At 45.7% G+C, this 275,060-nt stretch overlaps 3 protein-coding genes and 2 long non-coding RNA genes across 15 annotated transcripts; 1 reads left to right on the forward strand and 4 right to left on the reverse strand.

The window, feature by feature from the left end:
• Positions 1 to 11,912: 11,912 nt before the first annotated feature.
• On the reverse strand, positions 11,913 to 105,192 carry LOC126516489 (uncharacterized). 10 transcript variants are annotated; one of them, XM_055063902.2, is made up of 14 exons: positions 104,921 to 105,192; positions 101,615 to 101,681; positions 99,042 to 99,094; positions 93,982 to 94,113; positions 88,429 to 88,464; positions 76,500 to 76,534; positions 69,342 to 69,359; positions 65,325 to 65,406; positions 54,835 to 54,920; positions 47,064 to 47,121; positions 31,859 to 32,024; positions 25,065 to 25,280; positions 13,989 to 14,062; positions 11,913 to 12,073 (listed from the first exon to the last, which is right to left on the reverse strand). In XM_055063902.2, exons 1-13 carry the CDS (start codon positions 104,924 to 104,926, stop codon positions 14,007 to 14,009), a joined length of 1,011 nt encoding a protein of 336 aa, XP_054919877.1. In that variant the 5' UTR covers positions 104,927 to 105,192; the 3' UTR covers positions 11,913 to 12,073; positions 13,989 to 14,006. The 10 variants fall into 10 exon arrangements, with proteins under 10 accessions (XP_054919877.1, XP_050022575.1, XP_050022570.1 ...); XM_050166618.3 differs by lacking the exon at positions 101,615 to 101,681 and adding an exon at positions 101,264 to 101,352 and having other exon boundaries at positions 104,921 to 105,187; XM_050166613.3 differs by lacking the exon at positions 104,921 to 105,192 and adding an exon at positions 103,913 to 104,018.
• LOC126516490 (uncharacterized) lies at positions 104,080 to 166,159 on the forward strand. 2 transcript variants are annotated; one of them, XM_050166621.3, is made up of 7 exons: positions 104,080 to 104,169; positions 134,072 to 134,162; positions 139,594 to 139,769; positions 150,266 to 150,358; positions 158,277 to 158,369; positions 159,570 to 159,659; positions 166,052 to 166,159. In XM_050166621.3, the coding sequence occupies exons 2-7, from the start codon at positions 134,105 to 134,107 to the stop codon at positions 166,106 to 166,108; spliced, it is 567 nt and encodes a 188-aa protein (XP_050022578.1). In that variant the 5' UTR covers positions 104,080 to 104,169; positions 134,072 to 134,104; the 3' UTR covers positions 166,109 to 166,159. The 2 variants fall into 2 exon arrangements, with proteins under 2 accessions (XP_050022578.1, XP_050022579.1); XM_050166622.3 differs by having other exon boundaries at positions 134,072 to 134,156.
• On the reverse strand, positions 114,187 to 115,437 carry LOC126516576 (uncharacterized). The gene has a single exon (XM_050166700.1). The coding sequence runs from the start codon at positions 115,435 to 115,437 to the stop codon at positions 114,187 to 114,189; it is 1,251 nt and encodes a 416-aa protein (XP_050022657.1).
• Positions 166,160 to 176,961: 10,802 nt separating the features above from the next.
• On the reverse strand, positions 176,962 to 207,866 carry LOC126516492 (uncharacterized). Its single transcript, XR_011892332.1, has 4 exons — positions 207,666 to 207,866; positions 200,904 to 201,037; positions 186,235 to 186,336; positions 176,962 to 176,999 (listed from the first exon to the last, which is right to left on the reverse strand). It is a non-coding gene; the product is annotated as an uncharacterized lncRNA (long non-coding RNA).
• Positions 188,697 to 190,402, reverse strand: LOC129381260 (uncharacterized). Its single transcript, XR_008609474.2, has 2 exons — positions 189,982 to 190,402; positions 188,697 to 188,872 (listed from the first exon to the last, which is right to left on the reverse strand). It is a non-coding gene; the product is annotated as an uncharacterized lncRNA (long non-coding RNA).
• Positions 207,867 to 275,060: the final 67,194 nt, after the last annotated feature.

A 275,060-nucleotide genomic window follows, 5' to 3' on the forward strand; every position in this document is an offset into this window, starting at 1 on the left:
GGGCGCGTGAATCGCTAGTAGTTCACCACTTTGCGCTGTCGCGCAGTAGCGGACGGCCGCATGCCATCAAACCGCCACGCTGTGAAGGAACCAAAACTCAACGTTCTTTTTTTTTTTGTCGGCGATTTGCAGTCGCGGACACAATAAAATGAAGCACGACTTCGGTTAAAAAACGCGGACCAGTGCCAACTAGTGAAACAGGCGCCTGGTGTCGAGACGTGTGACATAAAAGGGACGCATGCGCGCCCCTTTTAGCTCGCAGCCTCTCCAAACCTTTAGCATCGGCTTAGCGCTATGTAATCGTAGGGAGCAGCGAGAGACGACGGCGCTGTAGCCGCAACGTCTGATGCGCTGCCGGAATGGGTTGTCGGGGGTGCGATTGTTCTCTGCGCCAGGACAAGTCTCTCTCAGGACAATACCCATGCAAGAACCTGTGACTTCTCCTGAACGATATCACAGTGAAGCTTGTTCCGATTCCAAACACGCCTTTCGTCGTCCCAAGGGACGCCAAACAACTTCGGCGCGTTCTATTGGGGGCGAGCTCCACCACTGGAAAAGCTGGCGCCACCGTCGGCGTGACGTGGCATGAGGGATCACGTGGACACAGCGGCCGCGTCGGCTGCTTCGGAAGCGCCGAAGCGAGCTGAAAACGAAAGCGGTGCCACCTGCGCTGCGTGCGGTTCTCATTAAGTGGTGCGAGTTTCCCGCCTTGGGTGTCTGCGCAACAACATTTAAAGCACTGTAATAGGTAGTGGCTGCCTTTAGAGGCGTGCAGCATGGTAGGCTACTGTTCGGTGCCGCAGTGCCGGACGTACGCAACGGAGCCCTGTGGCCTTATTCACACGTAGCCGCAGGACAAGAAGCTGCATGAAGCTTGGCCCGCGAAACTTAAAACCGGCATACAGCCATCGGCTACAACTCGGGTATGCAGCAAGCACAGATGGGAGGAAGATTTCTGCTATGGCGCCGGGACTGTGATGTTCGGTGAGTAGCAGAAAACGCACGGTGAGACGCTCGGCCGCGCTCGCTGCCCGGCTAATGCCATGACGGTTTGGCCTATGAACTTGTTGATGCAAGATACTGGCAAGTTCACTGGAATTGAACGGGAGCGGTAAGAAGCACATTTAAAAAAAGGCATGGCATATGTGGTCATGTTTGGGTTATGAATAACGCACTGGATTACGAAAAGAAGCCGCGAGAAATCGCACGCTCAGAATACAGATAGAAATACAGTACGATGTAACTTGGGAAATAGTATTGGCCTGTCCCTGTCCAGTGTCTTTCTCGGCTGCATCTTCCAGTGCGCTTATTTTCCGTCGATCTGCAATGTACCATCTAGCCCGTATGCAAGTGCTGTTAAATAATATTGAAACGTCCAAGAATTAAGAAAAAAGAAAGCTTGAATCGTCGTAACTGCACCTCACAGTCGCCGCAGGTGTCGAAGTCTCTATAACAAAATTATTTTTGAGCAACTCCGATAGCGTCCACGGAATAATGGTTGCTTGTGCACTGTCAAATTATCATATTCTGCGGCCTAAAGCTCACGGCACGGTGAGACAAAACGCTCGCAGCGAAAGCGAAACATCGTGCGCGGACGTACATGCAGACGTGCAGTCGGTCGCTGTGAAGCCGTGCGACCGCTGCATTCAGGCTTCATTCTATTATGCTCAATTTGGTTGTACAGACAGCCCACTATAAGAACATATTTCACATAGCTTGCTCTCAGCGTTTGCCTATCTCTCACGCAAGAAGCCGGTTCGGGAGACTCCATCGCGGAGACCGCGCGCAGTGGCGTTCACTGTACGTATTCGGTAAACAGATAGCGTCTGTAAACGATTTTGCGCTTTCAGTTTGCCCAAGATTATTATTCAGACAGTAAGAAACTTCCCTCGTTTTGAGAGTGCTTACAGAAATGTCCTGGAGGGTTGCCACTAGGTGTTCTTATTGAGCGCCATAAGCCAAACCTATGAGCAGCGCGCCGCACACTGAGGAAGGAAACTCAGGAGAGGCCCTGACGTCACTCTTTGTGAAGCGAAAGTGAAGCCGGAAGTTGGCGTTGCTCATGGCGTTGCTCCGCCTATCGGGCCAGCTCTCCTCTCTTGTTTACATTTCTCGCGAAACCACGCCGCGCTGCGCGCGCAACCGTGCTGCTCGAACCCGCGCGCTCCGCAGCAATACTAAACAATCGTTAGCACGTTGGCATGATTCCGCCAAAGAGTGCAAAATTTCCCTTGGATATTCCTTCGTCCGTTGCCATTGCCGTGGCGCGGTACATGCGTACAGCGTTGCATGCGCGTTCATTTGACGAACTTTAGTTCCTCCTATTCCACCTGGCCACAGCAACATCCGGTAGAGCACGGTCCAGATAACGCAGCGCAACAAAACACGGAGACCAACGCAAACCTACCCGCACGGCGCCTTTGCCATGGCACGAAACCTACGGAGCAACACGTGTGAGCGCACAGAACAATAACAAAGCCGCCATTGTGGCCCGAAAGGCGGGGCCACAACGGCAAAGAAATAAAAAAACAGCAAAACAAAGGAGAACCTACTACGTCATTTCCTCCACACTTTTCTCCTAGCGCGCGGAGGGGGTAGGGCCTCTCCTCAGTTTTCTTCCTCCATGGCGCCGCATTATCCCTCATACTACGTAAGGGAGGCGCGTCCGACAGATGGCGACTCCGTAAGTCCTCGCCCCCAATACCCAGTTCTGCAACCGGGAGCGAAGCTGTAGTTCTTCCGACGAGGCTTCGCCGTGTGACCTCATCGGCAAGATAAAAACTGCACACAAAATAACAAATGCGCGCAAAAACACAAATACGTGGACAAGGGCAGGCCAAACTGACGGCCAACGCGCTAGCACGGCAGTGGCACGGCGGGTCCCAGGTGAAAGGATCCGTAGCGCTGCCTAGCGGCAGCTAAGACTTCCCGGATTTCCCGTTTCACGCTCGCGCATTACCCGAGCCTCCCTCTCCAGCCCACTACCCCTACTCTATAATTGCAACACAGCTTCTATTTCAATCTTCCTGCCTCCCAGTATTTCCAGCACCGGATGAGATGCCCGACAAATTTAGAGCCCGTCTAGTTTACTGCTGAATAAAGGGCTTCACCAGCAAAGTGATCGCAGCGCGGTGGCTAGCACTGCGGCCTTGGCGTTTCGCTCCTGCTGTTAGCGCCTGCTGCGGGAGCATATAATGGTTTCCAGACGCCCTGGGTTGAAAACGATAACACGCTCTTGATTGTTGAAGTTCCGATGTGAAATTATTGAATATTGAAGCCAACTGATTATGTTGCTTCTTACGAGTTTGTCTGTGGCGTCTTTTGTTGGTTAACGCCAACGGTCACTGAGCTTTTTACACGCCGTTCAGCATTTTATGCGCTTTTAGACAAAAGCATCTCAGAAAGTTCTTGAGTCAGACGTTGTGAATGCGTTTACCATATTAGACTGTGGTAATACCAGTAATGGGTTGTTACTGCAGATAGTATACTAGTATATTTCAGGTGTTTAGGTCATGTTTAGAACAAATTCTATTTTCAGTGTTATTGTAGACCAAGATGTCTATAGCCATTTGTAGCCGTTTTTAAGAGGTTCTGTACTTTATGGGTAATGTCAGCACCTCTTCGAGTCATCATCTTCATCAGCCTATTTTATGTCCACTGCAGGACGAAGGCCTCTCCCTGCGATCTACAATTACCCCTGTCCTGCGCCAGCCGATTCCAACTAGCACCCGCAAATTTCCTAATTTCGTCGCACCACCTAGTCTTCTGCCGTCCTCTACTGCATTTCCCTTCTCTTGGTACCCATTCTGTCACCCTAATGGTCCAACGGTTATCTAGTCTGCGCATTACATGACCTGCCCAGCGTAATTTTTTTCTCTTAATGCCAATTAGCATATCGTCTATACCTGTTTGCTCTCTGATCCAAACTGCTCTCTTTGTCTCTTAAAGTTATGCCTAGCATTCTTCGTTCCATCGCTCTTTGTGCAATCCTTAACTTGTTCCCAAGCTTCTTTGTCAGTCTCCAAGTCTCCGCCCCACATTTCAGCACCGGTAAAATGCACTGATTGTATACCTTCCTTTTCAATGATAACAGTAAGCTTCCAGTCAGGAGCTCACAATGTCTGCTGTATGCGAGCCAACCAATTTTTATTCTTCTGTGAATTTCCTTCTCATGGCCGAGGTTCCCTATGATTAGTTGACCTAGGTAAACATACTCCTTCAGACTCTAGAGGCTGACTTGAGATCCTCAACTCTTGTTCCCTTGCCCGGTTATATTGATCATTATCTTTGTCTTCTCCATATTAATCTTCAACCCCACTCTTACAATCTCTCTCTGTTAAGGTCCTCAACCATTTGCTGTAACTTGTCTGCAGTGTTGCTGAATTAAATAATGTCATCAGCAAACCAAAGGCAGCCAAGGTATTCAATGTCGATCCTTACTTCTAAAACCTTCCCAGTTTAATAGCTTGAATACTTCTTCCAAGCACGCAGTGAATAGCTTTGGAGAGATTGTGTCTCCTTGTCTGACCCCTTTCTTTATAGGTATCTTCCTACTTTTCTTGTGTAGGATTAAGGTGGCTGTGGAACCTTTGTAGACATTTTCCATGGTATTTACGTAAGCGGTCTGTACTCCTTGATTATGCAATGCCTCTATGACTGCTGGTATCTCTACTGAATCAACTGGTTTTTCATAATCTATGAAAGCCATACAGTGAGGCTTATTGTACTCTGCAGATTTCTCGATAACCTGATTAACGAGATGGATGCAATCCATTGTAGAGTATCCCTTCCTGAAGACAGCCTGTTCCCTTGATTGACTAAAGTCCAGTGTTGCCCTTATTCTATTGGAGATTATTTTGGTAAATATTTTATATAATACTGGGAGTAAGCTAATTGGCCTATAATTTTTCAGTTCTTTAAAGTCTCCCTTTTTGTGGATTAGTATAATTTTTGCATTCATCATTTTCTGGGACTCATGCAGTCGATAGACACTTTGTATAGTGAGCTGGCAGTTTTTCTAGCATTATGTTTGATCCATCTTTGATTAAATCGACTGTTATTCCATCTTCTCCTGCTAATTTTCCACATTCCATGTCTCACAAGGCCTTTCTGAGCTCATCTCTAGTTATAGGAGGAGTTTCTGTATCCTGTTCATTATCGTTTCGAATGGAGTACTCCCGAATCCTCTGGGTACTGTACAGGTCAGTACAGAATTCTGCTGCTTTTATTACACCTTCGAGATTGCTGATGATATTACCCTGCTTATCTTTCAGTGCATACATCTTGGTTTGTCCTATGCAAGGTTCCTTTTCACCGATTTCAGGCTGCGTCCATTTTTTACAACTCCTTCAGTCTTTCTCACGTTATAATTTCGAATATCACTTATTTTCGCCTTGTTGATCAGCTTTAACAGCTCCACGAATTCTATCTTATTTCTTGAGTTGGACACTTTCATTCTTTGTAGTTTCTTTATTAGGTCCTTTGTTACCTGGGAGAGCTTGCCTACTGGTTGTCTTGGTGCCTTGCCTCCCACTTCAATTGCTGCCTCTGAAGCCAGCCTCGTTACGGTTTCATTCGTTACCTCTATGTCATCATCAGTCTGTTCTAAGGCTGCATATTTGTTTGCAAGTACCAGCCTAAATTAGTCTGCTTTTACCCTTACTGCCTCTAAACTGACCTGTTTCTTCTTGACCAAATTTACTCTATCTCTATTGAAATTGAGCTGAATCCTAGCCCTCACTAACCTATGATCACTGCACTTTACCCTACCTACCACTTCTACATCCTGTACTATGCTGGGACCAACAGAAAGTATGAAATCAATTTCATTTGTTGTTTCACTATTAGGGCTTTTCCAGGTCCCCTTTCTGTTGCTATGTTTCCCGAAAAAGGTGTTCATTATTCTCAGCTTATTTCTTTCTGTGAATTCTACCAGCATCTCTCCTCTGGCATTTCTAGAATCTACGCCGTAGTTGCCAATTGTCTGTTCACCCTCCTGCTTTTTCCCCATTTTTGCATTCAAGTCGCCCATTACTACTGTATACCAAGTTTGCACTTTTCTCATCGCTAATTCAACATCTTCTTAAAACTGATCTACTTCCTCATCATCGTGACTGGATGTTGGAGCGTAGGCTAGTATTACCTTTAATCTATACCTCTCATTAAGTTTGATTAAGACTACTGCTACCCTCTCATTAATGCTGCAGAATTCATCAATGTTGCCCGCTATGTCCTTATGGATTAGGAATCCTACCCCGTATCGCTTCTTATCAGGGAGACCTCTATAGTAGAGGACATGGCCGTTATTTAGCAATGTATAAGCCTCACCAGTTCTTCTAATCTCACTAAGGCCGATACTATCCCAAACAACATCTGATAATTCCTCAAAGAGTCCTGCTAAGCTAGCCTCACTCGAGAGAGTTCAGCTGTTAAAGGTTGACAGGGTCAGTTTTCACTGGCAGCCTGCCTGGACCCAGAGATTCTTAGCACCCTCTGCTGCGTTACAGGTCTGACCGCTGCCTTGGTCGGCTGTTGGGGACTGAGGGCCGTGGGTTCATTGTAGATATCATCAGGGAGTAGACCAGCTCAAGGATTAGAATTGTGCTACTGCCACAGGCAATTTTTTAAAATTGCTTAATGTATTTGCAGAGACACCCGGTATAGCAAAATTTTCTTAATTATATTAGCGATCATCGCACAAATTATGTCCACCGCTGCTATGAAGCTTGATGACATGCGTGCTCGGATGCAAGCGTACATAAAATGGCTGGAGCACAGACACTATGCAGTCTTAGTTGGATGTGCGGCATCTGTTTTAACAAACATTTAAATTTCTTGCACGTGTTTTTACTTTTTCAGGCACAGAACTTGCAATGTAAACATATGCTAATAAAAATAAACTTATTTCCTATATTTTTCAATGACATCATGCGGGAATTGCCAATCAGATCGCTTGACAGAGTGACATCATCCGCTCATTCAACGCAGGGTGGGCAGAGGCAGCGTAAAATGCAGGGAGGTGTGCTGCTGTGATTGCAGTGATGCAGATGTTTAAGGCTAATAATAAACTGCACAGTTTACAGAGAGCACCTAATTTTAGTCCTTGATCACAATGACCTACCCTGCTAACTCAGTGCATAAGGAAAACATCCTTTTAATTTCCCTTTTATATTTGTGGAAGTTTGCCTGAAGATAGTAGGATATAAAAAAAAAGTTGGGGGGGGGGGGGGGGAGGGTGCAACCCTGCATCATGCAAACTGTCTGGAGTACGAGCTTGCATACTCCAGACCGGCTGTGCCTAAACTTGCATGTGGAGACCTGCAGGACAGTTATTGCGGAGCCAAATTACACACGTGGGCACACAAAACCCAACCACAAAGGTAAAACTCAACTACCTAGGATAGATCTTTTGTTGTTCAAAAAATTATGCTGTTCTGACCACCATATATGAACCAAAAAATTATTTCACCCCCCCCCCCCCTCCCATAAAAGAAAAACCCAAACTTCACCATTGCATCATGAGATAAGGCTCAACATTCCGGCTAAAACGCTCGTACTGTATCCAATGCCGAAGAAATGCAAACGCTAAAGATGGGAGCAGAACTACTGCGTTGACATTTTCACATCATCTGCCTGTGACGTCTACTTAGAAGGCCTTCACATGCAGAGTTAAATGTATTGCATTGCATTCAAAAGCAATGGTTCAACCTGACAATTTTGGCGAAATTTGATACTACGAAGATGGTGCACAATGCAATAATACTGTGATGTCATGGCATCATTAAATTAATCATTATCACTTATCAATAATTCATAGTTAATTAAAACATACAAGTTCAGACTTTTTTTTTCTACTAATCGCCAACATCCTCACTGTAATAAAGAACTAATGCTCTGACCAATTTACTGTACCAAAGCAACGCAGAAGCTAAGGATGTTGTAGAGGAGGGCTTCGACTTAATTTTGACCACCTGAGGTTTTTTCAAACTGCACCAAAACAACGGTGCAGCAAGCATTCATGCATTCTATCCCCTATTGTAATCCAGCCAAGACAGGTGGTAGTGCAACCTTACAATTTCTGTGCCAGCTCCCCACATCGCAGATATTGGCGGAGCCGGCTAAGTCCTACAAAAAATTGTTATAACTTGACTGCATTTATGCATTCAAAGTTAAATAGAAAGTAAACCTGAATTTTAAGGACTTTCCTATCCAAAGGACGACCCAAATAAACGTAAATACTTTGCAACGTCAATATGATGGCATTTACACGGTGGCTTGGGCACGGACCAGTCTCTTATGGTTGAGGAACCACAGTCAGTTTTGAGAGTCCTGAAGAGTCCGTACTATATCAGTATTTCTATTCCAGTGTACAGTGAAAAGCAGCACAGTGTACAATGTTGAAGTGAGAATTATCAGTCGCCTGACCTTATAGCACTCGGAAAGTAAGCTTTGGAGTCCAAGAAAAATTCGTTTCTAAATAACTTAATTAGAATTAATCTAAATGATCTCGGAGGTCATTGCTCTTGACAAGGAACTCATGGTAACATGCAGACAAGCGATACTGTTTTTTCCACACGCAATGTAGTGCATGCTGACCATACGGCTACCGCTCTAGGCACTGTGCATTATATATGGTGCCTTCATATAAACGAAGTGTAGGGAGCACAAAACCATATTTTATGCTGTGCAAATACATGTCAGAAATGTTATTCGTGCTGCAGAATGAGTCTTCGATGTGCTGATTGCAACCCTACGCCTCTGCGTCGCCTGGCATGCAGCGGTGCCCCTCGCACATCGAAACGTTTATCGCATTTGTTTTCTCAGAACTGATGCAGTGCAGTAGCAAACCGGCCTTAATCATAACAGCACCTTGGTGTCACTGACATGCCTAAGCCTAAAACAATGCCTGAATGTGCCCCGCATTCACATGAAATCGACTACTAGCGTGATACTATGCCATATTTTCCAGCAGTTGCTATCAACAGGAAAGGTAGACTGGAAAGTGGGATTGTTCCAGTCCCCAAAAAAGGTCCTCCATCTTTGTGCACCAGTCATTGCCCTATTTCACTTTCTAGTATTTGTTCTAAACTAAGGGAACATGTGATCTACTTAAACTTGGCCAAATTCTTAGACTGCAATATCTTTCATTCTAATCAACACTGCTTTCATGCAGGACTCTCACGTGACACCAAACTAGCTTTATTTTATAACGACACTAGTTCCAGCCTTGACTTAAACATACCTGTCCATGCTATTTTCCTAGACTTTGAAAAAGCATTCGACAAAGTTCCACATCAACGGCTATTCCTAAGACTTTCTTGTCTAAACATTAACACACCTGTGTACTATTGGATTCGCAGTTTTCTTGCCAATCGACAACAATTTGTCTATGCTAACACCCATACATCAAACTGATCCCCCGTAATCTCTGGTGTACCACAAGGCATAGTACTTGGACCCCTACTTTTTCTCATCTATATTATTGACCTCCCAGCTAATCTCTTTTCAACAATTCATCATCATCATCATCATCATCAGCCTGGTTACGCCCACTGCAGGGCAAAGGCCTCTCCCATACTTCTCCAACTGCCCCGGTCATGTACTAATTGTGGCCATGTTGACCCTCCAAACTTCCTAATCTCATCTGCCCACCTAACTTTCTGTCGCCCCCTGCTACGCTTCCCTTCCCTCGGAATCCAGTCCGTAACCCTTAATGACCATCGGTTATCTTCCCTCCTCATTACATGTCCTGCCCATGCCCATTTCTTTTTCTTGATTTCAACTAAGATGTCATTAACGCGCGTTTGTTCCCTCACCCAATCTGCTCTTTTCTTATCCCTTAATGTTACACCTATCATTCTTCTTTCCATAGCTCGTTGCGTCATCCTCAATTTAAGTAGAACCCTTTTCGTAAGCCTCCAGGTTTCTGCCCCGTACGTGAGTACTGGCAAGACACAGCTGTTATAAACTTTTCTCTTGAGGGATAATGGCAACCTGCTGTTCATGATCTGAGAATGCCTGCCAAACGCACCCCAGCCCATTCTTATTCTTCTGATTATTTCACTCTCATGATCCGGATCAGCAGTCACTACCTGTCCTAAGTAGATGTATTCCCTTACCACTTCCAGTGCCTCGCTACCTATCGTAAACTGCTGTTCCCTTCCGAGACTTTTAAACATTACTTTAGTTTTTTGCAGATTAATTTTTAGTCCCACCCTTCTGCTCTGCCTCTCCAGGTCAGTGAGCATGCATTGCAGTTGGTCCCCTGAGTTACTAAGCAAGGCAATATCATCAGCGAAGCGCAAGTTACTAAGGTATTCTCCATTTACTCTTATCCCCAATTCTTCCCAATCCAGGTCTCTGAATACCTCCTGTAAACATGCTGTGAATAGCATTGGAGAGATCGTATTTTTAATCATCCTTATTCACCCCCATCACATACCCTTGTATGCCCTGAGGCATTTATCCTCGCATGAAAAAAAAAAAAAAAAAAGATTGTATCTCCCTGCCTGACGCCTTTCTTTATAGGGATTTTGTTGCTTTCTTTATGGAGGACTACAGTGGCTGTGGAGCCGCTATAGATATCTTTCAGTATTTTTACGTACGGCTCGTCTACACCCTGATTCCGCAGTGCCTCCATGACTGCTGAGGTTTCGACTGAATCAAACGCTTTCTCATAATCAATGAAAGCTATATATAATGGTTGGTTATATTCCGCACATTTCTCTATCACCTGATTGATAGTGTGAATATGATCTATTGTTGAGTAGCCTTTACGGAATCCTGCCTGGTCCTTTGGTTGACGGAAGTCTAAGGTGTTCCCGATTCTATTTGCAATTACCTTAGTAAATACTTTGTAGGCAACGGACAGTAAGCTGATCGCTCTATAATTTTTGAAGTCTTTGGCGTCCCCTTTCTTATGGATTAGGATTATGTTAGCGTTCTTTCAAGATTCCGGTACGCTCGAGGTCATGAGGCATTGTGTATACAGGGTGGCCAGTTTTTCTAGAACAATCTGCCCTCCGTCCTTCAACAAATCTGCTGTTACCTGATCCTCCCCAGCTGCCTTCCCCCTTTGCATAGCTCCCAAGGCTTTCCTTACTTCTTCCGGCGTTACTTGTGGGATTCAACAATTAGGTAGTCTATTTGCAGATGACTGCTTCGTATATCATTTCATTGGAAACAGCACAGATATTAACCCTTCAAGACGACCTCAACTTTATTGAGTCCTAGTGTAGCACATGGTTTAATGTCTTTATGAACTGTCTGGAACGTGACTGGAACTGTCTACATACAATTGCCATGCACCACTCCAATCCCCATCAATTCAAGTCGGCACTGGAATTGCACTTTCACTGTAATTAAAACCCATCCCTCAGGTAATACCCCAACTGGGGCCTTTGAGGCAGGTGGCAGTTAATTCTGAAGTGGTTTTCAACTTGCAGAACTTCATAGTTAGTTCACGAGGCTCAGCATGGGCCTGCAAGCTGTAACAACTCGTACAATGACAAATGTTGCACACTGTTGCCGTGTGGTTCTCTTGCTATTTGCAGACTACTGAAGTGGAGATGTGGCAAGCGATGGATTCACTAAACGGAAAATGCAATGCAAATTTTTCTCTTAATCGATAAATTGTGGAAACGAAAGCGGAAAAACGGGATGAGGTCAGATCCATTCCAACTGCTCGCGGAACTCCAAGATATTGTTTGCGGAACTAAGTTTCAGAACCCATATGGCGCATTAGTTTTCTTTGTCACTTTGTGTTACAGGAAACAAAACTCATTTGTCATATTCAGTGTACAATGCTACACCCATGGCCCCCTTTCTCATCCGCAGCATCACCCCAGCTTACACGTCGTCATCAATGTGTCTCACTCGCCACCGTCCAGTGCCCAAGTAGCCACCCAGCAATGTGCAAGAATACTTAATTTATTCTTGTAGAACACAAAACAAAAAGAAAGACAGCGAGTGAGAACACAAGAGTGCAAAAATATTCTTTTGAGCATCCATGCGAAACCACGGTGACCCTCTTCTCACCCATAGGCAAGAACATCAGCCAAGTGGCAGCTCCGACCTGTGAGGCAAGGAAATGCGCCAACCAATAAGTCGCACAAACCAATAAGCATTGCGCAGAGATGACTAGCACCTAACACTAAGTAACAGTGCGTATCTCTGAAGCTGACTGAGGTGGCATTGATTTGCCAGATAGTAGGCCTCTGTAAGCAAAAACAAGCTTTTTCTCTATGTACAGAAATCAAAAAGATTGATCTCTTTGATTTCTGATTTGATTCTTTTTTTGACAGAAGGAATAAGCTGTGAAACATTATGAGCCATGCTTCAATCAGCATTACATACATTCATAGAAGCTTTGTAATGTAATTCGATGTCACAAAAACAAATGCTAAACATGAAAGCGAGGTTTTACTGTGCTTATTCTCCTCGGTGCAGTCATCGCTCTCACATGTCACAGCACCACGCTGTTTCAAGTCACCTAATCAAGACACCCATTGCCAGGTTATGCTACACTAGCTGCGATGGGGTAATCATCAGTTCACCATATCGCAAGTTCACCAGAACTTGCGATATCTTTGTGCAAATACCATTCTAGACCAACAAGAAAAGCATCTTTCTGTTTATTCTGATGTTCTCTTCTGGCATGTGCAATCAAACTAAACTTCTTTTTCTGCGACCAGGCACTCGACGCAGCTCTTTAAATTGTCATTTGTGGTACAATGCGGGGTTGATTGTGTACGGTGCTGGCAGTGTGTTGTTTCAATCACCTTGTTCCTCAGCGATTGGGGATGCGTTGCTTCATGCTGGTTCTGTCACTCCAACTATGATAGGGTCCAGGTAGTGATGCACTTCTCCCTTCTGGCGCCTGATGAGCCATGACTGCTTCGCAAGCCTCTATACGATGGCCATCCTTGTTGCCAGTAGCATGAGCATTAGACTAACAAGAAAAGCATTTCCCTGTTTATTCTGCTGTTCTCTCTGGCAAGCGCAATCAAGCAAGACTTCTTTTTCTTCTTCATAAGGTAGCAGGTGCAAACCACGAAAAGCACGGCTGCATTGAACTACATTTCAGTTCCCCAGTACACCCCAAGGGTCATTGACAAGCTCATTTTCTTCTCCATAAGTCCCTCCAAACAGCATGACCACAGTGTTTTGGAAGGCTGCCGCCATGTTCCTCTGGTTGTGCTACTCTAAAAGTTTTCCAGCACAAGGCCAGATAATTCCTGTCTTGACCCCTTTTCAATGTCAACCTTATTAATGTGTGTGTCTGCAAAGCACGTTCTGCACCAGCCTCATATCTCAGCTGTTCATGTGTATGTGCAACAATAACTAGAGGGAAACCTAGTGCCACCATCTACCTATGTGACTTTTCTTAAAGGGTGCTGTGACATTATGGGAATGCTGGAAGATAAAAGGTCTGACTTGCGTTGAGCCTGACTTGGCCTAAAACAAGGGCACGGCTGGGTGAGTAAGGTATTCCAAAAAGGCGACACTGATCCTGTCACTACATCATTGAGTAAATCGGCATGCAGCAATGGAATTGGCTTTGCTGGCTTATCACCCATCAGGCCTCACAACCCTCCATAATCTCATGGTGACCATCAAATCTGACATGGTTTTGTGTAGTTTATATTCTTTATTCATCTTGCTACTAAACTGGAGATACCATTCCTGTATGTGTTCTCACTAAAATTCCGTTCTCCAAGTGTTACAGAATAACTGCAACATTAATCGGGTTTGTTATCTACTACAGTTTTACTACGTGGTATAACCATGGAATACTGTTTTTGGTTGTTTTTGCAGTCAAAGAAATGGAAAATGGAAACAGAAGCATGAGTACACCAAACACTGGGCCACATGATAAAAACTTGGATGTTCACCACTGCAGCTGTCTTTAATGAACTTCCTCAAGGGGCGCAATGTAAAAACAGGCCAGCCTGACTTCTGTAATGATAGTTCAATGATTTGAGACTTACTCGGGTGCCGTGGCAGCTTTAAGTGTCACTGGCATCCATGGCACTGGTGGCACACAGGTCAGGGCCTTTTTCATCTGCATGAAGGAGGGAGAAGGGCAAAGCTCATTAACCCAAAAGAAAACAAATTCACCACTCGCAAGCCCTACAAGGCAGCTTTCTTTATGATCACTTGTGTTAAACTCTATATGAGCAATAGTGGAAAATAATAACTTGGACTTGCTTCACACACCATACTTACATGGATTGGTCACAGCTCTTTAAGGCCACCATGTGATGTATAGGATTTCATTCTTCATCGTGCCAGCATATTTCTATACGAGCTTGTCAGCTAGTAGCTCCAGGTTTGGAAAGCTCTGCAGACTTGTGAATCGACATTATGGATGAAAGCAAATTGCTATGGTGCATTCATGGTGCATTCATGGTGCCCGTGCAGCACACACAGCATATTCCTAATAAACAATGATGTAGTCACAAGTTTGCATAGTGGGCTACAACGAGCCCATTTGCACTACATAGGCCTTAAATTATGGGGTTTAACAGCCCAAACGCTCAATAATAATAATTATGGGGTTTTACGTGCCAAAACCACTTTCTGATTATGAGGCACGCCGTAGTGGACTCCGGAAATTTCGACCACCTGGGGTTCTTTAACGTGCACCTAAATCTAAGTACACGGGTGTTTTCGCATTTCGCCCCCATCGAAATGTGGCCGCCGTGGCCGGGATTCGATCCCGCGACCTCGTGCTCAGCAGCCTAACACCATAGCCACTGAACCCAAACGCTCAAGAGCTACGAGATTTGCCTTAGTGAAAGGCTCTGGATGATTTCGATTTAATGCGCATCGAAAGCATAGTACAGTATTTTTGCATTCCACCTTTGGCAAAATATGACTGCTAAGGCTGGGAATCAAACCTGTGACCTCGTGCTTCGTGGCACAACATAACCACTGCAGCGGATACTAACAGCACTCAAGGGGACACCGTGAATGATGTTCTCCTTGTGTGTGCAGCACACTAGGAGTCAATATTGCCACACTGCACCCCAAAAGAAATCAGTAACAGTTGCAATGCGTTTCATTGGTGAGCTACATGTGTCCTGCTGCCCACACAGGCTGCCAGTAGTAGACAAAGACATTTCATCATTATTCAGTGTACAATCAGAACTATGCAAAAATGCATTCTGCACACTGCTTCATGCTGCCTGTTAATGTTGCTCAGAGGAAAGTTGTTCTTGTAAATATAATTCAGGAAATAATGAGGTGCAAAACTTCCCCTCAAGAAGCCTGACAAAAGCAGCATAACAATGCACAGCAGCATGCAATGTGTGAGGGATTAACACATGAGTGAAGTAAGGAGGGCAAGCTGATGTAACAATAGGAAAGCCCTTGCCTTCCAATTCTTTAGCAGCCATTACGCCCCTTCCTCGCGGTTTCACCCTCAATGGAAATGAAGCGTCAGCACTTAGAGAATCGATCCTCATTCCATGTTCCCAGTAAGTCGGGCACCCAGCTGTTACAGGAGGTGCGTGGCTCAATCCCAACCGCTGGACACCCACCGGTTTATAAGGCGGGTGGGTACAAGCAGCCCCATTCCCAGGCATCCGGCTTCTCAGGGCTGTGTTGCTTCGGAAAAGGGTTCACACAGACCGCTATGCTTACTGCGCAAGAACTAAAACAAACAAAGTACCACACAATTCTATGTGGGCAGATGCACTACATAGCTGCCGAATTACACATCCGCCTCCGTCCCCACCTAGACTGATGCACACACGGAAATATTACATGAATCACTTGAAACATTCTGGTGTTTCAGTTCCCTGCACGAGTTATCTGCTTCTGTAGATCTGCGAATTTATTGGTGAACAGCCAGCATTATCTTCCCTGTTTTTACCTCTGTGCTTTTACGTGAGCAGGGTCATGGTGGTTGACATACACAAGATAGCCTAGCCGACTGCTTTCTGGAAATTTATATAGGTGAAGCATACGGCAAGGCTTTTAAATTATAAACACTTCCCACCTGGTGGGCGCTGTTTCGTGTCATACACACAGAAGAGAACCTCGCTTAACCCTTTCAGTGTCTGGTTTTCTCGGAGGTGACACACCCTCAACGTCGGAATTTTTTTAGGTTATTATAAAATGAATACAAGGGTTTGTTTTTCGTTAAGGTCAAACAACACGTACGCTTGCCGGCGTGGGAAAGCTCATGCCCACACGCTTTGCGTGTGCCATGGCTCGTAAATGGCGGTGTCAACCTACAAGGTGTGTGCCAGTGTGCATCCACTTGGCTCAAATTTTCGCCTTGGTAGACATTGTTTCATATTTTTGTGAGGCAGCCAGAGCACCAATATTTGTCTGGAGAAGATAGACAAGTTTTAGAATAGCGTTTGTCGCCCTACGTACATTAAATGCAAGTACCTTTGCAAGACGTTTTGGTGTGCGTCCCTTCAAGACTTAGTTTAACGTATGGGAATGCAGGCACAAGGAAGCTTTATTGAGCGTGATGTTAAAAACTAATTTAGCTCAAAGAGAAAATGCAGCAGCCTTGGAACCTTCCACTTCCAGATCCAGTGACCAAGCATGATGCGACACGTACGAGATGACAAGCTTTATGCAAGCGCCGGCACAGAAATCTTGACATTGTAATTTGCACAGGGTTCATTCACAGCTTGTTGTTCTGATCTCTCTGAGGGTTTGCAGTCATAATCGCATTGTGTGATCACAGTCCCCAAAAATTTTCTCTCTTTTCTCGGGCATCATATTACAGACATAAGCGGAAGCACCTAATTACTGCATCTTTTGTAAACATTTCTTAATCCCCAACATGGGTGAAATCGCGCTTGAGGAACTTGTTCCTAAAGGTGTCCTTCGCCCAGAAGTGGTGTACGCTGCTTCTCTTGTCAGCGCTGAGAACAATGCTGCTTTAGGCCCCCGTGATTTATAGTTCAGAGCAAAGAAATAAGTGTGTTTGTTTATTTTCTCCGAAGCAGAAATACCACCACTATTTGGTGCGGACTCCACTAATTCGCCATCGGAGATGAGCTTCTGCTAACCATGCCACTCACCTTTTCGTCATAGAAGTATCAACGTATCTTAGCAACTTGCAAACACACAATAACAGAGACCTGTATCTCCTCATTGCATAAACTGACGGCTATAGATGACAGCTTTTCACTCTGCGTGCTTTATTTGTGCCGTGCCGTCTGCCACAAGTATCAGACAACATTCACCGCTGAGAATTGTTGCACTGAGTGCCACTGTGTCAAGAGTTAAAAAAAAATAAAACATTCTATAAACGTACAACAGTAGCAGAAACACGCAAGAGTGGTGGCCTTGCACTGTGGTGTGAATATTTTAACAGAAAATTACCGCGGTAGCGGTGCACAAAGTCTGGGAGCCACCCCTACCATTTGCAGATGTGTGCCCTGCGTGTTGCCACCACGCGCACAAAGGGGCATGCTCTGCAGCAAGTTCACAAAAAGCCAGACTGAGCAAACTCAGATATATCGGAAAATAAGCTTCTAGAAATATACAACAGATTGTGGAACTACCTCAGAAGGCGTTAACTTCATGTTACTGTGCACATCTGACTAGACAGTGGAGAACGTACGGGTATGTCAGCGACATGCTGGGCAGAAACATAGAAACATACTGGTACGTCAGGAACACTGAAAGGACTAATGGACACTGCACATTCCCACACTTAATGGTATACCAATTTCCCATTCTTTTCCTTTAGAAACGAACAAGAAGCACTCAAGTACACTGGCTACCCAACCTCCACACTGATCCGATTGATGACATTTGCGTCTCACTCCATCCATCAATGAAGAACAAAGCTTTGGCTTATGACCCAATTGACATGCCTTACGCTGCTGCTAAGTGCAAAAATTCTATAGTGTACATATTAGCACCCATAATGTGCAATAGTGCATATAATAGTGCGGCCTAGTTTCAGGGCACTGGCGTAAAATCTTTGCTTTCGTTGTAGATGGTGTTCAAGTCCTACACCCTCTGTGAAACTCATACACACCTTCTGACTACAGTACAGTGTGACATCCATGTAACATTGCAAGGAGGTTACACTGCTCGCAAGCCAACAAAGAAAGCAGTGCCACCACAAGTGCAAGCAGAGGTAAATGCCAAGAGCAAGGGCATGCATGCGAAAAGCAAAGCAAATTGAAGGGAAATGAAAAAACATTTGAAGAATGACTCGAGCATTTGATTCTTAATGCAACTACACAGTGCAGCCAGCCAGATACTGGGAAGTAGTAGGCTTTACTCAATTTGTGCACTAAGAATAACTTGGCAAACAGGAAACATCATGGAGACTTCTCACTGCATAGAAAGAAGTTCCATATTATTTGTTTGTTGTGGTTCACACAAATTTGTTTTCCTGATAAAGCTAGAATAATGAAATGCAGTACTCTGGCCTGTACGTGTTTCTGTGTCAGATCATTTTTTGGAGCACTGCACCAATCATTTTTTATGCACATTCACGTGAGGGCGAGCTGTGCAAGTGAACCAAACTCCCAAATGCATAGCTTTCATCCACTAGTTTTGTGTTTTAGCTCTAGATAACCTAAACAAACAACAGGAATTAAGTTGGAATGCCTAAAAACAAGAAGCGGTGTGGTATGTGCATAGACACTGTGTGCATACATGCTGTGTAGAGCACATGTTTAGGGAATTCTGCAGAAGTTGTAAGCCAAAAAAAGCAGACACCACTTCGGCTTGTCCAACATATTGCATGGAGCAGGGTATCAACCACAAAATGAACTAGAACCAAACCGACAAAAGAATAAAATTTAAAAAAGCTATTTTTGCAGACTAGATTTTGACGTCACTAAAATAATGAAATGCGAGTCTAATATCCAAGTTTGCAGCCTGCTATCTTGCAATATGATGGCCTCATTTTATGATGATGTGTTTTAAAGGAACAGGTGGTACAGTAACAAACTTGCCTCGCAAGTTCATACACATCTTTTCTATGGCTCAGAAATGCATGTTCATGATGGGATGATGTATTTCCAAAGTAAGCAATTTATTTCAAACACCTGACATCCTAATAGGACAGGCTAAACTATCAAATTGTTACACCTCTGAACTGAAAATACAAGTATACAAGCACAATTTGTGCCTGTAAGAATACTATCAACACAGAATGTCTTGTACTGACCATATGCCATGCTTAGTGCTTCAGCATGTCAATGAACATGCCCTGGCATGTCACACACAAATGTTGGAGGTTATATACTGCACAATTTGTATTGTATAAACTGCACTTCTCATCAGCTGTCACTCAGAAATGCACGAAATGCCAGGCAATCTATATGATGTGTAGTTTGTTAGGTGCATTGCTGCCAAATTGTAATTATACTCTAAAGAAACATATCTTGCTCATTTTGTGCAATTCTAAATAGTTCTCACAATGTTTCTTCTTGTACTTATCAATCCCCATTAAAATAAACATCTTATTTTGCTATGGTCCTCATTTTCTGTGACCATAAACTTGTCTTAGCTACTGCAGTTCAGGAGATGATTTTTCATGGGCAAGTTCAAGTGTTCACCAAACTACAAAACAGCAGGACGCTGCCTGACATTGCATAAAGCAGTACTTGCATGAATATAATGCAAGGGAAGACTTTTAAGGACTCGGAAAACAAAAATAATATTACACTTACATTGCAAGCAAATGAAGCATAACACAGCTGTACAGCATGGTCCATTACCGCAGTGCAAGCCCATGTGAGACCACTGGTGCCTATTCAGGTGCCCATCACAGTGACAGATCACCTGCAGTGCTATGCTAAAATGTAACAGGAGTGTGACATGCTGTCTCGAGGAGCTGGACGGGTGCGTGGGCAAGTTCGATATGCACGGTAATTGAGCATCAATGTGCACCGGTGCGGTGGCTGCAGTGAACCAGGCTGTTGGATCTCTGCTCCCTTGATAAGCTTTCCTACTAAAGTTGATTAGAATCTTGTAGGGGTGTGCAAATAGCGATTTTTGAGACCAAATCGAACACAAATCAAATAGTGCAAGAAGCAAATCGAATCGAATATTCAATACTTTCTGAATAGAATAATGAATAGCCGTTATCAAAATTCCTATGAAATGATGTTCGTATCCCAGCATTGTTAAAGTTAGAAAGTTTCTGTCATTACATTGTACATTAGGAAGCATTGTTCCTTAAAAGCATAAATGGAACATTCGAAGCAAACAAGTAGTTTCTTTGTATGCACGGGGCTCTTCAGAGAGCGTTAATAGTATCACTTTGCAGCCTATAAAGTATGGCTACCCAAGTGACATAGCCTGCTCCACTATGCAAGTTCCTATGTTTTATGTCTATACTATGCCCACGGGGGTGAAAATTTAGTCCTGTTTCTCGAATTTTATGGTTTTTTTTTATGCATTTGACGTTTTGAAATAATCGAAGTCTTTGAAAAATAGTTGCATTTATGAATAGTGACTATTCGATTCTAAGACTGAATCGAATAAGACACTATCCGATTCATTATTCGAAAGTTGCGAATAATTGCACACCTCTAAAATCTTTTCTCCTGCTATCAAAGAGTTAGCTTTCCCACAAAGCTTAGTCGCTTTTAGGCTGAGCTCTTGCACATTTGAATATAACGGGATTTTTTCTTTTATTTTACATTTAAAAATGCTTCAGAGTATGAGTGAATACATGAGCTGCTTTATCAGGCTGATAATTCTGGAAATAAGATACAACGCTTCTTGCTACATTCATGCAAATATATTATTTGCAGGACACTCAAAATTTGGATACCTCATTTACAACCCCCCCCCCCCCCTTCCCCACTTCAAGTCCCCTTCTATAGATGTGGCATGAACCTACTCTAAAGTACCTTCAAATAATCTGTAAACAGACAAAGAGCACTATGGTGAAACAGCAAGCCAGCCACAGCTACACAACTAGCATTCTAAGTTTGTACTGTGCTGGAGCTTGAACATAACGTTAAACAAAGCATCAGGCATACGTAAGCAAAGCAACATGATGAGAAGGTAAACAAATGCTTAGAAACAAAGAAGAAGCATCCACAGGAGCACAGAGAAATATGTGCACTAAATATCAAGCAAGCATTCAGAAACAAAAAAGCATGCAAATATCGCAGAAGAGAGAAGAAAGCACATGCAGTGGAGCAGCGTAAACAGGCAGTGCGGTGGCAAGAGCAGTTGGATTTTGCTGCAGTGAAACCAAGGCTTTTCCTATAATATAGCAAACTAACCTTGCTGTGATTAGGTAGCTTTTTCCCTTTATTAAGGTGTCTCTCATACGTGCAGAGTAGGTATTTTTTCAGCATACAGCTTCCTACTGCAGGTCATTTTGGGACAAACTCTTTGGTACAAGAGGATCCCTGGGTGTGGACACTTTGGTACAACAATCGGGCACTAGTGCAATTTCGACAGTCATTTAATCAACACATGGCAGCTGATGATGCAGCGTATGGCATACTGAGGCCAACTATATATCATCAAATTAAAATAACTTACAAGCGTTCCCCGGCCTTCACACTTGCTAAGTGTGATCTGTTAGTGTGCAAGAATCGTGCAATAAGGTTTATACAACTTCAAAAATATGTGTCAGTCCTCCTGGCAAGTTTTACTGGCAATATCTCACTTGCACAACAGAGGCAACAAAGAAAGAATAGAGCAAATAAACATGTTCATGGTACTACTGCATGAATGCTGCATTCACACTGTGCAGCGAGAACAATGATTAAGCACAATTAAAATTAAGGTCTGCATTTATGCATTGTTTTGATGACCACTATCCGCAATTATTAAAAACAGGAGGGTTGAGGAAGGATAATTTTATTGTAGTCAAATTTCATAGCAGTGGTGGAATTGAAGCTGGTCAGTGCTTTAGGCTTGTCCACTTAGTAGGAACCCTGAAACTAGCATTAGTTTTAAGATAGCTGTGCCAAAACACAGCAGAGAAATGCACTGGCATTTCATGCACATCATTTTCCTGCAAAGCTTAGCTTAAACACCACAGGACAAAACCATGTGGAACACCAATGTATATTTCACTTACAGCTTTCAGAGGGTTATCTTGAAAATGGTGCTAGCTTGAAGGGCATGCTTTGACTATTGACTGGCTTCAGTTTTGCAATTGCAGTACATGCACCGAAGTTAATTCAAAAATTATTTACCATAATTAGATAGCTTACTGGCAACTGTCACAAAACTTCTGCCACAAGCTGCTACTACGAATTTTGGCCAGCACAATAAACTTGCCTCAAATCCCCTTTCTCGAATTACTGGAGAAAGTTATTGCTGAAATGCAATGTGCGCAACTTCTTGAACTGTTGTACTACAACTGCACGAAGACTGCTTCTGCCCAGTGCTGCTACTCTCCAACAAAGACTGAAGAGTGTAAAGGTGGTCACAGGCAAGGTTGGTTATAAACACAGAGGATGATCAACATGCCCTCTGTCTTGCCCCCGAATGTATAAAGAGCAGGAGATGTGCAAAGATATCTACACTCGCATACAACTCTCTGCGGCAACAAAGGAAAAGCCACAAAGGCAAAGCATGTGCAAATAAGAGCGCTCTTGAAAAAGGTTCTACCTTCTCATTCGTGTCAGTTTAACTCTTCGAAACACATGTATCACACATCTTATTTATAACAGTAAAAGACAAAATACACCACTGAGTGTTAAACATGACTTATTTTTCTGCTGTCTTCTTCTGCGTATAGGCAAATGCAAAACTGTTGCACATGGAAGCTATGCTGAGTCAGTATCTGTTCCAAGAAAACTGCTGTCAAATGCTGCTGGACTACTTGGCGTAGTAATACAGTGTAGAAGCTCCGCCCCTCTAGCTTCCCCTTCATTGCCAAAGAAAGTTGTCCACGACTACAGCAAAACTTTAATGCTGATCATGACACCATAGCAAGGATGGCATTGTACCTATTACTCGTCAAGCTAAAATGCCATTTTGCCTAAAGAATATATATATATATATATATTATGAAGCTAATCTATGGAGTTTCAAATATACCAAACTGATTAATAAAGGGAAAATGAGACATCCACCCAAACGTAGCTAAGTGCTACAAAAGAAACCCATACGGGTTCCTCGAAAGAAAAACTTCGCAGCTGAGGAAAAATTCATCCTGGTCCGGGACTCAAACCTGGGACCACCGCCTTTCCGGGGCACCCACTCTACCATCTGAGCTAACCAGGTGGCTAGCAGATGGCAGGCGAAGTCGTGTTTATCAACAACTCAGAAGCAAAGGCAAGAGTTTGACGTAATAGTTCTGTGGAAACCTGCAAGGTTTCTGCGGAAACCCACCTTGCAGTTTTCCGCATTACGTCATACCATACTAATTTTAGTTGCTTCTGAGAAGAGAAATGGTCTGTGTACTTAAAATGCATCTAAAGATCTGTAGTCCCTGGCTTGCAATGTCCACATAGCAATATGATCATATGTTGAATACTGTCCTTGCACATGGACACATCTATTAAACAATGTGCTGGTTGAAGAAGACAAAGGCGAGTAGGAGAGGAGAGTCGCGCGGCGTCGTTCTACATGATGGATATGATTGACCAGTGCTCTGAAGAATAAACCAGCTTTCTACTACACATTCATGGTCCTTTATTCCACTGCATCTTTGCCGAAGAGGTCGTACCAAATATGCCACGCTGGGAACATAAATGCAGATAGCTCTCAATGATACTACTAATGACATTTATGTTAAGTGTGGCATGGAATGGTCCCACTGATGACAGACGGCAACTGCTGGTGGGTAGGAGCTGGGGGCCAAATCAGATGTGAAAGCTGCTGGTGTTGTGAGCCATGATGGCCACAAATAAATATAATAATATGCTCCCAAATGCTGTAAGCCAATTTAGCTACAAGGCGAGGTGAAAATAAAAGTGAAACAAAGTATGCTATTCTTTTTTAAAATTGCAGAGTGCATTTCAAAAAAGTTTAGCACCAGTAAGCGATACAAGCTGATAAGAATTCAGTTTCACACATGCACAAACTATAGCAAAAAAAAAAAAAGAAAGTAGCATGGGTCCATGCTGCACTACTGTATCCTGTAGCAGCCAGCACCGAGGCAGGATGACTACAACTAGAAATACAGAAATGATGAATGTCATTCCCACGCTACTCAAGCAGCATTCCTCAAGCATTTCCATAAAGCATAAGCAGTCTGTGCAGATCCCTGACCCCCTTACTGTATGAAAAACTTTGCTTGGTGGTTACAAACTTGATGAGCAGCCTGATTGTGGCTTCGTGGATGACATTTGTGAATGTTTATCATCAGAGTGTTGAACTTGCTTTCGCCTTTGCGCATCCCTCTTGCTATGTCATCATCATCCCTCATCACGTCTTTATGTCCCCGTTCCCCCTCCCCCTGTGCAGAGTAGCAGGCTAGAGCACCTTAGCTCAGGCCGACCTCTCTGCCTTCTTTCAATTAAATTATCTCTCTCTATCTTTGCTTGGTGGTACAGCCAAGGGACACATACACACCAATTTCTCTCTCCTATGAAACCACTGCAGGCATGGAAAGCACAGTACAGGTTCCAGCTGAGTAGACATCCACGTTTAGAGAGACCATGTCTTACTGCTGCCTTGAATTGATTTGGCACTCACTCCACCACAGTTTAGCATGTTGCCGCACTACAGTCATAGCCAAAAAAGCCATTGGACTGTCTGGAACAAAATCCACCCAAACATCGGCACACAGTCTACTAGCAACAGTGCAAGTTGCAACATCTGGCCAGAGTTGTGTTGCATCTGACACTACTGCTCTTCTGTCACCGTCCACTCGTCAATAGAGAGGTTTAGTTTAGGGGACACAAGTGTTAGGGGACATAAACTGCCTGGCATACAAAAGAACCCAAAGCGAACACAAAAGAGAGCAAATGGCCCACAATGGAGTTTGCATCCCTTAATGCTTGGGTGCGACTTGCGTGCCCTAACCTAAAACTCTTTAACACCAATAGACTGCTCTGCAGCTTGCGCACCTGAACACCAAGCTACGCTGCTCCGAAAACGCGTTGATGAAAGCTACATAGCCGCGCGGTCACACCGGTTCTAACCTCTCTTGCACATCATGACCTCGCGGAGCTTCACGCTGCTTCGTATCACCAAGCTTCTCTGCCGCTTGCTCCTGCGGCGGCGGCGTATAGTGCTCCAGCCATGCCGGTTGTACCCGGGAATCTCTGGAGTAGAATCTCCTGAGCTGCACACATCCTGTCCGTGTGCAGACGTGCCGAGGCCACTCGGGCCAGGTATTACCAGCTGTGTTGCTTTACCTGCACGCCGCGACCCAGCCCAAAGCAGTTTAGGTGAATGTTACTACGGTGCAGCTTAAAGCTGTGGTCAGGCAGCCGAGAAGGAACTGTTCTGTGGTTGTTGTAAAGGCAGTGCACCCCACTGGTTCAAGCTGGGTAGTGAGCGCAACACATGGAAATGGCAGGAAAATGTGTGAGAACATGTTTTGTTAGAAGATCACAGGGTCTGTGTGAAAATATATGCAAGTTCAGTCTTCCTGAACCCTTCATCACAGCGGCAGCAGCAGAGACATCTAACACATTTGCTGCAGACGTTAGTCAAAATGGTTGCACATAACTACACGGAAGTTAAGAATGAGATATTAAATGTTAATAAGTATAAAAATATGTGCAAAAAAGATTATGAAGAAAAATAATCGTAGTAAGTTTCACAATTGAACCTTTTCTTTTTCAAGATTAAGGACAAGCACCAGAAAAATGAAAAAAAAGATAAGCTTCATGGCTTCTGCTGTCACCCTGTTTCAAAAGGGATGCTTTTATGATCAACCAGATGAGGAATGACACGAAGCATATATGACATAGCTCGGATCAAATTTTGTTTGTTCACAACACAGCTATCCTATAAAAATTTGATAACAGTTGATAAATTCTTTTACAGATCGTTCAATTTATAACAGAATGTTCAGCACACTAAGTAAAATGGGGATATACTTACAGCAATATGCTACAAACTCTGGCCAATATTTTTTTTACGGTAAAAGTCATTTCCAGTGGCAGTCTGTTTTTCATATTCTTATCAATGTATTATGTTGCAATCTCTGAAAATGGAGCTTACTATACGTTAAAAGCAAATTATTTAGTAGGCTAATTAGAGAAGCAAGAAAGACCTTCACAACCAGCTCTAATAAACGTACAGGGCTGTCCACTTATAGGGAAACACCTTGCTAGTATTCAAGTGCTAAGAGCAGCTTGAAGTTAGACCGATTTCATGACACATTTCACTATGCCACCGCCACAGAGAATGTTGGACGTAGTCAAACCTCATTTTACTGAAGTCGTATCCAACACAAGAATACCTTCATTATATCCTATATATTCATCATAAGCATGTATTCATCACATGCTGGTACTAACAGGAAGAAAGACTTAAGGTCTACTTTGTTATATCTGATACTTCGTCATCTCTGTGTTTATTATATCATGGTTAGTATTTAGTAGACCACAGGGCCACTATGCTTTGAGGTACCCAGCTTTTCCTATTTAAGCTCTGATTTCATCATTCTAGTTCTCAGTATGAACCGGCTTATACTGACTGATCAAGGAGGCAGGGATAAAGAATTTTTACCATAGAGGCAGGGTTGAAAAAACACGCCTCCTCATGCCCCCCCCCAATGATCTGCTAGCAAAATACACAACATAGCTAGCCTGAATGTTCTGCTCAAGGTTGCTTAGAACCAAAGTACATACAATGGGAAAGCAGCAAGTACTGCTGCCATGATGGCGCCGTCAGGACAGGTGTGCATGTTCTCTTAACGTGGTGAGATAGTCTATTTAGACACGATGGGCTGTAAGACCAATCTTCCACTATTAGGTGTCTGCATTATTTATTTATTCTTGTTTATTTATTTGTACATACTGCAGCACACATGGGCTTCAGCAGGAGTGGGGAAAGGACAGACAAAATGAGAAGGCATGCAGTATGAACAGATTTACGAATTCAAAATAATGAGTGAAGATTAACCTGAACTGCAAACTACGAAGTGTGAAACGAAGTGTGAAACAACAGGCATCCAACAATTCGTACCACACAAACTGGGAAGTATCAGAAAAGTGGAAGCATGAATAAACTAACTACTGTGCTTAATCACAAAATGCTCACATTCTTTTTCTGCTCAAAATTGATCTGAAGTTGGAGGGTGTGACAATTATTTGGGAAAAATTTGCAAGAATGTGTTGTAGGTGCTAAATAGAAAAAAAAAAAAAGGGGGCTGTAAATTGGGGTTTTCATGCCAGCCACTGTAAGTTCAAACAAAATAATATTACTTCCAAGCAGCACTTACACCTTTGTGGCAAGAGCACAGGATTTACAGAAGTAGGAACTGCAAAGGCCCTTTCTTTGTAGATGCTATGGCGAAACCTAGAGTCACTAAACGTATAAATAAAGTGACTCTGGTCTGGCCTATTCAGACTCTGTGTAAACTTCACTGACCACTTCCCGATTGCTACCTCAGCAATTTTCAAGAGGGCAAAGACTATGCGAGGAAAAAAAAAAAAAAAATTGACGCGACAGCGTTAAGGGCCCTATGTCAGAGAAAATCCGTTGTCGGTGTTGGCGGTGCTGTCCCTTAGAGAAAAATCATTCCAAACCATGCATTTTGAATCACGAACACCTTCCGCATGGTGCACAGGCGTTACTGAACTAATTGAATTTCTCAAAGTAAAATGCGTGAGAAAATTCATAAGTACGACTTACAACCTACAGACATGATAGCATCGGATTGCAATTTTAATATACAAGAAACCATAATTCTGTTATGTGCAAACTCAAACACAAACCCCCTTTTTCAGCTGCCGTTTGAGGTCTGTCTGAGTAGGAGTGGTGCGCCACACTTGGTTCCTTGCAACACCACCCAGATGGTACTCACCTACGCGCATACATGGCAACCACCATGGGGGGAAAAAGAAAAGAACCAGAAAGCTGGCCTTTGTACATAGTGTTTGGTGCCAACATTTCCAGGAAAACATTACGGTTACATCTTTGAATGCTATTGCGTTCCCTCTTAAAGGCAAAGCTTAAGCGTCCTCCAAGTTTTCTGATAGCCAATTTGGAGAATGCAAGCATTATGCGATTAAATATGGTATGTAAAATGGCACAGCATTATCTTGTATGGCTAGCAAGTACTGTGGTAGAGCAAATGCTAAATTACAACTGAGCTTTGTAATTTGTACTCACAGTTCAACTGTGAGTAGAAAAAAAGTATACATAAACATATTAGTGTGTACAGCAAAAGGTATAACAACACTAGGACCATGACAACCACGAGTTATGGACTGATTGGCGAAACATCATGCAGCTGCTATCAGGAAGGCGACAGTGAACGTACAATGAAATATAGCAACTTTAGTCTATCAAAACAGTGCCTCTAAGACGGTATTAAAGTCGAACTTTGTTATATGAACTAATGGATGTAACGAAGTACCTAATTATAGTAAGCCTCACAGTCTCATAGAAACCGATGCACTTCAACTTCATTTCAGTGAAGGAAAAATTTCCTTCAAATGAATATAATAAACGTTTGTTTTAGTTAAAGACAAAAATTTACTGATCATCTACGCCAGTTTTTAGGCTGGAATGTGCTGGCACACGTCTGCCTGCACATTTCACAGCCGAGTTGTGACTACTCGCGCGATGAAGTAGAGAAAAAAGGCTGACAGGGAGGATCTTTTTTTCCTTCACAACACACAAACTCTGCAGCTGCCATCTCACATCACACTCTGCCAATGATGCACACTCTTGCACTCTCTTGCACTCTGTGCCTTTTTCGAAGGTTTCGTGCTATTACACCAGGATGAAAAGTGAACAGCGGAGCATGTGGCTTGCGGCATGGAGGAAGGATGCTTCAGCACCTGCCACTATAAACTGCTGCACATGCGTAGCCAAGAAGTTTTGCACCGTCCTGTAACTATATTATCAAACGATCCATTCAATTTTCCTTTCTTTTTCTCACCACTGGGTCAGACGAACCCACGTCACCATTGTCTGGCACTTGAAGCGACGAATAGGAAGAATGAAAAATGAAATAGATTGTTAGAGAATATGAACCCTGCTTGTGTTCCCAGCTACTGCTCCACTTATCTCAGCCTTGTGAACATGCTGCCAGAGTGTTTGATTATGTGGAATGCTTGTTGCTGTCTGTGAGTAGAGGTGGAGTGCTACAAGCCCCCGATTAAAAAAATACATTGTGGCGTTTAACGTCCCGAAACTGAGCGTTTTTGCATTCCGCCCCCATAAAGATGTGGCTACCACGGCCGAGATCGTAAACCCACAGCCTCGTGTTGAGCAGTGCAATGCCATAGCCACTGGGCAATTGGGTGGGTAAGCCCTTGATTCCATGCAACGATTCCATGCAATCGCTGAATGCCAGCATAAAAAAAATGCTTTCTTTTTAAAGTGAAGCTTGCTTTGTGAGCCCTCCCAGACTTGGTAGATTGTGGGCTGCTGCTGCTGGATGCTGCTGCTGTCTTGCCAAATAGCTCACATACGGAAAATACACTCGAACCTCGTTATAACAAAACGGTATATAACGAAATAATGGATGTAACGAAGTAAATGATATTCCCCTTGAAATCCCCATAATGATATTCCCCTTGAAATCCCCATAGAGATCCACGTATTTAAGCCCTCCTTCTAATGAAGTGAAACTGTCCTGCCAATGGATATAACAAACTAGATTCCTCTCTGAAACCAAAGGATACCGAACTGCTACATGCCAAGTACATCGCTTTTCGTGGGGTTTTCTTGAGTGTGCTCACCTACGCAGTTCAATTACGCCATGGACGTAAATATTAGTGCAAGAGCAGGAACATTTGACATTTGTGAAATATTCTCGTGTGTGCATTTTCTAAGCCTTATGTGTATAACAATGCATCAAATTTTGATTGTCATAAGTTTATTTCTTATTTTTATTGTTGTTATTCATGAATAAACAGTACATATATACCAACACAAAATATTTGTTTCTCACTTTACGGTCACCCTAGAAAAATTATGGTAAATTGTTTTCGAAGTAGGTCCCTCTGAAGAATTAGAATCTGCAATTTAAAAGAATCGACCCAGGGCAGTCACATACGGCGAAAAAAATCGACCCTCAAAGGGTTAATTAACCCGTTCATGAAAGCCTCACATCACCGATTCTAACATGTGCATTGAATACCCCCCCCTCCCTTTTCCTTTATTTATAAGTGTCTGCTTGTGTATGACAGTGAGAGTTGTATGAAATCAAAGACTTGCAATGCTCTGCTGGCAGTTTTGCGAAACGCTGCAAGATCTGTTCTGCTGGTAGTTGCACATACACAACGAAGGCGAAGATGGATTAGCATTGATGGCTGCATTAAAAAAAGCAGTTAACTCACTGACAAAGACGTGGCAAAAAAGTACTTTTCGGGGTCTTTCGGAACAGCACAGTGTTTTTGCATCGGCCCACCCAGTGGTTACAAACAGCACCCCCTTATCTGGCGGCAAATGCTAGCCATGAGGGCCAAAAATCGTTATAAAAAAGTAAAGGATATAATGAAGTAAGGGACGCTCCCTCTTCAACTTCATTACAGCGATGTTTTACTGTGGCAATTTTAGTAACGAGTTGTCAGTGAGAAATCACAGCCTCAGCGTCGACAAATAAAGGTGAAATGTTTCATTGAATTGACTTAGCTCTGCCCCAATCATAGATTACAGCAGAAGGCATCCAAAGCTGTTTACAGGAAATTTTCTTCCTATAATGTAGAAATACTAAATTTGCATTCGACAATGGCGAGTTTCCCCAAGGAGATGACAACCCTGCGATACCCATTGTGCCTTTGCCGACTGAGTCACCATATTGGCAGCCTTCACACACCTGAAGCATCGGACACAGCTCCAGTAATTTTTGTTGCCTTTACCCGAAACATTCTTTAACTCAGCCATGGTTCCAGCCCCTCACTGCCATAGTCAGACACTGCACTGCTCCACGAAGCCAAAAAAGAGATTTGAGGAGCTGAGACGCAATACACACATGTGTAGACTAGCAACTATTCAATGACAATGGTGGAAATGAACGAATACATCTAGCATAAACAAGCTAAACATGGTTACAGGTGTTTGCTTTTTAGCTAGGTCAAGCTTGACTGTGCGTTTTCTCCATTGTTCTTTTGAAGCTCCATTTCATTTCAACTAAGGCCACAGACAATGAGTCATCACACAGTGCTGATCAACAACACTGCTGATGGAGCTGGGCTAGATGGTCAGTTCTGGCCTGCATTTTGAGGTCAGTGTGCATCTCGCACCTCGGAACATAAATTTTGTAGAAGTAGTTGTAATTAAATGATTTACATGGAAACCTGCAGAGTGGAGGCAGTTTCATCAGAGGGAAGCTCGGCATCCACCTGAATTCCTTCGCAACTCTGTGCAACATTAACACAGATACCAACATTCCCTCCCAAAACAGATGTAATCAAAATGGCATTTTAACAGCACTGCGTTCTTCATGTCTTCTCCAGATCTTCTTTATGTCTCACAATCCAAGTGAATTTTCTGCCTGGTTGCAAGGACATTTTCTCTTTCTGTTTCCTTTTTCTTTTTGTCAAACTTAACCCAAGAACACTACACTAAATTGCACTCACTCCTGTGAGTGCACACAAGATTTTTTTTTCTTTTCTGTTGGTTAATGGCTATGCTCAAAGTCCAAGCACACTGCTAACAGACAGCGTGCAAAAATGAGTGGATACATAAGACAGCTAAGGGCTAGGCCTGCAAATTCACAGATTATGTTATGTTTAACCTAACTCTATCAGATACAGAAAACAACAGTGACAACCGTAGCATGAAAAGTGTTTGGCTGCATTACCGAACTCTCGTGTCCTGCTGTCCTGGACGCTGAGCAGTGATGGAAGTGCCTCCCTGCATTCGGTCCACGGCCGCAGAGGCAGTCCCGGCGACGACTGGGCCTGCTTCAGTGCGACGTGCATCGATGCCCACGACTCGAGCAAAGCAGGTGGGTTCTTCCATCCACCCTGTCCAAAACCACAAGATACAATTTAACACCCGATAGCAACACAGGGGCTCTGAGAGACCTCTTACAGCTGGAGGACTCCAGATTAATTTTGATCTTAATGGCCACCCAAAGATGGGTACGCGATTGTTTTTAGATTCTGACGCTGTTGGAATGCAGCCACTATGGTCGGGAATTGAATCTAGAGAAAAATAGCATGTGGGAATTCCAGTAGGGATGACACTGCACAACAACAGCACCAACTACATGGTGGTGGAACACAACACCACGTGGATATAAGCATACGAAGTGGCAGGCAATGAAGCCAGAAAAAGCATAGGGGAAGTTAATTGGTATGATTAATTGAAATGTAGAAATAATTACATACCTGCCAACCTTTGAACTTTAGAATTTGCAATATCCGTGGACATGACACCAGGAAAAAGGTGGGTGGGGCGTTCTATGTTTTCTTTGAGCACATGCCATTTGAGGGATACATACGCACTTCATTAACAATATTTTACCTTTAGATGCAACACACCAGCAGCAACCAACTTAGAAGCAATACATTGTTTATAGATCACAGTGACTACCAAAAAATCTGCTATTGCAGATTTCACCTGCTTCAGAAACTTGTTGCAAGCATCCCTCTGGCATCCTTCCACCATCAAGAAACTTCCAATGGAAAGCTAGGAGACCAACGAAGGAATCTTTTTTGCCAACAGAAATTATTTAATGTAAAACTTCACGTAACATTCGTGCGGTTGTAAAACGAGCCGAAATTCATAAACATTACGAAAAGAATTGGCAGGTATGTAATTAGGTAAAGGGGAGTGAAAGTGGACAGCAATATAACTTGCTGCAGGTTGGGATCGAACCCACATCTTCCACATTAAATGGAGAATGTGGTTTAGTCAACATGGACCAACAACTAGCAACATGGAGTTGCTTCCAATTGTGTTGCACTAAAGCGCACCTTCCTTTAGGCACACTATGGAGAAATATTAAGTGAAGCTAAAGCAATACTTCAGCATTCATAGGCATCCAAGAACAGCTTTCATGAATGAGAAAGTAACGCATATGTAGGATGGGAATAGTGTCATCACTGTGAATATATGGTACAAGTGCCAATAACAATAACATACTGTTCAGTGAAATGTAGAGAATCACATACAATAAAGTTAATAACTTTGTGTTTAACATGAAAAATGCAGATTGGCCAAATTTATCAAATTTTCCTACAGAAAAACACACTAGTGCTGCCTCTCGACACCGTGCTGCTTATGTTTTCTGTTTTGAAACTTGTGGCACCCCTCTGTACAGACACTTAACTCAAAGCAGGCAGAAGTTCCCTGCAGAGCATTACTCCTGAGATCCCTAGCATATAGCTAATTTGGAGATCATGGTCGTCACAAATATTTGAACTGAAGAATTGTGCAGCCTCGCCTCTACAGCCTCAATGTACTTGGCTACTTGGCAATTAAGTAATTTCCAGGAATAAAACTAATGTTGTGGCATTGTTAAACTAATCTAACTGCTAATGACAACTGCTGTTGTAATTGAGTATCACCACAAGATGAAGCCACTAAATTATATAACTTTGCCTACAGCACACACGTGAAATTGTGTCGAACACAACTTGGGCAATTCCATCACTTTCTGCAAGGTCCACTGCTGCATCATATCATTCCACCATGTGCCTTGCACAACAATATTCGTAAAAGCATTATTTGCAAACATAATGAAGATACGGATACACCAAATATAAATGCATCTGGAACTTTCTTGTCTGTCACCGCACATGCGTCAATTTAAAAAAAAAAAAAGTCTTTGAATAAGTAGCCAGTTTCGTTTTACACACGAACGCAATGAACGTAAGCATTTAAAAAAACCTTTAGCAGATAGCTAGAGTGTGCACAACTCTATATTAGAACCAGCTGAAGCTTTGAGAGTACTCTCTGCTGGTTGCTGTGTAGCGCACACCTACTCTCATGACATTCACAGAAACTTTGGCAAGTATGTGAGGGTTTTAGAACTCTGCCATACACATTTTTTAGGGCTCTCGCCAGTATCTACTTAAGGTCTACTAACTGCCCACAGGCTCATGCTACCTCTGCTCAATGCAATTTTTAGAGCGCAGCTCTAAATTTAGCCTTTCCTGCGGTGAGCATCCGCATTGTTCGTTGTAACTGAGCGAAAGAACACAGCGAAGGATGAAAGGAAACGCAGAGTGCAGCGGGAGATGAAAGACTGCGATAGCGAGAGCGTAAGGAGGAAAGCGGAGGAGGCAGGTGCAGCGGAACCATGAGGCCGGTATGGTGAAAGCGTGAGAAGCATACCATAAAAACCCACGTGTAATACAAGGTTTTGTTCCTATTATTAGCATCCCAAATTTTCACCTCATACTATATGCGGATCCGAACGAAAATTTCAGTCAGAAATTTGGGCTACAAGTTTTGGTTTCGTTACTGCTGCATGGCTATGGCTTTACTTCGTTATTGCTGCATGGCTACGGCTTGGTTTCGTTATTGCTGCGTGACTACAGCGTCATTTCTTTATTGTTGAGTGTGCACCTTGGCAGCACACGTGCAAACCACGATTCACGAAGTGCATCTTTCTTATTCCACATTGAAGGACCAAGATGTCCGGACCAAGAAAACAGTATTCGGCTGCTTTCAAGAGAAAGGTTATTTTAGCCGCACAGGACATCGGGAACAGTGCTGCCGGGAGGCAGTTTGGCGTCAACGAGGGAAGCATGTACGAATGGCGTCAACAGAAGGAAGCCTTTTTCGTGTGCAGCGGAATGCGAAGAAGCTTTCGCGGCCCGAAGAGTGGGACATTCCTGGAAATCGAACTCGCCCTGAGGGAGTTTGTATACCAAAAGCGAGCCGTGCATCTAGCTGTGAGCATGCAGCTTATGCAGGCAAAAGCTAAGGAGCTTGCAAGAGAAAAAGGGCTACCGGGTTCCGCCTTCAAAGTGAGCAAGCACTGGATTTATCGCTACATGTGTCATGCTGTTTTTTTCTTACGCCGCCAAACTTCGATTACGCAAAAGCTGCCTGAATCATTCGAAGAGCTGCTTGTGGCTTTCCAGCGATATGTTATTTCGCTGTGCAAGTCCAAAAACTTTCAGCTAGAGCAAATCGGCAATGCTGACCAAATGCCGGTTTATCTGGACATGCCATCGCCCCTCACCAAGCACGAAAAGGGCTCTAAACATGTTTATGTCCAGCCCACTGGCAATTAGAAAACACGAGTTACCGTCATGTTGTTGTGCACGGCAGACGGATGCAAGCTTCCTCCCTATGTCGTCTTCAAGCACAAGACAGTACCTAAAGGTGAGGAGCTGCCAAAAAATGTGGTCGCGAGATGCCATGAGAAAGGCTGGATGAACGGGAATCTTGTGCTCGACTGGATAAAGTCTGTCTGGTGTAGGTGGCCTGGCGCACTGTTGTCGTTCCCGTCCATCCTCGTGCTGGACGCATATTGTTGCCATTTGGCTGACTCAGTGAAGAGGCTGTTGCGTGAATCCAGCACTGAACTCGTCGTTATCCCGGGTGGGATGACATCTCAGTTGCAGCCTTTAGATGTTTGCATGAACAAGCCGTTCAAGGACACGGTCAAGCGGTGTTAAGCAGATTGGATGCGTTCAGGTGAGCCTGCAGTGACGCTGACCGGGCGGCTCAAGTGGGATTCGCTAGCCGCGCTATCCAAGTGGATTGTGGACGCATGGGCCAGCATACCAGAGGACCTTGTGCGTCGTGCATTTAAGTACGGCATCTCGAACGCGCTCGATGGCACAGAGGATGAGTACCTCTGGGAAGATATGTCTGACAAAGAACTATCCGAAGAGAGCGCAGCTGAGGAAGACAGTGATTGAAGTGCGGAGTGCAATTAATATAAATGTTTTCCTCGAGTTTTCCTAACTTGTATTATACGCGGACAAAACATTTTTTTTTTCCCATTTCATGTCCCAAAAATTTCACCTTGTACTATATGCGGGTTCGTATTATACGCGGGTTTTCACGGTAATGCCATGCAAGATGCGCTTTGCCGCGACAATGGCTTCAAGATGGTGCCACCGTAGCGTGAGTAGTTTGTATGGAAACAAAGCGCTGCATGAATGGAGGTCCGTCTGCGGTAGCTGCTGTGAAATCGCGCCCACGTGTCCCCCACGCACAGCTTCTTGTTATCTCCCGATTAGCGAGGCATTCACGCCACATTTCGCTCCATTTGCAACGTGCTGCATGAGACAGATTGTCCATGCCAGCCAATATATCACGAAATGAAAACATGTATACAGCTGTACTCAAATTTCACATTAGAGAGTATCGTAATCGCCGGTGAATTTTTTTCACTTGCCTGGAGGAATTATTACAAGTTGCCTGCATATTCACAGGTGCATACACAATAGCGTCATAGCATGAGGAAGGACAGCTGATGCTGCCGTATGCAGGTACCATGCCACAAATTGATAAAAGAGAAACACACACAAGAAATTGACAGTTTTAAAACCGGTGTTCCCCCTTAAAGGGCCCCTCACCAGGCCCCATAGCAAATATTGATTATATGCTGGAAGTTGTTACATGTCCTCTAGGGAGCGTTCTGCTATAAAAAATTTTCATATCGGCTCATTAATTGTTGAGATAGAAATATTTCAGTGCCGCGAACCCATGATTTCAGCAGGCGGGCTCCACTGCATAGCGAGACTCCCTCTACACTCGCCCCGTCTAGCCTTCGCAAGCAAAATTCCTTCCCTGCGTTCTCCCATGCCGGACCTTGAGGATCGCGTGACACATACGTCATGGGCACCGCCTTCACTTACTTTTTCTCCTTGCTTTTTTGTCTTTTTTTTTTTTCGCCAATGCGCACTTCCGCCGGTTTATCAGCTGGCGGCATTGCGCGCGAGCTGTTTTTGTTTCGCGCAGCGCACAATTTTGTGCACTGTGCACAAGGAAGCATGACTAGTAGTATAATTCAGTGCTACACGAATACTGAGGCAGAACAAGAGGCTCGCAGAGCATGATCACGCACAGGAACACCGTAAAAAATGGCGTAGTTTCGATACCTGCGCACATGACTGCACAACTGCGGGAACAAATAGACGAAACGGAAGTACATCGCGCTTTTGCTTCGGTGCGAAGTAAAAAAAAAAAAAAGCAAAAAAAAACACACACACACACAGACATCCCGTTTGTGTGTTTTATTATTACTCTAAACCTCAATTCGTCAATTCAAGCAACAGATCACACAAATAACAGATGTTGCCTTGAATAATTCTCGAAGTCTCGTGTCACCACGAACTACGTCACGCTGCGGACACGATTACATAAGAGCAGGAGCTCGACTACGTCCCCGTCCCTCTCCGGGCAGATTTGCTGCGAGTGAAGAGGGAAACGGTGTTCGGATTAAAATTTCAGGCCTTTCCGCGGCACGTAGCGATGTAATTCTTTGCAAACATGATAGTTGGCGCGCATTGTATGCTCTGCGCTTGTCAGCTCAAAATGGCCAGACCTTGTGAGGGGCCCTTTAAAGGGCTGCTAAACCCCCTCCGATATTTTTTAAGCATTTCAGGAAACATGCGCATTGAGTTCAGAATGCCGTCATGATCAATGATGCCAAACGCTGCAATGTTACGAGCCACGGGCACGCCTCAAAATGAAAAAACACTCCTGTGCTCCTGTCCCGGCTTTTCCGATATCCCCAGCGCTTGTCGTGACGTCACCAGGGTGCATCTGGTAATGTAACCATAGTCGGGTACAACTTTAGAAAAAAGGGGAGGCCCCGCCCAGATGACCGAAGCGCGATAGCCGATTGCTTCCGCGACAAAAATAGTCCCGCTCGAAAAATCATGCTCCTGAAATGCGTAATTCTCGGCATAAATAAAGACTTTTGTATTTTGATGACTGGTTTAGTAGAGCTCTCATGTGCTACAGCACATGCCGGATCGCGAGAGAAAAATAACCCCGTGCCTTCTACAACGCTGGCTGTCGTCTGCTCTCTAGCTTCATTGCAAGTGACAAAAGTAGAAAGAGCAGCTCTGCATGGCTTTTGCGCTTGTTCACATGCACACAGTGTATCTGCTACTCGTTTTCCAAGCTTAAAATGAATCAATTGCTATTGAACAAGTACTTATATAAAACAGTGCATTTATCGCAACCATTACAAACCTGGGGCGACAATACGGTCGAGGCAGGAAGGTACAAAAATTCTTCATTCATCGTTTTAAATAAATACTCTTGCTTTTAAATAGCATACAATTTATTATATTTTTTGGTTTTGTATTTTCGCAAATTTTTTTCCTTCTCACTTTTTTTTGCTTTTTTTGCAAGCCTGCAATCTCGTCAGTTCGCGCAAAGCATTTCATGCGCGTTTTCCGCCGTGGAGCCCAGCGAGCTGACATCAGACTTTGTTGACAAATGAGCCTTGTGTCGCCTCGATGTCCACACCACGAAGGAGCGTCGACAAGAAGAACAGGAGTGGCCATATCCTGAATAGCGATTCACGCAACGTGATCCTCCACTGCTACACGTATTGGCGTAACAGGGAGCCTGAACGCAGCGTGGAGTCCACGACCAAGTTTGACGCCGAGATGCTCGGTGTCAGCAAAAGCACAGTGTTCAAGGTGAAGAGGGAGGTCGAAGCGTCGCATATTTCAGGTGGCAAACTGTCGACGCCCTCGAGAAAGCGCCCATAAAATGCGGAGAAAAGAAGACACAGGATGAAGTATGACAGCTTTACGTTGTGCACGCTGAGGTCATGTGTGCATGATTTCTTTCGCCGCAACGAGATACCGACGGTCGAGAAGATAACTAACGAGTTCTCGAAGTGTATGGATCTCCTATCACTGAAGTGGTGTACTGTGCGTTGCCTGCTAGTCGGAGATCGGATTGAAGCACGAGAAGAGGAGCTGCAATTCGCTGCTTATCGATCGGGATGACATCGCTGAATGGTGGAATCGCTACCTTCGTGACGTGGAGCGCTAACGGGCAGAAGGCCTAAAGATCTTTTTCCTGGAAGAGACATGGGTGACGGCGGGACACACTCTGTCGATCGTGTGGACAGACACCGTGGTGCAGAAGCGCAGACGCCTATATGCTCGAGCAAATGGCCTGTCGACGGGTCTGTAACGACCTTCTGTAAAAGGCCAGTGCCGATGCACATCGGCAGCAAGGATGGCTTCGTTGACGGCTGCTTAGATGTATTCCGAAGCCAAAAAATAGGTGACTACCATGAAGAAGTGGACAGCAATCGCTACGAGTGATGGTTTAATTACGTTCTGCAGAAGTTGCCAGCTGGTAGTGTCATTGTTTTGGACAATGCACCTTACCATACCCGGCGAGAAGAGAAATTGCCGACGACAGCTTAGAAGAAGAAAAAATACAGGAGTTGCTCAAACGCCAGAACATCACCTACAGCGAAAGGATGGTGAAAAAGCTGCTGCTTTTTCTTTTTACCGTTCTCTTAACACTGTCTTGGAAATATTTAATAGCAACATATTACGAGACTCGAAAAGCAGCGTTGAGCTGTGTTGTGGGAAAGCATATCGAGCGCTGGTAACATACCCTTATGTGCGACTGTGTCGCAGCACGCATTCTACAGCTTGCGCGTGCAGTGAGCACTGGTGAACAGCAATCAATCGACGGTGCTACACAACGCTCGAACACCGCCGCTAGAAGCTCGGCTATCTCACTGCTGACAATGATCGTTCACGCTACATTGATGGCAACAAATCTTTGCGTTGAAGCTTCTTCAAATATTTTCTGTTGAGACACTCGTAGGTTTGTTTCATGCGTGCACACTTTTCTGATTTCTCCTGAGAATGGTTTTGCTCCATCACTTCACCCCGTCCGCCAAAAAACGCAGCGACACAGCACACGAACACACTTACCGCTAACAGCAGGTACCAGCCTTTGGCAAACTTTTCTCGTTGTAAATTCATTTGGGAGCGAAATAAAACAACATGGAACAAGCACACAGGATGTGTGTTCGTAGCGGTCGCCGCGGGATCCTGTTTTCAGGCAAAACATAGCGCAGCGTCAATGATGCTCGCTACAATGTTCCTTCGCCAGATCACGTCTGAATAAACGCATGCGACACAAATGCCGCATCGTAAGTTCACAGTAACATTTCCGGCATGATAGACCATCACAAACAGTTCTGCAATCCACTCTGACGAGGGGCTGACGCACACAGCTGATGCGACTTGGCCCAGTTCGAAGCGCGGGCGGCCATCTTCTCCGTCGGTGGGGTCACCGGCTGTTCGGCTCATGACGTCGATCCAGAGTGCGCGCCCATTGGTGGATGCTCGTGTGCACACGCCTCGGAAGAGTAAACGCCCCCTTTTTTCTAAAGTTGTACCCGACTATAGGAACAGACGACGTCGATTGGTCGAAGAAGAACCTACGACATCCGGTTAGTTTGCTAGCAGGTACGCGCGCTCCCTGCTTTTCCTCGTCGTGTGGCTCGCTTTTGCACACTTGCGAATTGGTAACTACGGCCTGCAACGCAAGTGCCAAATTGCTCGTGTTCCAACACAGTCGTGCTTAGCGGTCTGATTAGCTGTGCGAACAGAGTTCTACAGTGTTTTGCGTTGCCTAGAAGGCATCTGTGTGCAGTGCTTGGCTACAAGTGCGCTGACTGGAAAAACGAAACGACGTGACGTCGGCTACCTCATGATGACGCCTTGCACAATGCCTGGCTTGAGCGCATTGGAGTTCCGGCAGAATCAAAGTGCAACGGCGATTCACGTGTTTGTGGGCACCACTTGGGTGCAGCCTGTGCACCTGTATTCATGATGCCATTAGCGCGGAACTGGCTAACAGCCAGTGGGCGAAAAGAGCAAAACGTACCAACCCATATCATCGCCATGATCTGGGCAAGGTGGCAACAGCGGCTGTTCATCTGCAACGGAGGTGCTTCGGCACGGAACATCACCGTACAGACCCATTACACTGGCGAGCCTTTCTAGACGTGCACGCAACGCAGGGCCCATAGCGGGTAGCTGAGAAGGGCGGAGTCAAGGCAACCGGAAGTGGAGAGTGTTTTGAAAAGCGTGTTGGCGATGACGTATGTCACGTGACATTTGGAGGAGCACTCAGTGAGGAGGAGATCAGCCAACGAACGGAGCATAGTGAAGGAAAGAGTGAAATGAGGGAGGGCCGTGATCATCAAACGCATGTAACTCCACTATTATGGCACCATTTCGAAAAATTCTCATGGCTATGGGTTCGTTGCAGATTCATGCACAAGTGCAACATCACAACTAAATTTTGACCGCGGGATATCGAGAACTGTCAAGCACTGCTGAACGGCTGCGGAAACCACTATCTCATCGACGCATGCGAAGGAAAACGACTGACCGCAAGCGACGACTGGCGGACGAGGCCTCAACTGGTAACGGCGTCTGGTCCTCATATATTCAGCACCACCCCACGGATCGGCACTTTGGCAGCAGTGACAGTGGTGTGCGCACGTTTTTACAAGCATCCATTGCATTTTCCAGGTTGGTGCACACGTCTTTGCATTGATCTGACATAGCTAGTATAATACTTAGCCGCTGTCGCTGCTGCCCTGTCCCCTTTCTTTTGTATGCCTGTTGTACCTATCATGTCAAAAGAGTTCGCAAAGCTGTTGCAAGATTTTAAAGAAGAAATGAGAGCCGAGTGGAAAAGCACAAAGGATGCTGTCGAACGAAGCATGCGCACAGACGAGCGAGAAATGCGTGCGGAATTTGAAGAAATAAAATCTAGCTTGAATTATGTTAGCTCAAGTCTCGATGATGCGAGCCGTCGACTTGACTTTGTTCTCAACGAGAACAAAGGTATTAAGAAGGAAAATGAGGCTCTCAAACTCAGGATCCACGCTCTCGAAAAAGATGTTGCTGACTGTCAAATAAGCATGCTAAAATCAGAGCAATACTCACGAAATCGAAATATTGAAATCAAGGGAATAGTAAAAGCAGATGATGAGAGCCTTGCACAGCTCCTGACGAAAGTTGGTGAAGCTATCGGAGAACCCATATCAGCCTGTGACGTCGATATGTGCCACAGGGTGCAGACTAAAGATAAAGATAAACCGAATATCATTGTCCAGTTTCAACGCCGGGAAAAACGTGACAGGGTTCTCAAAGTCGCTCGAAAAAAGAAGATAACGAACACTGCCATCGGATTACAAAACGACGCTCCGATCTATATAAATGAGCACTTGTGCCCGGCAATGAAAAGAATCCTGGGGCTGGCAATTTCCCGAAAGCGCGAAAACGGTTGGAAGTTTGTTTGGACAAGGAATCGGAACATCTTTGCCCATCGTACGAAGACGTCACCTATCATTGCTATCTGCCACGAAAGTGATGCGGAAAAGATTAGCAGCACCTCACAGTTGTAGTGGTAGAACCATACGATTATGCCTATTCGCAATGTTATGTCGGCTAGTTATATTGCCCCTGAGGACATTCAGCACGTTGTGAAATCGAGGAAAAACGGTATTAAGTTGTTCAAAGTGATGCACTTAAATGCACGGTCACTTCAACCAAAAAAAGAAGATATCACTTTGCTGTTGGAATCATGTGGTATAAATTTTGACCTTTTAATGTTCACAGAAACGTGGTATACTAGTGAGTCAGAACATTTCATGCTGCCGGGGTTCAACCATTTCTTTTTAAACCGCACGGAAAGTAGAGGGGGTGGCGTTGCCATTCTAACAACTCTCGAGTTCTGTGAAGTAATTGAAGAATACAGCCTTATCACAAAAAAACTACGAAGCCTTATGTATCAAAAAGGGTACAAATGTATTCGCCGTTCTGTATCACCCTCCTAGCGGTTCTATGGCTGATTTCCTAACATTTTTTGATCGTCTTTCGTCACATGCAAATGCTATGAATTATATGCTTACTGTCGGCGGGGATTTTAATATAGATGTCTTGAAGAACTCAGTTACAAGTAATGAATTTTTATCAGTGCTTGAGTGCAACTCTTTTGCAAATGTCATTACTATGCCAACACGAGTTACTGAATCAACAATGTCATTGTTGGACATGTTTGTTACCAATTCTATAACAGAAGAAAGCATTTCAGGGGTACTAAGTTGCGACATAAGCGATCACTTTCCTATATTTATTTTCCTGAAAATGCACACAAACCCGGCCTACGTGAAACCAGAAGAATTCATGTACCACTCAGTGACACCTGCAACATTGGAGCACTTTAGACACCGTATCAAGCAATTGCATTAAAATGATATTTTGGCCGATGGAGATGCAAACAACTCGTATAATAACTTTATAACAACATTGAAAGAACTTTACTTTGAATCGTTTCCTCTCAAGATATATCACAGACCAAACAAATCTCGGAAACCATGGATAACAAACTATCTAAAGCGACAGATAAACCATAAAAATAAACTTTACCAGCAGTTTGTTAAAACACGTAATGCGGACTTATGGACTGAATACAAGACTGTCAGAAATAAGTTGAATAAAGAAAAGGAAAGGGCAAAAAGGGAGTACTACTACCACATATTCGATCCACAATGTCCAGAGCGACGTAATGCCATGTGGAACAAACTAAATGAAGTACTGAATAAAGGAGCCACTCCCACTAAAATCGAAAATCTGGAAATAGACGGAAAAAGGTTAAACGGAACTGAGCTTGCAGAGCAATTCAATGATTTCTTCGTGAAAATAGAAAATGCCAGCCATAGCGCACAAACAACAACCAGCATAAATCCGATACAAAACACGCTTTTTCTTAAGCCAACTTCCAGTTCTGAAGTAATTACACTATTCAGTAGAATAAAAAATAGTCGCAGCTGTGATTCTGATGGCATAGAAATGCGACCAATAAAGTATGTATTAGATATCATAGCGGAAGTACTAACACATATCTACAACTTGGTGTTATCAACAGGTATTTTTCCAACGCTCATGCAAATAGCAAAAGTTACCGCAATATACAAAACAGGAGACAAAGACAATTTAAGCAATTATCACCCAATATCCATACTCCCCATTTTCTCGAAATGCCTTGAAAAAATAATAAACGATAGAATTGATATCTTCTCTAGAAAGTACGACCTTATTACCGAATGTCAGTATGGTTTCAGAAAGAAACGTTCAACTGAGAGTGCTCTATTAGCCCAAAAAGAAATCATATTAGACAATATCGAAAACAGGCTTTTGACACTTGCATTATATTTGGACTTCAGTAAGGCGATTGATCGCGTAAGTCATGAATTATTATTAAATAAATTAAAATGCTATGGATTTAGAGGAATCTCGCTCAAACTTGTTCAGTCGTATTTGAGTGCGCGGTCTCAGTACGTTGAAATAAATGGCTTTAAATCACGCACACAACCAATTAAAACTGGGGTGCCACAAGGCAGCATTCTAGGGCCTGTATTATTTTTATATTACATCAATGACATAATCAACATCGACGAAGATTGCAAATTTATAATTTATCCTGATGATTGCACACTATTTTTTACTGGAAGAAAGTTAGGTACTCTCGAGGCACTAGCAGCAAGCACCTGTTATAAGCTTCGCGATTGGTGCACTAAAAACAATTTGCTAAATGAAACAAAAACAAAATGTGTCCTTTTTCGAGCCCTTGGCACATCCCTACAGTTACCTCCCCATATTACCCTAGGCCCACACAAAATTTCAGTAACCAAATCAATTAAGATGCTTGGAGTAATTTTTAATGAACATGTATCCTGGAATGAGCAAATAGATCAGATTAGATTAGCTTAAAGCTGAGACGCGTGGTTGGTGCTTTAAATCGTTGTCGATATCTTTTGCCTCTTACCATAAAGCGACTTATTTATCAAGCTCTCTGCTCACTTGAACTACTGTGCTTTAATATGGGGAAACACTACATTAACCAATTTGAATAAGCTAAAAATACTTCAGAAAAGAGCTATTAGGGCAATAGAGAACATACCATACCTTGAACACACCAGCCATCTTTTTCCTAAGCATAAAATTGTTACGGCGAACAATATATACAAATGCAGGCTGCTAAAATCCTACATTAGTGCAACTCGCGGGAAGCTTGACACATTTCTCATACTTACAAATCTTGAACCTACTCAAAGTATTTACTTCCATCGGTATAGACCCCCCTGGAAAACTCCATTCTCACGCACTATTTACGGAACGCAAAGGCTTAGCTACACATTACCAAGCACACACAAAACCACATTACCACATTAACACATTACCAAGTACACATTACCAAACACATTACCAAGTACACAAAAGGTCTGTTCCTGCTATGCTGTTCCAGCGAGCAAAAACCATCTGCACAAGATAGGAGGACTGTCTGCGTGATATTGCGAGCATCTGTGAAGATTTAAGAACCTGTGGCTACCCTCCGTCCTTTTTGTCCTCGGTACGGAAAAAAGTGTCACTCCCAGAAAGACAGCATTCTACATTGTCTCCCAAAAGCAAGCTGCGATTCCATATGCCCCTGGCACAAGTGAGACAATCGCTCGTATCATGCGCAGGTATGACGTCAAAATTTTGCATGTGCCAACTCACAAACTAAGAAAAATTTTAGTAAACATAAAAGACAAATTGCCACAGAAACATTTCCTCGGTGTAGTCTACACCATAATGTGCAAGAACTGTGATTACAAGTATATCGGTGCGACAGGTGACTTCAAGAAACGTGCGAAACAGCACGAGTGTGACGTCAAGAAACAGCACGTGGCCTCGAGTGCCCTTGCTGAACATGTGGAATCTACAGGCCACAATATTGACTGGGGAAGTGCACGTGTCCTGGCCAAGGAAAAGAAGTTTGTGTCACGCCTGCACCTAGAATCCTTGCACATACAGACCACGGCGAACACGCTGAATAGGCAAGACGGAACACTTCCGACGGTGTACACTCGCTGGTTGCGTCACGTACTGAAACGTACTTAAATCCGTCATATCTCTGTTATGGGTTTTATTGTGAACAAGGCTACTGTATGGGGAGCCGAAAGGTCATTAGATTTTCAGTTATCTTGGTCGATGCATCTTTTCGTGCTTATTCAGCTTTCTTGCTATGTTCAAAAAGCGTTTCAGGTCCCCTTTAGAACATGCAATAGAAAAAGAAAGAAAAAGAAAGAAATCTATCTCACAGTTCTGACTACAGCACAAAGCAGCACATTTATTGGGAGGGAGAAAATTAACTTGCACAACATTAATTAAAATGTAGCGCAGTTTGACACTTAGCAGAAAGGTCATCTCGAACGCATGAGCAACAGAAATCCTCTTTGTACAAATATTATGGGTGTCCTCACTCAAGACACTGCATAAATATTGTGTCTTTATTTAAAAAGTAATTTTTATTAAGGCTGGGCATTAATTAACTTTCTGTCTGATTTTACTACTCAAAGCACTGATGCTTGGACTAGTAGAGTCGTCAGTGCAAAAAACTGACTTGAAATAGTTATTAAATGCTCCTGATATAGAAGGAATAGAAGAGGGTTGTTCACTAATAGTGAATGTTGATGAGAGTGGAGATGGGGGGTTCATAGTTTTCCAAAAATTTACTCGGTTAGCTTTCACGAGTGTAGCTAGTGTATTTGTTGTAATAAAGGTCACTTGCATCACATACTTTAGTCTTTAACAATGACTTAAGTGAAATTAGCAAAGATGAATGCTGGCTGGCTGGCGAGGAGTTTCGGCACTTGTGAAGCCACTGAAATCATCGCATAAGTTGAACATTAAGTGACAGTGTGTTGCTTCTTTGAACTTCATAGTAATGTACATGCTTGAACTTTGTGTCTGCATCTGAATAATAATAATAATAATAATAATAATAATAATAATAATAATAATAATAATAATAATAATAATAATAATAATAATAGCTTTATATATAAAAATTATAATATTCACAGACCCACAAAATATGCATACTACACATATTTTTTTTTTTTATGAGAACTGGTCAATGGTTAAACTGCATTTACATCTGTCGGGGTCATAAAATTTCCACAGTATGGGAAATGTAAGCAAGAAACAAACAGCAAAGCAGTAATTGTTCCAAGTTGGCTCCAAGGCACTCACATTGCACAGCGGAGTTGGGCCAGCTTGGCCTTCAGCATTCAGGCCAAGGCGGGACAACCTGCAACAAGAACTGTTATGAGCACTTACAAACATAATTAACAATATTGGCTTGGCACTTGCCACTAGCCAATTTTCTAACATGCACCATGTTCCCCCATAAAGGGGCCTGAAACGCCCCTCGGGCTTGGTGAAATAACATAGTATGCGGGTAGCATACGCTGCTGTGAACATCTCAGCCAAGTTTTGCTGTCACACGCATTGCGTAGAGTTTGCAAGCGGAGCGTGAAGTCACCTTTCTCCGAAACTCTCTATTTTCAACAGAAGCCTGCTCCTCATTCTCTTCTGGATGCTTTATTTCGTAATAAAGCAGATTCCCATACATGGCTGGTAATGTTAGCTGTGGTCGGCTATGTAGCATAGATACTGTGGCCGGCACGGGCTGTCACCATGAGTCCACTGGCTAAGTGCACTGCAGCTCGCTGAGGACAACCGCATTTGGCTCATGTTTAGCGCGTCGTAGGCACCAAAATCAGAAGTTGTGACGTCTATGTTAGTTAACATCCAAAATAAAATTTGAACTGCGCACCACTGTGACATTTAGAAGGCGGAGTATTGTGGGCCCATAACACTTTCCCGTAGCCTTCACAGAGCAAGGCATTGAAGAAGGAACAGGAGCACAGCGGAGGCCGTGTATGTTGCCAATAACTCCGCTTCTGATCAGAGCATTAAGTACTTTTTGCGGCAAAGTATTTCTGAAATAGCCCATTTTCACTTCCACTGCCTTTCTCCACTTTGATAAAAAGTGGTTCAGGGCCCATTTAAACTCTTCTGTATGACCCAAACTCCTATGCTACAGCTTTGAGTTGTAGGGTCAGTGTGCGAAATAGAGAGCAGTTGGAATTCATCAGGATCCTATATCTCTAATTGTGCACTATGCCAATCCTCACGCGGCATACAATGCTACTCTATGGTAAAGCCTCACTAAAGCAGACTTCCATTAATTCAACTCCGATCAATTCAATCACAACCAAAGGTCCCGGCCGGCACCCATACATTTCTATGGGCCTGAACTTCCGTTATATTGATCTCAAAATTGGCCTTAGCCGGATAACAGAACGCCCATGCAGCCTCTTGTCACAGTACGAGCACCCAGATGCCTAATAAGCTTACTGGAAGCTATTCAGAGCTGTTTCTGATGTTGCTGTGGCAATTCGAGCCCTCTTTCTGGCCGCCATGTATCTCTCATATAATATTGTTAACAGGGCCTAGTACGTGTTCCTTCCTTATACACGTGTGCACATGCCGTGCATCAAGAAGTAGAGATAAACCATCTCCTTCTTGGGAAAGCTAGCAAAAAGGAAGGTGGTAAAAAAAAAAAAAAGAAAACTCGAAAAGTCGAGGGGGCCTATAAAGGGCCCCAAACCATCCCTCGGGTTTGGTGAAAAAACAGTCCACAGATAGCACACGCTGCTGCGAACATCTCAGCCAAATTTTGCAGTCATACTTTTGCAGCAGAGTGCAAAGTCACCTCTCTCTTGAACGCTTTCTTTTCAACAAAAACCTGGTCCTCACTCTTTTTTAGGTGCTTTATTTCATGATATAGCAGATTCCCATATGTGGCTGCTAATGGCCAACAGCTGACATCAGAGAAGGGCATTTGGATCAGCGCGCATATTCTTACCATAACTGTGTATATTTATTGATGGAGTTTAATATTAAACAGGCTGAAGTAAGCAAAAATATGCTTTTGAATTTCGATAATGATTAGTACATACTTTTGGAAGAAGCCGACTGTCGTCTGCTAATACTCGGCCGCAACTGCCCGCGTAGGAATTAAAACTTTGGCCACTCTACTTATCGGTGTCGTAGCTGTTGGGTCTTGCAAATTTCGGCTAGTTTTGTACACTCAACTAGCCTCTAGCCAGGCAAAACTTAAGGTCAGATCACATGCAAGCTTGCCAGTGCGCACTCAGTCCTGGTCACTCCTGGTTAGACGCTTTGGCAGACTTCACTTCATAATGAAAGTGCTTCAAGATGCACAAATTGGATGTGGCTACTATCATCCATCAGTCAAACTGGTGCATGACAAAGCCAGTCCACACCACGTAGCACAGCCAGACAGGAGCATATGAGCGCAAGCGCGCACTCTAGCCCTATCGTGCGCAAAGCAAATGCTGCAGTTGCATGTAGCTGCAGTCTGCTACACAGCGTAGATACTATGGCCACCGCAGGGCGCCGCGATGAGCCCATTGGATGAGCGACCTGCAGCTCGCTGAGGACAACCGTGTTTGGCGCATCGTAGGTGCCAAAATTGGAAATAGTGGCATCTACGTGAACACCCAAAATCAAATTCGAACTGCATGCCACAGTGATGTTCAGTAGGCAAAGTGTTGTGGGCACACCTCGCTCTGCCATAGCCTTCACAGTGCAAATCATTGAGAAGGAGCGGAAGCACCATGAACGGTGTTTGATTGCCAATAATTGCACTTCTGCTAAACGCATTGAAGAACTTCTTGCATCAAAGTATTTCTGAAATACCATATTTATTCGAATCTAGGCCGATAGTTTTTTTTTTTTTTTTCAAATAATCAAATACCAAAGTCTGGGGTCGGCTTAGATTCAAGGATTTTAAAAAACATGCCACCTAGAAAAGTGAGTATTGCAGCCACTACTAGCCGCGCCAGTAGCCAACCGAAGTACACAAGCGACATTGTTATTTTAGCCTGTGTTGTATCGGTATGGTGGCTAAAGTATTGGTGCGCGGCGTGGTGTTATCGTAATGGCACCAAATAGGCGATGCCACAAATATAAAGTTGTGCTAGCCGTGGAGGCATCGTGAAACATTAAATCGGGACGGGACTTCTGCATCGATCAGAAAAATGTCCATCATTGGATGGGGCAATGGGAGACGCATTTTGCGTGTGTTGCAAGGAGGAGATGATAGCGATAAAGAAGGTATGCACGCGATAACAGAGAGGGGCTGTTCACAGAGATCGCGCCACGTTTTGACTCGTACGAGTCGGGCCGAACTGTCTGCGCATGCGTGGGCGTGCAGACGCAAGCTTGCGTGCCACCGGAAACGTATGAGGCTAGCAGCGATAATGGCGTAAAATGAGTTCGGCACGCTCATTTTAAATAAATACGGTTTTCATTTTGTGAATGCTGTCCTCACTTATTTGTTCGGCTTACATTCGAGGCAAGTTTTCTTATTTTTTTCTGGCTTCAGACATTCGGGGATCGGCTTAGAATCGGGGCCTGCCTAGATTCGAGTAAATATGGTAGTCTAATTTACCTTCAATTGGATTTCTTGACTTTGCTAAAAAGTGGTCTAGGGCCCCTTTAAAGCCAACAAAAGAGTGGGGGTTTATCTAAAACACTGAAGGCCTGCCAATAAATTGACTGATTCCAAAAATCTTTCTGCACATGTGCCAAGCTGGCGTGGCGCTAGTCCCCCATGCAGTGGTTACCGTAAGTAGACCTGGTTGGAAAGCAATGCGGGGCAACGCGGCTACTCTGGACGGTGTTGCTACGGAAATACTGGTGGTTGCGCTTGTGGTTCTTTCGAGTATGCCGGTTAATTGTGTCGCCTTTGGGTGCAATAACAACTACTATGGAAACAGGAAATCGAGCTTCTTCCGAATTTCATCTGCAAAAATGTATGCGAAGTAAAGGGCTCTGCATATCTGCAGTTAGGCGTGCAAACCCGGACAGCTCATTGTGGAAGCCAACAGCATTCATGAATCTGCGGGGTGCACTTCATCACCGGCAAGTTTTATTTAAAAAAGAAAAAAGATAAACTCCTAGTGACCATTGTGTCGTAACCTCCCTCTGCCAAGCGTAGGCCGGGCGTCGAAGCTGATAAATCATCCGGACTAGGTGCCAACAGTGTTCATGTACAGCAATACTCCACACGAGGCTGCTGTACGGCGGAACAACCACTGCGTGAGAGGGCAAAGGGACTGCAAACGCAAGTAGATGAACGTGCTGTGAAAAAAATTTATATTACTGCCCTGTGGGTCACAATGTTACGTCACCATAGATAGGGACTGCGAAAGGAGAGTAGGATCACCTCAGGGTGTTTATTCGGGTTGGCTCAGCTCTGCATCAGCTCTGAATCATTCTGGGGCCGTCAGTAGTTCGGTAGCCTTGTTACCGTAGGCTCTTGCATAAGGTCTACAACACGTTGTCGTGCCGACGTGAAGGTGGTTTGTTGTCACGTCAGCTAGCTTGTTATCTGCCGCTCATATTTTGGGTGTTTTAACTTATGTACCATCACTGGCCGTATTGCATACGTTTCCTTGATATGCACACTAACAGGACAGCGCGAACCGAACGCCACCCCCCCTTCCTTCCCCTCTTATTCTTCTTTTTTTTAACAATGCGATTTTCCACACTATGATCTGCTTTGAGTTGCACACAGCCACCCTGCTATTTTGTAATGTAAATGCAGCACACTAGTTACTTTATGAAGCCGACGCACTAAATTGCACAGTCAACTGCATTTGCTTGCAACACAAACATGTCATTACTTTGCTGTGCAACAATGCGGCCCATTAGCATTTCCGCTTAGTGAAAAGTAAAAGGACCTGAAACTTCAAAGCAGCGAAAATGTGTTATTGAATACAGTACTTAATGACCTGAGTATGAAGAAATTTTTGACATTGTTTTAACAATTTCTAAAAGCATCCAAACATTGTTGCTTGGCTGTATATAACATATTGTGTTATGTATATACTGTACAGGAGCTACCAATACAGGTTCCGGTCGTATACCACGTACACGCCGGCCGTCTTCATGGATGGCTTGCACGTTGCTCGTACCAGACCACCTTTTGGATCAGCTGCGGTTAAGTTTATCATTTGATTTGCCATATAGCCTTCGTCATGTAACACCCAGCCTCGATGAGCCTGATGAACGGTCGAAGGGTTTGAGGACAGATACTGCTGAACACCATCGTTCGTTACGGAGCACTTCAAAAAGTCCCATGTCCATCCCATGTGTGCAAACGGGAGGGGTATATTGTCTTCTTCAATCAATGCTCACACACTGATTAAAACCAATTCAATAAAGCACTGAAACAACACACAAAGCAGGTCGTATCGATACGCAGAGCATGGAGTGCATGCTAGCGTAGGCCTTATTTTCCAACCAAACGGCGTGGTGCGAGGTTGTTCGTTTTCCCTGAAGGTGGCGCTCATGATTTTGGAATCAGTCAATCTATTAAGCCACTCGGTGCTCGTACTGTGACCAGAGACGGTGCATGTGCATGAGTAAATTAAGAGGAAGCTTTAGCTCGGGGGCTCCTATTCAAATACATGGAAAATGAGAAATCATTTTTCTCAGCAATCACTGTACCAAATTTAATGAGGTTTGTTGCATTTAAAATGAGAAGTTAAAATCTAGTGAGTACTGGTAGATGCAGTTTACAAAACTGTGATATCTGTTCTTGGTGAAGAGCTACAAAATTGTAAACTACATCCATTTTTTTTGGCCCTAACAATTTTTTGAAAATTCCTTTGAAAAAAATTCAGGCCACAAACCAAAATTCTGCTTCCAACAGTCACTAGAACTTAACTTCCTCTCTCAAATGCAACTAATTTTATTAAAATCGGCAGTGTGGTTATCTCAGAAAAGCATTTCAGCATTTTACATGCAGTTGAATAGGTGGCATCGGAGTTGGGCCAGAGCTAAAGCTTCCTCTTAAGGAACACATGCCATCTCTCATAGCAGTGGCATGGCCGCTGGATAAAAAAAGAAAGGTGCGGCCTGCCACGTGCATCGAGAACGCTGTCATCCACCGCGGTGCTACCAGTCGGGGTCTGTTGTCCGGGATCGGCATAGATAATGCGCGAGGAACGCGTTTCGAACGCCGTCACCCGTGGAAACCGACGCGTCCCGTCCCCGAGAGCTAGCGCCGTTTGGCCCAGCCAAGCGGCCGAGAATGCAAGTACGGCTGAGACATTCGCTTCCACTGCAGCCCGCCTGACTTGGCAGGCCGCACCTTTTTTTTTTTATCCAGCGGCCGTGGCAGTGGCATCTTTACCTGCTTAACATGTTTCACCGCATAACATCGCTTTATTGCGGCGAAGCTAACTTCACAGGCAAACATTGCCAAGTGAATCGACTGCATGTTTTGGTATCTTTTTTTCTGCCTTTTGTTTATTTTGGCCTGCCAGATAATTTGACCAGTTTTGTCGGTATCGTCAGGTTCAAATCAACGAAGTGAACTGTATGGTTATATTCATTGCACTTCCTTATAATGGTTGTCCACCTCCGTCGTCAACATTGCCCACAGAGATGGGAGGGTTAGAGTGAGTTACCACTAGGGTAAGCCTAGGCTGATGCAAAAGCATGGAGCATACCACTAAAGGTGACCCTTGTCCATTGTTTTGTGCTGTCCCCTTCAAAGACGTTGCCTTACCAACTAGCTCAGGTCAAAAACCTAGTGCACCGCTGTTAAGGGCCGCAGAAAGTTTTCTGTCTTTGGTCAGCGAGCTGACTGCTTTCTTTAATGCAGCTGTCAAAGGTAATCCATCTTTGTTGTCGTAGTACATGCAAAAGTAGCAGTGTAACAGGTATTATCAGTGTTTTATGAGTGTGCTGGTGGAGCGCTGCAAGCCTCTGATTTCATGCAACCAACATCACCATACATTAATGGATGGTCGTAAACAACAAAAAAGCTTTTCATTACGCTGGTGTCCAGCTACAAGCGTAGTACGAAATCAGTAAAGTCACCAGAGGCTTGCAGCGCTCCACCAGGGACATTCAAGAAACACTGATAAGACAAGTGATCAAGAACATGAGAATGGGGCTCTTAACTTGAAACAATGCCAGTTCATTTTCCATTTTTATTAATAGCACCAAGTAGCCGATCTTGGTATCCACGGCCGAATTCATGACAAAGGGTGAAAAGAACAGAACACAAAATAAATTGCTATAAAATAGAGTCTAAGGGCATAAAATGATACTCAACTGTGTGTGTGCCGCAGTTTATTGCAGCTGCAGTTTGGACAGCACAGCATGCAACGAAGTGTCCTTCCTCCTTGTACCACAACCCATGCACTCCACTGTTTGCATTTTGTTGAGAATGATATTCAGGTCGTGTTTTGATGAGGGTCATGCATTATTATGCCGGAACAAAACACTTCACGTTTTGTTCTGGCATAATAGTGCACAAACCCTAAACCAAGATGAAGCGTTTCGTGCGCACAAACCACAGGAGAGTGCAGGAGCTGGCGGAGTGCAGTGACGGAGTGTGGTGGCGAGCAGCTGCAGTTAAGTGTAAGCTAGACTGAATGCGGGCATGGCCATCTATACAGTTTGACTTTCAATGCTGTTTCGCACATTGCCAAGTAGCCGACACCTCGCAGGAGTACTGAACTGCTCCACTAGATGAGTGACCATCATCATTACATGCTGCCAGATTTTGGGCTAATCGATTTGAAATAAGCAGTAAAACTTCGTTATGAACTAAAAGAATGTTTGTTATACTCATTTAAAGGAAATTTTTCTTTCAATAAAACAAGACATTAAATGTTCTGGTCTATGAAAATTTGAAGGATAAATACAATTAGTTTTTTGCATTATAGTCATTAGTTCATTATAACCCTTTTCATTATGAAAAGGTTTGACAGTGCATTTTTGTATGTGCAACCTTCTCCAGATCCATTGTTGTGTCTATAACTTGCAAATATAACTTGAAATTTTCAAAGGCAAATTGAGTGCCCCTTTAATAAGACTAACAACCAAGGACATGTTCTTCGTAACTGACCTGGCATCTTCCAGCTCCATTTCATCTGCCTTTCCCCACTGAAAGTTGAGTCGTTGCTCCATACTGTACACTCGGCGCACCGTTGACTGCAATAAATGAGCGACAGTTGAACATTTCAATAAGTGAGCGACAGTTGCACAGTTACTTCTTGTTTGACAAGTCGAGAGATGGGGATATTCAAAACACCACAAGCAAGTCCCTCCACGAAGCACAATGCCAGCGGCAAAATATCACATCGGCTCCTGGAGAAGGTGAAATGCCAGCTTCTTTGCAGCAAGGCTTGCTTGCTTGCATTTAAAATATTTAAAAATTAAAGGAACACTTAAACATCAAAACAATGAAAAACAGCACCAGGAAGAAATCTTTCATAACAGCAGAATTGTGCAGCCTGAAGGTGAAATCAATAAAGCTGCGTCCAGCATACTCCAAAATTACCTTGTTGCTATCACTGCCATTTTCTGGTCTCACACACTTTTCCCGTAATTCAGCAGTTCAGTCGAGATCCAGCAACGTCGAGAGGGGCACGCTCTGCCTTTCAGCCAACTCGGTCTTGGAACACATGTTCTTACCCGCTTCTTGGATCAAGCAGAACTTCTGCTGCAGCGTTAAAGTCTTATACTTTGGCATCTTCACTCACTGGCACTTCTGCACAGTTGAGAAAAAAAAAAAGAACACCACGCTAGCTGCAACACCCCTAACCACCGCACACAAAGAAACAGTGCAGACCGGCGTTGCACGCACACATGTCGCCAGGCGCGGAGAGAGAATGGGCAAATGGCAGCCAGTGGCAGCGGCACGAAACACGTGCTGAAGCGGCGACTGCGAGGAGCATGCGGAGTGGAGGACAAGAGCATGTGACAAAAACCGGTATGCCTCCTGCATTACAGTGAAGCAAGTCTTCTCCTCTGCACATGCGTGTTTCAGCGGTGCGCAGGGCGTACCGTGGACTCATTTTTGTGCTAGCAAAATTTCTGTTCTGCAAACTCTACTAATAGCAGGGGGGAGGTATTAGTAGAGTTTGCAGAACAGAATAATATGAGGATAATGAATACCTTCTTCCGCAAGCGGAATAACCGAAAGTGGACATGGAAGAACCCGAACGGCGAGACTAGAAATGAAATAGATTTCATACTCTGCGCTAACCCTGGCATCATACAAGATGTGGACGTGCTCGGTAAGGTGTGCTGCAGTGACCACAGGATGGTAAGAACTCGAATTAGCCTAGACCTGAGGAGGGAACGGAGGAAACTGGTACATAAGAAGCCGATCAATGAGTTAGCGCTAAGAGGGAAAATAGAGGAATTCCAGATCAAGCTACAGAACAGGTATTCGGCTTTAAGTCACGAAGAGGATCTTAGTGTTGAAGCAATGAACGACAATCTTGTGGGCATCATTAAGGAGTGTGCAATAGAAGTCGGTGGTAACTCCGTTAGACAGGATACCAATAAGCTATCGCAGGAGACGAAAGATCTGATCAAGAAACGCCAATGTATGAAAGCCTCTAACCCTACAGCTAGAATAGAACTGGCAGAACTTTCGAAGTTAATCAACAAGCGTAAGACAGCTGACATAAGGAAGTATAACATGGATAGAATTGAACAAGCTCTCAGGAACGGAGGAAGCCTAAAAGCAGTGAAGAAGAAACTAGGAATTGGCAAGAATCAGATGTATGCGCTAAGAGACAAAGCCGGCAATATCATTACTAATATGGATGAGATAGTTCAAGTGGCTGAGGAGTTCTATAGAGATTTATACAGTACGAGTGGCACCCATGATGATAATGGAAGAGAGAATAATCTAGAGGAATTCGATATCCCAGAAGTAACGCCGGAAGAAGTAAAGAAAGCCTTGGGAGCTATACAAAGGGGGAAGGCAGCTGGGGAGGATCAGGTAACAGCAGATTTGCTGAAGGATGGTGGGCAGATTGTTCTAGAAAAACTGGCCAGCCTCTATACGCAATGCCTCAAGACCTCGAGCGTACCGGAATCTTGGAAGAACGCTAACATAATCCTAATCCATAAGAAAGGCGACGCCAAAGATTTGAAAAATTATAGACCGATCAGCTTACTGTCCGTTGCCTACAAAGTATTTACTAAGGTAATTGCAAATAGAATCCGGAACACCTTAGACTTCCGTCAACCAAAGGACCAGGCAGGATTCCGTAAAGGCTACTCAACAATAGATCATATTCACACTATCAATCAGGTGATAGAGAAATGTGCGGAATATAACCAACCATTATATATAGCTTTCATTGATTACGAGAAAGCGTTTGATTCAGTCGAAACCTCAGCAGTCATGGAGGCATTGCGGAATCAGGGTGTAGACGAGCCGTATGTAAAAATACTGAAAGATATCTATAGCGGCTCCACAGCCACTGTACTCCTCCATAAAGAAAGCAACAAAATCCCAATAAAGAAAGGCGTCAGGCAGGGAGATACGATCTCTCCAATGCTATTCACAGCGTGTTTACAGGAGGTATTCAGAGACCTGGATTGGGAAGAATTGGGGATAAGAGTAAATGGAGAATACCTTAGTAACTTGCGCTTCGCTGATGATATTGCCTTGCTTAGTAACTCAGGGGACCAACTGCAATGCATGCTCACTGATCTGGAGAGGCAGAGCAGAAGGGTGGGACTAAAAATGAATCTGCAGAAAACTAAAGTAATGTTTAACAGTCTCGGAAGGGAACAGCAGTTTACGATAGGTAGCGAGGCACTGGAAGTGGTAAGAGAATACATCTACTTAGGACAGGTAGTGACTGCTGATCCAGATCATGAGAGTGAAATAATCAGAAGAATAAGAATGGGCTGGGGTGCGTTTGGCCGGCATTCGCAGATCATGAACAGCAGGTTGCCATTATCCCTCAAGAGAAAAGTGTATAACAGCTGTGTCTTACCAGTACTCACATACGGGGCAGAAACCTGGAGGCTTACGAAAAGGGTTCTACTTAAATTGAGGACGACGCAACGAGCTATGGAAAGAAAAATGATAGGTGTAACGTTAAGGGATAAGAAAAGAGCTGATTGGGTGAGGGAACAAACGCGCGTTAATGACATCTTAGTTGAAATCAAGAAAAAGAAATGGGCATGGGCAGGACATGTAATGAGGAGGGAAGATAACCGATGGTCATTAAGGGTTACGGACTGGATTCCGAGAGAAGGGAAGCGTAGCAGGGGGCGACAGAAAGTTAGGTGGGCAGATGAGATTAGGAAGTTTGGAGGGTCAACATGGCCACAATTAGTACATGACCGGGGTAGTTGGAGAAGTATGGGAGAGGCCTTTGCCCTGCAGTGGGCGTAATCAGGCTGATGATGATGATGATGATGACTACGGGTCGGGCGCTTCGTCTATAAATAATCGCGACTGACCAAATGGCCGTCATTTCGTCGGGTTTGTGGTGAAATTGGGATTGGGAATCGCCGCACAGCACCCCAAATCTTCTAATTAACCGGGTTGGTCTAGAGCGCCGGTTCGAATTATCCGGTAAAATTTACATTGGAAAATACGGGACCGCAGAAAACCTTTGAATTATCCGGGATATCAAATTAACTGATTTCGAATTAACGAGGTTTTACTGTATTACACGGTACTATGACCACTTTGATGGGGAGAAAAAGATTGCAAAAACAGAACACTGCACAATACTGCTCAAAGTTCAGATTTTTTTCCTCAGTATCTGCGAAGCATGGTTTTCAAATTTTGCCAGCCTGTTGCCATCAAATTAATTGAAATTTGAGGCAAATATCTTTGCCCCTAGGCTGCACTAAAAATTGACGATAAGTGCTCAAGTTCAGGCCTATTGCTATATTTGCGGTATTTCAAAATTCTTTTTAAAAGAAAAGGCCATATTTGATTTTCTTTATTATTTCCCAAATTATGTCTATTAACTTGAACTAACATAATCTAAAAAAAATAATGTCTCATAATTTTTTTTTAATGTAAACAGAGGGGAATATGACCGAATAAACGTTATTGCTGCTTTGACATATGGGGTCCATGCGTACTCATGGTTGCAGGTTCCTGTCTTTTGCGATATGAAAATGCACCAGGATGATTCAGAACGTGAGAATTGACAAAACAGAAAATTTTTGGGGTGAGAACACTCAGCGCAACCACCTTGGGCAGGAATCCCAAAACCTGTGCATGGGTGCAGAGACAGAACAGTGGGCAATTGTCACATAATTCAAGTTCTTGCTCTCGATATCGGGCCTTTAAGAGCATGTCTTGTGTGCAGTTCATTAGAAACAGAATGGAAAGGGTGTGAGAGCAATGTTTTTGACTCTCTAAACAATGTGTGAATGACCTAGCGCTTCAATTTTTTTTCATGAACATGAATGTTTTTCTCGCAATACTAAGATTGATTTCGTCTTTCTTGGCACTCAGACAGCAAAATATATTTTTTTTAAAACAAATCATAAATGGTCAACAGACATGCCCGGCTGAAATCTGAACACACCAAACAACGAAACATTCTGAAGAGGCTCCTTCCACTTCAGCAATGTGGAAAGACTGACAAGCTCATCAACCAGCAGCAATTTTCACTGCCACAAGTAGAAGTTTTGGACCTAAAAGAAGATTATTGTGAGTGGTGGTGTAAGCATGGCGCCCACTGTTGGCTTGGCATGCGAAGAGATACATGACGATACTAGACACTAGTGTGTCCAGTGAGAGGCCTTTTTCGGTGTTTGAAGGAACTGTGACATGCAGAAAGGTGTTGCTGATCCCCAAACAAGTCAAGCAGCTATCCTGCTTTCCCGACAACATTAAATAACTGCAGCTACGATACTGTCAAACAAAAGTGTAGTACTAGAGAATTTTGCTGACCACAAAGCATAATCTTCCTGTACATTGCTGTGCAGTAAACTTCCTTCTTCTTCTTCTCGTACCTCTGGTTGGTGAAAAAAAACATTTTTGCAATACCAATACTATTCGTATTCGAACAAAAATATTAGGTCCTATTGGCAGATTGCTTTTCATTACTCGAATTTGCTTTGAAATTTAAAATTTAACATCCATACACCCCTACCATAAAGCAATGACCAAAACAGCGGATTTGCCTCTACAACAAACTTAGGCATTACCGATGGCCCATTTGTTGCTCTACAATGAATGCACAAAGTGACACCGCTACTGCTCTCTGCAGCTCCCATTGAGCTGTGGTGCGCATAAGGAACACCAGTTGACACCACAACAAAGACCTTGGAAGAGGGCCTGAAACTCTGCAATAGCTATGGTAATAATAGCTAATAGCAGAAGATAAATGTGTCAGTGCAGCATTATTTAGTCTAACGAAACTCGAGATAAATTTCATAGATAAGCACCTTCATTTGTAGGGAGTACACATGGCTTTCAGTCTTTTGGTTATAGGTGGGGTGCATTTTGACATGTTATGAAGCTGGTTGTTTCTTGAATAAATTTTTCAATTGGCAGTACAGCACTCATCCTGTTGTGCTTGTTCTTGTTTCCTGTGCTCATCTCCTTCATGCTGCTTCAAGTTATACTCAATATGAACCAAACTCAGCCAAATCAAGTTGTTGCTATTATAGAGGCACTTGATGGTATTTAGCATGCTTCTGTAACTATGTACTTTGCCCACATTTGACCAGAATGTGCTCGTCTCATGAATCAGTCTTTCGACGGGTGGTCTTGCCCACAGCTCCAAAGTGTGTCAAAAACTACACAGAACACAGAATTCGTGGAACTTAAAGAAAAAGAAAATTCCAAGGCTCTTCAATGACTTCCACCATTACAAAGAATTTTCAAAAGCAACATGTTGGACTGCTCAAAAGTCAGACTGTCTTTAACAATGAGCAAACCATTTTTTGTGTGTGCACGTACGCACAGCTGAAAAAAGAATGAAAAAAACTCAGTAAGTGTACCACCACAAAACTGCGAACTGTACTGGCTTAATTTTTGAACTGCATCAACCCCCGCCCCCCCCTCTTTGTTTTAAGTGAAGTTTCCTATGCTTACCCCCTCAGGGTTTAGTGTTGGAAGTATCTATTATTTCTCGCTGAGTAGACAACTCGTGCCACTGGGAATGAGCTAATGGGTACATGCCCTTGAGACGTAAGAGCCACGGACAAAGTGTTATTTCAAAACTCTATTTTGATTAATTTTCTGGAGAGAGGATTATTCGAAGAGAAAGTCAGAGTTTCATTTTTTGCATTTCATGCCAAAACCTCAGTGCCAGTCATCACTGTGACAGGTTTGACAGTGTTTTTTTCCTTGTACTTGGGCCATTTTGGCTTAGAAAAAGTTCTTAAAACTTGCCAAGTTATTGCCTCTTACAGAATACAATGCAATGCAATCAATTTGTACTGATTATTGAGCACAAGTTATCTGACCCGTGCATTTGCTCGAAAACTGGTGCCTCTATGTGACAACCACGGAGCTCCTGTAGCAGAATCATTCAAAGCAATCCCCATTTCAATCGGCCTTTCTTTCTCGAGACTCCAATAAGTGTTAACTTGCTATTCCTTATACTATTTGGATGGAAACGAACATTCGAGCAGTGCATTCTCAAATAAAAGAGCAAGGACTATAAGATTCATACTGAAACTAATAGTTTTTGCACATTTCAACTGCTTACAGTCCCAGTAAAGAACACACAACCCTGCCTTTTTCATGCTGCGCTGTATTGCCTGTGTACATAAATGTAAAGCATTTGAGGCCACTGGGCAAGTTAAAAATTCACTAAATTCTGTGGTTTTACATGCCAAAACAATGATCTGATTATGAGGCTGTTGTTAGTGACTGACTGGAGATTAATTTGACCACCTGGTGCTTTTTTTTAACCTGCACCCAATGCACAGTACACAAGTGTTTGCATTACATGCCCATCAGAATGCAGACACTGCAGCAGGGTTTGAATATGTGACCTCGAGCTCAGCAGCACAATACCACAATCGGCGAGCTACCACATTGGGTCACTGGGCAAGTGATAAACCATTGTAGCTACTGAGAAAGCAACAAGAACAACTGCCAAGCCCTGCAGGTGAATTACTGAAGGTACCAATGCAATCCAAAGCTGAAAGACACCGGCACGTGCATTTTTAAAGGCAAAATTGTAATGAAGTCTTATGTAATATCCAGACTATGGTTCCAAACACAGCGCAAGGTCATTTCAAGGTGATAGATGCATATCATGCAAAAGGAAACTCATCATGTTGGCACAAATATGGCATTCCCGCTAGGTCTCAAATTGCATCTCGAGATTAACTACTGGTTGAGCATTGCACTTCAGACTACTAGACAGGGGTGGTTGCAGAGGAACACTAAAGACTAACAGAACATTACTAAATTAGTTTAGACTACTAACCTTTCAATACTCCACATTCATTCATTTGGCGGGAATACAATTATTAAATTCAGAACTTCCAGGTTTTGAACTTTGAACTGAAACCTCCATGTAGGTATATCAGTGAGATGCCCTGATATTTTGGTTGTTTTGGCAAAGGAAAAGTTCTGAGAGCTTGCTGGGTTGAGCCCATGGTTCTTTTAGAATGCAGTGCATAGTCCTTCTCTACTGATAAAGACTTAACTAGACCTAAGCAGATGTCAAAATCAACGATGTCGCAGCAAGCTGGTGCGTCAAGTTCAGGGTGGTGTTGCCACCCGTCCATCACTTTTTTCATCTTTTCTGATTAGCAAGCCTCGTCTTAGGGTTAAGAGGAACCATTCCACTCCTGCAGAGGTGTAGTTCACTAATACAGCTCAACTTATTATTACACTTCGCAATCTTTTCAACAGGGATTCCAGCAAATACATATCTCTAAACATTCTCCGACTTGTTCCAGGCTTTCACTGCCTGTTCACAAGAATTCCCTGATTAGAAAGACTGGCAAAATAAAATGCTAACAATGTGAAATAGGTAAAGGAAAACTGCAACCCAAAACAACTTTTTCTAGTCGTACAAAATGTATTCCATGCATACATTATCTGCTCTTTGTATCCACAACTTTTTTTTTTTTTTTGTATTCACAGCAGAGGCCTCAAATTTGACTTCTATGAGCAATGCTCCCTGAATTATTACATTTGGTTAAGGGCTCCATGTTTAAATTCTTACTAAGCACCCAATGCCTCCAGTTTTCACTTTTTTCATTTGCAGCTCCTCTGCTAAGTGCATTATCCTGGTGAAGTTCTGCCTTCGCAACCCCCTGTGCTACCAACACGACCTTAAGCATGAACTCTGAAAATTCATTAAATTCCGTAGTTTTATGTGCAAAAAGCACAATCTGATTATGAGGCACGTCGTAGTGGGGGACTGCAGATTAATTTTAACCACCACGAGTTCTTTAACGTGCACCTAAATCCAAGTACACAAGCATTCTTGCATTTCACCCCCTTCGAAATGCTGCTGCCAAAAGCTGGGATCAAACCTGTGACTTCAAGCTCAGCAGTTCAACTTAACACGCTGAGCTGTCAAAGTTCACTTCAAGGCGTTTCCCACCACTCACACTTTTGTTTACTGCAAATCTGTGCTCCAGTCGCGATCAGACAGCTTCAATATGTCTGTACCCAAATGTCCTACAAACTACTAGACCTTGGGTGTTACTGCTTTCTAAGTAAATATAGTGAACTCCCTTACATCAAGCACAGAAAATCTAAATCTGCTGTATGAAACAATCTAAATATTCCATTAAATATCCAGTGCAAAAGTAATGCTGTGCACCCATATCAAATGGCATCTGCCAGTCAGTTGCTCCAAAACTACTTCCACCATAAACAGCTTATAGAATGTATGCTTATTCACATGTTAGGACATTTTCTAAAACATTAAAGGGGCCCTGAACCACCTATCGGGCTTGGTGAAATAACATAGCCCGTGGGTAGCACACGCTGATGTGAACATCTCAAGTTTTGCTTTCGTATGCAGTGCGTGGAGCTTGCAAGCAGAGTGCAAAGTCACCTTTCTCTTAAACGCTCTCTTTTAAACAGAAGGCTGCTCCTCATTCTCTTCTGGACGTTTTATTTTGTGATAAAGCGGATTCCCATATGCATCTCCTATTGGCAGCTGTGGTTGGCTACGTAGCGTAGATACCGCAGCTGTCACGGGGTGCCACCACGAGTACACTGGATAAACGCATTGCGGCTCGCTGAGGGCAACTGCGTTTGGCTTACGTTTAGCAAGTCATAGGCACCAAAATCGTAAGTTGTGGTGTCTACGTTAACATCCAAAATGAAATTTGAACTGCGCACCACAGTTACATTTAGAAGCGAAGCATTGTGGGCACGCCCCACTCCACCATACCCTTCGTAGTGCAAGGCATTGAAGAACAGGCGGGAGCACAGCGGAAGCCTTGTTTGATTTCCAATAACTCCGCTTCTGCTGAACGCATTGAAGTACTTTGGCGGTAAAGTATTTCTGAAATAGCTTATTTTCACTTCCAATGCCTTTCCCCACTTCGATAAAAAGTGGTTTAGGGCCCCTTTAATTTAAGAATAATGTTGCTATGCTGTTTTGCGTGGCAGAGACATAATCTGGCTATGAGAAATGCCATAACGGGCTTCACATTAAATTTGGAAACCTGGTGCCCTTTAAGAGGAAGATTTAGCTCGGGTGCTCTTATCTAAATTTATGTAAAAGGAGAATTCATTTTTCTCGGCAACTGCTACACCAAATTTGGCGAGGTTTGTTGTATTTAAAAGGGAAATTTGAAATCTAGTGACTGCTGGTTCTAAATTTTTTATTTAGATGGTCATTAGAATTTGACAAAAATAAAAGATTTTCTGAAAACGAAACTACAACGTTTACAACTCTCTAACTGTACAATTCCTGTACTGTATGCACAGTCATGTTATAGCATGCAAATACAGTTCTGGTACAAGCAAAGCAGAATCAGTACACATCGTCTCTGCTTGCGATACGTGCACTCTTAAGAAAGATTTTAGAAAACAGCAGACCTGGACGAAAACGACACAGATCTGCAAAATGGCACGAGATTGTCGAATTTGCACACAAGTCCACTCAAACCCAGCTGCAGGTAGTTATAACCCAAATGAAGTCTCTTCAGGCAAACAAGCCTGCACTAGTTTGCTAGCACTAGCCTGCGCTAATGCAAAAGTATTGATTATAAAAGAAAGAAAATGTCATCCACCTGACTGTACCACGAAGCTAAAACAAGAAACCCATACCAGTGGATGACAACCCATCCCCATGTGCTTCCTCTGTAGCTTCGTCTACAGCCAGGTGGTTGACAATTTTTTCCATTCCATGAACCGACCTCCACCACCTTGCAGGCTTCCGCAGAACTGATTTGCAAATGTAGTGATAAGTGTGGAATGCCAAAATTTGTACGCCAACTAGCAGTGCCAAAAAAATGTCTTAATGATACCCCATGGGCAAACAAGAAAACACGAAAAGATGCATACCAGAAAGAGGAAATGGAAAACACGTCTTTCTCACCCTATTTTTCAGAGAATGCATGCACACCCACTTGCCCAGAAGACAGCATTACCATTGGATTAACAAAAAGCCCGCACACCTTGAGTGCAACTGGCTGTCGCCTGGAGGGTCTCGATTGCTTGGCACTGGACGGTGTTGGCCACTCGTCATCATCACTGCCTCTGCAAGTGGAATTTTTGGGTTGAATGTAAGCTTTCGCACTGAACAAAAATTGAAAATGGTAGGCGACCCTAACCTTTGACTTAGGTGTCTCTTAATGGCATTTGCACCTCGGCATTTGTGTTCTTTAGGTTAACTTTAGGCAAATGCAACGCACAAACCGAACTCAGAGGCAACTGTTTTACATTAATTAGCCGGCTAAATATCATGCCACTTTCTTGTGTGTGACGACATACATGACACCATTACTTCCACTTTCTAATTTCGGGTTTCCAGGACTTTCACCAAAGTCATGCTCCATGTGGCGGGTCTCTAAAGTCTACGATTCTGTGTTTTGGTGTGTGGTAATCAGTGATTTTTAATTAATTCTAATCATTCCAGACATTTCAGTAATTTAACTTGTAACAAAACTTATGCTCTGATATCATATCTCTAATGAAACCCATGAATTTTGTATCGTTATATCTTTTTCTCTCTCTTCTTATTCATATTGAATTTCATCCCTGGTTGTCTCAGTGATTTCTAATTAACTGTAAGTATTTGAGGCACTTCAGTAATTTAACTTGTAATTCAACTTATGCTTTGGTATCATATCTCTAATTAAACCCTTGAATTTCGTACTGTACTATTTTTTTTATTTTTTTCTGATTTATTTTGAATTTTGTCCCTGGTCATCTCAGTGATTTCTAATTATTTCTAATTATTCCAGACACTTCAGTAACTCAGCTCATAACTAAACTTATGCTCTGATGTCATATCTATAATGAAACCCATGAACTATGTACTGTACTATTTTTCTTTTATTTTTTTCTGATTTAGTTTAAATTTCTTCCACGGTCGTCTCTGGAGGTGAACCAGAAGTGCTACGCAAGAAACAAGAGTGTCACTTTATGCACGCACCACTAAAAAATGTTTATCTAGGGCTTTAGGCACGAAAACCATGATATGATTACAAGGCACACTGTAGTGGGGTACTCTAAATTACTTCCGACACCTGGGTCCTTTAGTGTGCACCTAAACACAATGAATAGAAAACAGACTAGTTTTTAGTCCAAAATTTTCTGATGAACCGCCCATCCCTTCCCCACTTTCCCACGGAACAAAGTTTCAAGAAGTGGGCTCCAAAAGAGTGACATGGATGACAGGGAAAGCTTGAATGCAAAAGTAAGGTGAGGGCTAGTGGCGGCCTGATAGGGAGGTGGGGGGGGAAGAGTGTCATGGGGGTCATCCCCTATCTCATGCACAGAACACTGTGGCCCACTCATGGTGCACCTCTACCTAATTACAGATTGTGTTAAGCATAACTGCTGAGGGGGGATCAGCACTAAATTCCACACATACGTAAAGATCGGACGAATGCGTGTATAAAACTTGGGGCATTGCTGCTCCCCCCAAAGGCCTTCGTGTTGTCAAAGAGCTTCTCATTTCTGGTACTTGACCGAATTGTCGACCACACTGTGCGGATAAAAAGCATTCTGAAAATATTGCGACTTGCTTGCCTAGGAAAAGCATAAGCACCACCCCCCCCCCACCATTTTTCTTCCTTTATTTTTCTTTCCCTTGTCTCTGGCTTTCATTACGTTAATAAACTTGAGAAGAGCTTGCGGTTAGGACAGCTTGTACATACTGATCAAAATGAAAACAGGGCAAAAAATGGGACAAGAAAGAAAGACCTACCGAATGCTGATTTGCGCACGGTACAATATATATCAAGAACAGGGGTGCTGGGACAGGGAAGCTGAGAAACAGCCCCAATAAACAGGTGGGAGTGCAGGTAGGCAAATGGTCTCTAAGTCTATGCAGAAACAGAAATATAGCAATGTTAGGGGCTGCCGCGCCGTTCAACAACCCGGTGAATATTGAGTATGAGAGTGACTAACAGAAAATAATTTTAAGGGGAGTGAGATGATGGATACGAGAAGGGGGGCAGGGGGGTCACGCATAAAAGGCGCGAAGATGAAGTTGGCAGATAATTATGGACATAGGGAGAATGTCTTGTCACTGCCCGATTGCTCAACACCAGACGGCCGTGGCCAGTCACCTAGCTGAGGCTCACCTACCCCGTCATAACACATGCTGCTTGCTGTGGAGAGCCCATCCCAACTAAACATTTGGGCAATTTTCAGAATAGGCGGATATCAGGAGACATGACACTTTCAAATCTCTCGGAGCTATCACCCTTATTTTACTGTGAACTACGGATGCCACAGTTTTCACAAAGGCTTCTAAACAGGAAGCAGCTGCTGCTTCGGACTGTCTGCTTCATCAATTCTTGAGTGTGATCAAATAACAATATGTGTCACGTGATGACTACAATATCATGATCGCAAGTGACTTCCAAACATCTCTTCAAACAAGTCTGAGAACAGGTCACCGAAAGTGAGTTAAACTTGCATCATATGATACTATCGAAGTTCTAGTGCAAAACTTCGTTCCTGTACTTTTAAATCTAGAGTAATACAGCATGCCTACAATGCCGAAAGTGCAATTGAGTGATAGGCGACTTGCAAAATAGTGTCTGCCCTCTTCCGTACGTAGCCGTGGCCATACCACTCACTAGAAGACCAGGCTGTAAAACAACGGTTATCTCCACTGTTAACTGGGCTGCGACAAGTCTGGCCTGTAAACAAGACACACGATAGTGCGCTTTATTTATTTTTGTTTGGCCCCGTTTTTAGCGCTGTTCGTTTTTCGAAGTCATGTGCCAGCTAGGTCATCAACATACATAATATAGATGGATAATTTCATAAATGAAATTCCAGTCTTTTTTAATATGATCATTTTTAAAAATAGCATGACTTTGACAGCATAATCTGATGTGAAGTGGCTGCATGCCTTAGCAATGAAAAACTTTTATCAGAAGTTAAGCAAAGTGTTTAGCAATGCAAAAATGTGCATCCTCGTTGTTAAAGCATTCTTGTCAGGGGACTGCTAGGAATTGGTCTTTGCGTAGTGTACAGCCACCATATATATACACAATGAGAGGGAGAGGTGAAGGAATGGGAGGAGTGGTAGTTGTCGGTGCACAGCTAGCTCCTTTCCATTGTTAAAAATGTAAAGATTCCCCTACCAACACTAAAACAAGGCCTCCCCATAGCACATGATGGGGAGAGAAGAGCAGTCCCAATACACAGTTTGGCATCAGCCCTGGCCACAGTGTGGTCTGTAGACATGTGACGACGGGTAATGATGGCTACAAATTAAAATAATTAGAAGGTGGTATGCTGCTACCTTGGGCCGTTAATGTGAAAGCTTTCCAAATGCATTAGCAAACAGCAAAAAGAGTTGGCCAGATGCAATAAACATTACCCAAGCATGTTTTATGCAATCATGGGAAAAGAAAGAAGACATTCATATTAACAGCCCATTATAGTATTTTTGAAATGCCAGAGCTTGCCGACCTGAAGTAAGATGGTCTACATATGCAGTTGCATGTTATCCTTTACTTTCAATCAGTGCTCACTATGACTTAAGTGCTGCCAAATCTGCTAGTGCTGTTGAAAAATTGGCTAAATTTTGCTTTTCCCATTGTCTACAAGCAATATAATATACGACTTGCACAACACGCTGACAAACAACCACCTTACAAAAAGAAGGACAAATTTAACAATACATTTCTTTACACTGTGGTTGATACGTTGAGACCATTGACAAATCTGTCGTGGTTGCAGTGCCTTCAAGCATACACATTTATGAACAAAAATCGAAGCAGCATCCGTGCACAGCTTTAGTTGTATATGGTCAGGTGTAGTACGTGACTTCAGAGGCTACTGCGAGTGTTTAGCAGTTGTCATAGCACCCTTCAGTAGGCGCGAGACAAAAAAGAAAAAAAAAATTAAAAGATATACGATACACCCCTTCCTGTATTAAATCATTAATCTACACCAAAATACTGTTATATTAACTTTCAAAATGCATGCTGAGCAAATATACTTACTCTGTGGTCCACCAATCTCTGCAAAATCAAACAAGAAATTTGTCTACAGTTGAACACCACTGCACCATAATTTTGACAGACATCTTCCTTACAACAGAATTGCCTATCTTCACTCAGTTACCCATAGGAGTTAGTGCAGAAAAAAAAGCTTCTACAATAATGAACATGTCTTAATTTGCCATGTCACCCAGCAAAGGTTCTAGAAGCAAAATAAAATTTGGCAACTGGTCCAAATAAAAACTGCCAAAAGCAGCTTCTAAAGGCTTCGCAAGACATGAAATGTGAATGCCCGGATCTTGTCCCAGTGCCTAGCGTGGTATAGGGACACAAGTGCTTCCTTTTCGGCCTGCAGCAAGAAGCCAGGATGGCCATGAGGTGTAAAAGTGTGCATTCCGGGGCTAGCTAGCTCACGAGAGGGAGAAAACAGCGTGTAATAAGTGACAAGAAAAGACCTGACGCAACACAAACACTGACAAATCACTTACTAACTACGCTGTGAAATAAATATGTTGGGAAAATATGTGAGCTACACTAGTGATGTTAGGTGACCAATAATGAAGAAAAAAAAAGGTTAGATAGGATGGGGTAAGCACAAAGACATGCGTCTGTTGGCACACCACAGGCATTGTCAAACTAAGAAGGTAGCATCACAATACTAAGGCCTGCTTAGATACCCAATCATACGTTAATCCAATAGTAAATATAGGGACACTCCAAGCGAATTTCCGCCGTTGCCGTGATAATCTGTACATAGTCCAAGCATGGCAAGATCCTATTAAACTCTGCGGTGCCATTTGCTGTAGGCGCAAGAGAAAGCGTGAGAAGGTGAGTCGAGAAGGATGCTGGATTTATGGAAGCTTTCTTCCTGCTCGCCCAGTGTTGTGTGCAAAAGGGGAAGGGGGATAGCACACTCTAAGGGGATGGAAGGGAGGCAGGTGAGTGGGCTATAGCTTGGTCATGCTGTGCGTAGCATGGCTGAGAGTGGCCATGCGTGCTTTATCATCTCGGTGGTAATCTGTGGTGGGTACCAAGGACTGAGATGGCATGTGGCTTTGTGTGCACTGTGTTCTCGCACCTATTGCTGGAGGTCACGTAATCTCAAGTTTCAAAGACACGTTGAAACTAAGGGCGTTGCCGTTTCACTCGCCACTATGGCCGCTCTTCATCACGCCAGCATTCTGACAGCGAGTGCCTGCGGCCAGTGAGTGAGATGTGTTCAGGTTTGCCCGTGCGGGCATGACACCATGCTTGTTAATTTAGTCAGTACGCAAATGATTACTGCAAATTATACCACTGATAAAACTACTAGCCTTACTTCGAACAACTAATTATTTTCTATCACAATTGATGCTTCACCTTTTGGGCAAAACTGCAACTGCTTTAGGCTAATAAAGGGCATTCTAACGTGCCTGCTGCCATTCACAAAACTTGCATATGCATAAAAAACAAACATGCATAAGCTTCCACAAACTGCTTAAAGCACGGCACATTTGCTCAAGTCTGGTGCGCAACTTTAAGTTTTGCAGTGGGTAGCCATTACACTAGTATATCACTCACTTAACTGGTCTTGCATAGGGTAGATTGATATCTACCGGTCGACCTATCCTATGTAGCAGTGGTAAAACAACAGCACCTCAAAGACCACACATACTAAGCACCCTACAAAAGGTCTGGCATTAACTTTCCAAACTGCGCTGTGCTGGCATCTTCATGGTTCACTCTGCAACATATATGCCCAAGCCAAATAAGGGCTGTGAAAAACAAAACACATGGCTCACTGTGTGTCTGCAGGCATTTTACTCTAACTCATCATATGCAAACATTTGCTGGCAAGATGTGAAGGTATACCTTTAGATCTCTTGCTCTTAGCAAAATCCCTTGAGGCTCTTTGCAAGTTTTGTTACTAAGGAAATGCCTGACAACAGTCACGGACATGAGGCATTCTTTTGCAAGGTATTCTCTGCTTAGTATTCATTGCAGTACTTTCACCCAAAGTGCAAAGCAACGACAATGACAAGTAGCTTGCAATACACAGTGCTTCACACAGCACTGCAGTGTTGTCCAAACAATTGGCCCATTACTGTCAGTCTGGCTTTGTATGTAGCCCGCCCATCCCATATGATGCACTTTATCCCAAGCACGTACCTGACGAGAGAAGGTGGTGTCATTGAAGCCTGGTTTGTGGGCTGGCCATGGGCTTACAGTTAAGCTCAAACCTTCATTGAAGTGTGCAATCTAAGAGTAGAACACCACTCTGTGCACAGGTTCAGCCCATGTGCTGAATCACGGCCACACATATTGCACAGCAACCTACTTCCTACTTACGATTTTGTAGGATCAGCGCATTATACAAAGCACAATAAAAAGGGGCAAACTAGCACTGTCTATTTCCTTCACCTAAGCGCTGGTCCTAAAAAAATCTCAATTATGCTACACCAACCACAAACAATATTGATGCTGCTTCCTACATTTTACCTTGGCACAGCTATCTATGTTGCTGAAGTTCATCTGTCATTTTTGCCAGGAAAAGCAGAAAATGGGAAGCATTCACATAAATGGCAAGCCTTTCTTCTACGGAATGCACCTTTCAGTCAGTATTTGCTCCTGGCAGCTCATAACTCCATGGCAGGCTTTTGTATTAAAATTGCTGAATCACATACTGGATCTTTAAAGGGGCACTGAAACTTTCCGAGCATGGTAGAAAAACATTCTTGATTTGCAGACAATGGCTGCCATGAATGTGCGAGCAAAATATCTTGCTGCATGCAGCTGGGAGCCTACAACCTCGCGCAGTTCTCCTGAGGCTTTTGAGGCCCCAGATCTATTTTTAATGGCATTACAGTTAGTGCGACGGCTCATGGATGCGAGCCATTGGCCAAGTGTTCATGACCATGAATTACTTGTGCGATAAAGTTCACGCACGATTGCCAACCCTACAAGATCTTCTAGGAAACAGAATAGGCAGTTGTAAATGCCTCTCATTCATCCTGTCACTGCTCTTTTGTCGCTCCAGGGCAATTTGGTCAGACGTCAACCTTGAAAGGTTACCATAAGTGCCCTGTGCAAAGAAGAAAAAGCAAGACAGGAGCAATGGGCTGAACTCTGCTATCGGCGTCATTCCAGCTAAGAATAACCAGTGAGTTGAGGGGGAATGAGGAAAGTAAACACGGCGCTCGCTGGGAAGGTTTAGAAAGAGCGTATTCAAGTGTCTTTGTATACTAGAAACCCTGAACGTTTTGGGGTTCTTTTGTACTCTGCATTAATTTGTACACCTGGGCAATAGAAGTTATATTCATAAAAAGAAAAGCTGTGAATATATATTCACTGAAAGCCATCACACCTGCTCCAGCCTGTTTCTCAGGCTTCAAATGAAGTGTTTCAGTGCAACCTTTAAGAGCTATGGCTTACTGCTACAGCAATAGCGAGAATGTAGCTGGAAAAAGACTTAACAGCCAAGCTACTACAGCAAAGGAACTCAAACTGCTTCTAAGCAGTAATAGCATACAGCTGCAGCAAATGCCACGATACAAGTTTGGAACCATAACACAGGGCCGCACACAGGAGTATGTAATTTTGCTTGAACGCCTGGAAAGATGGCAAAAATAGCTACATTGTAGTTATCTTTGACATTTCCAGAGTCAGTATAGCACAATGACCTGCAGGCAGAACACATCCTTTGAGGATGATTATCTACGACTCAACATTATTGTGCTTAGCATTCAAGTGGTTGTGCATATGTAGTTTGAGGAAGGGAAATCCATTATTGATGGAGATATTAATAATTTTGTTATCTAACTATGGAGTGTAATTTGTCTGTCTGGGCACATGCCCAACAACTCAGGTTTATTTATTTATTTATTTATAAATAAAGTTGTCTACTAGGTCAGACAGCAGCCAGCAGCAAGTTGTCTATCAGGGCACATACCCAGTGACCTAGTATGTCAGCCCAGCAAGAAGCCAGCCCATACCCAGTGACCCAAGCTGATAGACAACTTGGGTCATTGGGAAGAGCAGCGTAAAGAGGCCACACACACACACACACACACGCATGCACGCACGCACGCACACACTTGAAGTAGGCTATGAATGCTAATCGCATTAACACTTTCAGGTGCCAATTAGTACTGTTGATTGAAAACTGACTTTCACCGCATCTGTTACATCTTCAGCATCATAAAAAGCACGGAGCTGCAAAATAAATTAAGAATGTTCAATTCTTTCGTGAGTTTTGTCAAGTTTACAGAATGTGGAGTCTATGCGACAACTCACAACAGGAACATCAGATATGAAAACATCAACTATTTCATGTCTAGCAGGCTTGAAGAGCACGTGTGAAGACACTGGAAAATTATGCCTGGCGCAACATACTGTGAAAAACAATGAAAGAAGTTAACCCGCAGCATACAACCACATACTTACATCAAGCTAAAATACCGATCTGTCTACCTCCCTACTCATTTTACTAAAAGATTTTTCACATTGTATACAAACTTGCAGCACTATTCCAATCAGTAGTGTTTCAAGATGTATTCGACACATTTTAAATGTCATTACTTTCACCAGTGCTTTTGCTGTTGATGCATTATCTTGGTGCACAGATTTGTGTACACAGTGCCTAAAAGGGTCAAAAAACTATTTTCCGCTTATCACTACTTTCCTTTTACTAAAGCTTCACAAGATTACATGTTTCAGCCAGCATTCTTCAGTAATACATCCGGGATTTTTGCTTGCCTGGTTCATCCAGCAAAAACACTGTTTTATGTGCACCTTGCCATCATAAAAGCAAGCTACTGCGGAAATGTGGACTGGTTTCACTGCTTGTCAGTGAACAAATGACTGGGTGAACCAGGCAAGCAATGATTTCAAGTTAAAAAATTAATTCTGGAGTCTTATGTGTCAAAACCCTAAACCAATGACTAGGCATGCTGCAGTGGGGGGTTCCGCATTAATTTTGGCCATCTGGGGTTCTTTAACATGCATCTCAGTTTCAGTTTATTGGTGCAATTGAAATTTTGTACAGAAAAAGTAACTCTAGGAGGTTCCATAGTCAAAGACTGGGGAGGGACCTCCAACAATAAATACATAGAAAAAGCACACTTAATGCGGTTAACAGCAGAAGCAATCCTATGAAACAAAAAGTATTAACAAAAAAAATGTCAATCCTGGTACATAGTAACAATAAAGTATAAACACAAAAGGCAGATCCTGGGAATAATATTCCACATAGAGAAGCGTAAAATAAACAAAACAATCACTTTCCCAACAAGTGGTGACGAACTTTCATCTTAAATAAATGAATGGAAGGAGATGATTTCATGGAGGGCAGTAGTGAATTCCATATTGATGTTGCCAAAAAGTTCGCAGTAAGTTTGCCGTAGTTAGTCCTTGGTTTCGGTAGCAGGTAGTTATTATGGTGTGAAAATCGAGTGCCAGTGAAATGTGGGGTTTGGTCTTTTGTTATCAACGAAATCAGGAATTCTCCTCGACAAAATTTGTACGTCAGGACACCGAGAGAACATTTATTCAAATCCACTACTGACAAAATATTATATATGCAGAGTAATGGCAAGGCACTAGATGAAAAATGGCTGCAAGTGATTATTCTCAAAGCTTGGTTTTGTGTGTGCTGCAGGGGCGCCAAGCGAGTTACGTAGGTATTGCCCCAAGAAGTAATACAATACGTAAATCCAAGTATGTAAGCGTTTTTGATTTTTGTCCCCATCAAAATGGGGTTGCTGTGGCAAAGAATCAAACCCACAACCTCGTGCTGAGCTGTGCAAAGCCATAACCGCTGAGCTACCGCGGCGGGTTGCAAAGAAAACAAACTGACCATGACATTGTCAAAATAACAAATATGAAAGCTAAATTGCTTTAGCATGAAGCTTGAACTTCACCACTTCATGTTGTTAAGCAATTTCCCTAATCATGAGTGTCTGGACGGACAAAGTGAGTTCCTTTCATTAAAAGAAAGAGAGAAATGAAAAAAAAAAAAAAAAAGACCCGCAAAATGGTTACAACTGTGTAACGCGAATGTTTAAGCATTAGCTGTGGTGTGGGCCAGGCATTTATGCATCTCAAGCTCACCCAATCAGTTGAGGATTTGAAGGTCATGCTTCTTCCAAGACATTTAAGTACTGTATAAAGACCTTTTTGGTTTAAACTACTACTATGCTCCTCTCCGATGCTAGAGTGCTTGCTGACTTTGTAAGCATACACTGGAGCAGACGGGCGCGTTGCGCCGAGTGAGTCCCCGCTGTTGGCACTCCCACAAACACTATTTAGTTAATTTGACACAGCAGCAAACACCTGCATGGCTGCCAACTCACAAAAAGAAAGACTAAGCATGACTGCACCATGACACAGCTTCCACGATGCTGCAGCTGCAATCAGTGGGCTCCGCCACATGTGATGCGCAGAGGGAAACACCTTCTGGTGGTGATGGAGGGAACCGAGCTTTGTGTCACGTGACCGAACTCTCTTCTCTCATCAGTGGAAGTGCATGCAATGCTGTGAGCATTTCCACCAATGAGAAAGAGTTCAGCCATAATGTGCAACTGCACCAATGAAAGCACCCTCTGATGCACTGCTTTTTTACTTTATTGATGGAAGCACCTTCTGGCATGCTGCCAAGGTCTGCATGGCAAATGGTTACACTAACGCCAATGCTAACACGAAAATGAGGAACAAGCTAAGAAAAGCCAATGCTTTAGTAAGGAACATACATACTCGAGGCAATATTGGCTACTCAACAGTATACTGTTGAAGGGAAGACACGACTGTAAGGCATGTGCGTATCTTTCACTCTGGCAAGGGTACAATCACTCAGTTTTGCAGCAGATGACTTGCGGTTAGTAGCTACAGCACCTTTCTACACCCCTGCACAGTGCATTGACATAACTTTAGACAGCATGTGCAGTTAGGGCGCTAGCGAAGTGATGGCCACACATTAGGGTGTTCCATTTAAAAGTGGACCGCACTTTACCTACCGTACTGACCACGCAGTAACATCATGTCGTGCAATTGGGCGTTTGTAATGTTTTAAAATAAAAGAGCCACACAAGCCCTCAAGGATGCATTGAATGTTTGCACTACAGCTAGGACAAATTTGGTAGATGATCAGTGCTCAATGTACTCAAGGCAATATTGGCAACTACTCACTGTGGTGATGATGCATGGCCTCCCTTTGCTGGGCTCTGAAAAATTGGTAAAGACTGTGAGCTGCATTGACTTCAATCAACATTCAAGCTCTATTTACCACCGTGGAATTTGCACAAGTGCCTCCAGTCAGTACATTTAGTTCCTAAAATTACACCCTGTCTAGCTAAAAAAAAAGTTATATTTCTAATAGATTAATGGCTTGTAGAACATAAAACAATAGGGCTATGGTGGACACTGTTGTGGAAGGTTCCATATTATTCTTGATCACCTGGGATTCGAAATCTACAAGCACAAGAACATTTTTGCACTTTGCCACCATCAAAAGGCAGCCACAATGGCCAGGAATTGAATCTATGGCCCAAGGTCATTCAAAAGGGCAGGCACATAATTTTGTAGGGACGAGCCAACTGCAAACAAATGTCTTCTGAAATTTACAGGTGGCCCAATGCGCTGCATGCACTAGTTTGTGGTGCACTGAACCACAGCCCTCTCTTCTCCAGCGCAAAAGCTTGCCCCGTACACTATGGTCCTTAACTGCAGTGCAGGCATAGTGCCACCATGGTGCAGACAATGTTTAAACCTGCTGGTGAGGCAGTACAGCCACAGTGCATAGAATCTTGCAGAGAACACTCACCTAGGTGAGAAGATAACATTTTGTGACTAAGCGGTAGGGTTGTGGGAATATTTGAAAAGTTCGAATAATATATTTTTAATATTCATATTCCATTTGAAGAATAGAAATTCGAATAAAATCGAATATATAGCTGGCTGTGCGGGAGGAAACACGATTCTTTATATTTATTTCTATCTAATCTAAGAATGTTGGGGCAATCTTGTGCTGAAATTTTCTGATGATTTTGTGCTGCTAGTGAAATTTCGCCTGTAAAGCACACTTAGCGACTAATCGTATAAACTTTGCAAGAAAGCCAACCTCTCAGTAGCAAGGTGCACGGGTTTGCAGACAGTGAGGGTGCACTTTTTAACGCGAAAGCGTTAAGGGCCCCGTGTAGCAGAAAGTCAAGTGTCGGCGTCCGCCGTTGGTGTTGGTATCCCGTGAGCAAAAATTGCCGTATAGTATATTTAGGTATATGTACATCCCAGGCCTTGCTGTATGACAAGCATATGCAGGCTATACTGCCACACCATTCTATCTGTCACTAAAGTTGTTCATACCTTGTCTTACCTTCATGACAATGTTATTCCTCGTAATTTTGAGACTGAAAGCCCACAAACAGATGTCATGAAACAAAACACCCACAGTGTATACGTTTGTTAAATCTTCTCAGACTGAAATATTAAAAGTGCGAAACAAGAGAAACCTGAAAATGATGCAATTTCTTTGGTGCGGCTGCGCACTGTGTCTGGGATCAGCCAATGCAAGAGGCTGCATTTCTACCAGTAAGCTTGCCTTCGTGCATAGCACTTGCCGCCAGCGTTTCCTGGTGAACATTACGATTACATAAGCTGCAGCTGCCAAAAAGCATGAGAAGCAGTCCGGGATTTTTAATGTTATTGCGTTCCACTCTGAGAGGCGATGCTTAAGCGCCCTCGAAATTTTGTAGGCCTGAACAGCCTTTGCAAGAAGATGGCCGATCCATGTCAACATAAAGCTGTCTTGCAACTATGCCACAGGAAAGGTGGCAGACGTGGCCAGTGTTACCAAAGCACTATGAACATCCCTTCTCAGTTTATATCATGGATATATTTCTGAAGGTCATATATGTGTCAACTGTAGGTACCAACAAATGGGAACTCCTGTATGCTGACCGACAATGTAGTGCTAGTAAGCGCCCATGTATGTATTGCATAGAAAAAAAGATTCTACATAAACCCTAAAGATACAATTTCGGCTCACAGTAATGCTAAAGCAAGCCAACATCTTAACAATCTTGCATCGACCTGAGTGCTTACATCCCCACTTTCCACACGAGCTCTATGGTCACTGCTACCTTCAGTTGGTGCCGGAAATGAAGACACAGGATGACCTGCATCACTGAGGTCGCCCGGTGAGCTAGGAAATGAAATGAGTGGGCTGGTTGAACCGCAGCTCTCCTCCAATGAGTAGATGTGGCCCAAGTCCTGGCATGCAATGACGGGTGATAGCTTTGGTTTTATTAATTTCTTCGCAAACAGCTGGATGCGATTGTGCATTCAATGCTGCTCTGAAACTTGGCAGGAACACCAGCGTAAGGAGAACCCTCAGACACACTCGACTCAGTAATGTCCTAAAGCTCGAAGCTGTGCATCTTGAATTGGCCAGGGTGTCTACACTCTACACCAGTACTAGCCTCCCGAGCTCTATTGTCATCGCTATCTTGAGTTGGCACCAGAAGTGAAGACACAGGATGACCAGCACCATTGAGGTCGCCTGGTGAGCTAGGAACTGAAATGAGTTCGCTGCTTGATCGGTGACCCTCCTCCAGCGAGTTAACGTGGTCAAGTGCTTGTGTACGAGGATGAGCCAACAGCTTCGACTTCTTTATTTTCTTCTCGATGACTCGAGACAGCGACATGATAGCGTTTCACATCTTTAAGTCAAACTATGTGTGGCTTAGTGCAGCATCGTGGTTCCACGGACACAGCACAGCCGGGGTGGAAGATGACCCTTCTTTGCTGGCTTGAAGTGCATGGTCTCACAATGCAATGGTCAATGGCCGCCGATGTCGCTGAAATGCCCATCGACAAGTATCCTAGGTACTCTTTCCTGCTGGCCAAACGTATGGGTTCTCAACCGCCTCCATCAATGGAATGCAATCCCCCTCAAAGTGCTCACCTGCTGAGCTGAGTATCCAGTGAACCGGTCCACAAAATGGTTGCACGCCTGTCAGCACTCCCTGTAAAGGAATGACCTTTGATGGCCTGATGTCATCATGGCTCGTGCCAGCTTGGTTGCCTGTATTCTCGCCACGTGTACTATCCTTTGCAATTCCGTGAGAAAAAGCAGCTCCCATCCAAAGAAAAAGTCATAGCCACTGACACATCTTGGTGTTGCACCACTGGTCAAGCTTGGAAGACGATGACTAACCGCAGACAGTCTGCTTCTGAGAAACAGTTGCTCCTTCTCTTACGTCCATCGCATAATTGAACGTTGTCTGCTTTCTGCGTTTAGGAAGACCTATCTTTTTAGCACTGGCAAGTGCCTTCTATGCTTTGGCCTCATTGACAGATGCTGTTGATCGGTCCTTACGCTTGCACAGTTTCCTAACAACTTGTGTCTTTGGGGAAGCATATGCGGTGATTGACATGACCTTGAGAGCTGTACAGGCTTGGCTCGTAACTTTTTCCTTGGAGAATCTTATGTTTTAGTCCCTCAGAGACAGGGACAGAGGCAGACACACAAAAATCTTTAGCACTTGCGCGAACACATTCTCTGCTTCTGCAGCTTGCGCTACCTTCAGAGGCCTTTGCAGTAGCTGGGGCGTCACCTTGCACTTCAGTACTAGAGTGCAGCCTCTTCAACAGCATCTTATGCCTTTCCCGTGCTGAAACGTTTGCAGGTTTCCCTTTTTTGCTGCTGCGACATCTGGAGGCCCAACCGCTCTCCACAGTCATGCTTAGCCCATATTGCACGTTGGAGCAACTGGCAAAGTTCCAGGGATCTTTGGCTGAGAAATGCTGGCCGCTGTGCCACCAATGATTGGCGGGCAAGATGAGTTCAAATGCACAAGAACAACGACGACTTGCGGCGACGCCTGTCGATCCCAGTGGATGAACAGGCGGGCGAACAAAAGCCGATAAGTTCAGCTCGCGTTGCATTTAGACGCAAAGTTCATGCTTCAGTCCAGCTAGTGGCCGCATTCACACTTTACATCCTGGTGACCAAACAACCCAGGCATCGCTGTAGCTGGCAGGTCTTTCTCCAGGAAAGAGACCATCTGGAAGCAGTGTGATGGGTCGGTCACTAGGTAGCAAAGAAACTGCACGAACAGCGGCATCCAAATGGGTCACGGTTTCAGCCGCCTCTTTATCAAAGCGTCGGCATCCACCGAGTCGTCTAGTGACGAACAATGGCTCGAACTCCTGTGCAGGCACCACTGGAAGAACGTATTTTGCGAGCATCTCCACTCAACCAATGGAGTTGGCTGATTGGCTGTAAAGCCACTTAATCTTCCAAAAGTAGCGCCCATTCTTAGATCTTTCCACCACCCCCCTCTCCTCGGTGTTTCCTCCTCACAGCCTCCTGTTGCCACAGCCTCCCCCACTCCTCCTTTGGCCAATCTGTGTCATGTGGAAGCATGCATCATGCTTTTGTATATTTTTTCTTTCCAGCAAGCTCCGACCGTGATTTTCGACCCAGTGCGATGAAAGTATGCACAAACGGATTTATCAAGTGCGTTAGCGGACCAAATCACGTGCGTTAAGGATGAGGTGCGTTGTGAGCCGTGCTGCTACACCTTCGGTTGCTGCAACTGACAAGGTGAGTGCAAAGGCTTTTTTGTTGATTATCTGGTGAGCACAACACACGAAGAAGAAAGGCGTGGATGCACAGCATCGGGTGGGCTGGCTCCAAGAAAGTTGCAAAAACGCACGGCGTTGTGAAGTGCCATAGTTCTTCCTTACGTCTTCTTTTGAACTTAGTTTACACCTGCATCTTTAAGAAAGTGCTTGCGTATGTGTCCATGCTGTGCACGGTTTTTAGCACGTTTGACTTTTTTCGAATGTGCTTGCATTGTTTCATAGGAGTTGTTTTACCACGAAAGTGCTTGCATCTGCAGCAGACGTGACATAAAATTGATTTTATTCAGGAAATGTTTTTCAGCTCCACCATTCTCGACATTCTCGATGCTTTTGCAAGGCCCACTAAGGCTTACGAATGCAGTCATTTAGCTTCAATGTATGCCTGCATGTGTTGATTTGGTTTGCGGTGTTTAACATTTTTAACATCCCGAAGTGACTAAGGCTATGGGAGAGGTCGTAGTGGATGCCTCCGGACAAGTTTATTTACTGTATTTATTCAAACCTATATATTAGTTTTTTTCAAATGATCATGTAGGGTGGGCTCAGATTCGAGGATCTTAAAGAATGTGCCAGTTTCTAATTGCAAATGATAAATATGGTGCGTGGCTAGCCCCATCCAGAAAAGTCGTATCGCAGCTGTTACTAGCCGCGCCAGTAGCCAACCGAAGTACAAGAACGACATTGCCATTTTGACCTGTGTCGTATCGGTATGCATAGTATCGGCGGGCAGCGAGGCATTATGGCAATGGCACCAAACAGGCGATCCCCCAAACGAGAAGTTGTGCTAGCCACAGAGGCATCGTCAAACGTTCAAGCTGGGTGGGACTTCAGCATTGATGAGAAAAATGTCAGTTGTTGGAGGGGGCAACAGGAGACGCTTTTTGAGTAAGCCGCAACGAGGAACTGACAGCAATAAGGAAGATAAGTGCGTGATAACAGAGCGGAGCTGTTCGCCGAGATCACGCCGCATTTTGATTCGTATGAGCCGTGCTGCACTGTCTGCGCGTGGGTGGGAGCATGGATGCAAGCTAGCGTGCATACACAAGCGTATGAGGCTAGCAGCGATGATGACGTAGAGCGAGCTAGGCATGTTCATATTAAATAAATGCTGCCCTCATTTTGTGAACGCTGTCCTCACTGTTTTTGTTCGGCTTACATTCAAGTTAAGGTTTATTTTTTCTGGCTTTGGACATTCGTGGGTCGGCTTAGAATTGGGGCCTGCCTAGATTCGAGTAAATACAGTAGGTCACCTGGGGATGTTTAACGTGCACTTTGATCGCACAGTACATGAGCCGGTAAATTCCTCATTGGCGTTCCGTAATGCTACTCGCACGGCCGTGGTAGCGCTACATCAGAAGTTGGTGCCTGGGCATGATTGTATTTCTTTAATAGATTTTATTTACTAGTTTTAACAACGTGTCATTATTTCATATTAATGACGGTGCCTCCAGGACACTAAAGCGGCAACGGGAACACCAAAGCTAGAACTAGGGCCAGTCCTTGGGCTGGGGCTCGCCGAGGCCTGTGCGTGCCAGGGGGTACAGATCGGCTATCCACGATAACGGACAGCCAAATTTGTGTGCGAACACTCGCTGCACTGCCTCGTTTATTATAATTTCAGGTGCTCTCCTGAAGCCTCCGTTAGCAGTTACATGTGCCCTTCAGCAGCAGTACTTGTAAAAAAATCTATCGTCACGACGAAAAAAGCGCCCCACGACTTCTGCAACGTACCGGAACGCCAATGCAATATTACGGAATGCCAACGAGGAATGTGCCCACGGGCCTCTTGCATTTCACCTCTATCCCGGCTGCTGCCGGATGCGTCCTCGGTATTGGAGGGATAAGCAGCGACTACTCACACGTTTTGTGTGCAGGATTATCATAGCAGAGATTGGCTGCAAAAGACCACAGGCCCCCTGATAAGGGTTAACATTTTTTACTGCTTAACGTTTAGATTTTTATGCATCCGATTAAGTAAGTGGGTATCGCATGCGTCATACGCACTGTACGTTGCCTTCCATCTCTTGTGAGAAATAATTTCACGGTTTTTCATTATGGAGTGCGGATGGAGTTGACGTGGAAGCTGCGCGTAGAGCAGTAATGTAAGTTTGTATCCCAGTATTACGACAAGAATTAGTGCATCTGTTGCAGTCTGCTTTAATAATTAATCCTTCCTTTTCCTACGGGTTTCATTGCTTGTGCGAGCCTGACAGCTCTGTGGACTGTGTGTGTTTCTGCTATATACCTTGCTTGTCTGCAAGACTGTGATAAGCACCTTCATTAAACCCATTTGAGGACTGTTTGGTCCTACAACCCTATTGTTCTCTCTGTCTTTATACCTGCCGTGGTGGCTTAGCTGCTATGGTGTGGCGCTGCTAAGCATGAGGTCTTGGGATCAGATCGCAGCCGCGGCGGACGCATTTCGATTGGATAAAATGCAAAAAAATCCGTGTCCCTTGCATTGGGGGCACGTCAAAGAACACCAGGTGGTGAAAATTAATCCCGAGTCCCCCACTACGCCGTGCCTCATAATCAGATCGTGGTTTTGGCACGTAAAACCCAAGAAATAAATTTTTTCTCTGTCTATATACTCTGTTTCAGACATCAGGCGCAGCGCTGTGGAAGCTACGCAAGAAGTTCGGTGACGGAAATGTATCACTCCGCGCTTTCTGTCCGTGCCGCGCTGCGTGCCAAAGGCATATGCTCGCGCGAGCATGCACGTGAGGCTACCGCAACAGGCTGCCAAAAAAATAAAAAAAAATTAAAAAAAAAAAAGAAAAGAAACGCAATGAAAAACAAATTGATCTAAAACAATGCATCAAATAACTATATACCACAGTTTGTTTCGAAGGATTAAAACGCTCTTCATTTCATACTAAGCCTATATAAAGAACAGTTTCACACAGTTACAATCAGGAACATCAAACTATTTCAAATTGCGGACACGGCCACTGCAAAATGTATCTCTAGCTTCCACAGCGTCCCACTTGATGTCTGAAACGAAGTACAGTGTTCAAGTTATAGGGACACTGCTTCCCTGTGAAAACTTACAATGCAAAAGAATACAGACACAAGCAGTATACAGATACAAAATTAGCACTTCAACAAAAGTGTTACTGGTGCTAATTCGGTTGGGGGGATAATTATTTTCGGAACCTCTGTCCACTTTTCCCACCAAGTTCGTTCTTGCTAGCAAATTCCAGCCTCTCGCACTGTAATAAATAAAAAACGATTTCATGTACTGCGAAAACTACTACATAGTACGTTGTTCACAGTATCAATACCGTCTACGTGTGAAAGCGCTGCTCATGGTCACCAGAACCCGTGCATTAGCTACACACATCTGTGAAAGGCGCAGAGCAGAGGCGGCCCAGTTGCTAGGCATTGCTGGCCCCAGACAGTTGTAATCTCTCATGCGGCGGCCGAACAAAAGTATCCTGCAGGTACGTAAATGAACCTACGAAACCATGTACACATACTTTCACACAGTCAAAACTTGGAACTGAGATAAGTACGCACGTGTTTGAGCACACCGCGTGCATGCTTCGTGCTTCAGCAAAACGAAATCTCAATGTGCGGATGCTTTAGGCCTCGAATAATGCTCCTTTTCTTTATTCTTTTGCGCAATTACAATACGGCATTATCAAGGCCAGTTACTGACTGACGAAGCAAAACCTTGCCTCAAAAACTGTTCCGCAGTGCTCGAACCAAGTTTTCCATAGATTTTCTCAGGTAGCGTGTTAGCCGTTGTTTGCTACAGCAGGGTACACCTAGGCGGCGCCAAGGTCGAGGCCACACTGGCCGCGCCGAGCGGGGGAGTAGAATGAAGGAGGAGAGAAGTGGTTGTCACTACTCTTAAACATTGAGGGGCTTTAATTGGCTGGTACTACTAGCATAATTACTGTATCATATCTGTTCAAAGCGCGCAAGCTATCTATGGACGCTTCACTGCCGCGTGCTTTATTGCTCAAACTGCTCTAACTCTTTCTCCCTCTAACTGCCTCTAACTGCACTAACCCCTTTCACCTACTGCTATAAATAACAGCCTGGAATAAACCACAACATTCCTTTTTCTCCCGACACCTTGGCTGCCTGTTCTTGGCGTACCGCTCGAGAACAATACATGGTGTCAGAAGTGGGATCAAGCTGACCAGCCGAAAGGTTCCGGGGCTAGCTGAACGTGAGGGCCGACGCCATGGAGCACCTAAGGCCACCTGAACCACTGTGGTTGACCGCTGATGGAGGAAGAAACTGGAAGCTATTTTGCCAGAAGTTCGAATTTTTTCTTCAAGCCACAGCATGCACCGACAAGCCAAGATTAGAGCCGGCAAAGACAGCCCTATTGCTCAGCGTGGCCGGGGAGGAAGCCTTGGACGTTTTCAACAACTTCATGTTCATAGAGGAAGAAAACAAGGAAGACTATGCCACCGTTACTGCCAAGTTCGAAGACTATTTCGTGGAGCAACAAAACGAAATCCACGAAAGGTATGTCTTTCGTTAGCGTCTTCAGGGCGAGGCCGAACCATTCTAACAGTTTTTACGTACCCTAAAGAGACAAGCACAACACTGCAACTTTGGCGACATGACAGACGATATGGTGCGCGACCAGGTGGTGTTTGGAACCAACTCACCAAAGCTTCGAGAGAAGATGCTCAGGGGCAAAACCCTGACGTTATGAAAGGTTGTCACTCTTTGCAAGGCGGCAGAGACCTCTACTCGTCAAAACGAAGTCTGGCGTAAGGCAAACGAAGAACTGGATGTGGCCACTGTCGCGGCCAGGAAGAGAACTCCGACGGGGCCCATGCGCAACCCGCAGTGCACGCGTTGCAACCGAAGACGCACCTTGAGGTGCTGCCTAGCCTACGGAAAAACCTGTTACACGTGTAATGGGCGAAATCCCTTCGCATCTTGTTGCAGCAAACAGGATGGTGTTTTCGAATTGCAGCGTGAGAAGGACGACTTCGAGGTACTGGACGTCGCTATCAAACCCGCTGACAGGGAATGTGACTGGCAAGTGGACGCATGCATTCACGACCAAAACGTGAAGTTTAAAGTGGATACAGAATCACAGGCAAACGTTTTGCCGCTCTCTGTGTTCCGCAAACTTAAGGTCGTCACTCTGAAGCCAAGTGGCACCATTCTGAGATCTTACAGTGGTAACGTAATGAAGCACATCGGAATGTTTTCAGCACCCATCACGGTTGGCGACCACAGCACGTGCGTAATATTTTTTGTTCTAAAGAAAGACTACAGTGCAATCTTGGGCTTGGCAACCAGCGAGAAGCTAGGGAGCGTCCAGCGTACTCATCAAAACGAGACTACGAGCAGCGTTGAAACAGTTGTCAAGAAATTCCCAGGGCTCTTCCACGGAATAGGGCGAACGCCACGGGAATACAAGATCGTGCTGCGCAATGATGCTGTGCCAGTCGTCCAGCCAGCTCGAAGGGTTCCTCTGTCCCTGAGAGAGCCTCTCCGCACTGAATTATATCGGATGGAAGAGGAAGGCATCATTGAGAAGGTCAGCAGCCAGACGGATTGGGTGAGCCCGCTAGTCATTGTGCTAAAGAAAGATGGAAAGTTAAGAAAAGTTAGGAGTTTGCATGGATCCAAAACGCATAAATGAGAACTTGAAGAGAGAACACTACCAAATGCCTCACCGAGAGGATGTTAAGGCGGAGTTGGCAGGCACGAAATTTTTCTCGCATCTTGACGTAAATGCTGGATTTCACCAAATCCCATTAGACGAGGAATCGTCCAAGATATGCACATTTGCTATGCCCTTCGGCTGCTATCGTTTTCTTCCCCTTCCATTCAGCATAGCTTCAGCTAGTGAGCTATTTCAGAAGGCCTTCAACGAGGTTTTTGATGGCCTCCCAGGTGTACGCGTGTACGTGGACGACATACTGGTCTGGGGCGCAACTAGGGCGGAACACGACCAAAAAATAATGAAGCTTAAGTCAGCAAAATGTGGAATTAAACCTTTTTTTTTAATTTCCTGACCTTAGTTCCACTGATAATGTACTTTTTCACACAATTTAGCTAACTAATTTTGTTCAACTGTTTCAATTTAACAAATCCTTGCACATCTCATGCACATACTACTATCGCGCTCAGCATGAGCTACAATGCACGACTGCTTTGCCAGGCACTTTCACATTACAGCTCATGCTGCGCACTATAGTACACATACCGTTTCTATAAAAGGGAGCACACAAACACGTCTCCTGCACTCTACATTGGGCACCAACCCAAAAACTAGGAAAGGCTTGACAGCTACTAGAGTCGGCAATAGGTAGCTGGAAGAAATACAAATCTGACAAATCTGAATCCAGGGCTACAGTTGAGTAAGGAAAGCTCAAATTCACAGCTGCAGTTGCCATTAGCATGTGTAAAGCTTATCGCAGTCACCTCATGGCGGCGCGATAACAAGCTGCTGCGGATTGCAGGTCACGTGACTGTGTGTTCACTTTCATAAAGGCGGAGTAGTTGTAGCCTTTGTGATAAGTAGAAGAAAAACATCAGCCAACAGAGCATTCTTTATTTGCATGCACCCTCTCTCATAATTGAGCAAATGATGGAACACAATACTTTGCCATCTGTTATGCCAGCATAAAGACCACACTGAACACACCAGATTTGTGCTTGTAGTCTTGTGGACATGTTCTCAAATGTGCCAGCAAGCAGTCAGAAAAGGAAAATATCAACTGAAAGTGACTTTATGAGTGCCTCAGCAACAACAAATGGAATGTTATTCCAGATAGCGTTATGGTAATCTTTAGGTCTGTTTCCAGTCACCTGCACCACCTGAGGAAATTCATTCGGTGCTGCACCATGCTGTTCATTTCAGTGTTGCAGCAATGGCATTCTCTGAACTACACCGGTCGTTTCTAAAGGTGCAGGGCTGGTTCACAACGATTTTGATGCACCCTCTCTACTGTCTGTACTGAATGGGTGCAGATGTATAGGTGTGAAGCAGCAACGCAGCAGACGACACAACACATGGGCACAAGCGCCACTGAAGCGCTGCTTACGTTTGTCTGCTGTGTTTACGCAAGAGCGAGGTGTATTTGTGCCTCAGAAGCCCATCATACTAGTGGTTCAGGACTTCTCAAACTTACGCAACCAGTGCGCATTAGTCAGACGAAATGTAACGCCTGCATTGCAGAAATTGAGCTACACAATTTCTGAACTTCTCGTGAACTGGTTCACGGTGGTCCAGCTGAATTGAGTGAACCTTTTGCTTTGCAAACCACAATAACGTCGTAAACAAGAAAATGGCAGCTTAGCACGGGCAGGCTATGATGTTGATGACACATGTGCATGTATGGCATACTGAGATGGAAACTACTAGCAGTTACACAATCCACACCAAAGTTTTGCTCTCAACACAATCTCAACCACATGCACCACTGCTTTTCAAGCTGCAATTACTGGTTGACTTTCCTGCAAGATTCTTTTCATAAATGCTTACGGATTTCGTGTCATTCACCAGGACAGTTACAGGAACCTGTGAAGCAATTTTTTTTTTTTTTTTGCTGTTGAAACATATAAGAAACTTTGACTTGACAAATTTCACAATGTTCAGCAAAACTTTTTACTGCAACTACAATTTTGTTATAATGTAACAAGGTTGAGCTGCATTCTTAAACATCATCGAAAAATAGAAAAGCCAAGAGAGAACACTGATGTAACATGCTTTCTTTTACAATAAGAACACTACTGTCGTTCCTGAGCTGTTTAGTATTCCCCCTTTCAGCATTTCAACAACCATGCAAATGTATTTGATTTTGATAGACAAGATAGCAATTCCACAGTTTCCTAGTGCCCTCTTACTGCATACCAAGCACACAGTCCAGACATGGTGCACAACATGAAAATGTAGAGGGCACCAGTGGAATTAACCGCAACACAGCTTCTATGCATTTTCACTGGTTCCCTCAAGACTGCAAAACCCTAGTGACACTCCGATACAGTGGCAAACAGGGCAGCTTAAAAGCATGAGAGACCCCTCTGATCATTTGCAGACTAGGTTAGAAGCTTGCTTTAGAGTTTTGCAAGGTGAGTTGACAATTTGGTAATTGTGTGATTGGTATAAGTACTCAGAAAATTAAAGTATACGTGAACTTCTACATTTACCAGAATAAGATTCTGCTATTCGGTTTGTGAAAAGCATGCTAGACAAGCAACAACAGTTGGGTGTGATCACAGATTGTTTGATAGCTGGAGTCAAGAAATTGGAGTACTACTGCCAGGCTGTAGTACAGGCTTGTTTGGCAGAGAACAGTGGCAATTGGAGATGAACAAGAAAGGCCTTGGTAGTGCAGTGAATGCAATTCAGGCTGTGCTGTAGATTCTTATTTCTGAACTCTCCCAATTTAACCGCGTGTTCGCGGACTTAATTTACCAAATATTCTCTGACTGGGAAGCTAGCAAAATACAGTCGTGCCTCGGTATTATGACCCTGATTATTATGGATGACTTGAGCTACAGATAATTTTTTGCGGGAACCAAACATATCCAATGTATTTGTACCTTGTTAATGTGAAAACTCGCTGTCTGGACAATGGACCGAGCAAAAATGCAGAACAGCCATACAAGCTCCTGTATTTTTGTCTGTTTAATGTGGAAAGTGTTGGTATGTACAGGACCTCCTCTAAATCAAAGGAGCTGAAAAGCCATGCAAATACAGGCAGCTAAATATGTGCAGCATTTTGGCAGCAGCAAGACCTACTATGGTAAACTTGACAGCACTGGCCAGTGTGTCTACCATTGTGGCTCATGTGATAGTATCAGTGTTCAAGCACTTTCTGACATGTGTGCACTTAGTAAAATGAAGTCTGGTCCTCCTACATCTTTCTTTCAGCAAGTCAGCAAAGACAGAACAGCTTTTCCACTTATGTGCTAGCTTTATCAACAAGCTGTAGCTCTTCTTGCTGCACTCCTACTTTTAGATGCACTTTCTTTGGCTGAAGGCTCCATCGTAGGGAATGCAATCAATGTGAACTCTGCCATCACAGCATGGCACTGCATCGCAATTTCAGGAAGATAACAGCAACCAGAATAATGCGCTTCAACTTAGTCAGATTTTGTCAGATTTGGATTCGTTATTATAGATGACATGCTTTACCGATAGTTTGGCAACCAAAGTGTCCATGTTAACAAAGCATGACTGCATAACACTAGTATAGTCAAATAGACAAGGCTGACTATTTATCATCATCATCATCAACAACGTCATCAGCAGCCTGTTTTATGTCCACTGCAGGACGAAGGCCTCTACCTGCGATCCCCAATTACCCTTGTCCTGCGCCAACCTATTCCAACTAGCGCCCACAAATTTCCTAATTTGATCGCTCCACTTAGTTTTCTGTCGTCCTCGATTGCATTTCCCTTCTCTTGGTACCCATTCTGTAACCCTAATGGTCCAATGGATATCTAAGCGGCGCATTACGTGACCTGCCCAGCTCCATTTTTTTCTCTTGATGTCGATTAGAATATCGTCTATACCCGTTTGCTCTCTGATCCAAACCGCTCTCTTTGTCTCTTAACGTTATGCCTAGCAACCTTCGTTCCATCGCTCTTTGTGTGGTCCTTCACTTGTTCTCAAGCTTCTTTGTCAGTCTCCAAGTCTCTGCCCCATATGTCACCGCTGGTAAAATGCACTGATTGTACACCTTCCTTTTCAATGATAATGGTAAGCTTCCAGTCAGGAGCTGGCAATGTCTGTCATATGCAATCCAACCCATTTTTATTCCGTGAATTTCCTTCTCATGATCAGGGTTCCCTGTGATTAATTGACCTAGGTAAACCTACTCCTTCAGACTCTAGAGGCCAACTGGCGATCCTGAACTCTTGTTCCTTTGCCTGGCTATTTATCATTATCTTTGTCTTCTGCATGTTAATCTTCAACCCCACTCTTACACTCTCTCTGTTAAGGTCCTCAATCAATTGTTGTAACTCGTGTGCATTGTTGCTGAATAGAACAATGTCATCGGCAAACCGAAGGTTACTGAGATATTTGTCGTCTATCTTTACTCCTAAGCCTTCCCAGTTTAATAGTTTGAATACTTCTTCCAAGCACACAGTGAATAGCATTGGAGAGATTGTGTCTCCCTGTCTGACCCCTTTCTTTATAGGTATCTTCCTGCTTTTCTTGTGTAGAATTAGGGTAGCTGCAGAACCTCTGTAGATATTTTCCAAGGTATTTACATAAACGTTCTGTACTCCTTGATTACGTAATGCCACTATGACTGTTGCTACCTCTACTGAATCGAATGCCTTTTCGTAATCTATGAAAGCCACATAGAGAGGCTTATTATACTCTGCGCATTTCTCGATAACCTGATTAATGGCATGGATGTGATCCATTGTAGAGTATCCCTTCCTGAAGCCAGCCTTTTCCCTTGGTTGACTAAAATCCACTGTCGCCCTTATACTATTGGAGATTATTCTTGTAAATATTTTATATAATACTGGGAGTAAGCTTATGGGCCAATAATTTTTCAATTCTTTAACGTCTCTCTTTTTGTGGATTAGTATAATGTTTGCATTCTTACAGTTTTCTGAAACCCTTGCAGTCGATTGACACTTCGTATAAAGAGCTGCCAGCTTTCCAAGCATTATGTATCCTCTATCTTTGATTAAATCGACTGTTCTTCCATCTTCTCCTGCCGCTCTTCGTAGTGTTCACGTCTTGCAAGGCCCTTCTGATGTCATCGCTAGTTATAGGAGGAGTTTCTGTATCCTGTTCATTACTGTTTCTAATTGAGGTATCCTGACTCCTCTGGGTACTGTACAGGTCAGTATAGAATTCGTCCGCTGCTTTTACTATATCTTCGAGAGGCTGATGATATTACCCTACTTATCTTTCAGTGCATACATCTTGGTTTGTCCCATGCTAAGTTTCTTTCTCACTGATTTCAGGCTGCGTCCATTTTTTACGGCTTCTTCAGTTTTCCTCACATTATAGTTTCGAATATCACTTATTTTCGCCTTGTTGAGCAGTTTTGACAGTTCCACGAATTCTATATTATCTCTTGAGTTGGACACTTTCACTTTTTGTCGTTTCTTTATTAGGTCCTTTGTTATTTGGGAGAGCTTGTCTACTGGTTGTCTTGGTGCCTTGCCTCCCACTTCTTGCCTGTGAAGCCAACCTAGTTACGGTTTCATTCATTAGCTCTATGTTAGCATCATCTCTCTGTTCTAAGGCTGCATATTTGTTTGCATTTACCTGCCTGAATTTGTATGCTTTTACCCTTACTGCCTCTAGATTGACCTGTTTCTTCTTAACCAATTTTGCGGGATAGGATTCCTAATCCATAAGGACATAGCAGGCAACATTGACAAGTTCTACAGCATTAATGAGAGGGTAGCTGTAGTCGTAATCAAACTTAATAAGAGTTATAGATTAAAGGTAGTACAAGCCTACGCTCTAACATCCAGTCACGATGATGAGGAAGTAGATCAGTTTTATGAAGATGTTGAATTAGCGATGAGAAAAGTGCAAACTCGGTATACTGTAGTAATGGGCGACTTCAATGCAAAAGTGGAGAGAAAGCGGGCTGGTGAACAAGCAATTGGCAACTACGGCATCAATTCTAGGAACGCTAGAGGAGAGATGCTGGTAGGATTCGCAGAAAGGAATAAGCTTGGAATAATGAACACCTTTTTCAGGGAGCATAGCAACAGAAAGTGGACCTGGAAAAGCCCTAATGGTGAAACAAGACTATTTATATAATGTCAAATATGCAAGGCCGACTATTACCTAAAACCGCTTTCTGCAATTCCACAGAGCCCCTTCCACACATACATTATCTAAATGCTTCTTTTTCTGAATTGGAGCAGAGGAAATAAAATGAGCCAAGAGTAACATTCTTTCACTCAACAAGAGTGTCTAGAACTACTTCTTTTCTTTTTAGGCATTAAGTGCCTGTTGTCTTTTCCTTTCTTGTTCTTATTTGCCACTTTCCTGTGTAGGCAATGTAAGCACTGAGGATAAAATACTTCATTCTCACTATAGTAATTTCCACCTAAGCAACATCCACTCCTTTAGATAGCCATTGATTTTTTAAATCTTTATCAGCATTTTTTAAGCAGGAAGAGATTACTTTTAAAGGGGCCTAAGAAAAACTTTTCTAACTAATGATAGAATGACATCCCTATTAAATCACATCACCTCATGAATCTGCTGCAGTAAAAAGTTTTCAGATCCTTCAAGCAAAAGTGAAGCTGGACATACTCATCAGAATCATGAGCGCCTTTCTTTCTCCTTTCATTTCCACCCATGCGCTGGAAGCTACACAGGGGAGATAACAAGGGGGCACAAGGGATCAATGCCCGGTAGGCCCTGCCCAAAGGTTGAACAACTGGGTGGCGAGACGGCTTATGGCGGGCGGCACCCCATGGCAGCTGCAATATCTGCGCTACGCTTTTTATCTTGGAGGCCACATGCAGCAGACGCAGCAACGTGTGACTGCCGTGTGTAGACTGGCAGTTGCGCGGTGCTGCATCTTTCACTGCTTTTGACATGAGATTGTAAATTCCCTGCTGCATGCGCTGCAATAATATTTGGCTCACATGCTCACAGGAGCCTCGTTAACAGATCGGAATTGTTTTCTTACTGTGTTCAAAAAGTGTTTTAGGGCCTCCTTCAGGTCCAGAAAACTGTGACTCAAGTTCTCTCACTCCCAAACTCTGGCTGCATTGATATCCTCGCATGACGTCCCAGATATAGTTGTTTTCTCTGCTGAAAGACCTTAAGAAAGTCGCGAGTGTTGAATGTTTGTCTTTGAATGCAATGTCATTTCATATTTACTATTCTTCAATTAACGAGTGTTGGCCAGTCACTGTCATAATACATGTGATCAGAGGAATGAGTGTTAGTAGTTTGAAGGCACCCTACGACAGGAACAGCAGTTAACATGCTGTGACGGCTTCAAAAGCACGTCAGACATCTCATGAAAAAAGAAAAAGAATAATCGCTGCAGAAGAGACAACAAAAATTACCCAATAATGAGAAACGCACCTTTCTGTCCCAAGTGATGTGGTCTCGGGTTTCAGTCGACACTGGTGGGACATGGTGCTTGACTGGTGCAAAGTGGGCCTGCCGCACGGCCTCCTCCCTCTGTGCCGTCTCTTTGGATGCAGCCACGACCCTCTGCAAAGCACATTAGAGAGGACAACTAGGGCTTTGCTTTTTTTTTTTCCTGCTCACACAAATAACCCCCCTCCCCCCCACACTTTTACTAGGAGTAACAAAACTTCCAAGAACCACCTGCAGTACAAAAAAAATTTAACCAAATTTGTGCATTCTACGTGATCCTTCAGTACTCCTCACAGATAAAGAAGTCATGTTTTTAGATTGTTGGCACACATTGTCCGAATCACTGAAATGCTTGACTAGCTTACTATGCCTGTTTGTTTCCTTTGTTTGGGGTCAGATTGCTGATGTTGACGCATGCGCTGATGGTTCAATGTCAGGACTACTATATTCATTAAATCAGGGGGTTTTCCGAGCCAAAACTATGAACTATGAGGTACATCGTAGTGGGGGACTCCGAATGAATTTTCGCCATCTGAAGTTCTTCAATGTGCACCTAAATCTGAATACTACACGGGTGTTTTTGCATTTTTCTCCCATCAAAATGCAGCCACCATGGCCGAGATCTAATCCCACGTCCTCGTGCTTCCCCTTCCCCGGAACACGATGCCGGGCAAGGACGACGAGAGGCGCACCGCGCGAGCCATAGCCCTAGCCCAGAAGCTGGAAGAGAACCCCAGGGTCCTCTACGCGGACGCCTCGCTTCAAAAACACAGTGACTGTGCAGCGGTGGTGGTTACATCAAAAGACAGGCTGATCGTCAGCCGTCCCTGAAGACAACAGACCCCACAGTTGCCGAAGAAGCGGCCGTGGCCCTCGCACTTGCACAGCCGAGCGTGGACACCGTAGTCACCGACTCAAAGACAGCCTACAGAAGCTTCCGCAGGGGGGTAATCTCCTCCACGGCCCGAGCCATTCTAGCCAAGCACAAGCCTCCGGGAAGAGCCATAGAGCTCGTGTGGGTCCCGGCTCACTCGCAGGTAGCAGGCAACACCATCGCCGACTACCATGCCCGAGAAATGTCAATCCGCGCCGAGCACGAGCCGGAAGAGCTACCGCACCCTGTTACCAGCTTTCGAGACATTACCCGGATGTACCGAGAGGAAAGGTGCAGACTGCGAGAACCGCACCCCAATCTCACCAGGCAACAACAGACGATCCTGCGTCAAGCGCAGGCGGGATCACTTGTGCATCCCGTACTGTTGAACTGCATGTACCCTGCGGAATACGATATGCTCTGTCCTTTTTGCAGAAGAGAAAAGGGCACCCTGTCGCACGTCTTGGCAGAGTGTACAGAGCTCAAGACCCCGCCTCCTTCCCTTCCCACCAACACCCCCAATCCCCAACCCCTTGAGCGATGGGAGACCTTGTTATCGAGCCCCGCCCTACCGATTCAGCTCGCACTGACGGACAGGGGCCAGGAGCTGCTGGTAACATATGGGTCCCGTAACTAGGGGACCCCCCCGTCTGGTGCCTGCGTGCACCACCGATTTATTTTGTGCCCAGTAAATGTTGCTTCATCATCATCCTTGTGCTTAACAGCACCAAAGCCACTAAGCAACCATGGTGGGTCTACCATTTTCATCAAACTTTCAGTTGCAAGTCCAGCGCTTGCCCTATGTAGTTCTACTTCTTTATCTTTTCCACTGGTTTCTTTCACCCACTAATATGAACCAACTCGCCCAGCAAACAACGTTACTTAACATCAATAACACTACCCTTGAATTTCAAGCAGGCACGTGCCCAAGGGTAGGCTTGAGATCAACATCTCTTTTTTTTGTAGTTTTTTATTCTTGTGCACGTGAAAATGCAGCGCTCGTTGGGACAAAGATTTGGGTTCAAATATTGCGTAAAACTTGGCAAGACCGCTGCAGAAACTGTTACTGTGCTCAAGACTGCTTACAAAGAACATACCCTGTCAGATCGGCAAGTGTTTCGGTGGCACAAGGCCTTCTTGGAAGGCCGGGAAGAGGTCGACGACGAGGACCGCGCCGGACGGCCATCCACGACCACCACGGCTGACAATGTGACGCGAGTGAGGGAACTGTTGAACTCAGACCAACGATTAAGTGTTCGTTTAATGGCCGATATGTTAAACATTCCGAAAACTCAAGTTCATGAAATCATTACAAACGATATCGGCATGCCGAAAGTGTGTGCAAAAATGGTTCCAAAAGTGCTCACTGATGATAAAAAGTCACGCCACGTTGAAATGTGCCAAGAAAATCTCGACATGTGCAAACATGATCGAAAATTTTTGGACAACGTCATTACAGGTGACAACACTTGGGTATTTGAATATGACCCAGAGACCAAAAGGCAATCATCAGAGTGGCACACGCACTCATCCCATCGCCAGAAGAAAGCCAGGTTGAGCAAATGAAAGATCAAGATCATGCTCATCGTTTTTTTTTTAGATCCACGGACTGGTTCATCACGAGTTTGTAAAACCTGGAGCTACTGTGAACTCCAAATTTTATGTGGAAGTCCTTAAAAGACTGAAACGCATGGTTCAATGCATCCGGCCGGACATCGCAGACAACTGGAAGTTGCACCACGATAATGCACCGGCCCACAGTGCCTTCATCGTCGCCAACTACCTAGTTAAAGCAGGGGTGCCAAAGATCCCCCAGCCCCCGTACAGCCTGGACTTGGCTCCCCACAACTTTCTTTCTCTTTCCATGCCTCAACACACCTCTGAAAGGCAAGCATTTCGGGACAGCGGACGGGATCAAAGCAGCTTGCACCGCAGCATTAGAGGCCATTGCGGAGGAGGACTAACGCAACACATTCCAGAGCTGGAAGTCTCGCTGAAGCCGATGTATCGACGCAAAAGGAGAGTATTTTGAAGACTTTTAAACACTTGTAACGATGAATTCAATAAATAATTTTTAATGGCCTTACTGACATTACTTTCAGGACAGACCCTGTATATTTCTCTATATTGCTTCCAGACCTAATTCAAAATATGCTACTAGAAATCTTTATTTTAGACTCGCTTGTTTAGTTGTTCTTGGCAGTGTTCTTCCTGCGCTTCTTTCATGTGCGAGTCCATTTGAGGTGGTTCCTTGTTTGTCATGCAAAGGAGAGATGTATGTCACAGACATACACCTCTCACCTGTGCATTCAGCTGTGAGATACATCTTATTTCATTTCTTTTTTGTGGGTTTACGCGCCTTTATGGCAAACGGTAGGCATATTTTACGTTAAGTTAAGGGGGGGGCACCTTTACTAGTTTTACTAGTAAAGGTGCCCCCTCCCTCCTTTTCATATAAAGGTTACCTAGGGTTGCCCCCCCCTCCCCCCCAAAAAAAATCCTAGGTACGTGCCTGATTTCAAGTCAGACCACAGATGAAGGGAACCTTTATTTTGCAACTGGAGAATGTTAAGTACACTTACCAGTTCTGAGAACATGCAGTCATGCAATGCATAGACTTGATTGGAGTGCATTACTGCACACACAATACAGACTGGATTTGACACCTGGCTTCCAGCGCTTCAAGGGGATCAAACATGGTATATGTGGGGGGACATTCTCCTAGCAATGATGTCTTCGTATGTACTGAGAAGTAGTGGACCACCACCTCGGGTACAGGCCTCTATCAGCGATGAACAGGAAAGCATGTACAATGCTAGCCAACATGCACAGCCAATCGTGCATGAAATGAAAAAAAAAATACCATATTTACTCATGTAGGGTCTGCTCTCATGTAAGGCCTGTACCCCCACTTTGGAGGAAAATTAGTAAAAAAAATTGCTGAGAACAATGTGCATACCCAAATGTGTAGCCTCCAAGATTGCACCAGCACACCACTGCATTCTTGTAGGCCATGACTGCATGCTGGCTAATTTTTGCAAACTGCTTACTAGATGGCACTAGTTACTGTTCTGCTGACGATGGAATCGTTATCACTGTATCCTCCCCCAGACTGCCATCAAGTGGCACAGACCCGGAATGCTTCAATTGTGTCAGCTGTGCTGTGGCACAATGTTTAACAGGTTTAGCTGTATCATGCTTTCAGGTGCATGAACAGGGCATCACTACAAGACGTGTGCGTATAAATTTTGAACACGTGGTGCGCAGTTTTGTTCAAGACTGTCATCAAGAGCCTGAAGGTGATGGAAATCTGAAACGGTAATGGACGGTACAGAGGACAACCAACTATAGAAGAGCACCCATGAGGTGAGCTCATCAAAAAAAAAAAAAGAATGAGTATAGCATAAGGGACAACGATGACGGAATAAGTGTTCATAGTCAGTTGCTAGTGGTTTCGTTATTCTGTGCAACAGTCAAGATAGGATGGGGTAGCTGTCGATCTGTAGCGTGAAGTGTTGTGCTACTTGTGTCGGTTGTGGCTTCTAAAGCAATAAACAGGATGTATTAGTATTTTCAAAAAGACCCTAACATTAGCACGCACCTTTGCCACAGGAAGAAAGCAACCCATTGCAGCGCCTGTCATGACTGAAATAATTTGGGAGGCTGCGCCAGGAAAGAGTAGCATTCGCTTCGCTAGAGCACTGTCTGCTAATTAACAAAAGCACCGAACTTTCAGTCATTTGAAATTCGGTTATGGCAAATAGTTTGCAATTGAACAAGCAAGGTATTAAAAGATAACCCTGCAGATCAATCACTTCATGATATGACTTTCAGAATGGTTTGTGCTTGAGTTAGTGGTTAACAGCACAATAAATTTAGCAATTATCACAAAGAGGGGCAGCAAAGAGAACACTTGACAATGCAGTTTGTCGTCCATGTGTGTCCTACAGTCATCCATGTCTGTGTCATGCCTGCCAAGTTTGCTGAGCCATGAGACAAGCTTCTCATGTTAAGTCAGGAAATTAAAACGCAAAAACGCAAGTCAGGAATTAAAACACAGGCCAGCAGGCATCATCACTACTCGAGAGACTATTTTCTGATGAAGTAAAAACAGCAGTTCCTCAACAAAACAGATCAGAGAGCTGCAGTAGCATGTGTCATAACTCACCAGCAGCTCCACCTTCTGCTCCTCAGTCATGTCTTCCTCCCAGAGGCCTAGAGCTGTGTCAGTCAAGAGAACAGTCAAGATCGTGCTGACAACAGGGAGAGTTCACAAAGTGTGCTAAGTAGAGAGGTTATTTTGTTCATATTTGCTGGTCAAATGCAAAACATTAAATGTCATGTGCCGGTTATGCTGCAGAGGTAACTAGAGCTGATCGAAAACATTACAGCTGATAATGTACCATCACAAGGGCGGCCACTATATTCAAAAGTGTTTAACTACTATTCATTTTGCGATGGAGCAAGAAAGGGGCAGGATCTCCAACAAGAGAAATATTTAACATGCATCAGCAAGTCACGTCTCAAACTGTGCTTTTGCAGTAATCCTTGCTTTAACATTATTTTGATGCTCCCATTGACCACTGTGTACAACAGCAGAACATACCATACAGGAAGCATCAAGGGAGGTGCGCTGCAAATATATTTGTTTTGTTTTTGGACAGACGCTGGCTGGGCAGCATAGATCAATAGTCCGCATAATACTGCCAAGGCTATATGATAAATGAGCACAAAAATGACTGCATCACAATTCCAGAGACTGTATTCTCAATACATAACTTTCAAGGATCAGTTGGGGTAGCGAAAGCAAAAGCAGCAAAAGACATCCATGCACAGGCACACTGTCCATTGGAGTCAAGTACGTCAGCAAGACTGAAATGGGTCATCAAAAGACACCCACCACGAATTCTGGCATCACTCTCAATATGATCCTCATTCAAGTGATGACCACATAAACCACCTCACGGTCTGATCAGCAATTTGTGACCAGCTCAACTTATCACTGATCCATGATCATCACACCAAGTGAAAGAACTGCTGAGAATTATTCAATAGATAGCATGCCCAAATGCATGTTTAAAGGGACTGACAACTGGCCAGAATGTGTTGTGAGACGTTGATGGAAACGAAATGACCATGACTTACAGTGATGGAATCCAGCATGCTGTTAACGATTTAAGTAAGAATTGCAATTTTAAATTGGCAAAGGAAGTCTCAAAAACCAGTAAGTGGCGAGACCTGGTGGTGAAATCTTCGTACTTTGAATGTATTCTTTGAGATTGCTGCACTTAAGCAGACTGCATTAAGTACAGCATGATTAGTGCTAAAAATTGTAGTTGGTATATTACTAGACACTTGCGCATTATTCTACGATTTGGAAATAAAAAACGCACATGTGGCTACGGCAACACACTGAACTCCATACCACGTGTAAAGGTGTCGTTTTGTTTTCGATCCGATTCATTTCATTTTGACTGGTTAAATACCAAAGAGGTTGGACAGGAATACACGAAAACACGAAGCTACTCTCACAGAAATAATTGAACAATTCGGAAAACATGTATCGCAGGAACATCGACATGATAAACGAAATCATACTTTTTCACAGCTAAGGCCACACTTGTCATCTGCCTCCCACTAATGCCAGTGCATAATCGCTATCGCACTCACCAATCACCATTTTCAGCATGCTTCCAGTGAATGACTAAATCCTCACTGCAGAATGAAAAATTGTGAGAAAAATGTTCCATGGCATTTTCTGCATTAGCAACTTCATGATTAGACACTCTGACCAATAAGCTTTCCCTCGCACTAAAAAAAAAAAGGAAAAAAAAAGGGGGGGGGTATCATGAAAATTGGTGGTCAGTCCCTTTAAAGATGCTTGTTTAAAGTTGTAAGCACAATATACAGTGCACCTAAACTTAGGCCACTGCAAGCAGCTTTCAAAAGTACATATTCTGCGGCCAGTCCGGTGCACTCGGTAACCTACTTGTGTACGAGAACACTTGGGGACTGTGCGAGAAAACAGGACAAGGTCAGACAACACAAGTGACGTCTTTTTGCACAGTCCCCAAGTATTCTCGCAGATATATACCCCCAAGCTTAGTTTTAAACTCTTCTGTGGCTTATTTGGGGCTACCCAGCCTAAAATTTTCTCAGGTCCCTTCTTGCACACTATGTTAGGTAACAAAAACAACGAACGCACCAGTATTACACAAAAGGAAGCCAAGTTAAAATATCGTCATGCTCAGAAAAGAACACAGATCATGCTCTGTATTAGGCCACAATGCACGGTCAACCCGGGCTCATGCCACATGCTCAGCAACACATGCAAAAGAAAGCAGTGTCAAAGCAGGCTGTCACATTTACTCCTTTTCAGTTCTACCTTACTTCGTTCAGTCCACCGGTTCCTTGGGTACTTGGAACAAAGCAATCAGGCAAAGGTACTTGATGGCAACACTAGTGCAGTGCAGAATCCACTGTAGATGATAGCAACGACCATGCAAAAAGAAAGCAGCTGTTTTTACTCCACGAAAGCAGCAGACGCACCAGCAACATGACAGTGAGCTTCTCCCAGAATGCGGATTGTTTGAACACAGCAGGAACAGTTATACGAGTTTTTGCCCAGACAGTGCAAAGAAGTGCAGAGCTAGACAGGGGTACTTAAGCAGAGCCCTTTGCAATGCTAGGAAAGTGACGGCACAAATGTTGTTCTTGGACTGTCCCAGTCAAAGAACTCACCCTGGAGTTCTTCATCCATGTGAGAGTCTTGTTGCTCAGGCGAGCACCGCCGTGTAACCGTTGCCAGCTACAACGGACAACATTAACACCAACAGTTATTTCATCATTGAAAGCTACTGCGATACTAATCAGTAGGTGATTTGTTTTTCCTTTTGTAATGATACACACAGTCTAAATTCAGTGTTGGCTACTGAACAGTAGCACAGATGCTAAAGTTTCAACCTGAGCACGGGCTCTGCCTTTTTTGTATGCCACGTAACGTTAACATACTAGCCAACCGCATGTGAAATCAGTGGTTAACCAGCGCATACAGTGGCACTGGCAATGTGTACCACAGAACAAAGCATTCACACCAATCTGTGGCCAAAAGCCTTGCCACAGCAAGCCTGCAAGCACATGTTACAATATGCAGCTGCTCTGGCTCTAGAAGTGTATGTAATACAGGACACTTTGTTAGTACTAACAATTTAACCCATCAGCAAATATGCTCTGCCCTTGCCAGGCTGCCAAGCAAAGAAGGTAACCAGTGCCTGTAGGTTGATGTTCTAGGACCCATACCTTAATGCTGCACACATTACTTAAAGCACATAGTATCGACTTGGTCAAGTTGGCAATTGTTAGCTATAATAGTCAGTGCACTATTGCAGATGAATGGACAAACAACTGTTAGAAGACTCGTGCTGCTGAGCACAATTTAGCCGTGGAAACGGTGCGCTTAGGTGACACATGTGTATGCATGGCATGAGCTCGGCTCACCGATAAGGGGCTGTTGTATCTAGAAAGGAGATGGGCACAATAGTTACCTTTCTGCTGTATGCATTGTCATACATGTGTGTGACTGACCGTAATCTCATTGCGAGTGTCCTCATATAAGTGTTTACATTTGCAGGTAAAGATTACTAGGGAAGCTTGATGTGGTCTTACCAAACTATAAACACATGAGATCTGAGAAAAAACTGAATACCCGCGCAGCCTCACAACACAGCCTAGTGTTCGCATTCAGAGCCTCTACCAGTATATGTGAACAACATTGTGATGTTCAGTTTTGCTGACTACTGTTACAGGCTGCTCGGAAATTAAAGTTCTGAGATCCCGTGGTCCGTAAACATTTGTGGTCGGCTGTTCATGCCGGTGATGACAGACCGTCACAGGTCTTGTCAGGCTGTTGGGAGACCAAGCAAGAAAACTCTCAACCAGGATGGGCTCCCTTGCGTAGCTTGCGCAAAGGAGCCAATCGCGACCAAGAAATTCAATCCGGATTGGGCTTGATTGCAATCAAAAGTGCACCGTGTGACATCTGTATAAAACCACCTCAACTTGGATCTTCCTTACCAATTTAACTGTGTGCCAGCGGTGGCATAGGTTTCATTACAGATTTTGGCAGGCTGCTGGCGGGAGACTTATCAAAAATAATATTCTGTTATTTTTCCTAGGAAGCAAAAACAGGATGCCACCAAATATTGCACTAGCATTAAGTACAGTACATTTACTTTCCGTGTACAAATTTCAAGCAAAGTGCATAACCAATGACTTCTGCTACACTACTTGTAATTTAGTGTAGTTGCCACACTTGAGGCACATTTGCATACCACTCTCCACAAGCTTAGTAGCCAAGCACCAGTGATAAAAAATACCAAGTGATGCAAGCTAAATATGCTTTAGACAGATACACGAGTAGCAAAGAGTCAGAAATTGTTCTGGCCACTGCCAGACATCTGCTGATTCCTCATGCATGTATTAAATGGCACAGCCTGCACATTATCATCAATTAACCAAGGTTTAGTACGAGGATAACCATTTTGGTGAAAGTGTAAAATAAGCACTAACTCTTCCCCTTTACACAGAGAAAGCCATGTTTGCAGGAGAATCGGCAACTTTAAAGCTAATGAAAAGTAACAAGGCACAAAATAGGCACTGTACTTAAATAACACAAAACCCCTCGTTTCGCGTTATTTAATCTGTGCTCTGAAACCTTGAATATGTTTCTAGCAGTTACCCCTGAAAATTTAACGGCTACGGACGACGGCCCGTTATTTTGTTATTCACCCTTTCGTAGGACGGAAGCAGAAATGCATGGCGAGAAAAGCCCAGCTTAATTTAGCTTGTCGTGCGTGCAGACGGCATGCCAACGGCGGTGCATCATTATCTGACGAACGCGCGCATGCGGTCCGTTTCGTGAATGGAAGCCCGGAGGGCGTATATGCAGCCCGAGGCTCGCTGTCATTCGCCCGGCCCAACTGCTTGACCGCACGCCGTTCTGGACGAGCGGCCGATATGCCGGCTCGGCGGGCAGCTTACGTCGAACGTCACTCGGGGCTGCTGCGTGATCTCCACGGGCGAAGACGGCTGCTGCGCTTCGCCGGGCGTCGTCGCGTCCTCGCCGCCCCCTCCGCTGTGGGCCATGATGTCCAGCGCGGTTGCCACACAAATCACTCTCAAGCGATGAGTTACGAGCACAGCAGCTGTGACCACGCGTGCACGTGTGTGTGGGCACGGAAACCACCGCCGCAAAGGCCAGGCGACCGTAACGAAGAGGAGCGAAGGAGGGAACGGCGGTGAGTGCTTGCTGGTAGTGTCCGCACAACGAACGCCGGTCGGTGAAAGCGTTGCAGGCGGTGCTTGTCAGGTCGCGGTTGATCCCAAAGTCGCCTGCAAACGCTGCGTCGCCACGCCACCGAACACGGTCGTGCGTTTCTCAGTCAATCCGTGGTTTCATACCGCCGCCGCCGCGTCCAGCGAATACAAGCTGAAACACGACGACAACGCGAAGGCGCCGCCATGAGCGCAGTGTTGCTGCGCTGTTAGGCGGCGGCCGAAACGGCACGCTGGATTTGTCGCGCTGAGACGAGGGGCCTCGATAGTCCTAGATGTAGCGTTGCTGCAGCTTCGCTAATAATTATTTAGCAAAAATTGTGGTCCGCTTGCACCGTGATCTCGCGTGTCGATCGAATGTTACGCACCTTTATCTAGTTTTGCATTTCGCTTTGAAAGCCACGACCGCCAGTGGTGAATCTTGACCTATGCTGAGGCTGCTGCTCAACAGCCGCCGTGCACCATTGAACTTCGTTAGCGTCCTATTCTGATCGACAGATCAATCAGTGCTGTTCGGCATTGTAAAATGCAGTCGTAAGAGTGGTTAAACTCATCCAGAAATAAATAATGTGAGCTGATGTCTTCGTAAAACAAAGCTCGATTGAGTTAGCCTTCATGATGACCTACGCCTGCTACAACGATTCACGGCCGCGCTGGAACGCGAGCACTCGTGTTCCAGCGCGGCCGTAAACGAATTGAGAACCGCGGTCTTACCTGCATCTATGCCTTCATGCAGCAATCAGGTAGCGTCACCGCGCATACGACAGACTCGGAAGAACAGCGACGTTGATCTTCGCTTCTAGATTGCGCGCCGCAACTGATCTGCGGCTGTTCCCGTGCCGTGAACTCGCTCGTGGCAGGAACCTCGATTTGCGGTCGTCGCTCGAGGTAGCGTCCGACTTTCACGTGCCCCAGCTCTACAGCGGCGAAAGTAACGTACGCGCAATTAACAAATCGAGATGTTCTGCCTGGAGATAAATCGCCTGCCTTTCGTACCAAGTAAATGGCAGCCACCTGGAAATGGTGGCAAATAAGAGAAAAGAAAGACAAAAATGCAGCTGGTGATGTGGAAAAAAGTGTACTGCTGTCTTTCGAAGCGTTTGTGCTTGGGCACTCACACAGGAATGTATGCATCGTCTTAGAAAAATTCATTATTATATCAAACCGAGTTCATTGTTGACCGTATTATTCATTTTATTCCTCCTTTATTGCCTCATTTATATTTGCTACGGAACAGTATTTGCGATGACAAAGAGGCGAGCAGGGTAAAGACGACGACGACGATTAGAGGCTAGCGCGAGCGGTTGCCTCTTGGCCAAGTGCAGCGTAGTTGCGGCGTTGTAGCCTGTGATGCGTGTGGCTCCTACCCACGATGGGGGATTGGCCAAGAAATGGGTGGATTATTCGAAATTATTATGGAGCATAAATTTCCTAATAGCTATTGAAATAGCATTGAATTTGCCTTGTATTTCCTTGTAAATATACTTGTATATAGCTTTTCGTCTGCGTCTTCCTACGTAACAATATTATATACACTTTTTTCTCTCTTGATTGAATAACAGTCTACTGAATCGTTTTGAACTTTCCTCGCTTCAATTTATGCAACAAAATTATAGATATATAGATTTATTACCTGAACACATATGCAAAGTCTGCCCGACTCTTGGCCAATCCCCATGAGTGGGTATGCGCCAAACTCATCAAGGTCATCATCATCATCATCAGGTGTCAATATATTCCTGTCTATGCGAGACTGACTATACCTCATTACACACTATATTATTTCATTTATTGTCGGTTTCTTTCTCGTATTCGATTATTAATTTATTTTTAATTGTTTATTCTTTTTGTCAAATTACCACCCGATTCGTGGCCTTTCTCTCAAGCATAGGCGTCGACTACGGGGTGGGGGTGAAGTGCTCGAGCCGCCCCCCCCCCCCCCAGAATTCCGAAATTTAGTGATGGGATCAGGGGGCATCATAGCTTCTTTTGTACGGTTTTGGACAAATCGACTGAAGAACTACATTTGCCTGAAAGTTGAAAGAACAGCTTTAGCTCGGGGGCTCCTATCTAAACACATTGGAAAGGAGAAACAGTTTTTCTCGCTAACCACAACACCGAATTTTATGAGGTTTGTTGCATTTAAACGCAAAAGTTAAAATCTAGTGACTCTGGGTTGCAAATTTTTTTATTTTGGTCGTCAATTTTTAAATAAAAATTGGCAAAAATCGCAAATTTTCGGCAAACGAAATTATCGATTTATAACTGTAACTAGCAAAGAAAAATGAGATCACAATTCTGCAAATTGCACCTAATAGTGCATCCAGAGCGGTCAAGATTGATATATTATACATGGCGCTCAAGTAAACCACTTATATAGTAGTAGAACTGCAATGCCCTTGTAAATGCCCTAGACAATGTAAAAAAAAAATAATGTAAGAAATAAATTGACATATCAAATTTGTCTGCTTTGGATGCTCTAACGGATACAGTTTACAGACCTGCAATATCGGTTCTTGGAGCAGAACAACGATTTGTAAAAATTGTGTTTCTATTTTATTCAAGTCTACCAATTTTGAAAACTACTTTTAAAAAAACCAGGCCCTAAGTCGAAATTCCGCTTCCAGCAGTCACTAGAACTTTTTCTCTCAAAAGCAGCAAATTCCATAAATATCGGCTCAATGGTTATCTCAGAAAAGTGTTTCAGCATTTTACATGTATTTGAATAGGTAGCATTGGAGTTGAGCCCGAGTTAAAGTTTCCTCCTAAATTTCCGTGGCTACACAGTTTTGTCTCGCATCAACAAAGGAGAAGAATGACAACACCAAGAGTTTTAGATCCAGTTCACCATGAGGGATTCCGACTGGCAACGGCAGCTCTCCGAACATCTACCGTTCCAAGACTCTTTGCGGAACCAAATGAACGGTCACTTGATTAGTGCAGGTGTTTCTTTCGTGCACATTCTCTTCTAAGACTTCGGACCCTTCCAGAACACCCAAATCAACTGTGTACTCAATACATCAACTATGAACTTACCTTTAAAAATAAGCCCGGCCGAGACTACACATCATCCTTGAGAACATAAATAAAGTATTTATAACAAAACGAATGGGACTCCGAGCTTCATAATAAACTCCACTGCATTCCTGTCTTGCATTCCATTAAACCCATCTTGAGCGAATAAGATAGTGTCAGACGCTGGGAATGGTTCTACGAAGTGGTCTTGTGCCGTCCGGAAATTTGCCACACACACTTAAAGGGACACTAAAGGTTAATATTAAGTCAACCTGGACTGCTGAAATACCATCCCAGAAACCTCGAAACGCTTGTTTCGTGCGAAGAAGATACTTATTTTAAGAGAAAATGTGTTCTGAAGCGTCCGCGTACCTTTAGCGCAGTTCAAATCGCCCGCCCTCCGATCGAGAAGTGGTGACGTTATGGTCTCATAGTGACGTTGCTCCGTCGGTGAGTAAAACAGCGCCCGCAGACGGCGCTACGGCTTTTCTGCGCAAAACGCAAGCTCGCGGCCAGAAACAGAGCCAAGACAGAGCCGACAGCAGCGTGAAAGCGCGGAACTATGGTGGCTAGCGGGAGGGAAAGCGCGCGACGATAAGCTGGTTCTTTATTTTATGACGCCAACTTTGACGCTCGTTGCAATGGATGACCCTGACAACGACACATTGACTCGCGATGCTGGGCTCGGCTTCAACGATTTAAGCACTGATGAACGTGACCTGCTGCTGAGGGCTCGCGCTGCCGGCGTCGTTGCGTACTACTACGACGGCAACTGTATGCCATGGCTATACATATTCGCACATTTGTAGCTTTTCCTTCGTGAAAACCAAATGCCGCACTCACCGCCCCGTCTTCGACCTGCAATTGTTCTTGCGCTTCGGAGAATGCAGGCAAGACCGACGGAACAGCGCTACGGGAAAGCATTGCTTTGAAAGGCACTCCAGACGACTTCAGCAAGTCGGCGTTGAACTCCGAAAGTGCAACGAGCGCACTATGTGATTTTTCGGTTCTTTGCCGACGCGCTGTGGCAGGGGTACGGCACTTAACCACTTCGAACGGAAAGGTTCACTCGTTGACACACAGTGATAAGTAACGTTGGATTCGCCGCTGCAACTGCCCTTGGCCAAGTTCCGCGGACCGTTCGCGCATCCCAAGACATCACATGGACGTGGCATTCTCGCTGCTTGTTCCAAATGCAAGTTTCGCGAGACAGCAGAACCAGCGCAGCACGACGCGATAACGAAACAACTGAAACTCCAAAGAACGCGCGGCGCAGAGTCGAGCGCGCAGAGTCGAGCGAAAACGAAACCTTTCGACCACCCATACTACTGAAGGGTAACGTCAAAATGTTATTTTTTCTTAGAATCGAACAGAAGTAGACAAGTAGCATTGTCTTCCGTCCTATAACATAATGAAATGATCTTTTTAATGCGAGTAGTTGAGTACTAGTGACATAAATTATGATGAGGAGTGCCTTCGTCATCGGGCGAGTACCGGAATGTCGCTGGGGGGTCTCAAATCGTGTCATGCATTTACCTCAATTTCTCGCTTACTAAAGCTCTATTCGCGGTTATATTGACGCCTTAGACGTTTTAGAGCATTGCTTTATCACTTTAACTTGACTTCATAGTAACATTTAGTGCCCCTTTAACCAACAGACACCGCTTAAGAAAGGGGGACCCACTGGTCTGGGAAGAGTGCTCGGACAGCTTATCATATATGCATTGCGGTGAGTTTTTTTTTTTTCATGGTCGCTACGGGAAGCCATCATTTCTCGCCTGGGTCTCCTTCGCCACTGTGGCGTAGCAGCCTGGTGCGCAGCAGTTCCGGCGCTTATGCTTCTTCCGCTTCGGATTCCGAGAATACATGTCAACCAGAGCAATTGAAATTGAATTGAAACCTGCCGCCAAAAAACTCCAGATTCGACAATCGACGGCCGCATATTACGTGAATGATCGGCGCCACTTCTGCTCTGCTCACTGAAAGGTATGCCAACGTTGTCGCTGGAAGCGACCGGTAAGGCCGCTATGGGTAACGCCGGACGTTTCTGGCGCGGCCACCGGCGAAACAGGAAGACCAGGAATTTCACAAACTCCAAGGCCCGCGCGCCCGCGAGCGCGTCCCAGAGCACAGCCCAGGCCCTCCTCTCCCGGCGACCTTGACGACGGAGCGTGTGCGTGGACAGACGGCTCGCCACATTCACAGTTTGCCAGTATGCAAATGTCCTTATATCAATCCGGGCATCTTGGAAAGGCCCGAAAGCTCATGAACACTGTTAGCCTACTAGAAAGCTTTTGAAATGACCACCACAAGCTCGTCTGCTCTTGATCTTAAAAAGGCCTGAGAGATGGATGTTGGCTTTAGTGGAATCTAAAGATGATAGGTCGACCACAGACCTGTCGTTATGAACTCCGAATGAAAGGCGAAAGTGGCACGACCAACGCACACTAGATGAAGGAAAAGCAGAATGGATTGGCCTCAAATGTTTTCTTTTTTTTTTCTCTTAAAACCAGAACACGCTTTTGACACTCCATTCTTTGGTGGTCTTACCTTCCTGGTATTGTATTTCAGGAAACCATGAAAAACGATAGACAGATATATCTCGTCAAGAACAGAACTCCCAAAGAGGATGACGAAAGGGCACGCAATCACTGCAAGGGACCTTCAACGTCCGCTTCTGAACCTGCCAAGGTGTGCCTTAGCGGCACAAGCTCGACATCTGCCTCTGTAACCATTTCCTCCGCACGCGTGCGAATTGTTGGTGGTGATCCAGTCCCTAGCGTTAGAGCACAACTGGGACAATCAACCAGCTTGGAAACTAGCGTACAAATGGCTTCTGTATGACGCGTCAGTTGACAAGGTATTTTGTGAGACCTGTCGCGCTGCTTGTGAGGTGGAAATTTTTCTTCCAGTTACTTCCAGGGATAAGGACTCGCGCTTAGCGTTTGTGAAAAATGGGTATTCTAACTGGAAGAAAGCTCTTATAGGGTTTAAAAATCATGGGCCTCGAATCTGCACCGTGTGGCCATGAGCGCAACCGAAGCTGTGAAAAGGGGCGGTGAATGTAGCAACTGCTTGTGTAATTGGGAAGCAAAAAGAAATGCAAGACCTGAGGAAAGCGCTCACAGCGACATAATCTTCATTGTAGCACTTAGCATGCAGAGATTGCCAGTACATGGTCATGATGATGCAGAAAGTAATTTAATACTGCTTCTGTAACTTCGCGCCAATGGCATTCCAGAACTGCAATCATGGCTTTGTCGAATCCTGTACGGGTGGCTCTCCAACGACATTTTAAAGGAAATGTTGCAAATTTTGGCTCATGATGTTCTCCTGTCACTCACAAATGAGGTTCGTGAAGCGGGGCACTGTGCCGTAATCATAGATGAGACAACGGACATATCTGCTAAGGAGCAAGTGACGATCTGCTTTCGTATATTGTCCAAAAGAACTTCGAAACACATGAGCTGTTCTGTGGATTTTCTAACATTGCGTACACCAGAGTGACCAGTGTTTATTCACTTTTAAAGGACGTTATCTGCCGTTTTAATCTTTGCATTGGGAATTACCGTGGGCAATCCTATAATGGCGCCGCAAATATGAGAGGACAGCACGGTGGGCTGCCAGCCCTCGTACAACAGGAGGAGCCGCGAGCACCGTATGCAGACTTTCTTGCGAGCATACTTAACCTGGTGCTGCAGGACGTGAGTCAGAAAGTGGAAATGTGTCGGGATTTCTTCGGCATGAAATCGGAAATGATAAACTTTGCTACGTGCTTCCCATAGCGCCTGTTCCAGGCATTTCAGAAAGATGAGAGCGCGCGCTTGCGGAAGTTTTGTCCCACGAGGTGGACGCCACGGGCAACTTCTGTGAAGTCGATTGTTCAGAACTATAGTCACCAGATCTCTTTTCTTTATGGCCTAGCATCAGTAGGATCACATCAGTAGCATCACTACGCCGGAGCCAAAGCCACTGGACTTTTTTGAAAGCGCTGTCAAAATTCGACACATACTTCATTCTCAAGCTCCTGACACTAGTCTTTTCGCGATTAGTAGCAGTAAGTACTGCGTTGCAGAAAGCAGCACTAAGATTTGATCAAGCAGAAAAAATGGTCAAGGCCGTCAGGAAGGAACTTCGCGGACTTAGGAAGGAAGGATAGGATAGGATATCCTTCTACAATGGCGTGTGCCCACCGCGGGGGATTGGCCAAGATTTGGATGGAATTAGGAAGATTTTGTTAATGCAAAAATTGGTAAAAGTGTCAGGTGTCTATGGATAAAAAAATGTTTGAAGAACTTAAGAGAATCCCCTTGAAACAACTATGAATTTCTCCACGGCTGATCAAACATCCCTGTGGTAGTTTCCAAACTCCTAGAGAAATAATAGTTAGAATGGAAACATTTGAGCCAAGTTGTATTTTGCTGATTTTGGAACGAGACACACACAGAGGCGCGTGAATTGGAACGTAATTTTAAAGAGAAAGAAGCTCCGGCGCCAACGCAAAGGAAATTACCATGTTAGACTGATCCTTCCCCATCCCCACTATAGTTTTCGTTTATTTATTTATTCATTTAATTAATTATCTGTTTATCTATTATTAGTTTTTCACTAATGGTTTTCTTCTGATTACTTTTTTTCCTCACAAAAATTACTTTCTAAGCTCCAACGTTAAAATGGTCAATTCCCTTGTTTTTTTATGCACCCAATTTAACCACCCGATTCATAGCCAGAGAGAGAGAGTAAACGTTTATTGTAATAGAGGTTGTTTGGTTATATGGTGGGTGGAGCCCCTCCTCCAGGGCCCCACTGGTTACAGCGGCTCGCCGGGCCTGGTCAAGGGTCGCCAGTTGGCTTCCCAATTCCACTTCCGCGAGTCGCGCCTCCCACGACCAGTTATGTAGAGTGTTGTCTAGCAGCGGCGAGGTGGCAGCCGCCGGACGTAACGCGCACTGGAATGTTATGTGTTCCAATGTCGGTGTTCCTTCGCACCACGGGCATGTGTTGCTGTATTTGTCTGGGTACATTTTGTGTAGCCTGTATAAATGTGGGAAAGTGTTTGTTTGCAGGCTGCGCCAGTCCCGTGCTTGCCTCCTGTCTAGGTCTGGGTGAGGAAGGGCTTTGGTTCGCCTACTTAGTCGTTGTAATTCGAGGATTTCTCTTGGCGCACCAGGTGTCGAGGTGTTCTCTCGGGCGGTGTGGCCCGCGGCTCGGCCTGTCATGCCTCGAGCCAAGCGGTCCGCCCGTTCGTTCCCCGCTATCCCTGTGTGCGCCGGGCACCAGGTCACGCAATGATCCAGGGTGAGTTCCGTTCCTAGGATGCGGAAGACGCAGCCCGGTAAAGCCCCCCCAAGGAAGAGGCGGCAGGCGTCCTGCGAGTCTGTCAGCACGTAGGCCGATTGGCCCTTAGCTTCCGCGGCGCGTATGGCCAGGGCTATGGCCACAGCTTCGGCCGTTGCAACCGATTTCGTGTGTATGGATGCTGCTACGGTTGTTCGTCCTTGGCTAGTCACGACTGCTGCAAATGTATTGAGGGTGGTTGTATTCTTGTGATACGAACTCGCGTCTGTAAAGTAAGTATCCGGATCGCTTCGCCGCCTTAGTAAGGTGGCTGCCCGCGCGCGTCTCCGTGCCGCATGATGAACTGGGTGCATGTGACGGGGGATTGGCGCCACGTGGATTCGCTCTCGGATTTCAGATGGCAGTAGTATTGTTTCGTCGCCGCAATATTGTGGTGTCAGTGGATAGTGAAGTCTTTGTAAAACCGAGCGTCCCTGAGGTGTCGTGTTTAGCCGTTCACACTGCGCCATTAGGGTGGCCGCTGCATATTCCTCGAAAGTGTTCATCATTCCTAATTCGTTCAGTCGGATCGTACTTGTGCTTTCAGGCAGGCCGAGTACTGCTTTACAGGCGATTCTTATGAGCTTATCCGCATGTTCGATGTCGTTACGCCGCGTGGTTTGGAAAGGCAGAGCGTACGTTAGACGACTAATGACGAAGGCGTTTACTAGTTGCATGGTGTCTGCTTCGGTCATGCCTTCTCGGCTGCGTGCAACTCTGCTAATAAGCCCAGTTACGCTCAGAACAGTGCGTCTGAGATTGGAGAGCGCTATGCTAACGCTGCCCGTTTCTTGAATGCACATTCCCAGTACGCGCAGGTGGGATGCCCTCTTGATGGGCTCTCCCTCCAAGGTGAGTTGCAGATCCGGAGCCCTGGTCGCTAGGGTATGTCTAGGTCTAATATGAATATACTCCGATTTCTCTGGAGCGCACCTCATGCCTGCTCGCCTCATATAGCTTTCAATGGTGTTGATGGCCTGTGGAAGCGTGTCCTGTCGGTTTCCGTAGGACCCTTTGCAGGCCCAGAGTGTAATGTCGTCTGCATATATGGCGCAGCCAAGGTCCCGGTTCTTCTGTAAGTCCAGGGCCATTCTACGTAAGCCGATGTTAAAAAGAAGTGGTGACAATATGGATCCTTGAGGAGTGCCCTTATCTGGTAGGCGATACAGGGCAGAACGTGCTGAACCCAGTCCTATTTTCGCGGAGCGGCTGCTCAGGAAGTCTTGAACGTAATGAAATACTCTTTCACCACACCCGACATCTCGTAGTCCGTCTAGTATTGTAGTGTGTGAGATGTTATCTAATGCCTTATGGACGTCGAGTGCTAGCAGGATTCTGTCCATACTGCCCGGAGGAGGATCGAGCACCTCATCTCTCAATAGAAGAAAGACGTCCTGTGCACAGATTCTCTTGCGGAAACCGAACATGGATTCAGGGAAGAGTGAGCTTCCTTCGATGTGGGCTTCGAGTCGGGTTAGAATTACTCGTTCAAAGAGCTTGCCCATGCAAGACGTGAGCGATATGGGCCTGAGATGGTTCAGCTCGCGCGGCTTGCCCGGTTTTGGTATAAGCACGATGTCTGCCTCCTTCCATTCTCGTGGTAGTCTTCCGTCCGGTCGCCAAACCTGTTAATTGAAGAAGTCGACTAAGTGCTGTAGGGCTACATCAATAAGGTTGCGACGCATTGCGTTGGTGATTTGGTCGGGTCCAGGAGCCGTGTTCTTCTTGAAGGTTTGTGCCGCTGCGTAGAGCTCTGAGAAGGTGATGGGGGCGTCCAAGCTCGAGTTATCCTGTCCTTGGTATTCTCTCATAACGTGTGAAGATGTCTGAGCAGCGCCGGTGTAGGTGCGTTTTAGGTGCTCGAGTAGTTCTTGTTCTGAGCCCTTGTATTCTCCTAAGAGCCGTCGCATGACGTTAGACGTCTCGGTGCGCGTGCTAGTTGGGTCTAACATGCACCGAAGAATGGCCCAGGTCTTCTTGGGGCTGAGGGTGCCTCTGAGAGAGTCGCAGAAGCTGCGCCAATTTTGATTATTCAGCTCCTTTGCATATGTGTTAGCTTCGTTTGCCAGCAGGGCTATTCGGCGCCTAAGTTTGCGATTACGCCGCTGCCGCTTCCAGCGTTTGGTGAGGCTTCTGTGGGCCTCCCAGAGGTGGGCGAGATGGCTGTCTACTGCTGGTGCTTCCGTTGTGGTCTTGATCTCTCTGGTGGTGGCAGCATGGGCCTCCTTGAGGAAAGTTGTCCAACCTGCGGCCGTGGCTGGAAATGAGGAAGCAGCCTGCTGTTGTTCTCTATACCTTTTCCAATCAGTGAGCCTGGCCACCCCTAGGGGCTGTCGAACTTTAGCTGTGTTAACATTGACACACAGTAGATAGTGATCACTGCCTAGCGTTTCGTCTAGGTTACACCAGGTGACCCCCGTCTCATTGTTGACAAACGTAAGGTCCGGCGTGGTGTCCCGGGCAACGCTGTTTCCTATCCTTGTAGGAGTGCCTGGCTGCGTAATCAGTACAAGTTCGTGGGACTGAGTTTCTCGTAGTAGATTGAAGCCCTTGGCGGTGTCGCGTTGATAACCCCATGCGGAGTGCCAAGCGTTAAAGTCTCCGAGAAAGATTAGTCGGTCTTTCGTTGAGAGCAAGGTAGATACGTGACTTAAAATTAATGAAAAATCGGCCCTCTTATCCCTAGGGGGGCTATATACGTTGGTTATCAGGCACTTGGGACGATCCTTCTTAACTGGCCAAATGGTGAGTATTTGGTGGTGGATTTCTACGCCAAGTGCTATGGCGACAGTGATTGTCAGGTCCTTGCGGGCCAATGCTGCCACTTCAGGGTAGTTCGAATCGCTGTAAAAACGGTGGCCCCCAATAGGTATCCGCATTTTCCCCACTTCCTGAAGACAAATAATGTCAGGTGGGACGAGCGCCGCCTTGATATATTGTGTAAGTGCAGCATGTTTGTTATGTAGTGATCGGCAGTTCCACTGCCAAATTACGAGATTCTCTTGGTGGGTAGGTGTGTAGTTAGCCAGAGTATGGGCTCTGAAATGTTCTGTGTCTGTGGTTACGGTGACCTTTGGATCTCGGTTCTCCGGGCTAAGGCTGCTACGACGTTTTCGCGTTTTTTTTACTCCTTTGAGCGAGTCGTCGACGTACCGCTTAAGATTGTGAAGCTCTGCAAAAAATAATTGCATTTGTGCGCACATATTGTCTAGTTTCCCTTCCAGATGAGTGATGGGTGTAGGCATCTGTGCTATAGGCTGCGTTTGTGATAGTGGTTTGGTCTGTGTTGGGTTCGTCTGTGTGTTGGACAGTTGTGCGGGTGAGTTTGTTTTATGGGTTCCTCCGTGCGTCATCATGCTTGCCATTTGTCGCTTAAGTGTTTCGAGTTCATTTTTCATGCTGTCCAAGCTTGTCTTAAGTTGTCTGTTTTCGGCAACTATTTTCTTGTATTCCTCGTTTTGTGTGATAGGTGTGGTTGTGGAGGACGCGACCGCTGCCCAGCTTACCTGTGGATTTGTCAGAACGGAGGCCGCCTTCGGCGCTTCTCTGGATGATCGTTGCGTCTGTGTTGCTTCTCCTCCCTGGACGCGCTCTGGACCGAGCGTTCAGTCGGTGTGAAGATGGCGATCTCGTCCTTCCCTGTCGGTCGCGTTGGTCGCTCCTATGGCCGTTTGTGTAGTCCGATTCCTCATCCTCTGAGGCGAACCAGCGAGGTTTTTTTCTGCCCTTCATTGCGCTTGTCAGTGCTCTTTCTGACTTGAGGTTTTTTCGGTTGCTTGAGGCGTCGTTGGCAGCTGCGGTCCCCGGTGACGCGGGCCCCCTCACACGAGGCACACTTTGGCTCACACGGGTGTCCGTCCACTGGGTTTCTGAGTCCACAAATTCGGCACACTCGCAGGTCGGGCTGTGGACAGACGTCTGTCCGATGCCCTTTTCCATGGCATGCTTTGCACACCTGAATGGCACGGTAAGGATGACACAGAAGTTCGCCTCCGTTGTAGTACACCACCCGAGGTAGTGACGGGCCGCAGAAAGTAAGGGCGGCACTCTTTGTTTCTCCGATCATTCTTGCTTGGATAAGTTCGACGCCTTGAGTCCGTATACGTATGTTTGCTATGATGGTCTCCGGTGGCGTTCGGAGTGGAAGTCCGTGTATAACTCCTCGGATAGCTTCCTCTCCGGTGGCAGCGTATACGTTAACGTCATGCGAACGTCCGTTGATAGTGAGGGAGTGGACTCGGCGTGCCTGCTCTGCGACCTCCTGACTCGATGACGAAAGTATGGCGATATTGGAGCCGGGCTTTATGCGGAGCAAAAATTGCTCACCTCTTATTTGGTAGTCGCAGGCCGTGACGATCGCTTCGGCGACGGCCGGCGTGCTGATAGTCTTCAAAGGCAGTCCCTGGTGTGGTCGGATAACTATCTTGAAGTCATCCTTAGGAAGAGGAGGAAGTTTGGGTATGCCTCTTCGTCGTTTCTTTAGTTTCGCCGGGTTAGTGCTGCCCGTTGAGTCCGTTTCTCGCTTGCGCTCTCGAGCCTGCTGCTTCTTTTGCCGTAGTGTCAGGACTGTCTGCCAGTCGTCGTCCGTCCGCTGGCGTCCCCCGGCGTTGTGGCCAACGGAGCCTGTTATTCCGTCTTCTGTTCTGTCTAAATTTGTTAGATCCATGTTCTCTGCTGGTGTGGTCTCACCTTGCATTGTCGTCGTCGTCTGAAGTTCGCTAAGCGTTCCCGTAGCCATGCCCAGGCAGAACGGTTGCTGTCGTTCGCGTTCCTCACGCGTCGGAGCAGCACCGGCTGCTGCGCCGAGCTGGCGTCGGGGTTATCGACGCTGCCCCGTAGTCCGGGTTTGTAGGATCGCTGGGCTTCACGAGCTTCGCCAAGGGCCACGTGGGTAGCACACCCATGTTCCTTGTATCCTCACGAGTCGATTGGTAACTCGGTACCGTGGGTGGAAGCACTACTCTACCAAAAAACACATCGAAACGCAGAGCGCGATGCAAGCAGTACTGCGCTGCTCGGCGCCCTCTTGCGGCTCCGATTCATAGCCAGTCCTCCACTCTGGGTATGCGCCACAACCACTCAGGAGAACAACAATACTCCACGACGGTACGACGACGGATCTGTACCTCACGTATCTGTACCTCACGGTTCTACGAGGTATTGGGTACAGTAGACTCCTCGCTTGACGACAGGTATCCACCATAAATGGGGCAGCAGATGACACATATTTAGCACTTTTTGACTGGGAGTGGTGACAGCACGTACCTGTTGAAGTTCTACGGGCAAGATGTTGAGCCTCAGCGGTTGAACGTTTACCGTAGTATGCTCATAGATATAACAAGGCAGCGCAATACACCCTTGAAAACGTTTCAGTATGTTGTATAGATGCGTTTGGGCGATAACTTTGAGCAGCTGCGATATCTTTTGCTCGAGGTGCACGGCTAAGTTTGTCAAAATTGCTTTGACTATCCCAATCACGTCATGCACATCTGAGAGATCGTCTACATGCCTCCGTCGCGTCAAAACGTACCCGAGGTTAAATCACATAGTAGTTATCCGTGGGCACAAAGAGCTCGCCCGCAGAATATATCTCGGTGACATCGCCGACGAGTTTATTCAGAGATCAAGTGTACCACATTCTCGGTTGTCCGGTAGCGTTTGTATAAAAAGACAGTCAACGTCATCACAGTATAATGCGTCAGTTTTATTCAAGCTGTCATAGTCCCTGACCTTGATTTATCCCCTCCCATAAAATCTGCATTTTGCCGCTTCGTTATTACAACCACTCCCCTTTGAGTATTCTTGTCTTTTTGTTTTTTTTATCGAGTTTGGAAGTTCGTCTACATTTTTGAAAGGCGAAGTGTCTATGATCTGAATTAGATTTTATATTAGCTTATTGCAGAAATGTTTGTACTGCCCAGTGTTTCTTAGATAGAAGAGTTTAATATCTCTTTTTAATTTGTGAATTGTTAACTTACTCTGGAAATGTTTGTATCGTACAGTGGTTCTTACAAACGAAGGGTTTGTAATGAGTTTGTAATATTGAGGCGAAAGACTTAAGTGGTTCGTTGCAGTGGCGCATACCCGAAAAAAAAAAAAAAAACGGCGTCTAGCCCAGTGATGCAAACGATCAGTGATGCCAAAAATATCATCATCAGGAACGACTCGTATCCCCGTAAGCAGGCAAAGATGCAATGGCTTAATATGAATGAAGAAACGAAAGGAAGAATTAACGAAGGAAAGAAAGAACAAAGAAAAAGAAAGAAAGACGGAAAGTAAGAGAATGAAGGAACCCTCAGGTAGAGCATTAGGTGCTCGCATGTGTCGTTGAGTGAAGTTAGGAGGCCAAAAGAAGCATATACAGTGCTAAAAAGCGGGCACGTCCTGTGCTACCGGGGCTTAGCGGAGAGACGAGAACTAGGAGTCGGATTCCTGATTAATAAGAACATCGCTGGTAACATACAGGAATTCTATAGCATTAACGAGAGGGTGGCAGGTCTTGTTGTGAAACTTAATCAGAGGTACAAAATGAAGGTTGTACAGGTCTACGCCCCTACATCCAGTCATGATGACCAGGAAGTCGAAAGCTTCTATGAAGACGCGGAATCGGCGTTGGGTAAAGTCAAAACAAAATACAGTATAGTGATGGGCGACTTCAATGCCAAGGTAGGCAAGAAGCAGGCTGGAGACAAGGCAGGGGGGGAATATGGCATAGGCACTAGGAATAGCAGGGGAGAGTTATTAGTAGAGTTTGCGCAACAGAATAATATGCGGATAATGAATACCTTCATCCGCAAGCGAGATAGCCGAAAGTGGACGTGGAGGAGCCCGAACGGCGAGACTCGAAATGAAATAGACCTCATACTCTGCGCTAACCCTGGCATCATACAAGATGTGGACGTGCTCAGCAAGGTGCGCTGCAGTGACCATAGGATGGTAAGAACTCGAATTAGCCTAGACCTGAGGAGGGAACGGAAGCAACTGGTACATAAGAAGTCTATCAATGAGTTAGCGGTAAGAGGGAAAATAGAGGAATTCCAGATCAAGCTACAGAACAGATATTCGGCTTTGACTCAGGAAGAGGACCTTAGCGTTGAAGCAATGAACGACAATCTTGTGGGCATCATTAAGGAGTGTGCAATAGAAGTCGTTGGTAACTCCGTTAGACAGGATACCAGTAAGCTATCGCAGGAGACGAAAGATCTGATCAAGAAACGCCAATGTATGAAAGCCTCTAACCCTACAGCTAGAATAGAACTGGCAGAACTTTCGAAGTTAATCAACAAGCGTAAGACAGCTGACATAAGGAAGTATAATATGGATAGAATTGAACATGCTCTCAGGAACGGAGGAAGCCTAAAAGCAGCGAAGAAAAAACTAGGAATTGGCAAGAATCAGATGTATGCGTTAAGAGGCAAAGACGGCAATATCATTACTAATATGGATGAGATAGTTCAAGTGGCTGAGGAGTTCTGTAGAGATTTATACAGTACCAGTGGCACCCACGACGATAATGGAAGAGAGAATAGTCTAGAGGAATTCGAAATCCCACAGGTAACACCGGAAGAAGTAAAGAAAGCCTTGGGAGTTATGCAAAGGGGGAAGGCAGCTGGGGAGGATCAGGTAACAACAGATTTGTTGAAGGATGGTGGGCAGATTGTTCTAGAGAAACTGGCCACCCTGTATACGCAATGCCTCATGACTTCGAGCGTACCCGAATCTTGGAAAAACGCTAACATAATCCTAATCCATAAGAAAGGGGACGCCAAAGACTTGAAAAATTATAGACCGATCAGTTTACTGTCCGTTGCCTACAAAGTATTTACTAAGGTAATTGCAAATAGAATCTGGAACACCTTAGACTTCCGTCAACCAAAGGACCAGGCAGGATTCCGTAAAGGCTACTCAACAATATACCATATTCACACTATCAATCAGGTGATAGAAAAATGTGCGGTATATAACCAACCTTTATATATAGCTTTCATTGATTACGAGAAAGCGTTTGATTCAGTCGAAACCTCAGCAGTCATGGAGGCATTGCGGACTCAGGGTGTAGACGAGCCGTATGTAAAAATACTGAAAGATATCTATAGCGGCTCCACAGCCACCGTAGTCCTCCATAAAGAAAGCAACAAAATCCCAATAAAGAAAGGCGTCAGGCAAGGAGATACGATCTCTCCGATGCTATTCACAGCGTGTTTACAGGAGATATTCAGAGACCTGGATTGGGAAGAATTGGGGATAAGAGTAAATGGGGAATACCTTAGTAACTTGTGATTCGCTGATGATATTGCCTTGCTTAGTAACTCAGGGGACCAACTGCAATGCATGCTCACTGACCTGGAGAGGCAAAGCGGAAGGGTGGGTCTAAAAATTAATCTGCAGAAAACTAAAGTAATGTTTAACAGTCTCGGAAGCGAACAGCAATTTACAATAGGTAGTGAGGCACTGGAAGTGGTAAGAGAATACATCTATTTAGGACAGGTAGTGACTGCTGATCCGGATCACGAGACTGAAATAATCAGAAGAATAAGGATGGGCTGGGGTGCATTTGGCAGGCATTCTCAGATCATGAACAGCAGGTTGCCATTATCCCTTTAGTGAAAAGTTTATAACAGCTGTGTCTTACCAGTACTTACGTATGGGGCAGAAACCTGGAGGCTTACGAAAAGGGTTCTACTTAAATTGAGGACGACGCAACGAGCTATGGAAAGAAGAATGATAGGTGTAACGTTAAGGGATAAGAAAAGAGCAGATTGGGTGAGGGAACAAACGCAAGTTAATGATATCTTAGTTGAAATCAAGAAAAAGAAATGGGCATGGGCAGGACACGTAATGAGGAGGGAAGATAACCGATGGTCATTAAGAGTTACGGAATGGATTCCAAGGGAAGGAAAGCGTAGCAGAGGGCGGCAGAAAGTTAGGTGGGCGGATGAGATTAAGAAGTTTGCAGGGACAGCATGGCCACAATTAGTACATGACAGGGGTAGTTCGAGAAGTATGGGAGAGGCCTTTGCCCTGCAGTGGGCATAACCAGGCTGATGATGATGATGATGATGATGATGATGTGTCGTTGAGGAGGTCGACCTAAAGCGCAATAAGTTTACTTCACACGGCGGTTCGTTGTGTCTTGCAAGAAGTCTGACCCCCCCGATCGTATAACTTAATGCATTACTACGTGCCCAACAGGCTTTCGCCTTCACGTGTTACAGGAGTGTAACATGCTGCCAAATTTTTAGAATTGTTAGCTTAGCAGGAAATGTTTGCGTTGCCCAGTGTTTTCACTCATTTTGAGTAAGGTCGTTATGATGTCCACCAATTGTTAGCGTGCCTTTCCGTTTCTTTTTTCATTTATTCATTTAGTACCTTAAGAACCATGCGGTCATCCTTTTTAAAAAAAGCATATTCGCTCGACTTCATAAACAAATAAAACAGATGTTTGCATATATTGCCTCTCAGCCTGTGTATATCTCTTGCCAAGAAGCATGCGCGGCGAGGGGGACGAATGAAAAAGGAGAGTTTGTGAACTGGGCCCCAGTTCACCCGGCAGATTGAAAACTCGGCGCCTATGCCCCACGGTGGGTTTGGGCCATTAAATAAGACATCATCATGTGAGAAATATTTTTCGCAGTTAGGTCGAATGGTATGACAAATCTCAGAGAAGAATTAGTTATGTTCAGTCAGTTTCGGCGCTGGCTGCACTCGATGTCCCCTGAAAAACAAACAACCCTTCGGCGAAAGTCTGCCACAGGAAAGAAATGTGCCATAAATATTTTTCGCAGTTCGGACGAATTCTATTTTTGGGGACACAACAAATCTCACGGAATGATTATTAATGTTCAGTCAGTTTTGACGCTGGCTGCACTTGACGTCCTTGAGAAACAAACAACCCTTCGGCGAAAGTCTACCACAGGAAAGGAATGTCAGAAATATTTTGTGCAGTTCGGAGTAATTCCACTTCTGTGGTCACAACAAATCTCACGGAATAATTAATAATGTTCAGTCAGTTTTGGCGCTGGCTGCACTTGATGTTCCTGAGAAACAAACAACCTTTCGCTGAAAGTCTGTCGCTGGAAAGAAGTGTCAGAAATATTTTGCGCAGTTCGGAGTAATTCCACTTCTGTGGGCACGACAAAGCTCACATAATTATTAATAATGTTCAGTCAGTTTTGGCGCTGTCGGTTTATAACGATGCCACATACAAAAAGAAAACATAAAGTGCACTTTATTTTTTAACGGACAAGAATTTAAAAGGCTTAGGTGCCGTAACGACGATCGCCTTTACTTGATTCAAGTACATACCGTCTATAGAAGTTATCCAGTGGAATTATCCCTTGTGTTCTCTGCTAGCTTCTAGTGACCTTTGAGCACTCTAAGAGTAATTCTCGAGGAAACGGGCCTCTCTGTAGAAGTTTATTGCTAGCGTTGGTGACATTCGTGCGTTGGTAGTTTTCGTTAGACGGAGTTGCAGTTTGATTTTAGTTTTTCTTCCGAGTTTTGCCGCTTCGTGAAAGTCTTATTAAAAATAATGTAGCCGTCAATTGCGGTGCAGGCTAAGAATTCTTTCTCTGATTACACTCATTTTACACAATCGAAGTGTTGGTTCTCAGATGAATGTAAAAAAAAAATTAAATTATGTATGGGGTTTAACGTTCCAAAACCACTTTCTGATCATGAGGCACTCCGTAGTGGAGGACTCTGGAAATTTCGACCACCTGGTTTTTTTTAACGTGCACCTAAATCTAAGTACACGGGTGTTTTCGCCCCCGTGAAAATGCGGCCGCCGTTGCCGAGATTCGATCCCGCGACCTCGTGCTCAGCAGCCCAACACCATAGCCACTGAGCAACCACGGCGGGTCAGATGAATGTATGATTTCTGCCATTGGTTTTCGTTCACCGGTACTATGCTAACACGGTTAACTTTTTTCGCGACCTCTGTCTAGGAGTTATAATATACAGCATTTTGTCGTGAACGGGCCCCTCTATCTGCTCTCGTCCTGTGTAATTTATTTTTCTGATTTTTAGTGCACTCAAGCACGATGACAGTTCTTATCCAGCAAGCAATCATCACATTCTTGCACGTTTCGAAATTCCCTCCCTCCTCATTTTTTTTTTTTTGGTTCCGCTTTCCGAAAAATACTTTTCTCGAGTAAATACCGAAGAGAAACCAGTTGTTCTACCCGGCCCGTGCTACATGCCTCAAGGCTGCTGAGTTTACGATTCCATTCAGCTGTTCTTCAAGTTCAGGATGGACGAAACATTGAGGTACATTGAGATATAAGAATAGAAATGTAGCTGGGGAAAGGCGCTATACAAAATCAGCGCCCCACTAACCGGTGCAATAAGTTGCCATGGTTACTTTGAAAAGCACTATAAAGAAAATTCCGAGTGTCTGAGTCGGAACACTTCAGTTCTCTCAAAACCTTAACTGCGCATTATTCAATCCTTTGTCTAGAAGCTCCTTGCCATTGCGCATGCGTTCTACCCGTCTGGTTGGTGCCAGACGGCACAGTTAAATCACCAGAGGGCATTGTGCAATCGACTATTATTATTTCGTCCTCGTCGGGGGACATGCAAAATTCGACTCGAAAAATCAGATGTTCGAATTAAGCGACGGGCTTGAAATTTCAAGCGGTAGAAGCTGTTATATATTTGTCATTTCTTGCAGTGGTGATTCGCATTATGCTCAAGAGCGATCGCTACCGGGTTATTCATTATTTCTTCTTTTTTACTGCGCATAATGTTTGAAAATCGCCTATGGCAGGTAGCATAATTCTAATCCTTGAACTGGGTTACTCGAGGAGGCGCACATCAGTTCCACGAGAAATCAAAATGCGTAATCGACTAATTAACAGATTGCAGTAATTAGGTTCCTAACTAATTACTTTGCTTCTCGATCACTGGGTTACCTGCGACGTAACCTTAGAAACTCACCTACACTTATCCGCAAACTGGCATTTCAAACATTTGTTCGCCCTCGACTTGAGTTCGCCGCACCCATTCTGATCTCCCCACCAAAATTACTTAATTAACGTGCTGGAATCAATCCAAAATAGGGCCGCACGTTTAATTTCCCGGTATTATGACTACCGTTCTAGCGTAACTCAAATAAAGATTCACCTTTCACTTCAGCTGCTAAGTAATCGTCGCGACATATAGCCCTTTTATCATTATTTTACAAATACGCCCACCACACTATAACAAACGCTCCCTACACCTAGAAACGCCATCGCACACGTCGCACAGATTACTCAATCATCATAGCTTCACGCGCATCTATGGTGAAACAGAAGCATTTAACTCGTCTGCAGTTCCACGTGCCATTTGGCTCTGGAACAGCCTCCCCGATAACATAGTTGCGGAAACTGACCGTGAAAAATTCAGGCACTCACTCAACTCGCTTAACCCTTGTTAACCATTGGTATCACGCTCACAGTTTTGTGTTATTTTTTCTACCTTTTTCGTGCACTGTAATACGATTGTTACAAACTTATAGAGTTGCTTTTTATTGTACTAATATACAGCTTTATGTAGCTAATATGTTTCTCTAATTTTTAGGCTGTGCACTTGGCTGGTGTTATTTTTTTCTTTACCTTCATATTGTTACTAGACTGTATGTGTTTACTTGATTCTATGCCCCCTTACTCAATGCCCATGTAGCGGCCTTGTAAGGTATTTTACAAATAAATAAATAAATAAATAAATAAATAAATAAATAAATAAATAAATAAAATAAATAAATAAATAAATATTGCAATTTAAGAATTGAGGCCGGTGAGCTCACAAGGCGTATCGGCTTGGAACGAAGTCTGTGGATGGCACGTGTTTCGAGGTATTCGCCGTCAAACTTGCGGTAAGGAGGCACTGATGTTCCTCTTACCTTCCTGAGAAAACGCGGTTTCATGCATTGCAGCACAAAAGTAGTGGGAACGCCAATGTATTTCATCGCACACTATGGAAATGAATGTATCGAAACTGGTGTCATCTTGAAGATTCGTTCTAAGTGGATATGGGCCTTGCGAGCTCACCGGCTAGCATTCGTAAATTGCAATATGTGCTTTAAAGGAACTAGTAAAAGCTGAATTAGTGAAAGTTTGTTCATTGTTCGATTACGGATTTTAATTTCTCGTGGAAGTAATGCCCGTCTCTTCGAGTAATCCAGTTCGAGGATTAGAATTGTACATTCTGCCACAGGCGATTAAGAAAAATTCTCTGTAGCCTAAAAAAAAAAACTATATAGCGTGGTCGGCACCCAATTCTCATGCGAATAACAGCTCTGCCAACCTAAGTGCAAGAGCTAAGTCCAAGCAACACACCCCCTAGAAAGCCGGGCAACTGGTCGGAGGGCTGTTTGTACTCGTGTTATAAGCCGGTGGGTATCCTGCCGTGGGGATCGAACAACGCACCACCCGCAGCCGAGCCGGGTGTTCAACCCACTGGGCCGACGACTTGGGACAGAAAATTCATCTGATAGACATAGGCGAGCGCACAGGTAGGGGCAAAGGAGGGGGGGGAGGCTTAGCCTGCTCACGGGGAGGCGGGGAGGGCAAGGCAAGTATAGAGTTGTTAGTTCCATGTCCCAAGAGTGCCTTCGATGGTTGCTGCGATCATTCTGCACTGATAGCATGGACAAATAATGCCTTGGACAATGCAATGCATAATGTTCGCGGGTGCTCGAAGCGATGACTTAGGGCCTTTAATGAGCGAGCCCTAGTCCGGTCCGGGCCTGTGGCTTCAAGCCCGAGCACGCCCAGGGCCCGCTACTTCAAGCCTGGGCTTGGCCCGGGCCCGCTGAAAACCAATCCATCCACAAATTCCCTGACCCACGAATTACAAGGTTTTTGATAGGTTACTATCTAAAGGTTACAAGACATTTGTAATTGCAGTAACCTTTAAAAAATAGATGCTTCGGCCCATTTAACCTCTATAGGCGCGACGGAAATTAACAAAAAACACGAATATCAAGTTGTTTTAGTACCGAAGTAACCTTTGTGTTATAGGTTACTTGCAATTATAGGCTAACTTGAAGGTTACCGCGCTAAGAGGGATTAGGGGGGACGTCACGAAAAATACTGGAGTATAGCGCGCACAAGCCACTGCAAACGGTCCTCTATACATCTTTCAAAGTCCTGCAAATGCGAAAATCCTGCGTCGTTTCGTGACTAACGACTATCGTTACACACGTGGTGTTTGTGACAGGTTTGTCTGTTGTCTCATTGTCAAATGCATGTGTCTTCAGATATTTATCAAATACTTGACAAATGTTGTTACATTGTTGTCGCATCTAGGGTTGTGTCACCATGCTTCTTTCATTAGAATCGACGCACTTGGTGTCAGTCTACATGTTACCTGAGCCCGCAAATATGCGACTGGCCGGTCGAGGCACTTTGCCTGTATTCGCTGGCTTCTTGGACGCTCGGAAAAACACTTTTATGTAGTACGTATTGAGCAACAAAAAGCTGTATCGGGATGTTTTGATGTCGCTCTACAATTTTCTCATTGACACTTTTCATATAATTATAATATTTGATAAGTTGATTAATCAATTAGGACTAATTATGTAGTTAGGTAGAATGAAAAAAAAATAACAATCTTAGTATATCCAAGCGACGGCAAACTACATTATCTTGATTCTGTCTAGCTACGTGGCATTCGCATATTTTTAAAGTTTGGCTAAAGTTACGTGGGACACCCTGTATAAGGCTCGTTCAGTAACTTTCGTGCGATACTAGTACATCGCGTATAGCCTCTTCCTCAGATCATCACTTGGATATCATGGTTGTCCCTTGCAAAAGTACCATGCGGCCAATATAGAAAAACAAATGACCGGTCACTTAAAAAGAAAGACTTGGCGCTAACCGATTACATGCAAAGTTCGAGAACATAATGACGTTCCACAAAGTAACAGTGAAGGCACTTACGTAGTGTGCCGAATGTCTTAGTGATAAGTTGTCCTGGATTAGTCTAAACGCACAGAAAAGGCAGAGCTGCACTAGGAAAAGCGCACGAGAACGATGCGTGGTGCCTCTTTCTCGAATGCCTTGCCGTGATCGAAGCTTTCGTTTCAGCCGATGAGTGAGAGGCGTGCAAGAATGGATGAAATCGACACCATGCCGTGTAGGCAGCGCTGTACTACTACTGTGAGATCGTGCTCAGTTACACAGCTGCGTGTGACTTGGAGTGCCGCATCATATACGTGTACACCAGCGCACACATGTTTGGGAAATACGGAACGCGTGGAAGAGCTCGAATACTTAGCGGTCCGAGCACGCAGCTTGCAATCGATAGTTACCCACGGAACTTGACTGTGCGGTACTCCTCTTAACTCTGGATTTGTGTGGCTAGAATGCGAAGCTTGTACCGGCTATAGCTGTCCCAACAAAATGTCAGAAATTAAAGAAATAATGGATGGCTTTACGGGAATGGCCATCGAGTGTATTTTGATGGGCGTTGTTCATGCTAGTCATAAGTATTTTTTTCATTTAATCACAAACGATTAACAAATTAAGTTTAATTAGCTAATTTAGATTGCGTGACATAATCTATAAGGCGGCAATGCAAATGTTGTGGATGATATCGAGAAATAAGTGACAACAGCGTTTAGAATACCCAAGGTCTTCCGCGATCCTTTTCTTAAATAAAAAAAGCTCGCAAAAAAATACTTACATGACAGCGCGTTTACGCTCAGGCATTGCAGCAGTCGCAAACGTAAACCTCGTCAAATACGTGCCTAGGTTATCGCACTGTAAACGAGCGACCGCGCTCGTTCTCTGACGCGTCAGAGCTGTTAGAACACATGCATCTTTCGGTCCTCATCGAATCGGAAGCCCTGATTTGAATGTGCGTAAAATGCACAGCTCACTAATGACAAGATTTGCTAGGAAGGATCTCAAGATGTTTATATCTTTTTCGTACTTAGTGGTCCCTAGAGTTGGTCGCAGGCTTGATTCCATTTCTGGCTGCTTAGATGTTCACCGTGTTCATTAGTTTATTTGGTGATGTGGGCAATGAGGCTTTTTCACCAGTCATTTGTTCGCAACTCACATTTTCATTTTCCAATGGTCTGTGAAGCAAATTACCTACCAATGCGGCAATTAATTCACTGGGATTCATGCATTGAATACGTCAAATAAAGATAACATCATCATTTGGGTTTGACGGAAATTACTCGAAGCTTTGCGAAATACCCAAGTGTAGCCTCAATAACCTTGTCCAAAATTTTCACCCAATCTCTGTCTTGCCGTTCATTACCGATGGGTTGGGAGGTGGGCAAAGTTCTTGCAGTGTTTAAGTCTGGGACGCCTCTACTTTCCTTTATTTATATAACTGATCTACCACGTTCAGTTAATTCACATATCAGGTTATTCGCCGACGATAGCGTAATTTTATAGAGTAATACAGTCCGATTCCGACACGTCCGCTCTTCAGTGTGATCTCGTGGAAGTTTCCAACTAGTGTGAAAATTGGCAGATGAAGCTAAACAAAAAAAAAAAAAAAATAGTGTAAGATCTTATATACTTCTCCATGAGAGTAATTTCGCAAACCCTCCTAACTGCATTGAAGGGTCCCTCTTGGAAAAAGTACGAACTTATAAGTATTTCGGAGTTAACATTACCTCTAATCTTTAAGAAGCGCATATTAATTACATAGTAAACAATGCTGACAAGGCCCTTGGCCATATCAAACGTAACTTCTCTGGCTCCATCATCACTAAAATTATTACTTTTAAAACACTGGTTCATACAGAGTTGGTGGATGAAACTGTGCATGGGAACCATATCATGATTACCTCACACCAATGGTCTTCAATCTGTTCATAATCGTGGCGCTCGCTTTACTTTTACAGATTACCATCGCACGTCTAGCATATCGACTATGAAACTAAGCCTAACCCTTCCTCTGCTTTCACTCCATAGAAAAGCTTCGTGCGTATATTCGAAATATATCGTCTGAACGATCTATTGAAACGTGAACTTCTTCCCCAACCGCTTTATCCTTCTTCCAGCGCAAATCAACAATACAGAATTGGCGTTCCATTTTGTAGGACTAACCAGGTTTTCTTGCGATAGCAATTATACGGACACTTCACGCGTCGTGATGATGCAAACAAAGTGCGATAAGATTTCGGCTGAGCACTGCGTGCTGTAGGCGCGAGGGAGAGCTGAGAAGGATGAGTGGCCTTTTGCGAAAAGCTGAGAGAGCATGAGAGGCAATGAAATGGCTTCTCGCTTGAGTGAATGCGCAAATGTATAATCAGGCTGGATATGCATGAGAATCTCGGAGGGCACAAATGACATTGAAAGGGACATGTGCCCTCAGATAGAACAGACTTTTTATTTCGTAGTCACAGAAGTTAAAGCGGTGGAGGCGTCTGCTGCGACTTGCCATCCTCGGGAGCTGCTGGAGAGGACAAACGCTTTGATCCTGCACAGCGGAAACCAAACTGCACTTTCTAAATGCCAAAAATCAGGACACACAGATGCTAGTGCTAATGATGAGCCTTTCGTTTGTTCAATAGTTCTTGAGGTGGCATCAAAAAATATCAAATAAGAAACTGTTCTGACTTGCTTAATATTTATGTTCCCTTTAGGCACCAATAAATTTTCTCCACTGGAAATTGAGCTTTATCACATTTAGTGCATGCTCACAAATTACAATCATGAAAAACGTAAAGCTAAAGTATGGTTTGATAATTTTCAATTCAGACAGTTTAATTAAGTTTACAGAATGCGGACTGCACGTGAAAACTCTGTACAGGCATGTCAGGTATGAGAACATCAGGTATTTCATGTATAGCATAATTGTAAAGCACCTGCCTAGCTACCTGAAAAATATGCTTGATGTAAAAGATTGTCAAAAACAATAAAAAAAGCAGCCACGTGATACATGCCATACTGTTAATGAAGGCATGCACCCAGCAGTCTACCTTACTCATTTTACTAAAAGACTTTACACTTCAAACGATGTACATTCTATCTAATATTCAAACTTGCAGCGCAGGTCCAATCAGAAGCGTATAATGGTGCATGCAACTTGTTTTAAATATTATTTTCACCAGTGCTATTGCTTTTGATGCACTATCTTGGTGTGCACAGAGTGTCAGAAAGTATATGTGATTTTTTAATGACTAGGTTTGGGAAATGCAAACTTACTTTCACAAAAAATAAGTTTTGTATTATAAAATTTATATATATATATATATATATATATATATATATATATATATATATATATATATAGTTGAGAGGAGGTAGAGTGCAGCGCTTGTAAGTGCTGCAAAATACATAAGTAAGTCAAACGACATAGCAAAGTTTTCATGATATTTTCAAACCTTAATGCTATCCTCGACATTTATCATGTAAAAACAATACTACATGTAAAACAGCGCAGATAAAAATTCATGTGACTCAGTTATACTGTGTACTTTCTGTTTAAATGACAAACTTGGTGCACAGCCATTTGTACACCATACTATTTGCCTATTGTATTACCCATTGTGACCATGTCTGCGTTCTCAATAATGTTTGTGCCTTTTACCACAGCCTATGCACCAGTAACACTTGCAATACACACACACACACACACACACACTTGTATATATATATATATATATATATATATATATATATATAAGGAGCAATTATCGAAACAGCAGCAATGCTAAGCATCTGGTGGTAGCACTGGAATACCAAAATTACCCTTCTCTGGGACAAGTATATCATCATGAATCAGGTAGTTGTTAGCAAAAAACTTAGAAATATGCGGTCATTCCTTTGCACTGAGAATACAAAACTAAAACACCCTTTTTGTTCGAATTTTCACCGTCGGCGTCGTGGTGATGTTGCATATAAAGTCCAAGTGCTATAAGATTGCGGTCGCGCACCGTGTGCTGCAGGCGCGAGGGAGAGCCGAGGATGGCGGCTTGGTGCGGCGGCGTCTTGCGCGCGCGAGGAGGGGAGGTGGGGCGTATGCGCGTCGTCTCCTCGAGTACGCAAGGTGTGTGTGGGGGGCGGATGGGGGGAGGTTGGACGGGGAGGTGAGCGGGCGCGCTATAAGGGGGGGGAGATAGGTTGGCGCGGGTTTCCTCTAGTAAGGGGCCAGTGGCGAATGGCGCCACTGAGCACGAGCGCGCCCTTTATCTTGGAAGTGATCTGCTGTGGGTACAAAGGCTACGCTCACAGAGGGATGATGGCTTCGTGTGCGTTGTGTTCTCGCGCGCCTACTTTGCGTTGAAGCGGGAGGCAGAGCCCGAAGGGCAATTCCCTAGCCGTACTTCCGTACTTCATCGCGCCAGTGTTGTCATAGCGAGTGTTCGCGATTGTCGAGTGAGATTTGCTCATGTTTACCCGTGCGCGCGTGACACTATGCTTGATAAGGTATTAGTAAATGAATGTTCACGGCAATTTATATGACCAATGAAACTACGAGCCTTGCTTTGTGTTGTCGTCTAATACTTTTCTATCGCAATCAATACTTTCCTTTTCACACGAAACTGCGGCTCTTTATAGCATGAAATGCCTTTAGCTCCCGTTGTCGGCGACCTTCAAGTGACCTTGAGCCAGAAGCCAGAGCCGTTGTCCAACCACTCAAACGAGAACATCCGGGCAAGTTGCGAGAACAAAAAGTCATACGGACAACCAGTCAAAACTTGAGAAAATGTGGTCTCTGGCCCCTAACCCTTTGTATAGGACCGCATTAAATACGCTAGTTACTGCCGAAACAAGTTACAAAAATATTGCTTCCGAGTTCTTCCTAATGTTTGTTCACAAGATCACTCAAGCTGTAACTCCTAGTATACGCTGAAGTTTTATTTGCTATTTCAAATAGGCGACGTTCAAAAGGCAGATACAGGGCACCGCACACTTCATCGTCATCTTTTGGCGCTGAGACAGGGTTGCCTGTGCTCTTTTGAACGCCAGCGGTCCGTGACTTCTGCAGCGCAGGTTTTGCATCGCCGCAAGAGATGGCACCACGCAGCTTCTTCAGGCGCTTTTCTTCTTCTAGCTGGGCAGTGCGCTCTGTCTGCCTGGCGGCTTTCGCTGCCTGCCGTGCCGACTTCAGCAAATTTTTTTCTTCTAGCTGGGCAGCGTCCATATAGACCAGTGCACAATATGGTATGGTGCGGTGTGGTGCCGTGTGGTGTGGTGGGGTGTGCCTTTGCGAACATGCACTAAACTCATTTTACGATTGTGGCTAGTATAATCGCCAACCAATGTGCTTTGCCGGTTGCCATTTGATGCTTACATCTATTCTCGGCTACTGGAGAGCCCGAATTTTTTTTACTTTCTTCCACAGACAAGTTGAGATTGGAACACTTTGCCCACTTCCATTGTATCAGTAAACAAGTTTTATGTATTTAAAGTTGTACATGATGAATATATGCTATAATATATGTTTATATTTTGATGCGTTCTTTGGGCCGGACCTAAATGTAAAATTTCGAATGTATTTTTACTCATGCAAAATTGATGCATATTCTGTACATATTGCCAAACTCCCTTCTGTAACGCTGTATGTCCCCTTGAAGGTATCTAAATAAATAAAGAAATAAATGTAAAATAGTGGGGCGTCAAACTAACTGTTGCCGTTATGAATGTCGCTATGCCCGTCAGCACTTGTGCCAACGAAATAAAGTTTATTATCATATATACTCCATGAATGCTACCAAAGTGACACCTTTATTTTACCAGGTAACAGAGAAAGCGCCCTCGAAGATGTTAATTGATGCAACTTTTCCCATGAAATGTTCATTTGGGACGCTGTTGGATCCCTGAATCTCAAGAGCATTGACTTTACGTAATTGCGCAATTAATAAACGTCTAACTTCAATAATAGAAAATGTTTCAAGCGCTGCTGACCATCTGTACAGTATACGCATATGTATGAGTAGGCCTCAAATGTGGCGTTTCATTGTCCAAAGATAATTCATTAGATGCTGTTCGTAACAAATATCTTATTTTTCAAAGGCTGGTGCACTTTTCTCTGCAGCATGACTGGAAACGGGAAAAAGGAGGCTTTCAGTCAATCGTGCAGAACAGAGGAAGCTCCAGAAAACGGCGTACGGAAGCTTGTTACTTCGGTTGCGCTGAAACAAGAGATGCCCAGCATGTTTGCTCTTACCTGTCAATTTGTATGGTATACGCCTATATTGTATGTATGACGTACGTGCATATACACCCGCCTCTTCTCCAGGCAGCCCAAATTCTCATCGCGTTTTTGAACAAATTCGTTTCTTTCCCTACATTGCACGCGTGCGCAGTTACATGCCCACGTTGTCTTACGATGACCTTGTGCGGGAAGAGGAAACATACCCATATTTAGGCATTTCGCATTGTCGTCACATGCATTTGTCTAGTATATCGGAGTTCCCTGTTTTCTTTGCCTCGCTCGTGATAGCGAGGGAACGTTCTGGCCGCTATGATCACTGTCATAGTGCAGATACGGTTGGGTGTATGCACTTGTCTCATGCCATGAGTAAGCACTTTACTTTTTTCACGCTTTGTTGCGCAGGGCTGCTTGCCAGGGCGGAGACATGCGGTTGTCATGAAGGCGAGGGCGTACTACGCTCTCGTGCGGTTCCTGCTGGTGGGATTTGGTAATGGTGAGAGGAGCAGGCGAGGGAGAGAATTCGTATTCGCAAAACTTTGCTGCCGAAGAGCGTTTAATTACTGGCCAGCTTTTGAGCGCCCGCGACCCATGAGAGGGAGCAGCACTTTAGCGAAACAGGCGTGACACCGATCAATCGCGGAAGGCACTTACGCAAGAGATGTGTACGAGTGCGAGCCAAAGTTCGTATACGCGGTGGCTTTCACCCCGCAGAAATTTGTCTGCTAGTGTAGTAAAATTAAGTTAAATTCTGGGGTTTTACGTGTCAAAAACCACGATATGATCATGAGGCCCGCCGCAGTGGGGGACTCCGGATTAATTTCGACCACATGGGGCTCCTTGACGTGCGCCCAATGTGCGGCACACAGGCGTTATTGTATTTCGCTCCTATCGAGATGCGGCCGCCGCGGCCGGGATTCGATCCGGCTCCCTCGTGCTTAGCAGAGCAACGCCAAAGCCACAACGCAAACACGGCGGGTCGACTGCGTTAGAGCTTTACTGCAATTTGGTGAGCAGAGTCACAACCGCTTACCATCTGGCAAAATACTTTCACATTTGCGTACTTGAGCGCGAGCATGTTTTTCGCCGTGTGCTAAAAAATAGCACATAACAGATGGACGCATACTTTAGCGCGAATATTACCGCATACGTTAGAGCCTTTGTTAAGCATTTTTAGCCCTTAATGATACATAGAACTCGCATAATAAAATCAAATTTGAACATCGAGAGGCTATGCAAGGTTAAACCTCGCGACGTAATGCAGGGTGTTTTTTTTTTTTCAAACTATACATATTTTTACAAAAATATTTTAACGCAGCGAACGCCGTGTTTTTGCATAGAAGTTCCGAGTCAGGTGGACATGCTTTGCTGCTAATAACGTGAGCTTCAGAAAAAATAATTACCAAGACATTGTAACTCGATCATTATAACTTTCTATTATAGTGCCTTGAATGCATTTTTATGTGGCAAATTTGGAGGCAGTCGCATTTTAATGCGTCCCCATTTCCTTGAAATCTTGAAACTCGCACCTAACTCAAGATGTTGCACAATCCAAGAAATGTCAAAATTGAACGCGCCGCTATCATATCACACGAATCCTGACGAAAAGTGCGACGAAGTGTAGGAGCAAATGGAGAGGGGGCGGGGGGAGGGACGTCGCGGCCAGTCGCGACACGTACTGATGCAGCACGTTTTCACTGGCACCTGCCACGACGTCCTGTATCGGTATTTGCTGGCGCCCGCCATCATTAAAACTTCATCACACTCTCGTCACGAGGCGTTTCAGTCAAACGTAGCAGCGGGGGGTGCTCGGTTTCGATATTGCCTGCATTGAGCGTTGAAATTTCAGGACGAATATCACAAATTAGGCGCGATTTTCAAGAATAAGAAAATGTGGGGTGCATTAAAAAAATTCTCTCCAAATTCACTGTTTGCACAAATGCCCCAATGTCAATATTAAAAAGTTAAGAAATTCTTTATTCATGCGTTTTCTGACACTCATGCTATTGTGGCAAACTGTGTCTGCCTTGCCGAAACACTACTTTGCTAAAACGCCACATTCGCTACCTTCGTAACTCCTTTATCAAAAATCTGTGCAGTAAAAAAAAAACAAAAAAAAAAACACCCAGTATGTTAAAAAGTGGAGTGCACAAATCCGAAAACCTGAAATTGAAAATTTACTGTTTTTTTATGTTTACGCACCCAAACTGTCCTAATATATAAATTTGCGGAAAAGTTGTGACACAAAATGCAATAATAATAATAATAATAATAATAATAATAATAATAATAATAATAATAATAATAATAATAATAATAATAATAATAATAATAACCTAATAAGATTATTAACCGGCTAAAAGTAATAAGACGAAGGAACGTTAGGTTGAATATGTTAACCTTTGTTCCATTGTCTTCCGGCCACCGCTTCTCCCCTACAGGTATCTGATTGCAAAATACTTCTTTAATCACTATTGCCTTCACTATAACTATACGTCTAAAGGAGGTTGCGCGGTTTTTTTTTCTGAGTACTGTACTATTCCGTAGAGAATTTCACTCATCTTACTATGTAATCAAAATTGCCAATGTAATTGCCCTTGAGTTGCATGGAGTTGAGTTGAAGTATCTGTACCCAAAGTCGTTGGTTTGAATGCGCGTTCAAGGCATTACATTACTCCGACCTGGTGGGACGTACCGACAAAGTATTTCCGCGCAGTAAACCACTTCTAGATTTCAAGACAAGCAATTTTTCATGGTAAAGAGGATTTTTTTTTTTTTGCGCAAAAATTGAGGATTTCCAGTTTGGCGGCTCCTAGATTATAGTTCAAGCTTTGCAAGCTTTCAGACAGAAAGTTCGTCCACGAAAAGTGTATCGCTGCATGCGTGGAGTGCGTCACAGCTTGTGGAGGCTCATATTCAGAAAGGGGTTATTACACTGTATCTTCTCGTAAGGAGAAATATCAGTGAGTGGTGAGAGCGGTCATATCAGAGAAAGTGGCCGTCCATTGACAAACAGCTCTTACCAAGTCAAATCATTCGGTCACTGTTTCCTACGCATGGCGATTACAACTAGTGGTATGTGTGACGCGATATCATCAGAAGACGGCGCTTCGGTACCTCTAACCAGCTCGTGACCGCTAGAAGTCTTGGTTGTTCACGCGAGTAGTGTTCCTGCACAACATATGCAATAATAGTGATGCTCAGCATGTTTAGCATTTGTTCTAAACGTTAGAATACTTCGTAAATTTTTGTCGAAAGGGGCGTTTCTGCATGAGACACATTTAAACTTAAGCGATGCGTCTACAGCCGTATGATATTTCCTGACAAGTCTTCTGTCATGGTTTTGACACATCTGGCGGTCTGTCGATGATTTTGGACAAGCCAGCTGTATCTGGGATTGCAAATGCCCTTTAAAGTACGTGGTATGTAGTCCGCGTTGTACTTACATTAATTCATAGTTAACATACACTCTTTAAAGAAAAGGTCGCAGTAGTTACTAACTAGTGTCACACCATTTGCTACCTTAGTATAACTGCAGTCGGCCACGGTACAGTTGGTAACTTAGCTGACTAAACGAGGTAGTCACTGTTACTAACGGATCTCAGCTGCCAATTCCAAACGCACATAGCACCATGCACCTGATACAAAGATTCTCGCCTCTGCCGCATATATCGGATCGGCTGCGGCGTATTCCACAGTGCGTCCGATGTATGTGTTATAGAATAGAAACTTTGAATCCGGTGATGCTAACTGCGTTCGGAATTGGTAGCTGGGACTAATTAGTACCAGTGACTACCTCGTTTGGTCAGTTATGTTACGAACTCTATCGTTGCCAACTGTAGTAGGCAGCAAACGGTGTCACAGTAGCTATAGTAACTACTTGAACCTTTTTCTATTATTACACCAGATTACCACATTGATACGGAAGAATAAAAAAAAGCTTATCAATGAAAGCTCTGAACTTTGTAACTGCGGGTAGATTTTAACAGTCACATTTTTCGTGAAAGGCCTGCTCATTCACAATTTCACTAAATATTGCTAAAGTGTAAAAAAGCACATGTGAAAGCAAATTGACCAATTTAAACCCTCATATTAGGGTCGGATTCAGTGAGTTTCCTGGACAATCAATATTTGCAATGCAGCGACGCTGCTCTCTGCTATCTAGAGGGTACACTTTCAAGCGAGAGCAGCAATATTTAAGCCACGTTATGAAAACGGATGCATCCGCCAGATGTTGATGATGGCAGCAACAGAGAAAGAGAAGGCAGAGACATATACAGGTTGTTTTTTTAGACAATACATTTTCTTTTTTTTGTAGAAAGGCTATAAGTGCAGCGAACGTGGCATTTTTTGCAAAGTTCTTAGGCGAGATGGACATGCTTTGCCGCTAATAACGTTAGCTTGAGAATACTAAAGAACAAAACGTTTTTATTTAACTTTTCATTAGTGCTTAGGGCCAGTTGTTTAAATGACGAATTTGATGGCCGTCACATTCACCTTCATTTTTTTTTTTAATCTAGGAAGTCGTACCTCGTGTCAGGTCAGGATTTTCCGCGACATGCTATCATTCAAACTTCGTCCTTTCGTCCCGCGTTTCTTTACGGGGCGTTGTCGTCTGGCGCGCTCGGTATCGATAACGCCTCTATTGAGCTTTCGAATTTGATTATGAATATCTCGAATTAGGTGCGATTTTCAAGACTTTTAAAAGATTGGCGTGCGCGAAAATGTAACTGCCTCCAAATTTGTCATTTAGACAACGGCCCCCAATGCACTAATAAAAATCTACCTAATGAATGTTTATTAATTAGTCTTCTGAAGTTCACGTTATTAGCGGTAAAGTATGTACACCTTGCCTAGGAAGTCGTCTGTGAAAGCGCGACGCTCGCTGCGCTCATTACTTTTACAGCGAAGCTGTTAGCCTCTCGGTGGTGTGTTTTTTTCGTGGCCGTCCGTGCGCAGAAATTATTATCAGCAGTGGATATCCCCGTAAGCAAGCAAAAACCTACTGGCTCGTCCACCTCGTAATGCAGAGGCTACAAGCACTCGATCAGCAAAGTAAAGCGAACAGTGCATACATTCATTGGAATCAAGCGCGCAATTAACGTACAGTCAACCACGAAAGTTCACGGACCACGGGATCTCAGAAAACATTCAATTTCCGAGCAGCCTGTAATAGTAGTCAGTATAATCGAACATCACAATGTTGTTCACATATACTAGTAGAGGCTGCAAATACGAATACTAGGCTGCATTGTGAAGCTGCACGGATATTCTCAAATCTCGCGCTCCGTAAAATTTGATTGTTGACATTACAGAACAGCGCACGTTTAAATAAAGGACAAGCTCAAAACAGACGTCTATCGTCATCAGCAATGGCTCATACGCCCATAAGTAATAAAAAAATGCAATGGCTCATACTCCGTGTACAAGCGCTCAGCAAAGTGAACACCCGGCAGTGCATAGATTCATTGAAATCATCTATACAACACACAGAACAGCATACGTTTCAATAAAGAACAAGCTCAAAACAAGCATCCGAACCACCAATAAAACGTTGCATACCCCCATCAGCAGTTGTATGGGTGGTTCTGCAACAGCTTCGCTAGACATACACTTTCGCAGGGCCGGGATGGGGAGTCAACTTTCTTTACAGAAAAATCTGTATGGTCTATAAAAAAACACACCATGTGTATACATAGCTAGCATGAAGTTGATCAGTTTGCCCGAAACGATGGAAAACAGACAAGCTTCACCTGCTTTGGTGTCTGTGACCGTAGCACGACAAAGGAAGTATAAACAGAACAATGTCTATTCAAAATAAAATGAGTGAGCATGCATTTAAATTTCCTGCTCTGTTTCGTAAAGCTTGCGCGAATGTTTGGGTAGGCCGAAGCTATGACTCCTTTAAAGCGAACGCTATCGTGCAGGGGTAGCCGCAGCGGAAGGCGGCGCGTGTCTCCCCCTGCCGGCGGTCATGTCGGCGTCAGGCAAGCCTTCTCCCTGGAGCGAGAAAGGCACTGGCGAGCACGTGTTGGACGAGGCCACCATGGCGGCGCTCTGCCTGGGAAACCACGTGGCGCACTTGCTGATCAGGGCGGTGCAGGTGGCCTATCGTACTCTCCGACATGACTGCATGCACGCGCAGCGGAATAGTAGACGCCACGAAAGTACTGTGCGGTCCACTGTTAAAGGGAACACAGTATAATGTCAATCCCGGGCGAATTATGCCCTCTGGCAAGTGTACAATCACCCCACTTTGCAGCAGGTTACTTCTGGTTGGCGGCGCTGGCACCTTTCTACACACTGGTGCAGTGCATTGACGTAGCCTCAGCATGTACAGTCGCGGTCAAAAATACGCGGCCCACGGCTCCAGTCGGCGGAGCGGCCGCGAGCCGCACCGCGGCGCTCGCGTCGGCGCTGCGAGAGTTTGCGCTCTGACGACAGGTATCTCCCTACGTATCGTCCGTATCCGTTACGTATCCGCCCGTTACGTATCGTCCGTTACGTATCCGCCCGAGAGCGAGGGAGATACCTGTCGTCAGAGCGCAAACTCTCGCAGCGCCGACGCGAGCGCCGCGGTGCGGCTCGCGGCCGCTCCGCCGACTGGAGCCGTGGGCCGCGTATTTTTGACCGCGACTGTACATGCAGCTACCGCACCAACAGAGTGAGAGCCGCACATTAGAATGTTCCCTTTAACAGTGGACCGCTGTGCATGATTTGGTGTCTGCTTGGTCCACTCTTTGCTGCACTAGATAACTTGAGAAGTGGAGTAGTGGAGGCTGGGGTCTACATAACAGCTCATTACTACGTTAGCCTAGCATGCTTTATTTCTTCCTGCACATGTAATGCTTAGAAGTGCGCCATGGATAACTTACCGTCGAACTCTGTAGGGGGCTAGAGTATTGTAAAGCTGCAGTTTGTAGCCTTTTCTCTGCTACGCTCAAGTTTCTCACGGAGAAATAAAACCTCCATTGATTGATTGATTCATATGTCACCCATCAAAATTGAAGGAAACGTGGGTAGCGGGATGTTCTGACAGAATGCATTATGTCCTGAGTAGTTCTTGTTGTCACTCGCAGCTCCATCTGAGGCAAATTGGTATTCTATATACATCCATTCGAATTGCCCTGTCGTAACGTTTACAGATTATGAGCGACGAAGAAATTTTCTTGTAATACGTATGCCGTTCTAAGTTCGCCCCCTCCCCGCCCCCGCCCCCCGTTTTTCTGCAAAACATTTGCATGCTCGCATATTATTTTTAAGCTGGCATGCATCAAACTCTTTACATTTTGCTCTGAAGCGATGAAATAACGGCCTGTTGATCGTTATTTTGTCATCGTGCTGGCTCCTCCATGGCGGACGACAACCTCCGTTTCATCATAAAGTTAATTTAAATTAAATTATAGGATTTTATCTGCCAAAACCACGATATGATTATGAGGCACGCCGTAGTGGGGGACTCCGGAAATTTTGCCCACCTGGGGTTCTTTAACGAGCACATAAATCGAAGTACACGGGTGTTTTCGCCCCCATCGAAATGCGGCCGCCGTGACCGGGATTCGATCCCGCGACTTCGTGCTTAGCAGGCCGACACCATAGCCACTAAGTAATCATAAAATAATTAGCGTCTTTCTTCTAGCTGTACCACCATCATCATAGGCGTCGTCGTTAAGTGAAAGCTTGGTCTACCGAAAAGCACCTATATATCGCACGGCAAGCAAACCGCGCCATAAAATTCTGCATTTGTTGGTTAAATGTCTCGCTTTGCCACCATGCGGCCTCCAGTAGTACACTGTAAGATATACGCTTTTTATTTTACTGGACTTTTCCCGGCATCATCGGTCGCCAACTAGTTACTGTTAAAAAAAAAAAAAAATACAGACGTCCGAAATTTCATCCCACGGCACCGCGACAACGCGCCGTCATATTTGCCGCATCTTGTCAACGAAAATACTGAATTGTGTTAATTCATTCTACGGCACCCTAACCAACGTGCTGTAATAGTTACGGCAACGTTATCAGTTTTCCTGTAAATTCTCTAAGGGTGATTTCCGGTACGAACAAGCCTGCTATACCGTCATTAGTAATCTTTTTATAATAGTACTACGTTTTCTCGAGCGGTTCTCCTTGTGAAACTTGCTGCAGGGTGTTTCTGTTCAAATTACACAGGTTGCTAGCTGTGCGTTCCACAGAAGAAAAAAAATTGACGATGCCCTGAAGGAAGAACTGTTTTTGCTTGCCCAGCAATAAAACCAAAGCAACAGCTAATGCCCAAAGGAAAGCCTCTATCTGAAACATATTAGAAGTAACTGTAGCTTAAAAAAGAATACGGGAAAAAAAAAGAGGCACATTGATAAAAAATATAATAAACAACTGTGCTTGTGTTATGGTACAGTGCACTCATAAAGTCGAGTCTCTCTTATTGGCTAAGTTGACTTGTACATTTAGAACGATAAGCAATGGGTCTGTCTATACGCCGGAGTACAAAAATGGCATAGGATTGCTCTTTGTAGTAATTCTGCAAGTTAGGCTCTACAATACACATGAGAAGAAAGGTTCATGGATTTCAACTTTCGTATATACGCTGTATGCGCCCTATACATACTATAAGTGCAATGAAAGCATAAACTAGCACCTAATTGTAGAAAACTGCCGAGCAAGGTTTCGATCAGCAAACATTCTGCTGGCATAGACTGCTATGCTGAATGAGTGACAAAGTATACGGCAGCTGGTTTATTTTTATAAACCGTTTGCTGGTTGTATTGAAGAAATAGGCACTCCAGGTTGTATTTTGAATTTTGGGGAAGTCCACGTTAGACAATGGCAACTGTGGGGCAGAAAATGAAGAGAGTGTAAATTCTTGAGCATAAATAGTTTTTCGCAGTGTGCTCTCACTACGGCAAGTTCAGGTTATTCGGACACTCAGAGCAAAGCTGTTTGATGTAGAAAAGATATGTCATACCGCAATTTCCCAGTTTGCTTCTATGATCGCATGCTCAAGCTTGAACACTTTCTTGTTTACCGCTGGTTTCGCTTTTGACTTTCTGCCACGATAGTACTCTGGAAAGAGGTAAACGATATATATATATATATATATATATATATATATATATATATATATATATATAAACAGTGCTGGATAGCTTGGTCGGTCTTGGTCTTATAATATATATATATATATATATTATAAGACCAAGACCGACCAAGCTATCCAGCACTGTTTATTCAGAAAAAGGCAACGCCCCAGCTCATGCGCGATGAAGTAGCAGAACAAGGAAGAAGATGATGGCTATGTACAAATGAAAACGACGAAGTACCTTAATAGTGCTTACACTAACTTCCCCCTGTCATGGAAAGCGGCCAGCCTGGCCACAGATTAGAGATTATCTAAACGGGGAGTGAAGGGCTTCATCCGCGAGACGTGAACAATTTCGGTATTCCGGCGGCGCCGGTCAGTGGCGGAGTGTACTGGGCGGACGAGATAGTTCACTGGAGATATTTGCTGCACAACGGTGTATGGGCCAATGTAGCGTTGAAGGAACTTCTCACAGACGCCTGGAGTGCGGACTGGAGTCCAAAGCAGGACTTGGTCTCGAGGGTGAAAACGGAGGTCACGGCGTTTGTTGTCGCAGCGACGTTTGCGCTTAGCTTGCGTAGCTTCCGTGCTTTGCCGGGCGATTTGACGGCAATGTGCAACTCGGGCAGCAAAATCTTCTGGAAGGGACGCGTTAGGCGAAGAAGGTGCTAAAAAGAATTCTGTGTCGAATATGGTGGAGTGGAAGGTGATCGTCCATACACAAGGAAGAAAGGGCTGTAGCCGGTAGTCCATTGAATAGCAGTATTATACGCGAATGTCACAAAAGGAAGAATTTTATCCCAATCAGTGTGGTCAGGACGGATGTACATGTAAATCATGTCAGACAGCGTACGGTGGAAGCGCTCAGCAAGGCCATTGGTTTGCGGATGATAGGTAGAAGTAGATTTGTGGACGGTATCAGTGGCCCGAAGTACTTCCTCGAGAACTTGGGAAATAAACGCCTTGCCACGGTCACTGAGAAGAACGCGAGGTGCCCCGTGGCGCAAGACGATGGAGCGCAAGAAAAAGTCAGCGACCTCAGAGATGGTACCGGATCGCAGAGGGGCAATCTCGGCATATGTTCAATGGTCGACCGAAGTGACAATCCAACGGTGACCGGAGCGTGTCAAAGGCAAGGGACCATATAAATCAATGCCGACAAATTCAAAAGGTGCCTCCGGGCAAGGGAGAGGCTGTAGTAAACCGGCACGAGGGGATGTCGAGCGTTTGCGGTGCTGACATGACGCACAAGAGGCAATGTATTTGGCCACCGTTGTGGCTAGGCCAGGCCAGAAGCAGCGGGTCTTGATGCGGTCGTAAGTCTTGTGGAAGCCTAAGTGGCCGGCCGATATGTCGTCGTGAAGTGCCTCTAATACTCGCAGGCGAAGGCAGCGAGGTAGAACTGGTACCCACCGGTGACCTGTTGGGTGGTAAACGTAGCGGTGTAGCACGCCACCTTAAAGTCGGAATTGTCGAAGTTGGCGTCGCAAGCGGCTGTTGGGTGGTTCGGCGAATCCACCAAGGTGATCCATGAGAGTTCGACAGTAGGAATGAGAGTGCGACAGTAGGAAGCAAGACGAAATAAGAGCGTGATGAAAGCGCAACTTGGTCCAGGGGCGTTATCGAGAGCTGGTGTGAGGCAGGCGTAACATCGGAACGACGTGGCGGGGAAGATGACGGCGCGTTACCGGGAGAGAGCGAGAGTGGGCAGTGAGACAATGCGTCTGCATCATGATGACTTTTTCCAGACTTGTACGTGATTGTAAAGTCACATTCCTGCAAGCGGAGTATCCAGCGTCCTAAGCGTCCTGACATGTTTTTCATTAATGACAGCCAACACAGAGCATGATGGTCGGTGACGATGGTGGAGTGGCGGCCGTAAAGGTATGGATGAAATTTCTGAATCGACCAAACGATAGCCAGGCACTCTTGCTCTGTAATGGTGTAGTTCCGCTCAGCTGGAGAAAGTGTTCGGCTGGCATATGCTATGACTTGCTCTTTAGAGGCTGCATTACGTTGCAGAAGTACTGCGCCAATACCTTGTGCGCTTGCGTTAGTATGGAGTGTGGTGGGGGCTCGATCATCGAAGTGGCGAAGCACTGGTCCGGAAGTAAGATGTTGCGTAAGAGCTTGAAACGCCGACTCGCAGTCGTTAGTCCATGTGAAAGAGGCACCGGTAACCAGTAGCTTGTATAGAGGAGCTGCTATTGCAGCGAAGTTGCGTATAAATCGACGAAAATATGACGCCAAGCCGAGGAAACTACGTAGATCTTTCTGTTGCTGGGGGCCAGGAAACTGGACAACAGCACTAATATTTTCGGGGTCAGGCTGGATGCCATCCTTTGAGACGACGTGGCCCAATACATTTATTGTCTTGCTTGCAAATTTGCATTTTTGGTATTGATCTGGAGACCAGCATTTGCAAGGCACTTGAGAACTTCGTCTAGTCGATGAAGATGTTGGCTGAAGTTAGACGAAAAGATGACAATATCGTCCAGATAACAGAGGCAGGACTTCCATTTTAGTCCATGAAGTACGTTGTCTATCATGCGCTCAAATGTGGCGGGAGCATTACAAAGCCAAAAGGCATCACGTTAAATTCATAAAGTCCGTCTGGTGTAGCGAATGCGGTCTTTTCTTTGTCAGTCTCGTTCATCGGAATTTGCCAATATCCTGATCGAAGATCAAGGCTGAAGAAATACTCCGCCCTTTGTAGCGTGTCCAAGACGTCGTCAATTCGAGGTATTGGATATACGTCCTTGCGTGTGATCTTATTGAGCGCTCTATAATCGACGCAAAAGCGGACGGAGCCATCTTTTTTCTTTACCAGAACCACGGGAGAAGCCCAGGGGCTAGATGAAGGTCGTATTATCTTCCGAGCAAGCATGTCAGCAACCTGTTGTTCAATGACCTTTCGCTCGGACGGCGATACACGATAGGGCGTCGTCGTATTATAGCGGAACCATCGGTTTCGATGTGGTGTGTAGCCGCAGAAGTTTGACTCAACACAGGGAAACAGCTATCGAAACAGGCTTTGTGCTTCGCCAAGACCATCAGTAAGGTTTTGAACTGCGCGGCTGTTAGGTCAGAGCCAAGAACGGCTGGAAGAGGGAAAGAATAATCCAAACCAGAGGTTGGTGCTGGCGATGAAGAAGGGCACAGCGTGACTATAGAGATAGGTTGAGTGTCGGCGAGGGTTGCCACAGTCATTCCTTTGGGCAGCATCACAGGATCTGGGGTCGTGTTTCAAGCAGACAGGAGGGCGCGGCCACGTGACAACCGGACGAGACAGGCGGCAATGAGAATTCCGCGAGGAGTACAGCGGGAAGAAGGGGCGACTGGAGCGTCTCCGTCGGCGATATGACTGGATGTTACGGATACAACGTCTTCGTGACCAGGACGCAGGACGTAGTCTACAGCGATGGCCAAGTTCACGCATGAAGGTGAAGACTCCGTAACAGGTGCAAGCGCTGTATCCGTGATATGGACAACTTCCTCTCTACATGAAATGACGACTGAAGCAGAATGTAGGAAGTCCCAACCCAGTATAAGTTCATGGATACACATTGGAAGGATGATAAATTCAATGTGGTGGCGAATGCCGTTGATGAGAGCACGAGCAGTACATTGTCCGTCGGGGTGAATGAATGCCTCATTAGCACAACGCAAAATAGGTCCTAGATAAGGCCTTTTACTTTCCGTAGCCGTGAACACAGATCACTACGAAGAACAGAAACGGTGGCGCCGGTATCGATGAGAGCTGACGCGGGAACACCTTCAACAGTTACATAAAGCATGCTGGTCGGGCGAACAGGAGGAATTTTTGAAGACCGATATAGGAAGCAGTTTCCCCTCCAAAAACTGCAACAGTTAGTTTTCCGAGTGCTGGTCGGCAAGATGGGAAGTGGGGCGAAGCGGTGATGTAGAGCGCCGGTAAGGCGAAGGAGAACGACGTCTGGCCGAACGGGAACTATGAGGCAGATTGGGAGCAGTTGGAGGAGACGGAGAACGCTGCTGAGGGAACGAGTACGATCCGGGATAGCAGGCGCCTGGTCGGCGAGTGCGGTCTCTCTCGTGCTAAGCATAGCCTCGTCTTTCATCCTGCTGGCGACGGCGGCAGAAGCGAGATATATGGCCGCGTATACCACAGTATAAACAAACAGGGCGAGGTGGACGCCACTGAGGGCAGGATGGCGCAGCAAGTGCTCTGGTTCCCATCGAAGCCAAATGGTCATAGGTAACGTCAGTAGGCACGGAGATCACGGTTGGGGTGGGTAGCGAAGCAACATCAGCGTAGGTAGGTGTGGGGCGCGCTACCGGAGCAAGATTCGGCGTGGGTGTAGTCATCACTGTCAACTCTTGCTTTACAACCTCACGCAAGTCGAAGGTGGGGGTTGGGGCACAGGCAGCAGGTGAACGCCTCACGTCTTGTATTTGAAGCTCTTCGCGGATGATGGTGCTGATAAGAGCACGTAGATCTGAAGAATGTGGAACCTGAGGAGCGCTGCTGCCATGCTGAAGACCAAGAGACTGCAGCTAGTCTAGGCGCTGACATGTGGAAGTGATATGTCTTGCACAGAAGCCGGATTTTGCACGATTAAGGCGTTGAACGCGACAGACCCAATGCCTTTTAATATATTCCGAACGCGTTCGGCTTCCGTCATGCTAGGGTTCGCGTGGCGGCACAGAGAAGACATCCTCTATGTGTGAGGTATAAGACTCTTGTGGAAGTTGGAGGCTGGTGCCCACCTTCTGTTTGGCGATTTCTGCACGGCCAGACGAGGAAGCGAAGATTTGCCGCAGCTTGGAGGTAAACGTGGACCAATCCGCGATGTCGGATTCGTGGTTGAAATACCACGTCTTTGCAACACCGGTCAAGTAGAATGCGACCTGCCTCAATTTCTGGGTGTCTTTCCACTTATTGCAAGAACTCACGCGGTCGTAGTGGTCGATCCAATCGTCGACTTCATCACCGCAGAGTCCCGCAAAGACAGGGGGATCGCTTTGAGGGCTCGGCACAGTCCAAGAGGGCACCGCAGGCGGAGTCGTTTCTGTGTCAGGTTTAGAGGCGCCGGAAGAGCCGGGGTTGGATCCATCGTCGTTGTAGGGGTAGCCGGGCTCAGGCGGCGATGGGAACGTATCTCCAGGAAGGATGAGAACGCGAGAGGACGTCGGGGTCTTGACGTACCTCCACCACTTTATAAGTCCGACCAAGCTGTCCAGCACTGCTTATTTCAAAAAAGGCAACGCCCCAGCTCATGCGCAAAGTAGAAGAACAAGGAAGATGATGATGGCTATGTACAAATGAAAACGACAAAGTACGTTAATAGTGGTTACAATATATATATATATATATATATATATATATATATATATATCCGGGATCCGGTAGTTGAACAGGCACTTGTAGCTTGAGGACACACGTACGAAAAAAAAAAAACAACGATGCTTTATTTCCTGCGTTTCGGCTGGGATGCGGTCTACGAGTATTCCCTGACGAAGGCCGGACCCCGGTTGCAACGTAGGAAATGAAGCATCGTTTTTTTCATACGTGCGTTCTCAACCTACAACTTCTACGTGCATCCTCAGCCTATATCTATATATATATATATATATATATATATATGTATATATATACATACATTTGTGTGAAGTACGTTGTCATAGTTTAAATTTCAGCTTTCGTATAGCAAGCTCGATGAAGGAGAACAATGCGCATGAAAGGCACCACGCTTCATTGGTTACAGCTTGTGTTTACTGAAGCTTGTGCTTTCGCAGCTGATTTTAGCAGCTGCTGCTTTCGCAGCTTGTGCCTTTGCAGCTGATGCTGCAAAAAATGCACTGATCTTGGATCTTGATAAACCTTGTTACCCTGAACTCTTTGTTACGCTACTGTGAGGGACCTAGTTTAGTTCCCATCGATACAGTAAAGTTGAGTTGCGCCGAACTTCTGGTAAGACGAAAGAAATTCCCAGTTCTATTCAAGTAAATCTTAAAGAAAGTAAGGTCTGAAAGCATGTATAGATTTCAGGGCATAGCCCTTTTATCAATATTCTGCAGACTCGATCACACATGTTTGAGTTTATTCAACGACATTCGTGAGTTGAGTTTGTGTGAATGGGAAAGATACGAAATGTCAACGCAGCGTAAGGCGCAATTTCTCGAGCTCAGGGAGCATAAGTGCAGGGTGTTTTGGTAGAACAACAGCTGTCGCTACTGAAATGACGAGCATATCCGACAAATGGGTTCTCGATGTTTGCAAGTTCTAACTGTTCCCCCGCGTGACATATACTACAAATATACAAATTTACGCATGTATGCAGAACCGAGCAGCACACAGCGGTAAATAAAGTGAAGAAACGAGATCAAGCAGAGGGGATCGCTTAGATTCAGTTGTCACCCAGTGCACTTAGACGCAGGTGAAAAAACGAAAAAAAGAAGACAATGTAACGCAAAACACTTGCACTACACTACGTGAACGGTCAGTGACACAGCATGTCAATCGGATAGGAACGTCCTTCTGGCTGCCAGCAACGTCCTCGACGCACACAACACCAACTAGTCGTTCGCTGAGGACGTGTCGAGCACTACAGATGCAAAGTCTTCCTTTTAACTTCTCTAGCGCCAAGGTTTGAAGCAACTGCAACTCTCAGTATAGTATCGACCTCCAGCTCTTCGGCAGACCTAGAAGAAGCTACTCTAGGCCCCGTGAACTCCTTAAACAATGGAAAGCTCTTGCTGCCACAGTTTGGATGCCCGAGCAGCCAATTTTTCGGCCAAGCTGCATATACTTCAGAGTGGTTCGCGCATCCGCTGCGGCGACACCGGAGACCTCCCTATAATTTTTATTTTCGCTGTAAGATTTACACTCTCGCACTTTTGCTCCGTCCTTTCCTTCTCTCTCTTCAAACCTATTCGCATGTACGTTACCTGATAAACGGAATCATCCCGTTTTCTCCATGCAGTCGTGGTGCCGTAATTTTTACAGCAGAAGAAACGCGAAACAAACGGGCGCTTTTTAGAGGGATGTGTCGGAGTGTCATGGCATGGCGCAGGCGCCACGAACCCGTTTCAAAGGCGAATCAAATTGTCATCAATAACCACAATCATCACCATCATGATCACTGTTATAGGATTGCAAAATTCAAAATTCCCACCGTGAATCTTGCAGTGCCGTAGGTGACTGAGGAAGGCCAATCGCTGAACTTAATCACCGACTTAGATTCGGTCATAACAGGAATGAAGTGTTGGAAACGAACCAAGAAACTCAACTTCGCATTGTCGCAAAACTGCATTTAACAGCGCGAATCATGGCCTTGCCTCCGTAAAAGCACGCGTTATTCGGTGCGCAAATTTTTATCTTTACATATTCATGAGCGTTGACATTTGGCCTAGTTGGTATAAAGGCACCATGGCAAAGCAGCGCAACTTTATACAGACGTGTGTCTATTTCTTGTTCCCCCCCCCCCCCCCCCCCCCCGCGGCACTCTGAGACGCGCGGCTTTCTTTTACGCGCGTCTCAGGTGGAGAACAGCTGCAGCGTGCTCTGCACCCCTGCGCGGGGGCACGCCTACCACGTGAACATCACGGACGGTCTCTCGTGCGGCGTCGAGAAGGTGAGCTCGTTTCTGAACTTCACGGTTCCAGAATAAAACAAAGACGTCGCTGGCACGTTGTAGAAAAAAAGAAAAACACGCATTGTTGCCGTAACCATGTGTCCTGGAAAGTATAACCGCACCGAGAGCCTTCAAGCACGCCGATGCCGGTTTGTTTTCAGTATTAATGACTTCAATGTCGCATAGTTTTGATTACGGAAATTTTTATGCTAAGAAGGTCGTTCGCCCAGAATGGTCATAAAACAGACCACGCTACCTTTATCAAATGAGACACATGGAGACGGGATGTACAGCCTCCCGAATTTTTAACTATATCGCGCGAGAACACTATAATATTGTGACGGAGGCGAGATGTAGGCGAAGGATAAAACAAAATATTTATAAAGAAAGCTAGGGCAAGAGAAGATGTCTGATCCAGCCCACGTGCAAGCGACCTCACCGTCGTCTTCATCACTCTGCCAAACCTCACGTTCATCCGTGTATCAATCGCTCCGTAACATCACCCTCCGGTGGCGGAAGCGCCGTCTAGGCGCTTGCTACGAAGGCGAGGAGCTAGATGGGCAATAGGGTTTCAGCCGGGAAACGTGAACAAGATCAGTTGGTAGCGAGGAGATCGAAGAAGCTGGGCCCAGGGGCATAATCTCGTAATTGATGTCACCGAGTTGACGCAGCAGCTTGTGTAACGTGGGATGAGCTTCTCTGATATGCTAACGCGGCGGCATGGCGACCACAGGAGGATCAGAGAGCCAGGCATGAAGTGCACACTTCTGCGTCGGCTGTCGTAACGGGACTTTTGGGAGTCCTGCGAAGCACAGAGTCGGTCGTGGGCAAGTTGACGAGCTGCACGGCCTCTACCAACGACGTTACTGGCGTATTCAGTAGGCGAGTGAGGAGGCGACGGAAGGAGAGTCTCAGATGGCAATGCAGGATTCCGGCCAAACAGTAAATAAAACGGGGAATATCCAGCGATGTCATGCCGTGACGAATTGTTCGCGAAGGTTAAAAATGATAACGTGCTGTCCTAGTCACGGTGATCAGGTGAAACATACATGGCCAGCATCTCTGTTAGCGTTCGGTTCAGGCGCTCGGTGAGTCCATTCATCTGTGGATGATAAGCGGTGGTGAGCTTATGTTCAGTGGAGCAGGCACGAAGGAGGTCATCTACCACTCGTGAGGGGAAGTACCTCCCGCGATCGGTGAGGAGTTGCCGAGGGGCGCCATGATGTAGAATTACGTCGTGGAGGAGAAACTCAGCAACGTCTGTGGAACAGCTTGTCGGGGGGCAATACCCGGGTGACTGTGAAGCGCGTCGCGTAATCTGTCGTGACCGTAACCCATTTATTTTCCGATATGGACATAGAAGAAGGAACTAGAAGGTCAAGACCAATGAAGAAGAATGGCTCTGCAGGGATATCAATTGGTTGTAGCTGGCCTGCAGACAGCGCTGAAGGGCGCTTGCGGCGTTAGCAGCGTTCACAAGCAGCGACGAAGCGGCGCACAGAATGGTACATGCCAGGCCAGAAAAACTGACGTGGGGTGCGGTCGCATCTACACGAGACACCTAGGTGACCGGCACGTCGTGAAGCTGGTGAAGAACGCTGGAGCGTAGATGGCGAGGTAGGACAAGCAGAAGGTCTTGGCCATCTGAGCTGAGATTACGACGGTACGGAACGTTGTCGTGTATCTCAAACAGGCAAACAGAATAGTCTGGTGATGGAGCGGTTAGACGGTCGATGATGAGCCGTAAAGTCGCGTCTCGCCGCTTTTCGGCGGGGATATCATGCGTAGCAAGGATGGACAGTACGCAGGCGTCTTTGTCAGGGTCAGTGAGGTCATGGTCATCGAAAGGGTGGCGTGACAAGCAATCTGCGTCTTGGTGCAATCGTCCAGATTTGTAGTGCACAACAAACGAGTATTCTTGGAGCCGTAGTGCCCAGCGGCCGAGGCGTCCAGACAGAACCTTGAGCGACGCGAGCCCGCAAAGGGCATGATGGTCTGTGATCACCGAAAAAGTTCGGCCAAACAAGTAAGGTCTAAATTTGGTGACAGCTCACACTAAAGCCAGGCACTCGCGTTCAGTGATGAAAAAGTTCCGTTCGAACGATGAAAGAAGGCGACTGGCGTAGGTGATGACACGTTCCTTGCCGTGCTGTTTTTGACCAAGGACAGCCCCAGCCATGACCACTGGCATCGGTGCGAAGTTCCGTAGGCGATGAGGGGTCGAAACGGGCCAGTATTGGTGGTGCAGTCAGTAGACGGATGAGGGTAGAAAACGAAGCTGCTTGTTCGGGTCCCCACACGAAAGGAATGTCCTTCAAGAGTTCAGTTAGAGGGCGGGCGATGTCCGCGAAGTTCTCGACAAAGCGATGAATGTAGGAACATATTCCTACGAAACTCCGGACTTCTTTGACTGTGCACGACACGGGAAATTGTTGTACGGCCCGCACCTTGTCGGGGTCTGGTTAAACACCGGTAGCACTGACAAGGTGACCGAGCATAGTTATTTGGCGTCGTCTGAAACGGCACTTAGCAGAGTTAGCTGAAGATTGGCTCGACGGAAGACGGCAAGAACGGCCGATAAACGGGTGAGGTGGCTGACAAACGTAGGCGAGTAGACAATGACATCGTCTGAATAGCATAGGGAGATGGACCGCTTATATCCCCGCAGCAGAGAGTCCATTAGACGTTCAAAAGTTGCTGGGGCATTACACATTCCGAACGGTATGACCTTGAATTGGTACAGGCCATCTGGCATAATAGTTTTTTGCCGGTCCATAGGCTCGACTGAAATCTGCCAATAGCCGGACCGAAGGTCGATTGACGAAAAATATTGGGCTCCATGAAGGCAGTCTAGGGCGTCATCGACGCGAGGCAAAGGGTAGACCTCTTTATGGGTTACTTTGTTCAAACTCCGACAATTAACGCAGAAACGCCAGCTGCCATCCTTCTTTTTCACTAGAACGACAGGGGAGGCCCACGGGCTAAACAAAGGTTCGATGAGGTCTTTTATCATTTTGTCGACCTCGTTCTGGATGACGTGACGTTTACGATGGGATACGCGATATGGATGTTGGTGTATAGGGTGGCGTCACCAGTGTTGATTCTATGAGTCACGACAGAAGTTTGGCCTAGAGGGCGGCCGTCAAAAACAAAGATATCACGATAAGACGCGATAACGCGGTAGAGATCTTGAGCTTGCGCTTGGGTCAGATCAGGAGCGATCGTCTTGTTAACTTTGTCGAGAGACGAAGGAACGAAGCTTGCGGAGCAAGGATGGTGGCGAAACATCTGCATCCAAAGCGGCAATCTTGCATGGATAAAGCGCGAAAATGGTGGCCAGCGACATGCCTTGCGGAATAACCGTAGTCGATAGGCTGACGTTGAGAAGGGGTACGACCACTGTACTTTCAGCAATGGAAAGAATAGTGTGAGCAAGGGCGACATCGCATACTAACAAATCGTCGATAATCAAAGACAAGACGTAATCGCCATCGGGAATATCGTGTGAAGACGTCAAAGTAACGTATGTAGCAGCTTGAGGCGGCAAGCGAACGTGATGGCGAGAGCATAAGCGTAGTGGTATGTCGGCTGGAACATCGGGAAGATGGGGCAGCTCAAGCTGAAGAGCACCGGTCGCACAGTCAATGAGGGCAGAATGGCTGGACAAAAAATCGAAGCCTAGGATTAGGTCATGAGGCACTTCTCCATGACGGCAAGTTGGACTGAAGTGGGATGAACAGCCATGCAGGCGCGGGCGGTACACACCCCAAGAACGGCAGGAGTCCCTTCATCAGCGACGTGGAGGATGCGGGAAGAAGCAGGTGTGAGTACTTTATGAAGGCGACGACGCAGATCTGTACTCATCCCAGAGATATGCGCCCCAGTGTCTATGAGCGCAGAAATCGTGACGCCATCAACATCAACGTCTAACAAGCTTCGACTCGTCGGCAGCGTCAGAAGGAGATTTGTGGTGGGAGTCGTCAATGCAGCGTCACCTCCGGACTCTGCACTGCTTAGTCTTCCTGATAGGCGCGTGCAGGTCTAAAGGGGGACGACGGGCAACGGCTTGTAGGCGAGCGTGACTGGTGACCACGCGGCGACGGGGAGGGACTATTTATCCTTGTAGGAGCACCGGCGTTGGGGAAATATGACTGGGTGGAAGGTGGGAAGCGGTTTCTGTCCGAACGGCGGTAAGGGGTAGATGGCGTTCGAGGCGGCGACGACCAGCAGCTGGCGCTGTAACGGATGACGTGGCCAATGCGGTGACAAGTAAGGCATATCGGTCGATCGTCAGGGGTTCTCCACACAGCTGGGTCTCCAGATCGCGTAGCGAATCGCTGCTCTCGATAGAATGAGGGCGGACGCCATGAAGTTTGTGTTGGGCTCGCCACGGTGCACACAGAGTGGAAACCCATGTTGGCGAGCTTCTGCCGGACAATGGCTTTCACGAATCGAGTCGTAATCGAGCCCGAGTCACCGGCGTGTACTGGGGCAGGGGTCATGGCTTCAAGTTCGCGGCGTACAATCCGGGTCATCTGATCTGGTGGAACTGACGGCTGTGCTGCCGTCAGTTCTGTGGTCCTCGCAAGAGGACGTTACCGCCGTGTTGGGAAGACGGGCAAACGTGTGGACAATGCGCTGGCTTTTAGCGCGCTCAAAGCGCCGGCACTCCTTCGTAATAGCGTTCACTGCACAGAAGTTTTTGCACATTAAAAGGTTGAAGGCGTCGTCGGCGATCCCTTTCAAGATATGCCCAACCTTGTCCTACTCCGGCATCTCGGCGTCGGCATTTCGACATAGTGATAACAAGTCTTCAATGTGCGAGATGTAAGGTTTTGTAGACGTCTGCGCTCATGACGTGAGCATCTTTTTCGCGGTGATCTTCTGGCCAACTGGCTTCCCAAACAAGTCTCGTAATTTTTCTCTGCAGGTGTCCCAGCTCCCGATCTCAGCTTCGTGGTTAACGAATCATACTTTTGCTGTGCCTTTGAAGTATAAAGTAATATTTGCCAACATCAGGGTAGGGTCCTATCGGTTGTTAGCACTCACGCGTTCGTACTCCGCCAGCCAGTCTTCAACGTCCGCTTCACCGGAACCGCAGAACGCGCCAGGATCCCGCTGTTGCACCAGCATGACCGTTGAAGTGGCGGGCACTGATGCAGGCGCTGCGTCTTCCGCCATTGCCGACAGATATCTAACACGACGGCCGCTGCGAAGTTCCGTTGCGAGGCGTGACTTACCCAACACCTCCACCAAAGTGGGACGGAGGCGAGATGTAGGCGAAGGATATATTTACAAAATATTTACAAAGAAAGCTAGGGCAAGTGAAGATGTCTGATCCGGCCCACATGCAAGCGACCTCATCGTCGTTTTCATCGATCTGCCAAACCTCGCGTTCATACGTGTATCAATCGCTCCGTAAGAATATTGTCGTGTGTCGTCCTGAAGGGAACATCGTATTAGACGATCGACGCTTGCACAGGAGAATGCTTAGTGCACCTGAGAGTACTTCTGCCAGTCTCGCTGATCATCGCCGCTTTAAGGCGCTAAAATGACGCGTTATGGACGCTCGCGTGATATAGTTAAAATGAGGAAGCTGTACATTTATATTGACTGGCCGGTTTCGTTCACCAGCTCAACTGGTACTGTTGTCATTCCGGCTGTTCTAATCACAATTCAGTTTAAACTGTCGTATATAACATCAGTGGTGATAGAGCTTGCTGCCCTGCATGTTGCTGTAAAATACGTCTCACAGGAGAGAGCTCGAAAATAGGTCATATTTTGTGACTCTAAGGAAGCCCTTCAGAGTTTGAAATTTTTCCTACACCGCAGGAGTCACGAGCATTTGGTATAGGAGACAAAAAAAAAAATGCCATCAAGCTCTTGATGAAGAGCACGACAGAATATTCCAATCAATGCCAGGATATGCCGATATTGCTGGTAGTGACTTCGCCGACTAGGCTGCCCGGTCTGGCCATGAAGGAACCCGAGTGGTTCCAATACCATTATTGAGAGCCAATGCTGCAGGGAAGCTTTATCTTGTCTCGAGCTATCACAGGCACAGAGCTATCACAGAGTTATCACATCACAGACAATTGGTCGTCTACTAATATTATGCAGAGAGAGAAATGGAGAGAGAGCGAGAAAGAGAAATACTTTATTGAGCAAAATGAAGGAAATGAATTGTGGGTTGGCTTCCTGGCCCGGTAGTCAATTGGTACCCGGTCGACGAGGAGTGCGCTGGACAACACAATCTCCCACTGCTCACGGGAAAGGTTGGGGATGGGGGGGCAGGTCGGGGTCCTCATCACGCTCCTATAGGATGCGGTATACTAGTAAAGACGTTAGACACTATTTTGGTCGAACAGTAAAGCCGACATTAATTACTGGGCTCACCAAACTTGCGTAACTAGCGTTTTTAGTAGTCCAGAGGCTTACATGCGATTTCTAAGCGGTCGCTGCAGATCGAGATATAAAGGTGTGGTGTTGAAACTTTGCTAAATTGAATCCTTGTAGGTTCTGATTCGAGTTATGAATAGCGTGTCAAATAATTGAAAGTAATCATTTAATAACAATCATATTAGTGAAGTGCCCCCTGGTGGATCCAGGTGACATCAGTGACGCTCAATAGAACGGTGCGCTGCGTGACTCATCCCGCAACACACCTCAGCAGACAATTGGACCGCGCGGAGGCACACCTGACACTGTTTTTTGCTCTGTTATTTCAAGGAAGTTGCGTAGACGTCTCAAGCTTTTTTTGAAATGTTTCGTGCAAAATGTGCTAATTTCTTTTATCTGTTCTCGACGACAGGTTGCGGTTTCATGTTAGTTGTAATGGCAGCAATAAGTCACTTTCAAATTCGTAGACGCAACTCATGGTATAAGACCGTCCACAAACACTAGAGCGTTTGAACAGATACCTACATCGTTTAGCCACATCTTGTGATGCTATGCTCCCCCAAGCATCGTAGGCCTTTTGCCGGCGTAAAAGTTTTCGAAGCGGTAGAAACTTCCGCAGAGTTGCATTCTTTGCCCTGTCAAGAAGAGCCGCACAATAAAGGGCCTTCAGAAGAGTATAGGCTTGGGCTGGTCGGTAATACATAGTTACACTAGAAGCATAGCGGGGGAAGGACGATCGACAAAGACTAGACAGGACAAGCGCTAACTTTCAACAAAGCGTTTATTGCGAAAGAGGAGCATATATGCACTACTGATTCTGCTAAGGGAAAGAAGGACATAAAAGCTTAAAAAAACGCCACATGCAATGATGCCATCAATTCAAGCTCTGTAGCTGATAATTCCACGGACGCCCTGCTGACGCATAGATCACCTGCCCGTGCAATCTCAGATGCTTCCTTGATTTATCTTGTCAGGTCTTTGCGGTGCCAGTACAAAATAACCGTCTTATCGAGCAAGGGATGGCAAGGTGGTTGCGCAACACACTTTTTACAATGGGGCCGCCAGATGACCGTCTTCGCTTTGCTTGAAAACAGTGTTTACGCCAGCTGCCCCTCTTTGACAGTGCTCCATACACACGGGAACATTCCGCACTTGACAAAACACTGGCGCCACATAACACCTTCGTTAGTAAACCTTCAGAATTAAAGCTCCCTTACGTTACTAGGTCAGCTCTGCTCCTTCTTCATAAGTGACTTCGGGAGAGTCACCTTTGAAGGAAGGGCTGCGTTGACTGGTGTTGATGAGCGTTTGAATCATGTCAGCATACTATACTGAACCAGTGCAGACCCTTCCAAAACGCCTACGGTAATTACGACTATATAATCGTTTTTGTTTTAAAGGAAACATCTTCAGTACAACGGAAGCGCTCGTCACTCATTATATAGGTTGTACACGAGTACGCCTATACCGAGTTCTCTTTACAACCGAAATCTTACACCTGACTTCATCTTCCCTGCAGGTTTGTATTCGAACCGAGTGCCGCCGGCAGCCTTCAGTGACCGAGTCAGACCTGTGCAAGAGCGTGCACCCTAACCAGGCATCGCAGGCCTCGGTACGATTGCAAAATATCTGGTTCAAAGAGTGCACCCGAAGAACGGTGTTTGCACATCACGTGGAGTCAGCGTTGCCTTTCGCTTTTTGGGGGGAGGGATTCAAGGCTGAGTTATGTCAACAGATTTGTGCATGTACAGTAATAAACGCGTTTTGGCTGCAGCAAACTGTCTGTTGCCCGAGGAACACTTTCGAAATGTGCATGAGCCCTAAACCGCTCTTGGACATTGTCATCAGCACACCAAGTACGTTGACGTGAGTCTTCGCATAATCACATATGGTCAACTGAATTGTTAGAGACGCACAAGGTAATGCTATTTTCTAGTTCGGCTATCAAGTTCTTTGTGTTTCAAACACATAATGTGCTATGATACGTCCCACGTGCTTTGGAAAATCGAGTGAACAGGCAAGTCACACATCTGACAGGCGAGGGCACATTTTAGTTCAAGAATAACGAGTGACTGCCATAAGCATAGGAAAGAATACCCATAGTAAAATGAATGTAGAGTGAGGCGTCTTCACCATGATAGCGGGGCCCATCGATCGGAGTCGTGCCCAAGGTGTGCACTGAGCAGGTTGAGAACAAATTCCTGTGGCCACATTTTATTCGTTGATAATAGGCGCTTCGAAATAGAAACGATTTCTTACCTGTGTTTCAATTAGCCGGCAATGCGTCATTCCGTAATAGATGATTGCGACTTAGGGATGCATTATGGGCTGGGGAGGATCTCATTGAACAGGGTTCTGAATAATTTCGACCTAGTCGTGGTAACTTTGCCATTCCTAGCTGCGTGCAACTAAGGGCCTGGTAAGATATTTCACATTGAGTTACTAACCTGAGGTTAGTAGCTTCGTCGGGTTTTTAAAGATAATCTAGTGTTCATCAATAGAAAATCATGTTCAGTGAACCACCACGGTGATGTAGTGCGGGTGCTTTCCGTCAGACGGTTCTCAGGCTCACGGTTTGCGTGTGCGCGGCTAGCTATATTATAACGTTGCTATAAAAAACTATTGGGTTATTGTTGTTTGCCTTCATATACTGAGCTCCATTCGGCCGACAGTTCGTTTCGGACTGCAAGGTCGTAGACAGAACCCTAACACAATAACGACAGCTTTCATCAATGGTACGAAGGCTGTTCTTAAAGCGAGCAGTTTAATTATGGTTTGGACACTTATAGACTTGATCGTTTTTTTTCTTCAGGGATACGACGAATGCCAATTCCTGTGCTACGTGAAACACCGGGGGACACCGTACCGCTACTGCCGACCGCCAGGCACCGCATGCATCAAGGTATTAGCAGCAGGCGCGTTTTTTTTTTTTTGTGAACCGGATTTTCACATCAAACATTGCAGTAAAATTGCAAAAAAAAAGGTATTTGGAAAGCGACTAGCAATCTGAAATAAACCGAAGTGTAATATATGGTGACATCGTCACGCAGTTTTATGTCACTTAAAGAAAGCGTGGAGGGGGAAATCACGACGGATATAACAGTTTGCTACGAGAATGCTGACTCAATTTCTGAGGAGTGGAACGACTAGTTAATAAAGCGAGGCTTTCTTTGCCTAACCGCCAGAGGTTTGACGTGGCTGCTGCTGCTGGCTCAATGGGTATCTCGGCTGAACTATCTGCATTTATATATTAAAGTTTTCATCTGTGCGGTGCATAAACATTGTACAAGAAGACACGTTACATAGGAGAAAAATTGTATAACATTTAATTAACCACTTCACGAAAGTTTGGCTTTACATAGATACCAATATATGCGTTAGAGTTGCATATCTTTTTCTCCACTATACCGATAGTTAGCGCTGTTCTCCCCCCAGAGTGTCAAGGGGGAATGTCAAGAGCAAAAACAACAAATGGAGGGACGATTGCATCGGCTATAGCTGTCGCTATGCCGTCTGTTTACTTCCAGAATGAGGACGATAGCGTGCTGTAGGTTCTGGTTTCAGTTTTTTTTCTTCTTTTTTGCCAGACAGCATGAATGGAACGAGGCTTCGTTCTTATGCTTCATTTGGCGCAAGCTTGATGCAATTTTCCGCTAAACGGCTGTTTTGGAGCAGGCTCGTACAGACGAAGGCTCTTGGCAGAATTCGACGCAACTGGAACATATGTTCCAATTGCACGCAACCATTTTTGGGTAGCACGCTGCGACGGAGCCGCTAATAACTTCTCGATAGTTATTCGACCAGTTCACCAAGCCCTAAAAAGAAAGCCTCTCATCGAAAATTTACGTATGGGGTAAAAAAATTACACAATGTGAAAAGTAGTTGCAAGTGATTAATATAGGAACCCCCTATTTACATAACAACTGGGACATAGCACAGATGGAGCATAATTAAATGCCTTCTAGAACGCGTAGGAACCTCACAATACTTATATTTACAGAGAACAGAAGATGAATCGAAATGCCACATACGGCATTGAGAACGTGCGACAACACTGGAACAAGGCACGAAGCTCAATATGCGTGAGGGTGGAAAGAAAATTGAACGTAATTACGAATGCTCTAATTTTTTTTTTAATTATGGGGTTTTACATGCCAAAATCACTTTCTGATTATGATGCACGCCGTAGTGGAGGACTGCGGAAATTTTGACCATATGCGGTTCTTTAACGTGCACCTAAAACGAAGTACACGGGTGTTTTCGCATTTCGCCCCCATCGAAATGCGGCCGCAGTGGCCGGGATTCAATCGCGCGACCTCGTGCATAGCAGCCCAACACCATAGCCACTGAGCAAACACGTTAGGTGCTTTAAATTTTTGACCAGCAACGATGGTCGCCGCTGACTACAGCATACAACATATGTCACTGTGCTATCAGATGACACCAATCGGAACAGATACAAATTGTAACGTATTAAAGCAGGATCAGCTGATTAACAAGATTATCACAGCTAATAACCACGCCAATAAATAAATGTTGAGTAAAATTCTCGCCCAAAAAGTTTAGTAGGGAAGAAAATATTCACATATTTAATTAGCATATGGACATATTTGCAGTATTAACGTATTTATAATGGGAAAGCATGTGACGACAGCAAGATGTCGCACAGTGCACTAAGCAGAATGTATAGTATATTTGAACCCAAATGAATAGCCTCCGGCAGCCAATATGTAGGACGAGGGATAACGTTAGAGGTGGTCCTTATGCTCTGACGATATTATTTTAGTAAACTGTATTTTAGTAGCCAATAATAAGTGGAGAACTCAGGTGTTCGTCAGAAAGTTTGCTTACAAAGGTGAGTAGTGCCAAGAGTTGACATGTACCTGCGCACGCAAATTTCTCTAAGTTTGTGGAACTCTTCAAGCCTAGTAATTTATAAAAAAATGATTAGATTTTCTTCTTTGTGCTGGTACTTCAACATGTCGTTTGACTGCAGTTAAATTGCTTATAATTTAAAAGAACCACATTGCAGAACCGACTGCATCCACATTGCAGCTCAAGCAATTTTGGAACATTTTCAATTCTGCCTTACTGTCATTAATGTCTTGGCATCACTAGCAATATTGTGTGTGCAGATTGTCGAGCATTTTTGTGGAAAGTATGGATAAAAATACCATGTTAATCTACTCTCTAATGCTTGAACAGCAGCAGAAATGTTCCAAACGTGGATTATGCACTTGCTTCTAAAAAAAAAAAAAAAAAAAAAAAAGAGCAGCAGTTTTGTTTTGATACATTTTATATCCATACAGCTCATGAATGAGGTGTGCCTCTCCTTGCAGTTTCACATTGACTTATTGATGTGTTTTGTTAAGTCGACACAAAATACTAATTTCCAGAGCCATTAGTAATGGGCAGTAGTGGCGCGGGGCGATCCTTCTGTGCAAGGAACTTTTTCTTTCTTCCTTAAGGGTGTCCTGAACCACCCCTCGGACTTGATGAGAAAACACGGTCTGCGGATAGCATACGCTGCTGCGAGCATCCCAGCCAAATTTTGCTGTCGTACGCGTCGCGTGGACCTCGCAAGCAGAGCGCGATTTCGCCTTTCTGTCAAACGCTCCCTTTTCAGCAGCAGCCCACTCCTCATTCTTTCCTGTACGCTTTATTTCGTAATAAAGCGGATTCTCATACGCGGCTGCCATTGGCCAATAGCTGACGTCAATCAAGGAGGGTGTTCGGATCAGTGCGCAAGTTGAACAAATAGGCTGAATTAAGCGACAATGCGCTTTTGAATTTCGATAATAATTACGTAATCGCGGAAGAAGCCGACTATCGTCCGCTCACGCACGCTCGGCCGTAGCCAACCGCGTAGGAATTAAACTTTGACCACCATGCTTATCGGTGTCCTAGCCGGCGGGTCTTGCTAGTATCGACGAGTTTTGAATGCTCAACTAGTTGTCTCGAACCACGCGAAACTTATGGTTAGACTACACGCACGTTTGCCAGCGCGCGCTCACTCCTGGTCGCTCCTGGTCAGACACTTTGGCAGACTAATTGATAGCGCTTCAAAAATGCGCATGTTGGATGTGGCTACTATCCCTCGGTCAAGCTGGTGAAGGACAAAGCCGGTCCGCAACACGTAGCACGGCCAGATTGGGGCCACTGGGAAATATGCGCGCGAGCACGCACTCAAGCTCTGTCGTGCACAACGCTAACGCTGCACATAGGCACTACAGCCATAGAGAAAGAAATTTCTACAGCTGCATGCAGTTTCGGTCTTCGTAGCATAGATACCGCGGCCGCCGCGGTGTGCCGCCGCGAGTCCACTGACTAAGCGCACTGCGGCTCGCTGAGGACAACCGCGTTTGGCTTACGTTTGGCGCGTCGTAGGCACCAAAATTGACGAGTCGTTCATTTGAGGGATCGCCAGTCGTTTGTGCGCAGGCGCGAATAAGAGCGGGCGCGAGAGAGAAAATTTGGGGGCTTTTGTTCTTTAAATATATGACTCTGCCTAGGTACTAAGGAGGCCTCCGCGGCCACAACCCACGGGCCGCCCTGCTTCCTGCTTTGATCCCCTCCCCCCGCTCCCGTTTGGGTGCCCTGTAGGTCCTGCGCCGCCTGCTTTATTATAACCTTAGATGCTCTCCTGAGGCCTTCGTTTGCCGGTTACATGTGCCCTCCTGGAGCAGTGCTTGTAAAAAATCCAATCTATCGTCGCGACGAAAAAAGCGACCCGCGGCTTATACAACACCAGTCAGAACCTTGCCCCTTCAGACACAGCGATCACCAAATGGGGCGCCCGTGCCCACTGCCTCACCGCGCGGGCAACCACCGGTGGAGCGTAAACAAATTCGACCGCACTCCGTAACGCCGACATGCCTAGGGACAAACGCATGCAACACGCGCTAAGAAACCTCCTCCGTAGTGCCTAGGCAGAGTCATATATTCAAAGAGCAAAAGCCCCCAGATTTTCCGTAGTGCCTAGGCAGAGTCATATATTCAAAGAGCAAAAGCCCCCAGATTTTCTCTCTCGCGCCCGCTCTTACTTGCGCCTGCACACAAACGACTGGCGATCCCTCAAATGAACGTCTCGTCCAAAATTGGACATAGTGGCATCTACGTCAACATTCAAAAACAAATTTGAACTGCGTGCCACGGTGACATTTGGAAGGGGCGGAGCGTTGTGGGCACGCCCCGCTTCGCCGCAGCGTTTGCAGTGCAAGGCATTGAAGAAGGAACGGCAACACAGCGAAGAGAGTGTTTGAGTGCGAATAACTCCGCTTCTGCTGAACGCATTAAAGTACTTTTTTTGCGGCCAAGTTTTTCTGAAACAGACTATTTTAACTTCAAACGCATTTCTCCTCGTCGATAAATAGAGATTCAGGTCCACTTTAAGGTTAAGGAAACTTTTGCACAGCTCAGCTATCGAAATGCCGTTTGTTACATCACGTCTACGAACTCAGATTATGTCGATTTTAAAAATTTACGACACTGGTGGTTATTAAGCCCACGCCACCTCGTGACATTAGCAGCTGAAACAACAGGTTTCAGAACACAGGATATGCATTTCTCTCAGAGAGCCTGCTTTTTGAGTCAAGCGAAGCAAGCGCATTGGCCTAGAGAAACCGCCAAATTTATCAGCGCTATATTATTTATCCTGGAGTTTTTTAACTCCGTACATGTTCTTATCTCCATAAATTGTGTCAGGTTGTTGTTTGGCCCACAACAAGGTGTACATGGACACAGACTTTCTGATTATTTAAAGATGTACTATCCTGTTACCGTACCATGCATGTTGTGGACTAAATAATTGAGCTGTTTACTATATCCAGCTGTTTACATGCTGTAATTTCATGTAGGAAAGGTTGGCGGAAACTCATTGGGCCCAGCGCGCCTGGGCGAAGTCAAGAAAGCTTGGCGCATCTTCTGATGGAGCGGGGTGGATTGGCCGGTGGGCCAATCCTCGCGCGATGGGCGTATGACATACTTCTTTTTCGTCGGCTCTGCCTGGGATACGGTGGTGTCCTGGCATTATCTTGAAAGCGCAATGAAGCAGACTTTCAGGAAGAAATGGAATATCTCAAGGTTTTGTATAGGAGCACTGCTTTGGAAAATGAAGCCTAACTGAACGTTTAATAATATGCTAAAATATACACTATAGAAGAAAAAAAATATATACAGGACGAACATGCAGAAATTACAGTCGGTATATATGTTTGAAGATGTGTGCTTGATCTCGACTCGGTACGTCGTTTTATAGTTGCATTTCTTTGTCTCGGCAGCTCCGTCACGGGGCTCGCGCGAATTATTTGTTTCCAAATCATTCCTCTCTCTAAGCGATCCAAGTGATTCCGTTCAGATTTTTTGCCTAAGATTACTTAGTACGCATACGTTATACTACACTCCATACCGCAAATACAAATTACTGGATCTTCAATAGAGCGTAAGACTGGGCGAATTGGTTGATCTTCATGGTAAAAGCAGCGCTAAAATAACGGCAACAGGAGACAGGCGCCTGTACTGTGTGCGTCCCTGTCTTGTGCTGCCGCTATTATTGCGCTTCTTCTGCCACTGGATCTTGTGTGCATTTAATTTCGTTAAAAAGTGCTCCACAAGCGCACATTCTGACCCACCGGACATCCACTTCCAAGTTTTGTGCCGATGTGTCTGGTGGGTGGTAACAACTTTATTGAGATTCTGCTCAGTTATGGTCTGGCAGGCCCGAGTCCTAGGATGGCCCCTCACGAGGAGCGACCCTTTCGGCCCAGGCAATGAGGGTTTTTTGCAGTTTTTGATCCGATGTGTCTGCATTACTGCTTTTCAAAGCTTCGTTTTTCTTCCGACCATCATCAGACTGGAATGGCCTTTCCCAACAAGTTGCATCTGTCTATCGACCATCGATATTTCTGGAAAAGCTAACAGGAGTTGTATTGCTTAAAGAACGTCACGTAACTATGTCCCTTGTGTAATGCAATTAACATAGGAATGTTGAAGTAAATAAAACTAAAAAAAGGCTGAATGTGCTTAAGAGAGAGGAGCTGAGGACTGAGATAATTCTCACTTTATTAGCGCTGAAGAAAAGTCCACTTGTCGAAACATTGGCTCCAGCTTTCACCTTGTTCTAGTTTTTCTCATAGTCTTGAAGTTCTATCTCCCGACTCCCCCCTGTTTTCATTCCCTTTATTAGTGATATTCTTTACCTGTCCCTTAGGCTATAGGTTTCAATGAGCACGCCGAAGCGTACTTTGGTGGACTCTATCGTAAGCACTAACTTTTCTGTCCGTTTATCTTTCGCAGAACAGTGGGAGGCCGGGAACGTGCAACGTCCTGGGATACTGCATGAGCAACGTGTGAAACCTCGCACAGATGGCTGTCAAGTCCCAAATAAACGAATGTTTTGCGTCACAGTATTCCATTTTGTCAGCCGCATCAGCGCATCATAATGCAAAGAAGGGGTAAAGGCGTGCAGACACAGACACAAGAGAAGTACGTCTTACCCCTTCTTTGCATTATGAATATTTATCAACTAGCTCAGCTTTATGTTGTTCTAAGCATCAGCGAATGTTGTTTAACCGTAATGATATAGGCAGAAAAAAGTGTAAAGCGATCAACATCTTGTGGTTGGATGTATGGATGGATTTTAAAAGCGTTCCTTTGAAACAAAGAGCCGCTACATTTGCCTTTCTGCTGCGCTTATTCTAGGCCTCGGTCGAATTGTGGTTCGTGCTTACAACTCGTCGCATCATAAGGTGATACTTTGTCGCCTTAAACATGCGTGCGCTTACCTTCGGTGTTTTCTTTTGCCTTTATGCCGCCATTCCTCTCACCGCCTTTTGCAAGTCTAAAGTAAACTACAAGGAGGCGAAATGGAAGTAAACTACTGCAGTTCGTCCCCACGACTAGCAGTTAGTCCTAGAAGAGATTAACTGCGATGCGATGGTGCCGTGTGAAAACCTTGGGAGTAATTGTGTGCCCGCCGCGAGTAACGCCTTATCCCGTGGAAATTTCCGGCGCAGCAGCAGCCGCAGTCAGCCGCGAACGAATGGCCAGCACGTGCGGAAGAATTTAGTCCGCCGAAAAAAAAAAAAAAAACTGTAAACATGGACGACCGCACGCCAAGTTTCATCGTAGACGCCAGCGCTCGTTTCTCCCCTGGCGGAACGATTTCATCTCCAACGGGTGTAGGTTTCCGCCGCCGCTTCCGCGGTCGCGCCCGCGTTCAGTTCGCGCTGCGCGCGAAACGTCTCTTGTTTGGGCCGGCGCCTCTTCGGATGACCGGAAATTGTGATTGTGTTGTTAACTGTCATGACAGAAATGTAAACACGAAATGGTTGATGCCACCAGTGAAATTCTGCCGATTCACAAGAAAATGGTACGAAATAAGCAGACGACACACATGGATTACTGCGGTGCGCCCAGCGAAGTAAACAACTGGCAAACGAAGCGAGCTCGTTCATTGATCACTCCTGAGTGTATGACGGTTTTTATATGTAACCCACATGAATTTAATAATTACTCGGTACATAATCCTTTTATTCATATAAAAACTTTAAGTTGTTCGACGAGCGCTTGTCCTGTCTTCTTTCTCGTGTTTCGTTTATGTGTGCGCTGCCCAAGAATGGAAACCACTTCTGTTGTATGCGCTAGCAGTGGCCGAAGTTCACGCGTGCCGAGAAATTGAATACGTGCACGATGCATTGAACATGACCGGAGTTCATTCCGGCTTCACCACTGCACCGATCGATCGAGTTGCTGGACGATACACGCCCGCGTCTTGGTCGCGCCGGCATTGCTGAAGCAGGAATGATTACTAATACTTTCAACTTCCGTCTCGTGAGCACTGTTAAAAAATGACCAAGCTGTCTACATTGCTGCTTCTATTCCATATTGTAGGGGACGCACTAGTTAAAGTTGTGTGCGCATGTCGTACTTGTGCTATGCAGCGATATATTTTTGAGAGCAGCATTCCGGGCATTTGGTAATCCATTACTTAAATGATATTGCGCGACAAAAAACGACACGGACGTGAGACGACACACCAAGCGCTTGGTGTGTCGACGACATGCGCTTGGTGTGTCGTCTCTCACGTCCGTGTCGTTTTTTGTCGCGCAATATCATTTAGGTAATCGATATATTTTGTTTATTTCCGCACAGTGTCGATGGAAGACCGTTGTCGCCATCAGAGACAACACGGATTTGTAGCAAACTTATTGTGAGAAACTGCAAAAATGATTTTAGCTCGTATGTGCCGTATGTATGTGCCGCATCGTATGTGCTGACGATTTTTCCGGCGGTACATACGATGTCGTTTCCAATCACCTGCTCAGCGTCACTTACATGGTTAAGCAGACGCTGCCATTTCGCCGCATTGCAGCCATAAAAATAATCGTCAAGCGTACTGATCTTCTTAAAGGCAAATAGAAGCGTGTACAGTCTGTTTCACACTTAGGGGGAAACTCGGAACGTATTGCATCGCAATGCGGCAAGCAATGGAGTCGTGCGGTGGCAGCAGCTCGAGCAGGCGCAGACGCTCGAGGGGCGGAGTCGTGATCTGCGTCGTCTGCTACGGCGGCGCGCGCTGGCCGCATTGTCGGGAAGCGTGCTACTGTCAGGGGCACTGCACGTATATTTCTTCACTGTGTGTGCTACCGTAATAAGCAGCGACAAGACGCACCAAGATGTGCGCGCAACGTGTTCAGTCTTTGTTTGACTCGAAAGGAAAACAAAGCACTCAACAATGATAACTATGGGAGTCGAACACGATGAAACAAACGGATAGGATTAAATGAATGTTTTAGGTTCAGACAATGAGCTGGAAATGATTTTTCTCGACAATCATTCGCTACACCAGACAGACTCTACTCGCCGGCGGGGAATTGGACACGTCACGCTCGGAACTTCAGTTAGTATCTCGTCATGTCCCCGGCGGCAGCGATGACAGCGCTCATCTTGGAAGGCAGTGAAGTGCAGAATTACTTGATCAGGGATGTGTTCATTCGCAGCACGTCTCACTCGCTGACGATGGTGGATCGAAGGCTATCCTCGGGCGACTGATAGAGGGGATGGTGCGCCAGCGATACTTTCAACGAGCCCCAGACATTTTAAATGATGTTGGCGCCCGGGGATTGAGGCGGCCACTCCAAGAGAGTGACTGTGCGCTCTTCTAGCAGTTGTTGCACCACACGAGCAGTGTGGATCGGCGACCTATCGCGTTAGAATATATAGTCGCCTTCCAGAAACGGGCCGTCAAGAATGTATGGAATCAGTATGTCGTCTATGACTGCCCTGCAGCGATGAACTTACCTTCGAGGCGTATCAGTTGGCGTCGCACAACGCATAGTAAAGAATACCGGCTCATTTCACGCCGTAACGATGAGATCGGCGCCCTGCAACTGATAGTAGAACGTTTACCGACAATGCGGCCAGCGCGCGCCGCCGTAGCAGACGACGCCGTTCAAGATCCCGCCCCTCGAGCACCTGCGCGAGCTGCTGCTGCCGCCGCCTGACTCAAGCGCTCGCCGCATCGCGATGCAATGCGCTCCGAGTTTTCCCCTAAATGTGAAACAGACTGTACACCACCCTTCACGCGTACACACGTAGGCACACACCGCGCGCGGCGCGAAACGTGCCCAAACACGCGCAGTGCAGGAGGCAATCAAGGCGACGCGAACGAGAGATGGGAGAGGGGTACCACCCGCTAATAGAATTTTCCTTCGCATGCGGCGCTCTCAACGCCGGCGCAGCAGCGCCGCTCTCGGTGCCGTTCTTGTCTATAGGGACTACGCAGTGGCCGGGGGGCTCGAGCTCCCCCCCCCCCCCCCCGAAGGTTCCCATAGAGGGCTGAGCCCCCTCCCCCATTCCCTTGGCGATGCGGAAGCGTCTCACGCTCCTCCGCCCTAATTTGTCATTGCCAGGCTTCTGCCGCCCACATCGGACGCCTCTTTTAACTTGTCCCCAAGTTTCACTTGTTAATTTGTTCTTTTTGTTTCAATTGACAAAAAGCTTGGCATGGTATTGTTGGTGCGGGCGTGCAGTGCTATTCATTATTTCATGTTCTCGAATAGTTTTTGCTAATGCCCATATTAGAGAGCAAAGTGCATTATAAAAGGAAGTTGGCAACCTAACCTGTTCTTTAGCAGTGCGCTTATAAATAAAAAAAAAAACATGAACACGGGAAAAAAATAAGGGCACGCACGAAGAACGCTTCATTTTTGGTTCCCGTATTTTTTTTTAAGGCGCCGCTTATAACGAATTATATTTAGAAAGAATACGGGGGATGCTAGCGGCGATGCACAAAAAATATTTTAAATGTGTTAATTAAGGGCTAAGTGACATAGCTAAACCATATATATATATATATATATATATATATATATATATATATATATATATATATATATATATATATATATATATATATGTATGTCTGTTTTTAGGCATTAGTATAAGCCCACAAGTTTTCTCCGCGGCTCTGAAAGAACCAATGGTAAGAGCAATTCCATATTTGCAGTGATTGCGGACTGTGTTATGGATGACGTGTACCGAGAGTTTTATAAAGGTATTTTACGAACCACACATCAAGTTTGCCCACTGTTTTAAAGGAATTAAATTTGCCACGTAGTTGATATTCTGAGGAAATAGGGGGAAAATTATGGGTGATGCGTTGGCGAAGTTTCGAGAGCGTCACTTAATTGCAGCCATTGCGAAAAGGTTTTTCAAAACAAGTGTTCGAAAGCAGTTCGAAAGCTTTATGTGGCCGTTATCATCTATGTTTACCAGTGTCCCGGGACTTAAATGCCTTAAGGAGACTCTACGTCACACCACATTTACGGTTGTTGAAAACAGGGGGCATGTTGAGTACAATGTGAGACGAAGCTTTAACGTTTCTCGCGTAGTTATGAGCTTTGGGAATAAATACACAACCCACATTTTCTCTTCGTTTTTAGGAGTAATACGAGGTTCGTAGTCGGTTTCCCCGATGTCTCCAGTGAATTACGAAGTACGTTGCTCATATTTTGTGAAAGTAAAGTGAATGTGATGGGTGATCTGTAGGTTAAGTACAAAGTGTGTGGGTTAATTAATTGCAGTATTTGCAAAGAACTTCGAGTTCGTGCGCTCTGGAGCGTTACAGGATGCGTGTTTTACTAACGGCGCTTTTCCGAGAGAAGTGTAATTGCCGCCAAGATCGAATTTGGCGAAGAAAGGAGGGAGTAGGGAGGGGTGATGTTATGGCTAATAGCATGCGAAGTTATATGCTGTGTTAAATTATAAAATTGCTTCAGCAAGTGCTAGAATGCGATAAGTAGGGTCCTTCGTTTCCGAATTTTATATACTTTTTGAACTTGTGGGGGTAAAAAATGAGATGCCATTTCGAAATAGAGAAACCAGGGAGAAATCCGGATTTTGCTGTCAGGCAGTCCAATGTACAGGACTTTCCTTGTGAGGTGCACCAATGATGAACGCACGCAATGACTGCTTTTCGGACACAGACGCACTTAAAGAAGGGAAATCCCTCACGGGCACATGTAATGGCAAAGAGGGCTGTTTTGCAAGTCATGAAACGAACTTAGTCACACAAATTCTCGTTAACGGACATTATTTATACTTTTAAAAGAATCGATATAAACAAAAACAAGAAATAGGACATACGCGTTCGGCGATCCCTTCTTTGTGTTCTGCAATTTATGTGAGAAACAAATAAAGGATAGTAGCTCACACAGACATGTTTCGCAAGAGGTGAGACGCTTTTCCTTGTCTTACGAGTCCTCGTTGACGAACATTGGGAGGAGAATGCATTTCGAGCTTTTCAATGTCGATCCTACATTTCTCTGTCGGGCTTTTCGTCCTTGTTTGTCATCGTCTTGTTTTGGCGCCACATGATCTTGAAGCAAAGTTTATGGAATGCTAACTAGCTCGACATGCCACCGTTCTCTTATAACGTATGCTGAGTGAATAAAGATTTCTTCATCGTCTTAGCTACCGTTCGGATTACAGAGCAAAGCCAGTGCTGCGTTCACTTCTTATAGCGCATTACCGCCGTTTAGATGTATTTGACGTGCAGAAAATGCGATGCGATGGGCCATTGTCGCGTTCATGTTAACGCGGCAATTAGTAAAGCACCAAGGTTTCGTTCACTCAAGGCCGGAAGGCTTTAAATTTTTCGTAGTTTTTAGCGCAAAGAAATTCACGACACAAGAGAAGGCACACAGGACACAGCGCTGTGTCCTGTATGCCCTCTCTTGGGTAGTGCGTTTCTTTGCGCTCAAAACTATTAACATGCTATACCAACTAGCCCACCAGTCTGTTTTGTTGAGCTCTAATTATATTATATATTCCGGTTTTCTCTTTAGGGTGTTGTGAAAAGAAACAGTGTATCGTATTCAGGTCAGTCAGTCAGTCAGTCAGTCAGTCAAGAACTTCAGTGAGGTCCTGAGGAGTTTAAGCCGTTAGAGATCCCATACGGGGAGCTCCTCGGGCCGAAACCGTAGGCGACGCCCAAGTCGGGACGGGAACGTGGTGACGCTCCGCCAGTTCTTGGGCCCTCTGGACGGCCTTGAGCTTGAGTGTGAGGTCCGGGCTTGTGAATATTATTACTAATGTAATATATCACGACCACAAGTTTACGCTGGGCAGCGCTTATTACTTTTGCCATGCTTGCCTTTATCATCCTTCACGAAAAGGGCAAATTTCGGGGAGAAATCAGGTCTAACCCGATTTTAATATAACTTGTTTTGGACGCAAAATGGGGGAATTATCGGATTCTACCCGAAAATGAAGGACGCTAGTTTTGCGGCTGTTATCCGCTGTGTTTCCCACTGGCCCGAGAGAATATGTGTAACACGTGTTCATATTTAAGCAAAATTGGAGGCGTGTTATGTACAATGTGTGGGGCAACCTTAACGTTCCTGGATTATTTATAAGCTTTGCAAATAACTACTTAACCGCCATTTCCCCCCCCCCATTTTTATGCACTATGTGACACTGACACGCCTGTTGTGTCTTCGATGAACTAAACGAGCGTGTCACCTTGTTGATATTTCCTGGATGTAGAGAGAGTGATCTATAGGCACAGTTCAAAGTGTTTCGGTCAACTAAAGCGTAGAATATTGCCCATTGTCGTGGGGAATTACAAGCTACCGAGATCAAATTTGGTGGATGGGGGAACGTTATAGCCGATGAGCATGCGAAGCTGAATGTGCGTGGGCAAAGTACAGCCCTGGCTAAGAATTTCTTAAGCATAAGTAAGAACAGCTGAGGAAGTTGTTGCACTAACATGACGAAACTGCTCTAAAGACGAACGCAAAAAGAAGAAACAAAAATCAATTGAGTGCTCGAGAGCCTTATCCCCGGGCAACAATGCAAGTAGGTGTTATATGTGGGCAACGTATAAACTGTGTGGTTTAACTACAAGCAACTGAAATTCGTAATGGAACTGCTCGGAGGAAACTGCTTCACTGGAAATTGGGTTGGGATTCTGCAAGGTCGCTCAAGTCGGCTGAATATTTTTTACTTGTGGAAAAAGCTGCGGACTTCAGTGATGCCTATATGACTGCAGACTTCACTGATGCAGTAGGCCTCAGCCTCCCCCCCCACCCCCCCCCCCCCCCCCGTCCGCCCCGGGAAAATGAAAACTCGACACCTATGACTGTTAACATTTTAATTTCAAATAAGCTGTCATGACCACTACGGCAGAAAAAAAAAACAATGCCCTTTCGGTAGCGTGTAGACAAAAGAGTGCGAAAAAATATCCGTGCAATAATTTAGTTCTGGCCCAGTTTGTATCAATGCGCGGCATGTATTGTGTTCGTGTGCGCAGCAAAGGTAAGCTAGTCCTGGGCGGTGTTGCTGCGAAAAGCGGTGTTGTCGAATTATTGCTACTTGTTTTTGTGTTGGGCTGCTAAACACGAGGTCGCGGGATCGAATCCCGGCCACGGCGGCCGCATTTCGATGGCGGCTAAATGCGAAAACATCCGTGTACTTAGATTTAGGGGCACGTTAAAGAACCCCAGGTGGTCTAAATTTCCGGAGTCCCGCACTACGGCGTGCCTCATAACCAGAAAGTGCTTTTGGCACGTGAAACCCCATAATTTTTTTTGTGTGTTTTTGGTGTTGCGCATGCCTGTTATGGCGTCGCGAGTCGGCTGGTGCATCACGGGAGAAGTGAGTGCTAAAAAAGTTGTTATTTCGTGTGATCTCACTTGTGCGCTCTGAAATGTCGTGTTAACTAACCTCACTTACCGTTCTCGCTCTCCGGTCACAAACAAAGCATACCTGTTTAATCAGAGCTACTGCTATGTAATGTTCCTAACACTGCCTTGCATAGCAAGTGAGGATGAACGCGTCCGCTGGGGCTTCCGACGTGGATACACCGATGGAGACCAAACAGTACCGGAAAGCAACTGTGCCAGAATTGAATGTTTCTTCTAGGAGTGCAGTTGTGGACATTGTTTATGCATGAAATTTTGGACCTTTTTACACAAAACCACGTGTAAATTCGGCATATGTTTATATGCATCGAGCTAAATGAGTCAGAGCACGTTATTAGTTAGTCATTCGTTAGTGCATTATGTAGAATTGACCTGATTCAGGCTTGAGCCAATCGTTTATGTGCGCTGTTTTATATCCGAAGTTAAGCATTAACAACTCGCCCAAGTCCAAGATTTATTGAAAATAATTAGAAAGTGAGGATTCTGTGCTATTGCATGTCTCGCCACAGGCTTAGCAGCGATGCCACAACCCACTTTCAGGCGAACATGTACTCGAAATAGAGTTCGTTCAATTTGCGTTTGCTTCAGTTCAGTTTTGATTCTCTTACTACGTGTTATTCTCAATGATACGGTATGGTATGAAAAACTTTATTCATGTCCTTCAGGTCGCACTAGATTCCCAGCCCAAAGCGTGCCGCTCCCACGTCGGGACCGAAAGGCCTAAAGCCTCTCGGCCGCATCGCGGGCCCGTTAGAATGCCCTGTTGTTCTCAATCACAACGAGAAAATCACTTACCGTTTGAAAAGAATGCTACAGCTTGAGTCGCGAGACATTCCGTGCCTGCTCTGTCATAGCGTCCTTATCAGCGAGGTTACGCTTACGATTATGTTGGCATTCTTCCAAGATTCCGGTACGCTCGAGGTCATGAGGCATTGCGTACACAGGGTGGCCAGTTTTTCTAGAACAATCTGCCCACCATCCTTCAACAAATCTGCTGTTGCCTGATCATGACCAGCTGCCTTCCCCCTTCGCATATCTTCCAAGGCTTTCTTTACTTCTTCCGGCGTTACTTGTGGGATTTCGCATTCCTCTAGACTATTCTCTCTTCCATTATCGTCGTGGATGCCACTGTTACTGTATAAATCTCTATAGAACTCCTCAGCCACTTGAACTATCTCATCCATATTAGTAATGATATAGCCGGCTTTGTCTCTTAACGCATACAACTGATTCTTGCCTATTCTTAGTTTCTTCTTCACTGCTTTTAGGCTTCCTCCGTTCCTGAGAGCATGCTCAATTCTATCCATATTATACTTCCTTATGTCAGCTGTCTTACGCTTGTTGATTAACTTGGAAATTTCTGCCAGTTCTATTCTAGCTGTAGGGTTAGAGGCTTTGATACGTTGGCGTTTCTTAATCAGATCTTTAGTCTCCTGCGATAGCTTACCGGTATGCTGTCTAACGATGCTACCACCGACTTCTATTGCACACCCCTTCATGATGCCCATAAGATTGTCGTTCATTGCTTCAACACTAAGGTCCTCTTCCTGAGTTAAAGCCGAATCTGTAGCTGTGTTCTGTAGCTTGATCCGGAATTCCTCTATTTTCTCTCTTACTGCTAACTAATTGATCGGCTTCTTATGTACCAGTTTCTTCCGTTCCCTCCTCAAGTCTAGGCTAATTCGGGATCTTATCATCCTATGGTCACTGAAGCGCACCTTGCCGAGCACGTCTACATCTTGTATGGTGCCAGGGTTAGCGCAGAGTATGAAGTCTATTTCATTTCTAGTCTCGCTATTCGGGCTCCTCCACGTCCACTTTCGGTTATCCCGTTTGCGGAAAATGATATTCATTATCGGCAAATCATTCCGTTCTGCAAACTCTTCTAAAAAGTCTCCCCTGCTATTCCTATAACATATGCCATATTCCCACACTGACTTGTCTCCAACCTGCTTCTTGCCTACCCTGGCATTGAAGTCGCCCATCACTATAGTGTATTTTGTTTTGACTTTACCCATCGCCGAATCCACGTCTTCATAGAAGCTTTCGACTTGCTGGTCATCATGACTGGATGTAGGCGCGTGGACCTGTACGACCTTCAATTTGTACCTCTTATTTTGTTTCACAACAACACCTGCCACCCTCTCGTTAACGCTATAGAATTCTTGTATGTTACCAGCTATATCCTTATAATCAGGAATCTGACTCCTAGTTCTCGTCTCTCCGCTAAGCCTCAGTAGCACAGGCCGTGCCCGCTTTTTAACACTGTATATAATTCATTTGTCCTCCTAACCTCACTGAGCCCTATTATATCACATTTAATGCCCGCTAATTCCTCGAATAGCACTGCTAGGCTCGCCTCACTAGATAACGTTCGAGCGTTAAACGTTGCCAGGTTCAGATTCCAACTTATATTTAGACCGCACTATATTCGTGATTACATGATCTGCCCTACGCATTGCATTACTTGTAATAGTTAGAGTAGATAACTAATGGACCAGTAGAGTTATAGAATGGGTACCGAGGGAAAGGAAGCGCAGTCGAGGACTGCAGAAAACTAGGTGGGGTGATGAAATTCGGCAATTTTCAGGCACAAGTTGGAATGAGTTAGCGCAAGACATCGCATAGAGATCGCATGGAGAGACCTTTGTCCTGCAGCGGACATAAAAGCAGGCCCATGATGATGATGATGATGATGATGATGATGATGACCTTTGGGATCTGCCCAAAAAGGAGGCAAGAAACATGTTAGCAACGTTAGAAAGAGACATTCCCGATACAAAACACTAGTGGTAACTCGCCGTAGTCTTCAAAGAGAAACGAAATGAAATTAGTTTTCTGAGTGCATGTTTTAACAACGTTGTAAATTTGCATGGCTGCAAATCATACAGTGAACATAAAATATTAGGAAGACAGTGCGAAAATAAACTCCGATACAAATTTATACATATTCTACATTTGAGTTTATTTCGTAAATCTTTAGGCGCTCAGAATGCGGCTGCACTGCAACCCAGTCAAGTTCTCTTCCCGGCATTTTTCTGCAAGAAAATGAAAGACATGTCAGATGCTCGTGAACTCAGTGAAAAATAAAATTGCAAAAACTTTTTTTCATGTTGCGTCAGTTACTACAGGGTTGCCACCGGGTATGTAAAGCAAGTTGTTAAAGATATAACTACAGTAACTAAATCTACTCTTTCAGCCACGTCAAATGCTGCATATCGCTCTGCAAGCCTATAGCTTTCCCAATTACTTTTTGTTGTTTGCTCTCTCACGTGTCTCAGTTGAGCATGCTCTGAACAGATGTCTTTATTAATATTTTTTTGGTTCTCTGCGTAATATAGCGTAGATCCTATTTTGAAATCTTGACTACGAAAATAATTTGTCTTTTATTTCTAGAGATTTAGAACAGAAGTTATCAATCGGCTGGGATCGACAGAGAGAAATAAATTTCCAAGAAGAAAGAAAACAGAAATATAAGGATCGGCCCGTTATGGTTTTTGTGTTGAAACGTTCTTTAAAAGGCTGAAATGGGGTCGCTTACTGAAACCGATGTAACGAAAGCATGAAAAAGCATTATTCCTTATATTAGGGTCCTGCGTATATTGGAACCGTTGTACAGAGGAAAGAAGCCATTACTCGACCATGCACGTGTAGCGGGCGCACATGACGCTGTTGCGCCAAGCATGACGCAATCAGAGCTAAATTTAACCTCGCGCTCGGCGTTCAGAGAGGCGTGGCTTGGCAGTACGTTTGACCACCCAACTAGCAATGGTTGCGTTCGAGAGAGCTCATTATGCCATAGTAGTTATAATTTATCAAACTCTTGTGTTAATCAGGAGTTGTAAGGCGTACATATGTGCAATATGTTGAAAAAATGTCACGCTTGTTCGATTTGCAACTGCTGCCTCGTGAGCTAAATTTGCGACGAAAAGAATGTTGCATTGATAAGGAAACTTGAAACGACAGCGATTATTAGTTACAAGAGGCCGTCACCGGCGACGAAACTTGAATTTAGGAATACGACATCGAGTTGAAGTCACAAAGCAAGAAGTGGAAAAATGAAGCTGAGCTAAGACCAAAAGAAAGCGCAGAAGAATGAAGCAAGAATCAGACATGTAGTTCTACTGAGATAGTTACGAGATAGATACGATAGATAGATAGCTACTGAGATAGATATGGACACTCCAGGCGCATTTCCGCCATCGCCGTCACCGTGACGTTCCGTGTAAAGCCGAAGTGAGATAACGTCGCTGCCGCGCGCCATAATTTGTGGATTCTAGTGAATGCGTGCGAGGGGGAGCCGAGGAGAATGGTGGCTAGATCTTGCATGCGCAAGGGAGGAAGGCGGGGAGGAAGCGCGCCGACTTCCATCGCGCGCAAGGCAGCGGGGGAGAGGGGGCAGGGGGTTGCTCTACTCCGGCGGCGGCGGCGTATTGCGAGGCTGAGCGTGGCCGCACGGGCCCTATCTTGAAAGCCTTCTGCTGTGGGTACAGAAGGCTGCTGGCTGCGCGTGCGCTAGGTTCTCGCCGCTTAGTTCGCATTGAAGCGAGAGGTAGCACGATGAGCAGTTCGGCTCGCGGCTGCTGCAGCTTTCCTCACGCCAGTGCCTTGACAGCGAGTGTCCGCGGTCATCAAGTGAAATGTTTTCATGTTTTCCTGTGAGCGCGTGTCACCCCGCTTGTTAATTTAGTTAGTAAGCGAATGTTCACAAGTTTATACGGCCGATAAAACTACTCTCCTTACTTTGCATAGCTGTCTAATCATTTATTATCGCAATCGGTGATTCGTCTTTCGCGCAAAACTGCGACATTTTTTTTTGACTGCATTATAAATTTGTATGTAAATAACAAACTGTCAGTGCAGCTTTCGACGAGGAGATCCTGAAGTGTCTGATAGCTCGTGTACGCCGCATGCGACCAAATTTGTTGAAGAATAGGTGCTGAATTCTGCACCACTATGAGGTCCATGAACACTCTGGATTGATAGAGCGTTAGTTTTTGGCATGCAGTTCCATCACTGTGCTGAAACACCCTCCCTACACGGCGGATTTATCTGTCTGTGACTTTTTGTTTTGTTCCCCAAAGGCAAACTCATGCTCCGGTGATGACATTTTGGAGATGTTACGACAATTCAAAAGGAAACGATATCGCTGATGTAGCGCCTAACAGAATAAAGGTGTTCACAGCAATGGAATAACATTACATCACTGCATGACGACGATGGAATGATGACAATGACATGACCGCCATAGGATGACGACATCTGGAGGGAAGACGGTCGTGTGACGAGGATGTGATGCCGATGTTGGAGTGACAGACGGCATTGTGATTAAGGGAATTACGGAGCTACAGTTACGACGACGCCATGATGACAATGGTATGACAATGCTGGAATGACGACGACTCTATGACGACAATGGTATGGCGTAGGTGAAATGAGGACGACGCCGTGACAACGACACCGAGACGACAAAGGCACGACGAGAATAGAATCACTATGGCAAAACGACGACGATGCATTGACCAGGGGCATGACGGTGATTTTTTGACGATGACGACAATGGCATGAGGACGACGGACTGATTATGGAACGTCAAAAATGATATGACGACGACGGCACCGTCATTGCACGCATTTATTGCAAGTTAGTATACAAGGCATAGTCGGCTATCAGCTGCATCATGCGTGGAAATGGTTGTGATGACTCTTGGGCAGTTTCCTCACCTAATTTTCTAGCCTGCAAAGGCACATCTAGGGCCCGCTCTATTGTTTTGGAAGTGCCAGCCCTGCAGATTTTCACTTCGTTATCGACACTGGCACCGCTACTTATGCTCATAGAAACATCCAGGGCAAGATTTTGAATAATGATAATAATAAAAAAAGAAACCATTTCCTTCTTGTGTAGCTAGCTGAGTCGCCTCCTCCAAGACTGTCGATTCGGGCCCTTCGCTGAGCCAAGTAGCATGCGTCAGTGGAGGCGGTGGAAGATCCGCTTAACCGAGTTACGCCCCGACACACAGGTGAACTAAAATTGTTTGAAGTAAACTTTTCCTTTTACGCTGAATAACGTTTATATGAAAAAAAAAATTTCGCCGCTGACACACGGTACGGCGCGGTATCCTTTATATGTTTCCAGTAAGCAAAACAGCAAAGCCCATGGTGCTATTTCTATAAACTGAAATTGACAAACGTTAAAAAATTGATTATCTGGTCAAAGTACATTGTAGCATCATGTAAGCCGAACGCGCTTAGGAGCAAGAGCCCCTGTCAGGCCATATGGCCTTTAGCTCTTGTTTTCGCTTTCTGTAATGAAGAAAGAAATAAACTTCAAGCATCAAAAAAAATCTTCAAAATTGCGTCATTGCTAAATATAAAATAGTTTTTGCAAGGAGTCAAATTATTAATAAGGAACCATTGTTCTTCGTCCAGTTTTGTGTTGTTAAAGAGCTGTGCAGGATAGCGGTGGTTTCAGGACTGCAGTAAAAGGAGCGATGCACACGGTCGCAGTACATAGTTGAAATATTCAAAATATGTGCGTCGGTTAAAAAAAAGAAAGAAAAAGAAAACTTCAGTCTCTCGTAAACCACGGACTGTCACAGTTCCAAGCATGGCGATCGAGAGACTAGCGTACACCGAGTGCGCCTGTTGTCTTCGTCGCTGAAGTCGACTTGCCTAAAACGTAGATGCTCGCTACAAGGCCCTCCCTCTAGTGAGGAAGCCGCGAGGCTGCTGAGCAGCGTTGCTGGAGGACATGTAGGCGTCTTCTGTGGCGAAGCGCTCTCTGTACGGTGCCGAAGTGGAGGTTGGAATGCGTTGGTGGTGGTGTGTGTGTTTCCCGAGTCATCGATAAGATGAGCTGGTTTAGAGCGGTTAGTATAGGCGCGGTGTCTTCCCGTCGGTTAATGAGGATGACGAATTGCTTGGGCGCGCGGCTTAAGACTTTGCAGGGGCCGTAGCATTGCGGTTTTAGCAAAGCACGGATTGCGTCGTGGCGCAAAAAGGTATACGTGCAGTCACTAAGGTGCGGGCTGACAAAGATGTTTCCACAAGTTGAGCGAACAGGTGGCGGAACGACGGCGTCCATCCTTTCTCCAAGCCGACTTGCGTAGTCGGTGATGTGAACACATGCGGTGGACGACTTCGCGGCAAAAAATACACGTAGTACGCGGAGTTTTGAGCCGAAAACAAGTTCCACCTTAAAGCACTGCAAATACCTTTTTAGCGCAGTCCGGAGGCCTAGGAGAACAAGATGAAGCAACGAAATGCTCTTTTTGGAACGCACGAGGGCAGCCTTTAAATGTCGATAGAATGGAGGTAGGAAACTGAGGAGAGGCCCCCCCCTCCGCGAGCTAGGAGAAAAGTGTGGAGGAAATGACGTAGTAGGTTCTCCTCTCTTTTGCTGATTTTTTTATTTCTTTGCCGTGGCGGCCACGCCTTTCGGGCCGCAATGGCGGCTTTGTTATTGTTCTGTGCCATGGAGGAAGGAAACTGAGGAGAGGCCCTACCCCCTCCGCGCGCTAGGAGAAAAGTGTGGAGGAAATGACGTAGTACGTTCGCCTTTGTTTTGCTGTTTCTTTATTTCTTTGCTGTAGTGGCCCCGCCTTTCGGGCCACAATGGCGGCTTTGTTATTGTTCTGTGCGCTCACACGTAATGCTCCGTAGGTTTCGTACTGTGGCAAAGGCGCCGTGCGGGCAGGTTTGCGTTGGTCTCCGTGTTTTGTTGCGCTGCGTTATCTGGACCGTGCTCAACCAGATGTTGCTGTGGCCAGGTGGGACAGGAGGAACTAAAGTTCGTGAAATGAACGCGCATACAACGCTGTACGCAATGTACCGCGCCACGGCAATGGCAACGGACGAAGGAATATCCGCGGGAAATTTTGCCCTCTTTGGCGGAATCATGCTAACGTGCTAACGATTGCTTAGTATTGCTGCGGAGCGCGCTGGTCCGAGCAGCACGGTTGCGCGCAGCGCGGCGTGGTTTCGCGAGAAATCTAAACAAGAGAGGAGAGCTGGCCCGATAGGCGGATCAACGCCATGAGCAACACCAACTTCCGGCTTCACTTTCGCATCACAAAGAGTGACGTCAGGGCCTCTCCTGATTTTGCTTCCTCCGTGGCCTGCAATGTTGAAAGGTTCCTTTTTGCGATCGCGTCGACGCGCCACGATGTGTTGCCTTTACGGCAACGCGCGCGCTCCTCAGTCGTTAACTGCTCGCGGCGCCCAGTGTGCTCAGTGGCGCTGCGTAAATATATAGCGCTGCGCGGGCTCTTTCTCCCTCCCTCTGATTGCTCGCGGCGCTCAGGCACGGCTCAGGCTGCGTTTGCTCCTCTTTCGTCACACGCGGCGCTCAGTCGCGCTGCACGTGCTCTCTTGTTGCTCGGGGAGATCAGGCTGTGCGTGTTAACTACAGTGACATTTTACAGAAACTCTACGACGCAAAATGGCATATTCGCGGCAGGAACACCAAGAAATGCGCGCGTATGCCGCGCCTGTTATTTAGGGCGTCAAAAAAAAAAAAAAAAGAAAAGAAAAGAAAGCGGGCAAAAGGCGCAATTAGAATAGCCAACTATGTTTAACACATCGACAACAAGATCTTGTGCAACAACCAGCGTGAAGTATACGCCAATTCAACGCAAACGACGCCACCATGCTTAGAGATGTATAGAAAGAAGCAACGAGTACTGTTTGTTTATTTACCATGCCAATTCAAAGCAACAAAATGCCGCCCTACTTGGAATTGTGTGAAACAAAAACAAGTACCGTTTATTTTTTCGGATGTGACCCACGCTAATGACATCATCCTGTGGTGTTGAGTGTAATTCATTTTGGTAGGTACATTTTTATGCAAAAGGTCGCTTTTTCGTGCTAGTCTACCTCAGAAACATGGGCGGAATGTTTTGTTCAAGCGATTTAAATCATTGTACGCAGCAGTCATATCTCTCACCGCACCCAATCACTTGAAAAAGAGAACTGCTTTAGAGAATTTTTTGTGCTATTATAACGTGGTTAGATCCATATTAAAAAAAAGAAAACGTTAAGCAGCTCGTGCTTCCGATTTAACGTTGTTCAAGAACGATTAGCATCACCTTGCAGGTGAACGCCATATTTAACATAATTACAAGTGATGTTTGTTTTGGCTACGGCTAGAATCAATTATTAGTGGAAATACTTGCAAATGCTTCCAAGGATTAAAGTAAGTGATTTATTATTAATAGTGTGCAAGAGCCAATTGTGTAAACTAGTACAGCTGTTATTCTGTCACGCGACCGCCTCACAGGCTTGCAGACCACGGGTAGGATGTTCGGAAAATACTCATAACATTTTCCATTTTCATTGCTTCCAAAATATGGTATTGCTCCGTTTCCACACTGCCAACTTAACCACGACAATGTTTCTCATCAGCTAGTTCTGCAGCCCACTTCTTCCCGAACGGGGCCAGCATTGAGTGAACGCGCCCGTATTTACTAAGCTTACTAATTTTATCGCTGCGTATATAAAGGCCAGTTGATTTATCACAAGTCGCGCATTAAAAGACGCCATGCGAGCAGAAAAATGTGCAATTTGACTCTGACTCATTTGACTCACCGGTCTCGGCGCCACCGCGGTGGCGCCGACCGGTGTACCTTTCGTGATAATGCGGTGCGTCACATCATGAACGACGGGCGTGTCACGAGAGGGCGGTTGAAAAAAGCTCCGGAAACTTCGCAAGAAGTGCTGACCAAGGATGTGGAACACTGGAGTGGGTGTGGAGAAAGTGTAAAGAAGGGATATTAGATGAGATGCCCTGGACGCTTAGGTGGGTTTGTATGTTGATGAGCTCTAGCCGTGTTTCATCAAATATAGCGGCTCGAAATGCCATTAAAAAATTCAGTGCCAATGATGGGGAGACAGGGAAGTCAGTAATTATAAAAAAGCTGGAGAAGTGTCCGCCACAGGCCAGTGAGCAGGGTGATCATGCGTTTAAACGGTCGAGCCATTCACGATGGTGACAGAAGAGGTCGCATAAATTCCGGCCAACGCGGTCGCATTTCGATGGGGGCGAAATGCAAGAACGCCTGTGGTGCCGTGCATTAGGTGCACGGTAAAGATCCCAGGTGGTAAAAATTATTTTGGAGACTCCCACTACGGCGTGCCTCATAACCACATAACGGTTCTGGCACATAAAACCCCAGAATTTAAGACGCATGATCACGGGGGCGGTGGTCTGCCAACGTAGGCGGGATAACGCAGATTTCGATGCCGGTATTCACGAGGTAGCGAACTTAAGTCACGTGATTGGTCACGTGTAAGAGATGTCTGGACGTTGGGCTTGCAACCTTGGCCGTTCCCAGTGCATGGACAGTACTTTTTCAGCAAACTAAAATCACCCTGAACCCACTAAAAATGCCTCCACGACTGAGCAAGCATTCCTATGGCAGTGTCCAAGAAAGGAGGCTCCTGGAGAAAGAATGTCTGGAATAAAAAAAAAATGATGCCAAGGTGCCTAAAGCGTGGCTGTAAAATGTTTTTTTTTTCTTAGAAACGGCGACAGAATAAGAAAAAGTTATCGAGCGCGTCCGCTGCCTTCGTTGTCTTCGTCGCTGAAGCCGATGCGCCTAAAAGATACACGCTCACGATTTCTCCCCTTCCGCAAGGGACCTCTCACCGAAAAGGAGATCGGCCTTTGCCCCGCAACGTTCATCCCGTTCACAACGCAGGAAGTCGCAAGGCAAGAGCATTGAATATACTGAAGCAAATAAACAAGGACAAGATCGAAGCAAGCTTTGTGGACGCAGCTGCATGCCGAGACGGCAAGGCTTTTGCGGTTTCCGTCGTGGACACGCTGGGCAAAGTCATCAACTGTGCCTCGGTCTGGATGACGGACCCTGAGGTGGCCGAGCAAGTGGCCATTGCACTCGCTATGAAGGACGGTCGGAGCGATTCGAAAGCGGCCGTCAGGGCATTCCAGAAAGGCCGGGTAGCCCGGCAGGCAGTTCAAACTCTGAAAGGCGCCAAACACGGCGACAGCTCCATACACTCCATCCTTTGGTTCCCAGCCCACGTCGGGGCGATTGAGGGGGTTCCTCTAAACCTCAACGAATCTGCCCACGAGGCTGCGCGTGGCTTTACCGACCGCGCTGCCCTCGGATCGGGCGACTCTCTCCTCGGACACAGAGACGCGCCTATCACGCACAATGAGATCACTAAATTCTTTTACTTAAAGAGAAGGGTTTTCCCGCCACCTCATTCCAAGTTAAGCAGGCCGTAGGCGGTCACGCTCAGACTTCTGCAAACTAACTCCTACCCAAATCCGGTGTCCGGACCTTAACAGCATATATCCTGAGATTTACTGGAATTGTTCTTGCGTGGCCGGTGGTGAGGCTGCTACTTTGACTCACATGCTCTGGGAGCGTGGGTCGTTGGGCCCGCAGTTCACCAAGGAAGAGTGGGACGCGCTCCTGCGAAGTCCCGTCTTTGAGGACCAAATCCTGGCAGTCCAGCGCGTCCGCAATCGGGCCGGCAGGCTAGACCTGTCAGTCCCGTTGTGGGATTAGCCGGGTGCGCGTTTTATCGTGTTTTGCTGGACCCAATAAATGTTCACTCACTCACTCACTCACTCACTCACTCACTCACTCACTCACTCACTCACTCACTCACTCACTCACTCACTCACTCACTCACTCACTCACTCACTCACTCACTCACTCACTCACTCACTTTGTCACGTGTTATACCGTGTAAACATCATTCCGGTATATGTCCCCGAGTCTAGTGCAGTACTCGTCTTTGCAGTACCCGTGTGTCAGCGATATTGAAAGTTGTTGTTAAGTGGATTTTCTTTCTTATATTTTCCCCATTTAGTGTATATATATATATATATATATATATATATATTGTACGGAAGAAGAGCACATGGACAAGGTCAGCCAGGTCGTCTATTCGATGATGGCAGTGCAACCACTGAGCGAGCCGGATCGCCAGTGCTTGGCACGAGAGAGAGCCACACGGCCATCCAGCGGTTCCTGCTCTGTGTCGCCTGACTTCTTGGGTACGCTTGACGCTACCAGTTGAATTACTAAATACACCCCTTTACAGTATATATATATATATATATATATATATATATATATATATATATATATATTATTCACACGTTGTACCTCATAGCACAAAATTTCGCTTTACTGGGTTTGCGCTAACAGGAGTCTACTGTACAAAAAGACAGCATTACGTCGTCTATCGTCATTGTCTTTCGTTTCGTGTGTTTAACGCTAGCGCACGAAGTTATACTCACCAGTTTTTTGCAAAGCTTTTCAGGCATCTTCGTAACGTTGTAGGTGATATTATCACCATCCTTCCCTGCACAACACAATGTGCAGTTTTTCAGTACGGGATTCTGTAAGTTGAAAGGACAGAAAGAATAGAACACAGAGATTATTCATATAGTCCTCAGGAGAAATTTTCCAAGATTAATTTTTATTTTTTATTATGTGATATTCAAACTGAAAAAATAGGTGTCATTGAGTCTCTTTGTATTTGCTCAAAGTTGGCATATCTTTGGAAAACTGTCCACAGCTTGAGAGGTGGCAGAGCTGTGTTTATCAATCCACTTTTCCGCTTATTGTCGTATTTAGTTGGATGTTATACGGATAGCGTGATGGATACAAATTTCGAGCCGAGATCCAGCATCAAGTTATGCGTTAGGCTATCCGAAACCCCTTATGAGACATAAACAATGAAATTATTGGGTTTTACGTGCCAAAACCACTTTCTGATTATGAGGCACACCGTAGTGGAGGACTCCGGAAATTTTGACCACCTGGGGTTCTTTAACGTGCACCTAAATCTAAGTACACGGGTGTTTTCGCATTTCGCCCCCATCGAAATGTGGCCGCCGTGTTATGAGACATGGAACATGATTCAGCCAATGTATGGTAACAAACGATTATTGAGAAGCTGTGACTTTAATGGGCGCTAAAGGTCACGGGTGGGCAAAGATCTGTGCAAGACGATCCCAGAGTCGGCTGCCTGTCGCGTACCTCTGAAAATGTGGAGCGTGTGATGCGTTTGCTGAATGAAAATGGCCGTGTTACTGTCGCATCATATTACAAGACCTGAAATTGAGCAAGAATGTGTTTCGTGAGATCCTACTAACTGATTTAGGAGATCGGTAACTGGATGCTAAAATCGTCCCTCATACACTTACAGACTAGCAGAGAAAACTAGATAACTTCTGCTGAACTTTTGGAAAAGGTAAGAAGTGATACCACACTTTTTAAGCATCATTACGAGAGATGAAATTCTGTTGCTGCCAGCATGACCCTCAAACGAAGCGACAAAGTGCCGAATGACGAGGTCACGGCTCACCTCCTTCTAAAGAAGTGAAGCGAGAACCACCAATAACAGACACAGCATTGATCGTACTTATGATACGGTAGATGCTTGGTGAACCATGAATACTTGCTTGAATTCAGGATAAACAATATAATCCAAAATTGTCGCACTGGCGCGATTTAGCATTTTGCACGAAGCGATTCGGCGATGCTGTCATCGTTTGTCGTCATGAGGAAAGTGATTCTTGTTGCACGACATTGTGAGGCCTGGAGTGCTGTATCAGTGGCCAACACTATATTTCTGCCACATCCACCATTTTAACTCGATCTGCGGCCATGTGATTTCTTTTTGCTTCCCAGTGCGGAATTGTCGCAGATAGAGAAGCATCATGAAAATATGACAGCAATCGAAACTTTTGCGACTAATCTGATAAAAAGCATCGTGCATGAAACGTTTTCTATTTGCTTCCATTATTTAGAGAAACTGTGGTATCTAGGCGTAGAGAGCTGAGGGGTCTACTTTGGAAGAACTAGTCATTAGTTTGCACGTTTCTTTTACGAGTGCCGTTCTGGAATTTGTGTGACATACACTACACATGGAAACATTTAAAAAATACGTTCAAATGGTACCAACTAAGAATGCGAAAATTAGCCATTGTATTTGCTGTGCCTTTTTTTACCGCTTTAGCAATAGCGTTGCTGATCAGCTGTTATGCTCTGAATTCATGAAACTTGGGACCGCATTAACATAAAACGAAAACAAACATGGGAATTTTCTTTTCTTGAAATTAAACTTTTGTTGCACATATTAAGTTCGTCTCATGCTAAAAAGGGATACCGCTATTTAGGGTTTAGAAAACAGGGGCTGCTTTGTCGCATCACAATTACCCACGTTAATTAAAGGTTGATCGCGAATAAAATCTGACGCGAGTCACGCTAGCAAGCATCTAGCGGTCGCCAACAGCGTTGGAACTATTCTGAGCTAATTCACGGCCAATTTTGCACGCTGTCTGGTGTTCAAAAGAGGAAGTGCCTATCTTACTAAGTTGTCCGATACGTCCCAGAAATAGTTATTTTTCAGTAACCATCGCTAAACTTTCCAGAGGCAAGCTAATATACACCAGAACACCGTGAATTCAAAGCGCGCCGCCATATTGATGAGCGCCGGTCGCGCCATCTATCCCAAGCGCCGCGAAGTAGCAGTCCTGGGCTGCCACGCCGGGAGATGCGACCCGGCGCGAAAGCGAAACTTGGGCTTTTTAGCTGGGCGGAAGGCGTGTTTCGCGTTTTTTCTAGCCTGTCATTTTCGCTGTCTCGATTCAATCAAACTTCAAGACCTCATGCAAGTCCGCAATGGCCACACTGAGTGATGTGCAGACTGCAGAAGCGAATACATCGGGTAACCACGTAAGCACGTAACCTGTGAAGGATTTTACAGCACTGTGTTGGTGCCACATTTTATTAAAGCACGCATAACATTGTCCTCTGCACTTTCAGTTTGGTCTTGTTTGTCATGGTCACTACTGGGTTGGCCGCGTTTGGCAACCAACTGGCGAGGTCGTTTGACTGCCTGATTAGCAGACGCCTGCCCTTCACCACCTGCACATTGAAAACAATATATATGTTATAGTAAGAAGGGCTGTAGTTCTTTCCCATGCCATCACTGTTGCGAAGACATAAAGTCCTCTCAAAATGAAATAGAAAATGCACCAGGCCAATTGTATCGTGCAACCCCTTAAGAGTACAACATTAAGAACACAAGCCTACAGTACTCGAACAAGCAGCATGTGATGCTAAACCTGCACTCATTGGAAAATGAGGAACTACAGTAGTTATAATGTTCAACTACATGTGCAGTCAAAGCCCATATAACAGGGCGAGCATGACGGATGCAGGTTTTGTACAGTTGCACAAACCATGACAGGGCACATAAAATTACCATCCCTACTTAAAGCTGCATCATCAGGGAAGCCTTTCGTACAAGACAACAACCGCACCTTCTTTCCAAAAAATTAGCCCCACCAACTGCAGCTACCTGGTATCAGACCTGTTTCGCTTGTGCGAGGCCATATCGGATTGTTAGCGCTCCCTTAGAAAACAGTAAAAGAAACTGGTGAGAACGAGCAAAATTTTGTTACAAAATACAACAACAATTAAGCACCTTATTTTCCTCTCCTTATGAACGGAAAAATTTTGCGCTTTGCCCTGCATAACAGCCCGCACGCAGTTTAGAGCTCAGGATGCTCAAATGAATTCGTTACGAATGACACCTGCAACACCAGCTCGTAAAGACAGGCGCGCTGCAAGAACGCCTTCGGCGACGAGCAGTCGTTGTTTACGTTTTTGTCGAGGCATGCTACGTGACGAGCAGACTTCGTTTTACTTTCATTAACAATAACGCTCACCAGCAGGGCAACATACTATCGTTTACAACTTGTCGTTCACGCTTAATGGTCATGCCGTGCAGCAGCTGCAAGTATCGCTAACCGCAAACTCAACTGTTCCGCGTAACCGTCGGGAGCTCTGCCTGAATGAAAACACGAAAAGGCTTGCCTTCTTGTTATAGCCAAGGCGAAGCACCGGCGCGGGATTCTGCTCTGTGGGCTTGTCCAGAAAGTGCTAGGAGCAAACCTGCGTGTTACACATATTACGTTCGTAGGGCGCAAAGTTGAACGTGGCACCAAAATATACACAGATCGAATACTCACTCGTGCATTTTCACTGGGTTGGTAGTTCTTCCTATTCACTGCAGCTATCCACCGGTGGCGCAGCTTGTCATTCATCGTTGCGGATGGAAATCGGTGCAGGCTGAAAACACCGCACCGGCACGATTCCCTACGTGTATTGTGCTCTTCGCAAACAGCGCTAAGCAACCTGCTCCTTTTCCGCTGGTTATTTTGGCATCCAAACACGACGCAACGATGCCCAGATGACTTCTTGTACTTTGGATTCGCGTGAACGGGCACATTTCCGCACTTTGGAGTCCTAGAGCTAGCGCTAGCCATGTCTGCTGGTCACCGGCGAACACGCTTTGGCAGCCCAGAACAAAATGGCGCTGGTCGACCGGGCAATCCGGGTGCGAGAGTATGCGTTCGATTAGCCTGGGTGCGAGGCTAGCGTGTTCTGGTCTATACCACCACAGGAAATCCTCACCTCGGTTTCAGGTGTAGTTCAGACGGCGAACTTGACGGCACTCATTTAAGTGGCAGGTACTTGCTTCACTAAACACATTTACGCCACGCCTACAATTTGCATTATGCTTATAATAACTGAATTGCACAAAACTCATTCGTGTACTCTGATCTCCATCGCTACGTTTCAGTGTCAAAATGTCCTATTTAAGAACACCAAAACTGAGTCAACCTACACTGGTTTCCTACTTTGTGGAGAATGCTTAGTCACAATTTTAGTGAAATGAGAATCCTTTTTCCTATAAAATCTTGCAGGAAATTACGAGAAACATTTTAGAGTTGTGGCTGAATGAAGAAAACCACTGTGGCCCGAAATGACTGGGAACATTAGAGGATCTTTTAGATGTTTTCGAATGGCCAAAGTTTCGAATGGAATACGAATATTAGAGAAAAACGAGCTTCAAATATCGAATGTTGTCAATTTCTAAAGAAGAAAAATCAAACGTTCCGCGGAGTCCGTTCGACAACAAAGGCCTATTCACATTACTTTCATACATCTAATGCGGTCAACAAGTTCCTTTAAGTTCGACTGAGAAGTTTGTAAATGAGGTACAAAGGAACGTACAATCATATGCTGCGCACGACGACAATGAAATGAATAAAAAATTTGGCAGTTTCGCCTGGAGGGCGAAGCACTGACAGCGATGGCAAGTTTTAGCCAGGGTCCTGCAATACTTTCCATGAAAAGTATTGAAGGACCCTGGTTCGGCGTAGCACTCGAACTCCTCGGACGATGGTATAACCATACGCGGATGCGACGTTCGCGGGTGGCGCCAAAATTTATGGGACCTTTAAAAGCTTTAACATTCCGTGCAGGACCTGTAATGACATCGTAAAGGTGACACTGCTGTTCCCGTAAAGAGCGGCGCCAGTGAAAGTACGTCACTTTCTGGTTGCGAGCCCAATATTAGCTGGTACTTTTTAATAGCCTGCGAAGATTTAAGATAAAAGGCACGTGCTGGAAATGGAATGTTGTGTTGCTGTTGTTTGTGTACTGTAACTATAGAAACATTCTGAGGGATATTTCAGTCAAGAAACCAAGACCGGGTTTGAGCAACCTCGGCGGTTGATTATTATGGCATCTTCCTTGCGTAACGACATAGATGAACACTGAGCATGCACATACTTAAATATATGCAGATCATCACGGCGATGGCAAAAATTTGCCTCGAGTGTTCACATATTCGTTATCGCAACAAAAGGCACTGCATGTTCGACATTTACGTAGTCGAGTGTAGCGTTCGTTGAAGAAGCTAAGGCTGATGCGAATACTACAGCACCATGTATCGTTCTTCAAGGAATCCGAAGTATGCGAGATTGCCCAAATAATAAAATGCTTTCTTTGTCTAGCCAAGGCTGCCTAAGGCGATGTATGTTTACTCAACGACTGGTTACTACTATGAATAACTGACTTAATCCATATGTTCATTGTGGAACTGGTTCACCTGCGCAACAACTGCTGTTCTCCTGCACAAGAATCATTCAGAAGAGTCGCCATTGGCATCGGTATTTCTTCCTGTGGACATCAAGAGCTGTTGCTGTACCATGCAATAGTATTCGAACGAAACGAATGTTTGACAACTTCGAAGTGCAAATTCTCGAATACGTATCGAATCTCAAACACTATTCAATTCGTATTCGAAATGTCAGATATTCGCACACCCTGCTCTTTTTCTCGATTACGACTTCAAATGAAAAAAAAAAAGTTGCGGTAGATCCAACGCGCTAGTTGGAATAAATGGCAGCCGAAGCTTCATTAAAACCTTGAAAATAAATTGGCCAAGGTGTTCAATGGAAATAATGATTTAAAAAACACGGTGCGCGATACAACTTTAAGACCTACTGTATTCGGTTGTGAGACCTCTGAAGACGGAACACCGTAGGTCTTATAATTCTATCTTGCGTTGTGCTTCATAACTAGTTTTTTTTCGTTGAACAGGTTGCCTAGTGGTAGCTGGGACATGATATATACCGGTGCAGCTGTAAGCGACCTGGCACTACGTCGAGGATGAGACAGCAAAGGGAGAGGTCCTTCAATGGCGATTTACTACAAGAGTGGTGGAGAAAGCAAAGCACAGAAGGATTCGTTGGGGTTGAGGGTCCGACACGAGTCCGTATACAAGGCGCGCTACGCAACTTGTGCCAAAATTTAAAATAAGCGAGTGCCACCTAACTCGAGAGGTCCAAGGTAACGTTCTTCGCCGTGGCTAGCACGCGAGAAGTGCCGCGGCACTTCGTGTTTTGCGGGCTTTCTTTCAGGCTTGGAAAACACGTTTTATGTAGCTCGTATGGAGCAACAGAAATAGGGATCGTGAATTTTTCAAGATTATCTACATTTTTTTTTTATTCACAGTATTGCTCTGATTATATTTGAGAAGTTATTTATTAATAACTTATTATGTAATTATGCGAAATACAAAAAAATGATATGATTTGCTGCAAGCGACGGCAAACAACATAACCTTGGTTCTGTCCGGCTGTGTGGCAGTCGCATATTTTTAAAATTTTGACACAAACTGCGCGGGATATCGTGTATATGTAAACATACTCGCAGGAGGCCATCAGGCCGTGCGGGTTTCACAGAACAGAGAGCCAGACAGTAAGAAAAATTAGGACATTGAGGCATGAGCTGCAAGCATGAGAACATAGACTCCCTTTGGATTCCAGGCCATGCCAGGATTCCTGGAGACCAGCATACTCATCAGGCCGCGCGGGGGTAGCTGTTGGATTCTCCGGCAAGAGACCCTAACCACGAAAACAGCACAGGGACACTGACCACGCACTCATCAGGTATAGTGCCACATGAAGAAGCAGATTACGACCATGAAGAACACTGCAGAAAGCGGAAAAAGCCCAATTCAAGGCGGCGCTTAAAAACCTACTGCCGGAAGAATCAGAGCCCATTCTGGAAGGACATGGACGAGCGGCCAGAGCCTGCCTGAGCAGAGTGAAAACGGGCACGCCCTTTACGTCAGCCCGTTCCACGATGCACAGTCTCTCATGCACTTCTAACTGCACTCCATCCACAGAACGCCGTCCCATTGCTCTTCGTCCCCAGAGGGTAACATTACCAAAAGGGTAAGTTGTACCCGTGCATGGGAAATGAAACTTTTTTTACCACTACCGCCACCTCCTATCGATAGTTACGCTCGGTTCGAGAGTGTGCGTCTTGCCGTGCGCACAGTCGCGTTTGTATTCAACGTTGAATGGCGCCCCTTTGTGCTGGTGTCCACGTTACAGTGCACATGCCTGCAATATCTGGACTAGGCTGACGGCGATGGAAACTATATGCACAAATACGCGCGCGTCGTGGCGAGTAGGAAAGCTGAGCCCTAAGCTTTGCCCGACATTGCAATCGTTTTCTATGGAAGTAAGAAAATGGACGCGTCTTCAAGAATGGAAGGAAGATCAGGGCCGACTCGAGTCACGGCAGCAGGAGGGCGTTGTATTTATTTATTTATTTATTTATTTATTTATTTATTTATTTATTTATTCATTCCAGGTACCCTCGTAGCCACAGGGCCATTATTGAAGGGAGGGGTATAGTACAAAAAAAGAGGCATATAAAACTTCCAAACACGTGCATACACACACTCAAAGATATACAAGTAACGACATGAAAATGAATCGGTATACGTTACGAACGAACAAGTAATTGTGAACAACTAGTTACAAAAAAACTGCAGCAAAAATGCACAACACATGATAGCATCGACGTTTATCAACAGCAAAAGAAACGAAAACTTGAATACACAATCTAGGTAAAGGAATACAGATTCCGTAACCGTTTCTTGAATTCTTCGAAAGTGTTAGTAAGCGCCTATGATGTTGGTAGGAGGTTCTACTACGATGCTGTATTTGCATAAATTGGCCGATAATTCATGGCTACGTGCTTTTCTCAAGATTTGTGAAGTGGAACCACCTTACCGATCAGCCGGTCCTCGGGTAGAACACCGGCGTCTAGAGATTATTCAAATAATTTACGTAAAATGACAGCAGCGTGAAATTTAAATTTTTAAATATTTTTGAGTTAATATTATCAGGTTCAGAAGAGGAAGACACTTTCAGCCGGTCAATTATTCCAATAGTTCAATCAAAGTCAAAAGTAATTGGATACATCGGAAACCCAATTTCACAACTGCAATTCGGCAAGCATGTGCTAAATGGAAGAAAAGGCTTGTCCGAGGGTTTCATTTAGCAGATTGGCACACTGGCTGGGTACAACCTCAGTTAATTCAGAATCTAGAAGAGATATCGGCAATTTGTCTGTCTGGTTTACTATGCTCCAGAATTTTTTTGGGGTTATCAGTTAGCATTGACAGTAAAGTGACGTTATGAAACTTGTTCTTAGCTTCTTTAAGAGGAAGCTTTAGCTCGGGCCCAACTCCGACGCGGCCTATTCAAATACATGTAAAACGCAGACACGTTTTTCTGAGATAACCCTTGGACCGATTTTAATAACATTTGTTGCATTTGAGAGAGAAATTTAAATTCTAGTGACTGTTGGAAGCGGAATTTCGATTTAGGGCTTGAATTTTGTTGCAAGAATTTTCGAAAACGCGAAAGTTTGAAAAAAAATAGAAGCACGAAGTTTACAAACTCATAGCTCTGCATCAAGAACACATATCGTGGTTCTGTGAACGGCATTCATTAGGTCATTGAAAGCGGACAAATTTGATATGTAATTTTACATCTTACGTGAATTTTTTACGTTGTTTATGAGGGTTCTGCAAAAGCTGTATTTCCATATTATAAAATTTTTTGAGATTCATGTGTAACATATGAATTTTGTCCGCTTTAGATGTTCCATTACATGCAATTCACAGAATTGCATTATCATTTGTGGTTGCTGAGTTAGAGTTGTAAACTTGATAGTTTCGTTTCTTGAAAATTTTTAAATTTCGCTAATTTTTAAGAAAATCTCTACGACCTAAATCAAAAATTCGAAACCAACAGTCACTACATTTTAAGTTTTTCTTTTAAATGCAACAAATCTCATGAAATTTGGTGGAGTGGTTGCCGAGAAAAACGAATTCTCCTTTTACATGTATTTAGATAGGAGCACCCGAGCTAAAGCTTCCTCGTAAGGGCTCTCTTATAAACACCGCCATGTTCCCGAAATCTTGACCAAGCTGCAGGCCTTCCCAACGATTTTGCGTTGTGAAATAGTCGACGCTTCTTATTTGCAAGTCATTTTAACGTCTGAATAAACCATGGGGAATGGGGATTTGTGGTCATGGTCTTTTGTGGAATATATGTGTCTATTAAATCCTGAAGCTTTTTCTTGAAAGTACACCAATTTTCTTCAACGGAACGTTTGTTGAAGCTGACCAAAAAGTCATTAATGAAGTCCTCGAGGTTATTATTAATTGCCGGAAAATTGGCTTTCGCGTAATTATATATTGTTCTTGTCTTATTACCTGAAGTGCGAGCGGGTAAACTTAACGTAACATTTACTGGGCAATGATCACTAATTCATGGCATATAGGCGGTACCTGAAGCAATATTTGGGGACGTAGTTAGCAGTAAATCTAATATGCTGGACGTGGATTAGGTAACCTTTGTTGGTTCACTTATTAGCTGTGTCAAAGGAAAGTCCAAACAGACCGATAAAAAATTTGATGATTCTGAAGACTTGTCATTTATGATGTAGGTGTGGTGACCTACATCATTTCAGTATAATTTATTTCAGGGTAATTAAAATCTCCAAAAAGGAAAACTAGAAGGTTAGGAAAGATACTATGCACGGTGTTAAGAGCGTCATGTAGGTCAGTGCAAGAACCACTTGGAGCTGACGGTGCTCTACAACATGCGCAGAACAAAACTTCTGGAATTCGATTGTGATCTGTACAGAAATAAGCGCACCGAAAAGAGCCCACGTCGATTTATTTGGGCTGATACTTGCATGCGTCACATTATTTTGTGGTCGAGTGTATTTTTTAATTATGATATTTTACATACCAAAACCACTATATGATTATGAGGCACGCCATAGTGGGTGACTCCGGATTAATTTTGACCACTTGGGATTCTTTAACGTGCGCCCAATGCACGGTACACGGGCGATTTTGCATTTCGCCCCAATCGAAATGCGGCCGCCGCAGCCGAGATTTCATCCCTTGACCTCGAGCTTAGCAGCGCAACGCCATAGCCACTACACTACCACGGCTGGTACAGAGTGTATACAGTAACCGTTTTCATGTAACATTTTGCTGTTGATCGCTGGAAATTTGCGACAAAAGATTGGATATCTTAACAGCCAAATTCTAAGGGCAGGTTTAAGACCTGTTCCTGACAGCAATCTTCCGTAACCGAAGCAACATCCGCGCTGTTTACCGGCTGCGAGGAACGTTTAGCAATATAACAGCCTGCCCCCATAGTCCGGCAGAGTTGACGTCACGTAATTTCACGTTATTAGAATTGATGGGGCAAATATAATATATATATATATATATATAAAGAGAGAGAGAGAGAGAGAAAGAGAGAGAGAGGTACGGGGATCGATACCCCGCATCTCCATGAAATTTAACAGGCGTGTTCGTCTCAGCAACGGGGGCACGGCGTCTGGAATAGGGCTACTAACACAAGGCAGCCACAGCCCGAAAAACCGACAGAGTGAGACACACACGAACGTCAACTTCTTCCTCCTTACTGGCACAATATATATATATATATAAAACGAGAGAAGCAGAGGGACTGAGGGGCTCGATTCAGGTATGATGGATATATAGTTAGTTGTTTTATTCTGAAGATTTTCGGGGTAACGATCCTAACCTATATCTACCCAAGAATGTGAATTGCATTGCAGGATCCAAGCTGTCTGGCGCAACAAAGACATGAAGTACAGAAAATTTTGTTTAGTTTAACATTCCATAGCAACCCCAACTACCAAAAAGCCTAGGGAAGCAAGCTAGGACGGAAATGTAACGCCAAAATTAGGGCAATGTTGAAATATAGGAATTGGCTTGGCAAACAACAACAACAACAACAACAACAACAACAACAACAACAACAACAACAACAGGGTTCAGCGTCCTCAAATCGCACAGTGGATTATGAGGGACGCAGCAGTCTTTTAGCTCCGGATTCATTTCTACTATCTGGTGTGGGGCTCATTAACGTTCACCTAACGCTAATCACATTCCACCCTAATCGGAATACGCCCGCCACGACCAGGATTTGAATCGCCCCTGAAGCGACGTACATGGAAGGTCTTGAGGCAACAAAAAATATATATATGAGGTTTTAGATGCCAAAACCACAATCTGTTTATGAGGCACGCCGTAGTGGACTCCGGAAATTTGGACCAGCTGGAGTTTTTTAACGTGCACCTAAATTTAAGTACACGAGTGTTTTCGCATTTCGCCCCCATCGAAATGCGGCCGCTGTGGTCGGAATTCAATCACGCGACCTCATGCCTAGCAGCCCAACACCATAGCCACTAAGCAACCACGGTGGGTCTTGAGGTAACAAATGGCTAGGCGAAACGCAAGCTCCGTTTACAGTGAGAGAACTAGCCGGTGAGAAGCGTACGTCTATAAGCCGATTTGTTATAAGAGTTCTGCGCTGTGTCGTCGTCGTAATCAACGGCGGCGGCAGTAGTAGAAGCACCGCCACTGTCAGCAAGCTACGGGAGGGTTCGCCTAAAAGCTTGAATTTAAAATAAGTGTTATAACGGTTTTGTATCCTATGCACAGTTGAGTGCTGGCTGTGGCAGGCAGGAACGTGAAGAGGTCTGTATATGCCATCTGGTGGAGTTAGCATTACTATTATTATTATTATTATTATTATTATTAGATTTTGTCTAATTTTAGGAATACAGGCCTACGAGAACCACAGTACTGCTTGAGTGTAGTTTACTGGCTGCCCTTTAATGAATAGCGTAATATTGTCACGTTGTAATAATGGCGAACAACCAGACAGTGGCACAACTGCGAATCACTAACCAAACTCTTTATTGGACAATTTTGTGTTCAGAAATACAAGTAACGCTCAAACACACCGATAGCGGCGAGGACAGTCGCTGACCGTCGCGCAGGCTAGAGATACATGACTCGCCAGAGATTCCAGTGTGAACGCTGGTGCTCGCGTGGGTTCCAGAACGTACAGCACTATTCGCGTATCGCATGCAAACTGAGCAGACAAAGATTATTTCACTTTAAAATTGCATGTAACATTCGAGAAATATCCGGTAAAGGTAGGAGCGTCTTGCGTCAAACGATAACATTGTAAGCATAGACATCGTGTACTGGAATAGTGTAGTGTGTCGTCCGGCGGCGAAAACGTGCCTCTTTTTGCGATGAAGGCCGGGAGAGCTGGAGCACGGATGGATGGATGGATGGATATTATGAGCGTCCCCTTTGGAACGGGGCGGTGGGTTGCGCCACCAAGCGCTTGCTACTATACTGCCTAATATCCTACCTAGGTTAAATAATGCAACAAAAAAAAAAAAACACTATGAACTACCACGCCCAAATTTTCTGATCCCCTATTGCGAACTGTGCTTTTGTACGTCTCCGTCTTTTGTCGTTTCCCTACTTTTCTTCCACCAATCCTCCAGTCGCCTCTTACTAATGTCTATTGCCAACATGTTTGCTTTACCACTGCTCCCTTTGAACCCAAGGGCTTCAAGGTAGCCAGTGGTGCCTAAATCGACCGCTGGGTAGACGTCTTCCCATTCTAATAAAACATGCTCCGTAGTTTCCCTAGCTTTACCGCAGCAAGCACATGCTTCTTCTTCCTTCTTATATCTCGCTTTATAGGTGCGTGTTCTAAGGCATCCCGATCTCGCTTCGAAAAGTAATGAGCTTCCTTTTGAGTTATCATAAATGGTTTCTTTCCTGATTTCGTTTTTTCCTCTTAAGTAGTTACTCATGGCAAGCAAACGCCACTAGTCTAAAGATCGAAGTCAATCCGAAGCCTGTAACTCCCATCATTCCCATGTAGGTTGAGGCAATGCTCATGAGAGCCCCCGTAGACACTAGCGCCACATTTCCCTCTAGGGTATTTATTTAGAAACTCTGTGGGCGTGGCAATCGTTCAGCCACCATGGGAATGATGAGTAGCACATGAATTTGTCTTGTCTTCGTGCTTGTGGATTCAGGTGTTCTTGTGGCTTTGTTTATTACGCTTTATATGCCTTCACTGTCGTAAATTTCAGAGCAATCTATACTTTTCGAAGTGTAGAAGATGCTGCGAACATGCACAATCTCTACTAATTGTAATAAGTCAGCTTGTCGAGGTGGCCAAATCGAAACGCGCCGAGCGTCTCAAGGCACTGACTTGTCCGGGATAATTTCATAGGGTGCGTCATGGTGCTTGTCGTTGCATGGGTCCGTGGTCTGATGGTTTCTCTATCGGGCTTCTGTGCTAGAGGTCCTGTGCGCGAATCCTGCCGTCGGACAATTCTAATAATGTTTATTTAATTATTTATTACGCAGTACTTCGTTGGAAATGACGAGTTTACAAAGTCACGAAGCCGCTTGAAGCCAGAAGGACGAAGTTTAGGCAAATCGATGCACTTCCCATAACTCCCATGCTGGCTGAACTGCCCCCATTGCAGCTCCCGTAGACGCTAGCGCCAGAGTTCCCTCTCGTAATTAGTGCATGAAATTCTGTGATTTTAACAACAGTTGCAATCAGCCCAGTGAAAAGCGGTCACAGGTAAAATACGTATAAACAATTCCACGTTGTCAGTATTAAATAAATAAAACTTCACTATCGGATGCATGCATTACATTCCGCGTACTTAAAGAAGAATTCTGGGGCCTTACATGCCAAAGCCAGGATCTGATTATGAGGCACGCCGTAGCGGGGGACTCCGCATTAATTTCGACCACCTGCGACTCTTAACGTGCATTGAATGCACGGCACACGGGCGCTTTTGTATTTCGCCCCCCCTCGAAATGCGGCCTCCGCGGCCGGGCCTTGATCAAGCGACCTCGTTGTTAGCAGCATAACGCCAAAGCCACCAAGCAGCCATGACGGGTATTCCGCGTACTTGAATGATTAGAACATGCCTACGGTATGTATTTCCAATCAAAAGTAAAGCAGCTGAACACTCTATTTATAATACGTTTGTCGTTTGTGCAAGAATACGACATGTTGGTATACCATGTGAATCGAAACAATAAGCAAAGCTTGCAATAATAACAATGAAGTCGTTGTGTCACATGCCTGTTTATGGCAGTGCATATAACGTTGAAAGTTTGCATGACGGAAATGTGCTTGCTCACGAAAGCCATGTGAAACTCCATGCGCACCTTCCTGTAGTATATGTTCACGAACCGTTAGCGTTCAATCGCACATTTCCAGAGCAGGGCAAATACAGATATTTCAAACTAAAATTTTGTAAGCGTTTTGACGATGCTGCCTGTCTAATTATATCCACTGACAAAAAAAAAAAAATGAAAGCAGAATGAGTGACATTGAATACTTACAAGACCAATCCATGTGGAATTGGAACCTTTATGAAGTACTTTGCAAACGCTGCCAAGAAGGCCGCGGGTACCCTTAGCAAAACTGCTTAAAGTTACTTTGTTACAACCCGGAGGCATGTTGTTGCCGCAAACATCTGAAAAAAGTAGGAGTAAAAACTTTAGAGAAATGAAAGCGCACATAAAGCAGTCCTTTTCATTCCATTTTCTGTAGTTCCATCGTTGTGAATGTCGGTCTTCGGAAAGCTATCGCTATCCGCAATAGCGTAAACTAATCAATTTTAACTAGCTTGTACTTGTCTAGAGTTCATTTTCATGTGTCATGACCGGTGATGTATTACACGGCATGTATGACGCTGTAAACAAGATGGGAAACAAAAATGTAAATTTGCATTAAAAGTTTCGTTCACAAAGGTTTCTTAACTGACAGCGTCGGACGGCCCACATCTGATTACGGCCGGAGGACACCTCGTGTCACCCATTGGACGATGCACCGCCAGACTTGCAATTTCTACTTCGACTTTCGTAGCGTCTTTCCTTGTGCTGCCCAAGTGTTCTCGGCTAGTTATACTGGGCATGGATTTTCTCCAGGAATATGGGGCGATCATTAACCTTCGTGACTTGTTCGTCACTTTTTCTAACTATGTTTCTTCGGATTCGAGTGGGGAGGATGAACATCACCACGCGGCTTTACGCGTGGTCGATGACTGCGTGACGTTACCGCCTCGAAGTAGCATCTTCATCCTCGTTGAATGCCCCCAAGACCAACTAGGAATAGGCATCGCCGAAGGTAACCTCACCATATTGCTGGATCGCGCAGTCAGCATCACACGAGGTCTCGTAGAGCTCCAACATAGGCAAACCACGATTCTAGCTACCAACTTCAGTGGCGAATACAAGCACTTTGCGAGGCATACCTCGGCATACCACCATGGCCTACTTTGAAGCGGTGGCCGAGTCCAACGCCTGTGCTTCGGTAACGACAATCTCGATTCCGGAACCCAGCGATGTGGACTTGACCAGTCACATCAACGTCAACCCACAGCTAGACCAAAACGAGAAGGAGAGGCTCTTCACTCTGCTATCGTCATTTAGCGACTGTTTCGCCACCACGTCGAAGGTCAAACAGACTCCTTTAATCAAACACAGAATCATCACTGAACCGACCGTCCAACCTGTTCGCCAACACGCTTATCGCGTGTCGCAGAGAGAACAGGATGCTATTCGTCATCAAGTTAAACAAATGCTCGACGATGATGTCATTCAACCATCGACAAGTCCTTGGGCTTCACCTGTTGTATTAGTTAAAAAGAAAGACGGTTCACTACGATTCTGTGTCGATTATCGCAAACTGAACAAGATCACGAAAAAAGACGTTTACCCACTTCCTCGAATTGACGACTCCTTGGATCGCCTGCGACATGCCCGTTACTTTTCTTCAATGGATCTGTGTAGTGGGTACTGGCAAATTGAAGTTGACGAACGGGACCAGGAAAAAACGGCGTTTATAACACCCGACGGTCTCTATCAATTTAAGGTCCTCCCTTTTGGATTGTGTTCCGCTCCGGCCACATTTCAACGCATGATGGACACAGTTTTATCTGACCTCAAGTGAAACTCGTGTTTAGTCTACTTAGACGATGTAGTTGTTTTTTCCACCACGTTTGAACAACACATCCAGCGGCTTGAGGCGGTTCTTCAAGTTATCCGCACCGCCGGCCTCTCCCTGAAGCCCGAAAAATGTCACTTTGGCTACGAGGAGCTCAAATTTCTAGGTCATATTGTCAGCAGCAGCGGTGTGCGCCCTGACCCCGGCAAAGCCATGGCAGTTGCTCTGTTCCCGATACCGAAGACAAAACACGACGTCCGCCGATTTTTAGGGCTTTATGCGTATTACCGCCATTGTGTACCCAATTTTTGTGAAATTGCCGAACCTTTAGAACGACTCATCAAGAACGACGTCACGTTTGTTTGGGGCCCGGCACAATCCGACGCCTTCCACAACCTTCAGCGACGTCTACAGACACCACCGATCCTTGGTCACTTTGACACCGAGGCTGACACAGAAGTGCATACTGATGCTAGTAACGTTGGTCTCGGAGCGGCACTCGTACAGTTTCAAGCTGGTGTCGAGCGCGTTATTGCGTATGCCAGCCGAACCTTGTCTGCTGCTGAAAAAAACTACTCAGCAACTGAAAAAGAATGTCTGGCAGTCATATGGGCTATCCAGAAGTTCCGCCCATACCTTTACGGATGCGTGTCGTCAGCGACCACCACTCTCTCTGCTGGCTGGCGAATCTCAACGATCCTTCAGGCCGTCTCGCAAGATGGAGCCTTCGGTTGCAGGAATTTGATGTGACCATCGTCTATAAGTCTGGCTAGAAACACACTGACGCCGACTGTCTCTCCCGCGCCCCCGTCGAACCCGCACCACTAGATACTGACGACGATTCTGGTTTTCTTTGTACTCTTCCGTCTTTAAACCTTGCTCAAAAGCAACGCCAAGATTCCGAACTCCAGCCCTTGATTGAATACTTTGAAGGAAGCCGCCCACAACCCCCACGGCAGTTCGCGCGTCACTTGTCCTCTTTCTGCCTACGTGGCGACATCCTATACAAGCGGAACTTTCACCCTACGGCAACCGTTTTCCTGCTCGTTGTTTCCGCTACTCTCCGCGACGACGTTCTACGTGCATGCCACGACGAACCAACGTCCGGGCATCTTGGTTTCACGCGTACTCTTGCGAGGATCAAGCAGAAGTACTATTGGCGAAAACTCACAAAAACCGTGAAGCAGTACGTCAGAAGTTGTCGAGATTGCCAGCGTCGCAAAGTTCCACCACTGAAACCAGCCGGTCTGCTTCAGCCTGTCCGACCTCCTTGTTCACCTTTTGAACAAGTCGGGATGGATTTACTCGGCCCATTTCCCAAATGTTCGGCTGATAACCGCTGGATCGTTGTCGCCACCGATTACCTCACGCGATACTGCGAAACACAAGCCGTTCAGCGAGCTACTGCTTCAGATGTTGCTAACTTCTTTATCAAAAATATCGTCCTTCGACATGGTGCTCCCGCTGTCGTCATCGCAGACCGTGGTACGGCCTTCACTGCCCAGTTGGTCCGAGATATTCTGCAGCTGAGCGGAACAACGCACCGTATGGCAACTGCGTATCACCCGCAGACTAACGGTTTAACTGAGCGTCTCAACAAAACGATTGCGGATATGCTTTCCATGTATGTTGCCACGGATCATAAAAATTGGGACGAACTGCTCCCGTATGTGACATTCGCGTACAACACTGCCCTACAAGAAACCACCGGGTTTCCTCCTTTTCGTCTGGTCTACGGACGCGACGTCACCACTATGCTCGTCGTGATGCTCCTACCAACTTCGTCTCAACCTACCGCACCAGATACAGACGCCTTTGTTCAGCGTGCCGAAGCGGCGCGGCACCTTGCGCGGCAACGAATTCTATCCCGACAAAGTCAAGATGCTCGTCGATACAACATATGCCATCGAGACGTCACATACAACCCGGGAGATCTTGTATGGGTTTGGACCCCTATACGTCAACGAGGCCGGTCAGAAAAATTATTGCGCCGATACTTTGGCCTCTACATAGTTTTGCGTCGTCTAAGTCCTGTCAACTACGAAGTTATTCCAGCCGACACTTCGCACCACTCCCGTAGACCACGTTCCTCTGACATTGTTCACGTTACCAGGATGAAGCCCTACCATTCGCGCTGACTCTCATCCAGAAACTTTGTGATGCGGCCCCTGTCGTCACGTCCGTTGTCTTTCTCACTTCTTTTATTTTCTCCTTGTGGCATTTAACATCTCCCCAACTTTATTTATTTATTTTTTTTTGGAGGGAGGGGTAATGGCACGCACTAGTTACGCTAGAAGTCGAGGAAGAAGAAGTGTGCGTGGTAGCTGCTGCAAAAGCGAACTGTAAACGGCCGTTCGCTTAGAACTGACTGACTGACTTTTCCTCTCGTGACAATATATTCGCTTTTCCGTGCTACACGCCAAACTCACTTGAGCAATTTACTGGTGTTTGTTACTTGAGGTATATACATGACGAATCTTTTTGGCGAACTGACACAGGCTGATTGGCGAAAATTTATTAGTGAAATATGCCTTTTGGACCGTATGGATGCAGCCACAAAGAAGCCGAAGCGTCACTAATTACTGGTAGGGGCCATATTTAAGATGTAATTCCAGGGTGGGAGGTCAGAAATCAAGTGAAATATGTAAGACTTGTGGTGTCTTTCCTATGAAGTTTTACGAGGTTCTCTTTTATGTACTGACTAAGCGAATAGTTCTCCGTTTGTATGATTAAACAAGGTTGGATCGAAACATGGTGAGGCAGAAGGTGCTTAACTTTTCCTTTTCTAGGCCCCCTAAACTGCGCTGTAGCACCTGGAGTATACTTGAGGCACTGCAATCGGCGCTGTAAAAACTGCTTTGTGGTTTCAAATTGAAGTTGCAGTGAACTGATTGCTTTCGCGTACAATACGTGCCTCGCCATAACGACAGTATAGTGCCTAGATTATACTGGCTAGTGTGCCATGCACCAGCTCTTTTCAATGGAAGAGCGTGGCACCGCCTGCAATGAATGCCCACGGTGGCCGGCAGAGGTCACTGCCATACGGGTGGGTATGGCATTTTGGCATTTTGGGAGAGCTTCAGAATGGCTTCAGATAGGTAGGCGTTTGGATGATAACTTGTTTGTTTTTACTCAGTGTATTGAAATATCAAAAGCAGAAAGCAGACCGTTGTATGTGGCCTTTTTAGACATTACAGGAGCCTACGACAACGTAGACCGCAATATTTTGTGGGATATTCTGGAAGGGGAAGGCTTAGGTAACGATTGTCTACAGCTTTTGAGAGAGATTTGCCTAGAAAATTTACGCCTTGTAAAGCCTACTATAATCCACCCTAATCCTCCTTCATCCGCTCTAATCCACCTTAATCCTCCTAATTCACCTTAATCCTATCATTAATCAATAATTAAATTTGATAATAATTAATCATCTCTTATACTCGGCTGGACATGCTTTGGTTCGCTTCTGGCCTTCCTTGGATCGTGTGATATGTTCTTTACCTCACAACACGACCTTGAAACATGGAGATCTAAGGCTTCTGCCTTAAAAATTACGTTTTCTCTTCGCCAGTATAGAAACACATGAGGTTCCCCGCTCGAAACCAAGCTGAGCTAGCACAAGCTTTTCACGTAAGCGACAAGCGCTAAAGAAGCTTGTTGTAATCAAAACAAACCCTAATCAGTAATCAGCTGCCCACATTTGAACTGTGCTGCTGCTACGGCTTAATAAAAACAAAAAGCGCAGCAGCCCGCTTGCCGATGCGGTGGAAACGAGGCGGGTTACGAAGACCGGATGGTGCCGCGGCATCCACCTGCACTGCAGCGCTCCTAGCGGCAGCCGCCGGCATTCATTGCATCCGGTGCCACCCGGTGGCCGCGGACGGCACACTAGCCAGTATGCTTTAGGCACTTTAACGACAGTCAGTTGCTACCGTTGCGTGAGGGGTGCGCCATATTGTCGACAAAGGCTACTGAGGGCCACCATAAAACATTTCGTCGCTTGCAATTTATTCGCTGTCGAGCTTAACCACGAAACTTTTCCTTCAGGTGATTGCTACTATGGTATTTGTGAATCAACTATGTAAATACTCTAACGACGCGCCGTCGTGTTAGCAGCCGCCAGCTATTCGCTTTACGAGTGCCTGTTTCACAGCGCGATGAAAGTAGCTGCAAACTTTTTTATACGCAATGGGCGCCTAACTCTTTCTTTTACGCATTAATAAAGCGGTCATATTTGACCAGAACAACTCACCAGAATAATAAGAATCATGATGGCAGCTTCTCTGGGCAGTGTCTTTCTAACAGGGATAACATGTTGATACGAAATATCAACATGTTTCTTCCATGTAAGATGCAATGTCTCTCATAGATAAGTACTAAGGGAATGTTAAGTGTTTAGCCGAGCATCATACACAGCTTCGCGTGTTGAAATTGCAGACATTCTTTTTGCGCAATATTTATGTACAGACACGGCGCATATAAGCATTGCAAAACCAGTAGGCCCCTTCAACGCTAGACAGCTTGCGGTATGCAAGCCGCAAATTTTCTCGACTCACGCGCTTTTGAAGAAGGAACTGTGGTTCAGGCATAGCAACAGAAAGAAGCCGACATATGCTTCAAGAAGTACGGCTCGAGCCACCCATACCCCAAGCATACACAAAGGGAACGAGCGAACGCGGCAGCCGAGTGAGCCGGAGCGAACAGCGTCCTGGCCGTGACGTCATTCGCGAGAGGGCGCCACTCCAAGTTCTCGCCACTAATAGACGTTGTTGTTCACGCCAGCTTGACGTAGCGTGTGTGCGCGCGCGCTAACAGTATACTGATCCAATTATTGTGTTTCTATATACACTGTTAGCTAAAAGAAAATATTTATCAAATTCCAGAAATACAGATTCAACGTTAGGAATTCGACGCACTGACATTTTTAATGTTCACTCAGCGCTAAGCGGATATCAGCGTGCATCAGGTACCATAACGTAGCCGTACGTCCAAGGCGCAATTGCTACGAGTAAATCATCTGGAGCAGCTCGGACATTAACAGCTACAAGAGCGAGTAGCAGTAGCTATAGTAGTTCACGCAGCACATTCTGGGAAACAGACAATCACTAAACCTACCCGCCGTTGGTAACATACGGTAACATCATTGGTAACATACGTACATGCAACGGCAGCCAAGAGTGCAAGGTAGAACCAAGTAGGCTTCATTTCGTGTATAGCGTAGTACTGATGACGGCTCTTTTATGCCTGCTCATGTATGCTCATAGACGAAGCAAAGAAAAATAATTTAGCGTTGTTGAGCTGTGAGGATGCAGCTGTGAGTATATCCATAAAAATAAAGGAAAATTTATCACCTGACTTCCTGAGCTTCGGCACTTGACTGCTGGATAGAAGCAAGCATCTCAAGAGAAATCTAAATGACAATTATAAATTAAAATGTGGTCTTAGAGAACCTTAACATTGACACTTGCTCTTTAAATACCAGCAACGTCATGGTTTTTCTTTATCAGGCGCTCTTTAAAGGACACGTCGTTTCAAGTGTGCCCCTCGGCAGTGACGTAGCCAGAAGTTTTCTCTGAGGGGGGGGGGGGGGGTGCACTTTATCGGGGACGGCGAAGGAGGACAGGTGGGCAGGTCACTAACCAACATAGAGGTTTTTTAGAAAGAGGCGGGGCACGTGCCAGGTGTGTCACCCCCTGGCTTGGCCACTGCTCCTCGATAATCAGCTGGTTTTTGTGGCCTGTAACATACGGGTTCATTTGTGTGGCGAATTTGTGCTGTTTATCCGCAAATAATTTATCAACAGCGCCGAGGCTGATCGAAATCCCACTCAATGTAAAGAAATCAAACTGAATTTTTACCTCTTTTTAATCAACTGATGTATTGCCTATTATTTATTGTAATATGTCAAGGCAATGTTGCACGGTTCAGAAGGGAAGCTATTTTAGCATTTTAATAAAGGACGGATAGAATACTTGTACTTTTGTCTCTGCTTTTTCGCTTTGTTTCTCTGCATTTCTGGGAGCTGCCCCTCCCTCCTTGTGGCAATGGATGAAGAGATCTCCGAGGACCTTCCTGGTGCGCAGCCGTCAGGTCGGATAACGTCCAGGAAGCGTGCAAGTGCGTCTAGTGACACAGACAGCGAGGCCATTGAGTTATGCTCGGACAGCTACGACTCGTTGGACGGACGATGACTTCGAAGTCGTGATGAGTAGATAAGCAAAAAGAAGACTACTGGAGGCATCTTCGTCGCCAAGTGCATCTACCATGAAGTGTGCAGCGCAGCGCTGGCCGCACACTGTGCTCTTCATGGCCATGGACCCGGCGACCGATTAGCGGCTCCTAACCAGGCAGGTACTTTCTTTGTTGCTCGAGAAAATCACACCAAATGAGATTAAAGACGTGGGAATAAACTCGCGCAAAAATGTCCTGGCAGTTGACGTGTTACATCGCAGCGCCCTACAAGGCCAACGTAATACAGTATAACCGAGATCGACAATGTAAAGGTGCGATCAGTGATCCCTACATGCGGCGATGGTACTGCGGGCATCATTTATGACATCGACGTTGCCATCTCGAATGACGACTTGCCAGTACTGATCAAACCAACGACAGAAGGCACTTTCATTACGAGGATTTTCAGACTGGGAAACGCACGCTGTGTGAAGATTTTGTTTGAAAGAGACAGCCTTCCTTCCCCCGTCAAAGTAGGACATCTCCGCCATGGAGTACGACCATTCATACCGAAGCCTCTCCAGTGTTTCCAAGTGTTGCAAGATTGGCCACGTGAAACAACGTCGTGTGCCCGCGGCGCTCTGAGTCCCATTCAGAAGACGCCTGCAGCACAGATTTTCTAACGTGCCCTAACTGCAGTGGTGCTCCCAAGGCCTCATCAAACGATTGCCCGCGGGTGCCGCAGGAATTCGCGATTCTCAAACGAATGCTGCGGGACAATTCAACGCACCGAGAGGCTGCTGCCCCTCTTCGCCGACGTCGGCAGCGACAACTTAAACGTTCACGAAATACCGCAGCTGCAGATACTGACACGCCATCTTCCGTCAGAAGGATTGCCGCATCAACGCATTGCACCACCAAGACAGGTGCAAGAAAATCAAATAAAGCGGAAAGGCGCGCCCATCCTAAAGAATGGCCTGAGCTACTGAGGGCACAATACCCTGCTAAGTCACCTTAAAACACACCGACCACAACGGCTTCGGCAACTGTTGAAGCGACGCTGGCTGATGATCTCCAGGTCATCAACAATCTGCGGTTGCTCATGAATGTCATTCGCCTTATACTTAACAACCTGAAATCTTCGTCTGCGCAAAGCGCGCTACAGATACTGGACACTTTGAGTGCAGTACTTGCAGCTCTTGGTTGAAGTCATGGGTCTTCAGAAGCCGTCGTTTCGTGACGAGGTCCGGAACGCGTCGATATTTCAGTGGAATGCCAGAGGACTTAGGTCAGGCATGTCGGAATTTCCGACAGTTTGTGTGCATGAATAAGTTTCCCATCATCGTCATCTGCGAGCCCCTATCAGCTAATGTCAAACTGTCCGGGCGTGAGTGTTTCATGTCCGCCACTCACGAAGAGTGCAGCAAGATCATCGTTTTCCTGCCACATGAACTTACGTATGTCCATCATCCAGTGCCACCTGACCAAGAAAACGAGTACGTATGTCCGACAATGAAGAAATGCAAGCTCACTTTCACCGTAGTTGGAGCCTACATGTCACCCTCAAGTAGGCTGGATTGCGAGCGGTTACGGCGAATCATGACAGCGAATCCGCAGCCTTTGGTGATGACTGGAGATTTTAATGTCCACCGCTATCTCTGGGGAAGTTCTAAGATAAACTCCAGGGGCAGAAGATTAGTGTCATTTGCCTCCGAACGAGAACTGTGCTTGTTAAATGACGGAAGCCCCACCTCTCTGCGTCATACTGTCTACGGCAGTTGCCTGGACCTAACCTTTGTTTCACGCTCCTTCACTAGAAAAGTCAGGTGGTTTCCGAATATTGAAACGCGGGGAAGTGACCACCTACCCACTTATTTTAGGATTGAAGGGTTGACGGGCTACAAGTTAGCCGGCGTCACTTAATGTATGGTCTGGCCAATGTTCGAATCAATTGATGAAGACGGATGTCGTGATGACTTGTCCTCTAGCCTGGAGGACACCATAAAGGGTGCCCTAGAGGTTGCCACGCATTCGCTTCAGAGAACGTCTACACGCACTGAATACGAAATTGAGCTGGAGAAGCTTCGTGCAATTCGTCGCCGCGCAGAACGAAGATACAGGCGTACAAACTCTGTACATAACTTGAGGTTTGCCAGAATAACTCAAAAGAAAATTCAGCGTTGGATGGACAAACTTGCATCGCAAAGATGGATGTCATTCTGCTAGTCTTATACATGAAAACATTTGTCTCACATATGGAGAACTGTTCGTGGTCTCCGTGGAACCCCTCAGTAGCGCCACCCTTTCAAGTCTTTGCCCCTTCACCAACAATGCAGCGAGATTGACGTCGCTGAAGATTTCTGCAGAGGATTGCTGGCGAAACTAGTTCCGCTGGAACATCGACGCTCCAAGCCACTCACTGACTTCACGCGACCCCCGCATGGACAGTCCTTTCTTTATGGACGAAGTCGAAGCTGCACTTGCCTTATGCAAGCTTTTATCTTCACCAGGACCCGACGGTATAACTTACCGTGCCCTATGTATCTTGAAGACGCTCGGAAATGGCTCCTGCTCTTGTTCAACAGCTCTTGGACGAGAGTTACGGTTCCCCAGGAAGGGAAAACAAGTCGTCTAATTCCAGTGCTCAAGCCTGGCAAGTCGTCTGTAGACATTGCATCATACCGACCAATTGCGCTTGCCAGTTACATCGGAAAACTAATGGAGAGGATGGTTCTAGCACGGCCAAAATGGTACGTAGGACATTACCAGATATATCCAATACAATGGCCGGTTTCAGGCATGGCCGTTTTTCCATAGACAACGTTATCGACTTAGTGACGTACGTCGAGCACCAGAAGTCCTGCAAAAGATTATGTGCTGCTTTGTTTCTGGATGTTAAAGGAGCATACGATAACGTAACGCACGAATCGACTTTCAACGCGTTATAAGCAGTAGGACTTGGCGGCATGATCTATTTCTGGATTAGTAGCTATCTACATAAGAGATCCTTTTTCGTACTTACCGAGGATGGCCCAACCTCCCAGCATTACAGTAACCATGTGCTGCCTCAGGGCGGAGTACTGAGCCCAACGCTCTTTAATCTAACACTCATTGGACTCGCCGACACCCTTCCATGCACCGTTAGGCTCTCCATCCATGCCGATGACATTTGTATTTGGACGTCGGGTGTGATGCGACTGCAGCTTCACGTGCGGATTCAGAAGGCAACCACTTAAACATCATCCTACCTTCGAGAACAAGGACTTCAATTATCAGGTTAAAAGTCTGCAGTGGCGGTATTTACCAGAAAATCATTGTCTCCATACGTGATATCTGTCGACGGACAGATGATCTCGTACAGCACAAGTCAGAGATTCTTGGGGGTGGTTATTGACAGAAATCTCTCCTGGACCCCTCATGTGAATTATGTGAGGAAACGCCTGACAGGAATTTGCCATATGTTTAAATTTTTAGCAGGAAAGACCTGGGGAGTGTCAATATAACCTATGCTGCAGCTATACAGAGTAATCTTTATTGGATTCCTGCGGTACAGTCTACCGGTCGTCTCCAACACCTGTAGAGCTAACCTTAATACAACCCAAAGCATCCAAGCCCAAGCCCTCAAGATGTGCCTTGTCTACCGCGGAGTGCGTCAACAACTGAAGTTATTGCAGTCGCTCAAGATTCCACTCTTGGAACACACATCACCATTGAAACAATGCGCGTGCACATAACACACTTTGCTCGGACCCCTACCTACCACCTCGCAAGTCTCCCAGTAAAAAGGCCCCACACGACATTCAGTGCGACTGTCTTCGCGCACCGTGCCTCTCTCAGGTCAGGTTACGCACCTGTAGCAAGATCTTCGATTCCTCTATGGTGTGCAAGCCGTACTCAAGTAAACCTTACAATCCCAGGACTTCAGAAAAAGTCCTACTTAAAAGCATCAGTACTCAAGTAACTTACTTTACTCCTCTTGTACGAGAAATACAGTGACAGCACACACGTCTATACTGATGGCTCAACTACTTCAACCACTTCCGGTGGCGCTGTAGCTATACCAACAATGGGGATAACCCAGTGGTTTAAGACTTCCCATATCACTACGTCTACAGCTGCAGAGCTCACGGCTCTCCACGACGCGCTTCATCTGATAAATGCTGAATGTCCTCGGAAATGGGCAGGCTTCTGCGATTCAAGGCCGGCCTTGCAATACGTGCAGTCGTTTCTCCAACATAGAACTCACGATCAGCTCACGTGGGAAACCGTGGAAGTTAACCACCACTTGACAGAAAAAGGCCATGGTATCTTATTTCAATGAATACCAGGTCATTGCGGCATCATTGGGAGGGATTACGCAGATAAGGAAGCTCGGACTAAAAAACAAAAGAAAACCGCTGCGTCCCCATTCCTCTCTGAAGGGCCGGCTCTACGAGACAACTCCTCATTCTAGCACACACGTTCTCCTTAGCAGAGTGGAATACTGCGCATACAAGGCCCACCAGACTGCACAGACTAAAATCTTCACTGCAACTCAGACCTCCGGCCGGATAGCACCGACGCGAAGCTTCTCTCCTGTGGCGGTTGCGACTGGGAGTTTCCTTCACGAAAGCTTACTCAGCACTAACTGGAATAGTTGATAGTGCTGCACGTGATGTTTACGGAGGCGAGGAGAACATTGACTACTTATTGTGCCACTGTCCTCAACTTCAAGCACAAAGACAATCTTTATCCAACACATTGAGGAAACTAGGTCGTCCTCTGAGTGAACAGGCAGTACTAGAGCACCGTCCCCACCGATCATCGGCTCAGAAGGCAGTGAAGGCACTTTTGTGCTTGCTCAGAACGTCTGGTTTGCGAGAGCGGCTTTGACTCAATGACTGTCTATGCACGTCTATATACCCTCTCTCTCTCTCCCTTCTCTCTTCCCATTCTGCCTTCTGCCAGCGTACGGTAGCCGACTAGGCACTTGACTGGTTAACATCCCTGCCGTCGTTATATATATATATATATATATATATATATATATATATATATATATATATATATATATATATATATATATATATATATATATATATACACACAAAGTGTCCCAGACAACTTGGTCCAAGATTTTGAGAAAATATATGCGTTCTTCAGAACAGAAATCGCGTGGCTGTTGTTAGCGTGTATCTCAACTTACTGTACCTTTTTTTGCTCGTCTTTGTATGAGTAATTAGACGAGATCAATTAATTAACTGTTTAAATATAGGTTGGGACGTTCAGGCGTCAATAGAAAAGTTGTGGAGCTTCACAGATATTGCCCAACCCAGGTACTTCCAACGAGACAGACTTAGCGTGGCCGTTTTTATTCGGGAAAAATGAAAGCCCGCAGAGTTTAAAAAAATACCACGTGACAGCGCGCTCTGTGCGCCCGAATGCGCCGCGATTACAGCGCTCTCATGAGTGATCTGTAAAAACATCGCCAGCGCCGCGCCTTCCCTTCACTTACGAGAAAGGACTTTAACCTTTGCTCGGCTCTGACATTACCGGCAGCGGCTGGCGATGGCGTTACGAAAAAGTAGCCGCTCACGCCTGTCGCCGAAGAACGCGGCGCCATCAGCCATTTATTCCGATATGACGAGAAGAGAAACTTTTTTTCCAGCGTTCAAGTCGATGCGGAATAGAAAATAATACACACAAGACATGCATCATACATCTGGAACCTGTGCGAGAGAGAGCATCATTTGTTACAACGCCGCTTTTCTTCCAAGCTGTGCCGGTGGCTAGATGCATGTGAGCTCGATTGTCTATTACTGTCGTGCAGCAGAACCGTTTCAAAGAATTTGTTTGCAGTACCTAAAGCACGCCGTACTCAAGCGAGCAGAAGGCGAACATGGTCTTAGCCTTGGGAGCGGCACGGGGCTACAAGAGGATCGAAAGCTGCCAAGGTATACCGAAATTGGCAGTGTCGGGGAAGACCTAGTGCGTACACAATTATGAGGTGTTACTTGACGCTGAAAGAAACAGGTAGCTTCAAGGAGACGCGGCACAGAAAGGGCTGTAGTGAAGAGGCTGTAAGAGACATTTTGGCCTTCATGACTGCAAACGCTCACTCCAGCTTGCGTGATGTGAGTGGTGAGATCGGCATTTCAAAGTCTTCAATGTTAAGAGTTCTTAGGAAGGCTGTAATGCATCCGTATCACCTACAAGTTTACTTGGGCAGACTTCAAAACCGTCATTGTCACAACTACTGCTATTGTTCAAGGTTTTTATTACTGACAACTTCATCCGGTGTGACGGGCTGAGGTATACTGTGTTCTCACATTGAGTGCAAATGTACTTACTAGTACGAGAGGGTGTAGCGCGAGCACTAGCCATAGCTGTGAAAAAATAATTAAGTGCATCAGCTAGTTCAATACCTGATAACTCTTTGCCATTCACGGGTAACTGCGATAAAGGCTTGGACCAATCACTACGATTCAAAAGTGTGTTCAAACTCGACCATGGTAGAATGTGTTTGCGGCTTTCGATGTCCAGGAAAGATGAGAAGTACGCTGCATGTGCATGCCGTAACTTCTTAGCTTGTTTCGATACATTTTAAATGTGGCAAGATCATCTGCTGATTGCGTGTGGAGAAAATGTTGGTATAGCTTGTCCCTCATTTTCATTTCATTGCGTAGATCAGCTGTAATCCATGGTTCTCGCGTTTTTCTACTTTTTTCTACGTGTCCTGGAAGGAAAGCTGTGGTGGTATAGGAGGGACAATATATCAATGAACATATTGTAAGCCTGAATGGCATCTGTTCGGTTAGTTATCACATCCTACTCTACTGACAACACACAAAATGATTTGAGAGATGCGTAATTAGTTGATATGACAGTGATGGGAACTTCTTCGCTCTTAACCCACTTTGTTCAGCAGACAGAAACACCGAAAATGGTCGCTTATAGAACGAGATAAGACTTCAGATTTAAGGTTTGACTGTAAGTAATTAGTGATAAATAAATCCAGAGTTGACTAGCACGCTTATACGCGTACTAGTACGCGTGTTAATTAAGTTGGCAAAACCATTCGATAATATAACCATATTAAGATAATTCAATGGTTGACTATTGGAACACATGTCAATGTTAACATCTCCACCAGCTAGTAAAGATTTGGAATTATCATTTTGAAACACATATCCAAGAAATTTACCGTAGATATGTATAAACGCCAATATATCACCAGTCGGTGGTCGATAGCACACAGAAAATACGTGCTTACCAGTACACAGTGACAATATTTCATAGTCTGGTGAAATCACAGTATAAGAATCAAGGATTTGGAATTCAACGTCACCTGCAATCAGCAATGCTACTCCGCCCCCTCGAGAGTGCGACTTGTTTAAATAGTACGTATTATAATTAAGCAACATAAATACATCACTTTCAGAAGTGCTTCATGTTTAGGTTGGCATGATAACCGAAAATTGAAAAGAAAATGCGGTAAATAGCTCTTCCAAGAACATCTTGTTTCTCACAGATCGCGTATTTAGTGGAATACATCTTATGGAGGCTGTCGGAAATGTTGCGAGAATTTCATTTACATCATTAGGCAAGTAAAATTCCACTTCATCATACGTCCTTCAGGTATTGCACAAACTGTATTGTTTAGACCTCCTCAAGTTCATCCTTATCTTTAATGTGAACTGCATGAGCTCCGTCGGTCTTTCGAACTAGGACCTTACCTTTGACGTACGAAACAAACTTATTACCCTTTTGCTTCGCTGCTTCTTTCGTAGCCCGTAGAAGCTCTCTACTGTGCCGAGTCAAATTTTCTTGAAAAAAATGCAAGGGGTGTCGGCAGTAGGGACGTTCTATTTTTTGAGCCAAGCGTCACTGGTCTCTTGCTTTGTGAAACGGACAATAATTCCTGGTACTTTGCCTTGCTTAGCGGTGCGGGGTTTTCACCCCCGTACTCTAGGGACAAAGGAACGACAACACAGTAGTGCAAACGATCACAAGGGCATTTATTGCACCTTTCATAGATCAATGCCTGCTAGCCGAGTTGCTATCCACAAAACATGCCGATGGGCGCGCGACAAATCGCGGAAGTCCGACTCATGGCTACCGGATAGCGAGTGAATATGTTCGCCCATGCTGGATCCCAACCCTTGGTCGTTCGCGTAAAGTCACGCGAATGGTGGCGCGTTCGAAGGAGCCCTCACGAGATGGTCTCGCAGAAGCATGGAGCGGCGCACGCGCGGAACGTCCGCCCAGCTTGCCGAACCCGAACCAAAGAGGAAGCGCCTTCTCCTTTATGCGTCCAAGTAACCTGCCGTTAGGCGGCGTTAGCAGAGCAACACTCCCGCCATCTCTCGGACTGCGCTTCAACCACACCGACCACCGCGGGCCCCAGGACACGCGGCGAAGCCGGATTACAGGAGACGGGAGCCATGCGGGAAAACAACATATCAGGGGACGCGTGAGAGTCGCGCATCCCCACAGCGGGCAGCCGATGCACTGATGTAATATCAGCCTTTCTAAGCTGAGGTACTTCAAGGTTATCAGTGACTTCAGGTAAAGAGGTCATCAAGTTCTCACCCTTCACAACAGGTATTCCGTGAACTTCTAGGTTCAGTCGCCTACTTTGGAACTCAAGATCATTCACCTGCCGTTGAAGTTCCTATTCTACCGATGTATGACCTTTCTATTTCTTCCAGTCCTGTCACCATTTTCCTTAGCACCTTGATTTCAGTGTCTTGCTTAGTGATCTTTTCTTGAAATTCATCGAATTTCTTGCATAGAAATTCAGTAGTGCCAGCAGTCACAGCTTAAATAAGGGAAAACTGGAGCAGTACAAAGAATGATGAAGTTTACTAACCTGCAGCAGTAGTGCATACATATAATCAGACGTGTGTACAGCTACTGCTGCCGTTGCTGAATGCGGCGACTGCAACAGTAGGGTACACAGAATCAGACGTGCTTGTGCAGCAATGATGTTATCGTCGGCTCGCAGCCAAGAACTTTACAACCCGCACGCACGCACGCACGCACACACACACACACACACACACACAAGTTTCTGGAAAGTTATCGATGCTTCTGTCTGCTGTCTGTTGTCGCCGAACCTTATGTTATCTGATTTTATCACCTGACGTGAATGGTGTAGAACTTTGCGGAAGGCACGCGGGTCCCAACGATTAGTCTGGAACATTCGACGATTGAGGTATAAAAGCCGACGCGCTTGACCCGTTGATCACATTTTCGACGATTGCCGACCGTGTTCGCCGCTATCGTGCTATAAGTGTAGCCTGTTTTTGTGGGCACAGGTTAGCCCAATAAAAGTTAGTTTTGTGTTTCACAGTATTGCTACTGTGTTCTTCAACGTCACCACCACGTGACATCTGGTGGGGGTGCTTTTTGTTAATGTACCGGACGCGCCCGACAAGCCGTGATCCAAGCCCGGACCGCAAAGAGAACACCAACGTAGTCCCGGACCATCGAGCAAGCCGCCGTCTTCAACAGCTGCCCCCGGAGCACGGACTTCTACCTGAGAAGACCAAGGAGATTGTGGCCAAGGCAACCCGAATGGCAGCCCCAGCGTACCCCATCGTGCTGCAGCAGCCCAGGGAACCACCGACGTTCCGCGGTCCCACATTTGAGGACCCGGAAAGCTGGCTGGAAACGTATGAGAGAGTCGCTACGTTTAACAGCTGGGCAAGCGAAGACAAGCTGCGACGTGTCTATTTCGCATTGGAGGACGCCGTCAGGACGTGGTTCGAGAATCGAGAAGCCACCTTTACGTCGTGGGACCTGTTCCGAAGCGGCTTTCTACAAACATTTACAAGCGTAGTGCGAAAAGAGCGAGCCCAAGCTCTACTGGAGACCAGAGCGCAGCTGCCGAATGAGACGATCGCGATCTTCACTGAAGAAATGAGCCGTCTGTTCCGCCACGCCGACCCGGAAATGTCCGAGGAGAAGAAAGTCCGCCAACTGATGCGTGGTGTAAAGGAGGAACTTTTCGCCGGAATGGTAAGAAGCCCACCGAAGACCGTCGACGAGTTTCTTCGTGAGGCTACGAGTATCGAGAAGACACTGGAATTGCGGAACCGGCAATTCGACCGACGCACCAAGCCAACAAGCTACGCCGGAGTTCAATCAATGGCCACCGACAACCTGCGCGAGACCATCCGGGCAGTCTTACGAGAGGAGCTTCAAAGAATCTTCCCTTCATCGCAACCTCAAGTAGCCTCAATCGCCGACATTGTCAAAGAAGAAGTCCAGCGATCGCTCGGAGTTCCCGAAATACAACCACAATCATCGTAGCCGTAGCCAGAAGCGATGACCCACGCCGCCGTCGCCTGCCGTCAAGGTCCCCTCCACGACCGCGCCAGGGCCCTGCAACGCCTCAATTCCGTCGACCACCACCACCGCCGCCGCCAGCACGCCCACCCTTACCCAGCGCAGCTACCTGAGGAAGACAGACGTTTGGCGCGCTCCTGACCACCGCCCGCTCTGCGACCACTGCGGAGACGCGGGTCACGTCTACCGTCGATGCCCACACCGGGAGATGGGACTCCGAGGGTTCGCCGTTAACGCGCCGCGACCACAGATTGGCGAACGACCTCGAGATATCGCCGAGTACCTCGCCGCCACCAGGCCGCTACCTCTCGCCGCAGCGCCGACAATACACCGGCCCAGCCCGGGGCCGCTCTGCGAGCCCATATCCGGAAAACTAAAAGCAGCAACCGATGGAGGTGCGGTTGCTGTTCGTCGAACTGACGAAGATCCTCCGCCGCCGACGAAGACAACGAAGAGACCATCTCGACGACATAATAACGACACGCCGCCGTCCTGACGAATTCAGGAAACCAAGACTACACCGACGAAAGACGACTTGACGACGCGACCTTCCAACTTCAGTTCAACACGACGCAGCCGTGATCCGACGCCAAGACCTAACTGCAACGTCAGACAAAGAACCACCGACCTCTACGTGCTTCTCGACGGCCACGCAGTTACCGCCTTAGTACACACAGGGGCCGATTACTCCGTAATGAGTGGACACATCGCCGCCCAGTTGAAGAAAGTGAAAACTGCATGGGAAGGCCCTCAAATTCGGACCGCTGCAGGACACCTCATCACGCCGACTGGAATCTGCACGGCAAGAATAACCATTCATGACCGGACTTACCCTGCCACCTTCGTTATCCTCCAAGAGTGTTCACAAGACGTGATTGTCGGTATGGACTTCCTGAACCAACACGGCGCAATCATCGACCTGAAGTCGAAGTCAATAACGCTGTCGGAAGATAAAGCGATACCGCCGGAGAGCCCTCGTAGTCACCACGCCTTGAGTGTGCTCAAAGATCAAGTGAGCATCCCGCCTCGCTCCAGCATAGTTATTCTGGTCGGCACCGAAACACCCGCTGACGTAGAAGGCGTCATCGAAGGCGACCATTGTCTACTGCTAGACCGTGAAATTTGCGTCGCAAGAGGGATCGCTCAACTGCATGGAGGGAAAACTGAAGTGTTGCTGACAAACTTCAGCCAGGAGTTCAAGCACATCAACAAGGGCACGACGATCGCGTACATCGAGGAAATTCTGGAAACCAGTACTGCGTTTGACCTCTCGGATTCTGCCGTATTTACCCCGATGAGCGTAGCCCCCGAACCAGACTTCGACGTAAATCCAAGTCTTCATATGAGTAAGCAGCAACAGATCAGAAGTCTTCTCCGACGATACAAAGACTGCTTTTTGACGTTATCGAGGATTCGACAAACACCAGTTGCAAAGCATCGCATAATAACCGAAGAGTGCGCTCGACCACTCCGCCAGAGCCCTTACCGAGTTTCGACGCAAGAACGTGAAGCTATTAGGCAACAAGTCGACGAAATGCTGCGCGACGACATCATCCAGCCCTCGAAAAGCATGTGGGCATCTCCTGTAGTCCTGGTGAAGAAAAAGGACGGAACCCTACGCTTCTGCGTCGATTATCGTCGACTGAACAAGATCACGAAGAAGGACGTATACCCCCGCCCACGGATAGACGACGCATTGGATCGGCTCTGCAACGCTAAATACTTCTCGTCGATGGACCTCAAGTCTGGCTATTGGCAAATAGAAGTCGACGAAAGAGATCGCGAAAAGACCGCCTTCATCACCCCAGACGGCCTCTACGAGTTCAAGGTTATGCCATTTGGACTGTGCTCGGCGCCTGCAACGTTCCAGCGCGTGATGGACACGGTTTTAGCAGGATTGAAGTGGCAGACCTGTCTCGTTTACTTGGATGACGTCGTTGTCTTAGCCGGAAATTTCGACTATCACCTTAAGCGGCTTGCAACAGTACTAGAAGCCATCAAGTCATCAGGGCTCACTCTGAAGCCAGAAAAGTGCCGGTGGTGGTGGTGGTGGTGGTGGTGGTGGTGGTGATGTTGAAGCAGGCGGGGTTAGCCTGGCATACATAGCAGGCAATTGTTCCGCCTGATCCTCCTTCGAGTTGAGATCAGGGGTGTGTCACCAGGTGTAGATGAGCCCCGTGTCTCGCAGGAAGGCTATCAGCAGTCGTTGCGCTCTCTTCCTGAATGCCGCGGGGCCTCCGGGGAAAACAACGTCTTCAAAGGTCCTGTGCGTGAGACCGCTTTCTTGCACGTTGTCGACCAACGCTTTTCTTTCTGTGTCAAACTGTGGGCATAGCCAAATGAAATGTTCGATGTCACCAATGTCACCACAGAAAACACAGAGTGGGGAAGCGCGAAGCCCAGTCTTGAATAACCAAGCTGGGGTGTATGCGGAGTCGGTCCTGATACGGTATAAAAGCGTCGCTTGTTCGCGTGTAAATCCACGAGTCACACAGGATTCGTGTGGATTCTTGTGCATCTGTCTAAAGTGAAGGCGGATTGCATCCTTAGGGTTTTGAAAAGCTTTTCGAGCTTTCACTTTTGGGACACATGTCAGCGCTAGGCGTGCAAGGGCGTCAGCTTCCTCGTTTCCATCAATTCCTACGTGTGATGGAATCCACTGAAACCTTATGTTGAATCCTTTGCTCGTTAGGTCGTCAATCAGTGCCAGAGACTGCCTTGTAAATTTTTCTAGAGGTAGGCCCCGATGTAATCTTTGTAATGCTGACTTGGAATCCGTCAGCACCACGACATTTCGTGCAGAAAAGGCACGTAGTTTCCGCAAAGCCGCGGTGATTGCGGCGCTTTCTACTGTTGTAGAGGAAACTACGCGATCCAGTCGGCCAGACCATGATACATCAAGGGATGGTATGCAGAATGCCGCTGCACAGCTATCTGTTTGTGCGCACACCGAACCGTCTGTGTACACTTGTAGATGGCTTTGAAACACAGTGCTCAAGTGGTCCAGCACAATAAACTTGGCTTCGGCAGTTGAAATGGTGCGTTTCGTCGGTAGGTGGGGTACATTGAGGCTGCAGGTAACGTCCGGAAAAGACCATGGCGGGTCAAGACGACTTCGTTTAGGCCATTGCAATCCTAAAGATGGGAAGGTGGTCAGCGCCGCATGGAAATGTGAGCGAGTTCTTGATCTTAGCCGCCGGAGAAGCGCCGTGCCTGCGCGTGACGCGCCCAGCCTTAATAGCTGCGGCAGCAAGGCCTGAGATGCCAAGAGGCGGAGTGGAAGAGACTCTGCCTCATTAGTGACTTTCTTGTTTGAAGCCGCCGTTGGAACTCCCATCGCCAAGCGAAGACCCTTTCTGTGCACTGCCTCCAAGCGCTCGAATTGACTCGATGACGGTGACATCAGAGGGAGCTGATAGAGAATTCGGCTTGTTATCAGTGCAGCGTTCAGTTTAAGCATGGATATAGGATTGTTTCCCCAACGTACACCTGCAAATCGACGAAGTGCGTTGATTCTTTGCTCTGATGCAGTGATGCACTTTGCACTGATTCTTTCGGCGTGGTGCGGTCGAAAGAAAAGTGCCGCTTCGTTTACGATGAGCTTCTGTTCCTAGGCCACGTCATCAGCAAGTCTGGAGTCCGCCCCGACCCGCAGAAGACAGCTGCCATCACAAAGTTCCCGCAGCCCATCGACAAGAAGGCAGTGCGTAGATTTCTTGGCATGTGTGCCTACTACAGGCGATTTTTCAAGGACTTTTCACGCATCGCTGAGCCACTGACACAGCTAACTGAATGTGACGTCGAGTTCAAGTTGGAAACCCCGTAGGCCGACACATTTCAAGAACTCAAACGACGCATGCAGTCGCCGCCCGTACTTGCGCACTTCGACGAGCATGCCGATACCGAAATACACACTGACGTCAGTAGCCTAGGCCTCGGTGCCGTTCTAGTCCAGAGAAAAGATGGACATGAACACGTGATAGCTTACGCTAGCCGGTCGTTGTCAAAAGCGGAAGGCAATTATTCTACAACCGAAAAGGAATGCCTCGCCATCGTTTGGGCTACAGGGAAATTTCGCCCTTACCTATATGGCAGGCCATTCAAGGTGGTCAGCGACCATCACGCGTTGTGTTGGCTAGCTAACTTAAAGGACCCTTCAGGACGGCTGGCACGGTGGAGCCTCAGACTACAAGGATACGACATCACTGTAACATACAAGTCCGGACGAAAACACTCAGATGCCGATTGCCTGTCACGCGCCCCCAGTGACCCACCACTGCAAGATGACGAGGACGACGACGCCTTCCTTGGAATAATAAGCGCGGAAGACTTCGCCGAACAGCAACGAGGAGACCCGGAGCTAAAAGCCCTATTAGAGTATTTGGAAGGGCACACCGACCTTGTTCCTAGGGCATTTAAGCATGGATTGTCCTCGTTCATGCTTCAAAACAACCTACTCGTGTAGAAGAACTTCTCACCAGTCCGCTCCAACTACCTTCTCGTTGTTCCGTCGGCGCTGCGTCCAGAAGTGTTGCACGCCCTACATGACTATCCGACCGCTGGGCACCTCGGTTTCTCCCGGATGCTATCGAGGATACAAGAAAGGTATTACTGGCCGCACCTAACCGCCGATGTCGCCCGTTACGTCAGGACATGCCGAGACTGTCAGCGACGCAAGACTCCACCGACAAGGGCAGGGGGATTACTAGAGCCGATCAAGCCTCCTTACCGACCTTTTCAGCAGATCGGGATGGACTTGTTGGGACCCTTTCCGACATCAACTTCCGGAAATATGTGGATCGTCGTGGCGACGGACTATCTCACCCGCTTCGCTGAAACTAAAGCTCTACCGAAAGGCAGCGCAGCCGAAGTGGCGAAATTTTTCGTCGACAACATCCTGCTGCGACATAGTGCTCCAGAAGTCCTCATCACCGACAGAGGAACGGCTTTTACAGCAGAGCTCACGGAAGGCATTCTGCAATACACCCAGACAAGTCACACGAGGACAACTACCTACCATCCGCAGACGAATGGTCTCACGTAGCGCCTGAACAAGACCCTCGCCGACATGCTAGCAATGTACGTCGACGTCGAGTACAAGACGTGGGATGCGGTCCTGCCTAACGTAACATTCGCTTACAACACGGCGGTGCAAGAAACAACACAGGTCACGCCATTTAAGCTGGTTTACGGCAGGAAACCGACGACGACGCTCGACGCCATGCTGCGGCACGTCACTGACAAGGAAAATCTTGACGTCGCTACCTATCTCCGGCGCGCCGAAGAAGCCCGAAAGCTCGCCCGCCTGCGGATCAAGAACCAGCAGTGGACCGACATCCGACACTACAACCTCCGGCGACGCTTCGTCGAGTACCAGCCTGGCGACCGTGTTTGGGTTTGGACACCGATACGCCGACGAGGACTGAGTGAGAAACTATTGCGCCGCTATTTCGGACCCTACAAGGTCATACAACGTATTGGCGCACTGGACTATGAGGTCGTGCCAGACGGCATTTCGCATTCACAGCGGCGCCGCGCACGATCTGAAGTGGTCCACGCGGTGCGCCTTCAACCCTTTTACGGACGCTGGCGAACTTCCTTATTTTGTTGTTTTCGTTGCTACGAGTTCTTTTCTTCACTACTTTCGTTTGTTTGCAGCATTGGGACGATGCTTTTTTAAGAGGGGGTTATCGACACGTGTACTTGTCTTCATCGGGCGACACGTGTCACCGCCTAACAAATCTTATCGCCCAGCGCAGGACGCGCTTGAATGTGTCAGAAGTTTCTGGAATGTTATCGATACTTCCATCCACTGTCTGTGACCGAACCTTGTGTAACCTGATTGCATGTGTGCGCGACGCGAATAATGTAGAACTTGGTGGAAGGCGCGCGGGTCCCAGCGATTAGTCTGGAACATTCGACGATTGGTGTATAAAAGCCGACGCGCTTGACCCGTTGATCACATTTTCGACGATTGCCGACCGTGTTCGCCGCTATCATTTTGCTATAAGTGTAGCCTGTTTTTGTGGGCACAGGTTCGCCCAATGAAATTTAGTTTCGTCTTTCATAGTATTGCTACTGTATTCTTCAACGTCACCACCACGTGACAATATATATATATATATATATATATATATATATATATATATATATATATATATATATATATATATATGTATTTATAATTTTTCTTGGATAGAAATTTTTTTAGGGTGCCATGTTTTAAAGCTCAACTTTAAAATCAGGTGTGTCTTTCGCATGACATCATGACAGCATGCGGGTTGAGGATGCTGGTTGCGAGTCAGCATTTGTCTCAGAATAGGCATGTGCCAGTTTCACTGTCCCCTTGGGAGGACCACTTTCAGATTACAATAAACAGGTTGCGGTTCATCAAGTGCAGGTTCCAGTGCCTGTTCATGCATTCGCCTGGGGTTATCGTTACGCCTCACGTTCTCCTGGCTTTCAAATTTTACTGTGCAGGATACGCGTTGAACGAGAGCGCAAAGAGCGGTCTTGTTGGCGCACCGACTGCTTTTTGAGGCGTGAGACAGAACTTTCGATGGGCGATAACAGATATTTCATTGAAGCGGTGCTTGAATTCTGACGATAATGGCATTTCAAATTCTGCGCATATGTCAGGAAGCCGTTTTCTACAATATTTCTTTGCCCAAGCGTGATCTTTGAGGCCGCGTTCAGGCGCCCTGGGACTTCACCCATTCGCAGTGCCGACGCACGGAGTAGCTTTTTAATGTGCGCGGCGTAAAAGTATAAAGTTCGCTGTCCTTGGTGCTTGTCGGTAAAGAGAAAAAAACTGTAAGCAGACATCGGCGTGCCATACGAGGGTCAGACGCCTTGAGTAACATTTCTGAAAATTTACGCAGCAAATTTTTTTCTTGTCGATTCTATTTTTTCAATGAATTTTTTATCTGGCTTGTACGGTTTTATATTCAGGGGAATTCACGTAGTTTTCCTTAGTTTGGGTAAAGGCAGCAAGCAAAACTCGAGCACTCAGCTCGAGCAATGCGAAATCCTGTTCAGAAAATCCCTTCCCATTAAAAAAAAAGGTCACCAATCCACGCTTTGAAGGTAATTGGACAGCGAAGCTGTAAACGACAAATAGAACAAGCAGCCATTACGACGTAGGTTGAAATTATTCACTTGGCATGAATAATATGAACTTTGCCTAATTATTAGCCTAAGACGTTTTGACGGCCTGCGACTTGGCTTGCACCGCTACTTCGTGCACCTACGAAGAGCGAACCAGAGAGAAGAGAAATTAGCCGCGCCTCATATGCACGCTGCTCTTCAGGAGTCCTCACTATACGTGGCCTTCCCCACAGCACTGTCACAGCACAAATCAATTGCGAGGCAGGTTCTTCTTTTACGTTCGAAGGAGTAGTTGGGTCACTCGCTGCTTCGTATGCTACCGTCAAGCTGCCGTCGCCGCAGCAGCTTACGCAACAGTAATCTTCACGGGGAAACGTATGCGGGGAGCGCTACGTGGTTCGCATTGCATGTAGGCGCAGGAGCGCCTTATCATCAATTATGTGGTTCGGATGTTTGTTTTGAACCTGTTCTTTATTGAAACGCATACTGTTCTGTATGTTGTATGCGTGATTCCAAAGAGTTTATACACTGTTCGCTTCACCTTGCTGAGTGATTGTAGCCTCTGGCTTATGGTAGTATGAGCCATTGCATTTGGGGGTATGAGCCATAGATGATCGTTTTCTGCCGAGGTTATGGATGGATGGATGGATGGATGGATGGATAGATGGATGGATGGCCTTTTAGGGAGCGCGTTAGCGCACAGCGGGCCGCTCCCACGTCGCGCGATAGAGGCCGAGCCTCTCCGGTGCGTCGCGGGCTCGTTGGACAGCCTATAACTGTTCTTCGAGTTTGGGGCTGCGTGAAACGGCATTACAGCGTGAAGAATTGTTGCTTTCATCGCGGCGTAGAGCGGGGTTCGCTAAGTCATTCCATAGTGCACATGCATTTGTTTGAATTTCGGGGTCCATCTTGTGAAGAAGTAGGTGGTTTGGGTATGCCCCCGTCTGTAGAAGCCTTAGTGTCAAAGCCTGAAGTCTACTGAGTTTGCAGTGTGGGAGTGGGTAGATCCTCCGAGCCAAGTAAAAGTGCTTAGTAATTTCGGTGTATGAGGAAGGAGAGTCCCGATTGTCAGTACCCCCAGCGTCACGCAGCCCGGTAGCTACGGGGTTTATGATCCCTCGCGCAGCTCCGTGTGCCGACTCATTGAGGTTGGGCGGGGCACCCTCGATCTGTCCCATGTGGGCGGGAAACCAGATCAATGTGTGTGGCTTGATCTCCGTGCTTCCTAGTATGCCTAGGGCCAGCTCGGATATGGTTCCTTTGCAAATGCCCTAACAGCTGATATCGAGTCACAAGACAAGATTGATGTCTTCTTGTCGTCCAATAAGGCCATCGCTATTGCAGCCTGCTCTGCGATCTCAGAGGACGTCGTCCGAATCGAGATTGCGTTCGTTATTTGCCTTTCATGATCTACGCTAACTACAGCGAAGGCCTGTCCGTCGGCGTAGGGCGCTGCGTCTACGAAACTGTTCTCCTAAGCCCGTTCACGAGCCTTTTTCAGGAGGGCCTTCACGCGCGCCCGACGTCTTCCCACGTTGTGTTAGGATGGACGTTTCGTGGGATTGGGGCGGCAATGATGCGGTCCCACTGCTCTCGAGGGATGCTGCAGAACTTTGTCTTGGATATTGTGGGGGGAACGCCCAGCTCCTGTAGGATGTGTCTTCCAGGTTGTGTGGTAGATAGACAGGCGAACTGGTTATGCCACTAAGAAATCCCAGGATCCTAGCCATAGACAGCTTCCCTGTAAAAAGAAAACACCATAAGGATATACATCTTGTATCATTGACCCACAATCTTGTGCCCATTTACGACTATCTGATCGATATGTGATGTTTGATTGGTTGTTCCGCTTTTGAAAGCCGACCATGCGGGCTTCATGTGGACAGAGACTCTTCAAAGAGATCATTCCTTGCTGGTTGTTCATCGACACATATGCGAACCCTACCACCAGCTATAACTCGCTTTTTGGAACCAGAAAGGAGGAAAGTTAATATATGCGATTTATTATCTGGATCGACAAAGGTAACAATATAACCCAAATAGGCATATCTTTAGCACACTTAGAGCGACAATATTGAAAGGCTTACGAGCCTTTCAACGGTGTGAATGTTGATTATTCGCCAGAGCTCGATCCTCCCTGTGAATCTGCTTTGTAGAATTTTGAAGCTGGTGATGTGGTGCATATACGAAAGGTGATCATAAATTTGTCCGATATGCTTTAAAATAAGAACTGCTTGTCACGCACACCGTTACAAACTTACTTGTATGAGATAGTAACATAGTGAAAAGCGAATACAGTTAAGTTTTAGGAGGTTTCAGGGCCAAAGAGAGTTGTAAATATGAAGAAACGATAATAACCAAAGGTAAGTTATTGCCGAAATCATCGCATTGAATTAAATTATTTACGCATTAATTAAATTAACGCTAAAGTTGCCAGTCCTGAAGAACGTTCCGGACGGAATGCTCAAAGATAAGAGTTTTGCTCACAATCATACGGGGGCGGATATCCCCGCTGTGCACGTGCGGAAAGTCACAGGAATCGCTTCTCGGAAACACTGCGCAGTTGAGGACATCTCATGCGGTATCTGACGGAATATCGTGGAGTGTTGTCTTTCTTTGCCACCACAATTACTAATTGGAATACGCCGGAGTTAACTAACCCGTACTTATACACCATGGACTCATATATGAAACTACAACTTTTACTCACTTTTACTCGATGTGAAGAAACATTACAGTGCCGCCTGTGAGTGGGCGTTTGCTTTACGAACGTTTATTCATTCATAACTGGAATAGCGGACAGTGCCAACTGTAGCACAGTTGGAATAGAAGAAACCTATCAACACCTCTTGTGTGACTGTTTCTCATAAGAAGAACAGCAGCTTGCCCTTCGGACAGCTTTAGGGCACTCAGATGACAGGCCTTTTGCAGAGATATGAAGATCCTGGGACCGTGGTCTTGTGCGCCTGCGATGTGAAAAGCCACAGAAGTGCTGTTCTTATTCATTACACGCTCCAGCCCACATGACCGTTCGTGACGAAATGAGCGATGAATGATTCATTGCGTGTGCGTCCGTGCATTGTGTGCAAAGAAGAGCAGCTTGAGCTTCGGACAGCTTTTTGACCCGTGAGACAGAACTTTCGGCGGGTGATAACAAGTATTTTATTGAAGCGGTGCTTGAATTTTGAAGATGATGCCACTTCATATTCTGCGCATATGTCAGGAAGCCGTTTTCCGCAATAGTTCTTTGCCCAAGCGGGATCTTTGAGGCCGCGTTCAGGCGCCCTGGGACTTCACCCATACGCAGTGTCGACGCGCGGAGTATCTTTTTATCGTGCGCGGCTTAAAAGTATAAAGTTCGCTGCCCTTGGTGCTTGTCGGTAAAGAGCAAAAAACTTTAAGCAGACATCGACATGCCATACGAGGGTCAGACGCCTTAAGTAACATTTCTGAAAATTTACGCAGCAAATTTTTTCTTGTCGATTCGATGATTTTTTAAATGAATTTTTGATCTGGCTGGTACGGTTTCATATTCAGGGGAATTCACGTAGGTTTCCGTAGGTTGTGTAAAGACAGCAAAACTCAAGCACTCAGCTCGAGCAATGCGAAATCCTGTTCAGAAAATCTCTTCCCGTTAAAAAAAACAAAGGTCACCAATCCAAGCTCTGAAGGTAATTGGACAGCGAAGCTGTAAACGACAAATAGAACGAGTACCTATTGCGACGTAGTTTGAAATTATTTAGGTGGCGTCATTAACATGAGCTTTGCCTTATTATTAGCTTAAGACGTTTTGACGGCCTGCGACTTGGCTTGCGCAGCTACTTCGTGCACCTACGAAGAGTGAACCAGAGAGGATAGAACTTCGCCTCGCCTCGTATGCACGCTACGATGTGAAAAGTCACAGAAGCGCTGTTCCGTTTCATTACATGCTCTAGCCCACATGACCGCTCGTGACGAAATCAGCGATGAATGATTAATTGCGTGTGCGTCCGTGCATTGTGTGAACTTCTCTCCTTCTCATCTTGCAGTCCCCTTTCCCAATGCAGAGCCGCCAACGAGGCTCAGCCTACTTGACCCCCCTCCCTTTCTTTTATCATTTCTCTCTGTCGCTCTCCTATGCTAGCAAAAAAAAAAACAAATACAAAACAACAACCAGTGGTAAACACGACACAACAAGATGAAGACGACGGAACCGGTTAATCGCTCTTGACTTTTTCGTCTTTCTTTTCCAGCCTGTCCCGTCATCTTCGTCTTTTTTTGTCGTGTTTACCGCTATGTGTTTGTATGTTTTTTCTTTTTTGCTAACATGAACCAACTCGCCCAGCTCACCACTTTGTCTCTCTTATGCGAGTGATACGTTTGAAAATTAGCGTACATGTGTTTACGTACATTAAATGCAAGCATTTTGCGGGAGGTTGCAGAGCGCCTCACTTGAAGAGTTCTAGTTCGAAGTACGGGAGCACACACATAAAGTGGTTGTAACGGGACGAGACGTTACTTAGTGCGTAGCAGGAAACCTAGGAAACCGTAGCAGGAGCTAAGGCAAATTACGTTGACCCTTCCTGCCGTTTCTATGTGTGCGCACCTCCTAAGGCCAAGAGGCGCCAGAATCGCGGAGCGCTCTCTAAAATTTGGTGCGCTAGCGGCTTATAACTTCAGCGTGAGCTAAAGCTTAATTTATCATGTATTGGCCACCAACAATAGCGAGAGAGCAGCCATCAGAAGAATTTATGCTGGAGCGGGAGCTACGTGTGCCATCATGTGTTTGACGTTGCTATTTCGCTACAACTGTAAACGCCAGTTAAGTTGAAATTTCCAAACAATGTTAGTTAACAGGTGTATACGTAAGACACACGATGAATGGGAAGAAGGTAGAGCGAGAAGCCTGATTTTTGTTAGTCGCAACAATACGAAGCCAATGAAGTTGAAGAAAGCATAGAGGAAATTAAAAGCAACTTAAGTTATTTATTTATTTATTTATTTATATATTTATTTATTTATTATACCTCAAAGGCCCCAGAGATGGGGTATTACATGAGGGATGGGCTTTAACAAAACAGTGATTCGAGAGCAGCCTTGAAGTGATGAGTGTCGGAGTGGTGCGCGATGTTGGCAGACAGACCATTCCAGTCCCTGGCGGTTTTCACAAAAAATGATCGTAGATGAGAGGTAGTCTGCGCCGGGGGAGGATACACGGCTTTGCTGTGGTTAATGCGGCTGGACTGACGATGAGCTGGTAATATAGCTGAAATGTGGAGTGGTGAATGATAGAATTTCTGAAAAAGACACAGTCTAGAAATAAGACGTCGCGATTCTAGATTAGTAAGACCGGCACGGGATTTTAGTTCAGGCACGCTTGCATGATAAGAATATTCAGAGTAGATAAACCGGGCTGCACGGTTTTGAATTGATTCCAGTGTATTAGATAGGTTATGTTGATGAGGATCCCAGACAGAGCATGCATATTCTAACTTACGGCGAACATATGTAACATAAGCTAACAATTTAACTGATGGGGGAGCAAGTCTTAGATTCCGGCGGAGAAAACCGAGGGTTCGATTCGCGGCATTGGCTAAGTTAATGACATGATGTGACCAATTTAGGGTAGTTGAAAAGGTTATGCCGAGGTATTTATATGAGTCTACGGATGAGATTTCGACGCCGTATATGGTGTATTTCCCTGATTGGTGATGCTGTCTGCGATGGAAGGAAACTAGCGAGGTTTTTTTAGTATTTAAAGACATCAACCATTTGTTACACCATAATTCAATGCGTTTTAGGTCATCTTGAAGCAAATGCATGTATGAAGTGTTAGTTATGCGTCGATAAATTACACAATCGTCTGCGAACAATCGAATGTTAGAAGAGATCTCAGTAGGAAGACCATCAATGTAAATTAGAAAGAGTAGTGGTCCGAGAACTGTGCCTTGTGGTACGCCCACGGAATTATGACTAACATAAACACGGTAGCGTGCAGGGCATAGGCACTGTGCAGAAAGCTACCTAAAGTTTTCTTCGCATGGGTGGTGGTGGTGGTGGTGGTGGTGAATTGTAGCAACGGGCGGGCTTAGCCTGGCGAACAAGGCCGGCAATTGCTCCGCCTGAGCGTCTCGCACAATACCGCTGAAGGGTTTCACCATATGTCCATCAAACCAGTCTCTCTTAAGAATTCGATGAGGAGACGTGAAGTTTCTTTGCGCGCTATAACTGATCCCACGGGAAATATAAGGTGTTGTAGGCGCGCATGCGGAAGGTCCTTGTTTTGCAGATTCTTCAGGAGAGTGTCTCTTTCATCTTGGAATAGCTGGCAGGACCACAAAAAGTGCTCAATGTCTCCTGTCTCGTTGCATGCCGTACAGTTCGGAGAATTGATTCGCCCCGTTTTAAATAACCAGGCCGGAGTATTAGCAGATCCTGTCCTTATTCGATATAGAAGTGTGGCTTTCTCTCGGTGCAATCTCTTGGTTACGCAGGGCATATGCGGTGGAACCCAAAGCGACGCAAAGTGATTTCGAATGTCAGATTTTTGCACTAGATTACTCTTTGGAGCCTTGATTTGGGAGAATCATAGAGCACTGCGTATGCAAGCGCATCAGCTTTTTCGTTTCCTGTGATACCAATGTGGGAGGGAATCCACTGAAACTTTACTGTGAAGCCTTTGTTGTTGAGTTCTTTCACGATGGCTAGTGATTTGCGTGGGAACTTGAGGGATGGCAAACCATGGTATACTTGTTGTAATGCGGCCTTTGAGTCCGTAAGGACAACCACATTCTGCGGAGGCAAAGTCTTTAATTTGCGCAGAGCAGAAGCTATTGCTACGCCTTCCACAACTGTCGACGAGGCTATACAGTCCAGACGGCCAGACCACGTATATCTTAGAGAGGGAATGTAGAATGCAGCTGCACAGCGGTCTTCGTCTGCCTTGACAGAGCCATCTGTGTATACTTGTAGGTGATTCGGGTAAGTCGTGCTCAGGTGTTCAAGGACTAATGACTTGGCTTCTGCAGATGGAATGCACCTCTTTGATTGCAATCGTGGTACACTTAAGTTGCATGTGATGTCCTCGAATGTCCAGGGTGGTTCTATCCTTTCTCTCTGTCTCGAGCAGCGCAATCCTAATACGCGAAGCGTGTTCAATGCTGCATAAAAATGCGAGCGCGGCCTGTTACCTATACGTCGTAAGAGGGCTCTACCGGGCGTAGAATCACTCAATCGTAGTAGCTGGATCATCAGAGCCTGGGAAGCCTGAAGTCGTAGAGGGCGTGACTCAGCTTCGTAGAGCACTTTCTCGTTTGACGCTGGCTGAGGGACTCCAAGGCAAAGCCGGATACCTTTTCTGTGGATGGCTTCTAAGCGCTCGTATTGGCTGTCTGAGGGTGACATCAGAGGTAGCTGATACAAGATTCGACTCGTAACCAACGCTGTATGTAGCCGTAGCATCGACGTCGGGTGGTTGCCCCAGCGTATGCCAGCCACTCGCTTGAGCACATGTAGCCTGGGTGACGATGACGCCAGAACGTGGTCAACACCGCGGCGCCAGAGTAGCCTGTGGTCTAAGGTAACGCCCAGAAATCGGACGTTGGTGACTTGTCGAATCTGGCATCCGTCCAAATTCAGCTTCATGCGTGTAGATTTTCTTTTCACTCCAGGAAATAGTACGAATGATAATTTCTCTGCTGATAGTGATAATCCAATCGTTGCCAAGTGGCCCTGAATGGCTTTTACTGCTCCTTGGGCTATTCATGCGAGGCGGCGATGCTGGTAGGCGGAGACCCATATGCAGATATCATCGGCATATATAGATATCCTCACTGGTGTTCGATGGTTTAGTACTCTTGGGAGGCTACTCATGACAATGTTAAATAATAAGGGAGATAAAACACTCCCCTGTGGCACACCGCAACATATTCGTATTTCATCGCTCAAAATGTCGCCAAGACGAACTCTGATGCGACGATCATTGAGGAACGTATGTATGAAGTGCAAGAGATGACCCGTGACGCCTATAACTTGTAACTGGCTGATGATGGCTCCTTGAGACACGTAGTCGTAAGCCTTAGAAACATCCATGAAAACAGCAAGTGTCGACAGGCCATCCGCACTGTAATGTTCTATGTGGCTTAGCAGGTCCAGCACATTGTCTTGAGCGCTTAGACGCTGCCGAAACCCAGTCATGCTCGATGGTAGTTTTCGACCCTGCTCGACATACCAAGTGAGTCTTGTGCACGCCATCTTCTCCATTAGCTTCGCTGCACACGAGGTCAGTGATACCGGTCTGTATGAGTCCAGAGCTGCAGGATTCTTTCCAGGCTTCAGAACCGGTACCACCCATGCTACCTTCCATAAATGTGGGATAGCCCCACTGGCGCAGACTTGGTTAAAAAATGCCAGCAAATCACGCCGTCTCTCAACCGGTAGGTTAGTCAGCATCTGATTACTGAGATGGCCAGGTCCCACCGCACAGCGACGTCGGAGGCTGCTCGTAGCTAGTTCCAGCTCTCTGAGTGTGAAAGGAGCATCCATTAGAGACGACGATAGCGGCGGAGGCGGGTTGGTTGTGCCGGCTGGTTGTGCAAGACAAGCGAGTGTCTTGCCTAACTTCAATGCTAGGGCTTCAAATTGCTTGTTTGGTCGAAAGTTTCCAGCAAGGTTATTAACGATCCACCATATCCTTGGAACTAGCGTGAAGACCGATAGGCTTGCACAAAATGATGCCCATTGATCTCTTCTTAGTTTCCTTGTATAACGTCGAATCACTGCGTTAATCCTGTTATACATAGTCTTCATTGGTGGGTCGCCCTTCGTCCTCATCAGCCTCCATTCTGCTCTTCTACGGGCAGCGCATAGATTTTTGAGCTTTAGATCCGGAGCGGGGAAGTGATCGGGTAGCTTCAGCTCAGCGGTAGCCAATCTCTTGCTACGTAGCATGTCCGCGAACAGGTCTCCAGATGATTCGCTTAGGCCGTCCCTGTACGTATCCCAATGCGTCACAGGACAGGATCTTCGGCCATTGGTTCTATATCCAGCAATGTTAACGAAGACAGGAAAATGATCACTGCCCATTCTATCTTTACTAGTCGTTGACGATGCGAGGATGTCCGTCGAGTGTAACGTCAAGTCAATGACACTGTAAGAGGCCGGTGGTCGAAAAAACGTTGGCTGTTTGTCATTTCCCACGCAGAGTCCCTCGGTGTTTAAAGCACTAACAATTTGCTTTCCACGTGCATCAGTCGCCTTGTCGCCTTGTCGCCCCAGATAGTATGGTGCGCGTTGAAGTCCCCACATATAATCCTCGTAGCTGGGCAGCGGCTGCAGAGGTCTCTTATAATTTCTCCCATCGATACCTTCAGGCGAGAGCTCACATACACGGAGGCCACGCTGAGGCTTCGGTTTCCCAGCCGCACTTGTACAGCAGTGACTTCCAAAGCACTGCTGCAAAGGTCTTGTACTGGTAGAACGTAATGTGGTATTTCACGTCTCACATATAGCATGGCGCTTCCGTTCGGAAATGTCGGAATACTTTTGTTTCCATGTGCGACGTAACCAGCAATTGATCTGGAACTTGGAAGACCAGCCTCGGACAGGGCTAATATTGGCACAGGCATGTTGCGTAAGAAAAGCGACAGTTCAGGTAAATGGCACGGAAGACCCGCACAGTTCCATTGCATAATAAGTGGCACCTGTGGACGAGATGGTGAACATTGTGTCCTGACCGCATCCATATTGCTAGGTGCTTTAAAAAGAGGCAGAGCTTAGAATCACTGACTCGAGCGCCAGGACTACTTCGAGCATTTCCTTCATCGAGCTCGCCGGCATCTTCTCTATGTGTGATCGCAAGGCCTTGAAGAGAGCACGTAGCACCTGCTGACAGTCCTCCTGTGGTGTGTTTCCATCGCAACGCGATTGGGGTCGCTGCAGTAGAGACACATAACTTCGCTGTTCCGGTTGTTCAGCAGTCTTCTCGTCTACGGGGCTTCTGTTCATTGATTTGACTGCTTTAGCCGGTCCGCTGCGCGATGGCACCACTGTGTCCTGGATTCCTGGAGAAGGCTTCAGGCTTGGAAAATCAGTTTGACTCTTTGAGCTCCATTTGATTTCGTCGGACTCTCTGTGACTTTCTGTCTTTTTCTTCGTCGTATTTTTCTCATCGTTTCTTGTTGGCCCTAAGATAAACGTTTTCTTACGCTTTATTGCCGCTGCCCGCGTAGGACACTTGCTATAACTAGCTGGATGACCACCACTACAGTTTGCACATAGAAAGTTCTCGCTGCACGCGCATGTTTTGAAATCGTGCGGTCCTCCACATCTCTTGCACCGCTGCTCACCACGGCAGTACTTGGCCACATGTCCATAGCGCTGACACTTGAAGCACCGAGGTGGTGTCTCAACGTAGTCGATGGTCTCGTGTCTTGTGAAGCCCAAATTGATCTTCTCTGGGCGGTCTTTATTTGGAGCGAACGTAAGAACCACGGAGCTGGTTCGCCTGGACTCCCAATCGGATTCGGAAATTTGAACGAGTCGCGTGACTCTCATTGCATGGTAAACACCTTGTGGCTTTAGGTATAGCAACAGTTCCTCGTCAGTGTACCACTTCGGTACTCCTCTAATAATGCACGTGTTTTGCAGGTACGAATTGGGCACTCGTGCTGAGATTGCAGTCCCTGAGATTGACTTGCAGCTGAGAAGGGAATTCACATGCTCTTCTGTCTGTACATGTAGAAGCAGGGCTCCTTGAGCAGTAAATCGGCTCCTAACTGGCAATGCGCCAAGAAATTTTTCAATTTCAGTAGACAGAACAATGGGATTTACTTTTTTCAGGTCGGCTCCTTCTGTGGCAGGCGTAACAATCACTGGGATTTCGACGGTCCTCTTTTTGCGGTGATGCACAAGCCTGAAGCCTTCATCATCCAGATCTGTGATGTCAGCTATGTCACAATCGTCAATAAGCGTAGACTCGTCGTCTGTTTCTGTAGCCTTGTATCGCTTACAGTCACGGTTGCTCTCAGGGTCAGTCGGGGGCCTCTGGCCCGGTGTCAGGTCAGGCGTAGTCATGACGGAGCTCTCGCCGCTACCAGATCGGGCTATTCTGCAGGCTCCTATCGAAGCGACGGGAGGCGAAGGTACCTTGGCGAGTCGTCCGACGTCTTCGACAAATCTGTTTGACAAAACGTCGAAAAAATTCAAAAACACTAGGGAGCGATAGAGCAGTGCGACTGTGTCGAACCAAACTTCCTCGCATGGGGCCTGCAGGGTGTAGTGTGAGTGCTGCTGTATGCTGCCAGCGCTGCCAACTGTCCCGGGTTTAGTAGGACAGCCTCCACTTTTGAGTAAATTGCCCGAGTTCCAACTTGACCCAGTCGGGACAGTCAAATGTGTCAATGTTATTGATTTTTTCTGCGATCAATAAACCAGATTTCAGTTTTATAATACGGACAGCTCGGATGCACGTTTACCTTTTTTATCTTCTGTTGAATTGGGGCAAACATAAGGTCAGTGAAGTCTTTGTTGTGGATTTGGTCGCGTTCATAGCCCTGACCGTTGACAGCACGTTTCTGTGTGTTGGTAGCCGTGTAGCAACTACAGCGCATTTTTAGTCGGAAACCGTGACAAGGTAGGACTCAAACAATTTTGAAACTTCGTTGCACGTACAGGCTGGAAGCTCCCGCAATGACAGGGTCTGTCGTAGCAAGCAATTCCGCAACCGCGCGAAGTCTCTTAGGTATGGCGGTAAACTTTGTGAGGGGGAACGCTCACCATTTACTTTTCAAGCTGATCAACGTCAAGTTGGCCTATTTTAATCTCTTCACGGAGTCGTCACGCTGAAGTGTGTCTCAGGTCAACATCAGGTAAGGCAGGGGGGAAAGGTATCGCTTAGAAGCAATGACGAAAGTATACAATGGTGGAAGCTGCTCAGCCGACAGTGGTTGCTTGACTGTCAATAGAGCAAAGCCTACGCGAAGTCCCAAGAAAGTACATTAGCGGGTTTCTGACACGATAGTCCTGTACGTGCGCAGACAAATCTAGCCTACAATGTATAGCCGTAAAGCGACATCTTTTAAAGGACACGAAGGCCGAAACCACCTTTGCTGCGAGGTGACCGCAAAAACGCTCAGGATACAAGCGGCATTTTGACGGACCAAAAGAAGGCCTCTCTTCCAGTTGTAAACAGACGCAAAAAGCGTTTGTGGGCGAGCAACGCACCCCACGATAGAGTACATTTGATAATGAATGCGTAATCTCTAGGAAACAATAGAAATCTGGTGACCACCTAGCTCTAACTGCCCTTTTGCAGCCCGATGAAACTCTGTGCACGCATGCGGCGAGACATCGCCTGCATGATGCTAGAAAGGTGACGCCCTGTTCTTTCACTCCGTCTAACTAGTGAACGCCTCCTGGGAGGCTCGCGTGAAAAGCCCCAGGGGCATCGCTTTATTTTGTCTGCAAGCGGTTGAGTCCCAGAAAAGGCGAAATACTCATGAAGCAAATTCAGAAAAACGAGATAAATATTGCAATTCCGATGAAAAGACAGACGTCATCTGCGTACGCAGATACTTTGATCTCACCTAGACAAGGAAATGGATAAGCGCGTGTGATTTGACATTTCACGATGTGTCACAAGAAGGTACCGAACGAGAAAAAAGGGGGTTAACCGAGGGGCCCGACATTTATTAGTCATATAATAAGAAGCCAACAAACACTGACATCAAGGACAGCATAGGGGAAATTACGTGTGCTTAATCAATGGAATAAAGAAACGATAAATTAATGCATGGAAAGTAAAGTGGATGAAGAAACAACATGCCGCAGGTGGGGAACGATCCCACAACCTTCGCATTTCGTGTGCGATGCTTTACCAACAGAGCTACCGCGGCGCCGTTTCCCCATCCGCTTTCTTGGGTATTCATGTTTCCTAGTAGAACGCTGGGAGTGTTAGCCAGCGCCACCACTCACAGACCTTGGCAGCGAACGTGGAACATCCTTTCTGCCGCAGGTGTCACGAGAACGTGTTCTTTTTGGGTGAAGGCAACCGGTCGTTAAACCCACACACTTTCTGCCGCAGGCGTCACGAGAACGTGATCCTTTTGGATGAAGGCAACCGGTCAACGAGAACGTGATCTTTTTGGATGAAGGCAACCGGTCATTAAACCCACACATGTGTGGGTTTAATGACCGTACGTGAAAATAGCGAAGCACCGTACGTGAAAATATTTGTAATCGGAGAAAGAGATGTGAAGATCGACCTGCCGACGGCACTGCAAGTTTTGACTAAACTGACATTCTTCGGCAACACTATGCTTAATCGCTTTGCAAGAAGATTAGCAATTAACCTGTAGTTTGCATTTTGGAGTGGTATCGGGCGCCATGAGTGCAGATTTGATGGAACACTGCCAAGCTACAACAGTCTTATGACGCCACCTTCCCGGTAAGAATGGGGCTGGAGACCGGCTAAGAGGAAGGCATTACCACAGAAATCAGGAGGCCTTTGATTGTAGCGAGGAAAGTGTGATAAAATCTTGCTGGTATAACGGCCTAGATTGGCAGCTGAAAGAGTATTCATGACTAGCGCTGTTGCATAACGTTCCTCGACAGAGGCTCGAGTACATAACAGGTGGTGAAATTCTTCAGACTAAACTGCAATAGATGTGTGATAACTTCATTTGGAATCCGGCGATTGGGAGGCCCGGGCCTGGGGCCGCCTAGATGGCCACTGGGAGCTGCTGCTCCCGTGCGGCTTCCTTGGCTCGCTGGACGGCCCAAAGTTGGTCTTGGAGTTCTGAGCTGAGCAGCACGGCCGACCACCGCGCCCGTAGATTTTCTGGGGAGACTGCCATTTTATTTTGGTATATTTCACAACCCCACAACATGTGTTGAAGGGTGGCTCTAACAGACTTGCAGAGCTTGCACATATCGCTCTCGTATATATCGGGGTAGAAAGTTTTTAGTTGCACGGGACTCGTATAAGTTTCTGTTTGTAGTCGCCTCCAAGTAACGGACTCAGCTCTGTTCAGTTTAGTGTGAGGCGGTGGTAATACTCGCCTCCGATTTTGATAGAATTTGGTAATATCGCTAAATCTTGTTAATATATCTTTTTCTCTCCAGATTTCCTCCTCCGCGTTCTCCTGACCGATGGAAGTCACTCTTTGCTCAGCTCGGCGAGTGAGACCTCGAGCTTCGCGGTGTGCTACCTCGTTGAGGTTGATTGCTGGAATGTCTAAAGTCGTATGCGCTGGGAACCAGAGCAATTGCCTGCCGTTCTTCTCTGCATTGGAGAACTTTGCTTCATTGACTCTGATGATGTGCCATGCCTCAGGAGAGATCCTACCTTTTGCATAATTTCTAATGGCCGCTTGAGAATCACTAATGATGTACTGAGCATTCGTGGAGACCAATGCTAGTGCAATGGCTACCTCCTCTGCGGTCTCGGAATGTTTGGTATTAACTGATACGCTTGTAAGGAGTTTTTGGGTGTGATCTACGATTACTGCTACATAGCTATTTCTGTCTGGGTATTCAGCAGCGTCTACGAAGGTTGCTCTGTCGTCTGACCCAAAGCTTCGGATAATTTTCTCTGCTCTACTCTTGCGTCTGCCGTCGTTGTAACCTGGATGCATGTTCTTGGGTATATTTGGTACTAGGAGTTTGTCACGAATTTCTCTCGTTATCGTCCTCTTTTCCCCGTATAAATTGTGGTAATTCATTCCTAGTTTGCTTAGTATATGCCGTCCCGTTTTGGTTTTGGTTAGTCGCTCTGCTTGAGATGTTTGTTGTGCTTCTATGAGTTCGTCCAGTGTGTTGTGGAGTCCTAACCTTAGCAAGAGATCCGTGCTCGTACTGATGGGAATACCTAGTGCTAGTTTGTATGCTTTTTTTATCATGTTGTTAGTTTTACGCTTTTCAGCTGCAAACCAATTGTGGAAGGCTGCTATGTATGTGATCTGACTGATTACGAATGATTGTATCAGCCGTATGATACTTTCTTCCTTCATACCTTGGTGCTTGTTAGTAATTCGTTTGATTAATCTCATGGTGTTTGTTACCTTTGTGTCTAACTTCTTTACGGTTTCCCTATTTGTGCCTTTGTTCTCGATTACCAGACCCAGCACTTTGAGCTGGTTGACTATTGGGATATGCCACCCGTTCTTGGTGTGTAGCTTGATTTCCTCATGAGCCTTGTTTCTGTCGTATCCTTTGGGAGGCCTGCCTCTAAGTGTGGGGCGGTACAATAGATGCACAGGAAATATTCCGCGAAGACATAAGAGAATATCGTCTGCCCTCGCATTCTGTGCACCGCTGTGAAGCGTCATGAAGGCACTGTCTCGGAACTGGTTGTGCCTAAGCGGCGAGCACGCGCATGTGTAGTACAGCAGGATCGGCAGTCGGCCGATCTTGTACCAGAGCAATAGACGCAGCCCGAGACGACTGCCGCGAATTGTTCCGCGCCCTCAACTGAGTTACATAGTCACGCGCAGCAAACGTGAGAAGCTTCTAATGTTTTACAATACCAATAAGGTGGGGAGTATTGTCCAATTCTTCCGTGAGGCGAAGCTTTCGTGCGCGGCCCTCTTGCAGCAGGAGCTCGTGTGTTGGGTTTGGAATAAGTCCCAAGCCACGAGAACTGACCCAGAAGTAAATGAATCTTCAAGATATACGCGGAGGGCAGATACACACATCCGTACGCCAAATGTCACACCATGTAATTCTCTTCTCAACATACCACCAAGCAGAGATAGGTTAATGGTAGGAAACGTGAGGCATGGGAAGAGGGAAACGCAGTACTAAGCAACTTTGTAGGTTGGGTGATAGCTCATCCTGAAAGTGGATATGTATACGAAGGTTATTATTAACTAACTAACTAACTAACTAACTAACTAACTAACTAACTAACTAACTAACTAACTAACTAACTAACTAACTAACTAACTAACTAACTAACTAACTAACTAACTAACTAACTAACTAACTAACTAACTAACCAACCAACTAACTAACTAACTAACTAACGAACTAACTAACTAACTAACTAAAACCTCAACACATATTTTCGATGTGCAGGTGTCCCTAAAGCACACCTACCTGCAAATCTGCAAATACAATAGCACATTATATTTAACAGATTTCTTGATTTGCCTGATTTTCTACATTTGATATTTCGCTATGTGCCCCTCAGTGTGTACCCATTCTGAGACGAGTGGGTATGTGTCACTGTGACACTATGGGTGACATAATATAACGCAAAAACTACATGAGAATAAAGTTCTGACCTTTGCGGAAGATACACCTAAACATTACATCAGATTGCACGTTGCGTAGAATAAATGTAGACAAAATTGTACACATCACCGTTAGTTGTAAAGTATTTAGCTAACCGCTTCGCTAAAGCTTCCCTTCACGCAGATTCCAACATATGCGTTGGATTTGTATATTTTTTACGTAAGTATGACCTTACGTTAATTCCATTGCGTACAATATTCCAATGGTGCCTATCTGTTCCCTTGCGCAATGTAGCCACGATCCAATAGGTACAAGGGTCTACTTGAAAACACTGGTTGTTGGTTGGATCAGGTCTTCTATATCTTTCTATGCTACAGTGTCTTTCTTTCTTTTTTTTTTTTTGCGTGGCGTTCACTGTGGGCAATGTGAACTGACCTGCAGCAACAGAATGTAACAATTTTCACTTATGACCCAATGTGCAATATTCGCGTACCGTAACGACCGTAACAGGCGTTATTATGCATGGCAGTACCGTATTTGTCTTAAAAATGCCCATACGAAATGCTTCTTGCAGAAAATTAAGCCTGTAAGATCGCCATTGTGCCATGTGTGCAATATTCGAGAACACAAAGCACACTTAATCTATACACTTGAAACCTCTGTGTACAGACGACCGTCCTAGCAAGTGCACTAAAGTACTGCAGGGTACACACTTCCAGTTGCAACATGCACTTGAACCGGGGACAAGTGCCGCTTGTGTGACCCGCGCTGCAAAGGCACATTTAACTTCTCTGCGAGACACTGGTCTCAGTGACATTCTTTAATTTTTTTATGTGTTGTAGCGTGTGTGTCAGGGGTAGTATGTTAGTGTCATGTTACGCGCGTTTTAAGTGTTTGTGTGTGTAGCATCGCATTCGCGTGGAGCAGCATTCTCTAGCCTTTCCGCATGGCAAAGCTCTCAATTTTTTCAGCAAACATGCTCTCTCCTTCAGACAGATCCTTCTCTGATTCGTCTCATCTTTTCTGCTGCTTTTGTCTCTCTCCGTCTGTTTGCAGTAAAACATTTTCACTTAAAACTTATTTTTACATTTAACCTGGCTCCTGTGCCTTACGCAACCGCTCAGCGAATAGCAATAAGGAAATTATGGCTAGCCTCAAACGGTGTCAATAAATACGCAGTCCAGCAGTACGAAATCTTTTCCTGGGATAAGTAAGCACTTGCTAAGTTCACCGGCTGATCCTTATGAACTTTTTCTCCGTATAAATTAGCACTGCGCCTCAACCGCATGCAACGCTCACTGGGAAGCGCGGTGCCTTTGGCGCTCGAGAGAGACTTCCCGTCAAACGTTTCTTGCGCTCGCTTTTCTAGAAAAAACATGCGAAGGGCCAGCGGCCTGAGTTCGACACATATTGAAATGCTGGATCGACTCGGTAGCCGAGACCCTAATAAATTCAATTTTCTAGATGATAATGTTTCAGCGGAGATATCAAGTGGCGACCTTTCTCAGCTCGAAGCATGGCCACGAGTGCGAATTTACGAGAGGCAAAAACATACGGAGCAAAGGCCAAAGTTCTTGGAAAGCGAGGAACAAGCACAAATAGTAATGAAAATGAGGCACCACAAAGATGATGAACTGACCTATCCGACAGGCGCATCAAACACACGCTCAGCAGGGCTGCTGAAACGCCAAGCCACGGGAAATACTGTGATTTTTCATTTAAAAAAAACAGCATTTTTCGAGATCTAAACACATATTTGCATAATATTAATGTTAATGTTTATTTTTATCCTAACACTGGGGAAGGAAGCTGTAATTAAAAGTTGCATTTCGTAGGGGCAGCTCAACAAAGTAAAACATGATCATCAATAAAACGATCCGAATAACTTATAACCAGCATAGGTCTCCATGTCAACTTTGCTGCGACGGCTTCGTAGCACATTTTCAACCTCCTTTTGAAAAACAAGTCACTTGTTTTCTAGTAGCCGATCGGTCGCGCTCAACGTTTTCTGCTCGCTTACTGTGAAAACATGCCTATCACTCGTCGGTGTATGCTATAAAACAATGACCATTGTTTTGGCGTTGGCCAAAGAAGCTATACAACCTTTAACCACATTCAACTTATTGTAAATGTCACTGATTGAAAATGTAAATGTCATGACTTCAATGCCAGGGTAGGCAAGAAGCAGGCTGGAGACAAGTCAGTGGGGGAATATGGCATAGGCTCTAGGATTAGCAGGGGAGAGTTATTAGTAGAGTTTGCAGAACAGAATAATATGCGGATAATGAATACCTTCTTCCGCAAGCGGGATAGCAGAAAGTGGACGTGGAGGAGCCCGAATGGCGAGACTAGAAATGAAATAGACTTTATACTCTGCGCTAACCCTGGCATCATACAAGATGTGGACGTGCTCGGCAAGGTGCGCTGCAGTGACCATAGGATGGTAAGAACTCGAATTGGTCTAGACTTGAGGAGGGAACGGAAGAAACGGGTATATAAGAAGCCGATCAATGAGTTAGCGGTAAGAGGGAAAATAGAGGAATTCCGCGGATGAAGCTACGGAACAGGTATTCGGCCTTAACTCAGGAAGAGGACATTAGTGTTGAAGATATCAACGACAATCTTATGGGCATCATTAAGGAATGTGCAATAGAAGTCGGTGGCAACTCCGTTAGACAGGATGCCAGTAAGCTATCGCAGGAGACGAAAGATATGATCAAGAAACGCCAATGTATGAAAGCCTCTAACCCTACAGCTAGAATAGAACTGGCAGAGCTTTCCAAGTTAATGCACAAACGTAAGACAGCTGACATAAGGAAGTATAATATGGATAGAATTGAACATGCTCTCAGGAACGGAGGAAGCCTAAAAGCAGTGAAGAAACTTGGAATAGGCAAGAATGAGATGTATGCGTTAAAAGACAAAGCCGGCAATATCATTACTAATATGGATAAAAATTATGGGGTTTTACATGCCAAAACCACTTTCTGATTATTAGGCACGCCCTAGTGGAAGTCTCCGGAAATTTCGACCACCTGGGGTTCTTTAACCTGCACCGAAATCTAAGCACACGGGTGTTTTCGCATTTCCCCCCCATCGAGATGCGGCCGCCGTGGCCGGGATTCGATCCCGCGACCTCGTGCTCAGCAGCCCAACACCATAGCCACTGAGTAACCACGGCAGGCATTAGTAATATAGATGAGATCGTTCAAGTGGCTGATGAGTTCTATAGAGATTTGTACAGTACCGGTGGCACCCACGACGATAATGGAAGAGAGAATAGTCTAGAGGAATTTGAAATAACACAAGTAACGCCGGAAGAAGTAAAGAAAGCCTTGGGAGCTATGCAAAGGGGGAAGGCCGCAGGGGAGGATCAGGTAACAGCAGATTTGTTGAAGGATGGTGGGCAGATTGTTCTAGAAAAACTGGTCACCCTGTATACGAAATGCCGCATGACTTCGAGCCTACTGGAATCTTGGAAGAACGCTAACATAATCCTAATCCATAAGAAAGGGGACGCCAAAGACTTGAAAAATTATAGACCCATCAGCTTACTGTCCGTTGCCTACAAAGTATTTTTAAGGTTTTTGCAAATAGAATCAGGAACACCTTAGACTTTCATCAACCAAAGGACCAGCCAGTATTCCGTAAAGGCTACTCAACAATAGACCATATTCACACTATCAATCAGGTGATAGAGAAATGTGCGGAATATAACCAACCCTTATATATAGCTTTCATTGATTACGAGAAAGCGTTTGATTCCGTCGAAACCTCAGCAGTCAAGGAGGCATTGCGGAATCAGGGTGTTGACGAGCCGTATGTAAAAATACTGAAAGATATCTATAGCGGCTCCACAGCCACTGTAGTCCTCCACAAAGAAAGCAACAAAATTCCAATAAAGAAAGGCGTCAGGCAGGGAGATACGATCTCTCCAATGCTATTCACAGCGTGTTTACAGGAGGTATTCAGAGACCTGGATTGGGAAGAATTGGGGATAAAATTTAACGGAGAATACCTAAGTAACTTGCGATTCGCTGATGATATTGCCTTGCTTAGTAACTTAGGGGACCAACTGCAATGCATGCTCACTGACCTGAAGAGGCAAATCAGAAGGGCGGGTCTAAAAATTAATCTGCAGAAAACTAAAGTAATGTTTAACAATCTCGGAAAAGAACAGCAGTTTACGATAGGTAGTGAGGAACTGGAAGGGGTAAGGGAATACATCTACTTAGCACAGGTAGTGACCGCGGATCCGGATCATGAGACTGAAATAATCAGAAGAATAAGAATGGGCTGGGGTGCGTTTGGCAGGCAATCTCAGATCATGAACAGCAGGTTGCCATTATTCCTCAAGAGAAAAGTGTATAATAGCTGTGTCTTACCAGTACTCACGTACGGGGCAGAAACCTGGAGGCTTACGAAAAGGGTTCTAGTTAAATTGAGGACGACGCAACGAGCTATGGAAAGAAGACTGATAGATGTAACGTTAAGGGATAAGAAAAGAGCAGATTGGGTGAGGGAACAAACGCGAGTTAATGACATCTTAGTTGAAATCAAGAAAAAGAAATGTTCACGGGCAGTACATGTAATGAGGAGGGAAGATAACCGATGGTCATTAAGGGTTACGGACTGGATTCCAAGGGAAGGGAAGCGTAGCAGGGGGCGGCAGAAAGTTAGGTGGTTGGATGAGATTAAGAAGTTTGCAGGGACAACCTGGCCACAATTAGTACATGACCGAGGTAGTTGGAGAAGTATGGGATAGGTCTTTGCCCTGCATTGGGCGTAACCAGGCTGATGATGATGATGGTGGTGATGATGATGATGACGAAATGTGACTTTATGTATCCCTGCAGAGTTTGAGAAGAAACCGAGAACAATAAATATTTGAATTGTATGTAATAAATTAATCAATGCCTCCACATTGACTGAAGAAATGCTTTGGATTTGTTGGCAGTAAAGGGTCAGAATATTTTGCACAAGGCATCGCACAACCTTGAGCTGAGAATTCCAACCACGGGCCCTATAGCGTAAAGCTATTCCAACATGTTTTCATTCCAATCTCCTGACGTCAAATTTGCGTAACCGCCGACGCAAGCATCGGGCGGTGACCCACACAGGTTTGGCTGAACAGGCCAATGAAACGCTCTCCTCGTTTATAGGAGGTCACTGCTGTTTGCTTTAAAAACGAATAACATTGCCTACACTGAGCGGCGAGTCTTACGTAATTGACTGGCAAGAGGCCAGGAGCATGCTTAAGTGGAGAGGGATTTGATGCGGTCGAGCCAGTGCACTGAAAATTGATAACATCATGAAAAGGGTGGTGCCGTCGTCTGCGATTGGTCCGCTTTCCCTTACTTTGCTTGAGGTGTATGTCGAAAATCGCGGCGGCATGCAACGAAAGGTTAAGAATGCCACTAAAATGGATCCTCAGCAAAGAAGAGTTAGCAGAGCGAGGTCGTAAACGTGCCGAATGTGCTCGATAACGTTACACGGCCACGCAAAAAGTTTAATTGTATGCAAATAAACATATGCTCTTCGGCGGGTGCGAGTAGGCAGTGCCCGAGCGATCGGCGGCAGCCATCTTTTATTCCTTTCGGAACGGGGCAGCCTGTGGCTATTCAGAAAACAATTCAATTTTATTCAGCATATTAATACATCTTTAACGCGTACACGTCACTTTGTCGCGGTGAGTTCTCGCGATTTTGTGACGTCGCGTGACAGGCAGGTTAAGTGGGTGCAGCCCGAAAACTTTTACCAATAGGCGAGGGATAATGACGAAAAGGCGCGCAATCAGAAATAACTATTGTTCTTTCGTTCGGTCCAATCAGGCATAATAAATGTGTACGCGTCATATCAGATGGGGAGCTATCGCGGTTTTCATGACGTCGCTTGACAGGCAGGCGAAGTAGGGGTGGTTCAAAAAAGTTTTGACCAATCGCGCAGAGCTGATTGCAGAATTGGAATAGACAAGTTTGGAATAGCTTTACGTTATATAGCCCCACGTTCAAACAACGTCACAAAAAACTGAGAGTGTTTTCTTCAGCGAACACATCAGTGCAAAGTTATAAACCTTTTTCAGGAGAACCTAAATGATGAAAAACCTCTTTGACGTTTGAGTTTTTGATGTGACTGCAACACTCTATTGAGTTAAGAGGCTCTTGCCGCTTTGTTTCCATACACAAAATATAGAAATATGGAACTTTTAAAACCCAAGGTTTGGAGAAAACAATGTTGGATGAACGAATTCCACAATGCTGTTTTAACTTTTCTGCTACATTTAGGGGAGAAGATACGTATTTGATTCTGCAGACATTCTTCACTAAATCGCAGCCGACGTGGACGTTGTATAATTTGTTATAATTCATCATGTACACTTCATGTAATGTGGGAACGATGTCTGGTGTTTAAAGCTCGCGGCGTTATGATTAATTGGAAAAAGGACACAACTCAAAAAAAGACAAGGACCCGAGAGAGCGACACGCACACAGCGCTGTGTGCGTGTCCCTCTCTCGTGTCCTTGTCTTTTTTTGAGCTGTGTCCTTTTTCCAATTAATCACCAACAAGCCCAAGCTTCCATTCTAAGTAAGACTCCTTGCCAGCAATAAATTTTCAAAATCGTACCTTACCGCTCTACGTGTAGGAAATAAAATGTATCTCCGCCGTGTCTTCGCGTTCTTTCCCGTTTCTAACCTGCCGGAAGCTGTGATGCAGTAGCGTGATTTCTGTCGATTCTACTTCCATCAATATGTCATCGTGCTGAACATTGGCACCGGCGCAACGGTGTTATCGTTCACCGCTATCATATGAGCCAAGTATCGTAGGTGTAACCACAAATATTTTCCGCGCTGTAGCGGGCTCCCAGTCCGTCACTATTTGCTGTTTCAGTTCTACAAATTTAATTTTTTTCCGTTTTACTCCTCTGAATGCGCTTTAACGAATTCTCGGGACTCGCCTACCACGTCTAAGGTTGACGTTCCTTGTCGCATTTAAAAACGCGCGGCCACTTGCGACGTCTATATTTTTTTTTAGTAAGCGCTCAGGTGGTACGTGGACAGTGGTAAACGTCACGAAGACTATGCGAGACAACCTATACAGGGTTTTTCTACGAAGACTTGAAGTATTATTCAAAAATAGCCGCTACGAAATCAAAGGATGGTTCCTTTGGAGACATGCCGTTAGTGGCGGGGACCACGCGATGACAGGTGATACGGGGTAATTAGTCGCTAATTAACAAAAATTCAATACTTTCTATCCTTTAGTTTCAGCGAGCCCCTCGTAATTGAGAAATTAAAGCGAGCTCTCCGTACAAGCCACATCAACTTTTTGATCTGGAGAAATTTGATTACCCGCGGAACTGTAGCACGACGAATTTCGGCTATCAGATCGCGCCAAACCGAACGAGGCACGCTGCAGCGAGCACGAAGCCGCGACCCTCGAGGCGTGCACACGACACGCTTACCAGCAATCCCACCTACATACCGGTCACGCAGGCGCATTCAAACGACGCACCCGCAGTAACCTGCGTACTAACTGGTAAAAGCTTCACTCTCCAAGCTTGGCACGACTCCGTGAAACGGCAGGCCAAGGCACACACAAGGGAGATACACGAAACGGAACACTGCCCTCCCCCCCATACATACGCACACCTAGCTCCTGCATCTCTGGGAGGCTCGCTATGACCTCCTTAAAGGGCGGAAATGTAATAAACTCAACCGTAAGCTCCGACAATGCATAAATCTACTCAACGAGGAGATAACAGCCTATTCTAAGCATCTCATGCGTGTAACCTGGCATGACACATGCGACAACCTTAACGACGCCTTTTACCTGGCTACTTCATGGCGCCTCATGATCGGGGGCTCTAATCGAACATGGACAGACAAACACAGAAACGAACAACAAGCTGATGAAGCTCCTCGACAGCTACGAGCCTCGAAAGTAACTTTTCATGAAACTCAGAGACACCCAGATCGCTACAGCATCCCATCCACGATACGTGGCTTACACAGGACCAGAACCAGACGACCCAGCTATCACAGGCCCTCGCTGAGTTCAAACAAGGTATGTCAGAAACCAAGGCCAACAAACACCATGGCTAGATCAAATAAATATAGCCCAACTCTGGAACCTCCCAGACTGAGACTTCAATTTCTTCTTGCAAGAAATGAACAGGGTACGGGACACAGGTCAAGTGCCACCACAATGGAAAACGGCAACCGCTATCTTCATACCAAAGCCTGGCAAAACCCCAAACCATCACCTACCTTCGGCCCATTTTCCTGACATCGTGCGTTGTACAACTCATGCAACATATAGCTCTGAATCCGCTTCGCACTCATCTAGGCAGGAACAGCTACCTACCCCATTTTATAATGGTTTACTGGAAACATGTCTCCACCCATGACCCTCGGCTGCAGTCGCACGAGGGCATCAACAAGGAAGACGCACGAGGGCATCAACAAAGTGCAGCTCCATTCAAGGCGATTCTCGCCATCGACCTCAAGAAGACCTTTGATAACGGGGTGCATGACGCCATGCTGCGAGAGCTTGAGACCACGCAGCGCGGATCTAGGTTCTACAATTACGTCAGAGACTTCTTGAGGAACCGTAGTTACACCCTAAGCGTAGGAAATGCGCGCACATTGGTGCACGAATACGCAGCATCCACGTAGTGAATCGCGAACGCGCACATTATTCGGTTGTTGTACACAGGCACTGAACGCTCACGTGTTCGTTCCAGTCCGTATCACACTATGCACGTTCAGCACACACGTTCGGCAGACTTCACGTGCAAACAAACACAATGTCAACTGCGTAAATGCTTAGCAGCAACATAACTGGACAGTCAAAGACAAAGCGCAGAGTTACAAAGTTGGTGCCTCAAATAGCACACCATGAGCGCTGAAATTAACTGGCAAGCGCAACATGTAAAATAAGTGGGCAGTATCGGAGTTAGCAACGTGGCGCGATCCACAATGCTTATCTTCCCATCAGTATCAGGCCACGTGACACTCGCTAGCCACTGGCGAATTTTCTCGATTCTATTCTTTTTTGAGTATTTCACGCTTCGTATGTGGTCAGAGTGATGCTGCGACCGCGTTTTCAATGGGATCAGCCCGCCGTGAAGGGTAGATGATAGGGTGACAGAGAAACGAACGGCATCGCTAGAAAATTGCGACCCAGGTGTTCACGGCTATACGCCCATTCTTATTTCGTTCATTAGCTTGAACTGCTGAGAAAACCAAGTGCTCAAGAAAGAGGAAGAGCAGTGGGAGACTAGGCAACCCTTTGCAGCAACGTGGCACTGCGCCGCCTGATTTTCCAAGCATCGGGTTGTCTTAGTGAATTGAGCTTAAGGAGGGCGTTATTATTATTATTACTTTTCCCAGTGTGTAAAACTCGCAGCACTTGTTACAGTGTGTCTGCTTGCTGATGCGATACGTTGAAAACCGTACTAAGGGCGCTGCTACTTCTAAAATGACGGAAAGATGGAGTCTCTGCAAATGAAGTAGCATATCGTTAGCCATAAGTGCGTGCATCGCATGGATGAAAAACTCCAGGAAATGTGGCCAGACAAACAAAGAACGTTTTTCTTTTTTCATTTTCACTCCGGGAATGAAAAAAACCGGAGCGTCCCGATTCAACTGCGGCTCCAGTCATGCTCTGATGGCGCTAAAGGTGTGCGTTGTGGGAGGAAACTTCACGCGACGTGTAAATAATGAATAAACATTGCATGAAAAAGGAAGACGGTGAGCGGTACGTGCGCGGAATTGCATACGCATTCAGGGATGACTTTATTTGCCCCTTTGGGGCTCAGCGGTTGCCTACGAATGTACTGACGCTCGGGAAACACGGATGCGTATGGATTGCTTCAGCGTCCGTGTTCTCGGTGAGCGCGGAAACGTCATGGAGGGCGAAGAAAGAAGCAGCGCACAAACTTGCCGCCGGAAGCGACAGAACCCGAAATAGGCGTTGGCGGCTACTCGAAGGATGACGCTATCTAAAGAAAAAGCGTAAGCTGATGAAGGGGCTTTAGTCCCAACAAAAGGCCGCTCATGCCAGTGCCCCACGTGATCCAATATGGAAACTGCCGTGTCGCGGCGCTGCAAGGAGTCTATTGGTTCAAACTCGTTTAAGCGGGTGCGTGGTCCCCTCTTTGGGACGTGGGTGTAAACTCTCACAATTACGCACTATGCTGACGACTTTTCATCCCCCTGTCTCTCACACCAGGCATAGAATGTTAGACACATCGGCAGAGAGTAAAACCAGCTGTGGCGGGCAAGTGTACGCAGCGATCCAGCTGGCACATCAACAGGAAGGTGCGGCCGCTGTTGTTTTCGAAGAGCCACTCCGTGATGATGTCGCTATTGACGCGCGATAAACGAGCAAGGCCAACTTCTAATTCCTAGAATTGCCTCATTGTGCGATGGCATCCCCGAGCACATGTGCTTCAGCAACCTTCGCGCATCTGCGCTGCTGGTCGACCATCTTGGACGGCCTCGACAAAACCGCCAAACTTCCGGCGCCACATGCGAAACTGTCCACACGTGTACACCGCTCATTTCTAGTGCCGTTTATGGTGGCATTACCTGAAAAACTGAAAAAAAAAGTTCTCGTGTCATATAAAACGTGTGCACTAATATAGGTGCAAACGTCCGTTATCGGCTAGATCACTTGGAGAATAATATGCCGGATACACATCCTAGCCCCTGCATTTCCTGAATGGCTACGTGCTCGTGCATGGTAGCCCCTGGGCCAATAGGACTCAATCTCATTCTCTCGTTTCGTTATGCTCTGGGTCTTGCTATAGTCAGGGGAATGACCATCCCCACGTGATGTCCTGCTGGCGAAGATGCCACGCCGCCGGCATGTTAGCTATATGATGGACGCTTAGCATGACAAACATTCACCAAACCTCCGCTTTGTCGTGGCAGTGCGCAGAAGAAAATTATCGGCTTGTCAATATACGGGACAGGATAGAAACACTTTATGAAATTTCTGCACCAAATTCGCAGTGTCTGCGAACCCGGCTCCTCTACCTGCAAGGAATGCCTTCCGATGTGACATCGGATAACGCATCCAGCATTTGCGAAGCTCTGCTCCAGCAGGACACATCATTATAAAGGAATGTTCACTAGTGTTTCCACTTTAAAAGCGCCTGAGCCATATCGTGCGCAGAATTTAGTACTCAACTCTACAGCGGTCACTTAGAGCGCGATAATGACTGGGAAGAAAGAGCACTGCGTTGACATGGTCACCAACGGCAACAAATGCTTGGAGAAAAGAAATACGCTCCGCAGCACGTCCGGAGATCCTCTATTGCTGATGCCCGAACAACAAGAAATGCCTGCGGGATCCTTTGCACTAAAAGTGAAGAGCAGTGCTCAAACTTGTCAGCTGTAGTTGATGTGGGTTACACTATCTCAGGTAAACCATGTTTTTTTATACACGACGTCAAAAGTTTACCGGGAGCTAGATCCGAGAATAAAAATTGAATATTTCGCAGACTGGAATTCAGATTTGTTATATGGTAAGTGCTAGCGTTGACAACCAATATCAGGCTGTACTATTTTATTACCTGCTAGTAAAAACCGGGCTGAAGTGTGGCTTCCTCGTGGAATCCGCGTCCGGTAAATTTTTGACGCCGGTTGCAGATAAGAGAATCAGCAATAGGGAGTTACGGCTCAGCGAGCAAGCGTGGACGCCAGTGCGCATGCGCGGTACAACATGCGCTGTGGCTGAGCTATAACTATCTAATATTACACGCTTGCACGTTCGAGGCGTCGAGGCGTTTCGCGTTAGGGGTAGATCTGCCGCCACGCGTAGTGGGTGGAAAGAACAATTGACGGCCGAAGAACTGGCCCCTCTGTTGGAAAATGATATCCTTGGGGTCCTTGGCACTTGTTCTTTTGATTGTCAATAGATTTCTCCACAAAATGCGATTTTTCGCCGAGAATCATAAGAAAATGCGGAGCTGAGGCGACGTGAATCCGCACTCCATGGCTTCTTCGTATTCTCTTTCCGGCAGCTGTTTCCGGAGTGTTATTGCTACAATAATAACTACGTGTAATACGTGTAATAACTACTACCTGCTCATTAAGCAGTCGCGAGTTTTTTTTTTTTTTTAGCAATTCCAAGTGAAGTTTCCGAAAGCGAAACTACGCTTTTACAGGCTATATTCACTTCAACGTGTTGCCGTAGCCTTACGTGTGCTAACATTGTAATGCTGGCACCCATTTACGATACAACTAGTCAATGACATTTTGTATCTCACAGGGAGACCACACAATTCTGGCTACTCACTCTGAAACTCGCGCGCGTACAACAGCATGTGCGCCGCCATGCATTGAGGGACGCATGTGCCGCTCGTTAGCGTGGCCTTTCTTTACTTCGTCATACAAAAATAATCAAATGCAAGAGTCTAATAATATATGACCTTCAATGTTAAGCAATAAATAGGCTGTACTTAATAACCGCAGACTTACTTACAGTAATGTATACTGTATCAAAAGCACCGAGATTTCACCGCCAGGCCACGCAACTTTCAGGTTTTTGAGACTTTCTTTGCCAATTTAAAATTATAATTCCTCGTTAAATCGCGAACAGCGTGCTGAATGCTATCACAATAAGTCATGGTCATTTCACTTTCGTGAACGTCTCACATCCCATCATGGCCAGTTTTCAGTCCTTTTAAGCACTGACCGGCTTCAATTCCACACACGCCACTTCTGCCCTAATGTAACTATCTGTATAAACCAGCAAGCTTCCGGGATTACCCTGGCTCCAAATTTATTTAATGTGCCAGCAGCAGGCTTTCATAACGGGCGCCACGATCTTACCGCTTTCATTGCTCCTAAATAATGGATTTGTGCGATGCGCGAAGCGCTGCCTTCAACGTGTACGCCATGTCCAGCTGCGCCCTCCAAAGTTCTTGCATTGACGCCACCACTAGTGCCGTCTCGCACAATACCCTCGCACTGTTTCTCGGAGGGCTTACTCACAATTCCTGACTGATCACATTCCGCGATATTTTCACTTTGAGTAAACTAGCGTTAGGAGCTGCGTTCCATTGGATTGACGGGAGTTCAGCACGACTGCTCGGCCAATCAGAATTTAACAGCTAGCGGTGGCCCAAAAAGTGGCCAATTCCAAAAACCGCTTTATCTTTCACGCTGCGTTCCAGGAGACTCTTGAGTAATTTAAACATAATCGACACAACACGCATTCAACATCCCTAAACTTGCTAGGGTATTTGCTGTTGTACTTGTTATGTAGAGACAATACCATTTATTATTTTAAAAATTTAATGGTGGGGCTAGTCTTTTCATTACATTGTAATTATGGCGGTATAAAGGCGGCAGTACGCATAGTTTCGAGCCAGAAATGCTTAATAAGCGTTTTCCTCCGACATACATATTGTACTTGGAATCGAGATTCTCACAGGTGTGCATTCACTTTCATCGCATGTGCAGGCAAGCGTAATGATACCGAAATAACGATCTATATGTTTAGCGTTGCGCTCATTGGCGAGATCGTTCGTTTTGCGTCCATAAATACAGTGAAAACACCCTGTCAGCGAGGGCACGCGCGCAGCTGTGTTTGTGGAACGGGGACACAGCAGTCGTAGCGCGACGTGTGCGAGCGAGATATGTTAGGATATATACATAGATTATATATTGAGATATATACATAGATATGTTGGTTTTGGATCTTGAGGCAGAAGGCACGACACAATAATTGTGCAAACTGTCTCTGTGTCGTCGTCCGTTAGCATGATATGGCCGAAGCTGCTCACAATATTACGCCACATTTACTGGCCAACGGACCAGGTACACTTTTGGCTATGATATATATATAGTACTTGCAGTTGCCAAAGTAGTCTCCTATTACGGTTATCCACGTGCGTGAAGGAAGACCGCTATTTAAAGTTATTGTTCAGTAATATACGCGGGATTTGTCGGTTCTTCATATTGTCTACCGGGTTGCCGTTCCACCTTTATAATATAGCCCCAATGTAGACTAGAAGATATCGAGCGCCATAAAGGCTACCCACATACTCAAAGACCTCGCGCACAACACCTGACACTTTTATTTATTTATTTCATTACCTTCGATGCCCGAAGGCGTTACAGAAGGGAGTGGAAAAAAAAATACACAATTGTTGTGATTGTTGGCGGCTAGCATATACAATTAATGATTGCCCTTACTTACATTGTGTGACTCCCAAGAACATCCATAAGGAATGCCCAATAATAAATTATGGGGTTTTACGCGCCAAAACCACGATCTGATTATGAGGCACGCCGTAGTGGGGAATTCCGGAATAAGTTGGACCACCTCGTGGTTATTAATGGGCAACTAAACTACGTAAACGGGTGTTTTTGCATTTCACACCTATCGAAATACGTTCGTCCCGTACTCGTTCGTCCGAAATATTCGTCCCGAAATTTGGCCGCCCTGTGAACGTTAAGGTTTCTTTTTTTTAATTTTTTGAGGTCATCTTTTATATTGTTATCCGAACAGGCCGCCATTGGAATCTCAACCTGGCAACGTTTAACGCTAGAACGTCATCTAGTGAGGCAAGTCTAGCAGTGCTATTGGAGGAATTAGAGGGCAGTACAAGGGATATAATAGGGCTCAGTGAAGTTAGGAGGACGAAAGAAGCGTATACAGTGCTAAAAAGCGGGCACGTCCTGTGCTACCGGGGCTTATCGGAGAGACGAGAACTAAGAGTCGCATTCCTGATTAATAAGAATATAGCTTGTAACATACAGGAATTCTATAGCATTAACGAAAGGGTAGCAGGTCTTGTCGTGAAACTTAATAAGAGGTACAAATTGAAGGTCGTACAGGTCTACGCCCCTACATCCAGTCATGATGACCAGGAAGTCGAAAGCTTCTATGAAGACGTGGAATCGGCGATGAATAAAGTCAAAACAAAATACACTATACTGATGGGCGACTTCAATGCCAAGGTAGGCAAGAAGCAGGCTGGAGACAACTCAGTGGGGGAACATGGCATAGGCTCTAGGAATAGCAGGGGAGAGCTATTAGTAGACTTTGCAGAACCGAATAATATGCGGATAATGAATACCTGCGTCCGCAAGCGGGATAGCCGAAAGTGGACGTGGACGAGCCCGAATGCCGAGACTAGAAATGAAATAGACCTTATACTCTGCGCGAACTCTGGCATCATACAAGATGTGGACATGCTCGGCAAGGTGCGCTGCAGCGACCATAGGATGTTAAGAACTCGAATTAGTCTAGACCTGAGGAGGTAACGGAAGAAACTGGTACATAGGAAACCGATCAATGAGTTAGCGGTAAGAGGGAAAATAGAGGAATTCCGGATCAAGCTACAGAACAGGTATTCGGCTTTAACTCAGGAAGAGGACTTTAGTGTTGAAGCATTGAACGACAATCTTATGGGCATCATTAAAGGGGTGGAGACATCAAAATTTTCGTTCATGCGTTTGTTGATTCAAACGTTGCGTCATGCTTCAGGGAGCACGATACACACAGCGGGATTGATATATATCCGATAAATAATTTAATAATAGCATTATTATACCGAGCGATTTCGGTTTCGATTTCTGGGCTCCGAGGGATGCTATGACGTGACAGAGGAGGAAACGCAACATGGCTTGGTCACGTGGGCCACGAAAAATAGTGACGGAAAACGATGCTGCGTCGTCTGCTCGCGCGTACGCTTGCTCTCCCAGCAGAGGTAAACAACTGGCGATTCGAAGTGCATGTCGCGATTATTATAATTATTGCGAAGAGCGACAACAACGGTAAGAATATATTGCGGCTTGTGAGAGTCGGTGATTCATTCCGAAGCGCCGTAAGCTTTAGCTTTGAAGTGAACCGGAAAAGGCCTAGCGACGATATCGGTGGCGACGGACGATCAGAGGCGGTGAGGCTGCCGTCAGTGCCAGAGTGACCACTCCTCGGTCGCTGATTGGCCGCTTCGTCGTACGACTGCCGCACAAATGGGTCCCGGGCCCGTCCTCTCTACGGCAAGGAAATCTCGCCGTTCGTGAGCAAAACCGCCGTCGCACGGGGGCTCGCCAACGGCAAACGGCGTGCGGCGAGTCTCCGTGCCCGTAACGTGGACGGGCCCTCACATTGAGAAAGGCCAAGCGAACGAGAGACCGCTCCGAGCTGCCGAACTATGCAACTATGCGAGGAGAGAAGCAGACAACACGAACGCCGCATATCCTGGTGCCTTTCGGAGTCGGCCGGCTAGTGTTACACGCAGTTCGCCGTTCGCGGGCCGCCGTGTGGCGTACGTGTTGTCCGCTTCTCTCCTCTTGTGTCCGTGTCTGCACGCCTTACCCCTTCTTTGCATTAAGAAAGGATTTCTATATGCCTGTAGCTCGGTCATAGTGGAGGCTATGCTCGGTCGCTCGGCTCAGCAGGCTCCGTAATCGGCATTTCATCGCTACTCATCATACGTCACGTTTTTGTGCTAGTGTGCTATGACGTCAATATTTTCGTTCCTCCTCTGTGACGTCATAACTGCCGCGCTAGCGATGGGTCTCGACCACGAGAAGGAGTTTTTAATGACTTTTTGGAGCTGAATTAAAATTATTTTGAAATGTTTGCAGCGTCCAATACCTCATTCTGGGTGTCCTTGCATCGGAAGTAGCCTACAACATGCTTTTAATAGCCTCAAAATTTGGTGTCCCAACCCCTTTAAGGAGTATGCAATAGAAGACGGTGGTAACTCCGTTAGACAGGATACTGGTAAGCTATCGCAGGAGACAAAAGATCTGATCAAGAAACGCCAATGTATGAAAGCCTCTAACCCTACAACTAGAATAGAACTGGCAGAACTTTCCAAGTTAATCAACGAGCGTAAGACAGCTGACATAAGGAAGTACAATATGGATAGAATTGAACATGCTCTCAGGAACGGAGGAAGCCTAAAAGCAGTGAAGAAACTTGGAATAGGCAAGAATCAGATGTATGCGTTAACAGACAAAGCTGGCAATATCATTACTAATATGGATGAGATAGTTCGAGTGGCTGAGGAGTTCTATAGAGATGTATACAGTAACAGTGGCACCCACGACGATAATGGAAGAGAGAATAGTCTAGAGGAATTCGAAATCCCACAAGCAACGCCGGAAGAAGTAAAGAAAGCCTTGGAAGATATGCAAAGGGGGAAAGCAGCTGTGGATGATCACGTGTCATGACGCTCTTTGACCATACCTGGCCTTTGCGCCATAAAACGCCACACATCATCATGGGAATGATCAGGGAACAGCAGATCTGTTGAAGGATGGTGGGCAGATTGTTATAGACAAACTGGCCACGCTGTATACGCAATGCTTCATTAACTCGAGCGTACCGGAATTTTGGAAGAACGCTAACATAATCCTAATCCATAAGAAAGGGGACGCCAAAGACTTGAAAAATTATAAACATATCAGCTTACTGTCCGTTGCCTACAAATTATTTACTAAGGTAATTGCAAATAGAATCAGGAACACCTTAGACTTCTGTCAACCAGAGGACCAGGCAGGATTTCGTAAAGGCTACTCAACAACAGACCATATTCATACTCATCATATTCATATTCATCAGGTGATAGAGAAATGTGCGGAATATAACTAACCCTTATATATAGCTTTCATTGATTACGAGAAAGCGTTTGATTCAGTCGAAACCTCAGCAGTCATGGAGGCATTGCGGAATCAGGGTGTAGACGAGCCGTATGTAAAAATACTGAAAGATATCCACAGCCACCGTAGTCCTCCATAAGGAAAGCAACAAAATCCCAATGAAGAAAGGCGTCAGGCAGGGAGATACGATCTCTACAATGCTATTCACAGCGTGTTTACAGGAGGTATTCAGAGACCTGGAATGAGAAGAATTGGGGATAAGAGTTAATGGAGATTACCTTAGTAACTTGCGACTCGCTGATGATATTTCCTTGCTTAGTAACTCAGGGGACCAGTTGCAATGCATGCTCACTGACCTGGAGAGGCAAAGCAGAAGAGTGGGTCTAAAAATTAATCTGCAGAAAACTAAAGTAATGTTTAACAGTCTCGGAAGAGAACAGCAGTTTACGATAGGTAGCGAAGCACTGGAAGTGGTAAGGGAATACATCTACTTAGGGCAGGTAGCGACCGCGGATCCGGATCATGAGACTGAAATAACCAGAAGAATAAGAATGGGCTGGGGTGCGTTTGGCAGGCATTCTCAGATCATGAACAGCAGGTAGCCATTATCCCTCACCTACGTACTCACCTACGGGCTTGAAACCTGGAGGCTTACGAAAAGGGTTCTAATTAAATTGAGGACGACGCAACGAGCTATGGAAAGAAGAATGATGGGTGTAACGTTAAGGGATAAGAAAAGAGCAAATTGGGTGAGGGAACAAACGCGAGTTAATGACATCTTAGTTGAAATCAAGAAAAAGAAATGGGCATGGGCAGGACATGTTAGGAGCAGGGAAGATAACCGATGTTCATTAAGGGTTACGGACTGGATTCCAAGGGAAGGGAAGCGTAGCAGGGGGCGGCAGAAAGTTATGTGGGCGGATGAGATTAAGAAGTTTGCAGGGACGACATGGCCACAATTAGTACATAACCGGGGTAGTTGGAGAAGTATGGGAGAGGCTTTTGCCCTGCAGTGGGCGTAAGCAGGCTGATGATGATGACTTTTATATTAAAGCTAGTGCTGTCCTTAGATTTCAAACAGTTTCACCTGTCACAAATTGCCCGTATTTTTGTCGGCCTTTGTTCATATTTTAGGGGATTTTTAATAGATGTTGAAACCATAGCACGGCCACCTGACCATGCTGCTAAAAAAGTCATTTTATTTTCCTGAGGTCATGTGCAAGCTTCTGCCTTATTGCCGTTCATCAACGTCCTGATTTCCATGTCACTTGAATCCCGTTTTGACTACCACGATCCCAAGGAAGTTGGCAATGATGTAATGGCCATGGGATTGAAGCCGTTTAAATAAGTTCTACCGTGGACACGAGAGCCGCTTCTTCTCACTGCGAATAAAAATGTTGCATTAATGAGCGCCGTTCCTAAGGATAAACGTTCACAGTCTAAAAAATTATGTGGATCCCACCCACTGTGCGAATTGATGTAAGCGAATCTTTCTGTGTTATTTGTTTTGATTGACGTTAATTAGCGGTAATGCTGACGGCGAATGTAGCATTTCTTCAGCGTATATATGTAGTGCAATACGAGAGCCGTGAGTTGATGACCCCAAATGTTACCTTGCGTGCACTACTGCGCTTTGTCTGCGCAGTACACGACATACAGAGAGCCGTGTTTGCTTGAGGAGTTGTTGTGCGCTATTGTTTGTTACTTACGAGAGGGTTGAGCATCGTCATTGCTTCACATGGCACATCGCATGACGGCAGACGTATTGGCAGAATTATGGTGCTCTACGTGCCAAAACGTTATCGGATTATGAGGCACGCCGTAGTGGCGTACTCCGGATTAACTTTGAAACCCTGGTGTTCTATAATGTGCTCCTAAACCAAAGTGCACGACCGTTTAGTCTTTCGTTCCCGTCGAAGTCCGGCTCCCGCTGCGGGAATCGAACCGGCGACCTCGCGCCATGCAATAGTCGTCAAGCTACCGCGGCGGGCACAGAAGTATTGATTTGACGTGCGACCGCTTCAGTAGTGTCGCCTTACGCTACGGTGATAAATTGCTGCTTTGCGTCTGCACGCCCTGCGTCAGTTGTCCGCATGACAAATTTGCATGATGTTTGTTTTTGAGAACGTATCCAGCTTATCCGGACACGGCGGTTTAGTTCGCGTAAATGCCACCACGTGGCGTACTAACCTTAAGCTTTTCAAACTTCTCGCGGTGACGCGTGATGACGTCAACAAAAGAAAAAGAAAATTACCAAAAGCTATCCCTGTTCATTGAACTTCGCCACAATGCTTGTCCCGCCGGCGTTATCAGTGTTCTTGATAAAGCGTAGCCGCTCGTCGCCTGGAAATGACTTATCATCCTAAGAGCGTTTAGTCGCGACGAGCGATGATTGATTCTGGGCATTTGATACGGTTATTTTTTTTTCTTTTCCTTTTTTCTTTTTGATAGTACGGAGTAAACAAGCTGGGCTAACCGCCAGAAGCACTCCGTGGCAGCCTTTCTTCAGTCGGCCCACATTGTTAACATCCGAACATCGCACAGCGTCTACGAGAGACGCTTTCTTGGACGGCTTTTGATTTGGACCTATCGCTTTCATTAAGGTGCCCCCAATTATTTCGCCAGCGACTTCGCTATCCCCACTCATGGGCTACCGCCGCAGCTACAAATCGAGATGTGCTGAAGTATTAAGACATATACATGGATATGTTGGTTCTGCACCTTCACGCAAAAGTCATGACACAAGGATTGAGCAAACTGTCTCTGTGTCATCGCAGGGTGTGAGACCGGGCTAGCTGATATTCCGTGCTGAAGTGACTAGCGCAAGAGTGGACACGAGACACTAAAAAGGCGACAAGCAGAAGCGCAAGCTTCCAACTTCCAGTTAGAAGTTTGCGCTTGTCCTTGTCGCCTTTTTAGTGTCCCGTGTCCATTCTTGCGCTAGTCACTTCACTCTGTGTCGTCGTTTGTTAGCATGCTATGGCCGAAGCTGCTCGCAATATTACGTCACATTTACTGTCACCAGGTCAAGTACACCCTTGGATATGACATATACAGTTCTTGCAGTTAGTTTCCAAAGTAATCTCCTATGACGGTTATTCCCGTGCGTGGAGGAAGACCGCTATTTAAAATTATTGTGCAGTAATATATGACAAATTGCATATTCTCCATCTTATGTACGATGTTGTCGTTCCGCCTTTAAAATATAGCCGCAATATAAGCTATCAGGTATCGGACGCCATAAAGGCTACCCACATACTCAAAGACCTCGCGCACAACTCCTGACGACACTTGTATTCAAGAGTTCTACGACTGCCCAGGGCATCCCTAACGAATGTTACATAACACATTATGAGGTTTTACTTGCCAAAACCACGATTTCATTATGAGGCACGCCGTAGTGGAGGATTCGGGAATAGTTTAGACTACTTGGGATTTTTTAACGTGTGCCTAACCCTAAGTACACGGGTGTTTTCGCATTTCACACCCATTGAAATACGGCTGCCGTGGTTGGGATTCGATCCCGAGACCTCGTGATTAGCAGCCGAACCCAATAAAAACTAAGCAACTACGGAGGGGAAGGAATGTTGGCAGTAGGAGGAAGGTGACAGCCGGCACGTGAGACAATTTGTTCCCATCCTCATTGCGCGAGAGTCGGTACCATCTGTCGAAGAATGACACCGTAGAATGCACTGTAATCAATGTGATGGAGTCCGTGTCCAATATTTCAGACCTGAATCATAGTGTAACTACTGACGACCAGGCATCTCGCTAATACGTGCAGTCGCTTGACAGCTGCCGAGCGCTGGCGTCGGCCACAGGACCTGCTTGATCTCTTTTCAACACTTGCCGACATTCTCGCCTTATTTCGCACCATTGCGTCTCAGCTGAACTGCTTCAACAGGCAATTTATTTGTGCCAAACTTTGGCCACCCTGTCAACATTATGGCTTCTTATTTTTAAGTCATCTTTTATATTTAGGCTAATGCTGTCCTGAAATTTCCAGAGGTTTCACCTTTCCCGAAATCCCCGCATTTTTGTCGGCCTCTGTTCATATATTGGAGGATTTTTAATAGACATGGAAACCATTGCGTGGCCCCCTGACCAAGCTGCTCAAGAAGTCATTTTATATCCCTGAGGTCTTGTGCAAGCTTCTGCCTTCTTGCCGTTCATCAACCTCCTGATTTACCTGTGAACTGTATCCCATTTTGACGACTCCAATCCCACGGAAGTTGGCAACGATATATTGTCTATGGGATTAAAGCCATTTAAATCAATTATACTGTGGATACGACAGCCGCTTTTGCTCACTGTGAATGTAAATATTGCGTTAATGAGCGCCATTCTTAAGCATTTAAATTGATAGTAAAAAATTATGCGGATCCCATGTATGTGCGAATCGATGTAAGCAAAGCTTTCTGTGTTTGTTGTCATTGCCATACGTAATCTCCACAGTGGAGTAGGCAAGCACTCACAGGCACTCTCTAATGAAATGCTGTCAATGTTTGCCTCATTTTCTCAGAAATAAACGCTGAGTGAAATGCTGACGTCATCCTAAACACGAACAACAAGAGCCGTAGTGCTCGATCTTATGATGTCCCTATTCGTAAGCTTATATTTATGATTTTCTTTTTTGGGGGGGTGGGGGGGGCGATGTGCTCTTGTACCCTAGAAATGTCCCTCGGACGTCTCTGATGTGCTCGTTTTTATTCTCAAGTACCCAATGGAAACTCTCATCGCTGCAACTTCATGATGTCCTGGTGGCAGGCCACCATGGCGTGTCGCGCAAGTATGACCACGCTGATTCATTTGGGTTGACATATACTATTTTGTGCGTCATACTTCGCCACATTCATTTTTCAAACTATGCCAGAGCTCGAAAAGGGCGGCCAACTCACTACGTCCCTTTCCTCTGTTTACTTCCACAAAGTGTGTGTTTATCGCTGTGGTTATCAAATACGCCCAGCCGTATGCTACCACTCAAGCCTCTCTGGCGGCTGAGCAACTGAAGTCGCAGGCTTTATTCAACATGGCGTCGACGTTCAATATGGCTATCCTCAATTACTTTACGCGGACTTCACTCACCACCTTCTCTCCAGTGTCACCTCTTACACTACTCGCTCCTGCTAGACACAACACAAACACGCAACGACCTTAATGAAGTATCAATTACACGCTAGTTGACATGCTGTCGATGTATATTTCCGCTGAGCACCGGGATTGGAGCGTGGTCCTGTCTATCCGTCTACAGCCTCGCGCAACATCGCTCGTTACTCATCACGTTTTTTTTTTGTCGACAAGAGCATAGTGTATTTCCTCTGAATGTGCTTTCGGCTTTAGTTGTGACCTTGCACGCCCGCTTATTCTGTTACGTTGACGGTGACCGTTGTCGTCAGGCTGCCGCCTCATTCGGAGCTTCGCAGTCACCAGAGAGCACAGGAAGCTGTCTTCACAAACAAACCAGCGGGATTAGAGCCCATCTCCCAAATGCACCATCTTGCATTTGGGAGATGGGCACGCTAACCATTACGCTACCACCTGCCTCCACCAATTTCTGTTTATCTGCCTTCCCACTTCACGTTTTTGCCTCAGACACAGGCAGAACAGATGCAGAAGCGTAAAAAAAGTAAAGATTGCTTGAGCCGCCAGCTGACACATGACATTAACTTTGGCAGGTTATTCTCATTGGAGCGCATGTAGGCTTGCGGCTGCGTGCAGATTGTGGGTCGGTTTAGCTTTATTGTAAATTTGCTTTCACCGACTTTTATCAACTAGAACTGAAACGCCGGACAAAAATGAGACCTACCGCTTAATACTTTTTCTTGTCTTCTAGGTTTAAATCAAAAACGCTCATTTACATAAACAGTGATTTTTTAAGAAATGGCATAAGGATACTATATTTCGAGGTCATGTCGTGTCAATACGGGCCGGCACCACGTATCGACGAAAGGCATCACAGCGCCGATGCACGCGGCAGGTTACTGAATGAAAAAAACAGGAAACGACTGTTTTTCAGTTCTCGCAACATATTGTACACAGAACACAAGGCACCCACCACCATGACATTTTATTTTTGACAACAGAGACACACAATGGCGGAGTGATATACTTCCTAAAGGGGTTTCATTTTATTTTTTCATCGCAGAACCGCAAGCTCAGGTTGCGTCGCGCGTATACCGCAGCCACGTACTATGGCCGCACTCCTTTTCCTCTAACAATGTGGGCCCCGGCGGCATCACGCGCTCCCGTAGGTGGCGGATTGCACTGTCACTCCAGAAGTTTAAATACATAACCTCTTTGCATAGAAACGACGGCATGATTGTTAACATATTGTTGGCTTGGATATGTTTGGCACGAGGCCCAAGACCCTGTCTTCTAACGCGTTCTTATGTTTGCGTTCGCGTCTCTGTCTTGAAGGGACGCGCACCGTAGCATGCTGCAATGGTGCTTGGGTTGAGCGTATGTAAGGCGAAAAACGCTGTTCTAAAATGTCTGTTCACTAACTTGTGCAGTAAACCCATGTCTATAGTATTCGCGCAGTATAGTAGTAGTATAGTAAGAGTCACGAGTATGGCATCCGTAACCTCAAGCGTCACGTTATGGTCGTAACTTGTCGGGACAGCGTAGTTGTAATCCACAGACCCTGCCACTAAGGAATACGTGGCTAGGCATGGCTGATGAATAAGTAATTGCGAAGATTGGTTTTCAGTAAAGGTTAGTTACCAAGAACGACGGGAGCTTATACTGCCGCAAAGGGCGGATGCTGGGCGGAGACTCCAATCATTTACTCGGCACATCACACATCTACACTGGAATTCAACTGGTTTCGCCAACTCTTGCTTATATTCTCTCGCCCCTAAGCTGCGACTTCACCTGCAGCACGGGCCCCAGCTTTTCCCCTTTGTCCCCCGCTTCTTTCCCAATCTGCTAAGACGTGCTTCCACTGATGCTTGCTCCTCCTTTTTCTCAATAAATGGAGGCATTCATTCATGCATTCCTAAGTTACTGCAGAAAATAGCGTGTCTTTACCTCTATAACCACCCTGTCTCTCACCTGGACTCTCCGATAGCAAAACAAAGTTGCTGTGTTGCAAATGGCTGGGCGTCACATATACAATTTTCTAGGAATGGCCAGTAGCACGGCGGGCAATTTCAGGTGGTTGACGAGACAGTGTACAGAACACCTTCTCTGCCATATCCACACTCAGTGCTCTGCTTCGTGAGCTACTATTAGCCGCTACGACGAAGTACGAAATGAAAGAAACCTAGCTGGGCTGGTCGCGGGCAGCTCTTTTTGGATTCGTGATGCGTCGATTTGAAATATATATATTTCGTATCTAAGCCTAAATGACAGCGATATAGGCGAGGTGAGTTACGGTAGCTCATTGGTTTGGACTAACGACGCTCTTCATGCAGCACTTTCGTCTTATGCGTGTTTGCGAACGAGAATGAAAGACAGGAGGGTAGCACGCCTTCCTGAAATGAAACATTCGGAATAACCCTTTGTTTGGCGGTTGGACATATGTCGAGGGTCCCCGATACGAACCACCTGCAAATCTGTATCACCTTGCAAAGGGGAACTCAGATGAAACGTTGTCAAACGGATAGGCTTTTAATTATCATAAGTATGTCTTTATATAAATTCCTTACCATGAGATGAAAGCCGTCTAATAAGCATTTAAATTTTCTGTGTTATTAAAACGTCGTGTTAATAAAAGGTTGCTGTGCTTTACAGCCCCCTAAATTAAAAAGTAAGTTATGAGAAATAAATTGGTGCGGTAAATGTGTAAACGCAGACGCAAGAGAAGGCCTAGTCCGTTTCCCAGTATTCACTCAATGAAGATGAAGCACCTCTACACTCACGTTGTAGTAATGTCAAGAACAAAACACTTCCAAAAGAGTCAGTCACGAATGTTACGCAATATAATATGTGCTTGCATTGGAAAAGAAAATAACACTCAAACATAACGATGGCTGCGCGCAAAGTGCTTCCTCTGATTCCGATCTACGGATCAAGACGTCGGTTCGTCAGATTGGAATGCTCGTACATTGCAGCGCAATCTCGGGTCGTCAAATGTGATGGAGAATGTACGCCAGCACTCGCTTCACGCGCGCAATCTGATAAGATAACGCTCTTTTGCTATTGAATCCGTGACAACCTACGGCATATTAGAAACACATGCAGGCGCGTCTTGAGCTAACTGATAACTTTGGAACTGCGATTAGACGCTAGACCCCCTCCCCCCTAAAAAAAAGGGTACAGTTGCTTTCAATATTAGCTGAAACTTAGTGCTTGTGGTTTAAAAAGGGCCCCCAACACTGCACAGCGGCGCCGACATAAAGGAAATTCAAGAGCGAACCACTTTCCAATTACTGATATTTATCAAACCAGTATATCGTGGTTCAATGTAGCCCTGTAGTCCAGGGGCCAGTTCTACCACGGGTACTGTGTCGGAGCTCACATTTCATGTGAGAATTAATTGTCACAAAATCATAGTATTTTATTCTTTACATCTTATCATTAGACAGCTAAAATACATCCAGCGAGACCCTCACCTTAATATTTCAGTACTTTTCGTTCTAACGTACATATCCGTGCTGATCCATATGTTACAAAGTACTGAAGATGTACCCAATGCTTTCCTCCAGGAAGCTGTTTTTATTCCTTATGATGCCAGGAAACCGAGCCTGATGCCACCAACGCTCAGAAACCTAATCGGGAGCGCGCACAGTGTTCTCGCACACCTTGTGGGATGTACCGTAGCGCTGAGGTGCTTCTTGTATAATGTATGAGAACCGGTTGTAAAGACAGTCGTGCAAGGTTGGGCCGTGTGTGCTTTCTCGAAGGCAAGCATTTTAAAGTTTCAGTGTCAATACGGCAGTGAACGTGTGCCGCCGAAAGCTTGCTTGGTCGCAGAAGCGATGCATGACGGAATGATGGTGCATATTTAGCGCGTCGCTGGCATCAAGACAATGCGCTGCCGCCAAGGAAAGGAAGACAACGAAAGTGAACAGCTTGGTAGCTGCTCACGGAGCCGTGCCGATGGTGGCGGTGCCATCATGACGAAATCTGAGGCGGCGATATTGATGGCTGAGGCGTTTTTTTTTTCTTTTATTCCTTTTTTTTACACCGAAGTCATCAAGAGTAAGCTTTAACTCGGGCCCAACACCGACGCGGCCTATTCAAATAGATGTAAAACGCCGAAACGCTTTTCTGAGATAACCCCTGGGCCGATTTTAATGAAATTTGGTGGATTTGGGAGAGAAAGGTAAATTCTAGTGACTATTGGAAGCGGGATTTCTTATTAGGGTTTGAATTCTGGCAAATATTTTAAAAAATTCGAAAGTGCGAGAAACACAGAAGCACGAAGTTTATAAATTAATAACTCCGCATCAGGAACCGATATCGCGGTTCTGTAAACAGCATCCTTTAGACAATTGAAAGCATAAAAATCCAATATGCCTATTTATATCTTACGTGAAGTCGTTACGCTGTGAACAAGGGTTGTGGAAAAGCTGTATTTCCACGTTACTATTTTTTTTAGATTCATGCGTAATATATCAATTTTCTCCGCTTTAGATGTGCTGTTAGATGCAATGTACAGAATTGTGATATCAGTTTTCATTCCCGAAAGACAGAGTTGTAAATTTGATGGTTTCGTTTTCTGAAAATTTGCGATTTTTGCCAATTTTGAATATACAAATGATGAGCTAAATAGAAAATTCTAAACCAACAGTCACTAGATTTTAAGTTTTTTTTAAGTGCTACAAACCTTGTAAAATTCGATGCAGTGGTTGTGGAGAAAAACGAATTCTTCTTTTACATGTATTTAGATAGGACCGCCAGAGCTAAAGGTTTCTCTTAAGGGCTACTTTCCTCACTATCGCGTCCGCGTGTAGAGCAAAATCCCGAAGATAGCGTAATACCGGCCTTACCCGCAGCGGAGGTGAAGCAAGCGTTCAGCTCTCCCCATACGTGGGCCGATCCCAAAGACAGTGCAATGCGGGGCCGACATACGGCGGAGGTGCAGTTCGCCATTAAGGGGCCCACATACACAGCTCTGCTGGTCATCTTTCTTCACAGAGTGGGAGGGCACTGAGATTTTTTACTTTTTAAACATCAGGTCATCGACGGCGAAACCAGGGACACCAAAGCCGTCCTTGGGCTCGACCTAGAAAGCGCCTTCGACAAAGTGATGCACTCTGCCATCCTCGCGCAGGAATTCCATCTAAACCTAGGCGAGAGGTCGTACGAATATTTCAAAGACTTCCTCACCGGCAGAACGGCGGAGCTCAGAGCCGGCGACCTGAAGACGGACGAGAAGACATTAGGGAGCCAGAGCACTCCCCAAGGCTCCGTCATCTCACCGATGTTATTTAATCTTGTTATGATTCAAGTTGCCAAAAGACTATGCCAGCTTGAAGGACTGAAGCACACGATATACGCGGACGACATTACGCTGTGGGTGGACGGGGGTAGTGATGCCCGCATAAAATCCACACTACAGACGGCCGTCGACACGATCGAAGAAAGCCTGGAAGGTACGGGACTGCGTTGCTCCCCAAGTAAGTCGGAGCTCCTGCTTTACCAACCGATCAAAACGCACAGAATCAAGAAGCAAAGAAAACACGAAAAGATCAAGATCCGCACCAGGGATGGTAACATAATACCGACGGTCAGCAAGATCCGAGTCCTGGGCATGACGATTGAAGCGCTCGGCAGGAACGGAGACACCGTCACCCGCATCATGGGTAAGGCGGCCAACGCCACCAGACTGCTCAAGCGCGTTACCACCAAGAAGGGAGTCATCAAGGAGGAAAACTTTCATCAGACTTATACAATCCTTCGTACTCTGCCACATAGTGTACGTGGCAGCCTTCCACAAGTGGATGAAAAGCGAAAAGAACAAGCTAGACATCCTAATCCGGAGGGCTTACAAGACACCCCTCGGTCTACCCGAAACTACCAACACGAAACGTCTCCTCCAGCTGGGCATACACAACACGCTCGACGAGATCGCCGAAGCGCAAAGAGCCGCTCAGTTGGAAAGTCTGTCATGAACAAAGTCCGGCAGAAAGATTCTGTGCAGTCTAGGCATCGGATATCACGAACAGCAGGGACCAAAATGCCCCGTCCCCGACCACGTACGACGGAACGTGCGGGTTGACCCCTTGCCGAGGAACATGCACCCGGAATTCAACGAAGGCAGAAGACGCGCTAGAGCGAAGGCACTGACGGACCTGCACGCGGAAGACACCGGCGCCAGATACGTGGATGCAGTCGAATATGCCGGCCCCAACGGCTTCGCGATCGCGGTGGTTGACTCCGGAGGCTGTTAGAATCGCACCGCTGGCACGAGTTGTTGCAAACTCAGCGCTGACACCCGTTGTTGCAATCGGGTCGCAAGCCCCAAGGGTAGCGTTGGCCTGGCGGCCTGGGGCACTGGAAGCATCCGAAGGTCTCGGCAAAGCATGAGTCGACTGGTAACAGAACAACTGGTTTATTCTAACATCGCAAAAGAGCGGGCGGTCAGGTCGACCGAAGTGAGAGACGGGAGAGCACGTAACTCGACAGAAGAAATCGGAGCCTCTCTCCTGGCGTCCGGGGGCAGCTGCTCTTATAGTCTCGGAGTTGAGGGCGAGAAGGAACGTCTCGGGATGAGACCACGTGACTCTGGGCCTGGTCAGACTGAGAGACATGTTGAGACGAGTGTAGTGACGCATCGCCAACCCGGCGACGGACAGACCTCCTCGCTTCTCACTTGGGGAGCTCCTCTCCCCGGCTGCCGCGCTTTGACAAGCGTGGGCACACACACACACACGCACACACGAAGACACGTGGCACTGAAACACGCCTGGACGCGCTTGGCGGGGAGGCGTATCGGCGGCGCTGAACGGGCCAAAATGTCCGCCGCTTTGAACGAAGCCCCGGCGTCCGTTGCATCCGCGCCGGCTATACCGCGCGTCGTAGGCGAAACGTAACAGACCGCCCCGCCGGGGGAGGGAGATCCCGATGGTCAGGGGACTGCATCCGCTGTCCGGAGGGATGTCGCTTGACGATGCTCATAACCGAAGTCGGTCGTCCTTCGGCGTTTCTTGAGCGCAGCGCACAGAGAAGGCCTCGTTCTCTCGTTCAGGTTCACCCAGGACACTGCAAAGTGACTTCGGGAGAGTTGACATTTTTGTTCTCGTTCCCGGCAAGCGTTAGAACTACGCCGAAACTCAACCGCTCAGTCAGCAAGCACGGCACCACCCTCACTAAGCCCTGCCAGGCTCTTTCCCCTTTTATACTACTGCCTAGTTCCTTACAGTAGTTTAGCAGCACTCAGAACGCGTCCACAAATTGGAAAATTGCACGAGAAAGCACATCATCACTTTGAAACACTACACAAAAGCAATATGTTAAAAATCCTGCCTCAGGAAGAAAAACATCAGTAACAAACAATTTTGAGGCTGATTCCCACGTTAGGGGCTTCGACTTAAGCCATCGGCGTTACCGTTGAGACTCCCCTTTTTGTAACGCACCTCAAAGGAATGTTGTTGCAAAGCGAGGCTCCAGTGTAGGAGGCGGCCATTTGTGGAAGAGATGGTCCGCAGCCATTGGAGAGGGCAGTGATCCGTCTCGAAGCATGCGAAGCGGAGAACGCAGCGAGCGACCGTACACTAGCTCAGCTGGCGAAAACCCCGTAGCCGCATGCGGCGCGGTCCGTAATGCAAACATCACCCCAGGCAGACACAGCTCCCAGTCAGTTTGATGTTCAAAACACAATGCTCTCAACACGCGCTTCATGACGGAGTGGAGCTTCTCAACGGAATTCGACTGGGGGTGGTGCACTGAGCTGTGTAACAGCTTTACCCCGCACCTTTCGAGAAAGGCTGTCGTCAAAGCGCTAGTAAACACTGTGCCCTGATCTGATTGGATTTCCGCAGGAAAACCAACTCGCGCAAATATGGACAGTAGTGCATTGACTATCTCAACTGAGCTGAGTTCCTTAAGCGGTACTGCTTCAGGGAACTTTGTCGCTGGGCAGATCACAGTCAAAATGTGTCTGTACCCCGTGGCTGTTACCGGCAGAGGTCCCACTGTATCAATAACGAGCCGTCTGAAAGGCTCCGTAATGATAGGTACCAACTTCAACGGCGCCCTCGATTTGTCCCCTGGTTTGCCCACCCGCTGACAGGTGTCACATGTCTTCACAAAGTGGTCTGCGTCCCGAAAACACCCTGGCCAATAGTACTCCTGCAAGAGACGGTCCTTAGTTTTCTTCACTCCTAGGTGTCCGGACCACGAACCCCCATGCGACAAGCGCAACAGATCCTGACGATAGCATTGAGGCACGATCAGCTGATCGAACTCCACTCCCCTGCGGTCTAGATACTTCCGGTACAGGACCCCACCTCTTTCCACAAAGCGAGCATTTTTCTTGGCGATACCTTCCTTGACAATGCAGCGGATGTTTTCTAGGCTGCCATCCTTCTTTTGCTCGGCTATCAAAGCCGACCGGCTGACTTTTAGCAACCTGTTAAGTCCATCTGACGTAGGCGCGATGAGCAAATCTGCAGATAGCTCTTCTAGCTTTCCCGTGTCGGGCATTTCCTCTCCAGTATCTGGTGCCTTCAACGCTACAGGCTCAATTTTATTCAGTTCGGGCGTGCTCTGAATATCAGCTTGCTGCGCCTCTGACCCTTTCTCATCGTACGACAACGTCGGTCCCGCAACTACCGCCTTTGCAGCGAGCTCCCGAACCTTCGATCTGGTTAAGGCCTGAACGCTAGCCTCACCAAACAAAAGCCCCTTCTCGCGCAGGAGGTGATCGGACCTGTTCGAAAATAGGTACGGGTACTGGGGGGGCAGCATAGATGACACTGCCGCCTCCGTCTCAAGCGCTCCGAAAGGTCCTTCAATCAGCACTTTTGCTACGGGCAGACACACGCTATGAGCTTCCACAGCTTGCTTGATCCATGCGCACTCGCCCGTGAACATATCGGGTTCTACGTAAGAAGGGTGAACTACATCCATTGTAGCTGCGGAATCGCGAAGCACTCGGCACTCTTTCCCGTTTACGAGGAGGTCTCGCATGTAAGGCTCTAGAAGCTTCATGTTCTCGTCAGTGCTGCATAATGACAAAAACACGACTTTTGTTTTTGTTTCTGGACACTGCGCCGAAAAGTGACCCGGCTTCTGACACGTATAACAAACGCGCGCTTGCCTCGTCTCGAACCGCTTTCTGCGTTCGGCTTCGGCTGCCGCCGTCTCCTTACGTTCGGTCGGACACTGCGCCGAAAAGTGACCCGGCTTCTGGCACGTATAACACACGCGCGCTTGCCTCGTCTCGAACCGCTTTCTGCGTTCGGCTTCGGCTGCCGCGGTCTCCTTACGTTCGGTCGGACTGCTTTCACTCGCATCCGCACTACGTGTATCCCCCTTTGCTCTCATGGGCGTGAACTTCGGCCTCTCAAACTTTGAGCCAAATTCACCCTTTTGACCGTCCTTAGCTCCACGAGCCCGACGCGTCACAAACTCTTCGGCTAGCTCAGCGGCTCTAGCCACCGTACTAACGTCTGGCCTATCCAAGACCCAGTACCGCACGTTCTCAGGTAACCGACTATAAAACTGTTCCAGCCCGAAACACTGCAGAACTTTCTCGTGGTCACCAAACGCTTTCTCTTCTTTGAGCCACTCCTGCATGTTTGACATAAGCCTGTAGGCAAACTCTGTATATGACTCACTTTGACCTTTCTCATTTTCCCGAAACTTCCGACGGAACGCCTCCGCTGACAGCCTGTACTTTTTTAGCAGACTCGATTTCACTTGGTCGAAATCCTCTGCCTCCTCTCTCTTCAAGCGAGCGACTACGTCGGCCGCCTCGCCGGGTAACAAAGTGAGCAAGCGCTGTGGCCACGTTTCCCGAGAGAACCCCTGCTTCTCGCACGTTCGCTCAAAGTTCACCAGGAACAAACCAATGTCCTCTCCAAGCTTAAACGGCCGCATCAGGTCAGTCATTTTGAACAATACTCGTTCTCCTGCACCGTGTGCCTGACTTCCATTACGAGCGCGTTCCATCTCTACCTCGAGACGCTTCATTTCCAAAGCGTGTTG

The sequence above is a fragment of the Dermacentor andersoni genome, chromosome 1, assembly GCF_023375885.2.
Source record: "Dermacentor andersoni chromosome 1, qqDerAnde1_hic_scaffold, whole genome shotgun sequence".
NCBI classification, from domain to species: domain Eukaryota; kingdom Metazoa; phylum Arthropoda; class Arachnida; order Ixodida; family Ixodidae; genus Dermacentor; species Dermacentor andersoni.

Coding starts and splice junctions, on each gene's coding strand:
- LOC126516576 (XM_050166700.1), bottom strand. CDS start 115,437: ATGCGGATACCTATTGGGGGCCACCGTTTTTACAGCGATTCGAACTAC.
- LOC126516489 (XM_050166613.3), bottom strand. CDS start 104,017: ATGGCCCACAGCGGAGGGGGCGGCGAGGACGCGACGACGCCCGGCGAA. Junction 99,095..101,614: donor CATGGATGAAGAACTCCAGG/GTGAGTTCTTTG, acceptor TGACTGACACAG/CTCTAGGCCTCTGGGAGGAA. Junction 32,025..47,063: donor GCCCAACTCCGCTGTGCAAT/GTGAGTGCCTTG, acceptor GGTTTTGGACAG/GGTGGATGGAAGAACCCACC.
- LOC126516490 (XM_050166621.3), top strand. CDS start 134,105: ATGAAGGCGAGGGCGTACTACGCTCTCGTGCGGTTCCTGCTGGTGGGA. Junction 134,163..139,593: donor GCTGGTGGGATTTGGTAATG/GTGAGAGGAGCA, acceptor GCTATCGTGCAG/GGGTAGCCGCAGCGGAAGGC. Junction 158,370..159,569: donor ACCAGGCATCGCAGGCCTCG/GTACGATTGCAA, acceptor TTTTTTCTTCAG/GGATACGACGAATGCCAATT.